The 252,557-nt window shown below is 41.6% G+C and overlaps 1 protein-coding gene across 3 annotated transcripts; it reads right to left on the bottom strand.

Annotated features, from left to right (window-relative positions):
• Window positions 1-20,179: 20,179 nt before the first annotated feature.
• LOC139931823 (RNA-binding protein Musashi homolog 2-like) lies at window positions 20,180-250,185 on the bottom strand. Of its 3 annotated transcripts, XM_078286451.1 has the most exons (15): window positions 250,058-250,185; window positions 249,691-249,731; window positions 249,318-249,399; window positions 248,639-248,723; window positions 236,628-236,669; window positions 177,343-177,435; window positions 119,336-119,384; window positions 80,152-80,234; window positions 68,181-68,295; window positions 62,567-62,641; window positions 41,427-41,546; window positions 30,564-30,743; window positions 25,743-25,897; window positions 21,953-22,023; window positions 20,180-20,649 (listed from the first exon to the last, which is right to left on the bottom strand). In XM_078286451.1, the coding sequence occupies exons 1-14, from the start codon at window positions 250,117-250,119 to the stop codon at window positions 21,982-21,984; spliced, it is 1,224 nt and encodes a 407-aa protein (XP_078142577.1). In that variant the 5' UTR covers window positions 250,120-250,185; the 3' UTR covers window positions 20,180-20,649; window positions 21,953-21,981. The 3 variants fall into 3 exon arrangements, with proteins under 3 accessions (XP_078142577.1, XP_078142576.1, XP_071781530.1); XM_078286450.1 differs by lacking the exon at window positions 30,564-30,743; XM_071925429.2 differs by lacking the exons at window positions 30,564-30,743; window positions 41,427-41,546.
• Window positions 250,186-252,557: the final 2,372 nt, after the last annotated feature.

Here is a 252,557-nt window from a genome sequence, read left to right as displayed (position 1 = left end):
GGAATACTGTTGAGTTGTATTATCTGAGAAAAAGTATCAGCAGTTTGGACAGTGTCATGGAGTTTCAGTGTCATGCCATAATAGTGTAGGATAAACGGCCTGCAACAGCAAGATCACTCTCTGTAACAACATGTTCAAATCAGGAGCCTCTCTGCATATGTTAGACAGTGATGTGCTCAGTGATTGGTGTAAAGGCCTTGGGGAAGTGTATCCTCTCTGTGCAGATACAAGGAGTGACAGAGAGAGAGGAAGACCTAATAAAGGTTTAATTATATGGTGCTGATTGCAGTTCCAAGGCGCCCCCTTGTGGATGAAAGATTGACTGAGAAACTGCAAAATCATACCCAGACCTGCTCTTTTAATCAGATTGGCAGTGAAAGCTTTTTACAAACATTTTGACTGATTTCATGAGCAGAAACTATTTCACTGAACAATTCCAATCTGGTTTCCCAACTGCTCCAAAGTCTTTCAAAAGTTATGACCTACAGTCTTTGAAGTACATGTTTTGTTTTGTGAGATAACACCTATCTATAGTTTTTGACAAAAAATAAATTATAGCTTAGTTTTTCAGATTGTTTGACCTGCATATATTTTATTAATTTTGCAATATTCACACAAAAGGGTTTGTTTTGATTTGATTTGATTTATTTGATCATTTAAAAACAAGTTACATGTATACAATATAATGTAATGCACCTGGTTAAAAAACAATCAGGGATATAACACAAGAAAGTACAAAACTTACTTCCATTGTGGTCCTCTAGTCCAAGAAGGCTATGGGCATGACCGGCAGTTGAAGCAGAGTCAGTGAGTAAATATAACAACAACAGACCAGAAAGAAGACTTTATTTTGATAAAACACATGATAATTTAATTTAGAAAAACACCCTTCCAAATACAGAAAAACATCAGAGTTGTCATTGTCATTGCTGTAGTTAATTTATGTGATACATATGCATCATATACTGTACATATGTTATGTTGGCTTTAAGACTAGCTTTGTAAAGTGAAAGCAAGTGATTGACAGCTCTATGGATACAGAGAGCAGCTGATATAGGTGGATGACTGTTAATCATATGAAGATATGCATGACAAGAAGTGGAAATGTTCAGTATCACTTCAGACACTCTGATGGGTCGTTGTTATAGAAGGGGAGAACGGAGTCACAATCATTTTATCTGCCAAGCATGATAAATGTAAACAGAGATGTATCAGCAACTACATAACACAGACATAATACGTACTGACACTCACTGGACCTCACATACAGTGTACAGTGCAAGGCACATGATGGACAGTTCATATCACTCTACAGATGTAGATTCAGCATTCAATGGCTATGAGGTTTCAGGCAGCGTTGCATACAGTATGGCTGCAGCTATAGTGAGAGTGAAGTGGCTTGTGCAGACATTATGAGAAGTGCATGTAATAGTAATGATAAATAGCACTGAGTGAACAGTAACAGTAGTAGGATTACAAATAATTCAATATAGGTGGAAGGGAGGAGGAATCCAGAGATTAGGTGTACAGGGGTTAGAATATGTTCAGTCAGTGTGTTGTTCTGCATCTGTTTTTACGAAGGTGCAAGTCTGAAAAATGAATGCCACTGTTGTAACAAGATGCTGATGAGACCTGCATTACTGTGCAAGGATGAGCATCTGAAAATGACACTGTGTACGATATGGTGTTTCAACATTTGAGAACTTAAATATATACCACCACAACTGCTAATTACAATCACTTTGATGGTCAGGCAGGTTCTGTTCTTTATAGGGTGCACCCTTGGCAGGACTTTGGGTACAACACCAGTATCAAGTGTTAGTAAGAATTACCTATTACTGATTTTTTTCTTTGGATATATACTTTTTTTAAAAACCATATATAATTTCCTTGCATCAGTCATTCAAATCCAGCTCGAACAGAAAAAATAAAATGGTCTGATGGCTGATTTCTTCCTATTTGAACTACAAACATCTTTGTTTCTACTGTGTATCAATTAATACAAGTAATACTTGTAATAGTAATAGTAAAATGAATAGTAAAGTAATACTCAATCACTTCCAGTAATACTTGAATGAATTTCTCTTTATGTACTTATCATATCTGCAGATATGAAGCAATGCTGATATGAGGGCTCTAAATGAATAGGCAAATATTGGTGTCCTTGTTCATTCATGATAAATGTGTAGCACTGTACACTAGCGACTTCAGGCTGATAAGATATGAATTGAGCCATTGGGCAATGTGAAGGAAAACAAGGCCACAGTATCTACACTTGGATCTCGGAGCTTTGTGAACTCCCTCTTTGCAGGGTGTGTGATACAAATCTGCCACCTAACCATATCCAGTTTGACTCCTTCCATCCTTCAGTGTCTCTGAGGCATTTTCTCTGCCTGATACATCCTATTTAAACTTATGGAGCATCAGTCAGTGTTTATGACACAGATCAATTCCTGAGGGATTTACTGTGTTGGTAGTGTTTATGCCTCCGTCATGGGGAAAATGAGAGTAACAGGCACACTGATATAAAACAGTAAGGAGCATGTCCAAAACTGAGGCTTACCGATGCAGGAAAAATATTTATTTACACCATCCTCAGTTCTCAAACCCAGAGAGACACACACCTTGACCATATAGACTCATCAGGGACACTGTATAGAAAGGTAAAGCACAATTCAGTACATTGTTTCTAATGCACAGTTAGAGTTTGAGTGACACAGGAGGAATAATGAACTGCAACCTAGGCTGTACCATGGCAGTACAAATGGCATATTGAAGCCTGATGTCAAGGCAGAGCATGCTCTCTTTTACTTGCCTAAATCACATAATCAGTCCAATCCAAAAGTATGGTCCTCTGTCACACTGGTCTAAACCTTCTTAAACCAGGGCCCCAAATTGTTTTCATGGTAGTGTGTCCTGAGACTTGCAGGTATGGTAATATGAGACTTAACATATCTAAGAAAGATGACGGCAGTTTTTGCTGAGAATTACCCCCTTCCCCTTTTCAACGGAGTCTTCTTCCGAAGGTGCTGGGACCCCATGATAATTTTGAGATAGACACAAGGACAAAAGCAAGAAGAACCTATTCTATTAACTTTTCATTTCTGGTTCAGCAGTGATCAAGCTCCTCAGCTCTGACTCGATTGTCTCCAAAAATAGCCGACTCACAGCTCACAGTGGGACCTGAGATGTAGCCATCAACTGCAATATTCCCTCTCTCAGCGGTGAGTAGCAGGTAACCTTATGAATCTGACAATCTTTGTTCAAGGGCTTTTTATTTGCATTTCAGGTAATACAAAAATAACTCACAAACCTTTGATATATTGTCCTCCCCCTCCCTTAACCTTTTCTGTTTCCCTGCTATGCTCCAGCAGAGTCCCACCCCTACTGCACCATTGTAATTTTCAATAAGAAGTTCAGGGAAACTTTACATGCAGACAAGATCAACAGCATAACAAAACGTGGAAAAATAACCAATAATCATTGGAGGGAACATTTCTAACCATTTAAGCAGCATAGAGCTTAGCTAAGATTGTTGCAAAGCCTATCATATTTTTGGCATATCAGTAGATTTGCAGGTCCTGTGGGGCCAATCCAAACATTGCAACAGTGGCAAAAAGGTTCCATGTGTATTTATAGGACCTCCGAGAAAAAGTATTCATTGCCAGAAAGCAGTCAGTTTTGGGCACAGCCAAAACATGTGTGAAAGGTTTGCACACACTGGGTCAATATTTGGTGTGAGTTTAGCCAGTTTTACTTCAGACCAGTACAGCCTACGGACAACTTTAAATTTGATGATTGTATGTCTGAAAAGGAGTGTATTCGCAGACAGTTGTATGCACGTCCTTTCCCCACTGATTTTTTTTTTAACAAGGTTAAAGTCTCCAAAGTGTGTGAGTTGAATAGGGAGAGTGCTATACTAATAATCTCATCATAGAAACAACTGAATTTCAGGATAGAGTCTGGGAGAGAGTTGGTTGGTAATCATGGAGAGTGGGTGCAACATGAGGACATGAAGGCATGAAACTGCACAAATTTGAAAAAAAAAAAATATTAGAATGAGGGACATTAACATTTGATGTTGCTGCTCAAAATATATTAAACCATTATCAGTATACAGGTCCTTTAGCATGGCAAGCCCAAGAAAAGTAGGCTATTCTGTAGACATTGACGATAGTGCACTGAAATATTGCATGAACAATATAACTAGCAACAATTGTCTATACTGTATTTGATTCAGCCCAAAGTTGCATAATCTTATAATCTCTCCAAGGCCACACTATTGCTATAGCTCTGCAGTAAAGATTTCCAGAAATCATCTTTTGAAATCTGCATGCCACAGTCCAGCAGCAATGATGGTGCTGCACTTCAAAATATATAAAACAAATACATGAACAATCTGCCCAGTGGAACGTTCACATGGTTTAAAGTGCAGCCATCATTGATACAGGACTGTGGCAATTTCATTGTAGTCATCAATAATAACCTCTGACCAAACTGCTGCATATCGTGTGGTACTAGGTGAAATTAAGCTTTGTGTGCTAGGGGGATGGGGTGGAAGGTGGGGGTGTGTGTGCATTGTCTGTGATATGGGCCATTGACTGCTTTTCCATAGCTCAGGAACAATAATGAGTTTTTTTTTTTCAGAATATCTGTGCTGCCATTCAGCACACTGATTGTGTTTATGAAATTGTGCATACATCTCTGGGTGCTGGAGCAGGGGAGATGGGGGTGGGGGCACGGCTATTTTCAAAACATTTGTTAGCAAATTGTTTTCCCTATTATTGTGCAAAGATTGATGTTGAAACTAAAAAAAAAAATAAAAAAGCAAAGACATGCTGCTCTTGCTCCGAGTTGCCTCCTGGTTCTCTCAACTGCAGAGAATTTAAAAGGTATTTATTAGGGTGATGGTGTTGTCTTAACAGCAAAGACAAGAAAGAGATTCAAATGTTTTATTGAGGCTGGTTCACTTACAGGCTTGAAGGGAGGAGGAGGTTAAAATTTGAAATCATACTTGCATGAAGTTCAATCAGCAGAGGCTATGGCTCAAGAGCCTTGAAATAAAACAGTCCTTAGACCATTTTTGCCTGAAATGTTGAAATGAGCTTCCATGAATGAGCTTCTGCCTATGAAATCTCATTACCTTAGCAGATTTTTCCACTGCATTTTTCACAGCCAGATATTGCAACAAATTACCTACAATCACACAAATCACTTTTTTTGTTTAGCTGAAAACCAATGTGTGGCTGTATGATAGTGAAAAACATTACTCTTGGTAAAATTCTCAGCCACTGACCAATGCTGTTAGTCACTTGTTATGTAGGCTAGTTCACTGTTAAATTCCCCCTCTCTCTCTGATTCAGCCCCCCTTTGGATTTCCACCAAATCAAATGTTACTGTTGAGACTTTCACCAGGCAGGAGTGGAGCAGCAAAGAGAGTTTGCACCCTTGCTTTACAGAAACAGCCTCTCAGCTACATGAGGCATTGTTAAAATTATTTCCTGTGCTTTTCATCACATTGTTATATCGACGTTTTCATAATTTTCTCATAATCGCAATACTTTGTAGACCCACTTTTTCAAGGATGCCAAAGCACCACTGGATTACAGCCCTTTCTGATATCGCACCCTGCTGACTTGGGCTTCTTAGTTGCAGAAGGGGGGAGTCAAACTCGACCATTTCTATGACTAAGTTAAATTTATCATATAGCCTACAAACATGTAGGCTGCTTAATACACACCAGCATCACAAATAACAGTGTAGTCTGCATGGCATTTAGACAACAATTCTGAAGTATTCTGTAGTAAAATAATTAATTTCTTGGCCGCGTTTCTCCCATGTGACTATCATATAGTTTGCCTCACAGGTATCAATATAACACATTCTGCATGGTCCAGTCGTGAATTGTGGTCACTTTCAGAAAGGGGGGAAGGGTTTTTTCTGTGGAGAGAGATCAGTGCCACAAGTTGAAAGAAAGCCTGAAATTTAGTGAGTAAGTTAGTATGTTTTTTTTTACGTACATAGTTTTGGTAACGCTTTATATTACAGCCCACTAATTACGGTGTAACTAGTTTGTAATTATGGGGTACTAATAAAATAACAATACTGTAGTTACAGGGTAACAAAACAAGACGTCTACGAATTAAGGGGTAACAATTTTGTAATTATGAGAGATTTATAAAGTAGTTATGGTGTAGTTGTTTTCGTAATTACTGCATACTTAAAAAATAATTACAGGGTACAATAACATAATTAGGGGAGGACTAAACAAATCCGTGCTTAAAGGTTCATGCACTGGAAAAAGGACATTGTAAAGTGCTACCCATGTTTCTATTAACTACATGGGTTGATGCACAGGTTGATCTGGAAAAAAGAAATTCTACACCTGAAAAGCTGAATTGAAGATAAATAACTTTTCTTTTATTTTCCTAAAGTATCCCCTCAGATATGATAGTAGGTAGTAGTAAAAGGTAATAGTAATATATAGCAGTAATAGGTAGTAGTAAGATTAGAGTGAGCTAACTTGTGGCTTAAAACAGTGAAGTGCAATAGGAATTAACAATTAAATAGATGTTTTCCTCATAGAAAATCTTAATACAAATTCCAAATATTCAGTTATGTGTTTTTAGTCATGTGTAGTTTATAAACCATGTACGAAGTGAGACATCTCATCATCAAAGTTTACTGGGGCCTGAGCTTCATCTGATGAATCATAATGCAGCTGGACAGAATGCAGCAGAGTTCAGAGAGTTTAGAATGTCAGTGTCACAAAGGAGCGATTGACCTGAACAGAGAGTCAGACTCACAGTTTCATCTCTGATCTGTGTTCACCTGCAAACTGAGACAGAAAACTCACGTTGCATTCATTTGGAGAAACATCAACAATATCTATCTTTTAGAAAGGAAAACATGGAGAGTGATTTCCATCTTGGTAAGCCACATGTATTTATAATTTTATTATTTAACAAAAGATTAGTAGCCCACACAGGATTTTGCTGAACAGACAAACAACAGACAGTCAGGATACACTAGTTGTTTGTGTTGAAGGATTTGTATTTGTGTCCAGTTCTTCCTTAGTTTGATTTACATTGTAAATTCACAGTTAGATTTGTTGTTGAAACAAAACTATGATGAAAGGCATAAGATGAAGCTATGATGAAGCATGTTGACCTTGAATGAAGCTACATCAGGTGGCCTTATGGTTATTTGATTATTAAGATGTTGCCATTGCATTTCTTTCAGCATCCATGCAAATGGTCGCTCGACTCAATGCCCTTCATGACGATCGCCATGAAAACATCAACTACATGTTTGCGAAAGTCCTGAATAAGGAGCAGTACCTTTATGCTGAAGCCTCTAGTTTCTCTGGAGTTCCTGCTGAGCTTGACTGTGACCTTTCACCTCAGTCTGCTGTTGGTCTCGGCTCCAAACCTGCTTGTGGATTTGAGAGCCTCAATATATGGGAATCAATAGTCAGCACAGCTTCATCAGCATGCAAACTTCTCTTGGATTTGGACGAAGGAGACCTTCCTCCCACAGAGAAAGAGTCTCCTCTCATGACCGAAGACACAGTGTTAGGTGCTGGAGCATCCATCCACCCAGCTCAGCATGCTGAGGCTCAGTCCAACCTGCTCCGCAGATACCTCTATGTTCCCCCAGGTGACACATCTGGATTTGTGGCTGACTGCTGTTCACCCTGTGGATCCACTCTGGGCTGCCTGGATGAGTGGGAGCCACTGGTCAAATCCCACTTTGACTTGGAGAAGGAGGGATTTGATGAGGAGCTCCTCTACACTTCATCACATCTCTCTAGATTTGTAGCTGACTGCTCCCCACAGCATGGGCCGACTCTGGACCAGCTTGACAAATGGGAACCTGTTGTCAGCAGCACTGATTCTCACCTGATGCAGTTCCTCTCAGTCCTCCTGGAGGAGGAGGAACTTGGTGAAAAGCACATCTTTGCTTCCTCATCAGTGAGTTCTACATTTATGGCTGCCTGCGCTGCACACCATGCCCCTACTCAAGATCATCTTAATGAATGGGAGCCAATCGTCAGAGCTGATTCTAAACTGAAGCTGTTCCTCCAGGACTTGGAGAAGGAGGAAGAACAATGTCCTTTCATCATCAAGAGGGAAACGGTCAACTCTTGTGCACAGACTGAGGCCGCTGCTGAAAGCTCTGTCACCGTCCTGCATCAACCTGAATGTTGCAAGGGAACAAAAGTCACTGTCCTCTCTGCTGGACCTGACAATATCTCCACCTCAGAGGAGATTCTCCCCATCTCTCTTGCTGAAAACACCCTGATTCACCTGCTTCAGGAAGGATCAACCAACCTGCTTCAGGAGTCCCAGGCTCCAGCCATCCAGGTTGAGGTCAAAGCTCCACCAAGCCTTGTGGTTGAAACTGTAAAGGACACCAGGATCTGTCCTGTCAAGACACTTTCACCCATCCAACTGGTCAAACCTACAGGACCTCAGAGTTCCAGTGCCAAACACAGCCTGTCGACAAAACCAAAGAAGAAGAAGTGTGGTTTCTTTTCTTGGCTATCCCACATATTCCGGAGGAAGAACAAGAAATCTGCAGACAACACGGCTGCAACAGCAGAGACACCGCTCCAACAGACCTGCCAAACAGAAGCAGATGAGCCAAAGTCCTGCTTGAACATCCTCTCACCTGCAGTCCACTTCTGAACTCCTGTCATCTTCCTATCCACTTTACAGTGAACAACTGAATCATTTTATTTGAATACATTTATTTGCACACTACTGTTATAGTGTCTTTGCGCATTTCTTTAAAACACACCTTTATTCCTGCAGTTATGGGTAACCTGTAGCCTAAAGCAGTGAAAGTGTAATGGGATTAGCAAATATGTTAGCTCTTAACATTTTCTATACCTCTATAACAATATAATCAATATTTATTCTAAATGTGGCTGTTTTTTCACTGAGAGTCAATTTTGCTTCTAATATACCACTTGTTGTCTGCAAAAAAAAACAACCAAACAAATTATTATTACTATGGCAACACTTTATTTTACAGCCCGCTAATTATGGTGTAACTAGTTTGTAATTACAGTACACCTTGTACTTACTCCATAACTACAGGGAACAAGCACCAATAACATTTGTTTTGTCCCCCTAATTACGTTATTGTGCCCTGTAATTATTTTTAGTTTGCAGTAATTACAAAAATAGTTACACCATAACTACCTTATAAATGTCTTATAATTACAAAATTGTTACCACTTAATTCCCAGACTTCTTGTTTTGTTACCCTGTAACTACAGCATTGTTATTTTATTAGTACCCCATAATTAGAAACTAGTTGCACCATAATTAGCGGGCTGTAAAATAAAGCGTTACCATTGTTTTTAGTTAGTTAAGTTTAGTTGAATGTTTGAATCTCAGTTTTGAATCTTTGTGGGAATTAATTTGTACTCATGTTTGATGTTCTGTGTTCATAAAGTTTTGCCCACTTGAAATTAAAACATGTTGCTGTAATTCCAGGTGAAATACTTGTGAAAATGTTTTGAATACTTGCCACTTAGTGTTAGTATTGGTCTGATTAATGGTTACACATCACAAAAATCACAAAACTTTCACATTTAAAGCTACAGCACTCTTCACAAAGTTTATTTTCACAGCTATCCTGGGGTTTCTGTCAGCATTTTCTCAGGGGATCAGTTTGTAACTTTATAACCATAACTTTTTGTCCACTTGTACTTGAAGTCCCCTAAACCAGTGGGGTCTGGGGGCCATTTCTTTACCAATCATCTGCCCTCTGTCGAAATCCAAGCCAATCATACGTTGTTTCACACTGAAACTGTTGTCGCCCTAGACTTCCAATCAATCAATCAAAGGTACAACAACAAAGATGCCCGCCATGATGTGAACACGACTGAGTTTTTACATTGTAATGTACTTTTAAATTTTATAACCTTCCTCAGTAAAATGTTTCTGTGCGAAATGTATCAGAATTTGTTAGCAGCAGGTACTCGCAAACAGAGACTAGACAATTCTAGGGAGGAAAAGTAGCGAGCTAATGTATGCAGGCCTACATACTTACCTCTCATTAATTTGATAGCTGGCATAATAGTTTGTAACTTTCAGATGGCTCCGGTTAAAGAGGATTTGACCACCTGGGTGTGTAGGTTGCTTATACATGGGGGGACCGAGAGTGTCTTGAAATGCCAGTGGGCGGGGAGTACAGACACTGCAGGCTGGAAAGTGAGTTTTAAAAGGCAGAAATTGCAGCACATGACAAAGTAATCATTAAGGTATTGATCATAATCCCTATCAACCCCAATACTTTTTGTTCTTTGTATTTACTTTGTATTTTTGTCCTGTCCTCCAATAATAACTGTCATTCTTACCAGCTTCTATGCTGTGTTGCTCACTAGTTTGCTCTAAGACAGCTATTGATTCTGTGGCATCAAATCTATGAAGACAATAATGATGAATAATGAACAGCGAGCTGCATCCTTTGTGATCTGGGCCAAAACTGATGGCCTTTGAAAGTGTATAATGCCTCATCTGGTGGATAATACAAGAGAAAAGAAATACACAATATCTGAATTTTCTGCGTCAGTTAGCCCATGGCCGTGTCCTGCTTTTCATTATGGAGCCGGCTACATAAAGCACACAGAGCTGTATCTAATTATTGAAGCCATAATTACTTTGACTTTAAAAAGACTACAAGCGTAGATGCCGTTCTATATGAGCACCTGAGTCACTTGTGTGCACTCTTTCAGCCACAGGACACAAATGGTGCATGAGAAAGGAAGACCAAGACAAAAGATTTTGCAATGTTCTTTTTGGATTGTTTCAATACCATCACATATCAAATGTGTGTGTGATAACATGTAAAAACTGTCTACATGTTTAGGCGGAGTAGTTGTGCATTGCCAGAGGTCTCAACATGTGGAATGACAACTTAAATGTTTAGAACTTGCTCATCTTTAAACATTAAATCACTTATGATCATGGATAGGGGAATAATGAAATATATAAATTATGTGATTACAGTAATCTGATTACAAAAACTGGTAGCTGTAATGTTACAGTTATGAGAGAAACACACAATTGCATCACAGATCGTTTTGATGAAATAATCCAGAAATATGTTTGATGATAAAAAGGCATTTGCTTGATTGTGAGACTGTATGCAGTTTCATGCAAATAGGAGTTATTATTGGTTATAGATGACCATAATAATTCTAATTACAGTGTATATAGGCTAGTGGAAGAAATTGGTAGCTTCATTTCATCTTCTTTAGATTTTGGAGGAAAGTACTCCTAAAGTAACTGCCAGTATTAGATTATAATAGTCAGTATAATAATCAGTTGTAGTAATTAATTATGATACTACTATTATAATTTGTCACCTTTGAAAGAAACCCTCCAACGATGTTTCTGACTATCCTGTCATGTTTGTAAATGATGGACTCCTCTTATACCATAAATATACTGTATAAGCTCATGAACAGCTTGGGGAGATAGAGGGAAAATCAGTAGATACATTAAGGATACTGACAAAACTCTTCCTGAGAGAAATAAAGTAGCTTCACAGCGCAGCACAGCACACTCCTCTTAGCTTCTTATCTCCACTCTCTCAAAAACAACCTCAAGCTCAGATTCACAGATGAAGCAGTCAGCGTTCTTGGCTGGAGGGAGGCAGACTATTTGCCATTCCCAGAAGGTCATTTGGTTAATGCACATTTTAGCTTTCATGGGCTCTTAACTAGTTTTTAATCAGCAATTATTAGTGAATTGGAAGGCTGTGCAGGCGCATGACTCCCCGCCGGCAGGAGAGTGCCCATCAATGTCACGTCAATTTCCATGCCAAGGGGTACATTAGAGGGCAGGAGTGGGGGAGGAAACAGCCACCTGAGTGCCTCGTCTCCCCATCCACAGCAGTCTTACAATCAACTGTTGACTCTATTACACAGCTCTGTCAAAAAAATTTTCCGCTTCAAAAGAGGGGCAACCATTACATGGCTGCGCGGGGAGATAATTTAGTGGTGCACATAAAATTAAGTGCACACCCATTGAACATCGCTCATTTATTTCACTTGAATTCCTACAATACCGGGCTTGTGTGGAGATCCTGAATGCATCCCAACCCTCCATTCCCATCTCATTTTCAAGCTTATATGTGTTGATGTACCATATACATAGCTGTCATTCCCATCCATATCTAGCCTATCTGTTAATTGGCAATTAAAAATGCCGGCGTCTCATACCGGCTCTTAATTATCTTTAATGTGTGCTGAGGAGCCCCAAAGGTACGAGGCCTGTCCTTGTGGGTGGAGGACGGATGCTAACCAGCAGTAGCAGGCCGGCTGTGAGAGCCATGTAGAGCCACACCATACCATGAATATGCATGGAGGCCGGGTTATCGGGAGCTCTCCTCTGCTTTTCAGAGTGACGCACGTGGAGGTGGCAGCAGGCCGCCCCTTGAGCTACCACCACTTCTTCATTACACCTCCGTTCACCGGCCAATGTGTGAGGAAGGCCTTGTTGTCGCCGTGCTGCAGCCGCACAGTGGCATTCCTGCAGACTGGGTGTTGTTCTTTTGCTAGGAGCTGTCACATTCAGCCTGTTAGTAGCAGTCCATGGGAAATTTACACAGAGCCACTGGTATGAGGCGAGGCCATCAGGAGGTGGTGTCATGCTGGGAAGTTTATGTATGTGTACATGTATGCATACTGTATATCTCTATTTATGTGTATACTGTATGTATGTATGTATGTACGTGTCTGTCTATCCGTTTATGTCTCGATGTATGTATGTATGTATGTGTCTATCTGTTTATGTCTGTGTTTGTATCTTTGTATGTGTGCACATACCTAATAATTGGGCTGCACACACTTCTGCCAGAAGTTTTTCAAGCTTCATTATCAAGATGTCTTGTCTGGAATTTCAATGAATCAACACCAGAAAAAATAAAAAAGCAGCATCTTTAAAAAGTGAAACGATTGTCTAGATTATGAATTCCTGGAGCATAAATCCAGAATATTGACCACCTTATCATAGCACTGTAATACAAAAATACTGCAGACTCAAGTACCACAGCTCCCAACAATAGACCTGGGAGTAGTATTGATCTCAGACAGCATCGTGGATTTCACCTATCATCTTGTCCAAATGAGTGATGAAGCTGTCTGCTTGTCTCTTTGGTCTCACCTGACAAGCATCTAAACACATTTCTACTAGAGAAATCCTGATCCCTGGGTTACATTTTTAGTTATATATGTATTATTATATTTCTTAATCTATGTACCATGCTGAACATAGAATGGGTATTTTAAATCTGAGTATAAGCATTACATTATGACATTATTATCTCATTATTATTCTTAGATAAGGTTGCCAATACAATACATATGAGGGTAAAGTGCAGATGCTGCCTTCATACCGGGGAATTTGTCATTGAGCCGTTTGCATTATTTGAATCAAAAGACTTTCAATGTGCAGATTTTAAGAGCAGCAGGGGGTACGCAAAACCAACCCAGTCAGGAACCAGCTGTTAAGAGCCAATATGGTAATTGTAGTCGTAAAATAAATCCTCAGAACTCATATTTTGGAAAAGGCAGGTAGCAGACTTTATCCTTTCCGTGCGGTAGCTACTAATCTTCAGCGGTTCATTCCTCGGGAACACCTAGGAAAATGATGATGAGACAGAGCCACACAGATGGAGAGCAACAGGAAGCATTTCTGTCAATGGCTTATATTATGAAATTCTCCATCTTAGGAAAAGCAGAACTAATTACATTGTGGCAAACACACAGAAGGTTAATCTGTGTGTGTGTGTGTGTGTGTGTGTGATGTACAGTAGATGTGAAAGGCCTGTCAGGCAGCAGCATAGTGAAGCCCCGTTTGCTCATACAGCATTTCCAGGCAGCCTCAGCTAATATTGAAATATTAAAATGAGTGATACCGCCAAAGGCAAAATTAAGAGAGTGCTAAAGGGCGAGTTAGTGCCTTGTAGTAAATTGCTCTTGATGTGATGCTACTGGCAAAAAATCAACCGGCAGTGCATGCTGACTGAGAGACCACAGAGGGGCAGCAGAATTACATGCCAGCACTCGTCTGTCCTTAGTTTCCCAAACACATTTTAGCGCTAAGACCCTATTAATCCTATTGACTTATGACTGAACTAAAAGGAGGCGGGTGCTGAGCTGTTTTTGCCAACAAGTGTCTCCCTTTATTGTAACTGAGTGCATGTTTGAGTGAAAAAGTGGAATGAAATACCCTGTTGAGTCTAATGAACAGGCAAAGAGTTGGTAGCTGTGATAAAATTGGATTAGAGTGATTTATCAGTGTGAATAAAGTCACATAAGAGTCCCGGCCTGCGCAGTCCTGTGTCCTGCTATGGGATGCCAGCAAACAGTATGGGAGAAGAAAAGTGAATGGTCTCTTGATGTCTTCACTGTTAAAGTGTTTAACATAATTATGCATGTGATATGTGAAATGTTGAAAGTGATTTGAATTTCAAATGACCGTCATATTTACTGAGACAGACAACACTGATGGGATCAAATACAATCTTTCGATCTATACCAAATGTTATATTACAAAAAATCAAAGCAAATAAAAATACAATAAAACAATGAAAACAAGGAATATAACAATTCATTTTATTTTATTTTATTTTCCAGACAGACACATCAATTTCTGGACCACAGTAGAGGATGGAAACCTTTCACAAACATTTTTTGTCAATATTATTATTATTTGAAAATACAAATATAAAATTAGACTTTCCACATTTGATATGTGAGAGACCCCCATCCATTTTTTATTTTTATTTTTTTTAAGTATATTGTACAACAGGGCTTAAGCAAGCCATATGAGAAACCTGAAAGATGCTTTCAGATGTCAGTCAAGTCTGTCTGTCTCTCGCCATAAAAAGTTGGTTAACATAAAAAAAAGGGGCAAGTGTTAGGAATGGGCAGACAGCAGTGAGGAGAGCTGAGACCTGCAGGTACATGGAAGCACAGCGGAGTCTCGCACTGCGGTCCAGGCAGGCCGAAGAGCTCCCAGGCTCCCCTCTGGGTCATTTGCACTGACGGCCGTGCGGTCTGCTCCAAACTCATCTTTTAGACGACCCCCAAAAACACACCAGGGATTAACTCTCTTGTTGGTGAATAGAAGCTGATAGTGGCTGTTCACATATATGAACCTAGGTTTAGCTGTGTGAAGAATATACAGTAGAGGTCACCGTTCTAATCTTGATCAGACATATTCAAATGAGGACTGGGTATTGCAAATACATAGAATAAATATATACATATATTGCAAATATATGTATATATTTAGTAATGAACATGGATGAGATGGCAATGGTTTGGGTTTAAGGGAAAATTCACCCTAAAACATGACAATACAATAGAACTTATGATATTCCCATCACCTTGAACAGTTCAGTCTGGATTTGTGAACATGAACCAGTCTTTTCTATATCCTGAAACAAGAGAGCTTAGACTAATGGTGACGTTACTGAGAGTCACTTTGTGGAAAGGGGAGACTAGCTGTGTGGTCAGTGTGACAGAATCCAGAGGGCTGTCTCTGATATAAGGGCACATTTTCTGGTTTAAAACCATTAGCACCACGATGAAATAAACCGCTTGTGGGTATAAATGCTCAAAAACATTTGATGAGCCTTCTAAGTCAGTCTGAAACTCATTGTAAATGGAGCAGCTCCTGAATGATTTCTTAATGGCATTACAACTCTTACTTGTCAAATTTTCAGCTTTGGGAGATTGTTGTTCATATTCATAAAACAGATTTAGAACCAAGATAATTGAAATAACATAAGTGGTTTTAGGGTGGGATTTCCCTTACGAATGGGATTAATTGTTTGGCCATTGCCTAGCACTTGCCTCAAGATTCAAGTTTAAATGGATACGGTAGTACACTACAAATGTCAACACCTTCCAGGTTGATTTTTTTTCTCTTTTGATTATTTTCTTAAACCAAGACCCGTCCTCCCTCCCCAATGGATAAGCTAGTCTAGTAAGATGTGTAACATTCATCAGCTGTAAACTGCTGTCAATACAAAATAAAATTACAGCAACAGAGCCATGCTACCTTAAAGTCCAAGCTACAGGATCAAAAAAAAGAAAAAAAAGGAACAGAAAAAAAAAAAAATCTATTTTTATATTATATAAGGGGAATGAGCCATTGTAAGAGTATTTTTTTCTTCTCAATTAAAAAGGAGTTAGTTATAGTCCAAGAGCCTCACGGCAATGTAACAGTGAAAAGACAAAACAGTGTATTTTATACTTGTATACTATTATTTGTTGAGTAAATGGCAATAGATGTGTGGAATCAACTACAGCCCCTAATGAGCTTCTTATATCAGTTTATCAGCTGTTTGAATTATAGTACATTAGTTCATAAAATACTAAGGGACAATGAACAGGAAGATTTCCTATCAGAATGAAACTTAATCAGTTAAAAATACACATAAATACAAAGACTTTTTTTCCTACTGTGATTATTTTTTCTATTATTTTAATATTTTTGCCAGTAAAATATGCAAATGAGGCAATATCTCCAAAAATATGCACTAATACTTGGAACATGTTTTAAATAAATAATGTTTTGTTTTTAGATTTTTGGACAAATATTTTGTTCTTGTACTCATCATTTGTGCCAATATAGTCATTATAGTCATTATATTCTGTGAATAAATAACTGAATTACTATTCATTATTATTTGTCAATAAAATTGAATTGGCTCACAGGATTTGACTTGCTAAACATTGATATTGTCTTTTGGGATAATATTTCTTTGCCTATCTTTAAATAAACCTGTTCTCCACAATGTCCTCTATACTTGCTGGATATATTGCAATGATTTTGCTATTAGTCTAATGAACAAAGCTGCCATTATATATGTTGTCTGACATTCTATATTGGATGAGAAAAATCAATAGAGACGCTAATGTTGTTTATTAATGCAACAGTATTCAATTTAAAGACCCCATGAGGTGAAATGGAGCTTAATTAAACACTCCACGGAGCTGATACGGGCCAAAAAGTTCACAAATTAACCTTACTTGAAATTTGCACTCAAAATATCCTGGTCTGCTGTTAGTGTGTGAACAGCAGGAGTTGGTAAACTAATTCTAAGGAACTAAAGCTGCAGGTCTGAATCCTGTGGGACAGTGTTTGGGGGAAACCTCACCCTACACAGGCATCTGCATCTGAAGCACTAAAATACGGATGGGTGTAGTTTTCTATAATCCCTTATGCGCCGATTTATCTCACAGCTGAATCACAGCCTTAGAGTGCTGGTCCCACGTCAGCCCATTGATTTCTTTTGCATAACTTGATTCAATCTTCTAATAATCAGCCTAGATGCACACCCCACCCTTCAGCTTGCAAAACGCCTGCCAATATTACTTTCTTTTTTTTTTAATTTGCAGAGCCATGTTTCATAAAGAGGGTTCTGATTTGTGTTTCATGGGGTCTTCGACGCTTACAGTACTGCCTGTCTACTGTCAGTGTGTGTGAACAACCTTGATAACTGATTAAAACAAAAAACTAGTTCCCAGGATCTAAGATTAAAAAGTATTCATAAAAATTTTGAGAGAAACAAAAGTCAGAGTAAGATCAAAAACAGTATTATCTAAAAATAGTTGTGCCAGAGGCATCTGGGATATTTCCAAAGTGTACAAACATTAAAAGATATTACAGGTTATTTAAACAGTACTATGATTGATATCATTACTATTGTGATCATCATTGGTATGTTAGAATCTTTTAAAAAAATATGAATTTTCTTTTACATAAAATCTTTTTCATAATTATAGCTTGTGTCCCTCTTAAAAAATAATCAAAAATAAAAGTTTTGCATATCTAGCATTAGCATTTAAGGTAGTATGGCACACCCCTTTTAAAACATTCAAGGGTGGGGATCCAAATAATGCCTTGTGTACAATTCCATCTTACAGCAACTGTTTCTCTATTGTTCATCCATGATAGCTTTGGTTAGCTGAAACCATGTGAGAGTGGCAAAACAAAACCAACAGAAAACATACAGGGAATAAATTACAAGGAACCTCTATCAAAATAACTGCAAATATCAGAATAATATGATCATTAGAGAAAGTTCTATCTTGACGTGTCCTAAATCCACTAATCACTACAAGTATTATATTACTTAGTCCTATATAACATCTACTTGTAATTACAGGAGATAGAAAAGAGCAAGAGAGGGGAAAGGGATAAATATGACAGAAAGGAGAGGTAGAGCAAGGGAGAACAACAAAGAGCATCGACCACTACACTGGTATCAAAGACAGCACTCTGTTTACAAGTTAATTGTGATTTCTTTACACACTAATGAAATACATGAATGATCAACAAAAGGTCGTAGGCTATTGGATGATGGGGAATGGAAAGAGAGAAAGCAATGGATGCACAGTACATTTTAATAGTATATTACAATTATTAATATTAACCACAAAGTATCAATAAAACTATCTGATTAAAATTGAAATCAGCAAAGAAGCATCTTTCTTTTTTTCTTTTTTTTTTTTTTTTTATAGTTTTGTATTTCTTATTTTCTTTTACATTTGAACATTACAAGGGTTTTTTTTTCTTTACTCTTTAAATTATTACTTGATCACACCTCCATGTCATTTACCGTAAAAGTATCCAGCATATTTCTTTACCTGGTTGTTTGAAATCAAAGAAGAAGTAATGAGACAAGAAGTGGGTCAAATGAAAGAACAGATACATCTGCAGCAGGTAAAGTATTTCAGAATACACACCACTCATTCCATCAACATGTTCAAAACCCGGGCTGCACTCTGGAGCATATTATTAAATGTTTGTCAGTGAGTGAAACCGTGACCCACACATACTGTGCAGATCTTGGCGCAGCGACAGAGTGAATAATTCAGTGTCATCTATTGATTTTGTATAAATATCTTAAATGAGACATGGGTCTAACGTCTAATGAAATCCAAAGGCATTGCCTCAATACACTGCAATATATCAATTACTATTTGCCAAGCTGTTTTCTCACCTCAAAACGTTGAAGCGTGTGTCTAGTCGAGAATATGTTACCCAGAAATCCTTCATACTATCCCCAAAAGCACAGGACCGTTTTAAAAAGCCGACATATACATGTGCAAATAGGAACTGGCCTGTACTTTACTACTCACAGTGCAATGATTACTCGCTTTACCTTTCAATATTTTCATTTATTTTGCCACTAGAATAAATTAAACCTGCCAATGATTCCACAATAGAACTCACAAGGCTGAGGTATGGTATCAAAATGTTTACTTTCCTAATTCATTCAAAAAGAACTGATTCAGAGAACAAGCATTACATAAAGGCTCAAGCACAGAGCCCAGATATTGTGTTCCAAAACGAATAAGGAACAAGCAGGATGAAACAAACAATAACAAACAACAAACAAGTTGAGTTTTCTCTCAAGAGTATAAAAGTGTCAGGATGCACAGAGCACTTTAAAATGCCTGGTTCAAGTTCTAATCTTCACATCTAAGTACAGTGTGCTTTGGATTAAATCATCTCTTTTTTTTTCTTTCTTTCTTTGAAATGATATTGATATCTTAACAGTTAGACAAAAGATACCAATCAAGGATCTTTTACTTCTTGAAACTGCATTTACTTAACTCACTGTTTGTAAATTTGCTGGTATGACACTTGTAAAATTATTCAGCTTGAGTATTTACAGAGCAAGTATGTTCTGTTTGTCTCTGGGGCGGTTACCGTCTTCCAGCAGAAAAGTATAATAATAATAATTGTTTACAGCTTTTTCTTCTATTCACACGCTATAACATGTTCTTTGACACACCATCACAAAAATATGCTATTCTCTCATTGAGTTGGTTATATGCAGTGACTGGAATAATATGTACAGCTACATTTCTTTTTCTCAAGTTTGAATTCACAATGTAGTTATATGAAATTTGTTATAGCATATATATATTTTTTCTAAACAACAAAAACAACACTTATAAAAAAGGACCATAAAAATATTGGAGTCCTCTTTGTATTGCCCAAAAATAGGTAATTATGGTTAACAATGAGACATCACAAGAAATAAAACAGCTACTAAGATTTATTACTTAGATACCCTCTTCAATTTTCATTCAAAATTAAAATTTTTCTCCAAGTCTTTCCACTTTCTTTTTTTTTGTGGAAAGACTCACTTAAATATCCAATCACTTTTCCTTTACTACAATTGATACAAAGATGAAGACGTGACTTGCAAATATTCTTGGCTATGACCCCCTTATTTAAAACAAAATCAATTTACACAAATATACTAGAAGGTAAAATAAAATGGCATAAAATCATGGTTAAACTAAGATGACTTCCTAAAACTAATCAAAAAGCTAACAAAGGAAGGAAATAGGTGAATGAAATTGACGTGAAACATCAAACCAAACCAGGTTGTAAAGTTATAGGAGGTTTGGAATATAGTACAGCAGTTGTTATTTTTCTGAGATGACTAACGTTTTCTTTTCTTCTTCATATGGTTCCACCTTTCATTCTTTTTGCCTGGGTGATGCTGTAGTGCTTGAAGTTGGATGGCATCACCTGCACACAAAGCCAATTAGAAACTTCGTCCTGTCTTTCCCGGACCACCAGATATACTCTGCTGGGTGATAAGAAACAAACAAAAACAAAACAGAATAGCAACAGAATTATTATCTGCTCATTAACTCGCAGAAAACCTGACCATACTTACTCCTGAGACTCACTGTGACATTTAATAGTAAAAATCAGTGACCACTAAACTGATTATCAAATAAAGTCTTTTGGATGACTTCTGAGGCACAGCAGCTTAGATGAAACACTTAAGCAACATGCAGAAAGTACAGCAGTAATACCTGAGAGATCAAACGAGGCTTCACATAAGTAAGTACTTAAAGAACATCATCTCAAGTAGAGGTTTTTATCAGCTTTGTGCATGTATGTAACAAATAAAAAAACAGGAGAAATTACGCAGATGGCTGATATACTCTTTAGTTATCACTTGTTAACTTAGCAGATCATTTACATTACAGCTAGGTGAGCTGTGGATTCTCAAAAGCCTTTTTTATAAAGCTGGCTGGAAGTACACCATCATCACTACAAAAATAGCTCACAAAACACTACAATACAGTTTGAATAAGTTTCATTGAACCTAAGGTGATGGAACTTGTCCTGCATGTGGAGGACAATGTCAACAAGACACATAAGAATCCAAACTAATAGATGACAAAGTAAACCCAATTTTGTGCCTTTTAATATGAAAGATCTGCCACACACAGGATGGACCAGTTCCATGTAGACATTTGCTATTTGGAAAAATACTTCACAATTTGTAGCTTTTAAGATTATTAGTAAAAAGCTTGGGATTTTAGATTTGCCCAACATTAAGGGGTGATGAAGTGAGATGAGGGTTCTGTTCTCACACAAACAGAGCTTAAAATTCAGGATAAAAATACACTTGGATGCTCTGTAGGTGATATTGGGTTGGCACTGGTAAAAAAAAATGTGGTAGACTATTTCTTTAATGGGGGTGGATTATTTCAAGATATTAATTTGGAAAAAGAAAAAGTGAAGCGGTAGTGTGTGAGTGTGACTGAAGTCTTAACTGATCATAAATCACACATGCACATACAGAGATGTGTGTGTGTTTCAGCTATCACAGCCTTTATCAAAATGCTGATGAGGGGCTATGATGGCTGAAATTCATGTGTCTCTTTTCCCATGTTTTTCCTTTTGACTTGACTAGGAAATATCCCCACATCCAGATCATACCTAACCAACAGAAGTCCCTTGATTTGTGAAGAGGTGAACCTTCTGTCACGCTCACACACTTACTACCCGCTCTCTCATTTGTTGAAGGAACATCGGATCATGTGATGAACGTAGAAAGAGATTGATAGAAATGCACAGTAAATAAAATGCAATACCTCTGATGAGATGGCAACCGGCCACCTGTTCAATGGTATCCATTTGTAAAAGCTGTCGCAATCAACGGGCCCTAAAAGTGTACAGTTAGTGCTGTTGTCAGTATGCATTTGGAGGAAAAAAAGTGAGTATATCATATCAACCTTATTCAGCTAGCATGAATGTGTATTTGATTTGTAATGATTCAGTTGATCATGTTCAGTAGCGAGGAGAATATTGTTACAGACATATTACAGGTTTGTTCTGTATTCTGGTGAATGGAGACCCAGTGCCTGTAATGCACAGATTGCAGTGGTATCTCTTTCCAACTGTAAATTACTATAGGCTGTGAGACGGTTATTTAATTAATTGATGTTAAAGGAACCATGTAGGGTTAGATATAATATTGTATAAGGTAAACAGACTCTTCCTTAATCATTTCAGGTCACATCCAATTATTCTATTTCCTATGCCAAGGTAGTACTGAGTGTTAATAACAATATATGAGGTAGATATGGCTTCGTTCAATACACACAATACTCATTCATGCTAACACGCACAATTGATTTAATCCCAATGCATGCAGAGAATATGATCATAAACACCCCTCAGTATGATCTTTCCTCTTATTTTCCCTGTGATCAGTGTTCAGTTATGAATGCTTTTCATTATGTAGGTCAGTTATCAGGATCTACCGTCATCTTTGCCGGTGACAGGTTTGTAGAAATCCTCAGATTAAACACAAAAGTGAAAAGACAAACATTTTCAACAGTGATTAGCTCTCTTCTATCATCTTGATCAACTAGTTGTGCACTAATTGCAGTGCGTAAAAGAACAATCAAATTCATTACTGCTTCTTCACAGTAGCCGTTTTGACATTAACCAGAGTCTGATTTCTTTTTAGCAAAAAAAAAAAAAAAATTACAGAAGCAGAAGATGGAGTGTCACATTAGTGTATCTGTAGTCATCCATGAGGTTGTGACATGTCATGTTCTTGCATGTAATCAGTTAGGCTGCATCTAGGGTAAAAATTAATTATAATGCACATTTTAGTTCTGAATCATTTCCCATTTTAATGTTCTGAATAGAGCCATCATCTCGCCGTGTGCAGAAAGTCAGAGGACTGCTGCATCACCTCTCTGCTTTATTGCACTCTGTTTGATTCATTGGGTACTTTTTAAAGTGGAATAGATGGGAATAAAATGTAATATAATAATATCACAAGCATATTTAGACATTTTGTGAGGGAATCACATAACTAAACCTAAATTAGTTTTGGTAAAAAATAATGTAAACATTCTTCACAACCGAGGCAACTTTTGGGTTAAAGTTTATCAATTTCATAAATCTTCCCCTTTTCAGTTGTAAATTTGATGTAAAAATTAAAAGCCTGATAATTAAATTCAGAATTTATGTTGCACTGAATCGTCTTTTCATTACTTAACAGGGATTATATTCTCTCCATCTAACTCAAAGCTAAACTATGGATACAAGGGGTTGAAACAATAGGATTGAAAATAATGGCAGTAAATAATAGCATTTCCTACTGTAAACTGTTACGTTTGCTTTGAAAATGAGCTGACCGTGTCTTCCATAAGAAATACATTGTGCTTCCTAAATTGAGACCAGCATAGATTCTGGCAGATAGCCAGTGCACCTCTGACAATTAATAACAGAAGCTGTGCTCAGCAGGCAACAAGCCAATAAAATTTATTTTTCTGTTAAGCTGTGCTTTTGTTTGGATACCATAAGTCACTTTCACATACTTGCTAAAATTAAAATGAGCTATTTGCTCCCTCATGAGCTATTTGCTCCTTTGCTCCTATGGCACTCTTCCTAAACTGTCCCGTGTTTCATTCAGTGGCTCATAATATTGACAGGGCAAAGCGTTTGTCATATAAGTCTCAAATTGAGATAGTTCAGGTACAAATTATTCTCCCAGAACTGTTACAATTAGTCCCATTGGTTCAATGTAGGTACTGGAAGTGATATATCTCCCATGTGGAGTATTACTTATCACAAAGAAACACAAAGGTCCACAAAGTGTGTTACAGCCACAATGCACCACAAACATAAATAAATACCACAAACACATACATTACTACAAAAACACAATTGTCATAATAACATTATCATATCTAAAATATCATAACTAAAATATGACAAACATTACAAAGAGCTACAATGAATAACTATGACATACCATGACAAAAATACATAAACCACAAAATATTACAAATCACCCTAAAATACCATAACCAACCTTAAAATACGACAAATAGCTACCACATATAACAAACAACCAAAAAATACCACAAACACCCAGAAGAGGGCAAAATCAGTCAAAAACTTTGCGTCACGTTTTTGTTGCTGTAGTAGGTCAGGACTGTAACTCCTGTTCTCTGAAGCAAGAACATGAAGTGCAATGCAAGGCTCTGGAAATGTCTCCACAGACCCTGTACTGCAGTCATGCTTATAGTGCTAATAACCACGTTGTGCGTCACAGTAAGCTGGTTATTCCCCTCAGCTCAACCATGCTCTTCATTCCCCTCCTTCAGGAAACAGGTGTTATATTCATAACCTATTTTTTCATGTCAATCAGTTCAATCATGTAAATCAGTAAAATCATGCCCCAACAAGCCTGGCAGAGTGACTTTGAGAAAAAAGAGCTAAGGCCCTGCCTTGCTGGGGGCCATCACATCCAGATGGTAAAATTTCATATCGTTATTCAGTGAGGCCCAGTTGGCTGCAATGTAGACTAATGCACAGAAGCAAGAAACAGCTGACTGAAAGACTCCTGAGGAGTCTGAGCCTCTCCCATGGAGCTAAGTGGTGCTTGGTCAACAACAGGACCCCTGTGCTCCCATCATAGCTAAATGGCTAACCAATGTACCCAGGGTCTGAATTTAATGAATTTAACGAATCTCCCATGTGATTACAGTGGGAGCAGGAAGGATTATTCACAGGTTGCTGCACATGGCGTAAACTGAAACAGGCCGGGCAGACATTTGCGTGCGGCTGCACTTTGCAGACGCACGCAAATAAGACTGGGAACACACTAACTACTGCTAGCTCTACTAGCTTGGCTAGTGTTACTCTTCTGCAGAGACATGGCAGCCAGCAGCTAACTGATCAGCAAGAGGAAACGTGCAACAACACCTGGACAAGGACACTGACAGAGAGAAAACTCGCTTGGAGGCAATGTCCTAGTGATGGAGCAAACTCAAAACCCTGGGACAGGTGGGTTTCTAAAAATAAAAGAAATTTGCTCTATGAAGGTGACACAGGGTCTGAAGTGAGGTGATTTATCCAACAACTAAAGGGAATAAGCACTCGCCTGCCACATAAACATGTCTCAAAGGTAAGATGGGGTTTACTCTGACGCACAAAATGCTTATGGGACCTATGGGTGTGACTGTGGAGACTTCATTGTAAGGTCTGCAAAGACACATTTCATACACTTGGATTGCACTGAATGAACTGATTGACAAGGAACTCTGTACTTTGTAGTGGTTTATGGTACTTTGTAACTGATTGTGGTTACTTACAATACTTTGTGGCTGTTTATGATAAATGTAATAGTTGTTTGTATTATGTTGTGATTATTAAGCCCTGCTGTATGAAATGACAGTGTAGTAAGGGGGTATTTTACAAAGCATCGCTACCATAGGCAGTGCACATTGCCTTAAGAGTCTGCTTTTTCCATAGCAACGATGCACCAACTAGTGGGAAGGATGGCATTCTGACAGAGGAGAGGCAACTGAGGCCAAGGTGAGGTCAGAGTTCACGGAAAGTGTGCAATTTAGTACTCACTGTGATGCTGGGGCCAAAGCCAGAGCCAGGCTGGGGGCTAGCAGCACTGATGTAGTTGCCCACAGCTGAATCCTGGCTGCTAGGTCCATACAGGTCAGCCACAGGCCCTGGACTATTAGCACCAGGGAAACCTCCGGGCCTTGAGGGGTTGGTGCCTGCATACAAAACACAGCAGAGAGCACAGGAGCTCAGAAACACGGAGGACTCCACACAGCACCATACTTACTGCACATGAGCAAATCTTGTTATGACTCAAATGGGATACATTTGAATCTAAGAACACATTACTGGATTCATACATTTGTCTCTAAGGACTTGCTTACGGATCACATTACAGGTAACAGCCACACGAGCTGTTAGGACAAACTGCTTATAAAACTGCATGTTCCATTTCCTTTCAAATCGACAAAAATCGACAAAATGGTGCAGGAATTCAGGTTAAATATGAGTTGGCACAAACAAAATCAAGGATGAATCCAGTATGATATTCTAAAGATAGTCTACATGCTCCGTGTATTATGCGTAGGAATAACATTCACTTTATAAAAAATCATGCACAACACAAAACAAGCACACCGCCAGAAATACTTCCACCATGCTAATAACTAGTAAGGTTGCAGTGTAAATGTTGCCATGCATAATGTGGAAGAGTAATTATAGGAAAGAAATTGGTTGTTGAGTCTTTTCCATACTTAAAAAAAGGCACCAGATACTTTTTGATTTGTCAAAAGAGTAACATAGTAATACTGCACTCAGCAATACAGTAAAGTGATTTTAGAAATACATTTCCCATTAGCATTTTACACCCAGATATTTTACATACTTTACTATATGTGATGCAGAGTTTGCCTTATTGCTTAAAGAGCGGGCTCATTCATTTCATATATGACCTGGGGATTTACTGATAACCAGCGGGAGCCTGCAGAAGGCATTCTCAATATAGTGTGTCTGCTGGAAAGACTTTCAGCAGAAAGCGAAAGAGGGACAGAGAGAGAAGAGGCATAAAGGGGAAATATAAAAGCTTGACCCGAGCTCATCCACAGGCCCAAACTCTGTGGATGAAAAAGAAATACTGTATATGACTTACCACCTTTGCCCTGTGAGTAAGAGCAACTCAGACTAATAAAATGTCTTTTGAAAATCCAAATGCCTACCAAAGGCCAATAACACTGCCAATACAGAAAAAAAAACAGTGGAGGGAGAAAAATGCAGAGTGATCTCTTAACAGCAAGGCAGTAGTTTAATCTCCTCTGCTGTCAGCTTCACATAACCCTCTGTCTCACCCTTCTTCACACACAAACTGAGAAAGTCACTGTAAAATTGCATAAAAAAGAAAAATCTTCATGACCACGGCAAAAACGGCAGCATCTTGTATATGTGAGCTCATGAACCCTATAAAGCAGGAGAGGAAGTCCTTGCAATGCACTTAAAGTGAAATATAATCTCAATATGTTTTTTTTTTTTTTAAATGTGGTGAGGCAGACACACACACACACACACACACACACACACACAGATGTTCACAATATAACATTGGTCACCCTTTTTTTTTTTTACGTCAGTGCTCAACCTATCAAAGTTAATTATGTCAGACAGGCTGGGCCCATGAGAAGCACCTGCCTGACACCCTGTAGATGCCTACATACTGTACATCTCATCCCTAGATCTGCATCTCATTGGATGCAGATCTAGGGAAGTTGACACTGCTGCTTAACTGTAAGGACTTTTCCACAGTGGGCACCAACCCCCCAGTAGGCTGGCAATTATGGATTTTTTCAGTTGAAATGGCAATCCTCATTTCTTATGATTGGTGATTTTGATCAATGTGTGGCTCATCCCGCTCCCTGTGAAACTGGTTTTATGTTTTTTTTTATCCCCCTTAAATTCAGTGACTGCACTGATTCAGCCATTAGCTTTAGGAGCAAAACATAAGTTACACTTAGGTTGGATTGCTGTTCTTAGTAGGGCCCGTTGTGATACAACAAGCCAGTGTTTGATTACACGGTTAGATTGCTCTGTTCTTATTCATGTCGCTCTGCATCCCCATTATACAGTGACATTTTTAAAATACGGGATGACAGCGCTGATGCAAATGCAGTTCTAAGCCTTTCCCATGCTCCAATTACTAGCGCTAGCTCCACAGAAGCATTCGACTGAAAAGACAAAAAAGACAAAAAAGGGAAATTATTTGATTATTTTACTTTTGTTTTGGCACAGTGACTTCTGTGTGCGCAGGACTGTGGTACAAAAATGGAAATACCTGAATGAAGTATGATGTCCTAATCTATACAGGACACTGTGTCTTCCAAAAGAACAGCAAGTTATATTAAACATTGATTGAAATTTACTTTAATGTAGAGCTGGATTTGAGTTGTGGGCAATGTGAGCAGGAAGAGCATTTACTGGTACGATTTTCTATAAAGCAGCATATAGACATTATGCTTGTCTCTTATGGTAATTCAGCACATTATTAGCAACAGGGCTGCTCATCATAGACTTTCACTACCTGGGGAGCAGTGATGTAGCAGTCAAATGAAAAGGTGGGTAAACTATGACCTCCAGTTGGCGATCATTATAAGGCAAACAACCACCAATATAAGCAAAAATCTATTATATTTCTTGCCATCCCCATACAAATTGTATCATTTTGAATCTACTTAATAACATCACATCATTATGGCCTAGGATGGGCAAACTCTATTCCACAAATAAAAAGGTGGGTGAACTAAATTTAGGTGAACTGGGTGAACTGACGCTTACCCTCCACTTCATCCCTGCTGGGAAGTGACACAAAACACTGTCTACTCTTAGTCAACTATGTGCTATAAATCAACATGCTACAGCCCGGCCTCAAAATCTATAATGCCATTTTTGCATTGGCACTGGTGAGTGTATATGGAGTGAGTAATCCAGTAGGAAGTTATTTCTATTCCTCTGCCAGACAGCTGTGTGTGTAATGACGCACTACATCATACCCCTAGATGGATCTATAGGAAGCTGAGACTGTGAGCTGTGTTTGCAGCGCTGCCACACTTGCACAAGTATTATGAGAGATACTGGAGTGTGCAGACCTTCAAGGACCCCTCTATCCACATGAGTGCAGGCAAGTCATCCAGTGAGAACTCCTTCAGAAAAGCACATCTGTGTCATTTTTCTTTCTGCAGCTTGGGGGCTACCTATGTCTTTTTCCTGTTGTTTACTGTGCTAAATAAGGCAGAGCTACTGAGGTTTCTACAGACAGCGTGTAGGAAACGCTAACATCTGCCTGGGGCTGCTGGTCAACACTTTTAAACCAGTAGGGGGAGCGATGGCTCGTCCCTCAGCAGCCATCACTATCGCCTCCACAAAGCCTTGCAGGCACCACTCTAGACAGGAGTGGTGCCTGCAAGGCACGAACAACCATACTTTCCTGTCCCCACACTCATTGTTTGTCTCTAAAAAGGGGAGTGGGCAGTCCATTCACTTCTCAGTATTTTTTATTTACTAGGACAACTGGAAAGTGGAGAAGGAGACAGAGTAGGGCAGGCGCAGGATTGAAAGCTCTGGCAGGATTCGATCCTGAGCCAGCGGGGCCACATGTGGCTCCAGAGTCGGGGAGCTTAACCACTCGACTATCTCTGGGAACGGCACGCTAAACTTAGGCAACGCACACACTCACTGGCAAAAAACCCTGGGCTGCTGTGAACACGTTTGAAGATTACGGTGGGTCAACACAAACCGTCACCTACAAACTAGACACTCTAAACATGTCCGAACACCACCCAGATCACATGACAGCCCTCCGCTCAACAGGACTTCCCTCACTTACAGCTGCTTCAAGGTACCAGATGAAATACACATTGATCACATACCATGCCAGTGCAAACATCATCATGAGCACCAAATCACCACACCAGAAATAAACATATTAGATACATACTATTATACAACAGGAGTTTTAAAATGGGTAGTTCATTTTGAAAAGGATTATCTACTCTCAAAGACATAACATGAATTTCTAATACATTTGTCCATTTTTATTGATTGGATGCATGCATTGAAATGTCAGTGTAAATTCTACTTGTGAGCAGAATCTCATCCTTGGCTTTAGAAAGCTATGACTGCATAAGGTAAATGAGACAACATCAGAAAAACCGCAAGCACAGAAGATCAAAACGTGCCCATGTTGTGGAGTAATGGCTGGATTATGCAAAAATGTTGTGAGATGTCATTTCACAATTTAAGTACAACACCTCTACTGATTTCCTAGTTATTCATTCACACACTTATCGACATAAGCAATCATTCCTACACTTAATGTACTTAAAAGGCCTTGATTGAAAAATTACTCTTCACTAACACTCACCAGCCCATCCTCCCATTCACTCACTCCCACACTTACTCTTTTGCTGTTCAAAATCCACGAGGGAGGATGGTAAATTTTCAATATAAACCTGAGCTCTGTTATAGAGGCCAGTGTAGTCTCCTACATCATTCAGTAGTTACATTGTGCACATGCAAATGGAGGAATACATTCTGTATGTGCCGGCCCCTAATGTGCAAGCAGGGGCTTGAACATAACTTCACAAGGAAACATAAAATCTACATTAAAAATTGAAAAAAGGAGGAAAAACATGCAATGCTATTTTGTCGGCAAGACGTCTTTATGCAAATATTCTTTTGTTTGGGGGGGGGGGGGATTCATGTTTGTTTCCTTTCTTCGACAAAAGCAAGAGAAAATGTAAAAAAAACAATAAAAGCTTAGATCATCTGCATGGAAAAATGTCATGAATCAAACTGAAAAGTCCAGCACGTGGATGAGAGAGATGCGCATATACAAACCTGGGTTCTTAAACTGATCCGGGCTGTGTAGGTGCTGGAGGGGGGAGTTGCAGGCGGAGGTGGCATGCTCACTGTGCAGCATCTGAGCCGCCTGGGGCCCCAGGGAGCCATAGTCAGCAAAGGAGCAGGGCCCCCCCCGCTGGTCACTGGGCGCAGAGTAAAACCCATAATCGGGGAGGCCTGGGAGATACAGTATAGGGTGGGGAGGGGGAGGGGAGGGGACTCCATCATTGTGGAAATCAACTTTTTCATGGTCAAAGTCAATGTCCAGATTGTTTACAGTGGCTTGGCGGTGTGTTACACCATGTTTTAGTTCACATCCTTCCGTTTTTGCCTGCTTAATTGGTCCTCCCTGCCTTCCCTCCCCAGCAGCTCCTGCCATGTGGCCAGGCCCCCCTGGCATATGGTCAGTGTCTGAGTTGTAGCGCTCAGCTCTCTGTATCATATACTCTAGGTCTACAATTGTACCCAGGATACATACTATCTCTCCCTGAAAGGATACTATTCAGTCCCCTTCAATTTAATTCATTGACTTGATTCAAAGGAACCATAATATAAAACATTCAGTGCTGCCATAGCTTTGTAACATTGCTGCGTTTTAATTAATTGATCTGTGTCCCTTGCATGTTTTCTTGCAATCAATTAAGAGAGAGTTGAAACTGAAGAATCATTAAAACACAGGTCAATACATCTCTCATTTCAGAGCAACAATGCTTGGTGGACATACCTGGAGGAAGCTTCTGTCATTTAAACGAAAGGAAACACAATGCGAACCAATCAATAATTAATTTAAAGCCTCTTTTTTTGACCAAGCGCAACAGAAAATTAGGTTTTTCATGTGATATTTCTCTGAATGAGATAAAGAGACATTCATGTTTATTGATGACAGGCATTTGGAATTGCTCTAAGCACTCTAAGCACGTCTAAGATTGGCCTCTTCGAATGATTCCCTCTTTGACACAGATGGTGGATTATCAACAGTTTAGAAAATGTCATTCAGCAGTAAGTCGTGCTGACATTTATTGCTTGTTCTCTTAATCTGAGACAAGCTGCTCATATAAAGAGTGCAATTAAAAGAAACCGCTGCCTCTCACACCTCTTTGATAACAGAGTTAATCTACTCAGGAGGGGCTGAGATTGGTGGCACTGGCTTTTCCATGGTGGGTTTCCCCTGCTGTGTGTTTGTTTTTTATTTGAGTCTTGGAGCGAACAGCCATTCAAAGCCACTTCACCTCTACCCATTCATAGTGAGACAGTCCACTTCTACCAAATGGAATCTAAGCACCAGCCATGTTCCTCAGCCAATGCTTTTTAGCGCTCTGATGTCACCATTTATGGGCTGTGCGCCCACTCATCAAATTATAGGCTCCGAATATGGCAGGCTTCCCATATTGCCCACGTAAGTCACATGATGCCTGACACACTGAACAATGCTCAAGAACCAATCATTCCATTTACGTCTCTTAGGCAAATGTCACAGAAAATCATTGGCCTTGGTAATGAGGAAAACTAGATCAATGGAATAATGATAAAGGAAAAAAAAATCATTTGACAATAGCACAAACCATGTTACTGGGAATTTAGGGGGAATCTATTCCAAATGTGTCACCAGTTGAAAACAATGAATAGATTAGAACCAAACCATCGTTAGCAAGACATTATTTGAGACCCAGCTTGTAATACATTCATTACGCCTGATCAATGAACAGTGATTCAACACATTCAACAAATTTCATAAGGTTTTCATATAATATTAATCTAATTTATGCCACATCAACAACATGGTTACTGAAAATTAAGCATGTTGTTGATGTTGTGATAAAAGTAGTCAAACTTGATCTTGGCAAAAGCGTAGACAGCGTTGTTGGAGGAGTCGGATTTCTTGCATTGGGCAAACTGCTCACGAGCGTGGAACATAAAAACGGAGATAACGGAGTTTTCCTTCATGAAAGGAAAATATGTTTCTGAACAGTATGATGCAGACTGGTGACTGATTAAGCATTTGTCATGTGGACATGACTGGCCTAATAAATGAACGCAAATGCAAACTACAAAGGAAGGGCCTTTTGTGCATGAGATGTAGCCACAGCCTGGTGAAGGCCATCATGAGGAAGTACAGGAACGAAGCATGTCCTCCTGTGAGAGAAGTTTCTCAAAAGCAGCATAGATTGTGGAAAGATAAAGAAAATACCATATTTAGTGCAGATTAAGAAAATGATAGATTATATATTGCTGTTTGTCAAATAAGGTCCTTGAAGCAAATTATTAAAGCAAATTTAGATTGATTTTTTATACAAAGTTTGGTAACTACAGGGGCATTCTTCTAATGTGATTTTGATATGCCTGCACATTTCGTATTTTTGTCGATTATTATTATTATTATTATTATTATTATTATCATGCCCAGCGCAAGTAAACCAGGAGGAAATCTTATGAGCTTCAAATATAGGCAAGATAAATAAAGTAGGTGTAGCATTTTCATTTGGAGGTGAGGTTGTATAAAAGTAAAACCACATCACAAGAAGTTCAAAACTCAGAGTGTCATTCAAATCAACAGCATTACCAAAGAAAATAACTGCCCAACTTATGGAATTTAGTTAAACACTTCTACAGAGCATGGTATTGTACAACACTTACCCGGATACAACAAATCTAGCAACTACCATACAGACGATCTCTCTCAGTGAACGCTAGGTGTTGCTTGATGAGTGGAGACATAAAGACATTCTTCAATAACAATAATATCTGTTCAACTGAGGAGGACGGCCTTGTTCTGATGTCTTTCCCTGCACCTTCCATGTGCCCAGATGGTAAAATTTGAGTGAAATGCTCAGAAAAATATCATGCCATATTGCACTGAATGCAGGTGGAGTGTGACACAGGTAAGGAACTGGCAGGTAAGGAACTGGCTTTGTGTGCTGGCAGCTGGACAAAAGTGAAACTCACACTCACCTGCACACACACACACATCCGCATAGCCATATATTTTCATCAGCGGCTATCTGATCTGTTATGCAGGGTGAGACTGGGCAGAGCGCGCCCACAGCTGCATTAGTATCACCGATCATATCACTGTGCCTCAGACCGCCCCACTATTAATATTCACACAATCTAACCAGAACAATGGGCCCTTCTTGGACTTTCTTTTTTTCCACTGGCCACTAATTGGATGTAATTACTCATCTACAAAACAAATGAGTGTGTTGAGGTTGCCTTGGAGACTAGATCAGGGGGCCCAGCAGTGCGAATCGTTCACCGGGCTTCATTTATACTGATAATTATCTCCCCTACCCCCACCCTCTTTCCCTTCTGCCTTCAGTGACCAAAGCTGGCTACTAAGCGATGGAGAGGGGAGTGTCTTCCAGTCATCTGTTACTGACATCATCGGGGTGGCTCTCTTCAACTGGATAAATGCCCTGCTCTCATTCCCACTTTGCCAGGTGACTGCCTTTAAGGAGGAATCACAAACCTTGAAAGTATTGCTTCTCTTTTTCTCTATCTACTCTGAAAATAAAGGACCTAATCATGCTGATGATGAAATACAGGACATATTCCCTGGCCTGTTACGGCTTCAGAATGTGAAGGATGTGTTTAAAAGTGCACCGGCAAGTTTGTGATTATCCTAACTTCAAATCCCACAGAAACGCAACAAACGAACTCGTACACACTACTCACAAAGAAATATATGCCCACAAGTCACACACATTTCTGTAAGCAAGGCATTCCTTGGCATCAGCCCTCCTGCTCTCCCCTGGTGCCACTGAAATTCCCTGGTTGCCATCAACCCACATCACTCCACAGAAGATGTCAATAAACCTGCCATGTTGCTTCCCAAATTAGCTTTGAATTTTAGAGCCACCATAATTAGCTATTCCATTTCCACCAATGTCATTTAAAAATAGCGTGACAGAAACTAACAGCTCTTTTGCTGCCTAGCCTTGCTTTCACTTTCCATTTGAAATAATCTTTTCTGAATGAATGGCTGACTAATTAACAGCACTAGACACCCTTTTCAGAGAGCACAGACATTTCATAAATAATACATATTTAATGTCTTGTCATTTTGTGTTCAGAGAGGCTTGGCTAATGAATTTTAACAGATGATTTCTTCTTGCATTTACTCGCCCATACTTAGGCCTCTCTTTTTTTTACTTTTCACTGTATGCCTGCTTTTCCCCTTTCTTTCTGTTCTTTCCAGTAATGGACAAACTCAACAGAGCTATTGATTCATATCTGCCTTCATATCTTGGTTGGGAAGTGGCTGAGGAAAGTTGTAGAGGAAGAGGAAACGTAAACAGTGAATCAAGAGTGAAACAATGTGCAGCAATACATTAAATCAGTGCGTGTGTAGTCCCTCTGCCTGCAGGTGAGGGAGACAGCTCACCCAGGCCTCAGCAGCAAGGCACCTGGCCTCTTTTAAAGCCTAGGTCACACTAGATGATTGTAATGCCGATTCTAAGCCTGACTGGAATCTGGGCTAGTCGGGGATGTGGGGCAGGATCTGCGCCTGACAGTCGATGCAGATTATATTGTACACTGTACTTATGGCTGTTTGGCCCGACACGATTTCATCAAACATGTTTTGATTTTGTCGGGCCGAGTCTGGTTGGACTCGTGTAATGTGAAGTGGTCCAAGACTCATCAAGACTGAAATCTGAGAGTGAGCCAGGCAACAGCCAATGGGAGTTTACCTCAAGGGGGAAGAAAAAGACAACGAACCGGAAGAATCTCATCTAAAATGGTATAAAATGGCAACATTTGTAACTGCAAACATAAGTATGCAATAAGTCTCATACAAAATTCTTTATCAACACACAAAGTGCTGGTAATGTGAAATGAGATCACAAATTGGTCATCTTACAGCTACATTCCAATGACTCCCTTCAGTAATTTTGGTCAGATCTTGTATATTTCTCTCTGTCTACAGAGTGGGTTATGTGTGCAGCCCCTGGAGGGCAGAGTGGCGATGTCCCTGCAGGCCTGTCTCTAACCTAAGAGCATCTGCTACCCACAGCTGTGAGAGCCACGGCTTTGCGGTGATAGCGGAAAGGGACACTTTGCTCTCCCCAATGTGTCCGATCTCTCCCTGGGCCATAGACAAAAAACCCATGCAGGATGGGCTTGGCATGCCTGTTCATGTTGTTCTGTACCAAGTACATGCAAAGCACTTCTGGCCTCTGTGCTGAGCTCCGCAGAGCAGCATCTGGGACAAATGGACCTGAGCTCACTAGGAGCCAGACTGATTAAGCCCGGTGCACACAGCCAATCCCGGGCTCCTCTCGGGCACTGCTGAAGATCACAGAGCTTGTTGGGAGGAAATGGATAATGATCTTAATGTGGAAATGTCTGTCACATGATTTTCCGTTCCAGGCAAGCTGTGTCTTCATCGGTGAACAAAAAACAGGGTAAGAAGAGAACAAAAGTGTTGGAAAAGAAGAGGGTTCGGTGAAATTTCCATGTAAACATATCTTCTCAAGAGTTTACAAGATAGGAGATTTGTGGAGTGCATCAGTTGGGCATTTAAGAGAGAGAGAGAGAGCGAGAGAGAGAGAGAGAGAGAGAGAGAGAGAGAGAGAGCGAGAGAGCAGTGAGAAGTAGTGAGAAAGAGAGATAACAGAACAATACATAAAAAGAATGGGATTGAGTCATGGTCAGGAGATATTAAATGTTATAGATCGGAGAGCAAGACCCAACTAAGGGGAAGAAGGGATAAAAAAAACAAACAAAAAAAACAAAACAATGTAAAGAACATCCTGAGCCCCAATGAAACTGGCAGAAATACTTGGGAAATGAATGCTGCAGTCCCACGTTAGCACCGCATTGACAACAGCCACCTCAATTTCACTGTAAAACACCCCACTCAAGACAGACACACGTAGCGAGTGCACAGACCCGTAGAAGGAGCTGAATGGGGCTTTGTGTGCATTGCAGGTAAAGCCTAGATCTGAGACTGACATTTAAGCATCCCAGATAGCTCAGAGTGACTCAGGAAAACACTCCACCAGGATAGACTGGCATCCCCAGGTGAAGGTCCCCGGATAGTCAAAAGCAGCAGTATCACTTGCTTTTTTCCCCTTCTATTTCTATCTTACAATGATATAAAACATTTCAGATATGGGTACTTGAAAAGGAGTATATCTAAATGATCAAGCCTCTATGAAGACTGACCTTCTTCTATAGTATCAATAATCTGATGGTCCTCTCAATCCATTTCATTGATTATTCTTTCATAAAACAATAATATAATATAATATAATATAATATAATATAATATAATATAATATAATATAATATAATATAATGTAATATGTATTTTCAATATGCTACAATTTGTTGTTTTCGTAAATGTCTGATATTAGCATTCAACACATGAATCTCCACATCTTCTCACATAAGGTACAATGTGATGTGCACACAGACCGCAAGGGAGAAAATATTAGGAAGAAAGTAAGCAATAAAAGTAAGTCTCTGGTCGCCCAAGGAGAAAATATGACCTTCCTCTCCATCTGGGCTGCCCATTTGCTTACCACAGTGTAAAAGTTAGTGTCCACATTTTAGTAACTTTCCTTGTTATGGCACACAACTGTGGCTAGGTCTAGGGAGTACTTTGCTGCGAGTGTCGGGCCTCAATGTGGAGTCAAGAATGCACCTTGTCATCAGCGGCGGTCTGTCATAGAGAGGGAAGTCAGCATGCTGTCATTTTGTCCAGCGGGCCCTGGGAGCAGGGGGAAAGTGCCCTCTGTCAGGGACGGGAAACGTCTTCCACTTTCCCACAGCACTCTCTCTCTCTCTCTCTCTCTGCGCTTACCGCTGACAAGTCTACCAACAAGCCTCGCAGTGCAGACAAAGGGAAGGCTTTAACAATCCAAATAATAAAAGGGATTTGTAGGTGTCACAATTGAATTTTATTTGGAACACACCTAATAATGCTGGAGAATTTGGTCTTGTTTCTGATATTCTAATTGTCGTGGTTTTGGTTATCAAGTCAGGTGATATTTTAGGATTCACTTAACCCTCCTCCCATTGGTCAATATAGAGTATATGTACAGTATGTGGTGCTCTATGGGAACTGTAGGTGGAGTCAAAGGACAAAGAATCCACTCTTGTATCATAGACGAGTTTTTTTACTATAAAAAAATTGAATGTGCACTGAAATCTCTAATTTAGCAAAAAGAAAATGACCAGAATTGGGTCAGTCCTGAGTTGATTTTAGGCTGATTTTACTAAAAATCTAATTGGCAGGATGGCACTGAGATGTGACAACACACCCAGGCAATGCAACTGCACAGAGAGGAAGGTCAAGCTTAAACAAACTGTGTCCTCCTCAGCGCCTGGCTCTGTTTGTGTGTGTGCTATGTGTGGGGATGCATGGGCTGCTGTCAGAGCTTAAAGGGGAATGCCACTCGATTTAATAATCCATGTACACGTGTGTGTTATCATCGTCTGGAACGGTTCAATGAGTCAATATTTGCGAACGTATTTTTGAACGACTCTTTCCCAAAGCCAGAAACCACAGAACTGAGGATGGAACCTGTGATGTCATCCAGAAGCATTCTAGAGCTGCTCCATAGTGAATGAATGAATAACTGATAACAATGAAATTGGATGGAGCTGATTTAGGTATCAACACTTTTAATTAATGCTGTTAATTAGTCAGCCACCCATTTTGTAGGTCCGAGCAAATCAGTTTCTTATTCACTGTCCGGGAAGCCAGTCCAGATTTTATTGATGTCATTATGATGACATCATAGAGTTTGAGTCGCAGTTGTGTTTTCTTGCTTTGGGACAGAGTTCATGTCCATGGATATTGATTGGACCGCCTCACGCCGAGGTTACAACATAAAGGTTTAATTGAGTAATATTTTTCTTTAAACTGCTTCATTAAACACTCTAAAACAGACCCATGATGTCACTGTTAACCACTCCAGCCCTCCGTCTTTACCCCTCCGTCACCCCCTGTTCATAATGGTTCAGTAGTCTGCCATATATTCGCAGCTGTCAGAATTAAACTGTACATAATGGGCGCCATTACATCTCTTGCTTCCTGACTGTTGCTAACCCCAAATCGACATGCCTGTTTATGAGTGATGTTCACTGCAATTGTTGGGCAAATTGTTTATTTTGGAGATGCAAAATCAAGCAGCTCGATGTGAAAGAAAGAGCGTCTGATTGGCTTCCAGTGCTCCCTCTGTTGATTTGAATCAAGTTCAAATGAGGTTAGGTGTGTGAGTGTGTGTCTGTATGTGTGTTTACGTGCAGTATGTATACAGTACGGCTGCTTGTAGGTGTCTTTGTGTTTATATGCTTGCAAGCGTGTGTGTCTTCAGGCATCACTGCATACAGTGTTACAGATACATTTTCTACTGACTTTGTAAATGTCACTGGGAGAGGGGATTTAGCTCAAGTCCCAGTGTAGTGATTAGACTACATGAAGCAGACAAAAGTTACAATTAAAACAGATATTCTCCAACAAAGCTCTTATGGTATGCCTGATTAAGAAAGACACTCTTCCCTAAAGCCCGGAGGCTGCCTGTTCAGTCGGGGGAGCTGTTATTGACAGCTATTGAATGATCTACAGTTGTAAAGGTGGAGGAAGCAAGATCGCTTAATGAAGCTGACAAGTTAATCAATGCTGTGTGAAAGACAGAAATTTTTGGTACAAGTCTCTCAGCAGATATCTTGTCTGTATGTAGACAATGTGTGTGTACTTTATCAGTGTGGGTGTCTTGCATACTAACAGAGGCACAAGCCAATCTTTCCATTTTACATTTTAAGCATTTATGCTCTTACAAATCAATTTACGAGTGCAACAGCAGAACAAGCTTCAATTCGTACATCACCCACATGACAAGCAATCAATAATAAGGAGTGCAAGGTTCAGGGTCGCAGTCTCCTGACAATGCTCCTTTGACCCTCGAGGGATCATGTCACACTGATTTGGTAGAAAAGTAAATGAGAGCAAAGGAGAGAGGCAGAAAAAAACGATTAGGTCCGCCTTTAGTGTAAATTGGTTGACTACTACCGACTCTACTTAACAACCAGGGACACAACTGGAGTCACAACAAGGGTTCAACATTTCTGAGCAGATTTTGATGACTTTGATGACCAACCTGTCCGCCCATGGTTTTGTCAAGAGCACAACTTTGTGATATAACGCTGTGCAACTTGACATTGTGACAACAAACCAGTTTACAGTAGATGGTGACCATATAGATTCGGGGCAACAAACCTCTAGTCTGAACAACACTGGGAGATCTCATTCTATTGCACACAGAAATAAAGCGCAGACGACTGCAGTGCTGTGACTTTGCTGTTGTTTTGGGGTGGAGTAGACGCACTATAATCTAGATCCACTTAATAACTGGGCTTGCTAATCACATAAAACAACAAAGACAGATAAACAGCGTTTGTTATCTGGAAAAGAAAACATTTAATCATGCTAATAAAATTGGTGGTCAAATGTTTAGACAAAATGGAAAATTCTGAGCTCATATTCCACAAATGATCAACCTAGTTTGATTTAGATGGGGCTTTCCATTTTGTATTCTCTATCTATTTTGTGTAATCATACTTTTTACTGAAATGCTCCCTGAATTGCGGTAAGTGACTTTTACCTTCTTGCATCTTGTTTATGCTCTAGGAGATACTTGTGTAACCCAAACCTTTTCATGTCAAGGACCTTCAAGTACAGATGATTTAGACCACAAACCCCGATTTGATAAAGGTTTTGCTCCAGGAACTCCCATCTAAGAAGATTTGTATTGTCTATACTCTAGTTAGATAACAGAAGAGAGTAAAACCTCTGACCACACCAGAATAGTCCTTTCTCTCATTTGGCTGCATTCTAATAAATGAGTGAAATTCACCTCATAATTCAAATTCAACTATCTCAAGTACCCCTGGAAGTCCTGGGACCATAGTTTGGAAACCAGTGGTGTGACTGGTGGTCACTGGCACTTCAACCAATCGTGTGTACCAGCATGTCATTAACATATCCTATTATAATATTAGTGGGAAGCTCTGTTTCGTTTTTTTGGAAATAGCATCTACCTAAGAGTGACTCGTACTCACAGTCAGATTAAGCCATGGGTTGAACCTGTTTATATCCCTTGTTAAATCTAGATCTGAGGTGTGAAAGAGTAGTAGTTGCTAAAGCTTTATGGGTAAAGTTAAAGGGCTATGAAATGCCAATGAAGCTAAGGTAGCAACTGAAGTAACAATTGTATATACAGTAGGGATGGGACGATATGCTTCCCTCACGATACGATTTGATACGCGATATGTGGTTCACGATTCGATACAACCACGATACAATGTAATAAATAAAAGTTGTGTGCAGAATTACGTTTCTGAGCACATTTCTGAGCCACAAATCTTTCTAGCAATGGCACTGGCTTGCTACAATTTAAAAATGTCATTACAAAGTGCAAATAATATAATTTGGATGAGAGCTTGTGAAATTGTGATGGGCAAGCCGTCTCATTTGTGATTCCTACAGCAGAATAAAATGTAGCCAATATCGCGATTCATTTTTCTGCCCCACGATACGTATTGTCACATTTTTGCATTGCAATATATTGAATTTCAATATATTGTCCCATCCCTAACATACAGTATATACTTCACAACAATCTTTTGAATTCATTAACACCCATGTAGGTACCAGTATGTGTATCTTGGATTAAATCTCTCCACCGTGTATGTGCGTGTGTTCGTGTGTGTGTACTACGCTGTCCATCTCCACTGCACTATGTGTCGGCATGTGTGTGCACTGGGGCGCGAGGGACTATGTCTATGGGGAGAAGCAGAGCAGGACAAGTTGGAGAGAGCAGCAGCCACACAGAACATGGACAGAGCGTTTACCTGGCCCTGCGCTCTGTGGGTACGCCAAGTAGCCGCCTCTTCCACGGGCCCCCCTACCTGAGCCACGCGCTGCTGCTACCGCTGCCGCCGCCACCGGTCCGTATGCCGTCGCTGGGAAGCCTGCAGGCACACACACACACACACACACACATACACACACACACACACAAACACGCACACACACACATCACTTCCTGCACATAGATGAATACATGGCAGAGCTGCAGGAGAATGTTGATACCAGCGCTCCGCTACAGGCGAAAACTACCGCCCAGGGGAACAGGGGCTCATGTCAGAGCTGCGTCTATGAACACACTCTCACAGAACCCGCTTTGATATTCCAAACCGACACACACAGAACCAGGAAGGCGGATAGCTCATTGAATATTATGAAGACAATATACAGAGGAGAAATATATATTTTACTGATTGAAGTACTGCTACTATATCAGAGTAAGAGAATGTGTCAAGAAAATGACTCAAGTAATAGATTAACTCACCAAAAATACTTGTTCCAGTCAAATTTAAGATTGTATGTATGTTAAACTACAACAAATATTATTGGACTACCAGTTTTGGGGGTTCTTGTGGTCATCGGTCCAGGGTTTGGAGATAGCTCCTTTTTTTTTAATGTCAACAAAGCTGTAACATCAGTTATGGAATGTTTTTTTAGGAGTTTTACAATGGCAAATGCTACATATCATTGTACAAGCAGACTTGAAAATAGTGTTGCTCTAAAAATTTCGAACTAGTTTCTTTCCAACTCTGCACATATGGATGTATAATTTTCACATTGATAAAGCACAAGGGATGTAATGGCAACTCCTACGGCAACTAACACTTCGTGGTTATCACACTGAGAAGGTAAGATGAAACACAATCATACAGTTAAAGTTATAAAAATATATTGTGTTATTCATCAAGTGTGTTGTGCTGCCAAAAGAATATAATCACCAAAGACTTGCGAGGCTCACAGTGTATGGGCACTGCACCCTATGCCATGAGGTATGCAACCAGGAACATAATTGCCTTCAAGCTAACAAAAGAACGCAAGCTTAGCTGACTTGTATCTTACTGAAAATGTCTGAGGTTATAGGGGTGGAACTTATTTGAATAGAGAAAGAATAAAAATACAGTGCACAGCAGGGTAAAGTGTAGGGTGTAAAGATTACAGATCAATAAAAAAAGGCTTTTCAGTACAATACTGCTGCTACCTACAGTAAAAGTTTAAAAGAAAAATCTCACTGTAATTGACAAAATCTGCATGACTCTTCTTTGCATTACACACTGCTATAGAACCCATTCCTTTTTTCCCATTAATCATTATCCTATATCCCTTATCATTGATTTCAAACAATGCATGGTGTATTGTTTGCATGGAGGTACGCAACAATGTAGTGGTAAATAAAATCATGGGTAAGCTATGACATCCAGTCAGTTATATATCCTCAAAATATCCTCATTTTCCCATAAAAACACCCTATATTCATATAACTTACATCAGATTGATACTAATTAATATGATGTGGACTTCAAATTTATATCTTCTGAATTTACATTACATCATACTGTAGATTCATGTCAGCTAAAAATATATGTAAATTCTGTTCTGCATATAAGAAGGTAGGTAAACTGTGCTTAACTGGGTTTGGCCTTCACTAAGTCCCTGATTATACTAGTGAAGGAACTGGCTCTGGGGGCGACTGTATCACATGCTTTGGGGGAAAGATGATAGCCACTTCATAGCTGCATGAACATGGATATAGTAGTCCTACAACTATAATATTGTGGCATTTTGATCAGGAGCACTCCCAATTACTGTAAAGGTTTGTATGGACCAAATTCTGCCACTTTAATGCATGGAGCAAAGTATTCCACAAACATTTATTTGTTTGTTCAGCTGCTCAGGTGGAAGATATACAGTAGGAACAAACAGCCCCCACAGTCAGATGGAGATATTTGTTTGATGGTTTGTCATTCAGAAGAGCTTAACTGTCACCTTATGTGAAGATTGAGCAAGGCTCTCATGCTCCTTTCAAAACATTATTCTCATGTAAACATTCACTCCAATATTGAGTTTTTCAAGCTTCAAGCTTGATGCTCTAAATCTCAGCGGTAAATCTGTCCAAATTGAAGGTTTAAGATATTCTAATGAACGAAAGCCCTTAATACCATGCAAGTATAAATCCTGCTTCTTTGTATCTTAAGGGTCCAGCGTTGGAATTATTTCAACAAATGTCAGCCCAATAATCAGTCTGTAATTAAGCCAATGGAGTATCTGTGAGCTGTAATTACATTGTTGGTCTTAATGAACACAGTAAGGAGAGGTGTCTGACAGAGGCTAGTCCATGCCCAGGGCCTGGGCTCTACTCTCAAACACAGAAATTGCATGTCATTAGTGGTGGTGATGAGATTCCTCACTCTGGCCTTAACACCCTCGCTGCCTAATCAACCCCCTAAAATTATCTCCACAGGAAATGCTTTGCTCACCAGCAAAAAATGATCTCCAAATTCCCTCAATTATATTTATTCTTGTTTCTTTTTAAGCTAAATGTATGTGTTTATGTGTGTGTGTGTGTTTTCTGTGTCGGCGATGCTGTGGAGACTGTGGTTTAGACATTAGAAAATGGCACAGGACACCCCAGAGGACTATTTTCTGAATGCGGTGGAGGTGAGAGGACCACCAATGGGTGACCTATTTTCTGAGACAGCCTTATACTGCTATTCCACGAAGAGGGGCTCGCACAAAAGGCTGATGAGACAGAGGGAGGGAGGGAGGGGAGAGGGCAGGGTCAGATGAGCTGCAGCCAAAGAGAAAAACACATAGCTTTTCATCAGCCGGCTGAGAAGGAGGTAATTCACAACTCTGCCGACACAATGTGAGCATGAATGTGTGTGTTGGGTGTGAGGTGCCGTCATGCTGGGACTGTGAGGCAGGTGAAGAAGGGAAAGAAATGCCACTTCCCCCAAATATCAAACAGCTCAGGAGAGAATAAAAGGGCTGAGGCGGCATGGTGACGGGAGAAAAGGAATCCAAACATACGACAAGGCGACGACTAAAATCAGCCCCATTTACGCTCCTGCAGTCACACCCCTTCACAAACTGATTCCAACAGCTCATCTGATATTCTCCGCCTCTCTTTAATGTTTTCACAAAAACACAAATCAGCTCTGACGCTATGCTAATGATGGCCATGCACCCCTGCATTTCCACTTACAGTGTCCTCACGGTTGCTGTGCGGAACAGTGTTTCATGCAACTCTCTCCACCTCTTTTTCCCTCTCTCTCTCTCTCTTCCTAAGTGCTGAATCTATCTTCCCCTTCCTGCCATTGTCATGACACCCCCAATAGACCCACTGGCTTGGAAGTTAGTTGCGGGCAAAGTTGTGGCGAGAGATTAACTTTGCAGGATTAGGTGGGTTAATTAATAGATGGCTGCTGCTCATTGTTTTGTGCTCACGCTGTAAGAAGCCACCCAAGAGAAGCGCTGCAGCATTAAATCAATTTCATGGCCCTTTTATTACTGAGGAGATAAAGCCAATATTTAGCTTTCAATTCTTCACAATTATTGGGCCCCTGCTTTGCCACTTGAGTGGCTGCGCTTGGCTGGGGACAAGGACACATCTGTTTATGGGCTGTAGAGGCCCGGGGGCCTTGGTGTCCGGACTCTGGGGAACTGTCCTCAGCTCTCTCCTCAAGCCTGTAGCACAGAAATTCAGCCTTCTTCAGGAGTACACAGAGAAAGGAAGAAAGACGAGACCTGAGGAAGATGAGCGTTGTAGCACACGCTACAGACATTTCATCCTCTATGCAAGCAAAAGAATGCAATCTTTTGTCTTTTCTCAGCACAAATTCGATAAAAATATTTATATTCACAACTAATACAGCTCTAAATTTCAACAGAAAAAGATGCCTCCTATTTCCAGTGTGAGGTTATTCTTAGCGGTGGTTGTCTGCCCCCCAAGCTAAGAGCTGTGAATGAATCTCTCTTCTATATTTAGCCTGGCTGACCCACAGCTCTGTGTGATGTCATAACACTTGATTTGTGATCCATACATCTCCCATGTCAATATTTACCAATATTCAGTACAACAGGGAATTGATGTAACTATCCCTACCTTAACAAAAGTTGTTCTACTTGCCTAACCTTAACTGTCAGCTAACCTTTTCATGCGCCAAACAGGTGAAAAGGGCGTGTCCAATTCTGCTATTGTCAGTTTTGTGGTGAAGGAACATAATCTTCACATAATTTGTGTCCACACAAAACGTAATCTGCATTTCAGAGGTTTCAGAGACGTTCTGACAATTTAACTAAACAATTAAACATTCATTGTAGCGAGGTAACCATTTACATTGTGACAACCGGAAAAGTGAAATACCAAGATCTGTAACTACGGCGTAATTTGATAATATTATCAGGTGGTAGTCTACACATCCTGACAACATAATAGGGATAGAACAATATAATTTATAATATATTATACAAAATTAGAATACTGTCAGTTTCACCATATACTAGGAATTTGGTTTGCAGACAGTGCTGTCTAAAGTGAAGTTAAGTTGTGTAAATTTGGTGTGACATCCTCCACACCTTTTCCTGTCCTACATGCAATCACTGCAAACTGCCTAACTTCCTCCTTCATGATCTTTTCAAATATTTTCATTACAAGTGATGTGAGGACTACTGACCTAAAAATGTTTAACACCTTGGGATTCCTATTCTTAGCCACAGCGACAACTGTGACATCTTTCCAGAGCCGTGGTACCTTCTGCAGTTGCAGAGACTGCATAAAAAACGTAACATAAAAAAGTAGAAAATGACGCTGAGTTGTTCTGCACAGGTGTTAAATAGCTGGACCCAAATACTGTCCAGTCCTGAACTCTGACATTAGTCTGAAAAACTGCATTAGCTCTTCAAATTACCTTTGCCTTTTCTTGGATCTCATTTACTTATATTGTAAAGTCATGATAATCATTTGGACAATGTGCCCAGTTCATCAGCCAGCTGTTAATTACAATTAAAATCATCAAGGTGAATCCCCTTATTGCCCTTTTCATGTGACCCAGTCATCAGTTTCATCCAATTCCAATCACTTCTTAGATTGTTACCTCTACACCTAATCTCAGTGTTTTCCTGTACCTCAGCTTGGCCTTTTTTATGTCAGACATCAACTCTTTAATTTTTCTCACTGCAAAGACATCAACATCATTAAAAGCCTAAATCCTTCCCTCTCTCTATTATAAAACCATTGTCTTTCACTCACTGTCACTCATTTACTCTCACCCACCTTACATCTGATCTTCCTATTGCTGCATTTTTTTCTTATCTGAGTGACACGCATTCTTTACCAAACATTTCCTCAGATCTGTTTTTTTGCAAGTCGCCCTCCAACTCCACAGACTCACTTTCTGATTCCATTCTTCAGAAAACGTCACAATGATAAGTCGCACTTTCACATCAGCCTGACTGATGTAAATGTAATCTGTATTGTTCTTGGGCCCAAACTGCCAGCAGCAGTTCACCCACCAGTGACATGGAGCTCCACAGAGCACTCCACTCATTACAACTATAAGAAAAGTGTAAACTAGTTCAGAGGAGGAGTTCAGCGACAGCTGATACTGGAGGAGCTATGCATCAGGTATATTTTAATGGCTCTGAAAAATGATTAACGTTTAATATATTAAGAATAATATTATTAATATTAATATTAATACTGTAATATCAGTAGAATAGTGTAGCATCAAAGCATTGTTTTGATAACCAGATAATTCTACCATCAGATTTTGACAACAAGGCTTCCCTTTAGAATCAGACCAGCCTTGAAGGCACTAGAACACTAATCAGCCAGTAAGGAGGTGGAACTAGCAACGCACTGCGAACTAGCAATGGAGGTAGCATGCTACAACTTGGTGATTTTTGGTGCCAGGTGATGTCACCTGGCACCAAAAAGAAAGATCAGCCAATAGCAGAGGGCAGTTGCAATCGCATGTTTACAACCATTAGATGGCAGCAAATCCACAAAAGTGGTCTATGGTTTAGTTGTTTATAGGGTCTACTTTAATGAACTGAATTTAATTAAGCTAGCTAGCAAGCCAACAGTAGAGATGGGTTAGCAGCCAGCAAACTAATTAAAACAAATTGGGTTTTTAGCTTGGCATCAAAGAAAGCTAGCAAGACATGATTGATAACAAATAAATAAGACATTCCCAGATATGCTAAAAAAAAGTACATGCAGAATTGCCTTTGCAGTGGCGTTAGATAGTTTTGCCAGCTGGGATATCAAATCTTTGATTTTCAATATCTCACAACTCCAAGCTCACAATTTGGCAGGGCGACCTGACTGTTGACCAAAGTATGCAAACAGCTGGCCCTAGCTGTCCTTTTAATTGGGTTTGGTTACAAGTTGTATTTTACTCCCTCTATATGTTGGGGTAGTTTACAAAGTCCTTCTATAAGCCATAAAAAGATCTGACCAAATTCAATGTGAAAAATGTGGAAAAATGGGGGAAATCATACAGGAGGCGCACACTTTTCACGGCACTGTATCTCAGTAAGGAGGAAAAGCCTGCAGCAGCGGGGATAAGTCTGTTGATAAGTCGTAGCAGATGTTATAAAGCACTGAAGCACGCTGCCTCCTTCTCACAGGAGGAGGGAGGTACACTGGGGGAGACAGAAAACTGACTCCACTTCACATTCCCCTTCATCAATACCCTTTGATAAGATATAGAGAAACAAATAGAAACAAATAAACAGAGAAAAACAAAGCGACAAAAGGGGACAGCCATCTAGGAAGACATCTTTTCATCTCCAGACTGACAAGTGTCCCATTGTAGTCATCCCTCAACACTACTTTGTTGTTGTTGAAAGCAACTCTTGGTTGTTGTTATCAAAGGCATGAATCACAGAGCTGCAGACAGCCAGGTGGCTTTCATATGAACTGCTGCACACATGCTCATGTCTCACCTCGCCTCTGATTGCATTCATGCTTCTGATCAATGGAGACCAACACACAGAGGTTTCCCTCACATAAATACATAGAGTCCAGTGGGAGGGAGAGGGAGGAGAGAGAGAGAGAGAGAGAGAGAGAGAGAGAGAGAGAGAGAGAGAGACAGACAGACAGACAGAGACAGAGTATGTAGTGTAATGTGAATGGGCAGATGGTGAGAAGCGTGGTTGTAATGCAAAGAGATGTACAGTAGTATTCCACTTAACCTAAACTAGAGACTACTATTGTAAAAACGAAATGCCAAGAAAATAACAAAAAAGCCTAGCTGTCTTTGGAGCTACCCTGCTAATGAATTTGTGACAATCTGTCCAGACAACTAAAGATTTTAATTTTTACATCATACTAGTAGTGATACCAGTGAAACTTAAATCAGAGTCTGCTACAATGAAAAAACTCCCTTTAGCTGTAGTAGAACGTGCCATTAAAGGAAAACAACTGCAACTGCTTTGAACAGAACTGCTGTATATGGCAACTCTCTTGGCCAAGGTATTAACGCAGATAGCTAATAAAGCTACTGTTCAACATCATATTCCAACAGCATCAATCAGTTGCTGTAGAATTATGCACTGACATGTTGGTTATCATAACATTTGTAGCTGTTGTCAACTAGCCTGAAACCATGAGGATTTGCTCAACTGGAGTCATTTATCACATTTCCATAACAATTCATCAACAGCTGCTGCATGGCCCTACCTCAGCAACACATCGGCAGCTGTGTCATGCCAGCCAGTGATAGCCAGAATAAGACTGGAAGTTAAGGGATTTGCCTTGAAAATAAAAGCCTAAAAGGTATTGAGTACCTCAGGTGTGTGTGGCTTCAGTTTAAAATTGTTGGTAGTGTTCCAAGTACAGGAGGTACCAGATAAGGCCAACATGTGCAAACACTTTGGCCCTCCATCACCATGCCCCTCAACCCCTATACAGTAGGCTTAGAGACTTGTCAATTATTGCTTGTTGATGTGATCATATCTGCCTACAAAGGTGCACAATGTGTATGTGTGTGTGTGTGTAGGTCTGTTTGTTTGTGTGTGTGTGTGTTTGTGAGAGCACCTTAGTGTCTGCCCCTTAGCCTGAGCAGTGGTTCTTTTTGCCAGAGGCAAAGGTTTCAGTTTGTAATGAAACCATTTGGTACACTGATCCTTTGCCATTAAGACTTCATGGCTTCTGATTTGAGAGAGGGAAAGTCAATTACAGGAATGGAGTGAGCGCAGAGCTCAGCAAAGCCTGGCTTTATGGTGGTAATTGCACACGTATCATATACCTTTGAACACAATGATTAAGCCAGGAAGAAGAAATATTTGGTAAAATACCAACTGGGAAACTTCTCAGAAGGACACAGGAGTAAAAGCTACCATGCTGCAGCTGAAAATTTGAGTTTCTCTGTTCCCTCATGAGCCATAATCATGTATTAAAACCAATTTGACAGACCAAGCTGCAATATTTTAACCACTCCAACAAACAGTCCTTTCAGAAATTAGCTAGTAAAGTGATGTAACTCAAGCAATATGTCATGTTGTAAACATGCAACTGCCTGCTCATTCGAGCAGTGTGTCTTGTAAAGCCACTGCACTGCAGATGATACACAAGGCCAGCACACGTTACTTTGTCATTACTACTCTAATGTGATACTTTACTGATCCCTGTAGGGAAGTTCTCTCTTCACTTGCCCCTCTCCTCAGGGAGGTCAGAGGTCAGGCTCAGCTACAGAGCCCGGTAGGCATTCAGTGTCTTGCTCAAGGACACTTCAGCAGGGTGGAGGCTCTCAGATGAAGGGGCTCGACCAAGGGCCTTCCAGTGTACGGCATCTTGCTGCACAATACTACAGTAAATAGGGCTGAGAATTGATATGTTTTTATCAATGCCAATCCCTTAACAATTCCTTCTTAACAATTTGATTCCTTAAAGATTCCCTTACTGGTTTCTTTCTTCTGTAACTAAACTGAATGAAATTCTACTACCAATCCCAAGAATTAACTGTTCATACAGTATCATACTTTCTATTACTCACAATACCCTTAACTCCAAAGTAACTCCAGCCTCTGAAACTGCACACACATCACACAACTGTACACTGTGTGAGTGCCTGTGAGGTTGTGATGTGGCGTAGTGAGCTCAGGAGAAGCAGAGTGTCTTTCACTTCAGTTCCCTGTGACATGGGAGCAGTTTCCCTGTAGCTGAAGTGCATAGCAGCATAGCGACAAAGAGGACAAACTAGACTCTTTATCGAAGTGTAGCCACACTTTCGATCTCTTCTTTCTACTCTTTGCTATGCTCGCTCTGCCGCTGTGCACTTCAGCTACAAGGAAACTGCTCTTATGCTGCTGAACTGAACTGAACCGAACACGCTCTGCTTCCCCTCAAGCCTCACTATGCCTCTCAGTCACCCACACACACACAGCACAAGAGAGAAGAATGGAGAGTGAGACAATTAAATAATGAATTCAAAATCATACATTTTGTTCCATTCAAAAAAAATAATACAAATTGTAAATCGATCAGAATTAAATAAGGCAAACGTGTTTCAGCCCGGTCGGTTCTGGAAACACTGAAACCGGTTTGTCAGTGGTTCCCAATCCTTAATAGCGAGGCAGTTTACAACGGTGACTTAAATAGAGAGAGACAGACAGAGAGGGTACAGAGATGTCTGACCTTGCAGTGGTGCTTATGTAATGGTCTGCTTCAGTACATTTAACTGTGGAGCTCCTTTCCAACCCAGGATCAGCAAAGGCAACATGTCTCTGCAGTCCTATCTGGTCTGGCATCAGGTCTGACACTCAGAGAGTATTAAGGGGTCCAGTGAGCTCCTAGTGAATCAGTTGTTATGACCCTGCCTGTGTGTTCCCCCTGGAGCCAATCATATTAATTAGACTAGACTACCTAAGCCTCCTCTCATTAGTGTCCAAGTAAACAGCCTTAATTTTTTATGCATTTTAATGCCCGTCTCCCAGTGTTGAGGGTGGTGATGGAGGGGATGGATGAATGATGAAGGGGGGTAATTTGAGATTTGCTGAAATGAAAGTGGCCGCATTAAGTGTCGTTTCACCATCCAAGTTCAAATCTGTGAGTTTGTGTGAATTTGTATCTATGAGTGTCCCCCCCCCCCCCCCCCCCCAAAAAAAAAAAGCCCTGTAATATTGACTTGAACTTGCAGGAATTATTGATTTTAAATGACAAATCAAATGCCAAATGTATGAATACAGGCTCCAGCATGCATAAACCAGAGTAGAGGTTCATTATGTTTCAGCAGGCTGTAGCACACCCCACAATCCCCTTAAATTTTAAACACACACACACACACACACACACACGTGCACGCAACAACAATAATAATATGCATTGCAGACATAATTTCCTGAAGATGATTTTGTGGCCTACTTGAAGCAACTGACGACCTCATTTTATCTTAGCCAACTCTGTGCAATGACTAAACTTACTCAGACTAGCGCTGCTCTGGGTAGCAGGGGGTAACTGGGGTAAAACAGTGCACTACTCGCTTCCAAAAATAACACTACAACACTGGCTGCTACTGTTTACAGGCAGGAGCCAAAGCCAATGTATCCATGTGAAGTAGAGGTATGCAGAGGGCTGTGTGCTATGTTAATGTGTGTACATATGTGTGTGTGTGTGTGTTTGCGTATGTATGTCCACGCACTAGGGGAAAGAGTGGCTGAGAGCTACTGGAGAGCTATTAGCACAGACTGCAGGAGGGAGGGATGGAGGGATGGAGGGAAGGGAGGAGGCAGCTGGGTAAAGGCCCAGCAAGAACCCTACTCTCTGGGCCTGGAGCTCTTAAACAGTGGGTGGCATCAAAACAACAGTCAGTAGACACAGGGCATAGACTCTTAGACACACATTCTCTGCCTTCCTCCATGTCTCTGCTCCTTTCTTTTCTCCTCCTGGTCTCCAGTGGCGTCCAGAGGTGGCAGCCATATACGAGGGAGGGCAGCTCAAGTTCCATTTCCAGACCAGCAGCTCAATAGTCAAGACATAATGAGCTTTAGCGTTGCCACTCTGCCTGTTACAGCAGCTCATCTTCCCCACCACAGGCACCTAGACTCTGGGCTCCATGGTGGGCTGTTTGCTTGCTTGGATGTGTGTGTGTGGACCTGTCTGCTGCTCCTAGGGTGAGTTAAGACTTGGGCAAATGAGCTGAGTCTCCTCTTCAAGTTTCAGGACAAAGCCAGCCTTACAGCGCTGCCTGTGTCACAGCACAAGAGCTAGTCATGCACAGACAGGTGCTCACGCACCCGGGGAGGCACACGTGCATGTGCATGTGACTTGACTTGCACATGTGAACACGCACACAGACACACAGACACGCTGCACCTACATAGGAAAATAAAAGCACAACAACAAACAATAATAGACAAAACCACTGAGACTCCTGTGAAGGGGCACAGTGGTGGAGGGCTGCTATATTCCCACCTGTTGAATCCATCCAGTGCCTCTTTTCCATGTCCAGGTACATATAGCCGATAGTGTCTCTCTGAGAGCAAAGCACAGATCAGATTTAATGGAGAACAGAGCTGATCTGGGAGCAGTCTTTCTCTGTGACTACACACATAGAACTAGACAGGGCGTGACATACAGTGCTGTCCACTGACGTCAGAGCAGCACACTCACTGCTGTCACTGGGAACAGAGTCATGGCCTGGGGAGCTCAGCGAGTCTGTGTATGTGTGATGGTGTGTGTGTGTGTGTGTGTGTGTGTGCACAGTGGGCATGGCTGTGGAGGCACTGAGTCACGGACGACGACAGGAGAGCAGAGAGAGGCCCCTGGTAAGTCCCTCCACCTCCGCCCCTTTCACTTCATACACAGCTTTGCAAAGTCTTTGTATGAATGTGTCAAATCTGTGCCTGTGTGTGTGTGTGCAAGTGTGTGAGAGAAGGAAGCGTTGTATGTGTGTGTGCATGGTTGTTCAAGTGTATGTGATCACGACGTTCCTCGTCAGGCCCTATTTTAAGGCCTGTGACTCATGGAGGGCCCCGGCCTCCACAGGCCCATTGGGCTAATGATCAGCCTTGGCAATTAAAGCCAATCTGTGAGTCAGTGTGGCATCAGGAGGGCCATCTGCTTTCAGCCCTGTAGCACTCACTCTGGCCTGTGGGACCACTTGCTGGGGTCACAGCTCACCCAGTTTGTAGAGAGACGGTCACAGGATCTAAAGAACAATCTGCTGTGTAACTCTAATTCAATAGAAACCAGCTCTAGTAATAGAGCTATTCTGTGTGCCATTGCTACTTCTCATGAGCGCAGGAAAAATAATAAACAATGGGATCTGTCATATGGAGCGCATTGCTATGTTGCAGACACCCACAACTCACAGGTCAACACCTCACTAGCCTCTTTCCTGCTCAGGCCAACTTTTCTTTCACCTGATCCAGCACAGCAGCCAAAAAGAGGGGCAAACTATGGATTGAAATGGGATATTTATATTAGTGTAGCAGACACAGTGTTAAAGATATAGTGTCTGATCACCCAGAGAGTTGTAGACCTGCTGATGATGGCTGGGCTTGGCTTGCCAAACTGCATTATCATCTACACAGGAATTAATGAACTATGGTCTGGAAGGAGAGTGTCTGGCTTACTCAACAGAATGGTTCAGAAGGCCTCCTCCACACTTCAAGCAGTTGGATCCTGGACTCTAGACTTTAATCTTGACTCTATCCAAAAGGTGAATGCTTGACTCTCATGACTGTACCATTGAGCAAAGTGTTTACATGGCACAACACACTACCCTGGACTTGACTGTCTCTAAGACAATGTCCACTTATACAAGAAGGAATAACAGGTGTTAGTTTTTGCCAAGACCTTAAGGGACAGACCATCTCCTGTAGGAACTCCAGACTAGCCCATTCTCCACCAAGAGCTCATAGATCTACACACAGGATGCCCCTGAACACCCGAGCCTTGGTCACAGCACAGCCAACATAAGTACACTGGACCACCAATCTAGCAAAGGTTGCCTCAGTTTTAAAACTTCAAAACTCTTTAGTCCACGCCAGCACCTTTTCATCCCCCAGCAGCAGACCCTACGCTGCAGGGGCTAAACCCTGGGAGGCTGCGTTATGCTTTGGCTGTGAAAGGTGTTTCGGGCCCGTGCCCTGAAGTGACCTCAGTGGTATTTATCATATGCTTGGTTGGCTCTGCCCCTGTTTTATGGGGGCATGCAACCCTCAGTAGCAGTCACTATCATATCCAATGCACAGGTCAGCAGGTCGCTATCCCTATATCCCACTTGCTGAGAGGACAGCTGCTCCCTGTCCCTTTGTATCCTTTGTTTGGAGGACAGCATCCTCCTATCCTACTGTTTCCTATGCTGATAGGGTATCATATCCATTTTTCATTTGACCCCTTGCGGAACGGACATGCACCCTTCTTTCCGTCTGACTCTAATTGCATAGGGCAGCATTCACGTTCACCAGCTCCTCTTCTTATAAATGGTCTATGCCAAGCCACATGATTGTCCACAAAGACAGAGAGCAGTACCCCAATCCATAACCCTCCACCTGTCACTCTATACCCCTTATCCAAGGAGGACAATGTATACCACCGCTGTCAAATTTCGAAAAAAAAACCCAAAACAAACATATTTCTTAAGTTTGCTCCATACTTCTAAATTAATAAACAAATCAATTCTCAAGGGGGATTAACAATTTATCTGCTGGTAGTGTTGACTTTTTAATGCAATTTTGTAATGTTAACATAAACTTGAGGAATGAATTATGAATTATGAAGAATATAAACTCTTGACTCTTGAAGCTCTTCCTCTAAATGTTTTTCACCAGCAGAGTACAGAGTTACCTGATCATGGTGTTGGGAGTGGCTGTCATTCTTGGAAAAGATTTTATGTTGTGTTATTTGGGATTTCACCTCATCTAAATCTATTTTATTTTTCCCACGTTGCAAGACATGAACATCAGGAGCCAAATTCAAGTCAGTCAAGCCAGTGCTCTCTCACCTCGTATTGAGTGATGCTCGCTTGCCCAGGGTTACAGTCTTGCTAATGAGTGTAAGCTTTGCAACTGCAGTGGCTAATCTGTGCGTGCAGGCTGATACTTTTGTTAAAACTACATTGAGCCAGCAAAGCAGTTTTGCGTTAACAGATTTGAAATTTTGGGAAATGCTAATGAAACGCTTAAATAGGCTACTATGTTATGATACTCATGCATAAATTTGTATAGCAATGCCCAAATGGCTAAAATATTTATATTTGATGAGGAACAATTATGGTCCATGAGAATACATATGAATGGCATAAAATAATGTATTACATCACACAGGCAATTTATAATTGAACACTTTTTCACCATTAATCTAAGTTCAAGTTTTGGGGATCACAGTTCAAACTGGCAATGGGGATTTTAACGGCAAAAGGCACTAAGCAACAATTTCTGAAGGTCGGCTCTTTTGGATTTTTTCCATAGAAAGAGATATGGGAACAGAAAGTTATGATAATGACTTGGAGCATTTTAAGTGCACTTTGTCGGCACTGGAAGCTATGTGCTAAATCCATATCAATTCTAAGTTTCTGAGGAGTATTTTTTCAAGAACTAAAGCACCTAAATTGAAAAGTACACACAGTATAACTTTGTTTCTTTGCATATCCCTTTGAGACATACATAAAGGTATGCATTTGACCAGAGGGGCAGAGCACAGCGTTAGCCAGGAGTGGTAACAGGCGGAGTGGAGCAGGTAGGGATTAAGTATCTTGGATGAGGACAATTCAACAAGGACGGGCATACTGGTCATTATGGCAGTCGAACCTATCATCTTCCGGATATGGGACCGTCTCTCGCCCTACCAGGCCACCCTGCAGGTGTTCATATTCAGCAGCACCAGAGGCTGAGGAATCCAAAATCACCTGCTGGGCCGAGTCCTGTTTACATCCACACAGGAAGAGAAAGACACTCAATGCCGATTTAAGGCTTTTGAAATGTCATTTTCTGTCGCTTAGGTATGATGGAGTGTGCTGTTCAGTCTCAGGGACTGTTGGTGGAGATGGAGATATGGAGGGATGGAGGCTACCACAGCGCTATCCCACACATCTTATCTGCCGAGAAAACACATCTGACACAGCTGATGCGTGTGACAAGAGAAGGATGTGGTGACAAGACATGAAAAACAGACGGAAAAACCCACCCACCAACCACCACAAACCTTCCCTAACACTACACACACACACAGTGATAATTATTATGTGTATGAGAAAGAGAGAAAAATGTGTATGTGTATGTGTTTTCTGTCAGCAGTAACTGCAGCAAAGGACATTTTTTTTAATAAACAGCCGGGATAGTTTAACTCTGAGTGTTAACCTGACTCCCCTCTACTGCCCCCAAAACCTCCCACCCCTCTGTCCTTACTGTACCCTTGCTGCACTTGCCACTGCCCTCTCCTCTCCTTAATCATTCCTTCCCTCCATCCTTTCATTACTTAAGAGACTGACTCACTGGGCCTGAATTGCTGTTTGTCTGTCATGACATCTGGGGTAGCTGGATGACTGAGTGCTATGTCTCTCTCTCTCTCTCACTCTCTCTCTCTCTCTCTCTCCCCTGATGGGACCCCTCTAACATCTTCATTCCTAGTTTTTCAGTGTAGCATAATGACCTCCTAGTAGCAGCCCTAATGGAGCCATAATGGTCATTTATGCCAGGGGAGGCTCAGAGGGCACGGCTGTGGAGGCAGGGAGTCACAGAGGAAGACAGGAGAGCAGAGAGAAGCTCCTGGTAAAGTCCCTCCACCTCCAGCCTTTCCCTTCATGCACAGCTGCTGAAACTGAGTCTTTGTATGAATATGGCAATTTTGAGTGCGTGTGTTTGTGTGTGTCTGTGCAACTGTGCATGTATGAGTACATAACAACTGGCTGACAATAGACTGTACTGTATGAATGTATGAGGGGTGTATCCCTTCTATTAATGTTCCCTTCTACAGCTTAGTCACGTCCCTGACTTGTCTACAGTTTACGTATACACACTACCATTTTCCATCCTCTTTCCTAATGCCTCCTGCCACCACTTTGCTATTGTGATGGATAAACTGCTCTTTTTATTTCTAGCCATATGCATTTTAACATGAGGGCTTTTAACATTGTACATTCTTAGCCTATGGTTATCTTAAAAAACACCATAAGGGCTTGAAGGCCATGATCACACAGGATGCTTCTTTGGATGCGCCTTCACCTTTTTTTCAGTTATTCTGATGGTCTGGTCGAGTCAGGTGTGCGTCTCCTCCAAACTTGGCGCCTCACGCGGTGCGTTTTTGGACATTCCCCTGGGCACTCCAAGTTGAAAATAGCCGTGCTGGGCATTACATCAATGTCACACAGAGAAACAATTGCTTGGAGGGAAGTAACCAACCTCTTACAGTTTCCCTGGTGAGTAACATTACTTTAGCTACATCCTCTGTTTTCAGAATGGGCTCCTCATCCTTTTCTTAAAGAGCAAGCAGAGCAATTCCTAACGTTCTCTTGTCCATTTTTATTTTCAACTTTATCATCTAGTTAACACTAATTAGACTGTTGCATAGCAAGAATAATGTACACTCCCGCTCTCTCACAGCTGTGCATTGCCCTGCTTTGCATGGAAAGTCAATGGAAAGAGGGCACCGGAGTGAGATGCATGCAACTTCGTTGTAGGTGGCACAAATTGAGGAAGAGGCGTTTGCTCAAATTGCAAATTTTTCAACTTAAGCGAGAAATTTGTCTGATGCAGTAAAGCGAAAGCCAAACAGCTTCAAGCAGATGAGATGAATACCTCACTCCTGTCACCAAAGACTGCTACTGGTTACCCATTAATGATCGCAATACAGGCAAGGATCTTAATTGCAATAACACTAAAGAATTTTCTTTTCTTACCAACAGCTGAGATTCCAGAAAATGTCCCAATTCTTCTCTTTTGAAGGTATCTGAAAATCAACACTCCCTTTGACTGTGAGGTCCCTTTGTGCCTCATTTTACTTCAAAGGTACATTTTTCAACAGTAACCTCAACTCTGGGTACATTTGTCTTGTCTGACACGATCATATTTAAAGAATATCTGAGGCTATTTGGCTTTATGGGGGAGCCGGGGTCGAGGGTTTCAAAATGTTGAAAGGTGTGGTATACTTGGGGAGTGCAGTTATATCAGCTATGTGTAAGATGAGAGGGTGTGCAAGGGATTGTTAGTAAAAGAAAGGATAATACTCAGTTCAAAGGGGGTTGGTTCAGGCATTGACAATGAAGGTGGAGCGTCAACTCAAGATAAAAGTGTAGAATATCTTTTAGTGGATTTATTTTCTTTCAAAACCACATGATGACAGCAGATGAACATCACAAGTCCAAGTGAATGGTGTTTTTAGGGGTGGTGGTGGTATCACTCCCTGTACAAGTGCCAGGTGTCTTCATCTTATAAACAGTAGGTACATTTCCATGCAAACACAAATAAAACGGCAACGCTCACATGTCACATGTCACTGTCTTGCTGCATGAATATATTACAGCCTCTTCTGCTTTCAGTTTCAGTTGAGACTGACAATACTACTGCTTGCATCAAAGTCCTCTATGTGCATCAACACAATCTGACAAAATGTTCTGACATCTGTTGTCTGGCACTGAGGTGACTGTAGGTTGGATCTCATTGTGTCACAAGTCTCTCTGAATAAACTAACCCTCCTAACAAATAAATGTATGTAAACCTGGGTTATTGGGGGGAAATTGTGTTAACTATTCACAGTAACCGGAGCCTTGCGCTTGTAACTGTACCCACTGTCACAGAAGAGAGCCATTACTTTGTGTTTAATATTTAAGGTCCTCATCTAAAGCAGGTGTTGGAGCTCTAACATATAAAAACATATCTTATTCTTGGTGTGTTGTTGTTGATCACTTGAACTCCTTACCATTTGTAATATTGCAATAAATAGCTAGTTGCTAAGTTCAGCAGCTCTACAACTGGAGTGTGCAGCGTAGTCTTTGAACGTCAACTAGTTCAAGCATGATGCTAAAACGATGGCACCACAAGGTAAACGCCGTGTAATTACAGCAGTGCATATGAAATGCAGCTTGGGCAATCTCCTTGGGATATAAAAAAAAAACAGTGCTGAGCACATTCTTTCATCAAATCCTTCATTCCTCCCTCAATTATTAATCTTTTCCTTTAGGGAATCATAAAACACGCCTATGGATTAATTCTTAAAACACTGAACATGGGATAAAGACGCTGCATAAAAGAAACGGCTCATAAACACAACATCGCTCCAGAAAGATTATAACTATTGTGAACAATTTGATTGCTATCCTCCAACAGCAAAGAGGCTATTTGTAGAAAAATTGCTTTATATTTCAAAAGGTATATGACTGAATCCATAACTATTATGGTATTCACTAAACTGGGTGACAGCTACTTACAGTGAACCAGAAGCAAGTGGCCTGATTGTCAGTCTAAAGGTATGACACTGTCCCATACTCCTTACATTCCTATGTCCCATATTTCTGCCCTGTCACGCCTCATCCTCAAAACGTACATAATATACTGGCTGCATTATTGTCCTGCAATTAAGTTGGTCATCATCTTTGTTTTTATCTCCTCTCACATTATGAAGTGAATAAAACATTTATGAGTGCTTTTGATGAGTCAGGAAAAAGAACAGGTAACTCTGTGTTACTTGGCTGTGGGGCTTTTGCACTCTGCTGACCTTCACAGTAGCTGCACCTAGTTGTGCCACAGAGGCATTTGGTGAAGTTAAGGCTTCTTTTCTCATTAAGGATTTGGAGTGGATCATTTCTTGAGATTTGAAGATCATGCCACTTAACTGTGTATTTATACTGTGCACCTTCTGTACATCATAGGTAGGGTTGTTTCATAAGACTCGGCCACTTAGCAGTAGTTGCTAAGTGTGTGTTATTTTACCGCCAGGAATAGTTTTAACTGGCAGTTTAAATACAGTACTATTGTGTTTCATTCATGCAATGCTCAATAATACAAGGGAGGTCAATCTGATTTGCATGAACCGGATTAATAATATTTGAGGGCCTGTAAGTGTATTAAAGGTTGCTGATATCTGTGCTATGCTGGATTACTTTTTTAAGCATCAGGTCTTACAAAGACAGACACAGAAATATATGCTACTGTTACTAAATGCACTTGGTGATTCATTTTGGGGTGCTAAGGTGTCAGATGCTGTTTGACACCCATTGTGTCAGTGTCTCCTTTGAGTCTATCCAGCTGTGCTACATGCCACCTCTTAACATGCGTAAATCTTAGACAGATTCAGTTTTTGTTTAGGTTATGCATATTTTATTACTATGTGTTAAGGTCTGTTTTCTGTACTTGCCCTCTGTTTCAGTTTGAGGCATGACAGCTTTGTTTGTTTTGAGGTGAGATATTTCTTCTCTTCTTTCTGTGTTTTTCTAATAGTGTTTTATTACTTTATTCAGTGCTTCATCAGTGTGTTTTCTGTCAACAGTGGAACTTTGAGGTTTTATTGGGTGTTAAAGAAAACCCCTACATTTTGCACCCAGTCTGTGTCTGCTGTATCAAACCTGCTGGGTCCCTTCCAGTTATTTATAGGCGTGTTTGATTAAGTATTTCAGAGTGGTTGTGTACAGTGAGAAAAAGCCTTTGATCTTAAATAGAGGATGCTTCCCACATCTCAGTAAGGAAGGACACTAGTCAATATTTGGCCTGAGGTTATTTAATTTGGACAAGGAGTTTGATTCATACATTAAAAATTCCAATTACCCTGTCAAGAGTAGAGCAAGCCCAGAGGATGCTGTTTTAATCATACAGCTTTATCACACTCTTTAAATTGAGTTTAACATAGACAGCATCATACATTATGCCTTGGGGAAGGTGATGTGCCTTTAATTTGTCATAAACAGTAAACATTTCAAAAATCCATGTTTAACCAGGATTTCATTTACAGAGCAAGGATAAATACTGATCCTTCCTTTCCTTTTCAAACTCGCCCCTCTCTCCCTGTTGCATCCCAGTTATCATCTTGTTAGGACTTTTCCTACAGAAGGTTAAGGCTGGATTCATACTCCAGAAGGAAGAGATTTGTCTGAGGAAACAGAACATTTGCTGCTTCTTTTTGGGCGATGCTACATACCATTTTGGGTGTGTACTCCCTATATTGTTCTAGTCTTCCGATGAACCCAGTGCCTCTTGTTTTCAATGATTTGCCGTTCACACCTACCATCCATATCAATTCCAGCCTGTCAATTCAGTTATCAGGGAAAGAGGGTCAGTCTATTCTTGAATTATACCCATTTTTCTAGTAAATGAACAAACAACAAAATGCTCAATTCACCCATCCTGTAGACTACTCATATTCACCCACGCTGAAGGGAGTGAACGTTATTCCCTTTCTTCCGACGAATGACGCTGTGGTCAAGTATAAATCTAGCATATGTCTGATCGGCAGGTGGCCACAGCTGGACCCCCCTCTGTTACTATTCCTGACTCTATTTCACAAAGCTATTACAGAGATCTGAGCTGCTGTCAGATATTTCCCATTCCGTCTTATCAGTGGCAGGACTGATGTCTGGCAAGGCAAACAAAGTGTGTGTAAAGTCCTTAAATAAAGCATGAAATCGACGGGATGCCTGCCTAAGTGAGGCAACACAGGCCGCCTTGCTGCAGACAGGTACAGCTGCTCACCTCCAGACTGCATACCTCCCATTTGGACTCCCATTTCAGCGCCCAGCAATCTGAGTCAACACTTTTAACACAGAAAATGACTTAATTCATTTTCCATTATAAAAAGCATATTAAAAAAAATGGAATTCAAATCTGCCTACACAAAGTAGTGCTCATTTTTCTGCTTCTTCACAGATGGATTTGCATACATTGGGCCACGATCGACTGAGAACCTGAAAATACTCCCTCCATTTTAGACATTTGGTCATGGTAGTGTTCAAGTATGGGATAAAAAGGAGTAAGCAATTTACTTCACTGTACGTCAGCTTTCAGCAGCTGGTTCAGAAATCCAGACACGCAACACACTTATAACCCTGCAGATTATCTGGTGACTGACGCATAAATTCATGACTGTTCGTGTGTGTCTATGTGCGTGCAAGTGTGTGAGTGTGAGTGTGCTTGAGTGTGCATAACAAAATTAGCTCTGAGACTGACATTTCAAGGAAGTTCTTTGACTCACCAGGAAACTGGTAGCTGTAGCTAGGTGCGAATCCAGTGTATCCGCGCCCATACGTTGCCACAATGTTGGGGTAACCTTTGAAAACAAAGGGAAAGGAAATCACTGGAATAGGCATCACTTTGTTCATTTTCAAGGTGCAAAACACAACCACATAACCACAGAGTAGAGATTATGTATAGATTATGTATGAATATGTGTTACCATACACAGACACAGACACAGACACACACACACCTCCTACATACTCGCATATTCACCCACCTATGAATAGTTCTATTCCAAAATGCTATATATACACATTGGAAATCAAATCTTTACCTGAAGTTCATCACTGACTATCTCTAAAACTGTAGGGGATCCAGACTGTAAAAGTGTTATCATTGTGTCAAATAAGGATTTATGTTACCTGCTTTCCTTTGAAAACTATGATAATCCATTTTAAATTGTTTCCCAAGGTATCACTTTTAGAAAACTGTGGGTATCTCATTTTGAAGCAAAACTCCTCATATTCAAAAGCTCGTATGGGTGTCAGTGGCTCTAGGCAAGATTGACTCCGTGCTACAAAGCTCAAAAAGAGGCAACATGGATTTACCCATAATGTTGATGTTAGATTATCATCTGAATAAAACGTGGCACACTAGTTGGACATAGTTCATGTATCCTTAAAATCAAGGCAAAATGAAGGCAAGACTTGATGCAAGAGAAACCTCAATATGTCAAGCCACAGAATATGGCCATGTGTATTATGGATGTAAAGAATGTCAAATTCATCATATCTGTTGTGTGCAGTTTGTCAACAAGCACCACCCTGCCCTCCTTTCTCTCCAAGCCCTATCAATGGTTACTGGTGATTAAAGTGAAGGAAGACAGACCTGTTGATTTGAGATGTTAATATTACATAGTTGCTAATATTTTACATTTTATTATTTTATTATTTACTTTATAATTTAAAACACATTATACTCCCTTCCCTGAAAGATGGGTGAGTGACACAGATTGCATAATGACATGGATGAAGAGTCTCATTACATTATAACACATTTAAGACACCTGGACAAGAGCTTCAGTATAGCTACATGGCACATTCATGAATATTGATTCCATCCTCATGTCATCTTTGATTAGGGTTGGGTATCGAGAACCGGTGCCAAATATGTTCCTGATTGGTCGGAGCTGAAACACTAGCAAGCTCTAGACAAACTGCACTGCTATTGGCTCTTAACTGTCTAATTCTTTATGGCCCGGCGTAACGACACTTCACAGCAGGCGCCTTGCAATGATATAGTGATCAACAATGTCTGTTTATGGTCTGTGCATTTTAATCGTGGCAGAGAGGTTAAAGCTGAAATATAGCTAGATGCAATTTATGTAAAAAAGATGCTGTGGGCAAGGGGTTGATGGCAGCAATCTCACGAAACACTTGCAACTCCAGCATGGCATTAATTTGAAGCTGTGCAGTGTTTTCGACTGCTGGAGCACAGTTTCTGCTGGATGCCGATGCACAGCAAGAAGTCCTTTATGGGTAGAACGCATCTTTAAACAATCAGACTGCATAGCTGAAACTACCCACTGTATAAAAATGTGTTAGATGTGGAGAGACCCATCTTGTGAGCGCAGACCTCTGGAACAAACTAGTGCTATAAATTGAAGATGATTTTGTGAGTAATTAAGGTAAAATGCAATCACATCCATTTAATAGGTATGATGAGCGTGGGGCGGCTTAAAGAACTTGCTGAGGACGATAAACGTGACTAAGAAGCGGCATCTGCAAGCCAAAGTCCTTGTGGATGGCCCAGGCCTGTGTGGAAGGTGTGCAGTCCCTGGGTGGATGGAGAGGTGCATTGCGGCCTGCGGAGGGCCCAGTGTCATTACAAAGTTAAGCACAGCAGATGTATTGTTCATCTGCTGTCATGATTCTTATTACAACCACAGACCCACCAGTTAATTAGCTGGACAGTTTTCAGACAGAAGCAGCTGTGGGCAACATATTGAGAAACAGGGTGTGAGGTAGCAGGCAGCTAGGAAGTGGGATACAGACAAAACAAGATATCTGAGAAGAGTGGGTGGGTGAGTGAGTGAGCCTGAGAGTCAGTGAGAATTTGAGCGCCATCAAAGGTAATATAAACATAATTAACCCTGTAATTAGAGTATATGTCTCAGCCTTTATCTGTTTTCCTCAAGCTATTATTACCTTCAGCCATAAGTCTGGACTGAATTAGCCAATAAGAGGAAGTCCTTTAGGCCAGGAATGAATCACCGGAGCCCACCTTGATAAGTCTTTTTTCATAGTGTGTAAGCTAAACCTCAGAAACTGACCTCAGAAACCTGTTTCAGGCTTAAATATCCTGCCGGTTCCCATTAGCTATCTACTGGCCTGATGAACTGGCTACCTTCACATTACCCTCTGAATGTCTAGATTGTTAATTTCGGGCTGCATATGCCTGTGGACATTACAGATTAATGGTACTTTCTTGGAGAGATAAAATACAACTAGAGGAGATATTTCTCATTTCTAACTGGTACAATTAACTGTACAATACATATACTATAGCACATCCCAGTTCTACAGCACTGTATCTAACCATGTGTTGCAGTGTAGCTTCCGCCATCCCAAGACATTGTAAATATATCTGATTCCCATTTAGACACTTCCTCAGCCGGGAATGGTGTGTGCACTTGTATGCATGTGAAAAGTGTCTAGAGTGTGAATACAACAAAAATGTGCTTTGCATGCATGTGTGTGTGAGTGCATGTGCGTGTGAGTGCGTGTGCGTGTGTGTGTGTGTGTGTGTGTGTGTGTGTGTGTGTGTGTGGGTGTGTGTGTGTGTGGGTGGGGGTGTGTGTATATGCTCTGTATGCCTCAGAGCCTGCGCCAGCTGGAATCAGAAAGGTTGACCTTGGTAATAAATATCTAATCAGTGTTTGCTGTCCATGAAAAAGTTCAATTTATTCCTGACCCAATGAGAAAATGCCTCTCCCAGGCCCTTTCCCCTCTCTTGCAGGCAGAAGGAAACGCAACTTAGAGAGGCGGTGAGGGGAACCTCGACCTGGTATGGATGAGGTAGGATGGAAAAAAAAATATCTCTATCAGGGGCTGATGAGAAGTTATCACTAGGACTCTACGTCTACAGATGGATGGCTATCACAAATCCCCCCTTTGTTTGGTCTGCAAAGGGCTGTGATATGAGACAATGGAGAGCAGATTTGATCACAACACATAGGATATTATGTGTTTGAGACCGTCATAATGTCAAACAGAATAAATGCACCAAACCAACATTGTCAGCTTAGGTTCTGTAGCTCCTCATACTCCCTCATTTCAAAATTTCCTGAAATGGTGAAACCACTTTCCTAGTCTAATTTATTTCAGTACAATGGGTCTCACATTACTAAAGAGAAGTATTTGCAGCTGTGTGTGTTGAGTGTCTAAGTAGACAGCTATAGAGAAAAAGATGAAACTGTTGCGACAGTGGAGTGAAATACATCCTAACTTAAGCTACTATCTCAAGCTACTCACTCATGAAATTCTCATTTACATTCAAAAAGATGTATATTGGGGTAGACACTGTCAGCTATTGATCTGTTTTGTATATATATATTTTTTTTTGCTTGCATGTCATTGGGGCCACTAGCTATGGACTTCAAAGGAGAGGAGCACTGAACCAAGGGTGCTATCCCCCTCAAACACATTCACAGGGAGACAACATATGCATACGCAGACACACACCAAAAATATAACATGAATATATGTATGTGCACATGTACATATATTTTGAAACGAGAGGGTGGGAGAAAAGAAAAAGAGATGACAGAAGAAAGAGAGTGTGTAGGGGGGGAGGAAAGGAAAGGAGAACCTGCTGTCTCTGCTGCCATTTCAGTAAATAAAGCCTGCCATTGTGCCTGGCCTGGTGGCGGCCTCTTAGCGCTCTTATTTGCCTTATTAATATGCATGCTAATGTACCTATTTTATGGCTCAACAGTTCTGATTCACTTTAAAATCAATTATCCATCTGGTACACCCATACCTCGCCCAGGCTCAAATGTGTATTAATTTCAGCAAACATACATCGGGCACAACACAATAAAGATAAATGCCTCGATTAGAGGCAGTAAACAAAGGAGCTAGGGATGGCTTTAATGAGATTTGGCACAAAAGAAGCTTACACTTTCTTAAATAATGAGCCTAGGGTCCCTTTTTCCAAATGCAAATTATATAAAGGAATGTTTCGCTGTCCTTGTTCCAATTTCATTTAGATAAGAGTGTCTCCAAACAAGTTGGCTGTTAATATTCTCACATGAGCACATCACTGCCTTTCTGCCTGCCTTCTCCCAATGGAGGGAGAGAGTGCTCTCCTCTGCGCAGACACATTAGTCTGTAATAAGTTCTGAAAAGTTCACTGTGCTTGTTAAATACTTCTAACAGATGAGATGGAACAGGGAACGACTTAGATAGAGCTGACAGAGGCACTTGGCCAGTCTTACCAACACTTTTACCACAAACAATTACATAATCAGTCTCATGGAAAGGTCAACCCTGCCATAACCCTGATAGTTTATGCAACTGAGGAGATAAATAGATAGATAGATAGACAGAGAGAAAGAGAGAGAGTGGGGTGGGGGGGGATTTACACAGAACAGAGGAGAGAGTGCGGTAGTGTTAAATAAAAAGGGCCACAGGCATGGGCTGGATGGTAATGAGGAGGGGTGGGCCAGCAGCTGAGGTCCCTGTAGATGAGATCTCTCCCTGACATGTGTGTCCCCTTCATTACCCATTAAGGGGGGCACAGTGATGAATCCTTAATATGACATTACACCAATTTTCCTCTTCATTTAGCCTGCTAATGTGCTGGTCTGCTCCTATATGCCCAGGGGCAGGCTGTACCAGACTGGACCAGAAATAGACCACAGTGGCCACTGATGGCACACCTTGAAGCAGCCTAATTAGGGGCAGCGCCCATCTAATGGGGCTATCTAGACCAGAGTTTGCATAAGTTGGTTTTTTAGCAGGTAGAAATGGATGAATGAATGGTGTGCTCACCTGACACGCTTTTTTCTCGGTCCCTCAATGAATGTTAAAGCTCACTTTCATTTTTTTAATTTGCAAACTGGTTAAAAATCTGGTTTACAATCTTCAAAGATGAACCTAAAACCTCAATACTAACTTCACACTTGGTAGTGAGGTTAAAGAGTTGTGATCGGATAGACAGGCTGTGCGGTGAACTGCACACAGACTGCTTGTTTGTGCATGTGTGTGTGTGATTTGTCTGTGCATTTGCCCAGTTCAGACTGTAGCACAAGTTATTCAGTATATATTTAATACTTGCTTACTTTTGTTTTCAAATAATTTTCCATGGTACAATACTGTATAATGTGTGCATTTGTAATGGATGTAACGCAGTAATAGCACAATTTACTTGGCAAAAATATCTCCAAGTCTCACATCGACTACTTAATGATGAAATTCTATCATGTATAATTGAGGTTTCATTGGTGTATTTATCACATTTATAGCACTTATATCTAGCCATTATTTTGCTATGCACAGAGGCGCTGACAGGGGTATGTGGTTGTGTTTGCTGTTGGTTTGTGTGCGTGTGTGTTGTGTCCTACTCACTCAGCATGCCCATCCCCAGCATGAAGGCATCCATGGTGTAGGGCAGACCCCGGGCACGCCCCCGCGTACCTGGCGGAAACATCACCTCCTTGGGCTGGGCCTTCTTACATTCTACCTATGTAGACACACACACACACACACACACACGCACACACACAGACAAACCATTAGACTCCCTAGCTACACACAACCAGACAGATCTGACAGCGCTGTCTCAGCTCTTTAAGGTGGTATTCTATTTGACTTGCACAACGCTAGATGTTTTCCATAGAGGAAAAACAAGGCTGACTCAATCTGAACACCTCACATTTTAGAGGAAAGTCTCAGAGGAAAAGTTACAATCATGTTTCTCCTGCATTAAAGCAAAGGTTATTGCTCCAGTGAGCATGTGCCCAATGCCCTGTACTTTCCTAGAGTTTCCAAGTCATCAAGGTAGAAGAGGCTCTGTTCCCCAGTGCCATTATAAGAGTCCCACTGTGTGGCGGTATGTCCAGTATCTCTGTGAGGTGTGGTGTTTTTGTTTTACCTAAACACGGAACAGTCTCAAAAGAAAGAACCTTTCACCATGACGTCTACTCAAGGATCTACTGCTTCACTGTTGTCACTCTCGTTTAACTCCAAGTCTTGCCAAGGTTTGAATCTGAAGTTGGTGAAGAAGCAGTGTGTTTTAAATCTTAAGAAGGTAAAATTCACATCTTTCTTTGTCTTTGTCTTTCTCATATATTTTTTTTTCTTTGTGTGTGCGTATTTTCACTGGGTCCCCAGTGCCGAGCAGACCAATTCCACCTGCAGCACCGCATTCATTTCCCATGTTGGAAGACTGACATATCCTCCTCCTACATAACACATATCAAATGAGGGATGTGACAGGGGCAGATGAGGAGGAGGAGGAGGATGAGGATGAGAGTCCTATTTACCACGTATCTATCCTATCTTTACGAATTATAGAGAGGCATGAGTGGCTGACAGGGCGAGCATGGCCTTGTGTCTGCTGGTTGTTCTTTGGTAGGCTGACTCTGTTCACCATGCTGCACAATCTATTTGCTCCACTGCCTGCTTGGCATCGGCCTGTCCATCTGTTTGTCTGTTTGCCTCCTGGCTCTTGCCTGCTTCTCCCCACTGCCTCCACTTAAGCAGGGCTTTCTCGGCTGCTGCGATTCACATGTCATCCTGGCCTGCTGCACAAGACAGGCTGCTGCGCCAGCGCTGTGTACACCTCAGCCCAGGTACAGCCCAGCATCCATACAAATAGGCTCGCAACTCTGACAGGCCAGGGGTGCACATTACTATTCAAACACACATACATACACACCCACACATAGATATACACACACATACTCACACACACAAGCATACATGAACACACACACACACACATACCCAGTGGTAGAAACTACCTGCTGGTGCAAGTTGCCGAATTTAAATAAAAATAAGAGTTCATATCTGTGAAAAAGGTCTTGTGTTGGTTTAATAGTTTAAAGGACCATACCAGTGTTTTGCATGTTTTAGCCCATTTACTACAATGTACGTATATATCACATTACTACTGACCATTTTTCAAAGCATCCCATACTTTGTTAGATTTTTTAATATTTACTTGATTTCCCTGTTTTTTTTTTATTTAAAAGTTCAGGTGATAAATCTACCTTAAAATTCTCTGCATTCGTGCCCGGGTTTAGAAGTCATGGATTTTAAGGTGGAGACGTAAATTCTGTTGTGTTGGTTTCCAAGGGCGACAGAGAGGAGCATTCATGTGCTATCGCTAAATCGGAAAAACTAATTTTGTACTTGGTAGTTAGCCAGAATATAATAACTTTCTAAAGCAAGAAGAAGCCAAATCCCCCTCAATCTTTTTCATGATGTCCATGTTTGCTTATCGTTTGTCTTCATTTGTCTTTACTTGGATTTTCCGACCAAATGCAATGCTTTTTGGCAGCAGACTTTGAAGTCCCGCATGTTAGAGTTTTCCACCAGCATGTGTAGACTTTTCAAATCAGTGCAGAGCATTTAAAAAAATTACCACACAACGATAAAGTAACTTTGACAAAAAATAAATCTCAAGCAAGTTTCAAGTCTCTGCAAGTTGATTTTCGTACTGTACTGAAATCACTGGAAACAAATGTCTGCCTGGAAGGTGGGGAAATTGCATTCAAACACCTAAAAAAGTATGGCATGCTTTGGAAAATGATCGGTAGTCATGTAAAGTATACGTGAATTGTAGTAAATGGGCTAAAAAATGCAAATACACCAATCCTTTAACAAGGCATTTTGCTAGAGTACTAGCAAAATGCCTAAAATGTAAATGTAAGCACTAATGGAAAGAGTTTCTATCTCAGAGGGATGGTTGTTGTGTTGCAGAGCTGTGATTTGTTGCTGCTAGCAGGCCCTTCGATTAAAGCAGTCCAACTCAAGTACACAGTTCCCTCAGCCAGAGCCACTTTGTAGCTGTCACTGCTCCTCTGCCCTCCTAGCTAGCCCGGCGTGGTTGGACGTTGTGCAGGAGAGAGCACAGCGGCTCTTATCGTCAGGGAATGACCCCCGGCATGAAGGGAGGAACCGGGTGGGACAAATGGGTCTATTAGAAATCTCAGCACACTGCTGGGATTCTCACATGTTCACACAGCTGGGTGACAAAACGGCTGAGTTCTGCCCGGACCGCAGACATGACAGTATCTGATCAGCTCCCTCCGCTAGCCTCTGCCACATCCAGCAAGTTGGCCGATCCAAGTAGCCTGCTGGGAGTTAGACAGTCCCGGGTGTGAGTCATACCTACATGGTCTCAGATCTGGGTCTTTGATATTCAGGGAGAGGGCTCCTTGTCATGGATTTAAAACCAGCCAGGAGCCAGAGGCTGTGGTGGTGTGAGTGTGTGGGAGTTCATCCGCTTCAAACACAGGAGTGTGTGAGGGGAGGGAGGCAGGAGTGGAGCTCTGTAAGCTTTAAAGGGTGAACGAAGCCAAAGAAAGAGAAAAAGAGAACAGAGAGGACCGCAGGACAATTCTGAGCCTGACAATAAAGCACTGTAAAGGTGCAGCAGTTGTGATTGTAGAGATTCAAATTCTGCCATGTGGAAGGTGGTACAGATTCAACCCTTAGCCACATGAACTATGGGAGAGCACTTCATTTACATGCCGTTTTGAAATGCAAACTAGGCTCTCGTTTCAACTGCTAGGTGGGGCAAGTATCGTCCTGAATTATGGCTTGTCTAGGACTCTTGATGTTATCAAGGCAACACAATTGCGCTGTGAAAAATACAGTGATCCACCATTTCTCTTGGAAGGTAATGATGACATTGTGAATGAAGGTTTTCGAGCACCATTTATGTCTTGTTCAGAAAAGGGACACCCCATTAACCTGCCTTGCCCTCATTGCCAGGAAGGTTACACTGTTTTGAGGGGGAAAGGGTGCCCAGGAGACCTGAGAGGCTCAAACACACACACACATTTTGTAAGACAGCTGAGCTGTTGAAGCGATTTCGTGCTATAGCTTTGACAAGGTATTGTTACCTGAACTTGTTTTTGTGTGCTTTCAACATATATTGAGATGTTTTCTCCTCTAGCCCACTGATACAGTCGATAGCTTATCAGTGAGAATTTGTTTCACCTATAGCCCATGAAGGAATCACTAGGGGGGAGAGGGAAATGGAAAGCAGAACAGTCGAGCCTGCACTTGCTGTAATTGAGCTGAAGTGAATTTCTCAGTTCTGTCAGTTATTTGAGTTGTTTGAAAATGATTTTAAATACTGTATGTGTTTGCTTGGAAGGCTAACTCACTGCAAACCTGAGAGGGTTATTTGAACTATTGTTTACTCCTTTAGTTTGGTTAGTTTGAGCAGGTGAGAACAATGTCATTTGAACTCAGGTGCGTATAAAAAAACACCTGAGAATGTGGGTCTTGGTCCTCTTCCAAGCAAACTGCAGTGCGGTTAATTAGGAGTAAAAAAACGAATCCAGTCCAACAACAGGAAATGACCCCAAAACATGTGGTTTTATGGGTATAAGGAGACTGATGCTGTCTGTCTATGTGTTCTTAACTCCTATGAACACAAAAGACGAGGTTGTGGTGATACAAGGGAATTATTTCTTCTATTATTCAGTGCCACAGCAGAATGTTTTGAGTTTTAATATGACCGAATGATGTGCAAGTAGTTACATTTCATTTCAATAGCTGAACGTCTCATAAAATCAGGATTTTGTTAATTTGGGTTATTAGTCTTTCAAAAGTACCTCAATCTGCCAGTGGCTGAGCTTGATCCACTCAATCAATCACACACACACACACACACACACACACACACACTCCCACGTGCATTAGCAAAATCTCAGATGCACTGGTTGCTTGACTGTTTTTGCTGCACATCCTGTTCGTAGTCCTACAACAACCCACTGATGAGGATTAAGACAAACAGCTGTCTTTGTGTGTGTGTGTGTGTGTGTGTGTGTGTGTGTGTGAAACCATCTGACACAGAGCGGAGAAATGGTCCGCTTCTGACCTTTTCAATAGATCTCCCATACATATTAACCTTGTGGGTGTAGCGGGAAGGTGTGTGGGCGGGATGGACTGGCAGTGGCCGTCCTTAGGGGATGAGTGTTGTGGGTGTGGTGTGTGTATGTAGAGGAGGGAGATGCAGTGCTACTGTTAACTTCACTAGTGAATGGATTCCATCAGTGGACTGGCAGACTGAAGAGAGGAAACAGTGTGATTCATTTACTCTGGCTCCCACTCCCAGCTGAACAGTCAAAACACATAGAGTGAATAGTTTGGAAATGTCAGGGCGCTGAATGAACGATGTCAGGCACGGGGGTGTGGGATTATTCATTTCAGAAAAAAAGCTTCTCACAACCATTTAACACTAGATCACAAATTTACACTGTGGGTTATTTAAAGAACAGAGGGGCTTGTAACTCAGTTCAAACAATATTTTCAACAGTAAAGCTATGTCATTCAGCGGAATAAGGGATATTTTACATTAGCAAACACAGGGGGACTGTGTCTTGACCAAATATATGTAAGTGGGTGTGTAAGATGAAAACACAACTCAGTTCCTTGATCTGGACAGCAGATATTTTGACGACGCCATCATAAGTGATACGAAATTAAAATAGATCCAAAGCATACAAATGTAGGGGATGTTTTGCAACCAATTAGTGAGGAGGTTATGGGTCATTCTACGTCATTTATTTTACAAACTAGTTTCACTTGATTACTAATACCTGTTGCTTTCTTAATTTTAGTCATGTGACATATTCTATAGTATCTATTTGGAAGCAGTGTGTGTCTTTCTGTCATGTAGCACTGAGGATAACACAACAGTCAGAGCACTTTGAGAACTATTTAGACCATGCACATACTGGTTTACCATGTTCCATTGAAAGAGAAACCATCATGTAAATGTTTTTGCTTTAAGCTACAATTTGTGTGTAAGAGTCTATAAATTTAACAATATTTTACATTACAGCATAAGAAATACACTAGGCCAGCTGTGTCCCTATCTCTCAGTGTGTAGCCGAGATGATGTTATCATTTGCTATTAGTTAAATAACTTATTTAACAAACTGTCAGGATGTCTTGTCAAAATGGCTTTTTAATATTGTGAGCTAAATTAATAATCTTCAGTTAAAGGAAAGATGAACACATTCATTGATTAACAGTGTCTGAATAGGAAATATGCAAATTGCTCCAAAAAATGTGTGAAACAGTTATGAGGACATGATGAACTTGGGTTACTGAGAGAGTAGAGATGGTTTAGTGTTTTATATATTTTTATATCATATAATTTCCCTAAGCCCTGATTATCAGTTGTTATAAGGCCCTGTTACCTTACCAAAGTATGAATAAAGGATAAATCCATCCTCAAACACTTTAACACTATTAAAAAAAACAGCTACTGGCGATGTACCTCGCATTTTTGGTCCATTTTGTTGTTTGGGGCTGTATTTTTCTTATTTCCGTGGATAACTGGCCAAACTTAGATGATGCACTGTCACATAGAGACATCACATCCAGTGCAGCTACAATGTAGTTTAATGGCAGATTTTTTCTAAAACATCAATGGTAAATGTCAGGTTTTGGTGTCAGTCCCTCACAATCAAAGACTGGGGGCTTCTTTCTAGACTCACCATGGGAAAAATCCATCGTAGAAGAGGCAGAGAGACCAATTTTCCCACCGTCAGTAGCCTCAATAGACATTAAGGCAATGCATCATCCCTCCAATTTTCATCAAAATTGAACCAATGGTGTAACACTTATGGGCTTTCAAAGCTTGAATTTCTGACCTTAAATTATAGAGTCTCTATCAGACCAATCCGTATATTTTTTTAAACGCCAGAACAAAGTGCCAAATTGCATCATCCCTCCAAGTTTCGTCAAAATTGGACCGGTGGGAATTTCTTACGGGTTCCGAAATCTCCCACCTGGCGCCATGACACACTTCCGAACTGCATCGACAAAGAGGAACAGTGATCGCAAGTAGAAGTTCACTGACAGGGATAGACAGACACTTGACAGGATAGTTGCTAAACACCACAAAACTATGGACTCTATGGACAACAATAACAGAATGTCATTAACTTTACAAAGCAGTATTTATGGCAGGGGTACCACTCGGAAACCGCTTGTATCCAACACATTAAGATGTATAACTTGGTGTAAGAAGCACAAAATGACCCTGGACCCTGAGCAATAGAAAAAAGTAACATGGTGTGATGAGTCATATTTTTGCCTTTTTTCTACACCCGGATGGATTTGCATTTGGAGAAAGCCAAAGGATGCCTTCATTGTTATGGGCAGCCATCTCCTGGGACTCATTAGGTCAGATTATTGCTCTGCATGGTCATATAATGTCTATGAATATGAGGCCATTTTACAAGACCAGGGGCTCCCTATCGCGCAAACACTGTTCCCTCATGATGTTCACATATTTCAAGATGATAATGCCCTCAAACACACTGCTAAACAAATTCATGAGTGGTTTCATGAACACCAGGATGAAGCCAAACAACTTCCATGGCCTTCCTGATCAGCAGATCTAAACATCATTAAACCTTTAGGTGAAATTCTGGAGCGCAGAGGGTGAAGTAGATTTCTACTTCTTCATCCCTCAAAGAACTAGAAGCTTTCCTTCTTGAAGAAAGGTCTAATATCCCACTACACACAGTTCAGGACTTGTATGAGAGCAATCCAAGGAGGACTGAAGCTGTTGTGAAGCCAAAGGGAGGGCCTACTCCTTATTAGGTATTTTATATAGATATAAAGACCAAGAATAGACCAATCTTGCCAATGTGCATTCATAAAATCAAAGACAAGTCTGCCATCTGACATTCTCGGGTGATGTTTGAACTTATCCAAATAATATGGGTTGAACGATGTTGAAATGTTTTTCCTCTGGCAATGTTACATTTTCAACCAGAACCTCTGCTTCTTTCAGAGCAATGCACACAGTAGATCTTTATATTATGGCTGAACACTGGCTTACCTAACTACTGTATTGTATTGTAGTTCTGCACTCAGCTACTGGGAGAGAGAGAGCTAACTCTCCTCTTCAGTGCAGTAATTGGTTGGTCATGTCATGGGGACATAGTGAGAAATTGACGACTTACAGAAAATTCCTCCCTCCTGTTGTGATCATTCTCTACTGTGGAATATTAAAAATGACACATTAAAGAACATTACCTTGAAGCACTTGACTAAAACCAATATGAGTCCATTTTAATGGCACACTGCTCTCTCATCAGCGCCAATACTTGATAGGTATTATGATGAAATCATATTAGCTATGCATGCATAAAGGCAGGGTGGGGAGAGAGTTGAGCTGTGATCTAAGGAATGATGGAGGGATTCCTGCCTTGGAAATGGGGCATTACAACCTGTCATTATCTCTGAAGTGCTGCCTTAGTTCACTATGATTGTTAGACATTCACATAGATGGAATGGATGGTGTGGGAAACTATCGAAAACTCAAGTCCATTTTATTGTTTTTTCTCCAAAACGTTTAGTCAAGGGAAACTTCTACTCTAGGTTAAGTAAATTCCTGTAATCCTGTGGGGTCCTGGGGAGAGTCATCCATAGTTTCACCACATCCCGAGCAACCTACAGATGTGTAGATGTCAGTGTGGCTGGTGGGACAGGTTGTGAACTGCTTCCTATGCGCCCTCTGTTTAATAATAGATGAGGCAGAACTCACAGGGACCGTAAGGAAGTGCTCCTGAGAGCGAGGCCCGGTCAGCACGTGGACACAGGGTGATTGACCAAGTCCTAAAGGGTCACTCACACTGCTGTTAGATCACATACGAATGGGCGCTGACCCTGTGTGCTGCCAGAGCCCCTGAGAGGACAGGCGAGGAGAAGGTGGGGTGCCCTGCATGTTCGCAACCCTCCCCAGCAGGGTGGAATTTCTGTCCGCATCAATTATTCAGGAACCATCTTAGATAACACTCATAGGGAGGATGGATGAGGTCTATTTCTGTACAGTACTTCATAAGGATGAAGACAGGACGCATTTTTTATTTTGTGCGCCGGTGCTCCAGACATTGGATAACCACTGCTCTCCTCTTAGCCGCTCAGGTAAAACCTGAAGTGTCTTTGAAAAATGCTCTTACCTCACTCCTCATTCTTTTCTCTTTGTCTACATCCCCAGATGTCAGCACTTTGTTGAAGCTCAGAGGGGCACATTTACTTTGAGGAGTGGTACCCCGACCCCTCCTAAACCTCACCAGAGGAGCAAAAGCTGACAGAGTGTTTTATGGTTGTGTGTGGGGCAGGAAATCTGGGGCAGGTGTTGGCAAGAGGGTAACATGAGCCTCAGAAAACTGGCCCTTGCTATGCCCTTTCACATGGCACCCTGCGTCATCCTAGCCTTGTCTGTTTAGTTTGCTGGGACTCCTGCAGAGATGGGTCACATGGTGTTCAACATGTGTCATCTTCTGTGAGGGGAAGGGCTTCATGTAACCGCTAAAGCTGCCGTCATATGAATCAGAACTTATTGTAGGCTCCATATAGCCCATCAGCAGCAGTTTACTAATTTTGATTGATAACAATAATAATAATAACTATCATGACTGTGGCAAGTCAATAACTATCATAACTGTAGCAAGTTAAATTTCCATACAGACTCTTAGATAATGCTACAGAGACAGCTTTGATCTTGCTGGCAAGATACTTTAACAGTGGTTGGAAAAAGAAAGATACTGAACACCCTATAATTCTCTCTCTCTCTCTTTCTATCTCTCTCTCTCTCTTTCATATATATATGTATGTGTGTGTCTCTCTCTGTTGTTGAGGCTTCCCTTGGCCCATCTCATTACAGCAGAAAAAAAACTCCATTCCTAGGGGACACTTCACCATCTGTCATTTTCAAAAACAGACAAATAGCCCTATTCAGATGCAGCATTTGAAGTCTCTTTTATTCCTCATTCCTCCTCTTCTGAAGTTAGTCTTCTGAAGAGAATGATGCACAACATAATAAACTAACCCAGTTCAGTTCCCCGTGCAGTAGATGGATGGAAGGTACGATGTCCCTAACCAGTGCAAGGGAAGGAAATGGAAGGCCGGGCCTGGTACTCCCTGAAAAATTAAACTGTTTGTCGAAATATCACAGAGGATTACGCAGTGTATTGGTGCCACAATAGTAGCGCAGTACTCAAGCCCTCACACTGTGCACAGTAACAGAGTCATGGCAAATGTTGTGCCGCAAATGCAGTTAATAATTGTTACAGCATGCATAATCTAATGAGTAATCAAAGAGAATGAAGCAAGATAAAATAAATGAATAAATAAATGTGATCAGGACACTGTTGACTATCTTTCCTTTTTCCTATCCTTTTTCCTGTTTTTTTTTTCTCATGGAAATGCCAATCTTGGTGGCAGAGGAGATAATGGTGAACCTATTGGTATAAGGTCATCAAAACAGGTACAGACAAAAGTTGGAAATACAACTTGTTTAACCACGTGCGGACGTTACAACAAAGTAAGCATGATGCCTAATTTCTGACTCTTTGTGGCTTGGAAGTAATGTGTGGAATAGGCATGCACATGTCCATGGACCTGTGTAGTAGCAGCCTAGTTACTTGTTGCGGTGGATGGATGGAAGGAACACTGCTCCTGACAAGTGCTGGAAAAGAAAATGCGACTGAGTGGCTGTATTTGAGTTTCTATTGGTGCTAGAAAGCTCATATTTTATTATTCTTTTTTTCTGCTTGTTCACAATTTGTTCTGGACATCTGACATGGATTTTACCATGTGTAAAGATTAAAGAATTTAAAACACTTCATGATTTTAAAGTATGTGTTTTTCTTTTCTGGAACTGACATTATCTCATCATTAATATAAAGAAATATTACATATCAATAATATTAACATATGCCTCTAAACTTCAAAAGTATAGTTATCACAGTAATCAATATGTCATTGTGAGTGAAATGTGTTGTGCTTTCTTGAGGAAAAACAGAGCATTTATTTGTACCGTGGTATCACAATATTGCTGGGACACCTTGCTTGGCAGACTTTTGTAAGGTAAAAATGTGTTATTGTGACAGTAACAGTGGAATTTAAACATAATTTTGTCAGGACAGCTCTGTGTGAATGACTATCCTCAGTGCCATACACCTCCAACATTAGCGTTTAAACTGTGACACACCTGCTTCCACGTACTTCACGTGAAAATGAGGGTGGATTTTTCAGTGTCTTTCGCTTCAAAAAATCATAATGCTTCCTCTAACTCTGTTTTCAAATATAGTGGTAGGAAGATGATATTTTTTCTTGAAAGTTTTGGTTTTAACTGGGCATAAATGCTATACATACTGTAAGTGAACAACCTATTCCATACTCTACTCAAGTCCATACACCCTAGTTTTTGAAACTGTAAGAACTGACAGCATTGTTTTGTTGTGTGTGTGTGAATGTGGATGCACTGGTGCAAGCCTTTTCATGTCTGTGTGTTTCTTGTGTGGTGTTTACAGTATGTTATGCACACATGACAAAGGATTTGAGACATTTGATTGGTACAGAACATTTTCCATACTCATATAGACATTTCTGTCACTCTTCTCTCCTGTGTCGCTTTTGGTTGCAGCCCTGAGCGTGGACTGTGATGCGGTGCAGAGGCACGGAGGGATGTGTACTGGGGTCATACATGGCCTGGGCCAGTCCCTGGTGAACATGGTTCTACTACACTGTTCCCGTCAGTCACACAGCCAGTCAGTCAGTCACTCGCTCTCAGGAAAGGCTGGGGGAGAGTGAAGACGCACACTGAGAGTAGGAGTCCCACTGGCAGATAGACAAAAGTATTCCCTCTAGTCAATCACAGTCCACAGAAGCGCTCAAATGACGCAGGATCCCTCAGGAGGCCTGGTGGGTGGAACCGGGTGAAGGAGGACCTAATGTCACAGTCACTCCACTGAGGTCGGTTCCTGACAATTATCATAAGTGACATGATGACTTGGAAAACTGCTACTGAACTCTGCAGAGTGTTCCAAGATGACCGTATTACCAGTGTGTATATAACAATCATCACTGGGACTCTGTAGAAGGTGTTAATCCCTGATTAATGAACTCTGCTTTTGCCAATAGCTTCCCAGCCGCATCCCTGGACAGCTCCACCGAGTGTGTGTGTGTGTGTGTGTGTGTGTGTGTGTGTGTGTGTGTGTGCTCAAATGCACATGAGCATGGAGGTGGGGGATTCAGAAAGAGAGGGACAGGCTCCACTCTCCAGTCCCTCAGCCTGACAGGCAGAACTCAGCCACACAATTTCACGGTTTGTGGGCAGTACACACCACTGCTTTCCCATCCCTGAGACCCAGAGACCCACAGAGAGTGTGTGTGTGTGTGTGTGTGTGTGTGTGTTAGCCTGTGCATAAGACCAACACACACACACACATACACACACCACCTCCACTATTAACACTAGGGGAAAGAAGAAATCAAATATTAATCCTTCAACACCCACCTGGAATTGAAAAAAAATGAGTGGACTTACCATTTTATTATTGATTTCATGAAAATGAATTTCACAGACTTTCTCTACGATGTCTTCACTCTCAAAAGTTATGAAACCAAATCCTATGCAGAGAGAAACAGAGAGGGGAGGGGGGGGTAGGGGGGGAGACAGAGAAAAAGCGTGCGTTAGTGGGGAACCTTAAGAAAACTTCGGTAACTAAAAGAAAATGCACCACAGGACAGATTATTATCAAGAGCCAGATCCAGAAACTATGCGGGTACGTCTTTGGAGATTGGCTTGGGCATGGAAAAGAACAAGTGAACAAGACAGACATTGTCCTCTTTAAATCAGGAATATGATGAAATCTGCCACATTATTAAGGGCACTGGAGGACCTCCTCTACAAAGAGAAGATGGAAAAACAGCACAAAGCTCATTTAATGAGATTCATGGAGCTAGGGCCCAGCATCTGAATTTCATTAAATGCATTTTGTGTTCTTTTTATTGAAATTTCAGTGTATAACAAGCCCTCGTTTTTATGTTAATGCAGGCCTCAGAATGAATATGTCATTGACTGTGGGATTTTTGTGCCATATTTATAGGATAAAAGCTTAACCCCGTCTTTTAACGCAAAGACAGAGACAAGATGGTTTCAGACTTTTGAGCACAAGTGGATTGCAATGCTCTCGTCTGTGTTTTGATGGTGACGCACAAAGCAATCTAGCTTCTGTATAGCTCAGGTTGAAAGGGAAACTGATATTCTATTACTTTGTGCAAAAGAGGAAACTGCACAAAAGGAACACAGGCAGTGGATAAAGCAGCAAGTGGGGATGAAAGGAGATGAGTTTCTTTTCAATATTGCAAACAGCGGACGATGAAATAAAATCACCTCACCCTGAGCACTAACAGCCATTAGTGCAAACAGCACACCATTTGACTGACAGACACTTCACATACATCATCATGAATTTATCACCATGGAGCGTCAGATGATGTACTGAGGACAGACTATCACCTATTGAATGTGACAAGGGCACCAATACACCAATACAAGCTGGGAGACAAAGGTTCAAATGTCACATGGTGATCGAGCTGGATGATGGTGAATACTGTGATATTCATGAAAGTAAAGGCAAATCCATGTGTGCAGCCATCAGCTAGTCCACCATGTAAACAGGGATCAGACCCACGGTTAGATCAGGGCCATGACTGTGACGGGGCTGTGAAAAGGCTCAAGGTCGGAGGTCGAGAACAAAGCCGTATGAACCCAGTGTTCTGCACATGTGTGCGCATATTCACATACCATCACACACTGCATACATGTTGCTTGGTAGACATTAGGGAGGTTGATGTTTTCATATTTAATAGCTAGCTATCTTTTTTTATTGGAAGCAATAAATGCAGCAGCCTGTGGCTTGGTAGAGAATGAAATGGTTCACCAAAGCGGACAACAGTCTAAACTAAACTAATAAGATGAACATTTATGGCAAATCTCTATAACATTTGGCCTCACATTAGGCACAAGGAAGGACAGAATTTCTAAACTTACACTTGGAAAGTTTGCATATTGTAAGAAAAGACCTTATTTTATATACCTGTAAGCATGGTGCAGACTGCTAATCAGCAGCCAAGGAGGGAAAGGCAAAGTGTAGTGTATAATGCCTTCGCCTCCTATAGCAGCTTCTTCTATTGCCTCATCAGGGCATCCAGGAAACTACAGATTCCTGGATGGGAGCCAGTCACTCTGCCTACTAGCCACTCTATCTCAAACACTGGCTTTTATAGTTGCCTCAGAAAGTCATTATCTCTCATTGGCATTGCTGAAACATTTCTTTTCTGCTCCTCCTCCAGCTCCTCCTCTATAAACAACCAAAAAATCACCCAAGTCCCCTCCACTACTGACACAAGCTACAACCTATCAAAACAGCCTTGTCAATAGAATGGTTGGAAACCTAATCCATGAGCTGATTAAACATGGACAGCAACTAATCTAATGAGATCTTATGAGACAGAATATCAATTTCCACCGAGACATCTCAACACTGGGCTGCGGTGAGAGCGCACTGCACACGTGTGAAGTGAGGTGAGACGGGGGAACGGTGATGAGGACTGGAACACTGGAAGATGCACCCTCTTCTTCCGCTCACTCCACCTCCACGCCGGCACAAGGAGCACTTTTGACAACCAACAAATCAACCGCCAGGAGTAATTTGTCACAGAGGAGCGCAGGAGGAGAGAGTGGAGTCTGGGGGGGGGGGGGGGGGGGACAAGGGCGGAAAGGGAAAGAGAAAGAGGCGGAGAGACGAAAGGAGAGGGGGGGGGGGGAGGGTGGAGAGAAAGACAGAGAGAGTGACGAGGAGAGAGGTTAACACACATGCCCCCGTCGCCACGCTCCCTCCTGCTGCCACACACTGAGGCGGGCAGCTCCTCCATTAACTGACAGGACATTTTCCACTGCACCATTATATCCAGTGGGGTCAGGGCCAAACCACCCTAGCACAACCACCACCAGCAGTCTACAGTTGGAGCTGCTGAGAGATCCTTCCACCCATGACTAGATCTGTTTGAAAGGACAAAAAGACATTTTGCTGGAGCGCAAACTATTGCCTGAATGTGTACAGTGCAAATCAACGACACAGTACATCACAGAAGCAGCATGTCTTGAAGAAACAAGCCTCTGCAACACACACACTCACACACAAACAATCTCTTTCTCTCTCCTTGGCCCAGCACACACCCTCTTGGTCAGTCCCCTGTGGATTGTCTGAACCTCTGGCCCCTCCAGCGCAGTGCAGTCCTTCGCTCTACTAGCCTATTTTACAGACCTTACAGACAATTACAGGCCACAAACTGGCACCAACAGGCAAGCATTCATCCGCCCCGTCATCCCTCGCTCCCATCCTCCTCCTGCAGGGTGTGCAGCGGTGTTAGATTCTTCTCGCGTATCCTGGCGGTTCTCTTCCGACCGTCCGGGCGACACGGCATGGCAGGAGGCCGGCCTCCGTGAGATTATTAGAGACTGTCAGCATTGACAGAGACAAGGAGAGAGGTGTCAACACCCTCGTGCAGGAAAACTTCCCCGCAGCTTAAACAATACTCTTTAACTGGGAACACATGGATGTCTGATAGGAAGGCTGATAATAGGTGTTGTGTGGCTGTTGGCTGAGGCCGCTTGGCTGGCTCAACACTAGCTCACACTTATTAGACAGAGCTAGGCTTGGCCTCATCTCATCGCTCCGCAGAATTGGGCAGGGAGCCTACTTTCACAGCCTTTTACCAGCCTCACCGTTCTCGTTCTTTATTTCACACTCATTCTAGGTTTTTCTGCTTCTATTGCTCTAAATCTCCCCCGCCCCATTTGCAATAAAAGCTGATTCTGCCAGAAGCAGATAATGGGAGAACTCGCAAATTGATGCAGAAAAGTTGACTTCTTTGACTTGAAAAGTGGCATCTTGACTTTAAAATTAAGAGTGGTTTTACACTTAACAGGATTCTCTTTCCTGTTCACCAGGGATTTAAACTGTGCTTAAATATTTCTCTCATTTTCCTTTTAGTGACTAACACGACTTGCATACATAAATTGCTTACACATTGTGGCTTTGCTCAAGAACGTCTACCTAAATACAAGGAAGAATGATTTTGGAAACCCACAGTTTCTTTGGGCTGCATGCTTAATGCTCAATTTATTTGCCAAGTCCACACGACATAAAGGCAGCTTTCACATATTCAGACAGAATGTGACACACATCTCATTTCCGCAGTGATAACGAGCAACACTCAGAAAGCCGTGAGATGTAGTTAGCAAACTAGGCGGTAGCTCGCTTGTTGGATAAGGAACAAATTAACTTTGTACCATTAGCTGACTAATTATTATTATTATTATTAGTTGCAGAGACATCTGGTAAACTCCTGAGAGCATGAGAGTGGTGGGAGATAAAGGTGATGGGTAGCAGACAACCCCCAACTCCCTAATGACTGCAGCTAAATATATTTCAGGAGGTACACGAGAGAGAACGTACAGGACACATGTATTATTGCTGACATACTAGGCACAGACCTGATACTCATTACCCACACCTTTCTAGGTCAATGCTAAGCAGAATGGAGGTGAAAGAGAGAGAGAAAAGAAAAAAATGTTGACGCCTTCAGTGTGATGGCGAGAGAATACTCAACCCAGGTTGAGAGTTCATACTCGCCTTCTTGGGGTACACCACTGGGGTACACATGTTATTATACACATGCAAGCATACACACACACACACACACGCACACACACGCATATCCAACACCCTTGCCCATATATGAAATAACCACCGACAACTGTCATACCACAAAATGTCTCACATTGCCCAACATTTGGAAGGATTACTGCCATGCTAGATTTGGCCATTAAATGTTCAATGTAAGTGGCGTTGCTGCAGCCCCTTATGCACCAAAAACATAGTTAAACATCTAATGCTAAACTGATAAGGGCTCTATATCCCTACTCATTAAAACTGTGTCTAATGAGAGGAGACGGCTGTTGAGTAGCTCTGACTAGCAGCCCTGTCAACACAGAGGAAGGAAGTGGAACAACCTGTGGGAAGTGTCAGTCGTGACACCTGGGGGAGAGCATGGAGAGAATGGAGGCCTCCTGACGTGCATGCACAGACAGATACACACATGCACAAACACAGCATACACACATATGTGCACATACACGCACACACACACACACACACACGCTTATTACACGCACATACACCTGGCTGCTAGGTCAGAGATACAACCCACCTGAGGTTACAACTGCTCCTCCCATCACTCCTCCTCCTGGATTGGCTCTCCTGCCCTGATTATGCATGACTAAACCTTCAAACCTGTCCAATCAGGGACAAGACTACAGCAGGATCCTGAACTGCCTGTCTGCCTGTGTGCCCCAGCCTCCGAGCCCAGTCTTCTTGTAATGCAGAGAAGCAGACAGGGGCCGTCCTAACACCCACGGCACTGTTAGAGGCCTTTGATCAGTATTTCCCTCTGCTATTACTGGGGATCCAAGGCCCAGAGCGTTAATCCTCTGTTTAATACAGTCAACGCCATGAACTCTCTAACAGCACAGGGCACAAATAGCAGAGAACGAAAGAACTGAGGAATGAGCAAATTAGAGTAATAAAGTGATAAATAGAGAGAAAGAGAGCAAATGGTGGCGAGAGCTATCTGCCGCCAAGTGCTGATGTTCAGCACTCAGGCTTGAGGATTGTAGTAGGATTACAGTAATCTGATTACAAAAAAGACTGGTACCTGGAAATCTGTTGCAGTTATATATATATTTATACACAGTAATGAGACATTTTTGAAAATCAGGTAATTAGATTTTACACAGCAGTGAAATAGTGGTTCATCATGCTAATAGATGATAATAACGCTACTCAAATTGCAGTCTGTAAATCTGCAGTTTCTCTAAAAGTAACTGAAAGTAATCAGTATATATTACTCAGTTGGTGTGAGAGAATGGATTATGTTATTGCTTTTCTCTCTGGGGCACATACAGTACATGTGCGCTTTCACCAGAAGGGTCACAGTGCACAGTGCAGTCAGCCAGGAGCAGCGGGCAGGTAAGGGTTCAGTGTCTTGCTCAGCCATACAGAGAGAGACGCTTGATCTGCCTAATGGCCTGCCATTGTCCTTCATTAATATGCAAATTTAAGCAGCAAGGTGCTCCATAATCTACTATATAGATGTGGTGTAAGTCTGATGTTTCTATCATGTATTGTTCTTGAGTTATTGTGTTCCCAAGAATCTGCCATTTCCAGAAAAACGGCTGATTGTGGGAAAAGGGAACCCACCTGAATTAAAAGGACATTTTTTTCACTTAAAGTATGATTATTGTTTTTTATCCTATCACAAGTAGATTATATGTTATAAATTTAAAAGCTTGCACAACTGTGATCTAAGCAACACATGGTACCATGGCCGGGAGGGACGGGTAAAAACTTAATTAATTAATTAATTTATTTATTTTTTGGGGGGGGGGATATTCGATATCGTGGGAATATTCGATAATATCGAATGTCGGCCCAAGCCTACTGTGGATTAACGTTGCCACAATATCAATACCAAAATAGAACCGATAATAACCCGAGTATCATGGTTTTGATCCTAAACTGGTACTATGGCAAATAAATAAATAAAAAATCCAAAGTGAAGCAATGTAATGTAATATTGTCCTTTATGAGTAGGACGCCTGGTTTTTGATGGATATTATACAACAAAATGTTCTCTAATAACAAAATATGTCAAGATACATTGTGTGTGGGTGGGCAAATGTGGTAGGTGCTTCAACCCCCTTTGAACCTTTACTAATCTTAATCGAAACTGTCTGCACACTGCTTGGTGTGCACCGTCAACCCTCAATTTAACCAAAATGTACAGGCAAGGAGCGACCACTTCCAAGATGTTCAAGCAGCTGTATGAACAAGTGTCGAGCGGCTGAGCGATTGGTTTGAGATTGGACCACGATTGCTAGATATGGAGTTTGAGTTTTCTTCAGCAGTGGTTCTCACTCTTTTTAATGCTGCATCATATGTGGGTGGAAGGAAATTTCAAAGGACACCTCAGTATTGATCACTCAGAAATGTCACACAGAAAATAGCATATACACCTCTGACCAAAGAACAAATAAACGTGACTAACGTGTTATAGTGTGATAGAGTGGCTGATGTCATTAGATTTCAGTGTGGTTAATGTAATGCATTTTTGTCATACTTTGATTTTTTTCACACTTGAGCAAATCACTATATGGCACATCAACCACATGTCTGGACATCTTGTCTGGTTTTCCGGTAAAATGTGGGGAAAATTGATCTGTATAGAAATAAGTTCCTACAATGATTTAGATTTCTCAATTTATTTCTAATGATGCAAGTTGAAGATGGAAAATAAACCTGCAACATTACAATAGAGGTTAAAAAAAAAAAAAAGGAGTAGAACCTTTTATCAAATGAAGACAGTAGTGCTATACCAGTGCAGAGTGTACCATGTTACTCTGGATATGTAGTGGCGATATTGGCATTTACCTATCTATGTATGCTTTGATTAAATGTTTACAGTAAGATACAATATGTCTCTGTCTGCCTCCTCTGCGTGTTCAGCAGTGCAACTGGGCTCAGCTTGCATGCTGAGGGAACTAGTTTGTCTGTGCCTCTATGTAGGTCAGCTTTCAGAGTTGGCCATCAATTTTCACTGTCCTACTTAAAGAGACATCCCGTACTGCACACAGGCACACACCGACAGACACACAGACACATTTGTATTACGTGTGAGGATTGTAACCCTGACCCTTACCATTCCATTGATTTTATTTATTCTCTAACCTCTAACACTAATTTCAACTCTCACTAATACATGCCTAACATTACCCTTGACGCTAACAGTTGTCAAACCCAAGGCTCATTGGCCGAATCCTGCCCAGCACAAATCTGGGTTGTTATTTCATCCAGGCCTGCCCAGTTACAGTGTGGTCAGTGGTAATGCAGGTCCCTGTTGCCACATAGAGTGTGCAAGTGTCAAACAGATGCAGCTCTCTCTACCCCTCCAATACCGTTTCAAACGCACTATAACACTAGAAAGACCCTCATTAGTGCCAGACAATATACCTAGAAGTGTGAATGTCTCTCCCTCTCCACAGGATCACAAGGCTACTCTAGCAACAATTGAATGGATGCAATTATCCACTGAGATGGTGACGGACTATCCTTTGCTCACTAGTATCCAGCAAGCAAGCTAGCTAGTTAGCCTAAAAGGCTAACAAGCAAAATTGATGTCGAAGGCAGAAGATTTCGAGAGAAGTAGGAGACTAAGTGCTCCTTTACAGAGTGTAAACAAAAGCCTATTTGTCCTTTTTGCCACGAGACCAATTCAGTTTTTAAAGAATATAATTTGTGTCATCATTTTGAAACCACCCACCAGAAGAACTATAGAGATATGGGAAGGGAACAGGGAGTTTATAAAGTCACTGAGATAAAAAAGAAGCATGTTACAACAGCAAAATATGTTTCTTCAAGACAAACTGCAAAGTGATGGAACTTTTATTATAGCAGAGGAAAGGCAACAGGCAAGTTTACAACTTTCATCCCAAACATGGTGCCACAGCTCCATCTTCGAGCCGCCAGTGAGCATGTTCAGAAGCACCCATTTGTGTCAGCAGATGTTCTCCATGATGGAAGATGAACAAATCATCCCACAGGTCATGCCTGACAAACACCTTCTCTCTATTCTTAAAGTAGCCAGAGCTCAGGACTCGACCCCAACGGCTGCATCAAAGTAAAGGTGCCAGGTGTCAGAGCGCAATCTACAGCCCTATGGTTAAATACCATACATGCAATGACGTGACACATCTGGGCCTGAGAGGCAGGGCATTTGTTATGTATATCTAAGCTTCTAAAGGGAGGTAATATTCCAGTTAATTTACAGAACCCTCCCTTAGTAATTTTCCATTTTTGGAAATGAAGGGGATTTGGGGAATTTTCAAGTAAATGTAAACAACTGAAAACTAGCTTTGCACTAGTTACATGCTTGCTTTCCACTTAACAGCTAACGTTATTGCTAACATACACTTAGCAACGTCTACTGCGGCAATGCTGAATCCTCAACAAAGAATTAAGCTCACTTAAAATAAAAAAGTCCAAAGAAGAATAGACAAAACCTAAATAGAGCACATGTAGAAGCTTGCCCTTCTGGCAAGCTTATAAAAATGACAAAATACATAATGCTCAGAATTTATCTCTTGCCCTTCATCCTGGTCAGTATTACCCCATGGTACACTGTATAGTGCAGGACTTGACACTTACCATCACTCTCTACCGCTGCAGCAGTACTGAACGTCAAGCTGCTTCGATGCACACAGTGAATACTGAATGTATTTACAGTATATAGACTGCAAGGTGCCATGTGTATCAATATGTAGACCTACTTATGTACTTCAATGCACTTACTACCATGTTAGTTGTCCCTAGTTGGAGGAAATTTTAAGAAAATTAACAATTTTAGTTATATGTGCCCTTTAGAAACATGGTCAATAAATTCATTATATTATTTGAACATTAATTATTTTGCTTGTCTAAATGCCACATAAACTATTTATGTGTCACATTTATGCCTGTGAGTGGCCGATATATTATTCATATGGGACCATGGTGAAGAAATTCATTAGTTTACATCCTGACATGATACTGGTTTAAATGTTATATACAGCAGTTACATTTCAGCCTGTGAAGTAGGCTGTGTATCAGTTGGCTAGGTTGTACTTGTAAAAAGTTAAACCTAACCAAACATTTACTTGAAAAATGGCATGCATTTTGTTGTTGATTTTTTATGATAGTTGGGGTTTTTTGTTAAGCAGCCTACATGCTGGTAGGCTTTAGGCGACATTTAAAAACATGGTCAAAGATTAGTTTTTGTTTGCTCAAAAAAATTATAATATATAAATAAATGTCCAGCTCTCGACTACATTTCAATTTCTCAATATGGCCCTCACTGAGATTGAGTTTGACACCGCTGCTCTAGCCTTAATGCAATCCAAATTAAACAAGTAACTGTAAACCTAACCCACAACCTTAAAATGACCCTTTCCAAAATAAGGGCCTGCCAAAATGTCCTCACTTCTGGAGTAAGTCTCTAATTCTTATGGCGAGTATCCAAACTAGTTCTCACTACTTTGACAATGCAAGCACACACACACACACGCTCACACAGAGAGAGAGAGAGAGAGAGAGAGAGAGAGAGAGAGAGAGAGAGAGAGAGAGAGCTTTTCTCCTTTAGCCACCATTATCCCTCTGTCTCTTTGTGGTGCCACTGCACTTTACGAACAGACCAATAGATACCTTGTATTTGTGAGGCCCAGGGGAGCAGCACAGCTCATATGCTGAATACACACACTCAGACAGTATGCACAATCTGTGAAGGCTAGAGCCAAATACAGGTAGGGTAAGGTAAACATTATTGAGGATAAGACTGCGAGCTAGCTAGACAAGTGGTTCAAATACGAGTTATAAAATTGTGCAAAACCAACCTGAACATAATTGGTCATACTGATAGAATTTCTTCAGTACAAATGGAGTATGGGTGTAATGAGATGCAAAGGTCTGAACCACAAGGGAATTCTTCGTTTGAGAATGGCAGAGTCTTTTGTGCCAAGCAATAGGCCGAGCTTAATGGATGTCTCAATTTCTATCACATACAGTAACAACCAATGCAGAGGGGGGGCAGGAGCCTTTCCAAAAGCCTTTGAGGCATAGTGATGAATTCCTTTTGAGGTGCGAAGCAACGTGGGACTTGAAATGAATGAAAGAGATATGCACCTTTTGTGTTTTCTGACCGATTGATATAGATATCAATTTCATTAAACTTAATTAGCATTTCTCATTCCTGATGAAACTGGAGAATCAGAAAAAGGGATAATAAGTGCCAAGTGAATGGTTGGTGGGATTGCGAGAGATGGAATGAGGATCTCTCTGAAGTTCATACATATGAAACAGTTTTTGGGTGTGAATTGAAGAACTAGCAGGGTGTTGTGGAGGTCAACACCTCCTACCAGAGCCTCTGTTGGAGAATTCACTCATGGACTAAATGCATTTTAATCAAAATAATCTACTGCAAACAACAAGGCTTTAAAGCACTAAGTTATGGGCAAGGAGGCCATTAAGTAGCATTGATTAAACTGAATTAGGCCTTTCATTGCATGTATGGCCAGACTGTTATTAATATTTAAGCACGGGGTATATTTAAAGCCGTGACACAGTATCAGTTCATCTGAAATGAAGAACACTGATGGTGCCACTTTGCAGAAGCCCATTATCATTTAGTGGAGATTGCTTTCATTGAGTGAGCCAAATGCTTAGAGACAGAACTGCCACTTGTGTTTTCTTTAAAGATGCTGTTCTGGTGTTATGGTGAAGGAGGATGCTATTCTCACAGAAACCCAACCCCCTCTCTACACGCACGCGCGCGCACGCGCGCACGCACGCACGCACGCACGCACGCACGCACACACGCCTCAGTTCAAGTCATGACATCATGGACTTAATAAGTAACACATCACACAAGTATCATGTGATGATGTCATCCTGATACAAGCGACCCTCGTAATCAAGACAGGCTCCGCTGCTTCATGAGCACCCCTCTTTCATCAGACCTGCCCCTCATACACATTACAGCTGCAGAGAGCCGCCCGATGTCTAGCAGCATAGGTCGATTGCAGACAGAATCTGTTCACAGCATCCTGGCTTTATTTAATTGCTTACTTGCGGTATAATTGGCTATATAATCAAACGGGAAAATGAACACAGTGCAGCAGTTTCATAACTTCAGAATATCCTGTAATCACTGCCTTTGGGCTTCAGCCAATTAGCATAGATGAGAAAGCCCCATGGATGGCTATAACTGCTGCTTATTTACTTCTTTGTTTGGATGTGTGTCCGTCTTTTATGTCGGCTCTTCCATAGGAACATCTGAAGAAGGATGAGGAAAGGCATTCGATGCGGTCAAGCTCTCACATTAGCATAGAGATGTCAAAGCCAACCGAGCGAACTCAAGACAAATCTACTGTCTCACAAAGCGCTAGGAGACTATGGAGGGAGATGCTGTTTAGGAAGACAGGTGGAGCCATCTGCACATACTGTAGTTGATCTTGACTTCTGAGGATACAGCCAAAGCCAATAGTGTCCTGGAGCAGCGCTGGTACCTGGTGAGTGCTGCTCGGCCCTCACCTACGCTGTGAAACAGATGGTTCAGTCCAGACTAGGAGCTTCAGACGTCGGGCTCGGCCCAGACTCCAAGCCCTTCTGCTCCACTGTCATTGATGGTGTCACAACAATAGCTTGGTTTCATTATTACTTTTCATAAACGCCAGTACACTGAGTAAATGTATGAATATGTATAATATAAAACGGATAGTTGTGGTCCTCAGTTCTGATTGGCTGAGTCACATTCAAAGGCATTTTAAGACACACCTGTGACTGTATAACCGTTCATTTAAATATTGAATTCATACAGCACTTAAAATGGATGATTTAATAAATCATGACTTATTTGGGGAGTTGACAATGGTAGGTTAGTCTCTAGCACTGCAGCAATGACAGTGTGTCACTTGGCAGCAACTACTTTGTTTTGCTACTGTTGAACTATACTGCTTGGCAGAAAAATAACATTTAATTATTTATAATCAACATTTAATTACAAAATTAATACATTACAGATATGATCCATGATTTATAATTAACCATTTTATTATTATTATTATTATTATTAATAATAATAAAATATTTATTGAACATTTGTGTTCTTTTTTAATTGCAATCTTGTGTTGCAGATGTTTTATAAAAGCAATAAGCTACAAGATTTGCTGAGTACACAAAACCCTCTTAAAGGATAATTCCGGTTATTTTCAACCTGGTCCTTATCTTCCTAGTTTTTGCCATCATGACGATTGATTGTGCTCAAAATTTCATCTCTTACTTCACTGTAGAGCCAGGAGCGGTGCTGTCAAATACACACACCCAAGGCCAAAGCGGTAATCTCCAACAGTTGAATCCAAAAAGCGATTACAGTTTTTAAAGGCCCAGGTTGAAAATGAGAAAAGCATGGCCTCTCACTGCTTAATGGTTCTTTGTGATCATAGTTTATACACCAATCACCATTATTTTCTCCCACTTATAATCTTGACTGTTGTGCTTTTTTGCACTAAATCATATCAACTAACAAATGTTCTCAGATGGGTGTCCTGCGGGAACATTTCTCTCAGATGGGGGCCTAATCTATTTGCAGGTCCTTGGTACAAAAAAAACATGTTAAAGAACCCCTTCTCTAAATTCCTGTTAGTGGCTAGAGATTGGTTCTGAAGACCTCATGGAGTTCAGTTCATCTCACATTTCCTAGACACACACACACACACACACACACACACACACACACACACACACACATACACATACACACGCGTGTTAAGCCACACTCTGGCTACACTGATGGAACTGCACAAGTCTTTGCATCTCTGTTTAGTTTCTCCCTTCCCCTCTCTGAATTTTCCTTTTAACTCAGCCTCTTTGCAGAAGGGGAGCTCATTTCAATCTCAAAGCTGACATCTGTGGAAGCAATGCAAGCTCTAAATGAGTGGATTTAATCCCGTGCAACAAGGCTAGAGCACAGGAAGTATTCACGCGAGAGGCAGGGAGAGAAGGAGTGAGCAAGAAAGGAAAGAAGAGGGAGGAGAGGCGGGGTGAAAAGGCAATGGGAAAAGTAAGAAAGAAAGGATTTTGTGACCTCCGCTCATATCCTTCCATCTGTGGCAGTGCCCATGCAGGAGCAGAGAGGACAGAAGAAGGAAGGGACAGAACAGAACAGCAGCCTTAACAGATAGAAGTTAGACATGTTTATTCATGGACAGAAGCAGCTGAGGTATTGGAGAGGGCTTCAAAGCAGAGGATGGCTCCACGTCCTGCCTGGCCTTCTCCTCTGGCTAGACCCTGTGTATTTGGCCTTTGAGTACGGTTGCTGATCAATCCCCCAGCATGCTGCCAGGCTCTGGGCCCCCCATTACCGGGAGGCTGCTCTTTGAACAAATCCTGCCAGGGGTCACTCTCCCTCCGCTTCATCATCTTAAAGGTCAGCCACAATGACTGGCATGGAAGACGGCTCTGTCCCTGGCCGTAAACCCGTGGCTGACCACTAGGAGCGTCTGCAGGCAGGAAGGCACGCGGACCGGGCGCTATTGTCCGAGTGGACAATGAGACAGACGGCCGGTCCAGGCCAGGATAGAGGCAAAGACAAGCTTGCGTACCAAGACATGATGCAGAGGCTAATGAGGAAGGACTTGGTATTACTGTAGCCCAGGAATTTGTCTATGGGGATCCATGACCAGACACAGCTCTGACATTTACCCCCACACACACACACACACACACACACGCACCATGCACATATACACACACAGACACACACACACACATTCAAATAGAAAATGTCAGCGGGAGGAAAGCGGCTTTAGTTGCTGATATGAAGCCCCTTTCCCTACTAGAATCACTGATTTTACTCTATATGATACGCTCTGCATTGATGAGATAGTGAGGAATGTTCCTCTTTGGTTACATTTAAATAAGTCAGCTTGAGATCATTGAGCGTTTGGGTGTAAAGGAGAAATGGGGAAAGGAAAGGAAATAGAGCAAGAAAAATGAACAGGAAGAACAGCAAGAGACGAGATAAGAGGAATTATGCCATTCAGACTTACAAAACAAATAAAGCAGACAGCAAGATAGATGGTGGGGAAAGAGGTGAAATCACCAGACTCTTCATCTGGACCTGCACCTGCACCTTTTCAGTGAAGTCTATTTGCTAAAATGACAGCATTTCAAGCTGATCAAATGATTGTGCACGTGTAATCTCTGTCAGTCTCGTTGCTACCTGTATGCCATGCTTGGCTACAAAGGGTAATTACCGTATGCAACAATGGAGGAATCAGTGAAGTAAATTCAAGAGGACCCAAGAAAAGTAGACCCGTTTGCTGACTTTAGCTCTTAAAGTTGTGCTGTTGAAAAACACGAGGCAGCAAATGGGCCAACAATATACAGAAAGCAATATAACCACGCTTTAAAACGCCACATTTTTTTAACAGTAAGCATTTTAGAAGCTACGGTATCTCTGCTCTATGCTCTTGAATGCAGCCTAATGCTCGCACAAGATTGCGCCTGTCAAAACAAGAGTGAATTATGTTTTTTTGTGTGTTTGTGGGGCTACATTGGCTGACTACCATCAAAATCTCAAACCATTGCCTCCCTACTTGTGACATTCCCACCTTATGGGTAAGTGTACAGGGAAGTACTACTTACTTGTAACATGCACCCCTATCACTGCAGGGAAGGGTGCAGCGGGTAAATAAGTTGTGTTTTACATTTCACACATTTTATTCAGAGCGAGTTACAATGGGGGAGCCACTAGGGGTTCAGTGTCTTGCTCAAGGACTCTTTGACAGGACAAATGGGTGTGGGTTGACATTGGCTGTTGCAGGGCCCGCATCTGTGACCTTTTTGTTACGGGACAATCTCTCTAATTACTAGGCTACCCCACCCCGGATGATTGGTTGGCAGGGAAAGAACTTGCTTGTTAACCCACTCATTCACCCACTCGCCCAGGAATCCACCTACTCACCCACCCACTCATTCCACTCACTCACTTCACTCACTTCACTCACTCGCTCGCTCACTCACTCACTCACTCACTTATGCAGAGCAATGAGAGTAACCATCAAACAAGAACCTTAGAAACAGAGAGCAACATGCAAACAAGCAAACAAACACTTTTTACATGGAGGATTACCTTGTAATCATGTAAATGAAGGTGTGTTTAATGAGGCTTACCTAGCTTTGGATCAACACCTCAGTACTTATCACACAGAGCAGAGACAGGAGCTAGAGTATGATGGAGAGGCCTAGCTATCCTCAGGCTTGTATAAAACAGGAGGAAGCCCACAGCCAGGCTGAGAGATACACTGTACACCAAATAACTGTAATTGTAATGAAATCTGAGTTGAATATGCCTTAATTTGTTGTGAGTGTGTGTGTGTATGTGTATGTATGTGTGCATTCCTGCCATATGCCTTCATTTGTAGTGTGTGTGTGCATTCCTTCAACTGAGTATTTCTATCAGTGCTTATGGTCTTTGACATAAATAGCATCTGTCAGTTAAGCAAACATTCCCATAATACCACGAGACACTAAACAGCGTTATTCTGCAATCGGCAGATGCTGCAAGGAGCACTGATATCACTACTGCTTATTATACCCGAGTAAAAATGTTATCTCTTGTCAGAAATGTGGTTAGGCACCGCAGACCTCTGAAGCCAAAAGGCATCCACGGATCATTCGACAAGCTTTTCCTCCAATTTCCTTTAATGATTATCCGGGAGAGCAAGATACATGTCAATGGCATTATTGATTATTATAATTGATGGCTATTTTTGACCTCCTCCTAGATGCAAGTAGTATTTAATCTCCCAGCCTCCACTATACCTTGTGCCAGTAAGGCATATATCAGTTATATCAAAAAGGAAACCTTGTGAATAACGTCTAACAGAAAGATGGCACATTGTACTCACAGTGCATGCCATAAACAGGACTATGAAATTGACTTGAAATGCATGAATTCATTAACCTTTACGACGCCACTCTAGCTATAACTACTTAAGAGCAGAAGTCTAAAATACAATCAAATCCTCTCTGCTTGATCAGGTGCCATGGATGAAAACCTCTTGGTAGTGTGTTGGTGTGTGAGCTAGTCTGTGACAAGCTGGGCCCTCCAGCAGATTTGTGCAGTGATGATCTGGGGCTACTCTGTCTGTCTGGCTGCCCTGATGAAGCTATGATGCCAGTATGCCTCTTTGGCTCAACAACAAGCTCTAAAACTGACCTTTGTAACTGCTGCTGCATAGTAGCAACATTAGTCAACTCTTAGCACACAATACAAGGCTACAGCTCTTCCCTGTTCATGGTATAATACAGACAAAATACTAACTTGGTCCATAAATGGACCAGGCAGACACCATGTGCCTTTTTTCATTGCTGACGATGCCGATGTTGGGATTATAAAATTACAGAATATGCGTAGAGTGCGCGCAGGGATGGTTGTGGCGTGTGTGTGTGTGTGCGTGCACAAACAAGCATGCGTACTAGTGAACGAGACATCTCGAGATATGTAATATGACATAATGTCCCCCCTGCTTGAACCCCCAGCTGCTCGCCCACATGCCACAGATCCGCCGCCATGTCTAAACAGATGCTCTATCAATAATGCCTGCTCCAGTGCCACACACCTCCCTGGTGGCCAAATCGGGGAGAGGAGAGGAGAGGAGAGGAGAGGAGAGAAGAGGAGAGGGGGAATAAATGAATGAGTCAGTGTTTGGAGGGAGGACAAGAGAGAAGGAGGATGGGCTAGAGGCTAGAGGGATCACTGGGAGATGGATTGGCTACCGCAGAAGAAGCCAAAGGACCAGTGAACCTGGGGATGAAGAGTTCTCCTTGTCCCATCTGCTCCAAAGAAGGAGAGGAGAGAGAAAACCCTGCGTCATCTGGGCCTACTCGCTCTAGTCATCTACCACTGTGATCCTGTCTCATTCTGAACAGGCATCCCCAGCCATATGGTTGTGAAGGAGAAAGACTGAGAGACAGAGAGAAAGAGAGAGAGAGGGAAAGAGAGAGAGCTTTGAGTGATGCTACAACTCCTTTATAGGTTAGGGTTAACACTAAGAGGTGGATTTTCTTGCCATCCCTTCAGTCATCCAGATTTTGCCATGTCCTGTATTTGAGCCTAAAGAATATCACAAGTAAAGCCTTGAGGGCGATCAAGTTTAGAGAGGATTCAGATTCAGTGCATTACAACACAGAGCTGGAGCCCATCACTCACACTCAAATGGTATTTGCAGCCATCTGAAAGCAGCTAATTCTCTCTCTCCACACACATATACACAAGCACACACACACACACACATGCACACACATACACTACACCAACTTCAAACTTCACCAACTTCAAACTTCAAAAACGCTGGCTCTGAGGTTCAGAGTAATTATCAACATAGCTATTAACATAGCTAGCTAGCAAGCATTAATCAAAAATAAACATAAAAAAACCCATCAAAATGACTTCAGAGCTTACCACTGACCCCAACAAACGATGCATGGTTTCCAAGCATAATTTTTGACATTTTTATTCCTATAATCTTTCAAATAGAAGTTATATGGATTGGTAGTTCAAGGTGATTATGCTGGAAAATGAAAATGTTGTACCAAAGTGGAATATTGTTTTAAGATATCCGGCCAACAGCATTTTTCAGAGGAATAATACAGTTTTGAAGAAATTAAAAAAAATAAATAGGGATCATTGCTGTGGTAAAGAACACTAGAGCTGACCATGTTGAAAAGGCGTCTCATTAGGGCTAATCCTGTGGTGCAGCCCCACAGACTCCAGCAGCACTGCCGAACACACACACAGCCCGGCTCGTACAGAGGTGCTCCGTCCTGAGCACCTAATAATGGAAACTGATTACAGTTTAGGCAATTACTCCTGTTTTCGTTATTTGTTTTCCTATTAACAAAAGTCACTGCCAGTTTTTATTTGGAGAGTATAGTTTTTCAGGTTTCTTTTTTCTCCACATACCCGAAGCTATTCCTGAGGAAAGGTTTGCTATTAGTGAAGGTGTTAGCCTTCTACAGCCTAATTATATGCAAGATTTCTCAACAAGTTACCTGAAATTCATGTATTGGCCACTGACATGCAATCAACCATTTATTTTCAAGACAAAGGAATAAACTTCAACTCAACTGTGTAATGGCTAATGACTATAGTTAAAATCAACAATCAATCAATTGTGCTATAATTAATAACTCAAAATGAACGAAACAAAATAAACATTAAAGAAAACATTAGCAAACAAACAATCTTGTTTTCAAAATCCTTTAATTCAGGTTTCTGATTTATTTTTAATGGTGACACTGATGATAGCCTATAGATGTTAATTGTGCAATTTCTGTTTGTATGTACATGTTTAATCAATTCTTACCTCCCACTGAGGCGTGTTAAAAGTATGTTCATGCTCCTAATATATAGTTATCTAAAGCATTTTAAATTATTCTTCCCTTGAATTTGAATGAAAAGCAGAATGTAACTCTGTGCACATAGAGCACAGCCATAGTCAATTCAGACTTGGCAGCCAATGTTTTAACATATCCATCAGGCCTCCTCTGGAGGAACTGACACACACACCATCACCAACACTGTCCCACATTAACTGTATGTATGAGTTCTTGCATGAGGATCTTGTGCCTGTACACATCAATACTCCTTGTGCACCGCCCCTGTTGTCACCATCCATCATAATCTAGCCCTGCCTTCCACTAGCTGTCAAAACTGCTCTGGACAATTCACTCTGACACTGTCAGCTGAACTGCAAGATTTGACCAGCTACTAAAATGTGGATTGGCCTCCAGATTCATGGAAACTAACACAAGCTGCCTGTCCACGCCATGATTGTTGGATCCATGACTTTGTCACAATCATTCCAATTTTCCTGTTGCTGGAGGCAAAACTAAATCCTAGTGCGGTTAGCCCTTGCTAGCTGGGAACCTAACCTATCTGCACACCAGCCCCTGCTATTTTGTCCTTTGTCTGAGCTCTGACATCCGCTCCACTGCTACTGCGAGGCTTCCTGAGGACAGACTCATCCTGTTGTGTTTAACTCCTGGTAGCTGTCATGAAGTACGTTACATGTGGAGTCTAAGCTGCCCAATTACAACCCCCTTCACAATCATATATGCCAGTACTTCGCCCCTTCACTCATGTGACGTTAACAGAGATTGTCTTATAGCAGATACCTAGACAAATCCTCTCAGCCAATAATAAAACAGTCCTAAACAAATCTAGTTAATCAGGCACTTCTTAACACAATGTATATAGTCAGTAAAGCATTTTACAAGCCTTTTTGAAAAAAACAACGTATCCTTGTTTTTATCAATAACACAATGCAACAGAACCTACAGTGTGTTCTCAAAATTGTCAGTTATTAATTATTTACCATGTAACACAGAGCACACAGCATGCCCCAAATCCAAAATCAGGCAATTTACTATAGAACACCATCAAGCTGTGTGTGCATGTGCATGAGCACATGTGTAAATGCTTGAGTGTGTGTTTGTGCAGGTGTGTGTGTGTGTGTGTGTGTGTGTCTTGGTGCATGTGTGTGTCAGTGAGTCTGTGTGTCCTCAAAAAGTGCCACATCATCAGCATTAACTGGGAGGACATTGCAGAGGATAGAAACACACAGAGGAACAGGATTCACGAAGGAGCCACACATCAAGAGGAAAGTCAGAGACACAGAAAGTAGATGGGGTAGCAGCACACATTATTTTAATTAGCCTAGTGTTGTCTAACTTGCCCTCCAATTACAAATAGGGATGTATAATAAGCCATCTATTGATGCATGAAAGACAGGACGAACACAGAAGCTAAACACTGGCAGGATAAGACTTGTTTGAAGTGGTTTTGAAGGAAAATGCAACATGAGAGGCTCAGTAACTAAAATGAATGCAATCTCTCCCTTTTATAAATTTACTAATACACACGTTATCATTCCTCCGCTGGGGTCACAGCAGTGACTGATATGTCGGGAAGCTCCCATAACATTCAGGATCGAACAATAGCACTGCACCATCCACTAAGATAAAGATGTTTTAGGACAGGAAAAAAAAAAAAAATAAATTTCTTATTATGGAGGATAATTCTGGCTATTTTCAACCTGGGCCTTATTTTCCCAGTTTTGGCATCACGACGATTGAATGTAAAAAGTTTGTACCTTCACTGCAGAGATTTACGTACCTCCAGTTCACAGGAAGCGTCGCAGTCCAATACACAACCAAGGAAGCTCTAACAGTTGAACCCAAAAAGTGATTCAAACGTGTCCCACAACACTCACACTGTAATGGGACCTGCCTACATCAGACTTTCTGATTAACTATTGCCTGAAATTGCGTATATTGTGGTATTAAAATGTTTTTTTGGACTAGCGTGAGCTGGTTGGGAAGTAGATTGTTCAAGTACTCTGATGCTGCATTCATGTCATATCGGATTTTCTGTAAATACGAACTACCGACTGAGACAAAAGGGTTAATGTCAACATCTGAGTAGTAATTACAAGTAGGATATGTGGGAAAACTGTACTTACAAAATGCGAGAAATATCTTCTGTAGTTCATTTACGGTTGATTTTAAATTCAAAAATACAAATTAATTTTGAATGTGGGTGTTCCAAAGGGTGAAACACATTAAGAATGCTTTCAAGCTGTAGCAATGAAATCTTGTTCTTCCACTTCTTCCAATAGGTGAACGCAGCAGAAGACCGGCAGCCAGCAAAGTAAACAAGGAAGTGTGTGAGCAATGCTATGAAGTATCAAAAGGACTATTACAACTGAAATGTTGTGATAATTGCTCCAACACAGCTAGACATGTGTAACTTCAGTGTGCGTGTTATTGTGTTGGAAGGACGTGTTTTAATTGGAAAACTAGAAAAATAAGGTTGAAAAGAACCAGAATTATCTCTGTACGTCTGTATTTGCATTTCAGTATAGACTATAATATAGCCAAGAGGCGATGTTTAGAGGCATCAGAACCTTCAAGATAAAATACACAATTACATTTATGATAACGTTGTTAAGTGATAAAGACACTGCAGGGTATACTGTATTCTACTGAGAGGTAGGCCTAATGAATATGCTCTGGCTAATTTACGCTGGCTAATTCGTCTACATTTGGTAAGTCTTAAAGATTGATTTTCTCAGCAAGTACAATCTCAGCTCAAAACCAAGTATTTGAAAGAGCAGGGGGGCGCGGGGGAGTGTGCTTTTACATTTTGTTACTTTAAATTCAATTTTGTGCAAAAACTCCTTCTCCATATGTCATGACAGTCCATCTTTCTGTGTGAGTATTAATATGCTATGCTGCAGACTGCTGCCATTCCTCTTCCTACTGCATATGAAAATGCTACTTAAAGCTGAGAGCTACAGTACGAGTTGATTTTGTGCTTTATTGGAAAAGGCATTGTGAAAGAAGCCCAGATCTAAAACAATGAAGACAATTGCAGCTATATTCAGAGACTTATTACTAACTTGGAGGGGCTAACAGGGTCTGGTGAAAAAAAAAAAAAAGCTAATGGGGGATTTCGGGCTGTAGGCTGGGAAGTGCTGCACGTTAACAGAATGTGTGTGTGTGTGTGTGTGTGTGTGTGTGTGACAGTATGTTTATCCCCCCACATCTGAGGTTTGGAGGTGTGTTGAACCCAGGATGATGGGTGTTAGACACGCAAAGCTTTTGTTCAGGTGTCCTGGATAGCTCTCTATTCACATGTCATGTCTCTTGTCTGTGCCAATCCTATTCCCTCTGCATGCAACCCCCCCACCCCCACCCCCCCAACCCCCCACCCAGCCGTGACAACAGCTTACAGAAAGCAGAAGTGCAGCGTGGAGGCATCCTCTTAGAGCAGAAAGTGTGCGATAGAGAGCTAGCAACACTTAATATCCAATGGTCAGATAAGCACTGGAGGCACCAGGGAAAATTCTAGTCCTGCTGCCATGTGGAGGGGCTGAATGCAGAAACGGACGTATCTGATCGGTGTAGTCCTCCACTGGCACAATTCATGGCTTGCAGGGTTTATGTTTGGAAAGAATGGATGCATCACCGTATACCTCCCTCCATCCTGACAACCCTCTCTTCCTGGGTCTTATTGGTTTGTCTCTGGGCCTACCTGCTGTATATCCATGTGTCCACTTCGATCACCATTATATAAGATCTGTATGACAGCTTTTCTGTGTGAAGACAGACAGGTATGGATGACCCCAGGGTCTCTGTGTCTGAGGCCCGCCCCGATACCCCCCCCATCTCCCTCCCTTCTTCCTTTTTTCCAGATTGACTATCCTCAGGAGCCACAGTCCTCAGGAGAGCGTCTGGCTGTGTGATTCTCTTTGGCCTTTCACCACTGTGGACTTTGAATATACTCCTTTACTCACGCCTGATGCTTGTTATAGACAGGACCGGCCTTTCCTTAACTGGATCTATCCTCTTCAACTACGCATTAACGACTTCCGATGCAGCCTTCGACCGCAGATATGATCCGCCGCATATAATATGCTATTATATTTTATGCATCTTGTCTCTTGACTGTTTAACGATTCACCTCTTGTGTCAGTTGATATGGGAGCTGGCACACACACATCCGCATGTGAATACAAAAGAAATACCATGAGTGGTAAACGTCTGGGGCAGGAGAAGACAGCGGAGGAGTTAGTGGTCCCTCTCTCTCCCTGCGGGCAGTATAGCAGGCTGCATGGCAGCGGTGTCTACCAGGACAAGTTAATAAGATGGAGCAGTCCCCGGGGGCAACAGCCGGCGAGCATTATCACTCTGAAGGCAGCCAGAAAAACTGACACATACTAGGAAAGAACTCCCAAAAAGAAGCTTTTAATTACCCCCTCTCACTAGCCACTGCTGCAGAAAAAAGTTAATTTGACAATTTAGAAGACAGGGACTTTTTCGAAATAAGGGATTTTCCCTCCCACTTGCTCTCGACGAATCTTCCGCAATTATTACTTCTTGGTCTGCTCTATTCATACTCTATTTGCATTTTTCTCTTCTTTCACTCTCTGTCTCCCTCTCACACACGTATGACGAAGCAAGCTTCTCAAGCGTGAAACCACAAGGAGGTGTGGGGCAACACAGCACATATCAGCACATGTGAGCCGCCATAAGACCACTTCTACAGACATGTGGTGTGATGAATAAATCATGCTGCATAACCAAGAGGAGAGAAGTTCCTCTCCTGAGGGCCCACGTTTCCTTAGTGCGGCTCCACTCAAACACCAGTATCTCTCTGCCATCTAAATGAGCCACACATGGCCATGGCCAAGCAAATAAGAGCAAAACTGTCACCTCACTGAAGAAATATTCATCATTACACAATTTGTTCCCTTTTATTACAGCCATTGTAATTAAAATAATTGAGTACTGGGGTGGGCAGGTGCTCCCATCATCCATTTTTTTTTACCAATTAGCACTACAATAATATTGCCCTGGTATTGCAGATGATATTATTAGCATTTTGATAGAACACAAGTGCCTGCATGCCTGCACGCCAGAGAACTGCTCTCCTGTGAACACTTTTCAGTCAGATCCACCAGGGAAGCATCACTTTTTTGGTTTGACAAAGACACAAGCTGAGAGAGGAAGAGAGACAGAGAGAGTGAGACAGAGAGAGAGAGAGAGAGAGAGACAGAGAGAGAGAGCATCCTAAACGCTGCGTAGCGAATTAGAGCCATCTTTAACATCCAAAGAAAGACACCCAGCAGTTCAAAGGCCATAATAAGGCCTTCATCCATTGACCACAAACATAAAAAAGAACACTAAATTGTGGATACATCACAGAGTTCAAGACACTAAAATGGCATTGCAAAACCCAAGAACTGAACCCAAAACTGAGTCCCCGCTGTCAGCTGATCAACAGACTTACCAAACACCACCCAGCACTAATCAACATCAGAGCAGAACTACTTTACCATCACAGTCATACAAAGGATAGCTATTTTGATCTTTCTTAGCAACAAACTATCTCTTCGCTGTTAAGACAGTCACAGTCAATTCAACTCAATTCAATTCAATTCAATTCAAGGTGCTTAATTGGCATGAAATACAAAAGTATTTATTGTCAAAGCAAAGTCAGTGAATTCAAATTCAAATTCAAATGAGAGTAACCAAACTTGATCATATGACAATGAACAATAAATATACAATTGATAAGTCATCAAATTAGTAAATACAACAATCAATTATCTTTTTTTTTTTTTTTTTTTTGTACATTGTCAATGGTTCTCCTGTCTGAGACTGTAACAGGCGAAGACATATTTGGCTGCAGTAGTGGCACACTCCTTTTGTTCTCCAAGAATATATTGAGTTTTTTATTTGTTGGAAGGTTTTCAAAATATGGAAGGTAAATATTTCTGATTCCTGCATAATTTGTGCAGTGCAAGCTCTGTCTCCAGTCAGTCTCTGTCAAAGATGAGACAGATCCTGACCAAATACAGAGTGAGGGACCACAGTCGCACCGTAGATAAAGGATAACAAGAAAACTCCTGGCTACCAAAAGAGACGCACTTTCTCTTAAAGGATAATTCTGGCCATGGTGAATGTTAAGCCAATTTCCCAGAGTGCCGTCTGTCCCTTACGCAATTGTAAGCTAGATGGGATTTTATAGAATCTCACTTTTTTTGTATATTTTCTAAATTTTGAAACGGGTCTCGTAGCGGATAAGAAACATGCTTTTTATTATCATTCGGTCCAGCTGATTTGTGCATGTACATGTTGAAGAATAAAACTTGCAGCATGCATACACATACACACACACTGGGGCAGATATTTACTGTTACTTATTCATCTTCTTTTGTGTCAGGAATTCCCATTGTACTTAGACGATTTGGCAGAATACTTCATGTGACATTCATGCCAATAAGGCATTCTGAATTCAATGAATTGAAATAACTGTGTGCATGTGCGTGTGTGTGTGTGGGAGAGAGAGAGAGAACGACAGAGAAAAAGAGAGAAATGGAGAGAGAGAGTGTCAGAGACAAAGACAGAGAGAGCGAGACAGAGGGAAAGACCGAGACAGAGAGATCAGAGAGCTGGGGACAGAAGAACAGCGAATGATAAATGAATTCCCAAGAGAAAAGGAGGGACACGGAGAAATTACAGAACAAAAGCAGAAGACAGAAATGACATTTCTTAAGGGACTGCTGTGCGGCATTTGTAGGGAGAAAAATGAAATGTGAGGGCCAGAGAGAGATGGAAGGCGGGAGCGCGTATGGGGAGAATGGTATGAGTAAGAGCAGGAGACAAAAGAGAAAGTGTGTGAGAGGTAAGACTAATTTATGAGAAATGAGACAGAGGCAGGACTCGGTGAGGCTGGCTGCTGCTGGCTGATGGGTGGGGGGGTGGGGGGGGGGGGGGGGGGGGGGGGGCTGAGCTGTGCAGGTCGGTGGGCAGAGAAGAACCTGTGATTGGAATCCTTTGAGGCGGCATTTCAAAAAAAGTGAACTCTTAAGACATGGAGACAAACATGCAGCAAAAAACCTCACTTCTGCTAGAGGGAGATTCTCCCTGGCAGGCAGGTAGAGAGGCGAGAAGGTGAGAAAGAGATCTGGCAGAAAACAAAGAGAGAGAGAGAGAGAGAAAAGGGAGAAGCCAGGAAAGAATGAGCAAAAGAAAAAAAAAAGAGATAGTGTGAAGTGAAAGCGGCAGAAAGAGTGAGCGAGGGAAAGATGAAGAAGATAAAGTGAGATGAGAGACGGCTGCCTTTGATGCAACTGCACTCCCACTGTAGCAGTTTGGAAGGAGGGGTGGGTGTGTGTGTGTGTGTGTGTGCGCACGTGTGCATGCTTTTGTGTGTATGCGAGTATCTGTTCTAAAGTTCACATAAGCGTGAAAGGCGGGATTGATGATAAGGCAGCTGCTCATTTATAGTGGGTAAGGAGTTGGTTCCCACATGCTCCAAGTACACAAACACAGGGACACACACACACAACACACACACACACACACACAAACAGACACTAAAGCTGCCCCTGGAGGTAGTGAGAAACACACAGGGCCTACAATATATGTAAGACTCTCCTCTAGACAGAATCCCCTCCCAAAGCTCGCTGACAAGAGGAGCACGGTGAACCTCCTCTCTTTCAAACAGCACACAGTCTTTATTCGCCCCAGTCTTACAGCACACACGTACTGTATCAAAGCCAGGACACACGCTGCTGTGTGAAGTGCCATCACGCGCACACACACGCGCGCACACACACACACATTCTCTTTCTGTCTCTCTTTCTATCTTTCACACACGCACAACTTTCAGAGAACAGAGCGGGGAGGAGAGAAGGGCCGGGAGCAGAGACGAAACACCCAGACAGTGATGAAGGTACGGCAGTAAAATGCACTGTAGACGTCATCTGTCTGCTGATGGAGGGAACATATCACAGTAGGGTCTGCAGGCGCACTGTTTTATGTTGGGGCTCTTTTAGTAGGAAGCTAATATAGATCAGGACAAAAAAAAACAAAAAAAACATGCGTTCATGCATACACACACACACATACACACACACCTACATACATACAAACACATACTAACCTCTGACTAACTCTCCATCCCTCTCCAATTACACTGCCAATTTCATGGAGGCAAAACCAGAACAAAAGGAAGAGAGCACTGGGCTTATTAATCACACCGTCATCCCGCTTGCATTCCTTTGTAACCTCATGAACTACCGATGGGCTTCCATGTTGAAGCCAAGGGGAAGCTGCTTTAGCCAAAAATAAATAAATAAATAAATAAATAAATAAATCTAATAATGTCAGATGTCATCCCTGACCCCTGTAATTTCACAAATTCAGATTTATTGCCAATCATGATGTATCGCGCCCGTGCGTATCCACTGAGATCTATTGCGCTTGTCTGTGTGCTTGCAAAGAGACAAACGCATGCTGGCACGCACATTCGCACATTCGCACACTCGCACACTCGCACACTCGCACACAGCAAACAGACAAATGCATGCTTGCTGTGTGTGAGTGTGCAAATGTGCGTGTGGTGGACGATGCCACGTGAAAAGGGCGGCTGGCTGGGGGCTCGTTCTCTGTGGGACTCTACAGTGGGGCAAGGCAAATTGGTTAAAAAGACGCAGGCAGGGCAGAGCAGCACTGGGAATCCCACAGAGAATGAGCCCTCAGGCAGCCACCCATTTTTTATGGCATCTTACACACACACACACACACACACACACGCGCGCACGCAAACTCCCTTGCATAAATATAAGCACACACATAGCATACCTACACACAAGCGCACACAGTTAAACACACAAAGACACACTTGGAACCTGTCAAGTGGGAACAAACTGATGACAAGACGGCGACAGATGGATTCACTGAGGAGAGACGAGCTACGCATTCAACTCAATTAGCAACGTGCTGCCGCATGACGCCGATGGGAGATGGAATCTTACCATGACTGGCAACCTGTCAGTCGAGCTACAGAGCCGCAAAACAAGCATCATGGAAGGCGCAATGAATTAAATTTAATAAACCAATAAATAAATTAATTTCTAAATAAATGGTATAAAACCGCCAGAGTGGGGGCTCTGCATCAAAAAGCAGGGCATAATGTGACCAGGGAGCCTAAATATCCCCAGGCACGCAGAGAGAAGAAACTGGCAGAGGGGAAAGAGGAGGAGGAAGAGGTGGGGAGAGGATGGAAAAGAGAGAAGAGAAAGAACAATGGCTGGCCTCCCTCTCTCTCCCTCTCTCTTTCTCTCTCTCTCTCTCTCTCTCTCTCTCTACCTGTGCGAACATTAGAAAGCTCTGTTCATACATTATCCTGCCATGGTGCCTAATGAGCCAGGCATCTCCACCCTGACACTTACGCTTGGCTAGGCAACCCTTATTACAGAGTGTAGAGACACACTCACACTCACTCTCACTCACACTCACACACACACACACACACACAAAGCACTCAGGACTGACCATCAACATCACAGGTCATCACAGCAGCTGTGTGATGGGGGTCAGTAGAGTGTAAAAACATCTCTTGCTGCTTAGGACATAAAGGAACTCTCCATATTAAAATTATTCTTTTCTGTCCGCCTAGAAAAATAGTCCTATTACGACATGGAGCTCTGCGTGTGTGTGTGTGTGTGTATTTGTGTGTGTGTGTGTGTGTGTGTATTTGTGTGTGTGTGTGTGTGTGTGTGTGCGTGCGGTCAGTCTCGGGCAAAGTTAGTTAAGTTCCTACAAAGATGTATTAAGCTGCATGGAGGCTGGTGGTGGGCATGGGGACAGACGCCGTGCGCCCTTCTGAATGGCTGATTATTACCAATGCTTTATTGTTTGTGATTGCAGCCAAAATTGCTCATTTTGCTGCATTATGCAGCAACGTGCCTCAAGAAACACCACAAAAGCCGGTCTATCCAGTTTGGCAACCTGCCGATCTGTGCCAGGATCTACCCTGCAGTGCTATGATTGTTTTTGGCTGCTTCTGTATGAAAAGCTCTTCCACTTCACATGAACTGGACCTCCTACAACTGGCTAACTGGTGAACTAGCAGGACTGTGGGTGGCCAATCAGTTGGAAGTAGGAACAGAATTGCAAAGTTGCTCAAATAAACATCAAAGGTCACGACAGCATGCCAACGTAGACTGGAAGTGGGAGATTTGTTTTGAAATTAGGGATGACTGACATGTTGTAAACAGTTGAACCACTCAGAAAATGACTCAGTTCAACTCTCAAAGCGCCAAGAGTAAGAAAAAGAAAGATAGAAAAGAGTGATAGTTCTTTTTCCTTTAATCTAAGATTAGAGGATTCGACTGGAGGTGATGTAATCTAATTCACCTTGCAATCTTTCAGTGAGAAGTGATTGCTGTGGCTCAGCTCAGCAACTGATTGTGATGACCTTAAACTGTGAAAAAGCCGTGTGGGCTGGTGACTTCCGACCATTACGCTCACAACAAGGGCAGAGGAAGCATTGTTGTTGTGACAGTCTGCACTTGACAGATCCTAACTTCCAAGGAGTTGTGCAGGAACCTGAAAGGAAGTTTTCTGTTCTACTATTGTGCAGGAACTTGATAGCTCACACTGAACCTGGTATTAACAGCACTTCCCCTGAGAAAATGCATGGAAGAGAAGCAGGTTGCTTTCATTGTAAAATCAGACAACAGAATGTGCAGCAAAACCGCCCCCTCTGTATTTTCATATATAGTGGCAGGAGAGTGGTGGTCTATTTTTTCTTTGAAACCCCAGTCGACTCAGTTGCAATCAATTTAATCCAAGTAAACCACCTACACCACTTAAGCATATCTATTCTCAGTCAGAGACCACCTTTCATCCTTATATACCACTGAGAAATACTGAAGTATATCACATTTGTTAACAACAAAGATGGTAATAGAACAATTGATTTGAAGCCCCCAAGATAGTCTGAGTAACATATTGCAAGCTTAAAAAACTGTTAATTGAGTAACATATTGCAAGCTGTTAAAAAATGTTAATTTAATTTAAGAATATTTATGTAGTTCAGTTAACTATTAACTGTCAGTACTATACTTGAAAGCAAGCAAACTATAAAAGTAACAATGTGTCTCTGGTTACTAAATCTAATGGGTAATTTCCTAAAGTAATTGTAACATACACACTTCGAAACCTCTGAAATAACCTTCTGGTCATCACTTTTTTATTTAGTTTAAAATGAGGACTGTATTTTTGAAAACTGTGGGTGGGGAAAATGTTTCTGCACTGCATGTCTGGGGAAGACGGCTATATCAAAAAGAGACCCGTGTGATCAGCAGGCTTGAAAAACACGTTAGGAAGACAAGGAGCGACACATTTTACTAACACTGCACAGTGGACACTTAACCAATTCCCTCATGTGCTGCGGTCAGCTGTAAGAGGCCTTGGTAGGCACAAACCATACTGTAAATACAGGGAACAATGCAGAGGGAAGCAACCACTTCCTCTCTGTTTTTTATTTTTTTTTTTACAGTCTCATGGGCATTACAATAAGAACATTCCTGCAGTTACATGGACATCTTCCTAGGTCCTTTTGAAATGTCTTTAAAGACTTTGATGCTTTGTGTTAGTTACATTTGATCCAGATTAAGCCTATGTATGAAGTGTATAATTTCTAAATAATTAGTTTTTTCATGTGTGCTCGTGTGTGTACGATCACATGCGAGCGGTGCGTGTGTCTGCTGTGTTTGTGTGGTGCGTGTGTATTTGTATGTGTGGATGTAAACTCAGTATTCCAGGCCACGGTGGCCCCAATCTCACAGGAGGTTTAACCTTGGTAAATCCACTATTAGGTGTTCTGAGAATGATGATGTGAGCAGTAGATCCTCCCCGGTGGTTTCACTTTCTAAGAGCCTCCAGCAGGTCACAAATAGAGAAGCTGTGGGGGTATTACAAGGTCAAAGGTCGGCTAACTCTCAATATGATGACAATTCCAAGCTGGCATTTTCATTTCCTGAAGAGACTGATTCCCCATGGCAGCTGAGGCCAAAGCTGTTTGCTTATTTTCGTTCAAATAAATTCATCTCTGCTTTTAATAGAGAGACGAGATATCGAGAAATTGTAGTGTGGGCCCGCTGTGTGCACAACACAGATAGTCTTTCTTTCCATTCACATACTGTATACTGTACATCCAAGGGAAATTCCATACAATATGTGTTTACCATGTCGGCATAAAATCAGACCAAGCCTATCATACACAAATGCCAGCTTTCTGTATGTTTTTTTTTTCTTTTCATTTTGTCCTTCAAACCTCTACAGAGGTGAGGCCATGCAGCCAGCCAGTGGGAGTAGCTGATGTTTTAATGGCACATGGTTTGTCTCCTGGTGGTGAGATAAACATGGGGAAGAGATTAAAACCCCAGGCTTTCTTCCACAATCTCCTGCCTCCATCCTCCTTCCCCTTGCAGTGGTCATGCAGGGCCAGCACTGCAGATTCTAATTCAAAACCAAACCCATCCGGTCTATCAGGCACACCAAAGCCTGAAAACCACACACGACTGCAGCGGCACCGCTCGTAGGGACAGATGTCTGCAATGGCCAGGAGAAAACAGCCAGGTGACAAGGAAAGGAGACCTCTCTACCGTTTAATCACCAACCTGTCAAGTACGTCACATGAAAATACTACCAGGAATATACGGAGCTAATGCTGGTGGTGTTAGAGTTCGAGGTGTTGGAAAGAGAGAGCCTGTTGGGGCACAGCAAACACCCTGAGGTGGAGGAAGTAGGGCAGGAGGCCAGGCTCCCTGGTACATCCTGTGCCTCCCTACTGAGGCACAGGCTGGCCACAAAGCCCACTCCCTCGCCTAGGAGCTGATGAGCTAGAGCAGTTATTAAGAGTGACTAAACTAATCATTTCCTTTGTCATCGTGATTAGGCCAAGGAGAGAGGCCCTCAGGTGGAGGTAGGTGCAGTGCGTATGATTAGCTCTGCCATTTAAATGACATTCACACTAATCGCTAATATCAGGACTGTCAAGAGGAGAGAATACAAGCAGGAATTTGCCAGCTAATGTTTGAAGGCTAAAGCGTCCCGAGGAAACGTGCAGGAACATCTGATTCCATTTGCTGTGAACGCTGTGTCAGTCAGCTATGTCAGGCACAGTGGAGGCCTGTTTTACTGTCTCACTGACTGCGTTTACATGCACTTGAGTATCCCGGTTATGAGGCTTATCCCGGTTTTGATCATATTCGGGATATGGCGTTTACATGGAACACAGAGAAATCTGGTTATTCATATCCCCGCATACATGATAAATACTAGTATCCCGGTTACTGATTACTGCATGCTATTTGCGCAGGCGCCTGTGATGTTTACAACACAAACCAGCAATTTTGAAATCGTTAATCTGATATTCCTCTGTAACTGTTAACCTTAAATTAATTTGACTGTTTTGTTTTGATGTTTGGCCACGTAGTAATGTTTCTTTAGTATTTTCCACCGTGAGCTGACTTGCTCCACTGTACGTGTTGGGGAAACCGGCGTCCTGTAGTCTGTATACTACAGACTTGAATAGGTCAGCATTTCGATGCTTTCTCCCATCTAAACTGCCAAGTATATTTAATTCTTTCACCACCGAAAGACAAAGCTCCGTTTCCTCATCGCTCCAGAAGTGAGACGCTCTCGTTGCCGCCATTGTTTGTGTTTTTCTGTTACGTCACTTGGCTGAAGCCGCGCCTGCGCAGGTAGTCGGCAGCGGTCAGAAACCGGGATAAGATGTATACATGCAACAGTATCCCGGTTTCTTTCGGAGTACTCCAGCTAGCATAATTGGGTTTCTCAAAACCGGGATAAGGGCTTATCCAGGTTTCTGAAATCGGGATATGATGTTTACATGCGCAAACACAAAAACGCTAGAGTATCCCCGCTCATAACGGGGATACTCAAGTCCATGTAAACACAGTCACTGATGCTATACAGTAGTCGCAGACAGCACAGAGGAGCTGCACTCTGTAAACACTACATCTACTGCTGAACCAACAGGGAGGCGCTTGCTTAAAACAGGCTTGGTACTGGAGGATATGTGCCATCAAAGAGGAGCTAGCATAGAAAATGTGCTTTGGAGAAGATACTGTAGTTAAGCCGAGTCCAAATAAGGATAAGCTTTTATTCTCTTGTACAACCAACAATAGCGCCAACACTTTGCTTATAGAGGCATTTGGATGAGGAATGAAAGGACTGGTTAAGTTTTCTTCTCTTAATGGAAATTCATCTCTGAAGTCACGCCATCTTTAAAACTCAAATGACCCTGCTCCAAAATACCTCTCTTCCCTGAACAAAAGAAGGCATTATCAAACCTCATTCTCAGCAGTGCTAGATCCATTTGGTAAACAGCCTGTGTCCTACAGTAGTAATCAGAGGGTATTTTTGAGGGATTTGCAGGCTGGCCAGGAGGCATCCGCTGGAGTGATCTCTAATTGCTAGAAGCGGAGGCCTAGACTGCCTGGCGCTCTTTTGAAGCCATCGGCAGCAGCTTCCAGCCAGAGGAGCCAGCAGGGGGAGGCTTCCCACTGAGGCACTCTCCCTCTTTCTTTCTTTCTCTCCCTTTTTCTCCCTCTGCCTCATCATGCGTTCATTCTACTTTTTCTGCCTTCCTTCTTCTCTGTCTCTCTCTTCTCTCCTTCCTCTGCTTTCCCTTCCCACTTCTTTCTCTCACCGTGCTCGCTCCCTTTCTCCACTCCCTCTTTTCCCTCCTCTCCTACTCACTCAATGAGCCAGCAATCACTTTGCAGACAGACATCCTCTGCTCAGTCGGCCATGTTCAATCCCCAGCACCGGTGGCTGATGAGGCATTGTGGTGACGTCAGACACCGGGCTTTTCAGGGAGCAACAGTTAACCTGTGGCGGCGCAGCTCAGCTTCCCAGGTTACAGGCCTCATACAGCCAGTCTTTGTATAAAATAATGAATGTAATATACCAAAGAGATGAAGGATAATGAGGCCAATTATTTTTTTCTCCTCACCCAGTGAGGCGAGAGAGGCGAAGTTCTGTCAGACGGTTGGTGTATAATGACACCTAATATCACTCTAGCCTTTGTCTGTATGAGCTTGTGTATTATAGGGCAAAAGTGTTTTGCCCGATAATGCACAATTGTGAGATTGTGGGAAAACATACACACACACACACACACACACACACACACACACACACACACACACAAACAAAATAAATATACAATATGGGCACAAAGTCATAGCGATTAAGGACTGACAGTATTCAAGCATGTTGATATGTGGCATATTGTCCGCATTGCTCATGCAGGGACTGTGCAATCCACCTATGCAATGCTGAGACACACAAATATAATCATCCACACACACACACACACACACACACACACACTCACACACAGACTCAACCAGTTTTTGCTTGTTTGGAAGGCAGCTCGCTCAGTGTGACATTGACTCCTCAGTGCCAATTCCGCGCTGGGAGCTGCACTTGGTCGCTTTGCTGCCAATCCAGGTAAAGAGATTACAGACACACACAATGCAGTCTTCTGTTCCTCTGCCAGGAAGAAAACCAGCCCTTTCAGCCCATAGAAAAAAGAGCTGCACACAAATTCACACAGCCTTGGCCCCATGCTTACACAAAACCAAGAATCCCCTGCTTCTCCAGGAACATGGGTTCTAATCTGTGCCTCGCTCAGTGGCTCCCCAGTACAAAGCAGCCTTACAACTAAACTAATTCAGCCTCCATGCTTTATCCTAGTCCCCGATGCTGTTGCACATTACTAATACTTGCATCATTCAAAAAAAGCATGAATTTGGCCTATAATCAGTCACACAGTCATTGTAAAGCTAGACAATTGGGCGCTGTCTGGTTACAAACTATTGTAAAAGAATATGAAAGAAAGTTTCCCCAGGATTTCATCATCTTATTTAATGGTGTTATTAAAAAAAAGGCTCATAGAAACTGTGTGTGTTTCCTATCAGTCAAAGCAGATATAGGTGTCACCTGCAATATTCTTGTATTAACTAAAACCTGTTTAAAACTGTTCTGGATTGACATGGGTTCTTAGCAGTACTGATTTTGCAGTGCATGAATCAAACCATCACTGTGGCGTGCACAGTTTTGACCCAATTAATCAGCTACTTATGATTTTAAGAGTGTAATTTAGCAATGGATTGTAATGTCCTAATTTGCATTGTATATACTTATCTTTTTTTCTTTATTCATGTGGATTAGTTGTGATGGTGGGAAGGTGCTTGTGAATAATCAAATCAGAGGAAGCGTACTATACTATATATTCATTCTTGACAAAGAATCCCACGTGGATTATGTATGGGGTATTATGCTACAGAGAGATGTGATGATGAAGAGAGTGATAATGTGGTGGAAGAGGAGGGCTAATTACAGTCTGGCAGAGTAGCACTTAATGAAGGATGTCTATGGGCAGAAAGACAAAGGATTGTTCTATCATCTACATTTTACTCACAAATTAAACCCCAATGCTTAGGCGGATAGCGGTAGTTGCCACTCAGCCACTCTCATCACTATTCGTCACTGTCTCCATCCCCTCCTGTAAGAGATGCCATTTGTCTCACCTCAGCAACACTCTCCTTGGCACCGGCAATTGTGTTTGACAGTAAAATCACATTTTAGATCATAGATCATATGTCAGCCTGCGGGATGGGAGTAGGCAAAGAATGACAGAATGATTTTGACTCGGGGCTCTTCCAAAAGATTTTATTCCCCACTCCTGTAGCTCCTCCTGTCATCTAGAGGTGGCATGGGGAGTCATGTTGGGAGTATTGGGAATGAAGACTGGTATGCATAGTCCATGACTGAGAGCTTGTCTTAGTAGTGGTAGTAGTGCCCATGGCTTTGGCCCAGAGCATAGCCTACAGCACAGCAAACCTGTAGCATGTGCTCCACACACAGGAGGTCTGGGCTTCCTGCACTGCTGATAAACCACACATGTCCAGGAATGAAAATCACCCCTGTAAAAAAAACATATCTTCTAATTATAAAAGCTGCGTAGGAATGTGACTGAGTATCTGTTCATGTTTGCATTCCTTTCCAATCCTGGTTATTTCGCCATCACAGAAGTGGGTGTCAGTAGAAAAAGGAAAGGTTGAAGGGAGAAGGGGGTTTTGGTGGTGGTGCGGGTGGAGAGGGTGGGGGGGTGGGGGGGGGGGGTGCTGCAGTGGACAATAGGCGCCCTCTGGCATCAACCTCTGGACAGCCCAAGCTGCTCACCAAAGACACTGAACTCACCCACAATGAACTGCAGCAGTGGGAAGGAAGGCTTTAGAGAGTTCAATTTCCAACACAATTGGCCTTATTCTACTCCTTTAAATGCCAAGGAGATGGTGTGCAGTGTGTGCCTTTGTGAGGAGCTTTGCTTACAGCGAGTGTCCTCTAGCAGGAGAGATAGAGAGAGAGAGAGAGAGAGAGATAGAGAGAGAGAGAGAGAGAGAGAGAGAGAGAGAGAGAGAGATGGAGAAGAGAGGCAGGGTGGGGAGATGGTGCGGGGCAGAAATAGTGTGTGTAAAAAGAAAGGAAGGAAGAATAAGAGTGAATGAATGAGGAAGATAGAGAGAGTGAAAGAGAGTAAAAAAAGCACTGGGAAAAGGAGAAGGGTAGAGAATGTCTCCTCTGGCTGTCGTTTTGCCAGCAGTTACCTCACATGGGCTGTCTGAAGGACAATGCTGCTACTAGTGGACTGTAACATTCGTCCAATCCTCCCCAGCTCCAAAGAAAACACACTTACAACCATGTGTCGATCATGCACGGGGAAATTTCAATAATCTCGTACACAAATGGTAAACTGTTCCAATAAAATACTTAAAGTGTTCATTACAACACACTCCCTCCTAAAAAGCTGAATGAGTAAACACATCAGCCCATTTAAAGTGCTGAGATAAGATTCAAGTGAGGCTCTGCAACCATTTGAAGTCATAGAGTGAGACACAACAGAGATAACCAGAGATCATCTTCAACTGCTGTCATTTCTACAATTAATATTCAATTCTTTCTCATTAAGGAAGCAATTTAACCTTAGTGCCCACATCTCCCTAGTATATTTACATAGTCTACCTGCTTTATATCTAAAATGCTGCTTGTACCAAAGTTGCCCATCATTTTCAGTTATTTGCCAAAACTAGATTTTTTTCTCTCCTCACATGCACTCAAGTAAATATAAAACTGTTTATTGATTGATTTGCATCCCCTCTCCTACCTATTTTGCTGGAGCAGATAGTAGCTACACCTAAGTCTCCATTTAAAAGAACAAGAAAGGACTTTGGTGAATTGAAGGCTACTTTGTGATTCAGGGTTTGGACCAGATCAGATTTCAAATTCGATAGTCATGCAACTGATCTGTAATCTAGAAGTCATATTTTGTAATGCACTGCATGTCGGTGTTGCAGGTACGCTAGACACGGCAGATTTTTTTGTCAAGAAAGAATAGATGTGTGCAAGTTGGATGGATGAGATGATGGAGACCGACTATCTATTAGATAAGGGAAATAATGCACTTTCCCGTGACACTTTGTAAAGCATCAGCTACTGATATAGATATGTACTGCAGAAAATCCATGTGGCTGTCACTTTCACAACAGGAGAACTATTATTTTGGGGAGCTGCAAATAAGGGGCTATGGAGTCATATGCAGTCGTGCAGTGGGTACACTGGTTTTAGGAGATGATTTAGGAGATACTTGAGTTGTCAAAGAAAATGTATGCTTTCATGCATTCATGCATTGCAGCAAAATCACCTTGCCATTTTATAAATCAGTCTATGGGATATAAATGAACATGGGGGGGAGCTGATTTGGCCTGTGGGCTACCAGTTCCCCATCACTGGGCTAAGAAATCTTCTCTAAACGACATAAAATGGGCCGAGCCGATGCCTCCACTGAAAACATATTCAATGTCCTCTCCTATGTGCCCATGGGGGAGCTGAGACATTAATATCATGCAATCATACAGTGGATCAGTTAACTCTGATCCATTATTCAAATTTTCTTTCCCCTTTATGATTCTGTAATATCCTATGAAGTCCATCTACAGCACCTGTTATGTTTCTAAGATCAGCAAATATTTACTGTTTCGAATTCACAATGGAAACAGCAGAAAAACCATCAGACAAAGGAACAAAATAGCAAAATGCTAGTTAGACAGAAACAGCCACTGCAGAAAGACTTGCACCTGCCTCCTGCTACTGTGTCACACTCAATATAAATACGTCCCCTGTCATCAGAAAAATTGCCAGGGAGGCTGTTTCTCCATCATTGTCTTCATTTGAAGGGCATTTTGCCGCCCAAAGGCAAACACCTAACACACTAACCGAGCGTGGCGCCCATCCCCATTCACAGAGGACTGGCAGTGCAGCAGAGGGGAGAGAGAAGAGAGGGGAATAAGAGAGGAGAGAGAGAGAAAAAAAAGCCTCCGTCTCAAAGCAGACCTCACACTGGGTTCTGTCACTACAGATCAAAATCCCCTCAAAGCCATAGATCACTTCCACTATAGTTCACATGTTCCACACTGAGAAACTGTTTACCAGACTCAAAGAGCTCTTCCACACAGCGCACTCACACATACAGTACAGACACACACACAGACACACACAGAGACAGAGATAGATACAGATATACAGTAGAGACAGAGAGAGAGAAATGCACAGACACCGCCATGAACAAAAAAACGTTACAGCCATCTATCCAAGATAATTGTCTTGCACATTTATCCAGCTACAGAGGAGGAGCTGCTCAATACAAACAAATGTTTACATCTATATGGCAAAACAGCGCTCAGCCCAACTCTGTGAGATGGTGTAATGTCAGCTCTGCCTGCAAGTGAGCTGCCTGCTGTGACAAACAGAGAAGTGTCTGCTCCTTTTTCTTGTGGAAATACCTGTCAGTACCTGTCGGCCACACGCACACACACACACAAACACACACGCAACCACACACAGTACGACGGAGGTGACATGCTAACAATAAGCGCCAGGGACATCACGTCTCTTAGCAGCTCCTCTGCAGCACCTACTGTATGAAAGGACTCGTAGCCAACGTGCTAGCCGAACGTACCGTGTGCTTATTGGTGGCATGTCAGGCCCGTTGGCGTGGCGTCTGGTTGAAACACATGACACGGGCGCACTGCAGTGCAGGGAGGCAACCTGTCTTTGGAAAGTCCTCTGCTTTAGAGAGAACCGTCCCCTAATCTAAGATAAGGAGCCGATGAGAGAGAGCGATAAAGTCGGTGCTTCTCCTGGGCTTTATCTGATGCTGTTATCTGACTGCACAGCACCCACCATCTCGCAATCTTTACACCCTTTAAGCACCTTTCTGAAACACTCACACCAGCATCATCACAGAGGCAGGCGCGCACACACACACACACACGCCGTCGAACGCTCAAACATTCTAAATACCGTATCAGCTTATTGATTACTTTGACACGCTCCCATTGTTGAACAGATGGTACACCTAATATCATGTGAAATGGAACTGTTCGGTGTTATCTCATGGGGAAAGGACATAAAATGACTATTTTCTCACCTTTTCAGAAAGGCAGAGAGAGCAAAAAAAATGGGAAGAGAGAGTAGAAGCTGTGCACTTACCTCTATGTCTGTTAGTAGTCTTATCAAACATAAGCATGGCGTCATCGACCTGGAAGACATAAGAGAAGTACTGATGTTAGCCTGAGTCTAATCTTTTCAAGAAGTACCTCACATTGCCTTGTGAATCTGAATCAGATCCCCTCTCTACTCACTCTGATTACTCTAAAAAATCTCTTCTGTTTCTCTTCTTAACTCTTATTTTCTTTCCAAGCACGTCTCTCTTACATGATCATTCGTTGGTCACAGGATTATTGTCAGGATGCTATGAACCTTGCACCACTTGCTACTGGTAGCTTGTAATTTTGTTGATCAAGGAATTTAAACATATTCATCTGCTGCACTCACTGTTAGTTGCTCTGGATAGAGGTGGCAGCTAAATGCCAAAAATCTAAATGTAAAGAGGAATTAGGCATGAGAATTAACAATAATGACAAGCAGTGAAAAATGGAACGTTGTGTGAACAATAAAGAGTGTTTATTTTGATGAACACCAATGTCCAGTCTTGGGCAGAGCGACAGATAGAGACATTGCACCAGGGGAGCGTGAGACAAATGGGATCCTTCCTCATCTCACAGCCACAGCAGCAGCAGCATCCACCATCATATCATCTCTCATCATGTCCAATAAAGCCACACACAGACACCATCTTTTTTTCACACATCTCTGAAAAACAGATTTCTAGACACACTCTGCTTGCCATAACTCTGAAGAAATGCTTAAAAAACAGAGTGATGCAGGCTCATTTGGCCTGTGGTTTCTTCTGGGGAGAATAATAAAAAGGACAGAGGGGGAGCGAACAGTGGCAGACAGAGACACAGAGGGGGAAGATTGGGCCAACAATCTCAATGTCACTCGCCTCTGTGCCGTTCGTTCCCCGGTTACCGTCTCTAGGTAAGTATACCGGTGTACCGAGGAGGCTTGCTGCTGTGCAGAGGAAGGATGTGTACACATGCGTGTGTGTGTGTGTGAGTGTGTGTGTGTGTGCTTCATGGGAGGGTGACAAAGCTAGGGGAGGAGATAGGAAGAGACAAGAATAGGGGTCTCGCTCAAGCCGAACTGTCTGATTGGATAAAGAAAAGTGCCTGGCAGCCAGGCAGACTAGCGCCGGCACATTGTTCATGCCACCCTCCTGCCACACATTTGGCACACAAGACGTTGGCACAGCTTGTAAAGCCCTGGTACTCATTGCACGGCTCGCAAGCCACATGCGGCTCCCAGGCACTTTATTTGCACCTCCTCAAAATATTTCCAAATTACCAAGTATAGCTGGCAACATTTATGCGGATTTAAAGTACCCCATATGCATGCTTAGGTCAACAGATTAATGCATTAATTACCTTCAATAAAATGTTTACAGTGTCTCTGATCCGTCTTGCTTACACACATTTATTCTGTCTTTGTGCCATCTTTAGTGAGATTGTCACGCATCTGGCTGAAACTTGTTCAAGAGTGCCAGCCTGTATCAAGCATCACCTCATAAAGCCAGAACAAGGAGGAAAAGTAAGGAAGGCAATCCACACGGATTTAACAGTGAAACTGTGAAGGCAAAATTGGGAGAAAGGCATTGCGAAGTGTGGGTATGAATTAACCAACACTTTTGTAGAGCCACTGTAATTTCACTGGACAGCTCCTATAGTTAACATCATAGAGAAATATAAATACCAGGAATAAAAAGCAATAAAAAGAAAAATGATAAGAAATAAGACATCTGCTTAGTTCTGCTGTGTGTCTGAAGAATGGCCTATCTGATGACTACATTGTGGTAAAACAATGGAAAAAATCACCTTATAGAAAGGGGGATAACTGGACCCAGCGGAGCAGAGTGTCGCAATTCATTAGCTCTGAGTTTGAAAAAAAAAAAGAGACACTTCTGGTTTGTTTTTCTTACCGTGTCCTACAATTTCTCAACTGTTACAATATTAGCTACCTAGCCTGCTAAATTACACCTTACTGGATTTAAAATGGATGAAAACTTTGATTCAAGACTTCTGTTTTGCCAGCAGTATGCTCATAACACCAAAAGCAGTCGATAAGGCCTATACAGTTTCTCAGCTTGAAAGCTCTACTGCACAGCAGAGATGTAATACCGTGTTTACCAACACGCTATCGTAAAAGTTTGATTTACCAAGTGTGGCTCACAGTCTGTGATCGTCTACATGGAAGAGAGAAGTCTGCCTGTCCTCTAATGTCAATAATGGTGGAACAGGTAGCCTGTCCTACCAGGACTGCAATATGTAGCAATGTAGCATATATTATTACTTAACTTGTATTCGTGTACTTAACTTGTATATATATTCTTATTGATGGTGTTTCTCCTTTTACTTTCACTTTACGTAATCTTAGTGTGCTCTTCTTGTTTTATTCTGCTATTTTCGTGTTTTACTGCGCTGTATCACCTATTCAAATTCCTGTGTACACTGTACATTTGGCGAATAAAGAGATTCTGATTCTGATATTGAATGCACAAGGAATTTCTGCTGCATATGTGGGTCGAAGTGCAGAGGAAGACACTTGAGACCTTTAGAGAAATGGAGGAGCCTCCTTCAAACACTATTGTTCTGACTCATTAGTAAGGCTATAGTGGTGTCCACACTATGGTTCAGTGGTGAGTTTGTTTCGATCTATATGAAACCCACTGATAACACGACACCCACAAGCACCTCCCAAAATAATGGAAACAACATATCATTTCCATAAAACATCTAAAAGCTAGGTCAAGTGCCAGCCATTACACTATGTGTATATACTATGTGTATGCTATCAAAATTAATTTAAGAATGATATATTGAGGTAAATATTCTATATGTAGGGCCTTTAACACACACCGTGGCTATGCAAGATCTGGCCATTTGAGACCACACACCCACAAGCCCTGCATACAACTCATCATTCATAGCTAATATTTTGTACTCTGATATTGATAGGTTTGCCACTGTACATCCTTTAAAAGGCTGTGAGCGAAACGACTGTTACTTTGTAAAATGAACCAAGGGCTATTAACGTGAGTGTATTATATAAATGTGTGAGCTGTGCTGTTGTGACATTATTAAAGGAGAGCCGTCCTGTCAGATGGCCCCATTCAACAAGGAACATAGATTCACAGTGAAGCACTGATGGGGACTTTAACAGAGAATGTGCACATCATGTGAGGGTCACACTCCAGCAGGTCATACAATACAGCCCCCCTCCTCCCCCCACATCTCTCTCTCCCTCTCCCTCTCCCTCTCTCTCTCTTTCTCTCTCTCTCTCTCTGCCACTTCCACAGTCTATAGAACCATCTCCTGTGCTTCAGGGCTTTTCAATGCAGTTATTCAAGCAGAACACAACTGTGTGCCTCCATCTGATAGAAGGTTAAGGACCTCTTCATTGCTCACAAAAAAGCCCTCCACACAGAGGTGAGGCCAGGCTCACCTCAGGGAAGAAATCTTTCTCTGTCCTCCTCCTCCTCCTCTTTCACTCTTCCCTTTCTCCTGGCTCGGTGAAAAGAAAGGTTCAAAGGATAATGGCTGTCTTATCACTATGTAAAAGGGGAATGGGAACTCCAGTGAAGTGCCTGGCCTTTTGTGACAATGAAGAAAAGAGCAAAAGTCTATTTCAGCGTGGTATATGCACTGGAACAGTCCATGACCACTCAGAAAGAGCGCGCTGCAGAAAGACAGTCAGGGGGCAGAAGGCAGGGCAGCTTTTTAACTAAACCTGAGGCAAACACATCTCCACTAAATAACCTCCTCCTAAACACTGGGGTGACAGGAGTATACGCAATGCTGTGTGTGGTGTATAGTATGATTACTTGTGGAAGCAGTACAGCAGAGTAACATAGGTCAGATGATTCATAGGGACCCTGTACCACAACACAAACCAGTAGCGCAGCACATGGTACCGCCTATGTGCTTGAACCACGAGCCATACAGTGTCTGATTCTGGAGTGAGGATTTAATAAAAACCTGTGAATAGGGTGAGCTCCATAGGTAATGCAGACAGATTCAGGTGAAGAAACTGTATGCGGTCAGTCAATACAGGAGGAACATGAAGGTGAAGTGATCTAGCACTCTGGTCCAGGAGCCTGGGGTAAAGGCTTATCCTGTTCTTGTCAGATAATATGGTGTTAAACACCAAACACTATGTAACCTATCCACCTGTATCAATGCCACCACCAAATCCATATGTTAGAACAACCTCACAAAAAATGCATAATAATTCAAAAAGGGCTGCTTCCATGAATTATGTATCAAAGGACAAATGCATCAATAAAGGCTAATGTGTTCTGTTTTGGGGCAGGGAGGCAGCAGAGGTGTCAGGTGACAGGGAGAGATTTAAGAGCTCTGGAAATGAATTATGACAGCGATTTAGATAGGTGTCAAAATGCACATTTACATTCAGCTCACGGCTGAAGGCTAGCAGAGGAACTTCCCTGCAGTTTGGGGGCAACACTGATACAGATCATGCCTAATGCCATGGGCACGGAGGCCTCAACTGCAGACATAGACCTGGGACTGGTTGCACGCCTCCTTTTGTTGAGGCTTGGTGTCATGGTTTTGGATGGTGGTCAAGGGGTCTAAGGGATGGGGCCTGGGCTGAATAGTCACAAGGAATATGGGTAATATGAACCACGTCTGTCCAGTGACATGCTCTGCAGCAAGGTGGCATAGTGAGTAGGGACTCCAGCCTTCAAATGGAGGACCCAGCTTCCAAGCATCCGTTCTGCTGAAGTGTCCTTGAGCAAGACACTGAATCCCTACCAGCTCCAGGGTGCTGCTCCGTATCTGACCCTGCACTCTGGCCTCCCCGTGGAGGGTGAAGGCAAAAAGAAAATTTCCCTACGGGGATCAATGAAGTATCACATTATTATTATCATTATTATTATGACAGATAAGGGTCACAGTCAAGGAGAAAACTCAGCTGGCACTGCCCCTACATCAACGCTCCCTTCGCAGCGTAGAGCATCTAATATTCTATTACAATGATTGTAATTAACAGAGAAATGATAGTGGCCCAGTGACAATGGACAAATTTGTGACAACCCTTTCAATTGTTCTATTGTAGAGGAAATCTATATCATTGTCTGGGAACGTTGAGCTGCAATGCGCTGCATCCACGCTTGAGCGCTTTTACAAGTGGTGGTTTAACGAGGAGCAGAGGGCAAAACTTGAGCTCCCCATAAGCTCTTGTAATTACACAAGGGGGCAAAAGGGACACTGTTCTTAAGTGCGAGCCTAGATGGACAAACTCTTTTTTCAGTTCCACAGCAGAGCCAAAGCGAGCTGTGTTCAATCAGGAACACCACGTTTTCCTCTTCCAAAAGGAATAATCCTTTGTATAATTGATGAGTGGCAACCCTCACCAGAAGTGATAAAAATGGATGGCTAGAGTGCGAACCATAAACACACACACACACACAAACATGCACACACACACACGCGCACGCACACACGCACAAAGCACAGTGAGGTAGAAAGGGCAAGCGCTTATCTGCTGCCTGTCTACCCCATTTCTCTTTCTTTTTCCTATTGTCAATTTGTCTCCTTCTATAGTTTGTTCTAGCAAAACTCCAGTTTTAAAATGATTCATAAATATTTTGAGTATGATTTCCATACTGATTCCATAAGGAATGCAACATTTTTCTTTTTATTGGACAATTTCTATTTTAAGGAATGAATGGCAACCTTATCTACTGTATACTGTACTGTATACAGTTACACTGCAAACATACTGCTATACTGTAAAAAGGGGTGTACAGTATGGCTATATAACAAAGATGAGTGAGCACAGAGACTTACAATACACAATTTGTGTATTTTAGCACCAAATTACTTATGAATAAGAGTGGTGGAAAAACGTGCACAGGATCCAAGTGTTTTTCGGCAGTCATCTGACAGAAATTCTTGCGTATGTAATTATTAATGATATACACCATGGGTTGAATGTCAACACTTATTCCAGTTACTTTCCTTCATGTTGACATTAACAAAATGGCTTGAGAGAAACACTTGAGCAAGACAATTCCTCAAATCTGTCAGGATTACATATTTATGAGGTCCCCTGCTCAGCATCCAAGGAGGTCGCTATGGTGATACAAACTGATGTATATTCTAACAGGGACCTTTGTGTGTCAAAGAATGCCTCCGAGTACTGTTGAAATGGTTAGTGCAGATTCTCCTATGGCACTGAGTGCAGCCTTCAAATCGACAAATGCACAATTAGAAAGGTAGTCATGCTGAGGCCACTCTAATCAATGTACTGATACAAAGGGCTGTAATGAAAGGGTGATAGAGTGATGCCTTCAGAAGGCTGCTATATTGTGAGGGCAGACCGTAACGCTGCTGTGACAGAGCGATATCTTCGGAGCACATCTCTAGTCCTACCCAAGCCCCTCTCAACACAGAAAAGCAGTCAAAAATGAAGCAGCATTTATACGCATTTCCCACTGGAAACCAGCAAATTTCTGGCAAGCACCCTTTTATGGGTGCTTCATTCTTAAGTAATGCAAAATATGCATTATGCAACAGTAATACTGTCGCCCAACTTGAATGTAGAGGGAGTCTTGTTGAGCTTGTTGTTTTCTTACTCCTTTGAGGTAAGATTAAAATTAAGGTAGATTCTGACTGGTTCCATCCTCAAAATCGTCTGTCATTATGGTGCAGACTGCAATATGTAGAAAAAATACAGCATATAAACTAGCTTTAAAACAGCTTTGTGACTAGGCTGAGAGGCGACTTACTGTTGGTCTAAAAATGCTGGTTTGACCCTTTTGCACAAACAGGAAGCCATTTATAAGGGTTTTCCTTCCTATATGAATGGGATTGCAGTAAGATGTGGGGCCTGGCCTTGCCTTTGGCCTCACACAGGCATGTCCACACAGTTGAGTTCAGTATGCTTGAGGAAGTAGGCCTTGGCCTCGTCCATCAATCCCCCTGTCTTCCTTTGCCAAGCTGCAGGGAACTACCCATTATGGAGTCATTTTATTAATAGGGCTCCTTCCCTCTCCGCCACACTCTTGCAGAGTGCCTCCTCATTCTGTCAGAATGGAGTATGCCTGCGAGCCACCTCCGTGAGACTACCGAGCCCAGGCCCTCCCTCATTCTCCCACGTGAAAGCTCAGGCTGGGAAATATTGTGCTTTCCAGCTAAAATAGTATTTGGAGAGGTGAACAATCCCCTTGCCCTGGAGCAAACAGTTTAACATTGAGGACTTATTTAAAATGATGCCTTTCCTCCTGCCAAGCCAATCGGCTTTCTGTTTTAGCAGACGCACATATGAAACAAGTTTTACACAACCTGCCCTCTTCTTCTCTCCTCCTGGTAAATGTAAATATAGCTGCAAGTGGCAATGATTGGGTGGCGGGAAAAGGTCAGAAGATGCTCTGAAATGTTTGGGGAGAGGCTGCAGAGGGTGAAAAGGATGGGTGGGATGAGGGTTGTTTTAAATGGGCAAACAGGTTGAAAAGGTTTCAAAGGATGAGGAGGGCGCAGAGGATGAAAAGAAATAAATTGCAAAAGCCTACATGGGGTTAGGTACACATCTTGGTATTAGAAACATTGCCCTCTTCACACCGGATTAGGGAAAGGGTTATTCATTTGTATGCCATTTATACTTAAGTGTGAATTATTATATTTGGAATAAAAATATTCATAAGACCTGCCAAATTCATAATCTCTTCTTCTACTACCATTGTCTTCTACTAGTCCTGAATGTACTTTTCCAGTTTTCCAATATTTGTGCAGAACCTGAATGCAATTTAAAGGCTCATTTCTGCTGATTGAGACATAAAGTTAGTTAAAATCTAACAATCTTCAAGACCCCAAAGAATCCCCACAAGACCCCAAAGAATCCCCACTAACCCTCTCACTGGGGAAGATTTGGTGCTTGTCACAGGAAATAAGAGTGAAATACTCTTTGATACATTTTAAGGCATAAAGCAGCCCCCTAAAATATTGTAGATTGTTTGTTGTACCATAGATTTGTAGGTGTATCCTGAAGGTCTAATTTGTCATATATTTAAATGTCATATTAGACTCAAAGAAACTGAGCGTTGAAAATAAAAGAAAGAAATCTAGAATACAATGCAAGAACACTAAGTTCTGCCATTTTTGCTTTAAGGGGCCAATACCAATACCAGTATTAACACTAATACTAACACTACATGTACCCAAGCAAGGGGGGAAACCCATGCTGCCAGCCCCCGCAAATATGCTACTTTTCATTCGGACATTGAGCAACAGCAGGAGAGAACATGTTCAGGGGATCGCTCCTATCTCTCTATTGTAATTTCTTTCAATCAACTTAATAATCAAATGAGAAATCCATGCACTGTACAATATACTCATGCAGACCTTGGTTGTGAAATACTGGTTTAACTAGGTTTCCATTTCTGCAAGCCAGGGAATGGCCAACCAGAGTGTAAAAAAAAAAAAGTCTGAAAGAGAGCAATGTCATTTACTGTGAAATGAATGAAGTAATTGTATCGCTGCTCTTTTTCCCAAGTTGTGAATCTAAGTGATGGCCATGAAGTGAGGAGGTCGATTTCAGTTCCCCCTTTGTTACTGATGAGAATACTCAGGAATGCAATGGGCTCCTAGCTATGCTTCTGCTGGTGCACTAACAATATGAAACTCCTACTAATGTCTTTGAATAACCATCTGGAAAATAAAATTGAATAACACACTTTCTCTATTCATGAATTAATCAAAGTGCTCAAAGACGGTATGCTCTGATATACACAGATCCAATGAACATAAGCCTTAGTCTTAGGAGAAAAGGTGTGTATTATGTACTTTGTTATCAATAGGTGAACAAGAGGGATAAAATGAGCTGGAAGCTTGAGTTGAATAGCATTCACTTCACTCACAATGGCCACTGTCCCTAATACCTGCAGTGTTTTACTTAGATTAGGCTTAAGCTTTTTTTAAAGGCCATTTCAATAATATGACATTTTTCCTCAGAATGGGAGTGAATGAGTGCCAATAAAAAAACATTTTTTTTTCTCCCTTTTATGCAAAACACTTTCATCTGTCATTTTGTGATAGCCCGTCTCTCTTTGTCAGCATAAATACGGGAGCCCCTATTTGAATACGGTTACACATCCCTCTATTTATTAAAGCTTGGATTAACATGACAGGAAGTTTTGTCTGGGGGCTCTTTAAGATGGCTCAGAGAGGCAATCTGGTGACAGTAATAGGATCCAGCTAATATACTTGACTGATGCTCCTTTCCCAGTGTTATAAAGCAGAACAATGGGAGTGGGGTTCGGGGAGTGAATACATTGTGATTTGTAATAGTGTGTGTGCGTGTGTGTGCGTATGTGTGCGTTTGGGGGGCGGGGGTGCGCTAATCAGCCAGAATACCATCACTTTGCAAATATAGGGGTTGAAGAAATAAAAAACAGTAAAGGTCACAGAGCAATTCCATCAGGAAAACTATGCTACAATTAACCGAACAGACAAAAGGCTCTGACATTAGTGAGAACTATAATGATGTTTTACTCCAGTGTCTGAGTTTGTGGAAATCTGTTAAATGTTGAATTAAAACAATCTTTCACATTTCATTCATCCTGCTCCTTATCCACCAGTAGAGTCTTTACTATAGAGTTGTTAATTTCTGATGTGGCATAACCCTTCACCTCCCACACCCTGAACTCTCATTCTGCATCTCTGCATTTCTATTCATTGTCTATTTTTGGACTATTTTCATTCTGTTCTTTATGTTTTATGTCCATTGTCTGGCATGCTCTATTAGCTTGCCTATGATCCATTTTCTTTCTTTTCTGTGGTTTCATCTATTGCTGTTTTATATCAGTATGCTGAGACAGACATGCTTATAGACGTTTCCATATGTCAGACTGGTTCTACGGTTGGAGAGAGTGTGTGTGTGTGTGTGTGTGTGTCTTTGTGTGAGGTGGGTTAGCAGATCAAACACACATCTGTTGGAGAGATAGAGGGGAATCTGCGTTTCTCCCCCAAACCTCTCAATACTAATTACCGATCTACTGATAGTGGCCAAATGCCAACTGTCATTAGCACCCAACACAACACACGCACACAGATGTAGACACACACACACACATACACACACAAACACAGATGCTATGCGGTTTCAGAATGGTCATCTGCACTAGACCACCGTGAGCCATCTGTGGATAACACAATGTCACTATCGCCACTCACTGCTGCCCCTGAGCCTGGCACCCAGCGAGAAAAACAGATAAAACCATAAGATTAATCATATCATAAAGTCATCTGAAGCATGTAATGGCTGTTTGATCTATAGGTGTATAAGAGTTGATAGTAAGGAATGCCTGTTAAACTGACTGTTGGCACTTACACTGTATGCTTACAGAGATGAATGACAACCTCAGCACTCGAGTAGCTGTGGACCTTTGACTCCTTCGCTGATAGTGCCATTTGCGTGCTCTCAAGCAATATGCTCAGTAAAAGCATCTGACAGCTATCTTTGATTTTATTTAGCGGGGATTCCAGCTCCGCTTGTATCTAAAAGGATATGCCACCCACCCTCGCTGTCTCTCACGCTCCCTCTTTCCCCCTGTATCTGTCACTCTCCGGCTTGGTGACAGGGTCAGTCAGAGAGAGCAAAGTGGTGAGAGGTGTGTCACTGTGGGCAGATGAGGGTCTCGCCGCATGGAGGCACCCAGCATGACACCCATCGCAGCTACACAGGCAGCTGCCAGTCGGTCGGAGTGCCGCCACCCACACTGGCTGCAGCAGGGAGTCCAGAAGCCACGGGGTCACTGGTGGAGATTGATATTTCAATCCTACTATTGGTAATCAAAGCTGAGACATCGCAACTATAAATGTCATTGAGCTCTGGGCAACATTAACTCATGTCCATTAGAACACCGAAACACGATCTACACAATCTACACAATCAACTGAAGGATGACACAAACACTACAAAGTCAAAGTTTGGACACACCTGATTGAATGCACGTGCATGTTTTTCATTACCTTAAAAGCCATTTAGATCTAAAGGCTTATGCTTGAATGCTTGAAATTTGTTTCTTAACAAATATAAATAGTGAAGTTGATGCCTATGTATGAATTTCTTTCCAAAGCCTTTGCCTTTCAATCAAGGTAAAGGGCGGCTACTTTAAAGAATCTAAAATATATGATAGTTTTGATTTGTTTAACACTTTTTTGGTCACTGCATAATTCCATTTGTGTTATCTCATAGTTTTGATGTCTTTACTATTATTCTAAAATGTGGAAAATAGTAAAAAATAAAGAAAAATCTGGTGTGTCCAAACTTTTGACTGGTAGTGTATTGGCAATCAGTTTTGTTTTGTAAATGTCTCTGGTACTACATCTTACTCAGATTCCAGTTGTCTGTTAAACTGCGTGTGATGGAAAGCTGCACCTACAAATGACAACTGCTAAGGGGCACATATCAGCCTAAAATTCTTCCTCGAAAACCAGAGTGGAGCCTTGTCTGTCTGTGTGTGTGTGTGTGTGTGTGTGTGTGTGTGTGTGTGTGTGTGTCTTCTCTCTTCCCCTCTCCCAGTGCAGCCTGCCTGCCGCCATCTCACGACAGCATCTCTCCATCTCTCTCAGCCCTCTGATCTCTGTGTCAACAGGCGACACCAACAGCTCACACTAACCCAGCATGCCTCGGCCCATCTGCAAGGCAAACCGTCTACAAATGCATTTAGCGTAGTCATTGGGGCAAGATTAATGACACGGTTAGCTAATAACTGCTGATCTCTTTACACCTGACAAGGTAGCTCTTGAAAGGCGCCTTCCCTAGCAATACAGACAGCTAGTGAACCCGTCTGCAGACATTCACTGTGAGGCTGAGAATATACCTGCAGCAGGAAGGAGATCAAAGGCGCTGCTGACAGAGTGGGCAAACACGAAGATTTATTCAACTCATCAAGAAATGTCGCAATGTGTTCTCAGTGGCGCCCTATCTTAGTCTGCATCTCTGCTGATGGGGGTTTATTAGCTGTCACTGGGCCAGGTCGGAGGCTGCACAGTTGTCCAGCTCAGGTCCAAACTCATACAGAGGTTGGGATGACAGGATCCAAAGGGCTCTGTGGTTACTCAGTGGAATTCAAATACCAATCCCCCACCCCGGTGCCATCTCCTCTCTCTCTCTCTCTCGTTTGTCATCTCTCCCTCTCTCTTCCCTCCCCTCTCCCCCAGTGTTTGTCAGGGTTGGTGATTAGCTGTCACCCTCTGCAGAAGTAGATAACACCCCACACAGCCTGTTTCCCCTCTGGGAGCATGCACACACGTAAAACAGGAAAACACACACAAACACAAATACACAAGTGTGTGCACACGCGCGCAAACTAAAGACACTTTAAAAAAAAACAACTGTCATAGGCAGTCAAAATGGTTGAATTTACTGCATTTTTTGGGGACATTTACTAAGACTTCAGTCATGCTCATCCTCATAAGCTCTGTGGTAACAGTTCATTCTTTTGCCAGTTTAAGTGAGTAATAATGTGAGCAAAATCCCAAAGATAGACCCTGCCAGCGAACAAGGCCTCAAAGAGGAAATATGTCCCTAAATCTAGCCCACTTTCATTACCCTCTGCTCTTTTCATTACACTCTGCTCTACTTGTGTCAGAGTGTACTTTGACTGTCTGAAAGTTTCCAAGTGGCTTATCAGAAGCTCTTATGAATCCTTCCAATCCAGGGAAAGAGAAAACCACCTAAAATAGGCCGCAATGATCAATCTCACAAGAGGCCTACAAGCTTGATCGACGTAAAAAACAGCCGGCTGAGTACAGACTAGAGAAGGAGGGCTGATCTCTCTAAGAGCCTGATTCAGACCACTTTGATGGTTCCAATTCTGGAGATGCGAGCAGGGATATGCGACCTTCTGCAAGATGCGCACATGAGGTGATGAATATGTATATCAGGATGTGTCCACCTTCGCGTTATAATGCATGGATTCTGACTCCGACTTAAGTCCACTGGTACTGCCTTTCCTTGCACACCCTGCAATGTCTAGTGCTCCCATCCAATAAAACTAAATAAAACCAAAAGCATCGGTTATTGCTTCAAGTTTTGTGACTCAACAGCAGGATATTAGCTGCTGAGTCACAAAACTTTAAGCAATAACCAGTGAAATTAAAATTCACTAAATGTAAAAAAAACAAAAAAACAATCATAACAATGTCAGGAGACTAAATATTTCACTGAATGTTTGGAATGTGGTTTTATGCACAGCCTGTCTCCTCTCTCACCTAATTCTCACACTCATACACACTTATACACAGCTTCATCTCACACGCAAGTCGCTTGAATTTTTAAGAGATCATCAAAAGAGACAGCATAACCAGGGCACAAGGAAGGTGCCAAGAAATCATGAATGTGCTGAGTTTCACTGACGTCCTGTGCATCCAGCGTTTGCGCATGGATTTGCAGAGCCAGATCACACAGCCTTCACATCCCTCCAGTGTTACTCTAGGTAACTTGTGCCCTTTCCATCTTGGCGACAGGTGCTGCATCAGCCGGACAGGGTGTACAGGGATGTTGTGGGAATTTCTCAGGTTTCATTCTCCTGCTGCCTGGCGAAGTCCTTAATGGAAATGAGTAGAGGCATCAAAGGACATCTCTGTCTATATATCTTGCTATATCTATTCCTAACTATATACTGACGTCTGAAGACGCATGACCTGAGTTTGCATAAAGTTTTAAAGCAATGGGTATTGCAACAGTAGTGACTTGTCGGGGAGCTGAGTAGAAAGCAGATGTCATCATGAAGCCTGTGATATAAAACCTATTTTTCACAAACAAAAAACATCTTTCAGTGATTTCTAGTCTAAATCATTTCAGATTTTGCAAACTATTATGTATATTTTATTATGTTTTCAGTCAATTAATGTAATTAAGGGCATGTTCAATCTTTTTGCACCTAACCAAAAATGAATAAAGGGCACGCGGTATTTAAAGCCAATGCCTCAGAAGAAAGACATGAAAAAAAGAAAAGTCCATGGCCTGCTTTTGCACCATGCCGATGGAAAGGACAAAGAAGCCGCGGGTTTGAATAAACCTGCAAGCAAGCAAAAGCACACCAACAATCAGTGGGTACACTGAGTAGTCGACGTCTGAATAGGAGCGGCTCAAATGTGCTTAAACTTTATGCAGTCTGAATTGGGCCCGAAGTCTCCAAAGAGCTTGATATCATTTCAGAGGATCTTCTGTATGCAAAGTGTCTTGTTATGTTAATGCTACGGTGCCTCAAGCTGAACTAGCGGGCAGAACCATTCAAAAACCTGCCGACGTCACTTTTACGGTGGTCAGTAAGCTTTTTAATTATGTTTTTTGATTTGAAATATTATGGACTTTGACTTAACATCATGGAAAAAAATAACCCTGGAGCATGCTATGAGTCAACACTAGCTGTTTGAACAAGCGATTGAGCTGTAGCTAATTCTGCCTGTGTCCACTTCACAATACAGCTTCATAGCATCCCATTGCCATTCCACAAACAGTACCATTGGCTTTACATCAAATCAATAAAGCGGGATAGGATCAATTTGCCCTCTTCTCCCCGTATCATCACTTCTGTCACAATACAAGGAAGGATTGAAATGTAGCAGATAAAAATACAATTTGGCTTCAACCCTTTATCTGCTGCCCCTAAGCAGCTTTACTCAAAGGGAAGCTCAAACAATGTTGGCTAATCATAGCATTTTAAGAGTCAACATGTCATCTTGAAACTGTCAAGAACAAGGGGTGATTTCTTAGGAGATGACACCCCTGTTATGGGAACACAATGGGAAAGTAGGGTGGCAGGCGGCAAGGGGCTGAAGCTTCAATGAGGGAGGGGAAGAGAGACACAGAGAGAGACAGAGAGACAGAGAGAGAGAGCAAAAGAAAGACAGTAAGACAAATACAGAGAAAGAACGACATATGAGATGCTGCCCTGCCTCTGTGTACATATGGTGAAGCGTGCTGGAGCAGAGGAAGACCAACACGTAGAGATAAGCCCCTCTGCACAGGCTTGCTTTTAAGACTGATTTGGCAGCTCGGCCCCGTGTCTGTTGGCAGGCGGCAAAGCATGCCCCCAATCATCTGTTGATCGCTGAATTACTGCATGGCTTTTTATTTCAATTTAACACTAGTGGATGATTTGCTGAGGTACTTGGAACACATACGGTAGGAACAAAAGACTGCGCATTCACCATTGATATATGGCTGGCTGGATTACAGGCAGGCATTCAGCTTTAGTGTGTATGGCTAATCAAACTGTACTGAAACACATTTAGCCGTTCCATTCCATTTCTCATTAAAGATACATTATGTAACCTTTTCATGATAAAATATTGCCTTATTCTTAGTCTAAGTAATGCGTTCAGGCTCAAGAAGAGAAAATCCACGCATCAGCGCTCCATGAGACCCCCTAGTTTGTCCCATTCCAGCCCATGTGGTTGGACACGACCTCTGGCGGGCAACTTCTCAGCACAGAAAGTGATGCATTTTACGGGGGGACAAAAAACACTTAACAGTTACTACTCGCAGCCATAGGTGCCGCCAATCTGCAAAAGTTGCCACTTAATATTCATTACACTATAATAAATGCCTATAGAATTTGAACATTAAATGGAGTATTACCATCTTACCACTATATAGTTGCAATAAGTTTTGATCACATGCCAGCCTGGCACCACCTGCCACCAGCGCTCCACCCAAACGATATAGCCTATATGTAACTAAGGAACACTGACTCCAGGGACAGGAATGAAGTGTGACTGTGACCAGACAGGAAAATAATCTGCGTAATCCAGATCGAAGCCCTAAAGGCTTTTATAGATCGACGGCATAGATTTTCTCTCTGTCTCCATTTCTACCTGGCTTAGGTTTAATTCAACTCAATTAAATCAAACCGTGAGCCCAGGAGTTCGGCGAGAAAGCAATCATTCATCTTTGTGGCGAGCCACTTCATCTGAGCAAAAAAACAGCCCCTACCCTGCGCTTTCTCCGTAGACACCATTAGGCCACTCAATATAGTTTCAGCCATGCCACCTCTGTTATAATTACTGCAGTTGACATCTAACAAACAGCTCCTTATGGATGCCCTGGCCTCACTATTACTTCAACAAATCCAGTAATTTGGTCATAACAGGAAGCTGTGCAGAACTGTTTTAGTGTCTGTAGTGTTTGTGCAATAAGTGTTGAAGTTTCCCCTTTCCTTCTATGAATTAGCAGGTTAGATATCTTTTAGTTTTAATACAATAAATCTAAAGCAGCAAAGTGGAAGTTTAAATGCTTATCTTTGAACATGCAATGTGAAAGTGAAAGGAAAAAAACTGACAGAAAACTTTATCCTAAACTAGCTATCCCTGGTACAGGAGCACACCCAGAGGTAAATCTGTTATCTACAGTGCACACCACAGCTTTAATGTAAGACAATCAACACAGACAATCAACGCCACCACAGCAGCTGTAAGGGATTGTCCTTGAGTGACTGGCTGTGACTGCCACAGAAACCTCTCCCACATCATGACTATATCAAGCGGCTGCTTACATGAACACCCCTCCAGCAGATCCATATTTCATGAGCTATGGTAAACACACTGCTCCCACCAATGCCAATCTAGCACTGAATAATGCATTCATGGTGGATAGCCTAATGAATTGAGAGCTTCCCCGAGTGAAAAGAAGAAAGCAAATAACCGACACTCATAGTAGAAATAGAATTAATGAGCGGTTGTGAATACTCCTGCTCAAAAAGAGGGACCATTTCTATCCTCCACCTAACCTTTGTCTCTGGTCAAAATTCTATATTAATGAATGCAGGAGAGGTTTCATAATCTTCTCCATGATTGTAGATTTCACAGATGTGTGAAGTGTAAATGATACCACGTGAGATGATGTGAGTGAAGCTTTGATCTGCTATTCCACAAGCCAGGTTCTACAACAAAAGGCGAGAAAATCCTGAGCTGAGACAAGCCTTGTGTAATCTAGCAGAACCTCTCTCTATGTCTGATCCTCCTCTGCTCTGCTAGCTGTCTCGCCAATCAGTCTGGCTGCCCACTCTTAGATCTGCCCCATTGGCAAGAACATAGACCTCATCTTGCTCCTCCTCTTCCTGAACATACATTTGGTGTAACACACAGCAAGTAACCACAAGTAACCCCCACTGTATATGCTGCAATCAAATGTTTTACATTTTTGACTGCCAATATCAGTACATCTAGAACCAAGACCAACAAGTCAAGCGCAAACCTTTTGTCAACACCATGGTATCCACAACAACCTCACCCTCTAGAAATACTGTACTACACATCCCTTTTCTTCTTCCTTTCTTTCTTTTTTTTGTTGTAAAGTCTGCGCTTGCACTCCCTGGACACATCATACTGCATTCTGGTGCTGCTTGAGAATAAATTGAGCAAAAGCCACTGGTAATTCTAAGAAAAAATATAATTTCCGAAGGTGAAATAGGGCATGTCTGGCTTTATACACCAAAATAATATCCAAAAAGCAAAGGATTCTAAAACTCTATTAAATAGGGCATTATTCAAGTGGAGTGTCAAAACAGCAGCAGGAGTGAACTGCTGTTGAGCAATGGGGTATAATTTGTGTTTATGGTGTACTTCTTCAAATTCAATTATTATCCTGACCCAACCAAATATGTAGGCTGTTTAACATGATGAACTGCAAGTTGAGGAAATTAATTTGCTCTCTGAGTAGAACTAGCAAGGCAGAGGGCTCCTTAACTAGAACAGAGACAAAAAGTACCAAAGAAGTAGTCACCACTGAATCAAATCCTTCAAGATCAACAGCTTTTTGAGTTGGAGAATCCGCACCCAACTGGGATTGTTTAAAGCACTGGTTTTCAATGTGGGACCCAGAGACTCCTAGGGACCCGTGAGAGGGACCAGAGGAAAGTTGTCTACTATTTACCACATTGACAGAATGTGTATTCTATTCACAGGTTTCACTCTCTTCACTGAGATCACCTCATCTCTGGAAAGTAATCCCATTCTATTTCATTCAAACCTTAATACAGCAAAGGTAGCTATAGACTTACTGCCTAGATACTAGACACTTTCCTCAAGGCAAATCCATTACATTCTTTCTAATAAGAAGCTATAAACACTAAGAAAATGACATTCGCATACCCACACTTAGCTTTGCTTATAAACACCCTGGTGGTATATTTTAAACATAGAAGGTTTACCCATTTACAGGTACCACTGGATTTCTCCATCTTACACTGCTCTCTGAGCTTTCACGCCTCCAGCAGGGTGGAGCAAGGGTCTCTGCTGCACATGCCCACCCTGCAAATTGATTGAAAGCATCTAATCTAACCACTCTGCCAGCCCATCCTCACCAGGGTAAAAGAGGGAAGGAGGGGGGGCAGAGAGAAGCATTTCACTCCATATCTCTACACCCACCCTCATCAAGACTGTAACTCCGTGGGGAGGGAGGGGCATATACAGTACAGCTGAGAAGGGGAGGCCCCACGTCCATCAGCCTCACAAACACCTTCATTAAGGAGGAGGGAGGATGAAAGCCTATATGCTGGCGTGCCTCTGGGACAGGATGGGACACTCTAGGCAAAGGAACAGGAGCTTTGGTCAGCAAGCAGAGCGACAGTGTGGCAAGTCTCTGTGGGTGCCTGACGAAATTAATTAGGAGAGAAAGAGGAAAGTGGTCTCAGATCACAGATCACACTGTGAAAAATACCTTCCCACGCTGTGATCTGTGGCCTATATTGATCGTCAGTAAACGGCCCAGCTGTCACTCCATGAAATATTCATATTTCAACTCTGACAGCTATATGGTGAATTTCTAAATATTTACCTAAATAACAGCTCACTGAAAGGGCATCAGTAAGCCCCGACAGTAAGTACACAAAGCAGGAAGGAGGCCCGTTCTTGGGCTAACACCATACTTTCAGGCTTTCTCTTATCCCTTCCATGTCTCTCCCAGCTCTGCTTCTTATGAACTCGCATCGCACCAGACTGCCAACGCTATCAGACCGACTCCAGTTGGAGAGGGCAGCACCTCATCCCAACGGGCTTCAGGGAGTGGACAGGGGAGTGGACTTCAGCAATCATTCACTGGTCACTAAGCACACAGTAGTATTTAGACAGCTTTAGCATAATGCCGCAGCTTAATGCGTGTTGGCTAATTTGCCAACAGGCTTGATGTGAACAATCTCTCTGCATGTTCTGGTTGGGCGCATGGCCTGATGGGATGGCACACCATTAGCCCAGTCAGACTGCAGGGCCCCGCTGTTAACATTAGAATGTGCAGCGGAGCATTACAAAGTGAAGGAGGGCTTCATCTTGCCTTCTTCGTGTGCTTTCCCAGCACGTTGTGGTCAATGTGATGATAACATAGATACAAGGCCATCAATATTAGCAAAAAAAATCGCCTTGCAATTAGAGCTATGGGGTATTAGTATTTTCATAACGTCCCGATTATATATTCACATTCTCTATCAGGCTTGGTAATCACTTGTCTCCAACAGTTTAATTACAGCTCGGCAATGACTACTTAACGTGATTAGATGTTATACCTTATTGTTGCGTGTGGCATATTACATCAATTATATTAAGAGTTATTATTTTCATGAGGGTGCATTGCCTGCATGTGATACAGAATGCAGCAAGGGCTGAGTGACAGGGACTTCTTAAAGACTTAATTTTACGAATGAAGTAATCAATATAAGCTACTGCACATCACGTCTCACCACACAGTGAGCTGTAAGGTCTTTTGCATAATTGCAATAAAAAAGTGTATTGGCCTGACTGATTGAATTCAGTCTTGGTAATTGCAGCATAAACAATGTACTTGACTGTCACAGCTACTGTGCCACTATGCTGTCAACAATCGAGATATTTTTCCCTTGTCTACTAGGATACCATGCAGATCCACAGCCTGCCGTGTAATGAGCATAATTACATGGTGCGCATGTGTTACCTGTGGGGTAACACACATACACACAAACACACACACTCTCTCTCACACACACACACACATAACACATACTTTTTCATCCCTATGACCTGTCACTCAGCATCAGAGCCGATGGAAAAGCCTGTAACAAGACCCGGCTCCTCCATGCCCCCCTTTCTCCACCATCCACTGGATATCCTCCTCTATCCACCGATCCCCTGAAGAAGAAAAAAAAAAAAACCTCCAACACTAAACCTACATCATCTCTAACATCCAACTAAATCCCAGCTGCTGCTGCTGTCCATCAATATGACCACCCATACCCTCTGCCCAGCCCCCACCCTTTTGATCGACATTAACACCATGGCCGCTGTCCAAGCACCTCCCTCCAGTCTCTCTGTTTCTTTCTCGCCCCAGTTGCTCTTTCTCTCTCTACCACGAGAAGCTTTGCATGCTTCCAGCCAAAGTCAATGTCTCTATCTTTGTCTTCCTTGTGCTAACTACAGTATATCCAATACACTGCTCCCATTCCATACTGTTGTACCTAGCACACATGTAAGGCACATCGCAATTGTAAATAGAGTGGAGCTTAAATGAAAACAGCCAGGCTTTTGCAGGGATTTAGGGAGAAAAAGGAGCTGATTTGTGAGAAGACTGCTGGCGAAGATAAAATGTTAGGCTTCGGATCTAAATTCCACATGAATGCCTTTCCCTTTAGAGTGCGTTATGACGGCAATGGACCATATCATAGTATTTGTTTTGCTTTAGAGCTGTCCCCTTTGATTTATGTTCCCAAAGTGCAAATATTTCATGTCACTATACAAGCAATGCTTCTGTCACAGAGAACGTAGGGGGTATTGAAGGACTGAATATGAGCATTTTGTATATGTGTGTGTGTGTATGTGGTGGTGGTAGTGGGGTACTTGTGGCAGTGCCAGTGTGTGACCGCCGGCCCCCTGGCTGGGGAGCAGCGTCTGGAAAGGTTACCCAGCAGAGTGGCTTTTGTATGGTAATGTGACCTCCAGCCCCCTAAGGAGTCCCAACACCTGCCCACCAACAACCCCCCTCCCCACCCCCCACCCTGCCACCACTACCACCACCTTTGTTAGCAACATGAACATAGCTGCTGCTCCGCCAGTGCTTTGCAATGTTTACATTTGACAGCCATGTATGGCGGACTTAGAGGTGCAATGCAATGACAGTCGCATTTCCCAATTTCATGGTAATGTTTAACAAAGGGCATGTTAATGCAAAGTTATCCAAAACTCACGAATCAAACGGTTTTAGTTTTCAAATCTACTTCCCAGAGTCAAATAATCCCAGATTTTAATGAATTCTATGATTGGTCAACAGTATGCATAGTTAATGAGCTGTTACATATTCTGTCAAACAGTAGCCAGGGACGGTGTGAAATGGAGAGAGGAGAAAGGCAACTGAGGGATTGCCTTGGTGGCTGGCGAGAGGAACATGTCGCTGTTGTCCTGCGAAAACCTTGTAACTCCAATCTTTTCATGTTTTAACTTCAGTTGAAGGATTGCATGCTCCTCTATGGGTTGTGAAAAATCCACCACCCTTGGTTTAATGGATCCCTTTCAAAATCCAGTGGATAAACTAAAAAATGCATGCCCCCGAGTTAAATTGCTCTCAGGGAGAGGGAAGCCAGACGTGTCTCGCAGTGTGATCGACTCGCGAGACTCGTCTGGTTTGCGAGGCTAAGGAAATAGTAGTTATAATTATATTCATCCCCTTTGACCAGAGCGTCAATTAATGGCATGCTTTTAACAGGTTGTTCACTTGGCAACAGACTCAGGAGCACTGTGCGTCTGGCTCATTTTTTGACAACACCAAATTTAGTTTGGCTTATGTTACTGACAATAAACTTCGGCTATGTGATATGGAACAGCAGTAATTTAACCATGAATCTAAGGTTTTTGCTTGTCTATATATTTTATTTTCATTGCTATGTGTATTTTGTAATGTACTACTGTGAGAACAGCCTACCGTACTTCCCCCTTCCAATCAAAACTGATGATGAGCATCGGCAATGGGCCATCATTACAGCAATTAGCATTCCAGTATTGATATGAATGAATGTTCAGAGAATTCTATTGTACTGGAAATGATGAACAAGCAGTGAAAAAAATTGCCACCTAGTGCACTTCATCAGAAGTCTGTTCCATGATTCAAGACCACAGTGATGAAAATGGAGAATAATGTACACTGTCATGTATGTGGTGATGATAATGATTTAACCCTAAAGTTGAAATAGACATGCTTTGCACACAGGTGGAACTGGAAAGACAGACAATAAGACACACAGACGAATGCAGATAGTTCCTTCTGTTGACCTTGACCCCTACTTGATCATCTCTCAATTCTAAGCTTCTCCCACCTTTGAAATAGGATCCTGTCATTTCTGTGATGCGGTAAACACAGACGAAATTTCTGAATTTCAGAATAATGTTTAACAACGGTATTATCTCTATGGTTCTCACATAAAAGCGGAATCCCACGGAAATGTAAGATTTGGGGGGAAATGATTCAAAGGTAGTTAGTTTTCCATTACTGTGGCAACAAAAACTTGTCTGATAATTTAGGCCTACATAATGATGCTTGAGTGTGTATTGGCGTGGATATACGTGCGTCAGCATGCACGTGGATGATTTGTAGAGGAAGAGAGGAGAGGAAAATATTGAAGACACCACCTGGAAACAAAATGACTACAGCATCTAAAAAGTTTGGAGAAAAGATAACACAGAATAATAAAAAAAAAATAGAACAGATTTTATGGGGCCTTATTTAAATTTCAAGCTAATATTTAGGCTAAGGTCATGATTAGATAGGACGCTTTTTTTCTCAAACACAAAGAGCAGCTGTGAGCGTTGCAGGTTACAGAGAGCAAGAACTCAAAGGGCACAAGGAGCGTTACATCATTCTTGTTGCTTAAGGTGACCACATTTTTTGGAGCAAATCTGGGGACATTTGTGGCTCATGTACCCCCAAACACACACACACACACACACACACACACACACACACACACACACACACACACTCACTCACTCAGCAGTTAGTCATTAATATGACATTTTCGTTTTTTGGACAAAGCCATAGCTAGCTTGTTGCCTCCAGCAGTATGATTGTGTAGGATGCCTTGCATTTAAAATAAGAAAAGAGAGGGAAATAAGCAAAGAGAGGGCGTAGAGGGAAATCTGGGACAGGGCCACCCAGGGACAAAACATCAAATTGGGGGTCTGTGCCCAGAAAACGGGGACATCTGGTCACCCAACCTATGGTAAACCCGTTGCTATGCAACACAGTGTGACAACAACTTGCAAGCTATCTAATTAGCATCAGCTGACCTGAAATAACAGGATAACATTGTTCAAAACAGAAATGGACAAGCGAAGGTTAGTCCATTCCAAAATGGTGGATGTGGCATGACATCCTCCAAAATAGAACAGAGCATGGAAAGTTTTATCATCTCGTCCAAGAGCTCAGCCTTGATAGTGCTCATTTCAAGGACTATTTTTGCATTAATTTGATGCAACTTAATAAAAATACCTGCAAAAATGTGTAGATGTGTTCCAGAAAGTGTCTTATGTGATCACAACCTAAAAAGATACTATTGAACAGTTTGATGAGTGCAATTATACATCAAAATTGTGATCTTGGAAAATATTTTTGTTTTTTCCCCAATAATTAAACATCAATGAAAATAAAAGTAAACTCATAAAATAAAATCCTTCCTTTACTGGAACAGAACAAAGCAAATCCAACTGGATGTGATACAGTATTTTGTAAAGCTTTTTAAGATCATTCAGGCTATGCAGGAATACACCAACCATATTTTGTAACCCTGTAACATTTAGATAGGTGGCTAGTGAATGCTGCTGCCTGTAGATTTATGACGGCATAGCCTGATGTCCTCTAGACCCCATTTACACCTGGTATTACGGTAAATGTGATCTGTATCCAGATAGGCTATCTGGGTAATGAACAATCCGATCACAATGTTTACATTTACACCTGGTATTTAAATGCGTTCTCATTGTCTGCATTCTGTCCACATTGTGATCAAATCTCATTTTTTGCGCGCACTATGCAAAGCATAGTGGGTGGGGAGGAGGCATTGTCAACAAAAATAAACACGGCAGGTTTAAGATCATTAGATGTGATACTGTACACCCCTGATTTACTTTCATTTGAGGAGGAAAGGGTCGCCTTTTACGACTCCTTCGTATAGGAGGCAATAGAAATGACGACCAGTCATCTTTGCAGCAATAGTGTATGCAAAGCGCCTGTGAACACTGCTACAGTGACTCCGTCACTGTATGGCTGAGGGAGAGGAGCAATGACTGCTGGGAGTGGACGGTGATAGAGTCCTTCAGTGAAGCTGAGTAGAGGGCAAACTTCAGAGTGAGTCATGACGTTTTTACCTCCTGGGCGGTAGTTTCTCACAATAGAAACACATCGCGTTTAAATACCAGCTGTAAATGGGGTCCTATAGCCACAATTTGTGGGTTAGTACATCATTTTTTTGACATCCGATTTGGGCTTCTGTATGAATGTTCACCTTGGATTATGGCACTTCTGCAATGCATTCATTAAAGATTATGATTATCATTATTATTAGTAGTAGTAGTACTAGTGTAGTATTTGGAGTACAGAGAATATATGCTCCAAAATCATAGGACACCCACTGCGGTTGCTGTCCTCTCTCCAGGACCAGCAGATCCTCACAGAAGTCCTCTCTATCCTTCCATGTCTTGTTTAAGTCCTTAGAGTGGCTTCCCTCAGGCTGGTGCCAAAGCATGGTGGTGCATAGGTTGCCCAACCAGCAACCTCTGTGCCTGAGGCAAGCCCACCCACTGAACTCATTCCTCTGTCTACTCCCTGCTGCGCGGCAACCCCTCCCTCCTTACTGCACTCATACTGGACTTATATATGTATTAGCTTTGTATTGGCTGTGTTGTTTGCCTCTTTAAAAGCCTACTTCAGTATTTTTTCATTATCATTAAGTTTGACTAGAAGCCACGTCTGTATGTGTCATGTAAAAGCGCATTCCCCTGATTCGCTTGTGTCTATCTATCCATTAATAAACTTAATTATGAATGGATGTCACGTTGAATAATGCATGTGCACCCCAGTGCCGTGAATAAATAGGTAGTACACTTTCACTTTCTCCTGGTTCGGTGTTCCTTCAACCCCCTTAGTAGTCCCATGCACTACTGTAGGTTATTGGTCTTTCTCCCTCTCTGGAGGGTTCTTGCGCACTTAGTCCTTATTAAAATCCCTATGGCTCACAAACTTACACACACACGCACACAACGAACAACACAGACACACACACACACAGGCCAAGGACTGTCTGCTGGTACAAACCATTTATTAAAGCTCCTGTGAAGGTCCTGGCAGTCAGCCAGAGGAAGACATGACTTTGGATCCCATTCATGTCCACATCAGCAGAGTAAAATGTTTCTAGGTGTTGATCCATGACAGCCATTATTGCTGCAATCCACTTTTATCACTGTCAAATTCTACAAAAGGGAAAATAAGCCCTTTTTCTGCACTTTAACAGATTGTCAACACAGTTCAACCAATCCAAACGGCTGCTGAGGGAATCTTTTTGCTTTCTAAGACACGTTTGGAGTAGAGAGGAGAGACACCGCCCTGCTGTCATCTTATCTCTGCTGGGCCACAACCTCTCCGAAATTGTATGCTAAATGGAAAAATGTAACCTTGAAATGGACCAGATCCTAGAAGCGTTATATAATTCGTTTTGAATCCATAGGGTTTGTAGAAATAGAGCTTTCCTGAAATCCAAACAAAAATCTTAATCCAAAAGCAAGTTTTCCCAACTGTGAGTAAATGCAATCAAAGTAAAAAAAAAGTATTTGTTATTTTCAGTTCACTTGCCAAGTGGCATTGAGATTGGCATTGAACGAGCTAGGATCTGGATAGCAGATTTATCAAGGTTCGTACTGTTATCATGACCAAAGCTAGTTCATGGCTGGGGCGTTCTTGAACTTGTCTTTGCCTTTCCTCAAAGTGTTTTTAAGTATAGGATTTAAGAGGAATAAAAGCAATGAAAAGAGGGAGAAAGAAAGAGAGAGACACAGAGAGAGAGAGAGAGAGAGACAGACAGAGAGAGAGACATACACTGTGTTGTCTTGTAGTGGTGTAGGGTAGGGGGAGAGGTTTGGTACATGGATAGACCCCTACACTGAATCGACCCTTGAGCAGAGCTGAGGAAGGGGCCTCTAAACTGCCAGGAGAGACAGGGATAAGACTTTGGCTCTGCTGTTTTATTCAAATCCCCATTGGGTTCAGGCTCCGCTGATGATTTGGTTGTTTTTCTCACATGCAAATACCTTTTCCCTGTGAGGTCATCACAACTGAGGTGGGTGGAGCAGCAGCAGCACTACAAGAAAACTTACAAGGCTGCCTCTTATGCATGAATCGCTCATTTCAGTAAATGTAAAAAGTCACTTTTTTGCCATTCATAAATAGATCTTGCTACTATGGATCACAAAAGTATTATTGCAAATATCAAACAAAATGTATCTATTCCCCCTCAAACCAGTGCCTGTATTCTGAGAGTATTACACACTCCATGGCCAAACTTGACCTGCTGCTTGACCTTCAAACATGCATCAGAAAATAAAGGCCAGTACTGAACGTCAAGAGCAGTGAGCATCCTGTATACACCAGACACCAAACACCAGTCACCATGGTGCTTCAGGAATCCCCAGTGGATCAAGTGCACACCAACACATGCAAACACACACAAACACACACACACACACACACACACACACACACTCACATATAAAAACACTGGAGTGGGCTGCACTGGAGCCATTTGTCTCTACTGTTGTTCTGGTTATTTAGCTGGCTCAAGGCTGCAAATAAAGTATACATTCATGCATGCACACACACACACACACACACACACACACACAAGCAAATGCCCACACTCTGAGAGACACACCAAAATAAGCCCAATAGGGCAATAGGTGCCCTAACACACCCCAAATGGTCAAACAGCACTTACAACCAGTCCCATGAGACTGACTACCTTCAGTACATTCAGCCCTCTGCACTCTGAAAAAAATGCAACCTTGCTCGTAGCCTACATGCCTTGCAGAAAAAGTGCAAAGTGGTTTGAAGTCCGCTGTGTCATCACCATACATTATTACCACGGGTGACATCAGGTAATACCATCAATTTATTCTTCATTCACTGACAGGCATATATCAAATTAAATTCAAAATTGCAGAGAGGGAGTGATTGTGAAGCCCAGGGGTACAATAATCATTAAGGGGCATGAAACTATACAATCCTAATTTACAACTTCTTCATTGCCTCCATTCTCTGTAGAGGGAATGATCTACAACAAGGTGGTCCATTTCAGCGGTCAGAGGAGGTCTAATGCATTTGGTAGAGGCTGATAACAGTGCTTCACTTTCACACCGAGCACTCAAAGGGAATTACAGGGCTGCAGAGAGGAGAATGTCTGAGTGCTTTAGTTAAAACCAGGGGTAAATGCTATCTCACGCTTACATACTCCCTGATCCATGTACAGTGAAGCTGCCTGATCATTTCAAAGCTTGGTCCATTTACATTTTCACTTAACACAGGCACTCATATATTCTGCTTTACAGAAATCGATTGCAGCCTCGCAGCCAAAGGCGTCTCTCTCCACAGAAGACTGGTCTCCAGCCAAGCCTTACCTGGATTGAGACATACGAGGACGAAAGGATGGGATGCGTTGAGACCATGGCCGTGGGGGAGAGATGTTAGCGTAGGGTCGAACATGTTCACCTAATACTTTACAGGGGATGGGTAGAGAGATCCTCTCTCGGGAGGAGCAGGGCAACAAATAATATCTGAGTATCTATGAGCTTTTTCTAACTGCTGCCTGCCGTGTGAGAGGCTGTGTGAGCCCTCAATGACTAATCTGTCAGTCTAACATAAGGGGCCTGCCACATGGCCTCCCTGACTTCTCTCTCTCTCTCTCTCTCTCTCTCTCTCTCTCATTCTCTCTCTCTCTATCCGCCCAGCCGAGACACATCTGATCTCTCTCCATTAGGAGTGCTGTTCTTTTAACATGCCTACCCAGCAAGTCCAACACTAGACCCGCAAAGGACACCCTGGCCAGTCCATCTGTCACATTCTTGTCCAGTAGCTACTTCCAGACTAGAGGAGGGAGACTGAGCGAGTGCTTCCCCGTCGGTGTGGCACAGCCTCAGCCAACGTTGTTCATCACCCTCACAGTGAAGGCTAAATATGAACACATATATGAATATATGAATAACTGAACAACTAGCTATTGTTATTCACCTGCACGCACTCTGCCGAGCCTGCAAAGTCCTTTGTTTGGAACCTCTGGTTCTGCTGAGCAGGGGCTTTCTGACAGACCGTCTGAAGTGGGGCAGAGGCTGAGTGGGAGCACAGGTGTTACTGACTGGCTCTTTTACTGAGAAAGAATGACCTGTGTCTACAAATGCCCCCTCTGTCTGTCTTTGGAACTGCCTGCTATGCCCCCGTGCCCCCTTTCTTCAGCGGGTACCAGGCTGGCATAAAGACCTGCCATTTGCCCAGATGGTGGACAGCAGGGGTCCACCCCCCCGCCCCCCCAATGTCAGTGAAGTGCTGCCCCCCTGAGTGTGTCTGAGATGCAGCTTTGGCCCATATGCCCTGCTGAGAAAAGGACTAGAGCAGGGAGATGGGCATCAGCGCTGCCCAGGATGGCAAAGGTAGGCAGGCTTGTAAAAATGGCTCTATGAAGTCTGGCTTGCAGCCTCCTCGCTGCACTTTGCTTCCTGTTATTTTATCTTGAAATAACTGTCACCTCAGGAACATCCTCAGACTAGGGGGGTAGCAATAACAGTAGCTGATTCAAACAATAACACAAATGTTAAGGCTGCACAGCGATCCAAACACTTTTGTGGTGCTGGTATGGGGGGTCATACACACACCAATATGTCCATCTCTTGACTGGACAAACTGAAGCAAGAGCGCTATTCACTTGATTAATCACTTCATCCTGAGGTAACAAGGTTTCTCTGTTTTGCCCTGGACTGCTGGACTCCTTTTAGTCCCATTCTTTGTATAAGACACTCCCCTCCTCCTGCCAGATATGCCCCTGCTGCTCCCACCACTGGTCAGTCCCAACCTCCTGTTAGCTGTCTTGCTGTGGAAATGAATATTATATATTATGGAATATTAAAAGTGCATGTATGCCATTTGGTGGGCACACATCTAGAGCTATCCCCCTGCCTATCTGCATTCCTTTCTCTCAGCTGCAAGGTTGCTCAACTACGCGTGTCTCTTCTCTTCTCTTCTCTTGTCTGTCGAACATAGGAGAAAGGCCTACTTCTGCGAGATTATTTTTGTTTTAAATATGTTGAATGTAAAAAAAAAAACGACATGTAAAACAGCTTGCTTTTGTGGAGTCTCTTGGCCACTGTTCATTAAATAAAAGTCTCTCTTATGATACGCTAGATTGAACAAAATTTTTAACAAGGTTTTAACAAGGAATAATACAAAGACATAGATCATTTGGGCAAAATTGAAAGTCAAAATTAAGAACAACCAACACAGTGAATTAAATTGTACCACATAAAATCAGAGCTGAATCTAATCAAACTGCAACGTTCAATGTCTCAGTGTATCTTATTGTAGGGAATGTTTTGACTTACGAATTAAATTGTTTTAACAGAGAGACACACAAATACTTATTTAGTGTGTCTATGGTACTGGAGTATATTAATTGTTGGCCAAGGTTTGCATGCATGTACTGCTATAGTATACTGTATCAAGTTAATCTAAGCAAATGGTACGATCATTGAGACATAAGAGATGACCTTGGTAAATATGGAGCAGATGCATACCAGTTACTGAGTCTGTCAGTCCATCCCTTTTCCAAGTACTGATCTTGGCTAGTCGTGTTGTCTTTCAAGTGTGGGATGAAAGCCTGGTAATGCGGCTTTGTGCCTCCTGCTTCATATCAGACTCTTCAGGTCCATAACGTCATACTGACACCAGGAGACAGGCAGAGCCAAGAGGTGATGCCCAGGAGTGCCAGGGAAGGTCAGCGAAGGTTCACAGCCACACTGGTGCTGATGCCGCTGCCTGTATGGCTCGAGTGCTTGGCAGTGCATCTCAACAACAAAATGTGACATTTTTAGAAGCTGTCAAATTGCAGTCTAAAAAGCGGTCTTGACTGGGGACTGGGCCAGAGCACCGCTGCAGGGCTTTCAATCTGCCAGTAATGGGAAAGATGGAAGAAGATAAGATTCCAATTCAGCCATTTCTGCACGGCCCAATGTGATCACACTGCAATCCGACAGGGCATTTGGGGAGTTGAGAGAATTCTTAAAAAGACAGAATATCTTGAAGTATGGCTTGATACTCACACAAATCCCATCACTGTTCCTAATTGTTCAGCTCACTGAGAGTAAGTGATATAATCTGGTGGTATTACAGATTCAGCCCTCTATCACGAGTCATACAGCCTAGATCACAATATGCCTGTGTGAAGAATATTACACCAAGTAACAAAGAAAGAAGCAGACAGACAGACATGCTCACCAGGGGAAGGGACCAGTTCAGCTAACAACAATGAAAGCTAAATCACAAAAATGTTGTTGAATCTTGTTGAATATGAATTTGATATGAATATGATAAGGTGTATAGCTAGCCACAACACAGATATATGGTCAGATATATAGTCATGTTTATTACTGTAAATTCACATATTTATTTCTTCAGTGTTAACATATCTCTCTCATTGTTATAAACTAAAGGTATTTTCATAATGGTTCCACTACTTCATACAGTATACTGTACATACTGATATTTTCATATTTTTATAACATTATGTGTATACATAGCACATATTTAGTTAACAGGTTTAAATTGTCAGCAGCATACATTTATATAAACCCACAATTGTTTATATTCTATTTAACTGCTTTATTGTTTTCACTATTTCTACTGTTTCTTATTGCTCATTTTCTATCCCATTTGTGGGCTTACATTCTATTTGTCTTTTTTCCCTGCTAAATCCTATTACTTTTGCTGCTGCAACAACCTGATTTCTCCACAGGGATCAATAAAGTTTCATCTTATCTTATCTTGTCTAATTGTAGGAATGCAAATGAGACTGGGAACAAAAGTGATTTCTGACATCACAGAACACAATTACTCTGGCAGCCAAGAAACCGATGTGTAGCATGTTCCAACAATAATTCTAGTTTTACATGTAAATGTTCTGATAAAAGAATCATAACTTGACTTCTAATTGACTCTCTCCTGCCTGTAACCCTGCCGTGTCTGCGTTAGCTAGCCGACGGAGAGTTGTCATGGTGGCAGATTGTGCACTGTGCTCTCTCTCGTTCTGTCTTTAGCCCACATGTGGATTTCAGAGTTTTTCACAAATGTATTCATAACCATTAATGTTAAGTTTATAATTGTGCAGACCCGCAGGGAATGCAATTCAATGGTACAAAAGTGAACAATTCTATGGACCAAGAAACAATATGTGGCTCATTTCTTTGAAACAAGAAGTTTGGTTACTATAGTCCAAAACAAGTTGTTTTTAACTAATGAATGTGCAGCATTGCAAACTGTTTTTTTTTTTTTTCTAACCAGTTAAGGAACAAACCAATAGTGGTGCACATACATACAGTACAACCCCACTGAAGGTACAAGGAATAGAAAAATATTGGTTGTTGTAAGTAGTTGGTGGGGATATATGGAAGGAGATAGCTAAAGGTGAGATGATGGATTTCCAGGGGTGTGGTGAACAAATATTTTCATCACACAAGAAGAATGTTTGTCTGTGATATTTACTTTTCAGAGGAAAAAGAAGGTTTTATTTAACAGCTCTTGAGAGGTGCAGTGAGTGACCAATACACCTCTCTAGAGCTGTTAAATGGTAGACCGGACATTGCTCTCTTGTACCATGAGGGAGCGACACCGATTTGAAGCAGATGCAAGAAATACATTATGAATATTGGAGAGCCTACATTCCTGTGGCTGAGAAGTGTCACATGCAAGGTCTCAAGTGCACGATTATACAAAAAAAACCACTTTGTTAATAATATGACGGTGTGGGAGTGCATCAGCTAAAAGTACACTCTTCTCCTTGAACAGATGTACAGTATTTGTGCGTAAGTATGCGTGTACCTAGGAGGGAAACGTGGAAAGACAAATTCAACTTACACTGTGTAAATTGGTAAATACAGGAACAGTGTATGGTGTGACTTCAAGCAACACTGCTGGACACAAAGGACACAAAGATATGAGAGCCATTTCAGATTTTTAATTAGCCACTCAAAGAATGAACAATTATGTTTTTGTTGTCGTTGTACTATTAATAACATAAAGAAAACTTTTCATTGGCTCTCCGCCAAAGCACACCAACGGGGTATCATGCCGCCCCACTCCCCACGCACATATACACACTTTCTAAACCCCCATCAACCATTTTTAATTAATCTTCAGGATTCATTTTGCCGCCCTGACTTGTCTCTGTAAATGGGAACCAAGAATGAGCCTCAAATACAAACAAAGAAAAAAGAGAGGGGGAAGAAAAATTCTTCGTTTCGTTTAGCCAATCTAAATTCTCACATTTTTCTAACGAAAAGCCCACGGGTTACTGAAACAATACTCTCTTATCAGCAAGAATTGGCTGAAATTTCCTCTCTATCTCTCTTTTATTAGGCCATATTCAACCTGTCGTAATTGAGAACATAGCCTGAAAGCTGCTGTGTGCCGCAAGGAGACAGTGCTGTAGATTGCCGCGGGGTTTGGACTGACCTCATCACCTGCACCCCTCCATTCTCAAAGTCTGACAAGTGTAGTTTACAAACACCTACAAACCCTCGTTTCATCACTCCCAGTGGCAGCCCTCTGATGATTCTGGACAGTGTTAGCTTAACATGTTCTGCCCTGCTCTTTAGCGCTGTTTGGAAAGAGCAAGAACGACAGTTGGGAGAAAGGTATCCAATCGCCTAACACTTTAGTTCACGTCAGAACAGCAAATCTTGTGAGCGAGTGCCATTACCACTCTACTTATGCCATAAAGAATTAGGCGATGCCCAAGGTTTCAACGACTAGCTCCATCACCATCAGATTATCAGAGAGCCTCCCAGCAGAGTGGCATAAAGAAACTGTTATTCTAAAACACACTCACCTCCAATGAACCTACACAACACAAGGAGAGGAGAGGAGAGGAGAGGAGAGGAGAGGAGAGGAGAGGAGAGGAGAGGATAAGTAGCTATTTGTATATAGTGGTAGCTATTTGTTGTCAGTCAGCATCAAAGGATTTGCTTCCATGTCCTCTCAACCCCAGTCAAATTGTCTTCAACCCTTCCTGCAAATCAAAGAAACTTCCTACACACTTGTGCTGTGACAACATCGCCTCTCTCTCTTTTTCTCTCGCTCTCTAACACACACACACACACACACACACGCACACGCATACACATTTAATCTTGAAAGAAAAAACTGTCTGCTTTTTAGAGGCTCTCTGAAGGCTTACCATTGAACAAACTGAAATATGTTCAGCATCAAGAGCCATTTACTATCTAACAGGCTCTGCTCTCTGTATATGTTATGGGGAGGAATAGCATGGTGAGAGAGAAAGAGAAAGATCTGGCCAGAGAAAGGCGAGACTTAAGAGAAGAGGGGAGAAGGGGAAGGCAAGAAAATATCCCGTGTTAGCGACTCATTTGGCTGGGATAATCTGATTTGAGGTTCCAGCACAGACCAGGACCAAGATGTTCTGAATGCAAATACCTATGCAGCTCGCATTCTAATTGTTATCTAACCACTGTTATGGCAGTGGTTAAGTAATGAGTTTTAGGGAGACTTTGAGCTCTGAGTTCAACAGAAAATGCCAGCGGCAGCATGAGAGGAATGGAGGAGAAGAATGCTCATCTAACCTCTTTCAAATACAGCAGCTCAAAGTCACATTTCGGTGGCTTTGCGTTTCGCGTGAAGGATCAGACAAGTATTTCTGACACTAGAAATAAGCCGCGTTTTGAAGTAGTCAAGAGCATTTTCTACAAATAGCACGACAAGTTAAAACTTTCTCTACAGGCTGAAAGGTTTTGTGTCTGAAAGGTTACATACCATTAATTTGGTGTTTTTTAAGAGGCAGTGTAAATGGGTTTGAAATCAGTAATGGCAAATTTCTAAATACCACTTCTTCACCATCTGTTCTGTATAAAAGGAGAGAGAACCCACTGATGATACATAGCAGCTGGGTCTAAAGGTGGTTGGCTGAGGAGAGTTGTGAGGCACAGGCTTCATGCATCAAAAAACATCTAAAATGCCGACTTGTGTTTTTGTGTGTATGTTCCATTATAAAAGTATTTTACCTGCAAAGCTATCACAGCATGGTGACGAACGATTGTTAACGAATGAAGTGGAGTTAAAGCTGACTTGGATTGTCTTCTACTTGCACCTGTCGCTTTTTCAGAAGTGACAAAGCTGACCTCACATCAGCATTTTCAAGCTGTTTGGGGCATCTCTGGCTTATTTTACTGAAACAAGGACACACATAGATGCAAAGCACTCTACACCCTACCCTGTGTGCCATGCCTCCTAACGGCCACTAGGGGCAGACAGGCCAACCGTGAATGAGTGAGTGAGTGAGTGAATGAATGAATGAATGAATGAATGAATGAAACCATGAGTGAATGAATAAATGAATGAAACCATGAGTGAATGAATAAATTAATTAATGAATAAATGAGTATGTGAGTGAGTTACTTTCTGGATCCATGAGGTGCTTTGCATCTAAAAAGGTGCAAGCAATGTACACATGAGCATTACCATGACTATCAGAATGAGAGGGAAACTACTGGTGGAGCTGGTTATTGTCTCCAGAAACATATACAGCGTTACAATAAAGACATACAATGCCTGCTGTCTGAGGAAGAGTGCTTTACTCGAAACACGTTGCATCAGTGAACTGCATACAATAGCCTTTTGTGTTCAGGTCTTTATTGTAACGCTGTATATGCATACTGGAGACAATAAACAGCTCTTGTGCATCATCCAGTGGTTTCCCTCTCCACCTTTATCTTTGGACTGCTCTGCTTCATTGGGAACCCTGTACTGCTTTATGTAGAGACATAGCAGTTTTAGCATATAAGAGACATAGGGGGCTATTAGGTAAAGTCAATTTCAATTTGAAATTTCTGCAAAGGCAATGGACCTTAGGTTTTCGGGGGTAAATATAAAGTCATTGCTAGCCACTGGAGGTGAGCAAAAATCTTCGTAATACTGATGCCATCCGTTAACTTTATACAGAGCGCGGGCACATAGTGTGAAACAAAACATGAAAATGGAGAAAAACAGACGTGCAAGCAACTGAAAGTGATTCTCTTACTATGATAAGGTCTTCCTACAATAATTGTATTGTAATGAATCAAAAGGAACAAGTCGGAATACAACATCATATAACCTTAAAGCTGCTAAAATGCCAGCTTTATATGTCACTGGAGAGAGACTGACACTGATGCATTCTGGTCTGTGTGAACAGCTCAGCAATTTGTCCAAAGATGTTTGCTTGGCTGTGCTGAATGCCTTGGCACAGGCATTTAAAAGCCCAAGTACCACAGACGGGACCTTTACCTCTAATGATGTGACAAGCTTTACAGACACAGGCTTCAGTGTTATAGCTTTGACACACTGAAGATGCCAATGTGTGGCCTTTGATGCTGTGTGTGTGTGTGTGTGTGTGTGTGTGTGTGTACACATTCATAATACAGTAAGTCATTTGATGTTGTCAACCATGGAATGGACTGGACACTAAAAAGCAGCACTGCAAAGTGAGAGAAAGCATAAGTCAAGTATTTTGAGGGAGCTGATTCTGAGGTCATCTCCTGTGATACTAGCTAGAGGCAACGGCACCCACTCTTTCAAGTCTAGATGGAGAGCAGACAAGATGCACTGCCTGCCTTACTGCCAATATCCGAAACTCCTCTCCTCCTTTCTCAGTCGCCTTTTTCTCCTACATACTCACACACAAGCATATACAATACAAACTGTGTTTCGATCCCACACAGACACACACATCAATATACACACTCGCTCCCTGTGTCTGTTTCAGAAGTGAAATTATTCCATCTCTCAGGGGTCCTGTTAAGCTCTTACAAAGCCTCAGTGCGTACAGCAGGTAGATTGATTGTGACTTATTAACTGTGAGTGAGCCTAACAGAGAGCATTAAAACAAAAGGAAATGTGATATCCCCAACCATCAAGTGCTCATTAGAGCTTTAATCAAAGCACTTCCAAATCTGCATACGGAGTCCTGGTCATGAATTCCTAATGGCGTCTTTAAAAACGAGAGGAGACCACACCACAGTGCCTCGTCACACAAGAGGCCCCAGAAGATATTTTACAAAGAACCAGCTAGTGAACAGTAGAATAAGAAATTGTTCTCAATAATTATGCTTCTGGCTTTCATTGTCATTGCTGTCTAAATCATATTTCTCAAAGGACTACAGCATACAACAAGTGTCCCTCAATTTCTTAACTTCATTCCTAAATGAGTCTGTCCGATTATCATTATCACAAACACAAATGCTTGTAAGCAATTCATAGTCAAGTGGTGCAAAACAACACCCAACCTCATCTGATCCAGAGTGCATGCTGCTTTTGACCATTTGCTGCTAAATGGCAGCTTTCGAGCTAAGCAGTGAGCAGCAATTTTGATGGCTGGCTTTCTATTTTAGCTGTGTGAATATGAGTGAGTAGTGTAAATCACAGCCATCACATCATCTGCTCTATTCAGGCACAAAATAGTGTGGTGGAAGATGACCGTTTCTCATGCCGACGCCAGTGGGAAGCAGATAGAGAGAAAGATGGCAGTGAAAAGGAACAAAGCATGAGTGTATTTGGATGTTTGAGGAACACCACAGAACATCATCCAAGCTAAACTTCAACATAAAGCATGATAAGAGACCACAGTAGAGAGGAAAGGCAGATAATTTCTTGAGCAAACAGAGGGAGGGGGAAAAATAATAGGAACAAGCAAAGCTATTCACGACAGAGTTAATCAGGCTTCCCTAAAAACAACTGAAGCTTCAGTGGATGTCTAATTGGATTAAACCAAAATACAGGATGTGTTTTGTGTGTTTCTGTGCAGGCTTGACCTCTAATGGCAGGCCTTTTTTTATTTCTTCAGTCAGATCCCCAATCAGAGTTAGACTAATGGCCACTGGCACATCTGACACACAGTGCCTAGACACTTTTCTAGAGAGTGAGTTATAAGTTCAAATTGAGTGAGAATTGGTCAAGGTCATTCAGACAGGCGAAGCTGCTCCAGCAGCGTAAAAAATCACACAAATCACAGACTGTCTGGCTTTCTGCTCTCTCCTCCAAGGGACATTTAACCCACTCCTACTGTGACCTTTCCAGGCAGGAGGCGCCATCACTTCGGAGGTTTATGTGGCGACATACCTGCCAGGACAGCTGATGACACATTTCCAGCGGGACACGCAAGCACCTAGGTGCTGTGGAGGAGAGTTTACAGCTGTCTGAGGCTGGTGCTAATCTCAGCGCTACTCTTATTCACCCATCCATTCCTACTGTAACCTACCCTACCATTCCACTCTGGCAGCAGACTGCTCAGCCTCCTCAACTGTCATCTGTATCTCTCACACTCCAAACCACAGGCTAGCCTAAGGAGGAACTAAACATGGTTGTCCAATACTTAAAATATCCCTATGTGAAATACCCCCATGTCTTTTACACATTACTTTGTATAATTGCATAGTAATCACAATGAATTCATGGATTGCAAATAATTCACTAAATAAGAATTTAGCCTAGTTAACATCACATTACTCGTTATGACAATTTAGTGTTAGTTATGAGAGATCTAACCAGTAACAAATATGTCCCTTGTTTTGACTTGCAATTGTAGCACCCCTCAGGCCAATCAGTGTAATTTTGAAAATGATCAATTATCATTTCCCAAAGTTTCGTAAAATCTAATCCGACAATAAACAAACAAATTAAGAAACAGATGGAGACCAACCCACAGTCCCCCAATCCAATTTCATCATGGGGCACAACTAGTGCGTCCATGACGCTTCTCGTCAGACTATTCTTTGACTCTCATTTCCCTATTTTTATAAACACATTACTGTCAAATTGATTGAAGTGATATGCCCTCGGTAATAACTGAGAGACAAAAACGCCTCCGCATTTAGTGTGAGTGTTTTAGAGTGTTTTAGGATCAATTAAATGTGTGTGCATGCGTGCATGTTTGTGTGTGTGTGTGTATTTGTAGGTCAGCTTTTCAACTGCTGCCTATCATTTCGGAGGCTGTGTGAGCCATCAATGACTAATGTATCAGTCTGTCACAGTCAAGGACCAACCATATGGCACCAATGCCCTCTCTCTCCCTCTCTCTCTCTCTCTCCCCCTCTCCCTCTCTCTCTCTCTCTCTCTCTCTCTCTCTCCCCATTTAGACTAATGGTGGGGCTGGGACAAACGGCACAGCTAACTAACCACAGTCTTGCTAGGCCAAAGCATCTCTAGTCTAAGTGATTGGATACCATGAGCTGGCCAATGTGCTGCGCCAATTAGAGCAGGGTCAGACCGTTGAGGGTGGCCCAGAGGCAGAGCAGAGCTGAGACCACCTCTCCCAGGAAGCCCTCCAATTACCACTCAGCAGCACAGTCCTTGGCCGACACATGAGGAACACCCTTCATACATCTGAGGTACTCACTCTGTATTTCTGTTTCTGCCTCTGCCCCTCCCCTCCCTGTCGTTCTCTCTCTTACATTCATACATTTCCATCACCCCTTTCCCCTCTCTCGATTTGTTTCCTCTAAATAGAAAGTCATTCCAAAGATATCGATCAAGCGTAATAGGAATAGAGGAGAGGTTTTTATACTATTCGCCTTTTCAACTCAGCATCTCCTCTTGGTGACAGAGTCGCAGGCGGCTGATGTGACCTAACCTTGCTGCCACATGGTGACTACAGTGCCAGCCCTACTTGCGTTCCTGCTGATGAGATGCTGCCCATGACAGTCCATCAGCGTCTCTCTCTGTTAGGAAGCGACTGCATTGCCCTTTTGTTTTCCCCACCTAAATCTCCCCAAAGTCACTTTCAGAGGCTGTGTTTAATAACCAGGCAGTAAGGAGACATGTCAGAGGTCAGGGCAGCTAATGAAGCGGTCTGTCGCAGCTAACGGTGGGTGATTAGCTCAGTGTTGCCCCAAAACACATCACACATCATCTACATTATCTATCCATGGGACAGGCCAGGACAGGATAATGCCACTGGGTGGCTGATACTACAAGATAATTACTAGAGATCTAACAAAAGTTTGTGAAATGAAATTTTGCGATACAAAAATTTGACAATATTTGCTGCAGAATGGTAGGAAAGGGTAGAAAGTTTTAGCTTCTGGGTCATCACACTTCCCATGAGTCCAGCTGAACTCACTACTGTGTAGACGTAGTAGGCAACAAGATGGACTCAGGCAAAACTGAAATTGAGGACGCTCCGTCAAGTTTTAGGTCTGCTGTGTGGCAGAGTTTTGGGTTTCCAATTAAGAAAGAAAACACTAACAAGACAACTGACAAGACAAAGACTGTTTTCAAGTATTGTAACAGATACTTTTTTTTTTCTCTCTTCTCTTTGGAGATTAAATTTGGCACTAAAAAGATCTTAAAATTATTTAATTTAACTTGCAGAAACCTGTAGTCACCATGTTCATGGTTTGCACTGTTTTGTTTTTGTTTTCCCACAAAAATAAAAAAAAATATTTTTTCAGTTATAATTGTCTCCATTCAGATTTAAAATATTATAAACTCAAACCCAGTATCGCGTGTGTATTGAACCATTAGCTGAATGCATCGTTACGTCCCTATTAACTACAACATTGATGAAAGTGGGCTGCATCTCCTGAGACTAACAACTACAACTGCAATCTTACCGCTGACAACTACAAACTCATTTCTTCCTATTGCATTATTCTGGTCTCTCCGCTCTGTACCAGGTACCTCCGCAGTGTCTGTCTTTAGAGTTTGTGTGAGCTTGATCTTTCTCACGGTGAGTCACTGTGTCCCTTGGGTCCAGCCCACACCTTCTAAAAGGGTAGCGGTGATGCTGGAAGCCCATATCCGACCCGCTCCCCAGGACTCCCCTTTGCCAGTGGAACCTCCGGCTTATGAAACTGTTCCCCTGACAGAGCCTTGGCCCTATTCAAACCTTGCAGAATAAAGTGTGTAACCCACGCAAAGGGGGAACAGATGCGGCATATGGGCAGAGCAATATAGTCTTAGGCTGCCTTCACTGCACCTGATAATATGGAGCCAATAGGGGCATTTGTCAAATGCAATCAGGTGTGATGGAGGGAAGAGATAGAGCGGGGGATGGAGGAGGAGAGGGAGGGAGTGGGTGATTGAACAGCATGAGCCCTGCCAAGCTCTCGTCAGAGCGGCAGCTGTGGGGGGACAAAGACCAAAACATGGGCCCACCCCGCAGTGGGGACGGCTCTGTTCTGCACATTGGATAGTGAGTATCGGTTAGAACACTCCCTATTCACACTGGGGAGAATGTCAAAAGCACACCACTCTGCATTTCCATGAGAACACTTAAATTGTGGGTGATTTAGTGTGCTCACTGAAACCTTAGACTCAAAAAGAGGTGGATCTCAAATGCACAAATTTTGTGAAATGCCGCGAGGTCAGATTTTATCAAAGGTAAGAGACACTCAACTCTTCATTTCTGTGTGAACTGTGGAGCTATCTCCTTTCTGCTGCTCTTTTCTAAGCCTATAAAAAGGACCACAAGGTCGGAATAAAGGCCAGTTCAGTCCCCTGAGTAGAGCACTTGAATGGAAAGTCTGCATCTGATTTACAGTTTGGCCACATGTGCCGAGCTGCCAATGACTAGGCAGCCAGCCAGAGAGAGCGGGAGAGTGGAGGAGTGTGTCAGTCTGGCCGCAGGTAGCGATGGATGCCTGCCCCATCTCAGTATTTTGACTTTGAAATTGCTGCTTTTTAGGTATTGACTGAATCACATTAATACTACAGAGCATCAAAAAATGTTAAGATGTGGTGCCAATCAGTTTTCAAACAAATAAACAGATCGTTAGAGAAATCCATTTTATCGTTGCTCTTCTCACATAAAATCGCTATCAGCGATATTCAGGTTTCACTTGTGATTGGCAAAGCAACAATTACATTTACATGCAGCCTGGTATTCCTGAAATAGAACTGATTGAGCCCCACTCTAAATCAAACAACATCATATAAGTACTTCAGTTGGACTAGAGTAACCCAATCAGCCTCAACTCATTGGAATTTCGATCTGTATCAGCAATGGGAGTTCCACTTTTAAAAATCCATTCAACTGGCAAGTTTAACTCCTCTATGTAAATGGCTGATTGCATCAAATAACTCTGTTCGATGCATTTTATCCTCACACCAGATGGCAATGTGGCAATCTAGTTAAATGATTTCTAGTTAAAAGAGCAACGCCATTGGTGGAAGATTTGCAATAGACCAAATCTTTTTTTTTGCAACTCGCAAAGGCGAAACATTGAACAAATACACACATAATTCTGATGTATGTGCCATTTGGCAGATTCAAAGCTGTTGCAACATGGGATGGAAAGCAAAGCTGCACAAAGACTATTCACCCTCTGATGCACAAGTGGCCGACACATACTCATCTGTACTAGTTTTCAGGCTACCGATTAGCCTAAAAGAACAAAGACAAATAACTGCACATGACAAAGAGTAGAGTGTAATTCACTTAGATTCTTTTGCATGTAAACAATTAGTCAACTCCAATATTCAAACCACTTTGGCCCCCTTTACAACTGACATTAACATGTATCTTGCATCCGAATTGTGTCTAGATATCTTTTACACCTGGCATTAAAATGTGTCATGCATCCACATTGGGATTGTATTTCTCTTTCCTTCACCAGACTGTCTTGTACATCACATCCTCTCATAATATTTCCATCCTTTAAAACTGACAGTACATCTTCGGTCGTATGTTACTGTCCGAGTTGCCTGCTGCCTGTTTGTTTAGCTTGTGCTTCCCGGATGGATCTGTGCGTTAAACTTTATTTCCATTAACGTAGCTCCTATATGTGGATTGAAGACGCATTGCATTCACCCTACTTTTGTAATGTGGTCAAATGCGTCGCTGATCGCCTCCAGAGGTGGTTCGGATGATTGGATCTTCAATGCATCTTTAGTGCATTTACATCTGGATTTTCTAAGTTTGATTACAATCCCATCACCCAGGATGCATGTTAATTAATAGGCACGTTAATAATGCAGATACTGGTATCGGTATTGAAAATTTCCAAGCCAAACCCTATATTTAACATTTAGCTTTATGGTGATATCACTGACATGACAGCAGCAAAAGACTGAGAAAACACATTAAAATAGATGCACAATGCCATGTGAGTGTATTTGTGTAGTGTGTGATTATGCCTACATGCAGACACACATGCTATGGGAGTCAATAATAGTGCACATATCTGGTAGCAGGTAAATAACACTATGTGCTGCACGGGTGCGGCCAACATGGGCAGCTCCAGTATAGGATGTTTATGTCTGCTCACTCATGCATTAGGCATAGTGGGTGTGTGCAAACACATGTTGGCATTACCACAAGCTAGGCTAGCACACAGCTGGAGCTTGGTTGGCCGAGGGTTGGCAAGCAGGGCGCAGTGGTATATTTGGACTATGCGTTGGGGCCAGCTGTTCACCTTGCCTATCTGGCATGCTGGACTGTAGTGCTCCTGAGACTGAATGCAATAAGCTCATTCACATACACAGACAAAGACACAGACACTCTAACATACAATGACCATAATAAATTGTGATAACAATAACTCGCGACAAAATATATCGCTTTGAATTTGGCATCACAAATGAAGAACCTGCTTCCTCTATTTCATCCCTGTGTTGTATCTCCTGGTCACGTACCTAGAATTCCTACATTTGATAAACACCATCTCAAGATGAACATCATATCTGCCACTCAAAAGGTCCCTTTGTGAACATGGCTGTAGCAGGTGGCTTGCCCGTTATTTGATATACATGGACAAAATGGTGTATTTCTTGTTGCTATGTGGTGTGTCTTTTCCAGTTGAAGCATACACATTTGCATGTGCCCATTTAAGATGCAGTATAATAAACAGCACAAACATATGGTCAAAGACACAATTATTTGCTATGGCTGTTTTTTCTAGAAACGATAATACTCAATTGACATGCAATTCACATGAAAGTAACTTTTCCCACACAAATATTCTCTCATTCAACACAGCTATTGCAAATGAGTTGGCAGCTGGAAGATCTGTTGGCTGATGAGTTAACACAGTCAAACCTCCACTTGAGCATGCAACAAGTGATACCTCCCGTCCATTCCCATTCACCTCAAATCAAATTCAAATGGAATTCTAATCAAATCAAATTCAAAGCTGTTTCAAACGTAACAGCTGCCTATTTCCCAACATGGTGGCAATAGCTAACCCACCCACTCATACTAAGGCATAGTTAGCTTACTCAGGTTTAATGTCTTTCCAACTTCAACTACTTAATTGTCTGCAAAATGTTTTTGGAGGCATGTGATTGTCCTCTGGGCTACCATTAGACGGAAAGAGATATTGAGTCAAAGACAAGGCGCTGCAAAACATGTTGGGTGAGACTGATCTATCTATAGTCTAGCCAATTTATACAATTAAATTAGTCAATTCAAATATAATTTCTGTTGGTACAATACTCCATCTACCATAATGGCCAAAGAGTCAGTATGAGAGGAAACATTTCAATTTACATTTGCTTGTCTATCGTAAACATATGCAATACAAATGGCTTGACTTAAACCACTAGAGGGAGAAATAAGCTGTGATTTACCTCATAAGAGAGTAAGCCATCTAATACACATGCATAGGCTGACAATTTGACCAGAATTGGAGTTATATTCAATATTATACAGCCATATGCACATTTTCATTTGAAAGAAATTGATTTTAGTGTGTAATTCAACTTTAAAAGGGATGGCTGCTCCTTGGTGGCTTTTACTATGTGTGTTCAGCTGGAAGAGAGTGATGCTGGGCTGGCAGTGGGCTTATCAAAAACAAGTTGAAGCTACTCTCCGGGAGGCAAGAGGGAGAGGAGGATAAAATCCATGCTTCTGCTCAACTAACCATCAAACCTAATTACCTGTGGATAGGATTTATGGGCCACATGTTGGGTTCAAAGTTTCTTGACCAGGAAGTGGCTTTGGAGGAAGCTGTGTGTGTGCGTGTGTGTGAGCGTGTGTGTGCGTGTGTGTGCGTGTGTGTGTGTGTGTGTGTGAGCCTGGTCAATGTGTCCGTGAGATTAGGCTGCAAGACGAGACTTGGTGCGAGATCCTGGCTCTGTGCCATTAGTTCAATCAAGCAGACTTATTTAGCTTTTAGACAATTCGACCGCAGCCTTGAGATACCACTTCAGAAGAGAAGCCAAAGATTATTCATGACATGGCAACGAAGAGAGGGATCACACTCTTGTCACTCCCTGGCATTGTTTGCATGTCTGCTCACTCACTATATTATTCCTTTCTAATGAGTAAGCACACACTCGCAGACGGCACACAGACACGCAGGCACAAATGTAAAACACACACATACAAACACAGAGGTCAGCAGAGTACAGGGAAAAGGGATGAAAACAGAGTGACTGCCATGTGCACAAACAAAAACAATTGGTACTCCTGCAGTACTGAGGATCACTGATTTAAAGGGTAACTTCGGCATTTTTCAACCTGGACCCTATTTTCCCATCTTTTTGTGTCTAAGTAACTAAAGGGGACAACAATTTTTGAAATTGGTCCAGTATTGAGCGAGATCGCTTCAGCCGGCAGCCGCGAAACGAGCTGCAATGTAATCCGACGGGGCAAATCGCACCGTCAATGTACGTCCACTAAAAGTGCTTGTTTTTGCCACTGACAGGCTCAGATTGTTATTATAAGTGTCTGACAACATTATGGAAAGGACCCTACAGAGAAATGAAACGTTTTTCTTTATCTTTCGCTTGATCCGGTCTGTTTGTTATTGTGTGTAACCAAGTCTTATAGGCTTATAGCCTATTTCACAATAAAGCCTACGCTTAAAAAACACAACACCAGCCTATAGAAAGAGTAAACTACAATGCACCATGTATTTACCAAGCTGCACCTACTATGTGTCCAAGTCTGACTTTGGCTCCGTTAATTCACCGTTTTTAACCGAGACCGGGGCCAACAAGTCGGTCCAACTCTCTAGACAAAACCACGACACAACTTTCAGGGACCATAACGGCCATCCAGCGGGGAGATTACCGGACTACCGAGGCTACTGTTACCCCGAGCCCCGGCAGCAGTGTCCTCCACCGGGGAAATGGTCCCTTTACCAGGCGAGCCGTCCCATCGCCTCCCCACCGCCTCCCCACCGCCGTCCTGCTTCTACACCCCGGAGGAAGTTGTTTTTCATGGGGACCCGACTCTCCCACCCTCATCGGAGCGGATCTTCAACCCCAATAACAATTGTTTTCTGTACGGCGGCGCGGTTTATGGCGCTCCCGGTCCGCATTATCACGCCCAAGCGTTTGCCGGAGCCCTTCGGACTTTCCACGGCAGCCCCTCCGCGCCCAAGCCGCCCTCCCCACTCTTCTCCCCGGTGGGGCGGAACGGGATCTTACTGCCGGGTTTCGACCTGTTCTTCGAGGCGACTGAGGGAGGGGGTCCCGAAACGGAGGGCACACTGGGGAGCCGCCGGACACACGAGGCGAACCGGTCCCGGTGGAGAGACTGTCACAGCGGGGAGAGGAGCGAACAGAGGCCGGGGTCAGAGCCTCTCAAGGCAGGGAAGGAGAATGAGGCGGACGCGGCTTTATCCAGCAGCACCGGAGAGGACAGTAATGGGCTGAGTAGGTGGAAGTCATACAGATTGTCTAAATAAATAAGTATAATAGGCTAAATAAATATATCATTATATATAGATTATAATAGGAGAATGACTTGATTACACACAATAACAAACAGACCGGATCAAGCGAAAGGTAAAGAAAAACGTTTCATTTCTCTGTAGGGTCCTTTCCATAATGTTGTCAGACACTTATAATAACAATCTGAGCCTGTCAGTGGCAAAAACAAGCACTTTTAGTGGACGTACATTGACGGTGCGATTTGCCCCGTCGGATTACATTGCAGCTCGTTTCGCGGCTGCCGGCTGAAGCGATCTCGCTCAATACTGGAAAAATTTCAAAAATTGTTTCCCCTTTAGTTACTTAGACACAAAAAGATGGGAAAATAGGGTCCAGGTTGAAAAATACCGAAGTTACCCTTTAAATTCATTCACTTCACCCATTAACATTAACCTAAAACATAACTACAAAATGCCTAACTCCAACTTTAACCTCACCCTAATTCTAAACATACGCCTAACCCCAAATAAGTGTTTTCAGTTTTGAGAACCAGCAAAATGTCCTCACAAGTAATTTTCTGGTGATTTTACCACTATTACTACCTAGGACTGCTGACAAATAATGCTGATGCCACATCTGCCAAAGCATCATTTTAGCAATTTTCTGTTTTCAAATGCATACAAATTTCACAAGGTAAAAACTCTCTGAAACAAAAAAGTACTCACCTATTTCAGTGATTGTTATTCAATATATTTCATGTTATGTAAATACAAATATTTAATGCATTTTTTCATTTTCTTTTAAGCACGCTGACAGACAAACTTGTAATTTTTATGTTCTATATTATTTTATGTTCCAACAGTTTTCATGTTCCACAATATAATAATAATTTTCTACAATTTTGTAAATAATGCTCTCTCTCTCTCTCTCTCTCTCTCTCTCTCTCTCACACACACACACATGCACACATACACAAGAGGCTGGATTCATAACTCAACCAACCACCGCTGATTAAAACTGATCTGCTGCTACAGGGTGTGATAGGAATAATGGAAATCCACTAAATCATCTCAACTCTTTCCTCCTCTTTTCATCTGCATCGCCACAGCTCTTATTAGGGTTTAAGCCCGTAGAGCTGAAACCCTATTGTTTTTGTGTTTGTTCATTATTATTATTATTATTATTATTATTATTATTATTATTATTATTATTATCATTATTCTGTTGGCACGCAATTTGTGAAATGGTACATGATAGAGACATGCAATTTGGCACAATGATAAATAATTTACAGTATTACCTGAATCAGCCTGATGGCAGCGCTATAATAAAGGTCTAAATTAAACTATGAAAGGCCATAACTCCTACACTGACAGACCAGTTGGCACAAACCTTGGTACGCATATCCACCTATCCTTGCTCTATAAATTTGCCTCAAGCACCACCAAAGCTCTATAGGACCATATAGTCAAAATATTAAGTTTGTCTGTGATTGGTGACAGTGGGCATGGCCTACGTCACAATAATCATGAAATAGCATATAACAGCTTGTAGATCAAAGTGCATTTGCAAAATCAGTGTCAAACGTAGCCTCGTCTGGAGAGGCATTTCATATGTGTACTAAATTTCATGCAATTTGGCCAGAAGGGGGAGCTGTAGTGACATATCAAATTTAAAAAAGAGCACCGCTCGCATAATCTAAGTCCGACCGACACCAAACTTGGCAGGTAGATTTAGCTATCCTTACTCTCGTCCTGCCTCTTGGACCACTAAAATCCACCATAATGATTTGGTTTTGGTTGCTGATGTGGCCGTGGATTACGCAATAATGGCATATAGCTTGTATTGGGCTTAATAATCATTAGGGCTTGAACCAGAGAATCGCTGCTATCGGCTATATTAGTACCATAGTTTTACAGTCTCTCAGGCATTGCTACTGGCCTTACATGTCAGAGCAGGAGCCTCCTTGAATAAAACACAACACAATAATAAAATTCCACAGACCAAAAATATGCATTTGAATTAGATTCCTAGATTCCTGGTACACAAAGCATGATGCTTTAGATGCCTTCCCTGTCTTTTCTTGTTTCCAGTGCCTGGGAAAGTAAAGAATCAAACACAAGAATTCTAATTAGCTCCATTAGCTACACACACATACAGACAGATGGATGAGTGGATTTGTTTTAAACTCTAACCCATCTTGTCCGTCACATATTGTGTGCTCAATTTAGATCTAGGTAAATGTTCTTTGAGATGCTACAGAACCTGTATACGTATATATATTGGTTTCTATGCCTTTCCCTCTGTGTAAAGTTCAGCAGATGAGGACAGAGTCATCCTATATGTCGCTCTTCCACTGTAAATCAACAACTTAATTGACACTCACAGTGTGTGTACTCTAAAATACTGACCTCTGCCCGACAAAGCCCCGAATGAGCTCCTGGGACGCAGGTGTACTTAGAACACACACGCACGCATGCACGCACGCACGCACGCACGCACGCACGCACGCACGCACGCACGCACGCACGCATGCACGCACGCACACACACACATGAACACGCACACACCAGGGTATCTGCAGGTTTCAGAAAACCAAATTTAAGACATTTTAACACCTTTTTAATGCTACCTCTAACTGAATTTGGGACCAAATTAACAACCAAAATAAAGAAACAAAAAGCTGGAAAAAAAACAGCTTATTTTCAATAAAACAAAGCTAATGAAACTGAAACTATAAATGAGCTGTACAAGAAAAAGGACACTAGGAAATTAATTGTTCAGCGACATGATGTCCAATGATGTTTATCAAGGCATATATGATGAAAACAAAACAAATGTGGCATATTGTAATAACCCAGTTCTGGATTGATCAAAGCGTGGACATGTATACTTAATGTGACTAACTCTGAGTGGGAGTAATAAAATACAACATAAGGAAATAAAACCAACACTGCTGCCAGTCCCATTCACATTTTTTGGTGAAACTACATAATTCATGGCATTTGCCTTATTTCGTTTGCCCTACTTTGGAACTCAAATGTAATAATACCACAATTTTTTTAATTGCAGCAAAATAAAACTGAATTAAAAATAAGCCTATTACAACAAAAAAAACAGACTCGTAATAACTGTATTTCAGACATTTGATTACTTTTTTAGACCTTACATTTAGATCATTTAAGACTTTTATCAGACACACACACACACACAAACACACACACATGTTGTCATGTCTATAACTCTGTATTTTGTCCCTTGTTGTTGCTTATTGTTGTTGTTGGTATGTTTCTCCTTGTGTTTTATTTTTACTTTGTATTTTAATGTTCTTTGTACAGCACTTTGGTCAGCTCAAGCTGTGTTTAAATGTGCTCTAGAAATAAACTTTACTTACTTACTTACTTACACACACACACACACACACACACACACATGTGACACCTTTGATACTTCAACAGCCCTTAGCTTCAAGCCATACTACGGGCACACAGTGTACGTTTCCATGTAACAAGAACATTTACCCGGTGATTTGAAGAGGGTTATGCGGTGGCACAGACATGTGTGGGAGGCACTCGTAGCAAGAGCTGGAGCTGCCTATGGACCTGGCCGTACCGCAGTAGGTGGCTGAAGAGGCAGAGGGACTGAGCTGCTTAAGTCAATTTTCAACATTCATGCTGCGTTCACATTGTGGCAGAAAAAAAGCCATATCGCTCGGCATTGTGGGATGAGTCAGTGGCAAAGTACCTTCTCGTCGCCAAGGTGATTTTGATCAACAAGAGGTTCAACTATTCCATGTACACTGATATAATGAAAACTGATTTGTTAAATAGCTTAATGTGACTGATCATTTTCAATTTCATTTCATAACGTCTAACAGGTTATGTTAAGCAGAAATTATTAAATATGACTCCCACTGTGTAGGTAGCCAAGCAGAGAAGTGAATTTGGAACAAAAGTTTGGAGGTATATCTTTTTGTTTCAAACTCAAAAATGGACAGTCAGAAGAAGAAAGCTCTTGCTTATTCACCACTTTATCTTTGTTGAAGGGGAGACAAATGTAAGTAAGTGCAGAAATTTCAACATCCGGTTTGTCTTCCCCATTGCGGTAGGAGACAAAAGTTGTCAACTTATGTCTACAGGCGCGATATGCAGCATTTTACACCAGCTTTGGCAGAGTTTGCCATCATTCTCCTACTGAAAACAGCGGATGTCCAGTTTTATGTTTACTGCATGACACTACAATGTGAATATAGAATCAGAGTTGCAGTTTTAGACAAAGTCTTCAATTACCATCCGCTGCCTTGCTGTTCAGGCACTTGAGGGAATTCTATCCAGAGGACTGCAAAATATCTTTAGCAAATGCCTCAAGATCTAGAAGGCAGTGTATGTCAGCTCAGATGTAAGGTGAGCATTGTGCAGTGTCATCATTTGAGGTGTACAGTGTGAACTCCCTGTTCTCCAGGTGGCGATGAGTTGTGATCCACACTGACTGGTTTCCTAGAGCTGTGCAGCAGAGGGATGTGGAGCGCTGACAACCCCGTGTTAAGGAAATGTGTCTGATGAGGATGAAAAGGGCTATTTGGGCTCAAGAGCAGTTTTGCATCCTCTTTAAAAGCCTATCAGATGTGAGCTGAAATTTGACACCATCATTTGGTTTCTCATTTGGCTGAGGAACGCCAAGACACCAGGCCTGTCACTCAGAGGCCAGCATCTGCCTCTGTGGCCCTCGAATGCAATCTCCAAATATCACCTGTCACTGCAACCCTTTCCAAACATACACTTGATCCACAGCAAGGAAAAGACGCTGTTTCACTCTGTCTGGTGGATATCTATTCATTTTCTGAGCACGGCCTTAGAAACTGGTTCGTCTGATAAAAGTTCAAAAGTAGGGTCTAACAAGAAGAAGACCTGACTGTATTTCCACATTAGCAGTTGGAGAGTGATACTTATCTTTTCTTTTAAACCTCGGTAACTGCCCTAAATAAACCATGCATTCCATGCAATATTCATGTTTTCTCAATAACAGTCCATTTTACACACTAAAATCTCATTGAGATGTAATGAAGGGACCTGATATCACCTTAAAAGAAAAAGTTGAATTACATACATACACACATTAGATAATGCTTTTATTTTAATTTTATACCTTCACATAATTTTGCTACAATTTCCTTTTCAATTTGATAGAACAGAGTGCTTTGTGTAGATCTCCGCAAAAAAAAAAAATCCCAGTTACACTTCAAATTTGTTTTGTTCTACAACATACTACAAAGCTGTATTTTTCCTCTTGCAGGAAACGCGCCCCTTGGACCTCACGAGCATTACTTCCTTGCCCTTGGACCTCCGAGCCCCCCTCCCCCAAATCTTAAATCTGTCCCTGTTTCCTTGCTGACACATCAATGAACAGAACTCAGCATGAAAACGCCATACATCTGGGAAGTATAAGCCTCTTCTGTGAACTAATACCCCTCTTGGTTCCCATGGAGGCGGCCTCCAACCTGGCGTTCACGAGGCACTAGACTGCAGTTTGCCAGGCTGTGGTGTAGGTGAGGAGGCGGAGGCCTTGCTGATGGTGAGGAGAGGGGATGCTGCTTCCCTGCTGAATGGCATCCTCAACCCCCCCCTACCCCCAAAACACTCATTCATTTCCCTCCCTTCTTGTCACAATAGCAGAGCAGAGATTGCTGCCTGCCGCCTTCACCAGATTGACCCCTTTGAGCAGGTGCTGGATCCCATCCAATCACAGTCAATCTTCTTTAAACATTTCATTCTTTAAGCAGAACAGGGGCTCAAAATTCCATCATTCAATGACCCGATGAGTCGCCGATAACGCAATCAAGCCAATCCCAGCTTATCCCGAGGGAGCCATTTCAGGGGGGGCAGCCGGGGGACGGGCCTACGCAGACCCACAGACGGGTGTCAATCTCCCCTGATCCACGGCTCTCTGTGTGAGCCGGCTATACTGCACAGCACCTGGCTGCTGGGGGAGACCAACTGATAGGTATTATTAAGGATCAGCAATAGTCGAAAATCTATTTAATCCTTTGTTAAATGTCTGATCCTTGACATAGTAATATTCAGTAACATGCAGTAAAAACATGTATTACCACGCACATGCACACTTTCTCTCTCTCTCATAAACACACACACACACACACAGATACAATCATGTGAATAGTACAACTCAATTCTTCAGTGGCCGTTTAAAAGCCACTCTGTTGGAAATGTTGCCGGGCCACTGGGCAAATAAAGGTCAAGGGGGATATGAAATAGTTTGTCTAACTGGCCCTTTCCTCTGTCTGTCCCTGCAGCACCACAGCCATACCCTGTTTCATAGCCAATCCATTTCTATCGCTCTGCCCTTCTCACTCCCAGTCCCAGTCGCTAACTACAAGTGACTGCAATGAGACTGAAGCCTCTGGCTAAATCTCCACTGAAAGGCACATGCTCCATCAATGCTGTTCTGATCACTTCTTATAATCACTGGAACCAGACTATATCCTCGACTGATTGGAGGAAATGACGGCAGAGAGGAAACAATCACAAAATGTCAGTAAATGATGGACACCCAAATGTTGGACTGGCAGCGGCCACTGCGAGCTGCCATGTAAATGGCATGCAAATGTGCACCTGCACTAGCTGAGGGAGAGGAATGAAGGACTGCGATATCTCAGGAATAAACTATACTGAGTGGATGCAGGGCAACATGGTATCTCAAAGAGCATGTCTTCACAACACTTTAAGACCAGTCCACTTTAATAAATCATGCTGGCCTTTTGTTTTGTTTTTTTCTCATGTCCAATGTTTATCTTTTGTTTTTTATATCGCCATTTCAGCCAATGAACATTTCTGTATTTTAGTTTTAAGCTGTGCTTACCAACTCCAATAAGGTTCAATGTGCATTTAATATGCATCTTCAAGACCTTCAAGTTTACACCCTGTGTATGTTCTGTCATTGCAAATAATGAGGGTTTAAGGGCATTTTCACCCATGTTTCAAATCTAATTCTGGAATGAAACAGATGACGCAAGTGTGATGATATCAACATCACAATGATTTATAGACTGATAGATTGTTTTTAGTCTCTGGACAGTGATTTAGATACAGTTTAGAAGTGTATCTAAAAAAGGACAAAATTTGTGATGAAACAATGGATGAGCAAAAGGTTTGTAAAACTATAATGATCCATTCAAGCACAGTTATAAGAAGCAAAATATTTCATTGATATTATAAAATCCTATAATTCAGTTGGTAATTTTAGTATATCCTCAATAAAAAATGCATTCTTTTTTTGTCTGTATGTTTTAGGTGAAATGAGCAAAAAGCAAACAGTATTCCCATCCCAAATCTCCAAGAAAAGGTGTCAATAAAAAGGATTTCAAAACAATATACTCCTCCACTGACTCTGGTAATTGTCATCAGGACTGCTTTTTTACTTGACATGCCTGAAAACCTCCAGTGTTGTTATTAGGTGTACGCACTTGGGCAGGTATACTAAATGAATTCATATGGAGTCCTTTTCCAGACGGTCACACAGAGTTATTTTTTCTGCCATTTACAAAATCTCAATGCACACAAAATGTCAGCCGTGGTATTAAATTACCGGAGCCTCAGAACAAATTTCCTGTCACTAACCAAAGAATATTTTTCTGAAGCTTTTATAATTTCAATTCTTCCTCTCATCTGCTTCCTCTCAGCGGAAGTGTGCGAGGAGGCAGACCTTTCTCTGGCCAGAAGTGAACCACAACAGGAACAACATGCTGCTACTGTAGGCCGGCCTGGCCCGTACTGAAAGTAAATCCTCTGTGCTCTGACACTGATCTACGGGCTGAAGAGGCATCGACCCTCTCACCCCTAACCCTGTCCTTCCAATGTCCTCCAACAGGTGTCATCACTCTTACAGCCATGTCCCTTGACTGAGTAGACACAATAATTTTTTTTACTATGTGACCATTAGCCCTAGCTTAGAGAAGAGGCCCTGTCCCTGGACCAGTGGCTCTATCTTGCTTGTCTGCCTCGGTAGTGACCTTTGGGTGTCTACCTCTAGCCCCCCTCAGCCCAGAGGCAGTGAACAGGTTAAGCCCCTCCTCCTCCTCGTAGACAACTCCTCCTCCAGGATCTGGCTCTAGACCAGTGGAGCATGAGAACCGGGACGGCCCGGACATAAAGGGCCGATTGTGGCAGCCCACTGACATGGAAGCAACTGGGTCTGATGAAACTAAAAGTCAGCTTCAGGCCTGCAGAGCACAGCCGAGCAAAAGGGAGGAGTGCAGGCACTGGGGCACTGAGCAGGAGTTGTTTCAGCTTAGCCAAATAAGGGCACTATGAAATGCACTCAAAGCCGATTACAATAAACCAATGAGGAAGCATTAGCCACCCCGGCTAATTATGCCTTTAACTGTGGGTAGAGCTCTTCTCATGCCTGGGCAGGGCGCTGCTGTTACGTCACGTCCAAATTCATTAGGAGGTGTCTCACCAACTCCCTTATTTAATCAAGTGCTTGGCTCATTGGATTATTTTGGAGTGCTAGGTGTTTGGTTAGCAGGTGTTTGATTTGTTAGAAACACAGTAAGGCCTTTAATGCCAATATACAACAAGAAAGAGAAATACTTTTCTCTTTAGGAGATTTACCTGACATATTGCACGGCACATGCATGAACTATCAACATTTCTGACAGCTTCAATACACATTTAAAAACATTTATATATAACGACATGTTGGAAATAATTCCTTTTAACAAATTAAACAAAATAATGTGCCTGTAGATTAACCCAAGAGATTTTACCGAAGGTTGCTCCACTACATTATCAAAGGTTGCTTTTTGTTTGCATCCTCCAATATTCTTCTTCTATGATACACTAAATTGCAAGGTATATAAAGGGCAATACAACTAAATGTCACTTTTCCAATATGTTTTGTTTACATTGCCAAGGTGTGGATATTAAGCTCATTGGCTCATAATGGCATTTTGTTTTGAAATCCACTCTGTAATCATGTTACATAAATATCATATGAATATGCTTTATATACAAAGGTGCATCAAAGATATACTGTATAAATTAACCGCCTCCCAAAAAAAAAGACTAAAGGAGTGTCACACCTGTTAGCACGCCTTCTTTCAGCCCATACTACAGAAGGCAACAGTTTGCATTTCACGCTGCAATATCTCATGAGGTGATGAGAATATGAGATATATCTGACCAGACTGATAGGAGGTTTGGAATAACTGGGCAGTAACATTGGGCGGGAGGGCGGCCCAGTGGTTAGAAGGACCGTCCTTCAACCAGGAGACCTGGAGTCAAGTCCTGTGTCAGCAAGCATCCACTCTGCTGAAATGTAATTTAGCAAGAAACTGAATCCCTACCAGATCCAGGGTTGCTCTGTAGCTGAGCCTGACCTCTGACCTCCTTTGGTAAGTAAAAAGAATTTCTCTACAGGGATCAATAAAGTATCACATTCTTATTACACTATAAGGCATGTCAAAACCCAACTTTTCAGTGCTATCACTATCTTTGGAGGTTGATATTTGGGGGTGCTTCTGTTAGTGACACAAACCTCAAGCAAAGGCAAAGCAAGGGAGGGATACAGTTAAATGCATTAAACAAGATCAAACTGCCTACAAATGATCATATAGATTTTCCTTACAAAGATGGCAAGATTCTCTGATGGAAAAGGCAGCAAAATGTCTATACTAGCTAGGCCTACATGCTAGGCAAGAAACAAAAGCAGGTCTCCGAAGGCTGACAAACTCAGCAGATAAACAAAGTACATTTTCTGTTTTTTCATAATAGCACATCATAGCACACACAGCACACTGATTCATGTGACTTTAAAGCAAGGCAGCAATGGCAGCAATGCCTCCAGTTGAGATTGTTAGAAGGGACAGGGAGCCCAGACAACGTTGATAAGATTGTCTCATCTGGCTTGCAGGGCTAAGTTGAAGTGTGCTGCCTGAGAAAAAATGGAAAGGCAGGATGTGGCTTCTATTAGGCAGGTAATGGGATCCATCTGAGATGCATAAGAATCAGTCAAACACAACCACACTTCAGTTCCACTCAACTGACTGTCACAATCACTTTAAATGCACACAACTTCGGTATGTACTGTAGGTAACACAAATGTGGCTCCGACTGAGGAGCGGCTCCTCTGAAGTTGTGCCAGGTTTGGGCATGTGCTCTTTCCTAATGGTGACGGCTGGGAGAGTGGCAGTGAGACTGATGTGCATGAGAGCTGTCAGCCTCTCCCCATAACAAATGCCACCTCTCCCACTGACAGAATGGAGACAGAAGGGAGGGATTGAGGAGGGGGGGGGTGGGGGTGGGGGGTTTGGGGAACAGACAGAACCTGTGACCCAATTGTGGCCACACCAGCTGTTTCCCCTCCACTGCATCCCAACCACCGCCATCTCCGTAGACCACATCCTGCTAATTGGCCTATACTGCCTAGCCTCCAACACACACACACACACACACACACACACGCACACGCAGACACACACAAATAAATAAATGCCGAATAATATCAGTCAAATGGCTCAGAGAACATTCCCAGTGAGGAAGATGTTTGCCAGTGCCTTAAGCTGCAGTACCGCAATGATTGATAAGGCGTTCGAAACATATACTTCCCAGAAATATAAATGACAAGCTGCCCTGCCACCATGCTGGCTAATGCCCCCCTCGTCATGCACACAGACAGGCAGACAGGCAGACAGACAGACAGACAGACACACACACACACACACACACACACACACACACACACTGCCACCAACATTCTGTGGAGGAGAAACTGAATTAATTGGTTTTCCCTTCTCTGGATGAGTCCTCAGAGTGGTGTGTATGTGGCGATAATGGTAGGTTGCACTGACAGGCAGGTTATTTAATAAATCCTGGGCTGTGTGAGACAGAAAGGAAGCAGAGGGACACAGACAGAGAGAGAGAGAGAGAGAGAGAGAGAGAGAGAGAGAAGGAGAGAGAGAAAATGATACCTCTTGTTGCTCTATATCTTGTCTGCCATAGCCCATAACATCTACTCTGATTTCCTCGTTGCTGGAGACACTCAAACTTGCTCATACGCGCACACACACACACACGCACGCGTGCGCACACACACACACACACACACACACACACACACACACACAAACACATGCGAGCGCACAGACATACTGACACAAATGCACACTCCTAATCATGCACCCACATAAATACACTTAATCGCCGGCACACTCACGCATGGCGAGAGCAGTACTGCAGACACAACCAAGCATGCACAAGTAGGCTATAAAAGCACACACAGAAACATGCACAAGATCTTGCTCAATCAGCCTGATTTGTTTGTTTCCTCCTAAGCATTTGAGGATTCCTCAAGGAGGAAAAAACTTTGTATAATCAAGTCAATTATGTCATTCAATCAAGTCGAAAATCATTTCGAGCCCTTTCTCAGATCCAATGATTGCGAAGTCGTGCTGAATATTTGCTTGCTGCCTCCTATCCTGCAAATAAGCCGTCCTTATTTGGAACGGCAGACCAGGCCATGGCGAGGCCTTCAATCCCCACTTCCACAAAAAAAACAACAAAAAACAAAAGTCTTCACCTTGCTTTCAGTCAAGAGAGCAACAATGGACTCTGAGGCAGCTTTAGTGGAGAGCCATCTGCATATTCTGCTCTGAAGATGAAATAATTGTTTCTATTAATTTACAGCAGGTCTTTGGCCTCCTTCAGAACATACTGTAGTACATTATGTTCCCACGAAGAATCCATCCTCGGTGACATTGTTTAAACTCAAGGTCAAGTGCTGATGTTATAGGGACTGCATCAGCTGAAGGTGACCTTGGGCTGATGTGGAATATGGCATGAGGGAAATGGATCTCAGCTCAGAGTGAGGAAATTATGTGTGAAATGCTGCCACCGTATCAAAGACTGTGTGTGTGTGTGTGTGTGTGTGTGTGTGTGTGCATGTACAGTATGTGTGTCGTTGCGTGTGCTCGCGTGAGAGGGTGTGCATATATGCTCCACTCAGCTTGGGGCCTTGGTCATGAGAGCAGCATGCAGAAATTGCAGCAGGGGACGGGGACAAACAACAGCTGAATATATGCATCCAGCCCAAAACGCCAGGCTTGTTTTCTTTCAAGCCATACAGGGGAATCATCAAAAATAGAGTCTTACCTTCCCAAACTGTTCAAAATACTGCTTCACATCTTCCACTACTGTGTTGGCCGACAATCCACCCACAAATATTTTCTTTGTTCTTGTGACCATCTGGAAAGAGAAGGGCGAGAGGAAAAGATTAGTGACGAGGCTTCAAATGCGTTGCACAACACCTTTAATGAGGCTCCAAGCATACTGAGTGGGCTGTACCTGTGATGGGGGGATGAAAGACAGAGAGGGGGAGAGACGAGCGAGAAACTGAGAGACCGAAAGAGAGAATGGGACTCTCAAAATTACCATTATTATTATTACAGGTTGAATTGCGATTTTTTGTGAGACCTGCCAGCCTTTCATAGAGAGAGCGCGCTGTTGCTAGAAAGTAATGCATACAGTCAGGTTTCAGAGCATTGCAGCATTATAGCATTAGTAACAGGCAAGGTCACAAGTGCTGAAGGGTTTGCTAGGAATACTGCTCTTCAACAACAAAAGCAATTCTTCAAATACAGTGAATTTTCCAAACTATACCATTTCAAATGGCATGATAACGCACCACCAGCTCTGATCAAAGCACATTTTGTCACACAATTAAAGACCTCCATTTCATCCTTAAAAGTTGCAGTTTATCTTTGCAAAACATTCAGATACTTTATATTCGTTTTGAACCATTCAAAACTTAGAACAATAACAGAGAAATAATTTATGGACTTTCAAAACACAATTAGTGAGTGCTGGGAGATGGAATCAGAGTGCATTAAAGCCTCATTTAGTTTCAAACAGCAAGAATATTAAGGATTATTACCCACGGCATCAAAAAGGGCAAGAACATCTGCCGTAGAGAGTACATGCTAAATTTAGGAGGACAATATTTTCTCAGGGAAATACAGTAACAACAACAGTGTCAGTGTAGAATGTGTGATGGACTGTTGCTTCCTTGCAAACAAAGTTATGCCGATGAAAATGAAGAACCAATTAACTAATGAAATGTTAAGTACCAACATTATAACACAGAACCTCTCTTATCCAAACCTCAGACTTGTGAAACATTTGGTCTGCATAGTTGTTGGATTTTCCTTGCTGATACGTGACACTTAAACGTATAAACTGCAAATCAGACTGTAGTTTGGACTTTGTATTGTACTGGCATTTGCATTGAGACCAAATTAAAACAGCTTCAAAAATTGTTGTTTTTTTTTTTTTCTTGGTTTTTATCCTCGATTCAGGTTTATATTTATAGGTGTTTTTACTTTAAAAATGTCTACATCTACTGTACATCCGGTAGCCAATTTTTTTGTCGCAATATTGCTCTGCTATAGCATATGTGGATGTACTGATATTATGTGACGCATAATGCTTTTTTTTTTCATACTTTCATACTTCATCAACTTCCCCATTATCTTATCAGCAAACAAAAAGGAAGCAGAAAAGGCAGCAGAAAAAGTCACAGCTCCCATCTCCCTTGCCCCGACACAATCAAACAAACGTAAATGAGGGCAGGATAAACATGCTTTAGAGATGCATAGCAAACACCAAGCAGGTTTGAAGAGTCTAGCTCAGTCAAAATGTTGACCGAAACGTTTTTGATCTATGAAAGAGGCTTTACACTGAGAAAAGCGAGGCGACATTCAGCTGAAGTCACCATCTGTCAAGTGTTTTCTAGGTGCACACAGTCTCACAAGCACATATCCTGCACATATGCACACAGCCTCCCACACATGGGCCCGCTCTAGTTACAATTTTGTTAAATTTTCTTCGGCTTATTTCATGATTTTTATAGTATTCATCTGTTTTACCGCAAACATCAAAATACTATGCTATTCTGTCAAGTTCAATTAATCCATCCTTTCCGAAAAATTGTGCAAAAAAAGTGCATACATTTTATTTTATGAAATAGTAATTCTATTCTATTACATTTCAGTGCTCCTAACAATTTATTCTTCCTGACAACCACCATTTTTTGAAATAAACAAGGTTCAACAGTACTTGTAAACAAGTAAATCCACATAGCGTGGCAACACTTTTTTCTACTTTGCAATGTTCTTGCATAGGAAGCCATCACATCTGGATGACAACCGGTAGACATGCAAATGCATCAAGCGGCTGGTTTGGGGTTATACCCCGGCCGGGACCCAGCAGCTGCGTCATCCCTCTCCTCACCCCTCCTTCCAGCATCAGGCCTCGGGGCTCTGGGGTTATCAGCCTTGGATGCTGCCGCCGGCAACCCCGAGCCAGGCAGCTGCTGATAAACTGGCTTGGCGAGTATTTATCAACATCACTCACTTTTATCATCGCCAATCTAGGTAAAAAATAAACAAGTCAATGTTCATCTCTGCTTGCCTCTCTACATCAGCTGTTTCTCCTGCTTCCCTTCTGGCCCACCCATTCCCTGGTCATTTTTGGGTCTGGTGCTCCATCAGCCTGTCTGTAACCAGTCAAGTTTTCAGCCTTTTCTTTATACTTTCTGACATGTCTCCCAATAGCTGATGGGATTTCTTGAGTCCTGGTACAACGCAATTACTTTCTCTATTTCTCTCTCCATGGTGACAACAGACATTAAGCCTCATAGCTCCACACTGTGTCTCTCTATGGCTACGCTGCTTGGTGTTTCCATCCAGTCAGAGACACTAGGGAGGGGCAAAAGACTATTCTCATAACTATTACTTGTCTCATCTATTTGAATGTTTGATGCATTTTAAGCAACAAAAAATGTATGAATAATTGCCTCGCCGGTAAAAGATCTGCAATTTATTTATTTTTTTGCTTGTAAACATGCTGGTAGTGCATTAACGTCACGCTGACCGACTGAAATGACTTTGGAATTGTATTTAATTTGACACAGATCATTTTAAAGATTCATTTTTCGTTAAAATGGATGCATTTTCTTGTTAACCCAATCACAAAAAGATGTAAAAACTAGATAATAACCACTAGGGAAAAGAAAATTCCCTTCACTGCATTTACAGCAACATTCGTTCTGCTCTTTTGGGTCTGCCTAGCGTAGTGTTTTAAAAGTCTTTTGACAACGTTTCAATTCAAACTGACAGATTTAAAAATGGACTACTCTTCAACCCAGTTTTTCTTTAACCCAATTTTTCAAACATTCAGTTATTTTTGCACATCCCTAAGAGACAGTAGGGAGAGTTGTGTGTGTGTGTGTGTGTGTGTGTGTGTGTGTGTGTGTGTGTGTGTGTGTGTGTGTGTGTGTGTGTGTGTGTGCGTGTGTGCGTGTGTGTGTGCTTGCACATGCATGCGTTTCTAATTTCATGAGTGTGTGTGTGGCTGTATGTGTTACAGGGCACATAGGGCTGCAACAATTACTGCATTAAACCACATTACCATCGAAATATAGGAGGCACACCACAGATACACAGGGAGGCAGGGAAAAATGTAAAAAGCTCTTGCCACACTCTTATAAATATCTTTTAATACATTTCTAACAATAATAGACACAACAAGATAACCATATAAACCATAAACAACTGCAGGCAGCATGATCTATACCTGAGGTCATCAGGGAAAAGATATTTATCTCACGATGCTCGTCATTTTGGGGCTTTCTCCAAACCATTTTCATATTTCCAGAGGTGAACAGAGATTGGATTTATCATGTGACTGTTAAAAACTGTCCACAATGGTATGTGCACCTTCTTGATTTTAATAAAAACTCACACATCTTTTACAGAACTCACATTCTGCATCAAGTATGCAACTTCAGTGCATCATCATGCTGCGTGTTTGGAAAGCTGAACAAATCAAAAATAACTATTATCTCAATTCGAAAGCACTGGTAATCACTGTAATGTGGTTCACATTGCAGAAATGATGCTTCTTCAGGGGGTAATTTCAGCTGGAAGTTTTACCAGGGTAGCTGAGGAAAGTCACTGTCGTTCCACACAAGACAACATAGGACAGGATACAGTATAATAATTACCATCGATGGACCTCATCTGGTTACTCTAACGCTGTCCAGCAGTAAACTGGCAGGATCTGGGGTGTGCCTTGTCCATAAACCTTAACGTCAATATTTCAGTCCCAGCCTGCAGCACACACACACGCACACAAAGACACACACAAGCTGCACACAAAATCTGCGCAAAACACACACCTGTCAGCTCTGCTACTTTAACTTACCCACTGACTCACATAACAGAACAGACTGGGGACACATCCTTTTAGTCCATGCCAGGCTGGCTATTATCAAAGTTACTCTAGTCCAAGCTGTTTCACTTTGATGACTATGACCTATTGTGTGATTTGTGTGTTTGTATGTGTATGTGTATGTGTATGTGTGGGTGTGTGCCATCTTTCCTCCTGTGCGCAGTAATTGAGAAGTGTGAGCAATGCAGCTCCACACTGCACTTCCTTTACAACAATGTGCTTCTACTTTAAGTAGGTGCTACAGAAGCAGGGGCTGCTGTGACTGCTGAGGAAGTCGACAAAGAAAAGCCTGCAGCTAATATGGCAACTTCTTATTATTTGTGAAAATTTCAGGAGTTCTACCCGTGGCAAGCAAGCAAACACTCAAGGAGCCTCAGCGTCACACTTACAAAAAGGTATTAGTGTTTTGAACATGCATACAGAACCGAGACTGCAAAGACAAGACGAGGATGTTATTAACTCCACCAGTAGGATATGAAAGTAGATGAATATAGTGTGAAACAGAAAAAAAAATATGACAGAAGCAAGGCGCAGTGGAAAGAAAACAATGTATAACGTATTTATGCAAATCTTGAGATTTTGTACAAGGGAGCTCTAACTCTTAGGCCTGAAATTTGTTTTCTTTTGATTATGTTCACAACAACATGGCAACTAAGACATGGTGATGGAGACATTTAGTAGTCTCACCTGCAAAGCTATAGGCTGACACTCTCTCTCTCTCTCTCTCTCTCTCTCCCTCCATCATGAATGAAAATAGAAGTGCCCCTCAGCCCTTCATGTTCTTGGTTCATTGTGTTGGGTCACTGCCTCTCTCTCCTCCAGCCGCAGGTTAGCCTTCCATCATTTGCTCCACTATAAACATTTTTGTTAACAGTGTATTGCTCCTATACCTTACTAAAGAGTATTATTCACACTTTATAGTAAGGATCATTAATAAATGCAAATTAATCATCAGCTAATGGCATAATTACTGTTTTGTTATTACTAATAATTTAACCATCATTTTGTAACTAGAAAAATAATGTAGGACCAATTTTACAATGACAAATAATTACTTGAGCATGATAAATAGTTAAAGAGTTAAAGTGGTTATAAATGTTTATAAATCATTAATAAGTAATGTTAAAACATCAATAAACACTAGTTGGCCCCTTAATGCAAAGTAGTCACAGACGTTTGTAATCCTTATGAAACATTTCTAAACAGCATATCAAGGCAGCTTTGGATTCAGTGGCATACGGCTGGGTCAGCGTTCATCTCCAAAAGATTGAAACAGTTTCTAGTATTGAAGGCCTGAAACTGAAGTGCATGCAGGTCTATGGAAGTGCGGGTGCTGTGTGACTCCAGACGCTGTGGTGTGTGATGTAGTGCTAAATTGACAGCATCTTCAGTCGTCCTGTTGGCTAGCTAGGCAAACAGGAATGGATGCATGACTGAGGATGAATAGGATTTGAGATTAAGACTGAGGTTAAAATGATGCACCCAAATGGTTTCCTGGTCTCAGATGTCGGTGTGACCAGTGTGAAGTGACTGAGGCAGGAGATTCTGGTGCACTTCAACAGGCGCCAATTGAGCAGGGCAGTGATGGAGCACAGCGGGCGCTGATCCTGCCTGGCCCTGCTGCCTTCCCTTCTTCTGTTTCGTAAATGTAGCATGCACCACAATGTCATAGGTGAATAAAATGTGTTATGTAATACTGAGTTGTTACACATTTTTGAGTTTTATGTTTTATAAGGGCTAGTAAACAACTCTTTACAACTTACAAATAAAGGGCCAAATCATGTTTATCGATGTTGTATTAATTATTTATTAGCATCAGTTGCAATTTTAAAATAAGATGCCGAACTATGTAATGTTCTATGCACCATTTATTCACTACTATGTTCAAGTTTCCATTTATTGACACTAGAAATGTCAAAAAAACGATTTAGTAACAGAAATTTAACATTAATCAAACGTAATCACAAAACAATTTTACAATACATATTCAGTCCTTTTAGAGCTCTAAATTGTACATTCTTTCCAGCAGTCAGCTTTAAGAATAGACTAGTTTCATTAAATATTTCCAAAGCACAGTTTGCGCAGCAGCACAGCATCAGCAGAGCTTTTACCTCCACTTTCTTCCTCTCTCTTTGTTCTTGCCCCAATCCTCTCTTTAAACCCCTCATGTCGGAGCTTCTGCACCTTTTGATTTTGTCATGTTACTGATTAACTGACCGTTCCTGACTGTGATTTAGATCTTTCAGACACCACCCACCCTTCCCCAACACACACACACACACACACCCACACACCCACCCCACATGCACACCATTCTCCGAGCCAGTTCTCAGGCAGGTCGCCGAGATCACACATCCAGCTATGATTACAAGGTGTAAGCCCTGATCATGGCCCTCACCTCTCACACATACAGGCACACAAACAGCTGTAAACACGGCGCCCCAGACAGGGAGGAATCAGACAGGGGATTTCGGTGTCATTTCTCATACCTAAAAATAATGGGACAGATAGAAAAAGCCATAGCACTTTGTTGTATGAGCCACAATTGTTATCACTCTAGCAAGGGGATATAATTACTGGCATTCAGATCCCGACTGTGGCCTCGTTCATAAGCAACCAGAAAGCACCAGAGAGCATCTGTCAATGCAATGTAGCATGATCAAAGGCCTAGACGTTGTGCAGACACACAAGCACACGCGCGCACACACACGCAAACACACGCACACACACACACACGCGCAAACACACACGCACACACACAGAGAAAACATGGCCAGTCCAGGTAAACACTGCCTCTGCTCATTTGCATCACTAGAGCTGACTCACAAAGAGAAAACACTGCCAATAAACAACAAACAACAATACAATCAGCTTTGCTTTAGAAGGATTTCTCCACAAGATAGAAAACAGAAGCAGCGCACAAGAGAGTAAAGCGGGATTAGACAATCAGTAAGAGAAAGAGAGAAAGGTGAGAGATTAGCGGCAGTAATGTCTTTGTTTGGCTATGAGTCGAGGATGAAGGCTGGTCCAGTTCCACTCCCCTACTCGCCCTTTTAAAAAGTGGTCCAATCTCAGCTCTAGTGTGCATAAATAGATCCGTAATTGCTTATTACAATACAATTAGGGCAAAGGAGATGAGAGAAGGAAAGATGCTTAGTGCAAATGTGGAGTGACAGGCCCAAGCGCCCAGACCCAGGATTACACTAGCCATTTGCACACAGACAGAAAACAAGAGAGAGAGAGAGAGGGGGGGGGGGGGGGGGGGGGGGGGGCTGTCAAGCACAGGGCAGAAGCTAATGACAACTCTGGCTTCAACTTGCACAGACTTCTTTGAAGCCCGGCTCCGATCAGAGATATGATTGCCACCGCTGCAGGGCCACTACTCCTATATTAACCTGCGCTAACAAAGCTATTCAGTGAAGGCCTTTTCAAAACCGTCTTCTACTGTAGCCGGCTGTACTGCGGCTGGATGTGTGTGAGGGACGCACATGCGAGGGACGCTGTTTGCGCATGGTCTTGCTGTAACAGTGACAGTCAGGCTGAACATGGCCGGTTAGAGCTGATTAGCTGCACTTCCCTCCTCAACCCACTACAGTTATGAAGATTGATAGAAGCAGCTTAGAGCTGATTATAGGGCCCTGGAGATGCATGGGCCCATACCCAAGCAGCACATTCACACTGCATTCACAATGAGCCCAGCATGTGATCACTAGGCACAAGCCAAGCATTAAGCAAACGTTACAGCAATAAGACGCAAAAAAGAGAAATGGACAATTCCAGAAGTGCTCTTAAGAGCTTTTCGGAAATATGAATATTATGCTAATTAGATGCTCGCTTGTGGCCAAATCTGGAACACTTGAGCAAGTAAGTTATGAACATTTAACAAATTTCCTAGACAATATACTGTGAGCATGGCTGGATATCTAAACCTCACTCCAGGGTTATAAGACACAACATGCCTTGATGTGGCCGCTGAGGTCTGTTTAGCATGCAGAACACTAAAATTAATCCCTCATGATTTGAGTCAGTCTTGCATTTCCTATTTGCATTTCCTCCTCAATGATATATCTCACCTCCACATCAAGGTTGCAACCTGCTACTGTATATAATCTTTCATTTATTCATTTTCTTTCATTCATTCACACTTTCAATTCACTTATTTTTATCATAAAACCTTGTATCCTATGTGCAATTGTACGGACTGTACATGGAGAACAAATGTGCCCCCCACCCCCCACAGAGGGTTGAATGAGAGGCTCTCAGCTGTCAGTGGTAGGAGGCAATAGTCCACTCAATGTAGCCTAGCAGCCTGGTCTTCCCTCCACTCCAGCATGGCACATAGAGGAGAGCGAGAGAGGTATGACCCCGCAATCGCCTTTTACGGCTATATTTGGTATTGGGCCGCACTGGCCCTCCATCCCTCACACTATAGAGCCTCTTAATCTACTTTGGGTCTCTGCTGCCCCCTCCCTGCCTCTGGCCCTGCACCAGGCTGAGAGAGGCCTGGCTGCACAACGGGCCACCCAGCTCCAGCCTTGCTGTGTCTACCTGATGTATACCCGCATCAATACAGTGCTTGCATGAGGAAAGCCTTTGAGCAAAACCAAAATACAGTATTTGTGTAAATTCTACTTGCCTGGTGTTTTTAATGGCTGAGCACAGAGAAACCGTATTGAGCCAATTTTGTCATAAAGCAGAATTTAACATTGAACAATTACGTACAGCAGAGTATTGGAAAACATTACAAACCAACCCCCCAAGTGCCTGTGGTTGTCTAATGGAAAATTCTACAGCAAATAATCTCCCATCCCTCATCTATTTGACTGGCTTTTCAATGGGTTGATGTTCTCTTGCATGACCCTTGACATTGATACTGAATGTTAATTTCTAAAACAAGACCCCTGTCTTAGTACTGACAGTATGCACTAGAGGGAAAACAAATGGGATTTTAACTTCCAATTACAATAATGGCAGACCCTCCAACCACCCACCTTACCTCCCACTCTCTCTCTCTCTCTATCTATTTCTCTCTCTCTCTCTCTCTCTCTCTCTCTCACACACACAAACACACATTCCAAACGTTTAGATTTTTTTTAAGGTTTCCCTTTCATAGTATTGTACGCTACTGTATCAGCTTTTGAATATCATTAATAACAGTTCTGTTATTTTGTTAAACTGCTGAATTAAATGTCATATTTGGTCTGAAGCCGATCGCCCACTGCAACACACATAGGATGTAGGAAAGGTAGGCTACTGTATTTAATTTTATAGGCTACTCCAGTTGTTTGTTTTAACGTATTAGTCTGCAGTATGTATCAGCCACTTTGGTTCTTTGTTTGTATTCATCTACGCAGAATAAATAATATACACTGATTTCATAAAAGTTTCCAGATGTTTTCCATGCATTTTTTAATAATGTGAACATTTCAGTCTCCTGGATGATCTCCATTCCTCATGTTAATGTAGTCTGCATTTGAATTCACTTTGGCTGCAATGGAGAAATATTCCAGACATTGAGAACCTTGGAGAGCTGTCAAGGGACACACACACACACACACACACACACACACACACACTCTCTTGTCACACTGACACACAAACACACACTGTAGCAAATCATAATGTAAAACCTGTGCATAATGTAATGAAGGAATGTAATTATAACTCATAATGTAATGTAATGTAATAAAATTGTTGCACACAATGTTGTGTATAATGTAATGCGTTACTGAATTTCATGCTGGTTATTACATTATCAGCTTGCTAGCCTTTGTTTCATGAATAATGTAATAAGTTGACATAAAACGTAATAACAAACTAAAATCCAATGTTTTTAAGGATTGATGTATTATGTCTGATGGAAAAAGCCTAATTTTCTTGGACAATTTCAAATGGTTATACGCACTTTCATGAAAATTTTAATAACTTGACATATATTATATATATAACAAACTAAAATAACTTTAGTGAATGCTTTAGTACATTTCATGTATTTACTGTTTTCTGGGACGTAAGCATTTCTTAAGGTGTTGGATTTTCATATTTTTAGGTGAATATTTACATTTTCATATGACCATAGTCGTATCAATTCATATGGATTTTGACACATTTATTTGACTTGTTATAAAACAGTATGTAATAAGGCTTGCATTGTTTAATTAATCTCAAAGAGCTACTCATTTGCCATGATTATTAGGTGCTTGGAAGGAGCATCTGTATAAGAGACGGGCTCTGTGTGTTTGTTTGTTCGAAGACTTTTTGCAATGCACACTGTTGAGGGGAATTACGGTATGCACTGTTAAGGCGGTGCAGAGCCCTAAAAGCCCTGCATAAGGCAAATACAGTGTTTGCTCAGGTAGAAGTCACACAAGCATCAAGCAGCTCTAGGCTGGTGTGCTGTACATCTGTATACTAGGAGGTAGCGTGGTGCGGACTGTAGTGGCTAAGTCAGCACATTAATTAAATATTTTGTTCAGCAATTCAATTAGTTACAGCAACACTGTGCTGCCACAGCACTTTGGTGTGTTTGGTGTTAACAGGAGTTTTTAAAGTCAACGTAGCTTCACTATCATGCATATCCCCCAACCAACCGCTCCACCCAAGAACCTAGAAAGCTCTAGCATACTTGTTGATTATTGTAAGCACTATTAATTTGACCCACTTGGCAGTCTATATGTTTGATCTTTGCCCACAGGACTTTCATTCCCTCAGTCAGGACTGTCATGCAGCTTTCTCCTACACTTCTCCTGAAGGTCACAAATGACCTTTAACAACAATTGATGCAGGGGATTGTACAATTTTAATTCTTTTAGATCTCAGTGCAGCATTTAATACAGTTCATCACGTAACTCTACTCGACCGCCTTAAGCACTGGGTGGGCATTTCAGATACAGGACTGGTTCAGGTCCTAAAATATTAACAATTGGCGAAGACTTCGAAAAAAGTAGCATTAGCCTGCCAGACCGCATTTTACAATTGGTTCATCAAAGGCAGCAAGTACAAAGTGATACCAGCTACATGCTGCTAAACGATACAAGCAGTCTGTTAGGCAGCAGAACAACACCTTAAGCCTCCCAGGAAGCCAAGCAAGAGTAGGTAGCTGCCAGGCAGCCTAAATAATGTTACACAATACCAGATGCCTGGCAGGAAGCAAAGCAATACAGGAGCAGTCTGTCAGGCAGCTAGATATGGATTTAGCCTACCTGGCAGCAAAGTAATATTAGATTGCCTTGTAGGCTGCTTAACCACGGCAACTGACTGACAGAAAATATGGGGACAGTCTGTCGGGCTAACTATTATTACTTGGCTGCCTAGTAGGCGAAATTCTAGACTGCCTGTATTGTATCTTGACTGCCCTGTCTCGCTCTATTGCGATAGATAGGTGGATAGATGGATAGATAGATAGATAGATAGAAAGATAGATAGATAGACAGATAGATAGATAGATATAAATAAGCAATTGAAAGCAGCAGATCAACCATTTTTACATTAAGAATAGATTGCCCTTCTTTGCAAGAACAGTCTGGCTGTTTTTACAACAGTCATGTTAAATTAACAATTGCACTTCCAGCACTGTGTCTCATCTCCTCATTGTTGTTGTGCTCCGTCAGTGCAGTTTTGACACAGTGTTTTTAGTCACCCCAGACAAGGGTTGCGGTCCACTTAATTGATATAATTAACGTTCATCATGGTGAGTGTTTGCTGAATGACTTCTAAACCCAAGCCTCTCTGCTCCTTTCAGGAGGGGAATTGGGAGAGCATGAAGCACTTGAGTTTTTTGTCATGCTTCACAGGAGCCCAGAAATGAGTGGAATAATTCTCAGCTCTTAAGCATGCTCAGTAGAGCTCAGCAGTGGGGCTCGGCTAAGTCATTCTCCATGGCAGGGAATAGCTCCCAGGCAATCCCGACCAGCCAGTGTCCAGTTACTAGGACACACATCCACTTGCCCAGCAGTACACACTCATTTGTAGCAGGTAATACATGGTAAAGCAAGCAGAATGATCCTGACTAGGTATGGTGTGAAAAGAACTGTTTACACTATCTCGCTGTGTGGCTGTCTGTTTGGCTATGCTGCAACGCTTTGTGTTGTCCTTGATGCACCTAGCTAGTTCTGTCTCGAGGTGATGGGAGTGAGGCAGAAGAGGAGGAGATATGGAAAAGCTGGGAGGAAGAGGAGGGGGGTAAAACCTGGCTTTTGTGTGGTAGAGGATATTTTGTTCTCTCATCTTTGGAATTAGATAAACTGCTTGTGGCTAGTGGAGGCCTCAGCTGCAGTGAAAATAGGCCCCAACTGCCTCGCTCCCCAACAATCTACTCCACATCTCCAAATCTCCCATCTCTGCCCCTGAGCAGTGGCAGAAACAAACAAAAACCTCCTGCTCTCCACCCTTTGTTGGTTTCTGTACTTCATTTCCTTGGAGGAAGAGAACTCTCTTAAAATATTCAGCCACTTTAAAGTGGCGTGTCATATCGACCATGCTATTTTCTTTGATGAGCTCTAGTCCTATCCCTTCAGTGATACATCTTCTAACTCCATCAGTCAAGCGAGGTACACTACAGAATAGCATGGGCAGAAGATTCTGTAATAAAAAGAATTGCTGGGTTTCCAGGCAGGGCTTACACATCAGGCGTATAAATGGAGCTGTGTGCCACTATGGTCAAATGGATTTCTACACACTCCACGCAAACCCTTACCATGCTGCTGGGCCACAATCTCAGCCCCCAGCCCTGGCTCGGCCCACCTGCCCCACCTACAGTGTAATTCACTCTCCAGCAAAAGCTGGGTAGCAGGCCTGACCCCCACAGCTCGGCCGTCAGTTACTGCTGACCTCCAGCAAGGTGCCAATGAAACATGTCCATTGAGTGGTGAGCAGAACAAACTGCCTCACCTGGCTCCTGCTGACAGCTCAGCCTTTTAAAGAGCAGGAACACATCAACACAGGCTCTCAGCCTCACAGCCAGGCCTTCTTGCCTCTAGCCTGAGCAATGTACTGCAGTACCAGCCTGCACTGAGGAGATGAGGGGGGCTAATCTAGCCACTTAAAAGGTTTTTATCCAGTCAACATATTGATTTATAGACTAATTCCAATGTGATGAACAAGAGTCAGCAAAGTAAGAGAAATGAGTATTCAATAATAGTACAGTTATAGTGATTTGAATAGGTTTTACTAATATATTGGGAAGTATATTTGACAGAGAAATATTTAGAGGTACAGTCATTGGAGCTCTGGATTAGAGCATCAGCTAGATGCCTAAAAATCCATATTTTGTGGACTGCATATGTCATCTGTAACACTGAACACAGCAGTTACTATACAGTTTTCATTGAAATATGTCACCCTACTCATTTTCAATGTTATTTTGTGCATAGAATCAGGTGCTTTGTAATTGACCATGGCTGTGTTAAAGACTGTATACAGCCAACGCATTTAAATGCTATTGTCTCAAAAAGATACCAGCCAGTGTGACACTTATTGATTTATCAACCAAAGACAAATTTTAATGCCATTTGGCCTTGGTGGGTGTTAATACTAATTTAGTCCTACTACATTTGTACTGGCCCTGCTGTCATGAGGGATTTCTTCTTTCCTTATCTTGGGATTTTTTGTTAGACTTTTCAGTCTAGATGGGTATTGAAACATGCTGATGGTGTTCTAAGGGTAAAGACGCATGTCTTGTAAATGTAGTGGACAAAAAAGGTTTAGGCTACTTTTCTTCTAAATCCCAAGTCCAGGTAATCAGAAGAGTACATACAGACTCTTGCAAAATGTATTTGAGTAGCTGCAGCAAAGTATTTGTCACCCCTACATCTGTTTTTGCAGTACAAAACGGATATACAGGCCAAGTAGAATTCAAGCTTCACTAAGCCTACGCATACTTTATGCAAGTGTATTGCAAATGAATCAATATTAAGAGGAAAGCGTAGAGACTGTGCAGTAAAGACTGTGCAAAATGCTTTCAACATCCACAAATCAATAACTTCATAATAAATCATATACGTAACTTCACTCTAACAACTACAAAATGTTCTGGAACGCATTCAACATTTACCCCAGAGTGACAGTGAAAGTGGGAGAAAACACATTAACAACCAATTACTAAAATGACCAACTTAACTTTAACATTGATTAATACAATGATCAGAGTAATGTGAGGCAGTAAGTTTACCATGTCAACAGCATGCAGCGAATGCCGTACTCACACTGTTCAAACCCATTTAAAATCTGGGTGAGTGTGAGCCTCTGCCACCCCGTCACACAGTACTCACTGTCTTGAGATTGCTACACAATAATTACAGGAGGGTTAAAGGCTTTAGAAATGGAGATTTGAGGTAGCATATGTGAATGATTTGGTAAGCTTCCAACATATCCCCTTGTTGCAGGGCATGCGCCAACTCATCACGCACCAATACAACACATCATGCATGTGTACAATACAAACACACACACACACACATACAAACAGCCCCACTCAACAGTCACTTCTTGTCTGTCTGTGCAGTAGCCAACCGTAGGCAGCACCAAGCTGCAAGAAACAGGCTTAGACACACAGTTCTACATGAAAACCCTTCTTTTCCATGAGCTGATCCTTCTTTGTTCTGCATAAATGCCAATTACATAATTCTCTCTGGCATGCAAATCAGATTAGATGAGGGCATGGCAGATCACCTATACTGCTCAGTGCAGTGCTGCTTCTCTCTCAAATCCACAAGAGGGGAACATTTGGGACACCTTGTGTCTGTGCATTTAACAATTTAATCAGCGTCTTATTCAAGATGCAGCAAACTAAATTCCACAATAGTCATAATGATAATGATTTCCACATACTATACACAGCACATCTACTGTACTGTTTGTCTTGTACAATTAGCTATCTGACATTTATATAATAGTATTTACTTTAGGAAATCACATTATGAATTTGTGATGGTGAAATATCATGGCTACAATCAAATTTGAAAGCCTTCCACGAGCACACATGACATACTGTGTCAGGGTGATATTTGTGTACATGTGTGCTGAAAAGAGATGCTGACATTTAGCTTGTGGGCACTGTTTACCTGAAACAAGCTGGGGAAGGGAACCAACGTAAAGTAACAAATCGAAGGACACTAAGCTCTTGGCTGTAGGAAGTCATCACTAAGATGGCGAGGCAGTGCATAAATTCAAGAGAAGCACAAAAGGCCTCTCAATCTGAATTTATGTGTGCGTGCGTGTGTGTTTCTGTGTGTGTCTGCGTGTGTCTGTGTGTGTGTCTGTGTGTGTGTTTTTCCACCTAGGGCACTAAAGAGCAGAACATGCCAGAAGTTGCCTGACAGCATAAAACCCTGCCCAATGTGAACTTTGAGGATGCAGGGACAGCTGGTGAAGGAGAGAGAAAAGAGACAGAAATGGAAAGCGGGAAAAAGGATGCTGTGACTGCAGTGCATTACACAAAATCCTTGCGTTTGAAATCTCCACTACATCAGACAGGACATGCTAATCGGTATACTACATTCAAATAAAATAGTTTATTTGGTAGGGTTCTCTCCAATATTAATACCAGGATGTTGTGCGTCTGACTGAGTGGATAGAAATGCTTAGGAATACTAACAGGGAAACATACTGTCAGAAGCTATCCACAATAGTGCGTGTGAGGTGGAAGATGGTAAAATCAACCACAGTAGAACAACGAGCAATGACACAAAATGTGGTACTACATGTCCATCAGCATTTGGGCTTCAGCATCATTTGAATGTGTTCCTTCTATTGAACATTTTCATGTGGCATGTTGATGCTTTTTACATATTGCATACTACAGCATACAGTATGAGTGAGTATGGATAGCGCTTCCTGTTTGGTTTGTGTCGGCTGCAGTGAAGTGAACACATCTCAGAGATTGTGAGCGTCCAAGCGGACATGCTCTGAGGGTGCAGGCCAGGCAAGAATATATGCTATGTTTTGCATTAATACATGCGATTGTGAACCCACATTCCTCCAGGCTCTGTTTTGTTAATGATATTATAGAGCACACTGGACCAATGACATTACCAAAGTCAAATGTGATATTCAGCCTCCATCTTAGCACATAGGAGTGCTAAATAAACACATGGTGGAAAAAAATATGGATGCAGAAAAAGATGAGGGAGTTTGTTTCCATTAAGGACATTTAGCACAATCCATCTCATCTTTCCATCCCAACCACCAAATAACCCTTATATAGAGACTGCCATTTATATCATAAGATCATTTTGTGCATTTGATGTGCAAAATTAATGCTGCAATCTACGATTTGTGCTCATGTGCACCCTCTCGCAGCTGTGCAGGAGGAATTACAAAGCTATATGCTCCAGAATGTAAATAGTTTGTTTTGTTTCTTTTCCATGCACCATTAGTTGCAGGTGGGAGATCACTGGCACCATAGGTGTCCTGCCCCCACCTTAATTTACAGTATATGCTCATCTGGGGGGGTCGCTGTTGCACTTCGCCCCACCACTTTCTCCAACACAATGTTTACAAAGCAAGAACAGAAGTGGGGTGATGCAACAATCGCGGATTGTAGCTTTAAAGGAAAAGTTTAAAGTTTTCTCCTCTATTGGCCCTCAGCTGAAAAAATCATTTTTGGGAGAGTCATGAGGCTACAGCGCAAGTCAGATTCTATTCAAAGTTTCTTCTGAGGCAATAGATGGAACTGTTGACGTTGCTGAAGGAAGTCACTGCTCACCAAAGCAGGTGGGCAAAAAGCGTATACGATCTTTTAACCATTAGCTATAAAAAAGTAAAAAGAAAGAATGTGCTATGTGCAGATACACAGAAACACAGGCATACACACACGCTTCCTGTCAAATGGCAGCCCATCTGGGTTGTGTGCGGAGGGTAAACATCCTTTACACAGCAGCCAGCGGCTAAACAGTAAAAAAAAAATTCTGCACAACAATGACTGTGATGCACTGGTGGCATCTCACGCTGCCTGTGTTACCCTGTGCTATCAGACAGGGCAATGTGTCCCCACTATAGGCCTGGCCCCGGGGTCCATGGGACAGATATATGGCCGCATCAGGGCCTAATTGATGCAGGTCTAGCATGCAGGGAGCACCGACATGACGGGCGTCAGCCATGTGTGAGAAGGTTTATCAGTTTCTCTGGGTCTTTAGGCTAGGAGGAGTTACAGAGACACTGATGATAACAGGCAGTGTGTTTGTGTGTGGCCCTCCCAAAACAGCAGCAGTCATGCACACCTCATTTATATTATGTTTTGTTATTTCTTTGTTTAACAACCTATGAAATTTTTGTGGAGCGCTTTGTGTTTGTGGAGACTGAGGAAGGTGGAGCTTGTCAAAGCGACTGTGCAGATTGTGGTACAAGTCAAGTCAAGTTCATTTATTTATATAGCCCTTCAAAATCCTGCTGGGATAGCAAAGCCCTGGCAGTGTGAATTTCAATGGGCTGGTTGGAATATCCCGACAGATCAGTGATGAAATGTGTTAAAATTTGTGAGAAACATCTGAAACACAGATGTCTAGCTGATGTTTCCCATAACACTTCCTCCTCCTCTGACATGGTGAGCTGTCTCACTTCCATTCATATGCTAATGCTCAATCAGGCCGCCCAATCCGGAAACATTCCAACCACATTTTTTTTCAAGCAATCAATTTACCTTGGAGAGAGATAAAAGCTTAAAGAGTCACATAAGAGCTGGAGCAAATGGTGATATGAGAAAAAAAAAAAAAAAAAAAACGAGCGAAGACGGAAAGAGGCAGTTGGGGAATAGCTGGATAATGCAGGTATAAACACACAAGTCTGTGCCTAGGAAAGCTAGACTGAAGCTCATTCTCATCTAAGCTGAGTTTCCCCCCGCTGCGGGAGGGACTTCCAACACCTTCAGCTGCAATATAAATGTTAATAGAGTTCAGGGAAAGAAAACGAGGCGTAAACAAACAAATGTGGTATTCCATGCTTTGGGGCAGCAGGAGGGCCCTGCCATTGAGCGGTATGTCTGCACGCGTATGTGTGTGTGCGTGTGCGTGTGCGTGTGTGTGTGTGTCTGTGTCTGTGTGTGTGCGCCAAGGGAATGAAGAGAGAAGAGGGAAGAAAGATGGGGCTTCTCACATTCTCAGTATGAGTTAGGCTGTAGTGGACCTCCAGCAGTGGAGCCTCCCCCCTCTTTCTCCCTTCCAAAAAAAAAACCCCAGCGACAATCTGCCATAAGACAGCCAGATCATTTTCTACATACTAAAAAAAACAGCTTTGAGGTTGAGAGCCGCTCCAAATGGAAATCCACTGTCGCCACTGCCACCAGCAACTGCACACACTGAGCAACCATGTGTTCAAAAAAACAACAAGACCGGTAAAGTAGGTCTCATTCCAAATTCAGTGTTCTCGAAAACATGAAAGTGTACAAAAACAGATATTTGTCTATACGATACAATTACAGGCTATTCCCTATACCGTTAACTTTTTGCTGTTAAACACAGTGATTGTACATGAGAGCAAGAGAGTGTGAGACAGAGAGAGGGATGTGGGCTGGGGGGCGGTAAACACTCCCATCCTCATTCTGAGCACACAGGCAGCCGCAACTCTCCGTCCCGACTTGTTCAAAGGGTTGGCAACCTTCAGACCAATTAGACATCACAGGGCAGCCTGCACAGCACCCAGCTTTCATATAAATGGTGCTCCATGCATTTTTAATCAGCTATAATTTAAGGATTTAAATAAAGATCAAATTCTTCCGGCTGCACCGCGAAGAGGTGTCTGCCTCTGTGTGAGCATGTGTGTGTGTGTGTGTGTGTGTGTGTGTGCCTGCACATTTATGCAATCAAATGCAAGTGAGTTTCCATGAATGTGTTCATCCCTCTCACTCACTGTCTTCCCCCTCTCTTCTCCTTGTCTCTTCCTCTCTCTCTTCCTCTCTTCCTATCTCTCTCTCTCTCTCTCTCTCTCTCAGCCCACCTGCCAGTGTTATGAGCAGAAGCCCGGCAGGTTGTCTAACCCAGAGCAGAGCGTTTCCTGACTGACTGGTTGACTGGTTGGCTAGCTGAGTGGCAGCATGTGAGGAGCAGGAGACAGATCTGCAGGGAATCACTGACAGATGTAATTAATGAGGTCATACTTGGAGTTGGCAGTCCCCTTCATATCCAATTCTTGCCGATCACAACTGAACACACCTGCAGCTCTCACAGCTAGGAGAGAGGATGATTCCCCCTTCACCCAGACAAAGAGAAAGATAGATGTGGTGGGCACCCGCACTCAGGCGCTCATACACGGCAACTGTTAGAAAACATTGTCCCTTCTGAACCTTCTGATAAGACTTCCAATGGCACAACGCGCCTAAACACTATTTAAACTACAGTATTTCAAAGTAAAACATAAGAGTGAATGAACTTTTCCTTTTGCAAGTATTTGTGCCAGAGGACACAGATTGCCATGACATTTGATTTTGTAAATTACCAAAAATCAGCAATTATAAGTGCTACACTTTTTAAATCAAATATAAACAGTGCACTTCTTACCTCATAATTGGACAATACAAGAGCTGTCAAAATGCTTAAAACAATGCTGGCTTTAAAATAATCTAAAATAAGCAAAGCAATCACCAAAAAAAAAAACACTGAAAGCACTTTTGAAGGAAGGAAACTGAAAACACAAAAAAGTTGCACTTATAGCATAATTCAAATTTTACAGAATACAGCACATAGACTAGGCTATTTGAGGTCATATCGAGCCTTGTTTTCTAGTATGTTGGGAAAACGTGATCATACATTTCTACAATTACTTGTGTGCCTGTGAGTGTGACATCTTATGAAATTTAAAGATAAACAATATCACATGAAACACTGTAATAGAAACAGGTTTGGAAAAGAAACTCTTACGCCATTTGTCAAATCAAAGTACTGTACCGTGGCCCTATAACAGTACAGGTACATGGTGCCAACACCAGCCTACAGTATGTGTAATTGAGCTGAATGTCAATGAGTATTCCACCATTTCCATGTAGACAGTGTTATACCATCGCCTGCCCTTGTTTCTAACCTCATGGCGGAGAGTATTTATTACCTGTAAACAAGCAGGAAAACAGGCCTTGTCACGTTTCACTGGGGCTCCCTCACTCATCACTAATATGTGAAAATATGTATTCAGGTCAAAGATTCCAGCCCTTCCCTCGAGACCCTGTCAGTCTTCAATCTTTCTTAGCGCAAACACACACAAACGGATACACGTGTATAAAAGGGCACACAGTGCTAAACAAATACACACTCAAAAATGAACACAGGAATACATCCACATACAGTACATGGCACACAGGCATGGTCATGGACATGGTCTGCATGAGCATGTGCGCGCACACACACACACGCGCCAGCACAGTGCACATTTTTCCGTCTTCTCGCTCAAAAGGGGCTGACCAACCAACACAACTTCAATGAAACTCTCACTTACCCTGAAAACAAAAGGGAGCCTTGGCTATGTTTTTGTTATCCATCACCTCTGCCAGTCTTGCATAAATAACTCTTAATAAATAGCATCATCATGTCAGAGAGCTCTCAGCTCCATGGCCTCCCCTGCAGCCCCAACCGATTTCTTCTCCCCTCTGCACTTTTATCTTTACTTGTTTTGCATTTTTGCCTCTCTTAGCATAAAGGGATACAAAGTGCATTGAAACCGGGATCCTGGTGACTCTTCTATGGTGTGAGGTGCATTTCCTGGGACGGTTTAGGTACCTTCAGCCCCTTAGAGGGCAAGGCAAGCTGTAATGAATATAAAACCATTTTGACTGATCACCTTTATGCCACGGTGAGGCTTTCCCAACCCGATGGGAGTGGTCTATTACAAGATGACAACGCCCTCGGCCACAGAGCATGAGCAGTCGCCGCATGGTTTGGCAAGCATGAAAACGATGTAAAGCGTTATGTCATGGCTGTCTCAGTCACCGCACCTCAACCCAAATGAACACTTATGTCTCAGGTGCCAGATTCTGGACTGGCACCTGAGACAGCATTTCTGCCAGCATCAACAATCAGATGATGACAAATTTTGTGGAAGAAGACTGTCAAATCCCACCGGCACTACAGCCCAGACACTTCCAGTCTTCTCTGTAAATGCTGAAGAACTTTAGGCGTTCAGTTTAGGGGTTACGTGTGAATGACAATCAGACGCTAAAGTCTAGAAAATAAGCTCTGGCAATTTCCTGTGTCCAACACTTCCATTATTGACATATGAGAGAACAAAGCCCTTAGTGTAATGGATCAAGCATGGACAACTTATGCATATAACGTGTTGTATTAGTTGGAAAAAAGTCTTCAAATGCAACCGAAGCAGAAATAAGATAATTCCTTAGCATCTGTCCAAAAGAATACATTTGTTGGCAGCTGCCTCTTTAACAGAGGATAAATAGACAAAACTCCCAGATCCTATAGAGTGAAATTTAAAAAGAATAAATGACTACCATAAAAAAAAGTCAGGCAGAAAAAGCTGGCCCTATTTTAATCTCTGCCAGTCTCTCTGGGGGAGAGTTTGTTGGTTGGATGAACAAGCCAGACCTGCTACATTTGCTGGCAAAGTTAATCCGGCAATGTTACATATTCCATGTGTGAAAGGGGCTTAAGCCAAGGTGTATTAAAGCTGTTTCCGTGGCTTGTGGTGGCACAACACCCTATTATGTTAGTGTTTCTTTACTCATGGACATTGACAACACACAAACACACACACAGTCTGTGCTGCACATCTGAATGGAAGCACAACACTGCAAGAATCTGTGCTAAACACTCTGCCTCCTGTCGCCTCTCGTCCCCTCTCTCCCCTCTTCTAATCTCTCTCTCTCTCTCTGCTCCCCTCCCATCCCACACCCCCTCTGCCCTCTCTACTTCAGAGAGCAAAGAGTTGGTTAAAATTAACACCCATTCCAAAGCTGGACCATACTATAACCATTCCCCAGTAAAAGTCACCTGGGCCTCTGCCATTTATCAAGACAGCTGGGCGCAAGGCAGTGGCGTCGCTACGGTCTTTTGGGGCTTAAGCCCCGAATGTTTTGAGACTAGCCCGGAATATTTTTAGATTATGGAAATATATGTAAGTCAAATTTAACATATTTCAAAATTTGGGGTAAGTTCAATTTAGTGGTCAGAGTGGGTCAGTGATTTTGCATGAGCCAGCTTTAAAATCAGACTTTGGGTGCATCAAGGTACATGCCAGGGCACAAATCGGGCTCTCCTGTATTGGTATGTCTGTGTGTGGATTTGGTAGGAGGGCTCTGCCAATCATTGTAATGTAATTTTAGTAGAACTAAAGGAATACTTTTTGCATGATTTTAATTGGGTCTAGGTAAAAGGAGGAAAGGTAGAGCCAGAAAGCACAATGTCAGGAAAAGATGAGGCAGGATATATAGATTTTCTTCATTTCTTTCAAAAGAAGAAGAAAGGTAAGATATGTGCTAGGTTTGGTTAAACAAATGATTGATCAATGCAAATATGCAAAGACAGAAAAAATCAGCCAGCTGTGTTCTGGCGAGCCGACTATCACTAGTTACCAGATGGACTCTGGAGCGCTAGCTTGGACTGACACTTGAGTTGGCCGATAGCTTCATAGTAAGATGCCTACAGCTAAACTTTTCATTGTTGCAAAATGGCTTTTCAGAGATGCTGTACTTAGCTAGAGTCATTATAATGATGGACCTTTCTTAACAAAATGTCTCTTGTATCTCCAGTCTGCCAGCTAGTTAGTTTGTTACTGAAGTACGGTCTTGTCAGGCTCTTCCTCCCATCAGCTCTATTTGCTCAGGCTGCTGAACAGAAAATGCATAAAAACTATTTCTCTCCACATGAAACGCCTATATTATTTTGAACTTCTGACAATGTTTCCTTTAATGTGAGAAAATGTGTTTAAAAATGAGATTTTGAATTTGTACCTCTATATAATTTAGTGCTGTCATTCAGAATGGATTAGGCTTTTCACTCAGGCCAAGGCATAATGATCTTTGTTACTACAGCTATGATGCAGCATGGAAAAATATCAGCTTTTTAACAGGATAAGATGACAGGTGAAATCATTTAAATAAGTTATGCTTAAAGGTCAGTTTCCATATCTAACAAATGTAGCTTACTTTTATGTTGTAATCATACTAGTGTTATCATTAGAGTCAGTGAAATATAGAGAGGCACAACCTTTGATTAAATCTAACTCGGATTTAATTAATTTTCTGAGATGAAAAGTAGACGAGCACATACTCTATATCACATATAGCCTTTAAAATGTTATATATTCGTTGATAACTGTGTATCTCTATTTATCTTTTGTACAACCTGAGCTGAACAAGAGAGAGGAGAGGAGGACAGACAGAGAGAGATGATGGGAGGAGAGAAATAAGAGGCAAGAGAAGAATTCAGAAAGGCAGGAGTGAAGAGAGAGACAGCAACTACAATATACTGTATCACTGTAGGCCTGTATAGACTGATGTTCAAAGTGTTTACTATGCTGCTTCATTTACACCTATGTATGTTCATGTCAATTTGCACCAGACTGATGCATTTTGCTGTTGAATTTTTTTTGTTCTGAAATCCTAACAATGCCCCTGGTGCAAGGTGGGCCGTCCCCATTCAATCTCCCTTATTCTGTCTATTCTCCTTACATCTCTCTCTCCCTCTCTCTCTGATGATGATGAAACACTCACCAGGCACAATCACACATCCCGAGTTATCATTGTTTTAACATAGCTGTGGCCTGATATTCATGCTCCCTTCCTTTTTTACTTTCCTTTTTTTTTCACACTCCACCTCAAAGAGCAGTGTCATGTTTTATCTGACCATCTCGCACAGAGCCTAGAGAGCCTATCTCCTCTATCTGACCACCTCTCTCTCTTTCCCTCTCTCTTTTTCACACAACCCCGACACACTCACACACACAAAACCTGACGGGGGATAAAATTGTATAAAAATGTTATTTCTCCCTAACAGTCTAAAGAGAATTTGCTGTGTCCTTTATTGGAAACGTGTCCAAGGTTAGGGTGCCCTTCTAACAAAAGGCTGCCTTCAGATGTCATGGCAGCAGCCTTCAGAGAAAAACATAAAATCAATCAGGACTTAGGAAAGATGAGATCTAATGACACGACAAAAGACTATACGGAGAGTCCAAATAATGACCTGTGCTTGAAATGGTGAAGACGACCTCAGGTTCACCTGCACCGGCACCCAGTGAAGCTCCCTCCCTCACTCCCCGCTCTCTCTATCTTTTCACTCTATCCTTATATAGAGTTATTTCTCATTCACTGGAAAAGACACTGCTTAGGACCTCTTGACTATGCCTAAGTTATTTATAGACAGTGGCTACACTACAGATAACTGTTGTCCATAGTAGGAAGAAAGAGGATGAAAATTGGTCATCTAAACCCAATGTGACAGTTTGACTTAGACTATAACAAATCACAGTCTGACTTCACAAATCCTTTCACTTAATGTTGCACAGTAGGCAAACAGACTATATTGTGTGTTAAACAATGGTGTTGCTAAAGTGAGTTGAATCCCACAGGAACTACTAGAGTAGCAGGCAGTTAAGGAGTCTGTCCATTGGTCCGTGATGAATGATGAGGTACCCGGTGCACTTTAGCTATGATAGCTTATAGCTCCATTAGCCTGTAACTACAGGGAGAAGGTCAAAGAAAACTGTGAACTACCTGGCAACATACAGAGCATGGCTTAGCTGCAGTGGCCAGAAAGACTCATTAATCTATGATGATGAGTCCTGGTAAGCGTAATTAGGCCTCAAGACACAGAGAGTTTCTCTACATTTGTGTTTAATCCCTCTATAGCAGAAAAGGAGCTTCCCTGTTGTGCTAGCAGTGGTTTCCTATGAGGCAAACAGTGAAAGAAATGAAGCTGTGATGTCATTGTTTGTGAGCGTGTCTCCACATTTTCTTCAGGTGCTGCACTCTGTCTGTGGGAGTTCAACATTCAAAGGTAGCGGGTGGCTTTAAGATACGAATGCAACTCTGTCTGGCACCAGAACTACTAGCATCACCCGCACTTACTATATATAACTCTTTTTCCATGGCTGGGCCATTTGTGGAGCAGAGTGCACCAGGGTGCTTGCCTGAGGAGCTTTCCACCCTAACAGGGTTCAGCCGAGCTGGACCTGAGGAAACATCACAGTCATCACAGTCCTCTGTGACTAAAATAACGTTGTTATCAGGAACATAGGAAGCACACTGCTTACCCCAATTCTGTCTGCCAATCCAAAACATTATGTAGATACATACACAGGCACACGCAGGGTTTAGGAAACCTTTCAAAGTCTGAAAGGGAAATAAACCTACCAACAGCTCATGGAAAACAAATAAGTTACCTTGGTAATTAATCTAGGGACTTCTTTCAAACTGAACTCTCCCAGATAGTGACAGCAAGTTACTGTCATATATCATTTTCCTGATCCTCCTAACCACATGAGGCTTCAGTACATTTCAAGCATGAAATGAGGAGCTAACTAACTGGTGATAAGTCATTTTTGCTGCATTTAAAAATGAAAAGTTCGCGTCAAGCTAGTCCACATGGCAATAGTCTGCTTAGCCACTCGGACACCTTGGCTTAGCCACTGAGTGAGCCACTCTGCAATGGAGATAAAGCTGTCGATCGTGATTTCATTTAATAAAATACATTTATCAGCCTCCATCTCTACCTCTGCTGGGAATGCCCGATGAATCTGAAAGCATCCACAAATGCTCAACCTTGCTGATGACACTTGTGTGTGACCTGCTCTCACGGCCCTCTTAACAACCACTGCCAGCCCTGCCCAAGCTAGCACAGCATGCCACAGCCGACTGCACCAGTTGAAGACCCATTCCTTAAAGAACAATTAACGGGGCCATTTAAAAAAATCATCCTGCCCACACGCTCAATTACCGCAACCCACTTTTGCACTTTCCCCCCTATTGTGTCCTAGAATAGCCCAGTTGAATTGGCACTTAAGCTGTGTTGGTGATGACTGCATCATTCTAGGCCCTTGTACTATTCCCATAGCACCCACTCTGTTTGTCTGTAGCTTTAAAGAAGAGACTTAACAGCTTTAGGGATCACCTATCAAATGCGTGTCTTCCAGGGGTCTAAACGGGATGTAATTACTGTCTGCTTCTTTGTTCCAGGACAAGGAGGTCTGAATACATCTGTTTCACAAATGAAGTTGAACAGAACACATAGACTGAAGCTGGGAGATAATTGAGCAGCTCTTGTGCAAATATGTATTTGAGAGAGCAGGAGAGAATATGCTGGTTTTGTGGTTGCTTAAATTGTCCTAGATGCTGGTTGGCTCGAGTTTTGAGTCAATATTTTTGAGCATCAAAAAATTAATCTAAAAGTTCCTGGCATGTGAGCTATACTGTATATCATTACTCACTGTATACCACTGTCAGAATTTAGTGGAGATCGGTTCATGCTAGTACAGTGAATCTACTACAAAAATGCTTCCCCAGTCCTCTGTAAAGCGCAAACACAATGACCTAAAAATAACTCTTATCTTGCAGCAGTCATTATCATTGGAAACACTTCAGAAAACAGCAGCCCCAGTTGTGTGTAAATAAACACAGTGAAAAAGCGGAGGAAGAGGAAAAAGATAACATGCAGCAGGAATTCTACACAAGAGGCAGGGTGGGATGAGTGAAAATAAGGGACTTTGTGTTTATGTGTGGAAGGACAATAAGGAGCTTTGAAGCACTGAGATTACAGAGAGGTAGCTGATGGAGCAAACTATGGAGGCTGGGTGTTAGGGCAGCAATGTAGCACATACTGTGCACCGGCTCCAGTATTCACTCTTCTGGAAATACATGTAGGGCACGGCCTCATCAGCCCCCTGGAGGGATGCAGCCATTACATTAACACAGCTCACCTAGCAGGCAGAGGGACAGACCAATGTCTCTGTTGCAGTTCAAGTTCCTCCCCATCCCAAGCCACTACCGTCCACTTTGGTCATCCATTTACCAAAAGTGTTACGAAATGACTGGATCAATAATCCAATTATGTAATCAGATAAATAAAATTAAGCAATTTTAATCTCTGCGTGATACTTTTTTAGAAAGTGTGGAATCTGAATAAAGTTGAAATGGAAAACTGGAATTGAAACTGGAAATGCACTTTCATCTCAGATTGTGAATTAATGGTAATGAAGAAATATGGATATCATAATTTGAAAAAGCAGAACAACTGAAGCACACTGATCTGATTCCTTTCCTACAGCACAAAACAGTCCTACTGGATATCAGCTGAACTCCTTTGAGGGTTTTGAGTAGATGTAAATGCACCTCAGCACTTCAAGCTCTTAAAGGTCTCTAAGGTAATGAACCAGAGGAGTAAGATTTCTGGTTCACACACAGAAGCAGTTTACTGGCCACTATGCAGCAGCAGTTTGTAGCATGGCTGACATCATGAGGGATATCGCCCGCTGCACAGCTGCAATTCAAATTTCAATTTTTGGTTTGCTTGAATGCACAAAAGTCTTTTGTATTTTGAATCTTTATCTATATTAGAGCCACAATAACTTAAATTCACCTCTACCATTTCACATTTTGCTTCTCTGGCCATATTAACATTTCTTGGAGCAGATCCTCTTGGAGCTCCATAAACAAAAGATAATGGAGCAGATTTAGTTTTTGTAATGTGTGCATGAATTCTCTCTTTTTAGGTAGCTGAAGTTGACTGTGTCTGTTAATTAAACTTTTCAAGCATAACAACAGGTAGGCGCCACTGCGGATTTTCAGTATCAATATCAGTTGTATTTTTAGATGATGTCAATACCGTTTCTGAGAAACTACAATTGTTGGGTAGCTAAACCTAAATATTTAATCAATCAGGATCTTCCACCTTCACAAAATGTAAATTTCCACTCATTGTAACGTAATTTCTCTTGTGCTTAAACCTTTTATTCTTAAATTATCTTAGCCTATATCGCTCTTCAAACAGACCTTGCAAGTCCTTGCTACCTTGTCTCCTTTGCTAAAACATGTAAAACAAACTTTGACTCTTCGACACTGATTGTGAACTCATTGGCATCAACCATGCTGTTAATTAGTTCACTCCCTATCTTCCCTCAGTCTCTTCATATGATGCTTATTATAGCTCTGCTGGATTGGTTATTTTTTGTTTCAAGTATAGACACTGATTTCATTATTTCTTGTTTCCTTATCAATAATGGTAGCCTCAACAAGTGTCTGCATATCATATGAATGCCCACCCCTAATCATTACCAAACTAAATATTCAAAGAATTGTATTTGGCAAACGGATGGGCCTACACACACATACAAAAAACTGTGTGTCTCACCAATAAGAAACCAGAAGTAAGTGAACTTCTCTTCAGAGTCAAGTAATGTGCAATCAGCACAGATTACATTTTCTGAATAATCTGTAACACAATCTAGCAACCACTCGTTCCAGCTCTTGAAGCACTGCTTCTGCTATGCATTATGAATTTCTAAGTTCAGTGCAATCAACAACTATCAAAATTATCATGCAGGCAGATTACAAGTTTGAAATACAAGAAGTCTGCCACAAGCTTATTTATAACCCACCTACCATCAAGGAAGAAAAGAGTGCCTAGATACCTAATTTAAGATGATTGCTGGGCTGTTTTTTGACCCCAATCAGCTGTGTGGAGTTATAACTTGAAGCCAGGACATTAACTGGCTGCTTGGGCTGTGTTTAAGGTTTGAAAATGATCCTGAGATCCAGTTTCTGAAGTCTGGCACCCCACGAACAAGGCTGCTTTAAGTATGGCCAGAGACATAGCCCATAATTCTGCAGAATAACAATTACCGAGAAGTGTACCCACCTTACACAGACACAGAAATGCAAACACATATAAACAAACACATGCACACACACACACACACACACACACGCACAGAAAAACACTCACTTTGAAAAGGGGGCCAAGTCTGTGACCATTTGAGTGGATTCTCTGGTTTTAACTGTGGCATTAGCCCCAATGTGAATACTGGTGAGTGTCAGCAGTGAGTGCTTGTGAGCAGGGCAGAAAGGGAACTCTAGACCAAGGGTTCAAATAACAAACTCACACTGCAGGTGGTGTTCAGCTGCGGTGAAACCCCGAGGCTCTCTGCAGCATGCATGAGGGCATCTGTCATGTAAATGAATCAACTAATGAAATGGAAAGGGACTGTAGCACAGACAAGACCAGATTGAGATGGCAGGTAGAGACCCGTTCTATGAAAGAGGTGAGTTACAACATACAACCTGGGTTGAGGTATCAGACAATATTACTGAGATCTAAAATGCCCTGTAAATTTCACAGCCTCATACAGTTGGCCAATTTTCAAGTGTTAGGTCACGAAATGATTATTGCTGAGCCGATGTTGTCAGTGTCAATAAAATATGAGAGTCCTGAGCAGCGAAGCGAGAGAATGAGCCATAAAATCTGTTCTCAGCCTAGTATTATATCATCATATCGTCGGGTCGGATATGACGAGCCGCTCACGTGGAAGCTGGGATTTCACCTCATTGTCCTGTCAGGAGGAACAGCTGTACCTTAGGGGCTCGACAAATCAAAGCTGATGAATGTGGCCCACCTTTAATCTTTCTGGCGCCCGTGATCGTGGGAGCGGCTGTATCAAAGTGCCTGGTTTGAAGTGGCTTACTTCCGTTAGTGCGCCTCTTCTCTGACTGAAAAGGCCAGGAGAGAGAGCTTCACTTCTTCACTCACATGCAACTTTCACTGAGAGATCAAGACAAGAAGTAGCTGTCTTTCCAGACTGCAGAACCACCGCATCCAATGCCCCAGTGCAAGCACTCATAGTTGGATATAAACAAACTTCATGTTGAGAATTTGATCCTGAGAGAAACAACTCAGGCAGTTGAACAGAAAGAGCAGTGGGTCATCTGGACTGTCATGACAGCTTCATAATATGGCCGATCATTAACTCCTTTGGTAAAATCACAATCAGAAGCACCATGAGCTCCATGCATAAAACTGTCCACGAAAAGATGAATAAGAATTAAATTTCAATTTGGAATTTGGAATTCATTAGGCCGTATAAAATCTATTTACAGTTTCATAGGTTCAGAAAGATTCAGCTATTTTTTTTTTTTTTTTTGATGGACAATGTTTTCAAGTCCAATAGCCCACAGTACCTCAACATATGTAAAATATGTACAATATATGTACCTCAATATACAGTGTGTTTTATGTACCTATTTACAAATATTCCAAATATAAACAACTTTTATGGTCCCAAAATACATAATTAAACTCTAATATTCACTAATATTCAGTTGTCATACAATGTCTATCTTATGTAAAAGAGTTCAGTGAGTCATTCCATTCCAGTCAGCACATAACTAAAGCCAGTATGGAGGCAGGGTTGAAGGGTGAAGAAGCAGGATTAGGGTTTGGGTTAGGGTTACTTGAAGATGCAGCCCCCCCAGTTTAGGACACATGGAAAATACAAAACACTATGAGATATTGTTCTCCCATGAGAGATTTTTCTCCCATGTCTTACTTACAATTGTTAGTTTCAATTTCAGCACTATATTTGACAGTTGTGACGCTCACAGCCACATAAGGACGTAAATACATTTACTGCCCTATGTGGAAGAAAATGCTTTTATTTTGCTTTTGTAAATGTTTGACAGAAACTTGCATAGTATGTTCCTGATAAATATGATTTGACATTTTCCAATATACTGGCAGAAAAATGACGCTATTGCTCCATTTTTACTTACCCAAAACCACACTGACAGCACTACCATGTTGCCTGAATAGTGGACAGAAGAAACCACTAACATGGAATAGAGGAAATAGAGGGAGAGAAGTTGAAATGACTCTACTTGGGGAGTACATGAAAAATTATTGGCAAGCTTTAAGGCCAAATGTCAGCTTCGGGATATTTGCTGCCCAATTGTAATATAGGAAATTAGGCAAGACAGTCACTCCTAATTTAGTGATAAAAAAAAAATTTAAAAGAATTTTGCAAAAGACAAAAACAAAACAAAACGTTGAAATAGAGAAAGACATTTGCATAAAGTGTTAATCTTTACAGCATTTATCCTCGCTAATAAGGAGAGAGGAAAATAAATCCTCTCTGCAATACAAGGCAATTTTATTATCCCTTCAGGGGAATTCTGTCAACCAAGTGTGATAAAAACAGGACACTGCAGATACTACAATAATATAGTAATTTACATTCACCCTCACTCATACTCAAATGTCACCCACACACTCATCAATGCAGGCCCTCAGAGCCCACTCTGACACATACACACACTCTGCACACACATGTACATGCTCCTCCAAGCACATCAGGACTTGTATTAAACACAGTCAAATATATCTGAAATATACTTAGTCTTAAGATCGACATAAAGCTTGATAATATTATTAAATGTCTACAGATAAAGGAACTCAAAGACACATGAAACAGTTACAGCACAATTAGGACTGTAACCTGACACGTGGGGGAACAAATGATTTCCTATACTTTGTTGTTATGAGCAACAAAATTTCATTCAGGAAACTCTAGCAGGCTGCAGTCCATTGGTCCGCCCAGCAGAATGTTCACTATACACACAACCAATCACACGCAGTCTCCACAAATGGGGCAGACTATTTAAACTGTGCTGGTATTAACACAGTCTGTTGCTCACTCCCTGCAATCTGCTGCTATGTTGTGGCATGCTATGAAACTTCTGCTGTTTTTGCTCTCCCACCACCAGCACCCCAGCTACAACGTGCTTAGATCTGCTTTTATGTACCATAGGGAGGATTCATGTACTCCCTGATTGGTAGCATATGCTGAGTGTGCGCAGGGGAGTACATAAAAGCACAACTATTCACGATAAAAAGCAAAATGTGAATTGCCATGTCATCCTATCAAAATAAATTGTTTAAACTGAGTGTGTGAGATTTCCCGAGTGGCTTCATTTTGAGCTGCAGGATTTTGCCCCATTCTCTCACTGCTTATTTGGGATTTTAGGAGGAGAAGTTGAGTAAAGTCTTTGAGGGTTTGATTAGCCTTTTTCAAATTAAGGTCAGTGTAAGGCTGAACTATCAATAACTGCAGTAATTGAATACCAATAATTCAAGTCCAGTAATTACTAATCATCTTGATCGTGTGCTGTGGTATGGTTTGGACTTGCACATGTTCCCAAAAGCTCACATCAGACTGAGGGGCAGAATACTAGTAGAAAAAAAGATAGACGTGTAGAACAAAATTCAACATGTCAAATCAAAGTTAATCAGTTTATAAAGAGAATAATCTTTTGCTACTGGAATTTCTGTGCCTTAGTTACTGCTCAGACTTTAGACATACACTGATTATCAATCTCAATACCAAGATACTTAGAAGATGAGGCCTTCTCAACCAACGCACTAAGTCAGACTGAGAGAGTAAAATTAGCTCATAGTGAAAAGTCACTAACCCAAGGTACTAGAAATCACAGTGACAGTTGAAAAGTCAAGTCTGTCTGCTTGAACGACTGTGTTGCTGTACCAATAAGAAAGAATTTGCCCTTCTGGTTTATTCTCTAAGACAGAGTAGCAGGAACACGGAACAAGGAAGACGTTGGCTTAGTTATATAGACTAGTAAATCATCAACATATAATGACAGACTCTGTTCCACTCCTTCCTGAGTTACACCTTGAAAAGAGGAGGAAACCCGTAATGATAGTGGCAAGGATATCAAAAAAAGCCAATAGCAGAGAGGTTAAGGGCACATCTACCACTTACTAGAGTATTACCTTTAAATATACATATATGTATTAGCTTGGTTGTATTGTAAGATTTTGCATGTTACACAAATGAAAAGGGTTGCTGAATTAGCTTGTTATGCATAAACACTGCAAACATTAAAATTATTGTCGTGTGGCATCACAGACAATTTGTGCAGTAACCAAGGCTCATCTTTATCAATTTTTTTCATAGCTCATCTTCTAGTGCATCCGTACAAGACAGAGAATAGATATCTGCTGAGGTCTGTCGTATAGTATGAAAGGTTTTCCATTTTCACAGTCTATTAAACCTAATAAACCAATAAATAAATAATAAATAAATAAAATAGCAATTTCCTGGAGGAATGGCTAAATTATTAATATTGTGGATATATTTTAAAGGAAAGCTGATATCACCTTGGCAGGCAAATTTCCTCTCCAATAAGTCAACCGCATTAAAAATCAGGCACCTCTGCACAAAAAAACAAGTTGCAAAATTAATTTAGAAACGGTTTGAAATCAGTCAAAGTCTAAGTCATCTAGATCCTTGAAGTGGGAGGCTGAGCGATTAATCCTGACAATGTATCTATGTAGTGCAAAATTTTTGTCAGTTTGTGGTTCATAGACGTACGCAAGATCAATAGTGGTCAAGTATTTATGCAAGTCTGTCATGAAATGCATTTGGTCTCAACCTCAAATGAAGTACATTTGTCCCTCTTTACCAGGGGCACCAATAACACAGTGCATTATCAGTGATTATAGCTTATATATAGTATTGACTATAAATACAGCAAATAAGCAAACATTAGCCCTATCATCTCACACATATCAGACATTATAGGGATCATCTAGATTTTCACATTTGCCCAGCCTGTGATTACAGTGCTTCATATTTGTGTATATTTGCCAACAAGCACATGTAGTGTATGTCTGTTACATATATTGTGCACAAAACTCCAGGTTGCCCTACACGACTGTGCGCTCATGTAACTTAGCAGAAACACTCCAAGTGAGCTAATAATTTTGCTCCTGTTTGTATTCAAACAATGTGAAGAGCTGCAGCCAGACAGACTGGCTCAGTAAACAAAGACAACAGCACATTTTCTCATTACCAGGAAGCGTGAGGGAGGCCAAGGCATAGAAATTAGCGAGCAAAACTGCAAGGAAAGCAAACCAACCGGGTCATCTGCAGTGTTTGGCACCCGCTGATTTTAATTTCAATATTACCGTACAAACAACCAGACAGGAGTGGATTATATGATAAACCCACACTTCATCCACCCTAATAGCCACAGATAGTGGTGTAAGTTTGTGTGACAGGCCGGCTTACCTTTGGAAAATAAATTCTCTATTCTGTTCTAGGTAAAGCATGAGTACTGGTAGAAAATAAATCCGTAGCCTATTGTTTGCCAATTGTTAAAGGCATGGCTGTACAGAGGCTTTGAGGGGCATGGGCTCAAGAATGAAAGAAGGCAATCCTCCTGGCCACACTTACTTAGCCAGACACCCCCCTGGGAACCCCACCAACCCATCCAGATATTATCTGAATCCCATTTATAGCACACTGTTTCAATATCAACTACTCTTTATAGATGTGCAGCCTACACACACACACACACACACACACACACACACACACACTCACACATGCACACGCGCACCAATTGTTAATTTCACCAGCTGACGTGCACATTTGATATTGTGTTATTGCCAACAGCATCATAAAGCACAAAATTTGCAGTCACGCCTCCTTTTGAAATAGTTCATAAAAAAGGGAGCCAAAACGTAGCCACTGCAGTTGGGACTGCAACACCAAGGCCTCCAAATAAGAAATATTCTGTTGAATATTAATAACACACATGACAAAGTTCTAACGAAATTGATTTTCAAGTAATTTTTTAACCTGCTACAGTGCATCACTGAGGTATTTCCATTATTCCCAGCACTCCAATCAACCTAGCACCCATTCAGACCCATCCACCATTTCACAGCGCCACATTCTTTTCACTTAATGCTGTGCCCAATATCCTGCCAAGTGTCCCTGCATAGCATTGTTGTATATGAGCCTATACTTGCCTAGGGTTAACTGCTAAGCACTACTCTAGGAGTGTGGGAATTATGGGCCCTCTTCTGGGATCATGCTCAGAGCCACAAGATTCCACTTTTCACGCTTCACTGTTCCAGTGTTGCCCCATGGATATGGCAGCAAATTAACTTCTTTTGTTCACCTTCCACCATACTGGGTAGATTCCAAATTTCACCAGCAACTTTTTCATTTTACCAGCCAAATTGATTTTAGAAAAAAAGACAAGGACCTTCAAACAATGATTGCTTACCTGTAGGGTAAACTACCAGTCAATATACAGAACCAGCAGTTGGCTGGTGGTTGGTTTTATTTCCCCACCCAGCCCGTAAATTTTAGCTTATGAATATCAAAGGAATCCGTCTTGCTCCTGAGGATTTTCTTAGTATCATGAAAATTACTAAGAATAGTATTGTGCCTTTTGAGAGATGAGATAAACTCGAATGGCAAGGTAAAATTAGCCAGTGATGAAGCCATGTTGTGCAGATTCGAAACACAGCATTCAAGACCTTGGTTTCCATTCTGTTTAGTCACAATGTGCCATTAACAGTGTTCCTTTCCACACAAGTCAGACAAAGTGTTTGAGAGGAGCCAGTTTAAAGTCATATCAGATCTTCTTAGATAAGCCAAGCTGACATTTATCCCCATCACACATCACACTGTAAACTACAGCTGAGTGAAAGTGCGGTGCGCAGAGCGCAGTGCTATTACACAGGCAGACACCCACCGCATCATTTATCCTGCCCATAAATCAGCCCTCTGCTCTACTGCACTACCTGCTCTTCTTGTCCCAGCGGATCTCACTGACATATCATTATATCTCATATACCTTCACCAAAATAACCTCTACTGAGCCTAAGAGCTTAGGACGTGTGAGAAGGAGAACTTGTTCTGTCTGTCTGTCTGTCTGCTGGAATGAGGCTTTGCATTGGTGCGTCCTGAGGTAAGGGACGTATTTTTTATAACAAACAATTATGATCAACCCTTGTTATTTTACTGCCTACTATTTTGTCTCTGATGCTTTGGATGAGTAATATTTGGGGTTTGTATAACCAACCATCACTTCATAACAAGTCTAATGCCGGGTCTTGTGTCTGTGATACATCACTGCAGGTGAGAGTGTCTGCAAAATGAGGACGTACTGTAATAATGAGGATAATTGGGGGGCTGAGCTGACACCGAGACTGCATCAAGCTCCAGATTTCCGTTGCTGCTCAACTTAAATAATGCAGCACTGTTTCCTGAATTTCAACTCACCACCCCCACAACCTACTTATGCCCAGGCTCTTAAATATATCTTAAAAGCTGGACAGTATCTTCTCTGATACTAGACAGGTGGATTTTGGAGCACTGTAGCACACAGTGGGGGCAAGCCCACATGGGCCCCAAGCCTTCCTTGATCAATCCTTTAGTCTAGTCTAGTAGCCCCTGGTTGTTGAGATCAAACACCCTCACAAAGAGGCAAAAACAAATGTCACACAACTTAGAAATATATATCAAACACCATATGTTTAAACACATTGCATGAATAGATGCAGACTGATTTGTATCTGTAACCCACTATTTCAAAAATGTAAACTTGTAAATTTGTAAATATGTAAAAACATTTGTGAATAAATGCTTTTCAACTGTCATTAATATATCATGATTTGTAAATAAACACTAAAAATGTTTAAATATATATTTTAGTATTTTCACACAAACATGGCCATTTGCATAAGCTTAAACATATTCACAGTCCTTAACAAGTGCAACGAGTGCAACAGTTTAACATGGAAATGAGACATTTCTATGACTGAGGGACTGGAAAGTATGGCCAAAGACAACAGGACATCATTAAAGATGGGCAAAAATGAGTGAGGGCTATATCTGAGATGATTCTGAAGAACAGGAACTGGAAGGGGTCACGTCTGTTGGGATTAGAGAAGCTGTTAATAAGGCAAGTAGGGGGGCTGAGCAGTGCCTGGGTCCCCGAGCAGCAGGGTGCTGAATCAAGGCTCTGTGGAGAAAGGCAGGAAGGCAGTGCAGCACCACTCAGGCCTGTCTGGAGCAGACACGCTGTGTACCTCTTCACTTAGCCAGCACTCAACTTCTGATTCAAGTGACAATGCCACAGAGAGAGAGAGAGAGTAGAAAGGTGATGAAGCAGTAGAGAGGGTAAGAGACTGTCAGCACTGGAGAGAAAGAGAGAGAGAAAACTCACAGTTTTAGCAGAGGTGAGAAAGCACAAGGACCAATTTATTCTCCAAACTGTGAAAGCTAAAATGAAGAAAAATAAATAGGGTTAACGTCAACTAATATGTGGAAAGGTTTAAGAAAAACTCCACAGATTTTAATGGGATCTTGACATTGAACTTTTAAAAAAAAAATCAGCATAAGAAGTTAAACGCTTCTTTTCTTTGCCTCAACTCCCTTCCCCATGTACTCGCTCTCGCTGCCCCCCCCCCCCCCCCCCCCCCCCCCCATTATTTCTGCACTCTCCCTCGCTCTCTGTGTCTCTTCCTGTCTCCACTTTGAAGAGCGGCGGTGTGTTTGTTTGAGAGGCTCTTGCATCACGCCTGTTTGTTTAAGCTGCAGATGACGCTAGAGACAAAGCGGGCCTGTCTCTGTAGACTGCCCAGCTATAGCCTGCGGTTGCCAACAACACAGGACTCCCTCTACCTCTCTCTCTCTTTGCTTCATTCTCTCTCACCCTCTCTCTGTCTTTCTCTCTCTCTCTCTCCCTCTCTCTCTCTCTCTCTCTCTCTCTCTCTCTCTAACAAGGGAAACAGAATACAGAGGATACAGAACATTGAGCCTTGGTAAGAATTCCTACAAGCACAGCAGAGTGCTAAATACTCCCAGTGCACCTCGGCTTGGTCCCATGGATAATATGAGGTAAAAACACGATCACCTCCAATTTACCAGCAGCAGAGGAACCCTGGCTAGTTAAACTTCAACTTATTACTACAACACCCAGCAGAAACAGACCAGTTAAATATCACAGCAATGATTTCTAGGCAGTGTATCGGTATCTATAAATAAAGTATGGACTAAAAAAATAGCGTAATCTGGACCATAGTGTCTTGCAATAAACCATCGTGAAGAATCTTTACCTAGAGCCATTCAGAATCACCTGCAGCCGCAGTCTTAGCAAGCAGCTTGAGATCCGTACCTACATATGATAAGCAATAGAAGTGGAATTTATTTACCACAGCATTATAAAGGAAAATGCCTACCCGTCTGATTTCACACTCACAATAGGTTATGGATCAAAGCCCCGCTATCAGCAGTCAACATTATTCTCTCGAATAGACCTTTTGAGTGGAATCACACCGTAACCTCTGCTGTGCATGTCATTTTTTTCAAATGCATCATACATAAGCAAAATTCAACATAAATTTGTACTCTCTCACACACACACACACACACACACACACACACACAAATATTCCCACATTCGCACATAATCAAAACCACAGCACATTATCGTTTTTTTTCTTTTCTACCTGCCCTGTGGAACAACTGTGTGGACAAAAGGGGAGGACAAAGGTTAAGGACACAAACACTCTGTCAAGGTGATTATTCCTGCTTGCTTTGGCCCCTAAAATGGATTGAATGAACCGTCCCTTTATTGACAGGCCGTAAAGCAAAGGCAGTGGCAGGCAGCTATTTTCAAGACAGATATGTCCAGCACAGCTGTATACACCTGTCACTGCCAAACTGTTCCTCTAAAATCAAAGAAGCTTGACCTTTCACAGTTATCTTACATTGCATCATTTGATTAATGAACACACTTGAGAAAGGCAAAAAATAATGTACAGGGAAACATTTACTACTATACTTTATATATAAGGAAGAGGACATGGGCCTTTGAAAATGGGACTTCAATGAAAAAGAAAAAGATTTTCTGCTTTTATTGATTTCTTTTAAGGTTTCACCATCCCTTCTTCATTCTTTCTTTCTTCCCCTTGCTGTGCATGCCCATCAGCCTTGTGTTTACCTGACAAGAGTGAAATTGAGGTTGGATGTATACCCCTGGGGGCCTCTCTTTCTTCATTGCTCAGGTGAAATTTTCTCCAAATATTTTGTCATTTGCCTCCACTGATGGACAAATTCACAGTGAAAACCATGGAGGCCTTTTTTATTTGTGCCTCAGAAAGCCAGCTATAGTGTAGTGGTGAACTACATTGTGGATGGAGTAAAATCCATTGCTTTGACTTAGTGTGTCTGCCCAGTTATTTTTTTTTAAGGTGGGGGTAGCTGACGGCAAATAATCTATCTGCTCCCTTTACATCCAAAATTCAATATACTAGTACGTTTTGTTCCAATCTTTACAAACAACACAACTGTTACTGAACCATTTACAGCTTAAATATTTTCAACATGTAACTGTCCCATGCTGCCTGTATTTGTATCACTAGATGAGTCATTACATTTTAGAATGAGTAGACACATATCAGCATCTATCTCTTCACTCACAAAGTCAGGAGTAAGTAAGGCTTAATATCACATTGAATTGGTGGAATCCATTTGTAACCACACCTTTGACCACTTCACACCTGGCACTGTGTACAAATTATCCCAACTAAAGGCACATTCAGACATTGCTTTGTGTTGGTATCTAACCAACTGCATCGAGATACAGCATGTACCTCACATTGCTGCTTCAAAGTAAAGCTGAAATACAGCAATTCTGCTGGTGATTTAAAATGTGAAGCTGTGTGCTCATCAGGAGATGGCACAGAGAGATGGCACATTTTTCAGCACTTGTAGTACTGCTAGTACTGATGTGATTCGGTCAGTACCTGAAAAGAATTGAATTTTGATACCTAGCGCTAGTCAAGGATACTCCATGCATCCATGCATCAATGGTGTCACGCACACACTCACACACGAAAAACTATTTCTCTCCCATCCTTGTCACCTTCTGCGTGTACGCACTCCACCTCTATCACAGCACTTGATTAAAACAATGGAAACATTACCTTCATAAATCAATCAAGGACTACTACCTGTTGCCCTCTCCTCCTTCCAGTTCTCCTCTCCCTGCCGCTCCTCTCCCATGACTTCCAGAAGGGAATCAGTCCTTTCTGACACCAGGCTCCATTATCGAAGCTTATTTCATGTTGACACGCACAAAACCACACACACTGCATTGGAAGACGTCTGCTTTAACGGCACAATCTAATTTACATTACCAAATCCTATTAACATAAATAAGACACTGATGGGTTCAAACTCCTATTGCCCCCCAATCACTGAGCGCCTTCAAACTGTGAAGAGGACGGAAAAAATGCTCTGTGGGGAGAGAGTGGTATGTGGTTTGGATCGCTCCAATCTTGTCAACACTTTAGGCACAGGCTGTAAAGACAGACGGCCCCAACACTGACCGGCACCTGGTGTCCGCAGACACACCCCCCCCCCCCATCTCTCCCTCAAAGCTGTGGTGAAAGAGCCATACCCCTCTTCTTCTCACGTCCTACCTCTCCTCCTCATCTCTCACGAGGGGCCTCCTCCATCTGTCTGCCTGAGGGAGAGGATACCTGCGACCACAGGCCAGTAACATGGCAACCGAGTCAAAAGGCCTTCATGCCTGTCGCACTGCAGGGTGCTGGCATTTACTTCCCCCCCGTCCGCCCCCTGCTTCATCCCCGAGGCCCCCAGCCCCACCCTTGGGCCTGAAAGAAATCCACTGTCCCTGCTTTCTCAGCTGCCTCCCTCTTCCCGAGCTGGAAAAAAAAAAGAATTTCACAAAAGAGAGAAAGAGAACTTCCTGTCCTTTTGTTCGGTGTGCAGACCAGAGGTGCTGCTTACTGCTCTCCGCTGCCTGATAGCTGCTTACATACCCACAGATACTTTCTGAGGGAGACAAAAAGTAAGCAAGTAAACCACTGAGATTTGCTCCTTTTAACTCGGCTGTACACAGGCAAATGCACTGCAAGAAAATAAGATGCTGCCAGTCATGCATTCTTCAAATTTCATTGAAGTCAAAGAGAAGTGAAATGACAGGAAAAGAAGTTCAGATTAGATTTATTTAGTAAGAAGTGTCTCTCTTACGTGTCATGGAAGATGGGCTTTCAACAAAATCCAGCCCTCTCCCTCGCTGTCCCTCCACAGCAGGGCAGACGGCGGATTTAGACACGGAGTTTTCCTTTTCTGAGGCATTCTAAATGGATTTTAACAACAAAATCTAACTTTCATCTATTTTTCAGCTCTATCTGTTTTGAATATACTCAAGGGGGGAAGCTATCGCATCAGAACCGGTCTTCGACCAGCTGTTTCTTGCTGCACGGTATGTGGTCAAGATTTCCTCCAAGGTTTTAAATGGGTCACATTCTGACTAGAGATGCATGCAAGTAAATGCAAATGAAAGACAGCATCATCTTGAGGCCATTCGGGCTAGATTTGGGCTTGTTGCAACCATATTCAAAACAAAATGATACATCCATTCTGAATAAAATCAAAAATCAAACGCAATCGATGACAGTGATAAGTCGTTGCTGCCCTAGTATAAGCACACCTGTTCTAGAAAGGTGGTAGTGTTATGTATAGTAATCCTATATAACGCTACTTTTCACCTTATGACATCACAGCTCTCCTCATCCTTCCCACTGAGGATTCCTCCACTAGTATAGCACAAGGGAGAGGTGCCGTACTTATAACCTTGCTTTGAGGAGGTGCTTACCTCACCATCTTGTGGCGTTCTCGGTGACAGAGAGAGAAGGACTTGCCCAGAGTGAGGGAGCCGGTGGCAAGCTCATCGATCAAAGACTGGGAAATGTCAGAAGCCCAGTACAAGGCAGACTTTCTATGTAACTCTCACTCCTCCTGCCGCTACACCTCACAGGCCTTTGCTATAAATAAGAATACATTGTTTGTCAACTTGTCCAGATAAATAAGTGTTAAGCAAGGAATCCCAGCCACAATAATTAATGAGTTGATCAGAGTGCTGATAATAGAGATATGTCACCCATTTCATATTAATTTACAATGGTTATTTCCTCTGATTTGCTCTGGTTACTGAGTTGCTGACAATTAGTGTTGCTTGCAGCAATGATCTATGCATTTATTTCCCCAGCTGATATTATTTCAAACAAGCTCTATAGGCTGGACTATTTTCAGTGAAAGTGTATGACAAAATGTAAATGCAAAAACCAACTTTGATCACTTTTTACATAATCATTTTCATGTTTATTTTCCACAGTTTCTAACATTTGTTCTTTACCTAAAACTGTATTTTTATGTTATGTTTATGTTAAGTGTTAGCCATTTGGTAACCAGAGCAAAACATGTAAATCATATACACTGGATTCTGTCGCCACTCTTAAACTAGTTTGGTAAGGGAGCATTAATGTAATGTAAAATGGGTGACATATATCCCTTTAAACTGCAATTGTGCCCCATAACCAAACCTCATGCTTGGGTTTAGAGAGGCACACCCATTTAGTTAATGGAAGGTTGGTTCACCCACTGGATGACAGTCTACCTATAAAAATAAACGGGGTGACCCAGTCAATGTGACTCTATTCAATCAAAGAGCTTAACACAACAGGCCTTCCTTTCTCAGGGACTGCCACTGTTTACTTAAAGGCACCTTAAGTGTTTCTGAATCTAGCAGATAATTGCACTGTTAATTTAAATGGCAAACTAATTACTCCCTGCTCTCTCCCTTCGTGAAAAATGTGCAATCTAGTGGATGGCCATTGCATGATGCCACTTTCTTGCACAAGGAGAGAAGATTCAAACCTCTACGCTCAACATAAACAAGCGGGGGAAGACAGGCTGTAGAGGAAGTGCAAGGAGAAGTATTACTGGAGAGAGAGAGAGAGAGAGAGAGAGAGAGAGAGAGAGAGAGAGAGAGAGAGAGAAAGAGAAGCTAGTCTTCTGTCCAAGCCATTACCTAGCTGCCAGAAACACTACTGTGAGGAATGTGTGTATTGTTCAGCGAATCAGCCCAGCATACTGTATAGAATGAGGTGGAGAAACCACACCCTAATTATGAACTACACAGGCTTTACTGAAGACTTTGGTACATCAACAAGAATGGATATTTTGACTGATAAAGCCATCTATTGCAAGACCCTACTATACTCAGCATTCACCACGTGTCAGAAGAAATATTAATTGGTATTAAATGAGCATGAGAATAAAAATAATTTCAGCGTTTCAACGTGGGTTAGGAGTTCTTCACACACACACATGCCCGGCAGGGGGACAGTGTTTTCTTCTGTTTTCTTCATGTAGTTTAGGCACATTTCGAAGGCTGCCCGTTGTTAGTTCAGCTTCACTGTTTAGTACTTTGATCTTCACTATGCAGGTACCAGGCTTGCTTAGGCTCCAGCTGCTTAAAGTCTCTTCCCTGTGTCTCCACTAACATACACCTCCACTAACAAGACAAACCTCATCCACATAAATCCAAATCCACTTTCTCTATTGATCTCACAGTAATTACCTCTAAAACACTGGTGAACCGGGATGCCGCCCATATTGATGCAATGGTAGGGATTTTCAGATGCATCCACATCAAGGTCTATCTGTTTTTTTCATGAGATAGTCATGGACGTGGTCCAATGTTGTGGAGGTGCTCAGAACTCCACTTGTGGACGCACATGCTCCCCTGCTGCACTAACATCCTGCCAGAAGCTGCTTTCCAACGCCTCTCATTCCTACAGTTTTAAAGCCCCAATACAAATGTTCTTTTGTCACACATTTTTTAGGCAGATTCTTGAAGAGTCTGCCTTGTAACTTCGCCCAATGGGAGTGTGCCATCCTCCACCCTGCCCTGGGGTATTTTTAATACCATGTGTGCAGCCCTGTTACATTAGTTTGTGTGCACTTCACCTGACTTACAGACCCTGCACTGCCTGGAAAAGCTCAACGTTTTTCTTTTACTTTGTGCAACAACCCTGTCTCACAGTTGTGAGTGTATACTCCAGAGACTACAGAGTTGGGGGGTTTTGTGTGTCTGTGTCCATGCTCAGGTGTTTTAGTGCTTTCTACCTTGCTAATCTGTTAGCCTTTGGCCAACATGTCTCCTCACAAGAGTGAGATGAGCCAAGCTTGTACCAAGGTGCAGCTGAAACCTCTCCAGGGCGGACACACACAACGTCTGCTCAGCTTGTCGCGGTCTAGCACATCTCCAGCAAGCTGTGGCTAACCCCACCTGGGTCTGCTGACGTCCCCCATTCTTATGTGTTATGTTGAGCCAAACTGAATGAAAGGAAACTAATGTTAAGCTGTCACATAATGTCTGTCCTTATATCTTATATGTCTTCAGTCCCATAAAATAAAACATATAAGAAGCAAGCAGTGGTATGGGAGAGTTTCAACAGTGGGTGCCATACTGTAATTAATTATACAATGTCAGATCTAACAAATAATGGAGGAATTAAGGGGAATGTAATGCAGACCCCCAAATTATAGTTAGCAAAAAAGGATACTCCATGACAGCAGTTTGGTTGCTGTAATTCCAGTGGCAAGGGTGTTTTATTAGAAGCTCAGCCCCTCGTCTTATGTAGCACAGCCCTACTTAACGGAGTCTGGGCAAAGGCATGCAGAAAAATCCCTGTCAGTTTGGATGTGGCCCTCTATGAGAAGAGGGTGGCCACTGACATTTAATTTGAGGACATCAACAGACAAAGTCATGGCAGTAGGAGAAAGACTAGAGGGAGACAAGACTTTCTGTGGCGACCTGCGGTCAAGAGATACAGCATCTAAACATGAAGTTAGCCTGGCTCACACTTTTCAAACAGCTACACAAATAAGAGATGTTAAACACAACTTACAGAGGCCATTTTGTCTGTGATCCGCTCCCCCTTTCTAGTGCTAGTGTCTCTGAGAAATATGCCTCTAAATTTAGTATCCGATTTATCAAGCCGAGGCAATCCAGGAAGAAGAGAGGCTCGAGAATAGAGAGAGCAAAAGAAAGAGAGAAGGTTGAAAGGAAAGTGCAGGTATCTAAGAGACAGGTGCAGCAGACAGAAAGATTGAGGGTGGTGGAGGAGGGGGGCTTTGTCAGTGAGATCCTGTCCATCACATGCCACATTTAGAATGAAAATACATCTCCACTAATATCCGCCACACACACACATGCGCGCACACACGCATACACACACACACACACACACACACCGGCAAGACACATGAGGAGAAAGAGATGTGAATTTCAATTAAGCGGGTAAGGAAATTAAACTAGTGTTAGAGTTATAAAGTCAACCAAGCAGATAAAGACTCCAATACTGGGAGAAGGATTGGATAGATCAGACAGACAGACGGACAGTCAGACAGACAGACAGACAGACAGACAGACATACACACACACACACACACACACACATCCGAATACTATGCAATACCCAGCACAAAGCCAGATAGCAGAGAATAGAATGAAGGTCAACAGAGGTCAGGTGTAAAGCTCCTCCTCTCCTCTCTCTTCCTCCTCTCCCCTCCTGTCCTCTCGTCTCCTCTCTCTCTCCTTTCCCCTCCCCTCTCCCCCTACCCCCCCCCCTCCTCTCCTCCTCTCCATCCTCCCTGCATCGCACAGAGATTTGACAGCAATGATGAGTGAAGGCAGGTCGAACACTCTCAACTTGACGCTTTCATTTGTTTGTCTTGGCCAACTGTGACCCTCCTGTGTGCTGAATTGGCCTTGTTTGGATGGAGGATTTACATGGGATGCAAATTCTCAAAAAAAGCAAAGCGCTCCATCGTAGCATTGATGCTCTACAGAGCAACACTGCCAGGTTTCAGCTGGGGACTCTCTGTGGCGTTCGCCCAGTGAAAGCTCTTCCATGTTGTGTCAGCATACAGCCGCATAAAGCACTCTATGTCACAACAATAGGTACTGTACACCTTAAAGGACAATTCCAGCATGATTTGAGCTTTTGCTCATTTATTACATTTTGCATCCCTTTAATGTTAATTCTGACAATTTTTACATGCACGCACCACAATTAAAGATATTTTTTAATCAGTTTTGCCATACTTCTCCGGCTCAACGCTAACATCACATGCTAATCATCTATAAACGTGGAGGGGGCATCTTACTTCTGCTTTCTGCTTCTGATTTCTGCATTTAACTCTCCAAAATAAAACTTTCAACCAATAGCTAACGTTCTGTGGTTATGTTAAGACCCGCCTTCTCTCAATCACAACCCATTCAAATCAGCAGACAAACCAAAGCAAGGTGCTTCCGCCAGCTGTAGTCCGTAAAATGAAACGGAAAATAAAAAAACTATTTTGCACAATTACGGCTTAAAATTGGCGTCCTCTTGTTTACTGGGAGTACCTCGTAGTATTAAGACAGTATGTTTCAAAATATTTACTGAATAAACAACTAAGACGAAGGAAAAATAGCAGATATCTCATAACATAATAAAAGCACTGGCAAACAATGTACAGTGATGTAAAACAGTAAAGGAATGCTTCAAAAGCTAAGGATTTCTTTGGCTAAAGATGCCTATGTGTAATGCTGGCATCACATGTTCAGACGAGTTCAATATTCATTCGGTGGATGCAGTCCAAATGAATACTAAACGTCTTGTCAATTGAGATTCATCTGAGGTTGGTGTTTATTCATTTGCCAATATACACATCTGCTCAATATTACATGGGAGATTAACTAGTTCCATATGAAGGATTTATCTGAGTAGAAAGTCATCATGCACCTGCATTCCCTAATGACATATGTAGGGCTTCCCCTCTTAGTCAATTAGTCAACTAAGTGGTTGTTACAATCTCATTCCATTGAGATATTTTTATTTACTTTTTTTTAAAATGTTTTTCTATGTTGTATAAGTCCTTCCCCCGAAAATTATGATCTAGTCTCTGGGGTCAAAACAGTGCCAGGGATGTTCATTTTCACAGATTTAATTGTATGGTATAACAAATCAAAACAATTAATGTAATAGATTTAGCATTTTTTAGAGAGTCTAACCATATTTTATACAATGCATGTATGGATTAATAGGTTGTAAATGCCTGTACTCGTTCGCCAAAAGTTAATGAGGAAAGGAGGTGAAAATAATTTGGAGCGATATAAATGCAAAGCGAACAGAAGGTCAAAGTTGGACTAATTAAAAGTGCTATAAAATTGCCTAGTGCTATAAAATTGCTGCATGTAGCTATCAATTAGAAAACACAAAATGGTCTTAGGCGGTAGCAGCAAGGAAATGAATCTGTCAACACTTTTTTGTTATTGTATGATAACACAGGAGAAAATTAAGTCACAAACTAACAGTTACAAACAGCGGACTTGACCTGCTTGTGCATCAGCTCTGGTTGATTATTTCACTTTCTCCATTACTTTTCAGTATTTACAGACACAAGACGGCTTTTTTTCTTTGTGGATTTTTTTTTACATTTGATGGAAGAGCAAGGGGACCTATGTTGATGAATTGTGGTGCAAGTTCACGCATTAGCAAACTTGGGCGCTTCTTGGGAATTTCGTGACCACAGGCGCTAGCGCAGTGGAGGCACACCCGGTGCAGTTGTACAAGGAGTCGGATTATAAGGAATAAACTACCAATAGGTGTGGTAGGGTTTGATCAGTCATGGCCAATCAAATCAGCTCCTCCTATTCCTTTAAATAGCAGTGTGCTCCCCGTCATGGCGCACTGACAGTTTCATAATGAATGAGCAGAATCCAGACTGGCTGCACCAAAAGAGCTGCTCCCAAGAGGAAACCGATGTCCTTGTTCAGGAGGTGCAGAGTTGCAAGGTGCAGGTATACAGCACCGCAAATATGCCGCCAAGGGCAGATGATGTCCCTTTTAAATTGAAATTATGTTTTTGGAGATATTGAAATCTCTGTCATGTAATGGTGCGCATCAACAGTTTTATGCTGATAACTTGCAATGATAATTAGCAAGCAAAAAACATTGAATGCTTAAATAAGAAAAAAGTACTCTTACTAGTTTGGAAACCCTTGGTTTGTCACCTTGTGTCTCATGTGTAAAAGGTTTGAATATTTAAACAATAGACTTAGTATTAAATGACTAACATCCAATGTTGGAGTTCAAAGGTCTATTTACTTATTTTTGAAATGATGCTAACAAGAAGAGTGGAGTAAATTCCACGCACTAGGGGCTCCATTCATACACCTCGCTAGACAAATTACTATAATCGTAGAACTTGAATAAAACATGTTGAAATAACAGGGATGGGCTGGAGTAGTCGAATCCGTGAATACCCAAAATGGACGTTGAAATCACCTTTTACATTGGGATATTCTCTTAAGAATGGATAATGCACAGTAATTACTTCAATTATTCGGTGTGGGTGGTGCAGTCAGATGGGTAGAAACTGTCTGAGTTTTATGACAGGTTCATTGACTTAAATGAGCCATGCATCCCGCCCAAACAAAATCCATTCCAATGGTGGCAGAGAAACAAAAAGCATTTCCAGAGACTTAATGTCTTCACCAAAAAGCACCTTGCCTTTTCTGCCACCTCCGTGCCCAAGAGGAATCTCGACATGTAGATATTCTTGTTTTCCTTCACACAAACTGGGCCCAAACACTTTTTAATCACTTTAAAATCTGATCAGGCCTATTTGTGTAATCTTTCCTGTCTCTTTTCACTATAGACTATCAAATAAAGGTAAAAATAGCCCAAAAAATGTCTTTAAAAAAACAAAAGAAAGAGAACATGTATTGTATAAAGGCGTTGTCTGTATATAACAACTCTTGGCTAATACATTAATTAAAACATCAATTACATGCCTGATGCGCACTTACTCCTCTTCACTCTTTGTGCCGCCACTGCAGCACAAAGTAGCTCTGTGCCGCTTAATTTCTAAGATAAAACAACAGCCACTAAAAAACTCCTTTTGTTACAAGGTCCATTTGGTTATTATTTCCAGCCAAAGCACTCAAATGTATGACGAGTCGCATTTCTGAGTTCTGAGCTTAGAAGCAGAGGAGTTTGCAAGTTTGAGACGGTGTGATAACGTATGAAAAGCATTAGTTTGACTACTTGGATTTGGCTTTTAAAATTCATGTCACTATTTGATTTGTGAAAATAATTGAAAATGTCCATTCCTATGCGATAACACCTATAACTTTGTTAAAGCTCAAAATTGTTCAGATAATCATAGATACAATTTGCTATTTTTTTCATAGTGTCTCTCCTCTGCATTTTGCATTTGCCATATAATCATAATGTTTACTCTCCCATCATCATTATCAGGTGCCCCACATATTGTTGACTTGGTGATATATTGCTCTAGATCTGTGTAGGCATGGTGTATACATTCTGCATGGAAATTGGTGCATGCATCATTTTTGTACATACTCACTATAAAACATATGGCTCCAGTTATACACATACGCACATAATCTTCCCATCTACAGACATGTTTATGTTGATTTATTTATGTTACACATTACTCAAATGGCAAATATTTTAGTATTTTTCACACTGTTTCTAAATTCTGTGTTTACATCTGAACACATTTACATTTGCGTGAAATTAAATGTAGAAGTCAAGGACCATCTAATCTCTACCACACACATGAACACAACACAAATTTATCCAGATGATAAAATACACTGTGGTTGACATTGCTTCCAATGAAAATTATTGACATGAGCCAACATGTCAGCAGTGTGTGGAAGAGAAAGGTCACAGCTGAGGACAGAGGCTAAGATATTATGTAGAGGAACGGCTAAGCTCTTTAAAGCCTCGACTTAGATCCAGCAATATAGTATTGCAGTCTTGCCCTACACATTTCCACACACATTTCCTAGGGGGAGACGCATTGTGGCAGATGCAAAAAAAAAAGGACTTCATCTTAGGGCAGGGGATGACAAGAAGATATTAATTTTATTGCATCTGCCTTTAGGCTTATATCTACAAGAAAAACTCTTCAAAATACTGGAGATTGAACGACCCAACTAGAGTCACAAGGCAGGTGAGGGCTTCCTCCATAAATGTGGAGCTGTATGTCTATAGTAACTGCCTGTACTCCTTCCCATCCTTTCCTCTCTGTTCTATTCTGGCTCAGCTCTCTGATTCTATCTGGTTCCTCCTATTACCCACAATACCATGCAGATTTTCTGCCACTGGGGCCATTCGGGAGCTATTAAGGAGTACCAGGGCACAGCAGAGGCATAACACTAGGCTTTTAGTGACTCCCAGATCAGGTGGATATCATAGAAATACAACGACGATGGTAGGGGTGGGTTGCCTTCTCCAGTGTGTGTGTGTGTGTGTGTGCGTGTGTGTTTCCAGGTAATTCCTGTCTGGAGTGAGCAGGAGTGCGAATCCAAGCACCGTGAACTGCTGGAATCTTCCACTTTCAGTTCTGGGTGTCTGTTTTCATTTGTGTTACGCGGTAATACTGCACTCAGTAACTCATTACAGTAACTTAAAAAATAAATTAATAAATAAGTTGTTACTTAATTGCTTCCTGATGATCTGAATGTGGATGAGCCAAAAGCTATGTATCATATCCACACACCCATGATTTGTTTTCATCAGAACTGGTCGGCCTATTATCCTTGCCACGAGCGATATCGCCTCCTGTATTAGAACTTGTTGAGACTTTTGTGGTGCTTATGCTTTTTGAACTTTCAGGCTGTTTTATGTTAAGACTACTGAAACGCTCATATCCTGTCAACCTTTCATCTTTTATCAAGAATCATCTGTTGAAGTGAAACACGGATGTTATTCAGCATTCTTTAAAGGAGAAAGAATAAGAGTATGTTCTCACTGCTTTCAGCTAATTACTCCCGTCAACTAGCAGATATTTTGACAGGTTCAGGAAACTTTGCAAAAAGTTTTTTTTTAAAAAGTGAAAATAGAAACACCACAGTAACCCAGATAAGATATTTTGGGGTGTAACAAAGGTAGTACAACACACTGCTGCTCTGAATGTAACAAGTAAATAGCCTTAGTTTTGAAATGTGTAATTAGAATACAGAATATATTTCTGTTTACTGCTTGTTGTTTCTTGTCTATCCATTCATATTATTATTACATATTATTATTATTAGAATGTTGCTGTGCTTAGCCGACTGTGTGAAAACAGTAATAATAACAGTAATAATACCTTTATGAACAGACATTAGACTGATGTTTTGACCCTAGGCCTTTAGTGGGGCTGAAAGTGTCTAATAAAGGGTCTAATAAAATAACAAACATAGTAGCCATGTTAATAACTTAAATACACCCATTGTAATAGCATCATACATCAGTACAACATAGTAGTCATAGTATCAAGCACTGGAAAATAGTATTATTGATGAAGTAGAACCAAACCTGCAGCATGCCAAAAGCACCAGCATGGATACAGTGACATGTTGCAAACAAGCAATGCGCCCAGAAAAAAAATCAGCACAAGCTTTAATGTAAAGCAATCAAACAGGGCAGCACATAAAAACAACACAGCATGAACTGTCACTCAACGTCAAAGTGAGAAGGGGCAATCTGGCTTGCGAGATTACAATAAACGCAATTTAAAAAGATAACTGGACCCAATCATGACACAAAACGTGGATGGCCTTGTATTGTCTGACTGTCTTGCTTGTTATGCGGCAATCAGACAATCCTCCAATCAGACAGACACATCCAACACAAAATTATCAGACTAACTTAAACTTCACAGTGCAAAGATTATATGATGCAACACGATCAATAACACAGTAGTCAAGCAGCAAAAGTATAAATGTATCCATGTGTCCATCCTCGCCTCTTAAAGTCAACGGCAAGGTAAAACGGACCTAATAAACAATAGGCTGATGTTTGAAAAAATCATACTTAGCCAAAGTGAAGATCAGATGAAAACAAAGTCCATTCTGCTATCCTGTTTAACAAACAAACCAGCGATTGCCCAAGTCCTCTCTCTATTGAGGTCAAGACTGGTACTGTATCTGTATAGCTGCCGGTAATAATTGCACACATCTTCTCACACCTGAGCCTGTCCCTCGCTGGGGACGGCATATCTCACTCTCTGCTCTGAAAGTCCCAGACAGCATGTTTGAGAGCAGAGAGATGGAGGTGAAGGTGAGTAGAAGGAATGAGAATTCAAAACCGGACAGGAGGGTGATGTCTCTATCTACGCAAATGGAACTCATTGTCCTCTGTAAGCTGACCGTCCCTTTTTTGATTATTTCCAGTATTTTATTCAAAGGCAATCTCAAAAAAGGTCACTGTTAAAAAATTAGCCAGTGATAACTGGCATTCGCTGCTTAGAGGACGGTGTCTCTACTCACAATCCAGGGTATTCACAATAGCTGGAAGCAAACAGAAAGAATATTGACAAAAGACGTTCAAACCACGACAAAACTGAATATGATTGGCTTGTCCACCTGTCACATAATTAATGTGCACTGTTGGTTTGTGGTTGTACTTTTTTACTGTTACCTACAATCATTTTTCCCAAAACAAACTAAATCACAAGAGAATGATGATTTTATGAGATATAAGTTAGATGCATTTGATCACATATATAAAAATGCAAATGTTACTGTGAGGGAAAATCTTTGCATTCATTCTGCTTGGGTCTCCCCTGAATGCCTAAAAGGCCTGCAGGCTTCCCCAGTGACTGAATGGAAATACTGAAGTTGTTTGGCATTTATTCTGTGATATTTCTTTTAACGGGGATCACTATTTTGTTTTATTTTGAAGCATTTTCTCTGGTAGGTACTGCCTACCTGGTACACATAAAACTTGAGTTTGTGTATGTGTGTGTATGCTATGTGTGTTTGTGTTGTTTGTGTGTGTGCATGTGTGTGTGTATGTACATCCAGAGGCTTTGATAAGAGGTCTTGAGAGGTAGAGTGGAGGACCATGCCCTCCTCTCCTCTGCTCTGCTCTCCACTCTATCCTGGCTAGCAGGCTGTCCTCATTACTGTCAGTCAGCATCAGGTTTAGCAGTGCCAGGCTCCTGCACAGTCCTCTGTCCTCTCTGCCCTGCCAGCACTAGCCTGCCTGACTGCTGCCATTGGTAAGCATTGTAAGAACCCCTCAATCCCCTAGAAAACCTAATTACCCTCCACCCGCAACCAAGGAGACCAGGGCAAAAACAGGAGCGAGGCCAAGACAAGAGAGGGATCACACACATGTACATTCCGTTCATAAGTGGCCCGGCACTTATTCAAACAAAAGAAATGCTTATTCATGTTATATCTGCAGTCAAAAATACACTCGTAGCACGCACATTCACTCATCCACGCATCCTTCCATTGAACCGTACACACTGGACGAAAGCAAAGACGAACACAAGACACATTTAGAGAGTGCAAGACACAAAAAACGTGCATGAATCAAACTGAGCATTGCTTTGACTACCCCTTTAACTGGGTCACTCCGTTGGTGATTGTGTCTGACCACCAAACAAACAGTCATTCATATGTCTCTGCTGTGGCCCCATTTTCATCTGGAGCAGTTCCACTGAGGCCACTGAAAGCAAGGGAGCTGAAGGGTCAGGGATTTAAACCCATCCCCAGCTTCTGCACAGCAGCCATTACCACAGGGGGAAAAACAACTCCTCGTGTCATCCGCCATCTAAGGAGGGTTTATTTGTGTTGGCTGCACATCTGTTTTTTTCAGGGGTGAGAGGAGAGTGACAGTGAAGAATTCCCATCAACTCGCTTGTCACTTTCCCCCCCGTCTTGAGTTTTCTTTGCCCACTATCGGACTGTTTGTTGGTTTCAGTGAAAAGCCAATGCATTTTGTGTCAGTTGTAAAACCCATTTCAGAAGAGCATTTACTTTGAGAGAAACAAGAAATACAGTAAATATCTTTTCGATGGGACATCTTGGTTGCTCAGCGGGGCAAGGCCTGTGCCGTGTGCTTTGAAATGCGATGTTGCATCCGGATAATGGTGTTCACCGCGTACCATCCCCTTTCTTTCTCCCATCTTTCCTGTCGCTCTACACTGCATACTGTCTGTTTAACATAAATGCCTTGAAATAATATCTTTTTGATGAAAATCATTTTCAGTCTTTCACTGTATAAATATTTGGGAGGGTTCGTTGTCATAAACTGTGAAGCTGAACAAAGACATTGATACGCCATTCTGTTCTACATTAAGGACTTTTGTCCTTGAATATTCTTTCAGACTCATGCAGCTGTGCAGATCGGAGTTGGAAGGGGGAAGCTGGTGCTTTTAATAAACTCACAGGGACATTCAAAGGGGCTGGCAGCTACGGAGGTTTCATTTTCCCAGCAGTGAGCTGTGTCATTTAAAATCAGGATCATTCTGCGATGGGGAATATCATAATGCTAAATCAAGATCAAATAACTGAGCAAGGTGTAAGACTGGATTTACAAGGCTTTGTAAGCCTATAAAGACTGAAAAGGAAGCAGCAAAAGGCACACAGAGAGGGAAAGACGGAGACAGACAGAGGTAGAATGAGGGAGGGAAGGAGGGTAAAAGAGAAGAATGAAGTAGGAGAACTTGTGCAGGTTTGTTTTGCACTGGGGTATAAAACTATGCTCATGGGCCTCTCTTAAACATGTATGTGTACCTGTGGTTGTATAGTGTGTTTGTGTATGTGTGTGTGTGTGTGTGTGAGAGAGAGGCTGTTTTGGGGGTGTATGTGTTTGTGTGTGTGTGTGTGTGTGTACATGTGTGCGTCGCACAGTAGAAGAGCAGAGTGGATGAGGGGATACACTGTATATAATTCACACAGCGCCATCATTAGACTTCATTAAAAACATAAAACTTAAAAACTCTAGCAACACAATACACCAGAGAATCTTTTCTCCAGGTAAGAACATAAAGCACACACAGTCCCTCGGAGAGACGTGTGGGATGCAGACAAGAGGAAGAGGTGGGGGGGGGGGGGGCTATAGTTAATCTGCCATTCACAGAGAAGAGAGGGAGACAGATAGAGAAAGAAAGAGGGAGACGGAAAGAGACAAAGATAGAGGGAGTCAGAGAGACAAAGAGAGAGGGAGTCAGAGAGACAAAGAGAGAAGGAGAGAGAGGGAGAGAGAGAGAGGGAGAGACAGATCCAGCCAGACACAGCTACCAGTGCCAGACCATCACTAACAGTAGGCCGTGAACAGGGAAGCCACAGAAACAGCTGTCACAGGCTGGAGTAGAATTTGGGACAGCGCTTTGATGGTATTTCTGACTGATAGGCCAGAACTACTTCAACCAAGGTACCAGCACAGTTAGCCTTCTTCCTCGCTGACATTAACACATGCAGCTCAATACCAGAAAATTTCCGGAAAAAAAAATTGTCATTGCAAACAAAAAAATGGAACAGCATTTCCCGGAAGTGCTGTCAAAGCTGTGTCTGTTCAGTCCGTGTCTTTTGGTGCACAGATAGAGTCTTCTTTGTGCAGCCCAATGACTGCCACTGACATGGCAACAAGCTGTTAGGGATGGCTTATGAGGCAAATCCCTTTATAAGGTGCCACGAAAGGGTTACGCCCATTGCTCTCTAAATTGCTGCTGCTCCTTCCTTTCATTTCCATAACAAGCCATCAGAACTCATCTCCCACTGAAGTGGCCACAGTCCCACTGGCAATTAAAACCATGCTGGGACATGCAAAGGTTGTCTGTAACTCCACAGTGGGAAACAAAAGCAACAACAGCAACAGCAGCATCGGTGGTAATGACGCCAACAGCTGAGAACTCAATCTCCAGCAGAAACCATCACCTTGATTTCTCCGGGAAACAGACAGCAGGTCTGGTTTTCCTGTTTCAATGTGAACCTCACAGAAAACACACCGCAAGGAGAGAGCACAAAACAGCATCTCATCATCATCATCTCCCTTTTCTTCACCACATTCCACGCAGCCACACCACTGAAAGGCATGTGGGTTTCTGTTCAAGAAGCTATGCCTAACATTGAGATGGGCAAATTAAATGAAGGAGTGGAACTTTAAGGATACTGGTGGGTATATTTTTATGTGAAGTGCAAGTGTGTTGTAACATTCTGTCACTGAGGCCTCGATTTAAACATTAAATATTACACACAATATCAAAAATGAAACCAGATTATACTTATCATAATATTATAAATCATAATAAAGAGAGAGGCATAGAAAATGCACTCCCAAAAGATTTCTAAATTGTAGTATTTTGAAAAATATTGAGAAATGTCATATGATAGAAAGAAATCATCAAAATAATAAACAGAGTGGAAAATATTACTGGAATATACACATTATACAGATTATTTATAAATACATTTCCATATACATGCCTGCAAACCATTAATGCTATCAAAAATGATTTCTTCCTCAAGCCAAACTGGTTTCTCATAGTCAAAATTCCTCCACCATGAACATGAAAACTGAGTATTTACAAGGATGTGTAGAAGCTGAGTGAGGGACTCACAAATCATACACACACTTGTTCTAAAACTGATTGTGTGGCTTAATCAAACGATTTAGTTTTCTTTGGAATGATTCAGTATACCACAGGCACCCTTCCTCCGCCTCAATAATGCTTTTGGCATTTAAAATCATCTGTTGCTTACTCTTCAATTGAGTGAAACATTACATGACTACTCAGCAGATTTCAGGCGGTAATTTCACAAGTTAGCTTGAAATCACATCACGACTACAGCCATCCATGCAACAGATGTTAAGTGATGTTAATTGTCGAAAATTGTTTTGTGCCAGTTCAGATGTGCAGTGTAAAATAGTGGGAGATAGTCACCATTTGAAAAACTGGATACCTACTATTATAAAATGTTTGACAATATGGAGCAGGGAAGTAAAATACATTATGGGTTACAATTCAAGTTATGTCATATTAAGACCTTCACCTATCAATTACAAATTAATTACAGAGAGCAGAATTTTACAGAAAGGATGTATACATATATTGTTTTTGAATGAAACCCTTCATTTTTATTGGTGTCAGTTTTGCAACAAGGGCCATAAAGGAATAAGTGATTGCAAACAGAATGTTTTGTATTTCAAGGAAAGGCTTTGAGCATTAGTCTGTTTTAATTAGTGGTATGATTTCCACATATAAGGGAATGGGTTAAAAATGGTTTCTTCTGAAACTAAATGTTGAAATGTTGAAATGTTTGTTATTTTCAAATCCTGGCATTCTTTAGCAACTGTCAGCTGCCTACTTAATGAAGCTGGCTAGCCCTAGCCAGGCTGAACCGCTAAGAGGAGACAAGGCATAAATGAATGTGCATAAAGCACTTTGCATCACATCATCATTGTATAATCCTTTCATTCTCATCTGTCAATCATCTACAGATGCAACCTAATCCCTGGATGTTTGTGGGCTTGGCTGCATTGATACCTTTGACGTGACTTGTAAGATTATATTCCTATTGCAAAACGTTCTCTCTTTTTGGAGACTTGTAAATAAGCTTTCAATCGCGTTGTCGCATTTATGACTTGTATTTATAATTTGTGTGCTAGTTTGCATTTCCATAGCATTTTTTTCATTGATAGACAGGGCCTGTGGTCATCTTCCCTTCCCGGTGTCCTGGTGCAGCTTGTCACAGCAAAGGTAGATCACTCAAATCAGAAAGGTGTATGAATGTCTCAAGGTGCAAAGCAGAAGCAACTGGCTCTCTGTAACTGGCGCTATCTCTTACACTGACAAAAAGAGAATCAGACAATTAATGTGTTATTATGACAGTGGCCTACAGCCATGAAATAATTCAAGCATTTTCCAGCATTATCTTCACAGTTCAGGTATGTTCCTGACCTTAAAAACACACCATTTCAATTTTAGCATTCTCAAGGATTTCAAGCATCTATACAAACACTGTAAGCAAGTCCACTTTGTGATAAGTGTCTAATAATCAGATTTAAATTCTATGATCACAAGGCTATCTCTACTTCAATTTAGCCTGATGATTATTTGTTGCTGTCTGTTTTTGTCAATCTCTTGAAACTGGAACTGTGCACGTTTCGGGGCAGTGTCAGTTGTTCCAGCTGATAGGAGTTGTTTAGACTGTGATCCCCCATCCTCATTTCCGAGTGCAGGCACCTTTCATTGTTTACAGTGTTATGTCCTCCGTTTTCACCTTCACTTCCATCCTCTGTTTTCAGCGTTACTCTACATGCCGCACATATAGTTCCACCATACTGCAGCGCAGCATTCGCCAGTGGGAGGTGACCGGCAGGGTCATTTCTAAGGTCATCATTAGCCGTGAGAAAATGAATGCTGATTGGTCTCATCACAATTTGTTCCCCAAAGCTCGTGCCACAGAGGCACCTGCCAAGCCTAGCTTTCTTAAACAGGAAAGAAGCCTATTCAACAACTGCATAAGCAGCCAGGCAGGCAGACAGTGGAGGGGAAAGCAGGACAAAAGAAAGCAAATGCAAAACAGAGGACTTTCTAAATGGCAACCTCAGAATGGGACTCGTTTTAAAGGTCTTAAATCAATTGAACATAAAGTAGACACCCATGCAATGTTAATCTATCTGGCTTAATCCCATTGCTTTGAGATCCTTTATAATCCACATTCTCCTGGTAAATATGGAAACAAATACAACCATTTTTCTTCCCTAACAAGCTTGCCCTATAGCTATTTTATAAATCATTGGTACAAGCCCTTTCCTACGCCACAAATTCTGTTATGGTGTCATTGTTTTACTGAGTTATGTAACACACAGGGTAGAATGATAAATATTTTTAAGACCTGTAGAACAACCAGTGCAATTCAACATACTCTCCTTTCTTACCTTGGCCACTGCTAAACAGAGTATATTGTTGTTTAAAATAGGATTAAGAATAATAAGCACCACAGCTATGCCTTCTATAGACGGTGTTCTTTCTTTGTTGCTTTAATTAAATATTTGGAAGCGAAACATCTCAGCTGTTTTACTGCATCTCAGATATTTAGGAGCAAGACACAGGAGAGAAGAGGTTAATGTGACACACTGGCCAAGTAAGAAAATGGGGGGAAAACACTGGTAGTTTCTCAACCATATGACGATATCCTTAAGTCACCATGTGCTCTGGCTTTGAAAGCTTTCGCTGCCAATTCCTCATTTTAAACCTGAACAACTCTTTAACAATGCCTCTCTCTGATCCAGCGGGAAGGAGAAAATCCATTAGCGATTTCCACCCAGTTTAGGTGGAGAAAGCCCTGATAGCGATGCTGAATAGCGCTACACTGTACTATGCTTTAGCCTCCACATTAAAGGCTGGGGGACGGTGTGAGAGGGCATGTCAACAAAGACCTTGACCACACCACAGCACCATCTGCATATGCTGAATATTTAATTGTCAACAGAACTGCCCAAAACCAGCTATCAAGCAAGAAAAAGCCCACAGAAAAATATTAAGTCTAATATGTCCATTTAACTGTTATTGCTGTGTTTTGGTGAAATGGGAATGAGTAGTCTACAATGGAGCCCAACCAGGTTTTTCTCCTTTACAGTAACAGCGAGACAACTATTGCCTCTTTGTAGCACACAAGAGCAGCTAAGATAGTGAAGACAAAACAAAGTTAGTAACCAATTTGTTCTTACCTTAGGCTGGGCGCGACGGGGAAAGGCAACCTTAGGATCAATCTGAGAATGAGAAAAGAAGAGCAACATTATTGTTAAAAGCATAGTTCTAATATAGTGTCAAAAAAGCAGTGAACAAGTGTAGAAAATATCCACAAAGGGTTTCAGAGTGCAACCATTTTGGTCACATTTTGCGCCTCGTTTGGTCACCACTGCAAACACAAAAGCTGTTCGGGCCCCAATCCAACATGCCATCATGCTGCCCTCGCCTAAAACCCACCGGTCTCTTCACGAAGGTAATCAAGTTCTTTGTAAACTGTCTAATGACTGCAATTTGGCCAGATTCAAGCTAGTACTTGCTAACTAGTGTTTAAATTGCAATCTGAACACAGCCAATACGTGTGTGGCCCGAATATCATAAATACAATGCAGGAAACTATAAGGGATAAATACTACCACTGTAACATGTTTAAAAAAATGATATATTCAATATTTTTTACTTGGTTGAATAAATGTCTCTCTCTTGTTAATATGAATCTATCTGACCCATGACTCACAGTGGGAAAAAGATTTTAAAAGCATCATAATCAGCCAGCAGTGATATGGACAGTTTGCTTTTAGATTTGAGGAGAAGCACTTTCTGAAACTAAAGCTGTATTCAAGTGTTGTTGGAAATATCCTAATTACAAGTGCACACGAATGAGCCAGCAAAGTGGTAAGTAGGACTAGGAAAGGGGGAATTTTCTAGAAAGCATGGAAGCCATGTCAACAGCTGATGGTAAGTGATGAATTATGTTTAGCGATCAATGTAATTAGTACTAAACAAATAACCTACAGTACCTAGTTGTTGTAGCCTACCATTTTGTTTTAGTATTTCTGAATCAATTCCTGATTCAGTGCATGTTCATATTGACCAGTTGATTTGTAAAATATGCAATGATGGAGCCCTATTTCAGAGGTCAGTGTTGTCAGACAGGACAGTACATTAATCACTAATGTAAAACAGCCAATCACTCAAATTTGCAGTTGGCCCATTGCCTATCTTGCTTACTTAATTATCACACTAGTGCAGAGATTTGTCCAGCTATATGCTCGTGTCGACTGGTTTAATTGTGAGTGAAATAAGTTATTCAGGTCTGTCATAAGGCAGACTAAGTCTCTGATGGTTGTCTGGAAAAGACCTTTAGGCTAAAAACAAATGAGAATTCACTTCAAGATTTGAAGTCTTCAGCACGGACTAATGGCCAAAACCTGTTATAAAGAGGATGTGAAGAGAGCTGCTTAATATAGCTGACTTCATTACCTATTGTAGCAAATTATCTACATCTGTCCAACTGATACAGCACAATGGCACATAATAGGCACCACATTAATTTAAATGGGCAATATATTTCAATAGACAACATATTAATTATTGTCTGTTCTGAACCAAAGTCTCCAGACCAAAAAATTGGTGCCACCAAATTATCTGCTGGTGCTGCCAACCAAAAAAAAAAAAAAAAAAAGTGCCAGCAGTGGAAAAAAGTTAGTCTGGAGGCCTGCCACACCATAATTTTACTGTTCACATTCTAGGTAGAGTCTTGCTTTGATTTTAGGTGGGAATCATTGATTGAATATGACAGGGAGAAAATGAGAGTCTGAGGCTTGTGACATCTCCAGATATTGCCAAATAACCAGGAGGATGCATCAGATCAGCCCGTTTCTCCATCTTGTGCTTGTTATCTCATTAGCTTCATTTTTCCCGTTTGTTTCACTGGTATGGAGGTACGTGGTGGAAGCCTTATCAACCTTGCATTTACAATGAAGAGGAACTATCTCATGCAACAATGTCATGCTAAATTCTTCTTGCTTTGACACAAGGCTCTTAAAAAGAGAATTTTCAAGCGATCTCATCCAAACTGACTTTTTGAAGGGAAAAACAAACAAATCGAAATTGCTCTCTTGCAGAAAATTACTTATTCGTGTTCAGCAGAGAAACCTCTTCATGTTGCTGCATATTTTTCTATGTGTATTTGAAGGTTTGCCTAGAGGGTGAATGTGATCATCCACTAGTATTCATCATAAATGTAATATACTGACAATCAGTGGCTGAATGTTGGCTTCTGATTCAATATACCCAAATGGAAGAGCAGTAAACTATAATAAAAGACGTGTGACACCTTTTACCATTTGCTCATGAGCAAAACATAATGAGCCCATCAAATCGCTCAAATATTCACAATTAGAGGAAAAAAGAAGAAGAAAAAATCCAAAAAAATCCTTCTGTATAACGTTTAAAAGCCTTTATTATTCTTGGCTGTTTCATGTTAAAATGTCAGAATCTTCATGGTGCAAAGAACAATGAAACATACCATTCACAATTAGTTTACCAATTCTGTGCATTCAGACAAAGCTACTCTTTTGGAATAGGTGGATTTATTTAACGTAAAATACTCAGCATAGTGTTGAGGAAAACAGTGGAAAAGAAAATGAACCAAGGAAACCAAGGAGAATGGAGCCCATCTGTGCAGATCAATTAAGCCTATGAGATTGACTACAATTTTATGTGTTTCAAGGGAAGTCATGATGGGCAACATCATTGTCATCTTTTGTGTCTGTCTCAGTTATTATTGTTATCTTTCTAAATCAGGTCAAATTGAGAAATGAATTCAATAACACCTGGGTATGGCAACCCTGCTTGTAATGAATTCCATTTAAAGATTTGTTTTAGCACTTAGCCCCAGGCATAACCAATTCAAACTCAATTATTTTGTGCGGCCTATTTGTGCAAAGACAACACTATATGCTTTGAATACCAAAGTCCTATACTTGGTAATGTATCTTACATTTACAGCCTATACAAAACATATCAAACCTCATTTCATCGCACTACATAAACTAATTGTTTTTCTGTCTTGCTGAGAATTTCCATTCACCATGGAGCCGCTTGCTGCTTCAACATGTGCAGCAGATCATTTTAACAGAACAGCAATGGAGGTCTTACAGTTCAGGGTTTTCTGTCAGTTTAAAATATTGGAATTATCAAAAAGAGGTAATAATATGCACAGCATTATTTGTTGAAATGGGCCTATGATACAGCAGATTGTCCAGATTACACTTGAAGCAATGCAACATAATTAGGCAATGAGGACTTACTAGCCAATCCTTTTGAGAAATCTTGTAGCAGCACCTTTTTAGGTCACAGCTTATGATGAATGACTCCTTTGAGACATTTGCAAAAAAGGGGAGGGGAGATGTAGCAATTGTTTTCCTTCTGTTTACATATTCATGTGCATGTGATTTTTATGTTGGAAGTGCTTTTATACTCCAGGCCAAGCCGTAAGATATGCACTAGATAACCATGCCATCCAACCAGATATTATTCCCTCTCTGTCTTAACATGATATCTCACCTTAGTGAAACATTTTCACTATTTAGCATGCTATAACAACAAATTCTGCTGTTTTAAATTACTTGGTTCAACAGATGGATGTCCTATATGGCAAGCTCCACCCATCTGGTTCTTAGGCTAAAACAAGCTATAGACAGCACTGCAAATGCTATTTGACTCAAGTCTGCTTTCAGTGATCAATATTGTCTTGATTCACAGTGATGTCACTTGCCTCCATTTGGAAATTGTAGTCCAAAAAGTCATATGTTTGATACCTATAAGGACTATGGTGAACTAAACTAAAACTAAATAATTAAGAAATGAATAGAAAATCTTGTAGGGAATTCAGATTATTGGGTGTGCTAATGTAAACGGTACTCATAACTATTAATGAAATTGATTGTTCATTAACTCATATCAAGAATGAAAACTAAAAATTAAAATATTCTATCAAAGCAAAATATTACATTAAATGAAAAATTCACCCTAAAACAGATTAACACTGTTAAAAAACAAACGTAGACAACATGACATCACGTCAAGAGCTACAGCTACAATGGAATTTAATAGCAAAAACAATTTCACCTAACTAAAACATCAACAGTAAGTGTCAGGTTTCAGCCCCTCAGAATCAAAGAGAGACCCACCATTTTGCATAGTGGTTCAAAAATCATACAAGGAGGAATTTCTCCACCAACAGTAGCCTCAATACACCATAATGCAATGCAGCCGCAAGACGTGTTTTCAGTAAGGGCCATGACTCACTTTTCTCAACTGTAAAACACACTCTGTTGCTCTTACTATGCTATCACTACTGCTTTTTCCACCTCAGGCACATTCTATGGGTTGTCAAAAGGCATTCTGGGAAATGTAAGAAACCACTAACTGAAGTGAGGTAAGTTGAGAGAATATAGATACACCAAAAAAGTAAATTACAACACAACATCACATCACAAAAAACTCCTGGAAAGCACTGAACATCACAGATTGATGATATATAATTGTAGCACAGCGAACTAAACCTCCCATACTGTATCTGGAAGGTGATGGTCTAGTAGTAGTACTTTATTAATCTCACTCTGGGATATTTCTTTATCACAGAAACATCACAAGAAATGCAAGACACAGTACCAAGCACAAGCCAAACAGCACATACGTATCTAGAAACCTGAGACAGAACTGAACAATGTGCTCTAATCAGAGCTGCTAAGTTGCTAAGCACCCACAGTTTACCTTTCATTTATTGTTTTCATAATGTGGGCGTTGTGAAGCCCTTTGAGACTGTAACAGTGATTAAGAGCTATGCAAATAAACTTGACTTGACAGATGTACAACAACATGGTGAACGGGAGTATTGATGGAGGTAGTGGACACAGCCATAAGCGAGCTTGGCCTTGTTTTGAAGGCCGAGCAGGTTGTCTGTGTTACTTTTAAAATGATTTTTACATGGTAAAAGTGCCATTTACAAGTTCTTCCCACACAGTTTACATAAACTGTTGCAAATTGAATCAGCTGTGATGTTCGCATCTGTTGACCTTTTCTCTCTCTCGACAATGACAGAAGATTCAAAAAGAAAATGCTCCAATCACAACAACTTCCGCCTCCTAAATAGTGACGTTACTGCTGTATGCAACATCAAAGAAAGTCCCCAGACTCTTTGGGTCAAAGAATCAAAGAGTCTGGTTCGGACCAGGCAAGTATGGCAGTGGGGTCGATTCCCTGTTTAACTACTCTCACTCTCTTTTAACATATTGCCAGTTCAACATTTTGAAATGCACATGCCAGTATGTATGGCCAGTACAGCCCAGCCATAGGGACACGTAGTCTTGTGAGTTTTGTGAGTTTAGTAAGGACTAGTTGTCTGATCTGACAGTCAAAGAGAGAGTCAGATCAGACATCCAATGCCAGACATCCGATGGCATGATTCTTGTTAATCACAGTCCTGTAATGGTACTAATGCTGCTCATAAGTGCACTTTGATAAAGAGGAACACTGTTGTGGGGCCTTCAGATGGAGCAGGAACTATTTGCTTTCAATGAGAGCAAGAAGGATATTTATAAGGCAAACCTGCCAGACAAGGTGACACAGCCAGTGGGCATGCACATGAGACATTTGTTCAGATCTGGTGGTGAGGATAAAAAAAAACCAGTTGAAATTGGCTCAACTTTTCGGTCGCAATAAATCACTTTTGAGGTGGGGTTGGCCATTTAGCTTTAGCTAAATAGCTGCCTAGCTAACCACTTGACATGCAAACAAATGGTAATACATTACCTACACTTGTGTGGTAACAGCAGTATCTATGACTGAATACTGTTTGATCTGTGTTCAGAAATTTTGCCCATAGTACGGAAACATTATTAGGAATAACGGATATGTACAGCTGTATTCTTTTGTTTGCATTTGTATGGAAACTTGTCTCCCCTGTGATTATTGCCAGTCTGTGTCAAGAGCTTTCTCCTCACCGCAGAGCCAAACTGGCCTCACCGGTGGAGGACTTCACAAATATCTGCTCTTCTGTCTGATAGCCTCTTTACATCATCCTAACAAGACTTTTTCAAGCCGCAGCATTATTTATTAATTTATTAGTTTTGATACAGCGATACAGCTTTGTTACATGATGGAACATGAAATCCTATAGTGTAAAACTGGTTTCTCTCAAGATCTACATCATACAACCAGGTATGTCAGAGTAATAAATGAGAACAGACCAAGAGGATTTCTGCCGCCCCCCACCTCCCTCACCCCCCACCCCTTTTATCTTTCACAGCTTTTTACTACAGGGTCTCCAAGGGCCTCCTCTACACACGATTGTGGGAGATCAGGGCAGAGAAATAGCATACATCTTAAGTTCAGATCTTCCGAAAGGATTTCATATATTAATGCAGCTCCTGGGTAAACTCTCTTCCTCTCTCTTAACAGATATCTACACTGGCAATTTAAGATGATGTGGTTTTAAAGCTAAAAGCGAAATGCTTATCAAAGCATGCAGCTTCTCCCTATTTAAGTGCGTGTGCATGTGCACAGGTGTGTGTGTGTGTGTGTGTGTGTGTGTGACACCAACACAGGGGGCATGGAATTAAAACATAAATGCTTCACATTTGTTCTGTCAATCTACTGATTTTGATATGGAATAACATTTCAAAAAGGATATTATGCAGTTTGGTATGCCCTTCAAATCAGTTTTATTTTTTAAAAGCAGCAAACCTTTACATGAGAATTGTACCACTGTTCACCAAGCAAATCTTTGGTCTTTTATTTTTTTTTTCATAGGCAACATCATCTCTGCATGCACCAGAGAGAGACAGATACAGTATAAAATAAGCCTTCAGCCATAATCAACTGCTGAAGCCAGAGCAACCGCCAGACTTGAACAAGAGCAAGTTACTTTAGCTCACAGTTTTTACATTACTTTCAATTCATATCTGATGGAGGTTTAGATCTGTCCAGAGCAGCTGCTCCTCCCTGCCTTTTCTCCTCTCTTCCTCTTGGGTCTTATCCTGCCTTACCTCAAACATCAAAACAGCAAGCAGAGGTTGACCCGAGGTCATTCAATAAAGGCAGGAATTACCTCAGGACCAAATAGGCTTTGTTTATCTCACAAGAAAACATGGATTTTAGTAGGCTTTGTAGGTTTGTAGGTTGCAATAAGTTAAGATTTAAGCTATATTAATGCTGTTTAAACTATCACGCATGGTATCAGCCCATCATGAACGTATACTTGATTCTTATTTTGCATTCAAGTATGAACTTTGGTAGGTTCACCTCGTTCAGATAATTTGAAAATTATAATGTTTTATTGTATTTGCTCTCCAAGAATCATAACATAATAGCAATGAAGATAATGAAAAATTCCAACCCGGAATCAGTGACATTATCTACTTATCTGCTGCCTTGTGAAGCTCTTAACTGTTTCTTCTCAAATGCAAAACGATCTACTATTTCCGCTCTTGTTTACACTGGCCTGACTTGAAACATCTTCAGTAACAGATGCTATGACTTGCATTTTTCTAAATGGAACAAAGCGTCGTGAAAAATGCTAAATATGTTCTGAATTACCAGCATGTGTGTTTTGAAGCCCCAGGCTGTGCTTTCCCATATGTCCTATTCACATTCATCCCAGTCTGAAGGCACTCTGTTTTCATAACCGGACAAAAAGCAAAGCTCACAGGAAAAAAATAAAATAAAAAAATAAACATGTTGTGATGGTGCGCCTATCTTCAAGGCATGTTCTTCTGCTCATTGACCATGCTGCCATCTCTGTCCATGAGGTTGCATGGATTCCAGAGATGCGATTAGTGTTACTGAAACTCTTCAGAACTATAACCACAAACACAGGAAAATGTTATGCTGGACGGATCGCCCTTTGAGCTGAATTAATATTATTGAAGTAACCATAATACTGTAATCGTCCGGGAGGTATCAATGTCATCAAAGTAGGAAATGCCTCTTTCATGTTTATGTTTGAAGATGTAATATTATACTATGCTGTGTCTGTAACTGAATTGATGTTTGCTCTTCAGAGTCTTTAAAGAGAACAAAAACGGCGGCCAAATCCCAAAGTCATGCTGTTTCAATTCACACATCCCACTGTATCTGTAAAACACAACGAGACAAAGAAACGGCAAAAAAATAACAGCAAATTAGGAATGGTTTCCTTTCCCTGTTTCTCCCATACTCATACTATGACTCAACCGGTTCACTGTCACAGCACCTCCAGCCGCTCTCATTCAGTTTTTTTCAAGGTTACCAAGGACAGAGAGAGAGGTAAGGATCCAATCAGGCAGCGTGATGCTCGGTAGCTTGTATCAACTTGACATCTCCATACACGTCAAGAACCATCCACGTTTGCCAGAGTGGTTCATCCTTAGAGCAACTTTGTAAGAGATATGATAGACCTTAATGCAATGCAATCTTGATTGTATGGATGTGTAAATGTTAAGATATACCCTCCTGCACAACAGATACAGCCCAGTGACTAATGGAGAGCAATAAAACACAGACAGCTGCTTCAGGTTTGCACAGGACACAACAACACGCTCTTCTTTTGTATGCTGATAAATAAGAGTCTTAAATGTTGTGCCGCGGAGGGCTGAGGGTCTGCAGGTTTTTATTCCAACCAAAGACTACACCAGGTGATTTCACTGATTAGTTCCTCCTCTCCGGTTCAAGGTGTGCTAATCAGTGAAATCAGCTGCTGTAGTCTTTGGTTGGGATGAAAAGCTGCAGACTCTTGGCCTTCCGTGGCACATGGTTTGAGATCCCTGCTGATAAAGGAGCAGCAGCAGCACATCAGGAACTACGAAATGTCTATTTCTGCATTTATCTGTGTCACTGGGATCTTCCTTCAGCTTTGGTCAGTCAGTTACTCTGACACACGCTCATCATTCAGTTACAAACTGGTAATAAACAACATGGCTTAGAATGTTGTTTAAGCCATAGGTAACCCTATTACTAAGGGACTCTCAGTACCTTCAACACATTTCAAGTTAAGGGGTATGGAGAAGAGGAAGAAGGTGTTGAAAAAAAGGCATATCACATAGAAACCAGTGGAATGTAAATGTCTCATCTGAAGTTGGCTTTATATCTCCTAGAATATAGACTTTATACGAGTCAAACCCCTAGAATAAAAACACATAATAATTACATGATTCAATTAATTTTGATTGCAAAGAATTCAATGCAATACTAGTAATACTTGCATATGAAGAGTTAATTTCCAAAACAACTTCCAGTGCTCCTTCACTGTATGTGTACACTGAGGCTGCGATTCATGTAAAGTTGATTTGATATCAGACCTTCACGTCAGTATTCAGACTTATCTTTGGTACCGTCTTATCAGAAGAACATGCATGTGACTGAAGTCAGCCAAATCTGAAGTACAGTAGAGCCTACAGTAAGTGTGTGATGTAAATGTCATTATCTGGATTTGATCAACTTTAAAAAAAAACAAAAAAACTTTTTCTGTAATTACATCTTTATACAGATATAAATCAGAAGCAGGGGAATCTGCACCAGAAGTGGTCCCAAAATAGAAAATGTTAATTATACCAATCTTATCTACCTTGGCATATCAATTAATGTGCTTTAGAAGAACAAAATTTGTGTCTTAACTCCAACGTAGTACTTATGATAAGAAATAAGGCCAACTATAATCTACTTACTTCCTATGATGTTAGGTAAAAGACAAAGGCATACATTTATAAACTTTATTATCAAAAAAAGAATGAAACATGTTTTTTTTATGACTCAAAAATGTATTTCAGATTCAACCACCAGCAAACTTAAGCTTAGCGGTAACTTGACGTGAGCGGAAGATCATCAGTTTGAAGGGCAAGGCATTGAACCCACAACTGCTGCAGTAGGGCTGCTCAACAGGCACTAGTACAAGACTGGTTGTACAGAGCAACTCCCAGGTGTGAGTGTGTTTCTATGTGCAGCCCTTCCCCCTGCACCTATTCCCACCGGCCTTTGCTATATATATCGTCAAAGCTGTCAAAGATGTCGGTTCAAAATGTCAAGCTTACAGTTATCAAGCCGCTCTCGACTCTGCATCAAAGTGTGTTTGCATAGCCACCTCTTCAAACAGCCCCTTAGCCTGCTTCTTTCTCCTCTACATGAAACAAGTGTTGGCACATTTTGCAATGCCATCATTCTTACTAGCTGTTCATTTCATTGCAAAAGCCCTCGTGTTTTCTCTGTATTCATTTAGCAGTGACTGACAACCACAGCCAGAAATTTGCCACCAGTGCTACCGTAAGTGTAACAACAGAAGTACTACTGTAATTTCACTTAACCCCCACTCCCAAAACGTGATGTAACATCTAGAGTTAATATATTTATTATAAAACGTATCACTTAAGCACATCTGTAGCCCAAACTTTGACTGAAACATGGATGGTTATCAAATCACAACCAAAATTACTCCCACCCACCTCTGTCAAAAAAAAAAATAGGAAGAGTTATACAGTGATATTTTGTTTAAAAACACCAGTACCTTAAGTTAATCATCTGATATCTTTAAAATATCAAACAAACAAGTCTGTAAGCCAGGAGCTTAAGTTACTTACAATCTCTTAGAAAGCCCCATAATGTGTTTTAATGTAGTGCTATCAATCATTTTGTAAGAGTAGGTGTGTCTTTTTTTTTTTCAGATGGTAAATGTCTCATTTTGGAACAGGAGAGGAAACACAAAACCCATAAACCCCTTTGGAGAAATAAAGCCTCCATCGCTGAGCTGTTCTGAAAACTGGCCAGAAAACCTCAGAGCTCCCGAATAAAAAGTGTTTCAACCAGCCGTGCTTTTGCAAACTTCGCACAACTCTGCTAGAAAGAAATGGAAAGGAAAAAAATTAAAGTCCACTGAACAACTAACAAATCTGAAGCTTTCACTGCTCTGTGTCCATCACACTGGCACTCAAAAATAAAGATACAAGAAGCAACACAAAACCATAATACTGAGGCTCACATTTTGTTATAATCTATATTGTTGTACAACTCAATATCCATTAATTGCTTTATACAGTATTCAGATTTGACTCTCCTATTGTACACTGCCTGCTGAAGTATAATGTATTTGTTTTTCCAAATATATCCTGAAGAATATTCCTCCATCTTAAGTTCCCTTCAGCAGACAAAGCATTTATTTCTCAATATGCACCATTCCATTTCTGAAGCTATGTGGGCATATCTGGATATTACCACCTACCGAGCAGAAATCCCAGACAAATATAATTTCAACTGAACACTGTCTAATCCATCACTACACAGACATCTCTTCAAAAATGACTAGCATGTTTAATTATTCATCTGCTGACAAATTTGAAAAGGCAAGTACAGTCCACAATAGTTCAAAGTTTTTCATAAATGAGCACAGTGTGTGTGTGTGTGTGTGTGTGTGTGTGTGTGTGTGTGTGTGTGTGTGTGTGTGTGAATTGCCTCAAGTACTGAAGTAAATTTAGAAAAACCTTAAAAAGTGTAGAACGCATATTTTTTTAATATATTTTTTTTGATAAATATTTAACACAATACTTCTGCTGGATGGTTGTCATTTTGCTGAAATAACTAGGCAGTATTTAAAAAAAATGCAATCATTTCCTTACACAATAGTTTAGATACTGTCTTAGTTAAAAAGGTTTATTCTGACTGGTTTCCTCGCAATTATAGATCAACCCCGTGTTTTTGACAGAAACGATGGTACCTTTTGTGAAATGTTGTTTAGAAGCTATTGTATATTATCCCACTTATCAGTGCATCAGGCATGATGCTATATGTAATATCTGCTGGCTCGGCGTGAGGCGGTAGGCCTGAGACAGCACGCCCTTCAGCGGAACATGAGATATGTGCACACTGCACATGTGGCTGCAGCGAAGAAGGGGGCGTGTCAGCCTCATTCATCCAGAGGAGTGAAAGTGAACACATATAATATTCACCCCGGAGTGGTATTTTATTGCTAGGCTTAGTGTTGAAGGGACCATCATACATTTGCCCCTTATACATGACCTTGATCTAAACAGCCTGTTAACCTAAGAGGTGTTTACCATCAGGCCTCAGGCGATAAAATAAAAGTAACACAGTAAGACATTTGCTCTGCACTGCCAGAGCAGTGCTAGTGCAAAAAAACATGAAATAAACAGTCATATAAATGCAGATGAAATTAACTCACCGTCTTTGAGTCTAATTCATGGTGTTGTTGAGCTAAGACTTTATCTACACTGGCAGCATCTGTAAACGTAACAAACCCAAATCCTCTGCAAAACAAAAACACATACAACAACAATGTTAAAATGCATTTATACAAATCCACAAGGACATCATGCATTTTTTTTTCCATCAAATAAAAGAGATGAGGAATATTGTAATTCCACCACAATAAACTGCATATCAATTGACATACTATTGCTATAACCTTATTATTACAACATTGAATAATGGTAAATATCTTTGAAATCCAGATTATGGAAGTGCTTTAGCAGATTTACAACTCGGATGTTGAACACTGATGATCATTATTTGGCATGTTACAATACAAGGCGACACTACACCAACATTGTGGTGCAGTCACAAAGTCAATGTCAAATTGCATTCGGCCGCAGCTTTACAGCAGTGAGCATTTAAGCTTATCTGGCTTGCTGTGAAACCACACGCAGGCGCGCACACACGGACACACACATACAACACACACACACGCACGCATGCACGCGCACGCACACACACAGATACACAGACACACGGACGGACACACACACACACACACACACACTGGATTAATACTAAACACGGGCAAAGTAAGCGATATCCTTTCACACACACTGGAAAGGAAAAGTAAAAAAAAGCCCTTTTACCTTGAACGTTTTGTCGTGGGGTCTCTCATCACCATACATTCTCTTATTTCTCCGAATTTACTAAAATAGTCTCTAAGGCTGTCTGTGAATAGAGAAAATATGTCGGGTCATTTGACAAAAACATATGGGCATGCTGTTGTCACTGTGATTCAAAAACACCCCGCGATGCGCATAGGGGTCGAATAGAGGACTTCAGATGGACGGAGATCAAAAATAACATTGTGCGCACACACTAGTGAGATATCCCATACAGTACACTACTGCACGGTGCACATACGCACGGATACCGCCAGCAGCTACAACAAGCACCCAATTACAGCGACGAAACAACAAGAAATACTGGCTACGGTGTAAAAGAGAATAACAGTCTCACCTGGTGAGGTTTGCCAGCTGAGGCCACCGATAAACATTTTACTGTAAGGAGAAAACACAACAGAAGTGAGTCCAGATGTCAGTTCGGCCATTTTGACGACTAACTACTTCTAAAAGCGACCTTAAAGGATAAAGGAAGAATAAGAAAACACATTCGCGCGTGGTAATTACACTGAATCTTGAAAAAGGGGGGAGGCCACTCTCGCTACAAAGCTGAAGCTCTTTAAAACTGCATCTGGAAACAGACCCGTGCATGGTTTAAGTGCGTACTGTGGGGACGAATCCAGCACGGCAGTCGAAGTCCTCTCCAAGATGTTGTAACATGAAAAAAAATCGTACCTTAAGATTAAATTTAGAACAATTCTTACCCCGGGTCATGTTGTGAATCATTTAGGCTTCCGGATGTGGCTTGACTCCCGTCTCCTTCCATATCTATTCCAAACTATAGGCTGGGACTACAGTAACAGTAACAGACACACACAGATACGGCAGGAGATATGCAAAGCCCCGCTATGAGAATATTACTGAGCCGGGAATGAAAGCGTCACACGTGGGATCAGCTCAGCCCCCTGCTCCCTCCTCCCTCTCTCAGCATGCTCTACCTTAGCCCAGAGGGGGCGGAGCGTGGCTCTGTCACCTAACCAATCCAATTGACGTCAATTCAGGCAATCTGCAAACCAATCCTCCTATTTGTCATTTAATTAAGCAATAAGCCAGGAGAGGTGAAAGTGGCTTAGTGCTTTTATTAAAGGCATAACACACCCGTGTAACTAAAAAAAGACCAAAAATGTTCAAGAAATCGTTATTTTTTAAATCAAAAATAGCCTAATAAGGCTACTTATTATTCTTCCGCCAAGTAATACAGTTCTTTAAAAAGTAGGTAACAAGAGGCGATTTTCCATTAGCACATTATATTTAAATTAACTGTTATGCTAGCAGGTGTGTTTGTCGAGATTTTCAAACAGCTAAATGTCGTTGTTACGATGTGAAGCACTAAAGTTACTGTGCAACATTGTATCATATTGTTGCATATTGTATTCATAAATCGGCTGTAACATGCCATTGTATTAAAAATGAATGCATGCTAATATTCAATTGTTGTTTTTAAATTAATGATAATTACATGATAATCATTATTAAACAGTATGTTTCCACCTAGCAATAGCCTAGTTCTTGAATGTACCAGAAACTTATAGGCTAAGTGGTGAGTTTTGGTTAGGCATTAATATTTAAATGAAGTCACAGGTGTGCCTTTATCAGGTGGCTTCAAACATGACTCAGACAATCAGAACTAAAAATATTGGATTTGTGCAATATTTTTTATAGCACGCTTTTGACAGCAATGCGAGCCTGTTTATTAACAATGTTATAAACTACTATTGAATTAAAATATGGTACACTGATAATATTCATAATTGAACCCATACTGCAAAAAAAAAAACATTTCACATATACTTCAGAATATGCTTAAAGGATAAGGCTGGTGTTTTTTAATGCATTGCTTACTGCCAACAAATCCTATGAAAATAACAAAATCAGCAATGATTTTGTTTTGCCAACAAGTCTCGTCCATGTAGCCGGTGCTCAATGCAGCCATGTCCCAGCAGCCATAGAACTCCATTGTATTAAAAAAACGGTTAAAAACACGTCAAAGAGCCATGCCCTTGCTCTGGGCAGCATATTTCATCATCACGATGCACCGGGCCAGCCGACTTTTTCCTCAAACAACTTAATAAGCTGGCTGTAAACACGTTTGCGATCTCAGGAAAGTAGTTCCGTAGCACCGAAAATAGTCCCCGGCGTAATGAAGAATTTGTTTCCATTTGAATTTGATTTGGTAATAACTACAACAGCCTGACTTTTCGTGGTAACAGTTAGCAATTTTTAAAATTGAAACTATATCTTTGTGAGCTGTATTTCAAGGTTTTTAGCTTACAATTGGAGCCAGTGACTTCCGGGTTGACGGCTAAAAACGGTACGTGGGAAGTCAGAAAGTAACGGGAGTAGAGCAAACGCATTGTTGATTTTGTTATTTACATAGGATTTGCTGACGGTAAGCAATGCATTAAAAAACAGGATAGATTTCAGAATGTATGAAAATTTGTCAAATGTAGCGCAGCAGGGTGGCCTAATTGTCTGAGAGACCCTCATTCAACCAGAAGACCAGGGTTCAAGTCCCTGTACTGGCAAGCATCCATCCTGCTGAAGTGTCCTTGAGCAAGATACTGAATCCCTACCTGCTCCAGGGGGGCGGCTCTGTAGCTGAGCCTGACCTCTGACCTCCCTGTTCAATGGGAAAGCGAAAACAGAATTTTCCTACATGGATCGATAAAGTATCACATCCCTACATAATTATGGATTTTTACGTGTAGATGACCTGTAACGGACTGCTGAATGTATGCTGAGATAGGCTCCAGCCCCCGTTACCATGGAGATGTTTTAAATAAGCAGGGGGTCAAGAAAATGAATGAATGAACATGTAGATGACATTCATGCTAAAAGATATTTGAGTGGTCAAGTATATTTTGGAGATGTACTTGCAGGTAAATATTGTCAACAGCGCTCAAGAAAAATCTATTTTGAAGCGATGTAATCTACATGTACCGAAACATTTTTGGGCAATTTTTATACATTTTGAAACATATCTCTAAACATTATTCTGAAATTTGTGAAATGTTTGTTTTGTATGGGAAAGAAAGTGTTCCAAATTTTGTTGGAGTGTAGAAGTGATGCATTGACATTGTGAATTCTAGTTATTTTGTTATTTTTCTCCACCAGTCACAAAAAAATGATTTTGAATGTTTTTTGAATTAGTGTTGTTAGCTTTCCTCATTTGAAGCCCCTTCAAATGAGGAAAGCTAACAACAC

The sequence above is a fragment of the Centroberyx gerrardi genome, chromosome 11, assembly GCF_048128805.1.
Source record: "Centroberyx gerrardi isolate f3 chromosome 11, fCenGer3.hap1.cur.20231027, whole genome shotgun sequence".
NCBI lineage: Eukaryota > Metazoa > Chordata > Actinopteri > Beryciformes > Berycidae > Centroberyx > Centroberyx gerrardi.
Note: the sequence above shows the minus strand (reverse complement) of the source record. Positions and strands in the feature narration are given on the sequence as shown.

What these genes read in the sequence shown, in the direction of transcription:
- LOC139931823 (XM_078286451.1), bottom strand. Translation starts at nt 250,119, where the DNA reads ATGGAAGGAGACGGGAGTCAAGCCACATCCGGAAGCCTAAATGATTCA. An exon ending in ATGAAATCAATAATAAAATG is followed by an intron (nt 68,296 to 80,151) that starts GTAAGTCCACTC and finishes GTGTCTACATAG; the next exon opens with GTAGAATGTAAGAAGGCCCA. An exon ending in GGATCAGTTTAAGAACCCAG is followed by an intron (nt 25,898 to 30,563) that starts GTTTGTATATGC and finishes TTTTGTATGCAG; the next exon opens with GCACCAACCCCTCAAGGCCC.